Genomic DNA, 288,358 nt, shown 5'->3' with positions numbered 1-288,358 from the left:
CATTCCAGCGGCTTCTTCGTGCCCATGCATGCACAAATGTTCCACGCCATTCCTCCTTGGTATCATATATATATACATATATATATGTATATATATATGATATCTATACCTTTGGTTTCTCAGTTAGGATATTGTCATTCTCATAAAACCATAGGGAAGGAAGAGATTGACAGGCACTCAGTGTACTAGAGATTAAAGGGAAACAATAAAAAGAGACATTGAATAGTTGGAAAAGCATAGAGTCTAACTAGTTATATTATGTGTCTGCATATATATGTTAATCATGTGTGCATATATATGTTTGTGTTAATACATATGTGGATATGTTTATACAAGCATGCACATATACATATATGTGCACATATACATGTATGTATATATGTATACATACCTTATGCATATACATACATGTATATAAACATATATGAATATATGCATGTTTGTATTTATATATATATATGTCAGGTGTATGATCAAAAGTTTTATTAATGTTATCATTTCATAGTATTTGAGCCAGAGACTGAAAAACACCCTTTATGTCAGCAAATAAGTCTCAAATATTGGTTAAGCGTGGGTTAAAGAGCATATTGTTGGTTCCAATGGTATTTTAAAGCTTATTCACTCTCAAAGACTCAGTATTCCTGGTTAGAATTTGGTAATAAAAGTAATTTCCTTAGAGAGTTGTATGTGTGTGTGCACATGCTGATATTAAGGCTTGAACTCAGGGCTTCTAGTTTTGCTTGGCTTTTTTGCTCAAGGTCATCTGTCTACCACTTGAACAACACATACACTTCTTGTTTTTTGCTGGTTAGTAAGAGACAAGAGTCTCAGAGATTTGTCTGCCTAGGCTGGCTTTGAATCTTGAAGCATTTCTCTTATCTCAGCCTCCTGAGTAGCTAGGATTACACACATGAGCCACTGGTGCTAGTGAGAGTTATTATTAAGATTAATTCAAAAATCCATGTCAAACATAACTGTGACTTGATATAATGAATTCCCAAATATATATACATATATATGCATATATATATATATATATGTTATTTTAGATAGGGAGTAGCAAATGATTGAACAAGGGGGAAAATACATTTAAAGCACTTAAAATGGAATGTTTTATGTTGTACTCCTGTATTCCTCCAACATGATAGAAACAACACACAAGAAGCACACTGGAAAACAAGCAAGAGCAGGCACATATTGATGCTTGCTCCTGTTTCTTGGGCTGAACATATGAATACATTTGGACCCAATTTCAATTGTGTTTTCATGCATCTCTTGCATCATAAGTCACTTTACTCTCGCTTGAGATGCCAAAAAGTGATGATGTGTATTCCCATCCAGGAACCCTCAACTAGAGACTAACTGGAGCTGGTCTCTACCCTGAGTCCTTTTGCCCCAGAGAGATACCAACCTTTCTAGAGTTTCTGCAAAGAAGTTTGTCCCAGTTGCCCTCAATGAAGCCATTTAATAAGGCCCTGCAATTGGCTATCTTCCCTTCCCTGATTCAACATTCTTCTCAGTCACTAGCTGTCCCTTCACCAACCAAATATACCTGGTCTGCATCTTACATGGTTCAGTTTCTGAGTCTTCTAGTTTAGGATGCTGCAAAAGTGATGTATATTCAATAGAAACTGTACTTCAAAATCTGAGCATTTACTCAAATGACCACAAACAAGGCCATACTAAAGCTACCAGCACAACTATGCTTATGGCAGCATTATTTACCAAAGCTAAGATATGGAACCAACCCAGATGCCCCTCAATAGATGAATGAATAAAGAAAATACTTCCATCAGAAAGAATAACACCACCTCATGTAAGAAAATGAAAAATCTTGGAAAAAATCATATTAAGTGAAGTAAGCCAGACCCAAAGAAACATAGGCTCCATGGTTTCATCATTTGTAATAATTAGTATATATCTAGGATAGTCCAAGCAAATGAGCAGAATAGCTCAATAACTATGTACATATGACTATATAAGATGATGCTAAACAAAATGAGCTCCAAGATATGGAAACAAGAAGTTTGTCTTTGTTGTTGTTTTTAATGTATTATGTGATTTTCTTTTGTGTATTTTTTCCTGTATTTGATTTTGGTACCCTGGGTATTGAATATACATTTATCTGAATTAGGGAAAGGAAGGGGAACCACAAAATGGTGAGCCGGACACCGTTGGCTCATGCCTGAAATCCTAGCTACTCAGGAGGCTGAGATCTGAGGATTGCCATTCAAAGCCAGCCCAGACAGGAAAGTTCATGAGACTCTTATCTCCATTAAAGCACTCGGAAGTGGTGCTGTGGCTCAAAAGGTAGAGCACTAGCCTTGAGCTGAAGAGCTGAAGGACAGTGCCGAGGCCCAGAGTTCAAACCCCATGACTGACAAAAAAAATGGTGAGACAAAGGACAAAGTGTGAACCAATGCAACAGCGATACTCACAAGACAATATACTGAAAATGAACTGTACAACTGGCTGGAGGGGGTATTGGGAGGGAGGGTAAGTGGGAGAAAAATGAGGGAGAAGATAACAAGTTCAACAGGCAATGTACTACCTTACGTATGTAACTGTAATCTCTGTATATCACCTTGACAATAAAATTAAATTGAAAATTTTGAATTTTGACCTTCTTCGAATAGGGATACAGGAAATCTTTCTAATGCCAGACAGTGAAATTGGTCTCTAGTAAGCCACATGATTACAAGGGTAAACATCTGATCTATCATGTGTTGGATTGCTAAGCTAGAAAGTTCTGGTAGGTTAGATGGATTACAGGCATTCTCTTTTGACTTGTAATATTTTCTATGTAAGAAAGCTTATATTTATATACTTAATATATTTGTGTGTCATATTTTATTTATCTTAAATATGTAATTTATAAATTACATTTGGTTTTAATTGCTTTAAATGTAAAGATTCATGAATAAGACAAATTGCAAATCTGATTTTAAAATTAGATGAGTCGTGAACAATTTACAACATAAGAGCTATAAATATGAAAATATATATGCAAAACGTTCAACTTCATAATATTCAAATTAATGCAAATAGAAGAAAGATATGGTATTTTATTCATCAATTTAGAGAGAACATATTTTAAAATTGAATAATAGATGCAGATGTGGATACAGTGAAACCACTGGTCATAGGCATTGCCAATAGCAATGTAATGAATCCAGCAATTCTACAGAGCAATTTGGCATCAGGTTTTAAAAGCCTTTAAGAATTTTGTGATATTTTACCCTGTAATTCTACCTAAATTAAAGCTTCAGATAAATATTCATGAAGAATGTTGATTATACAATTTTTAAGTAACTATGCATAATTTATATGCTCAAAAATTGTCTAAAAAGGAAAAGAAAATGATAAACTAAGAAAAATGGTAATTGTACTGAGCTAGAATGTTTTGTTTTGGAGAGAAAAGGAAAAAAAAACATGCTTTTTAGGGTAGAAATGAGTGGACCAACTGTGAGGTCAAGTTAATGGAAGAGACATCTTGAGCAACAGATATTTAGATAGTAGAGAGCCCAGGAAAGATGTGGCCTTTTACTCCAAAGTGAGGTTAAAAGGGTAGCCTGGAAATGGAAGTGGTATTGATTAGTCAAGAGTGTGGTCGCAGTATTCTAGATCTTCTGGAAACCACTAGCAAGCATGGATAAGTCCCAAGAGTACCTGTGAACCATGCTGTATTAACCTAGCACCCTTCTTGGGACTTAACTCTTCTGAATGCAAAGTTCTGGATTCCTGCCTGGGCATTTGTATCATGAATGAGGAACTGTTTATATGTAACTTAGGCTTTGAACACTGGAGACTGACAGGTGTGAGTTCAAATGTTTGTGGGTTTTTTTTTAACTAAATAACTACTAACTTAAGTATGTTATTGGAGAATTAGTTTTTAGTTTTTTTTTTTTAACCTGGGCAATTGTGTAATTTGGATATTTGTGTGTATGTGTGTGTGAACATGAGTTTGTATGTGTGTGTATATGTGGTCATGTGTGGTCTCTAATACCATAAGTGATATTTTTTGACAGTATGTAATAGTAACACATTTATATCTCTATGTGTATCTATTGAAAATGTCTCTCTTGACCAAACTCCAGGTAGGGTCTTTAAGGTTTCTTCTTATCTAAACCTCAGCTTTGATCTAAAAAGACTGGAATGAACCCTTACACAGAGTTTCTAATAATTTAGATCCCCACCTCTTGGATGATCTTAGTCTCCTTGAAGCTCTTACCTTAGCAAAATGAAGGCTGCCAAGCATTTGCTGTCTTATTCTAGCCACATCTACTTCCCAAGCTGCATGGTATGGTTGAATCCTAACATTGCTATCAGCTAGGTAGGTTTCTCTAGGTAGGCCAACCTCCCCTTCCAATTTTTATTTTTATTTTTTGGTAATTTTTTTACTTCCTCGACTCTACTATAACTTACTTTCTATTTTCATATTCTTTCAGGGAGCAGATAAAAGATTATAAATGCTGAAGGTACTTTCAGAGGAGACTTAACATGTTTTCTCATAGGGTATGGAATTTTAAAGTTGCTCTTTCTTGGCAGAGAATATACTTAGTGGTAGGGTTGCTTGTGCAAAGCTCTAGTTCCTAGCATTACAAAAGAATCATGCTTTAAAAAATTAATTTCAAGCCGGGCGCTGGTGGCTCAAGCCTGTAATCCTAGCTACTCAGGAGGCTGAGATCTGAGGATCGCGGTTCAAAGCCAGCCCGGGCAGGAGAGACCATGAGACTCCTATCTCCAATAAACCACCAGAAAACCGGAAGTGGCGCTGTAGCTCAAGTGGTAGAGCGCTCGCCTTGAGCTGAAGAGCTGAAGGACAGCATCCAGGCCCAGAGTTCAAGCCCCACGGCCGACCAAAAAAAAAAAAAAATTAATTTCAAACATACCTCAAATATTTTTGCAAATATTTCAGTCTAGTTAGCCATTTTTACCTATAGAGATAAACTTGTATGCATCAAATATCTATTAGGCATTTGGCATAAGAAAAGTAATACAAATATTCCATTCAATATACTATAATATCTATAAAAAATGAAAATGACAACAAGAAAATGAAATGCAGAATGGGGACAAGCATATAGTTTATTTAAGGATAGGGAGGGATTTAAGCTGAACTGTCATGGCTCCTAAGTAGCATATGGTTATGTCTTGGGAAGCACATGGTAAGCAAATCTCCCTTTCCCTCTCCTCCTCAAAGTCCTTTGCACACTTACAACTGAGCATAGCATTCTTTCTTCCCACAAATGTGATCATAGAACCCTTCTGACAAGCTCTCAAGAAGACTCTACCAAATGATGAGAGTTGGCCCTACAATGTAAACCTATTTATCATCTCTGGTTTGACAGGTTATTATAAAAGCACAAACAATTATTATTAACTCTACATGTTTGGGCATTTAGAATCACAGAGTGGTTCATATTGAATAAATATTCCTATACTATCTGAAATATAAAAATCGAGCCCTTTATGTTAGAGTTTCTATAGTTTTTAATGTTTGATTCTACATTTTCCCTACTTACTGACTTTTATGCAGCTCTGCGGCTTCCTAAAATTCTGTTTCTTTTATGATTGTACAATATCATATTCCAATACCTAATGGGTTAGGTACAATGACCATTGAAATGATAAAGTACAGTTTCAAAAGAATGATACAAGTGCCTTTTCTTTCTCAACTAAAAGGAACTGCTTTCAAATAGAAAATAGGAATGTATTTTAAAGCCCATAAATTAGGTAGTCACAGTATTGTAAGGAACAACAATTAAAGCTAAGAAGATGATAATGCAGCCAAGAATGGTTCTGTCACTTGTTTGCACATTAAAATGGAAATAATAATGGTCAGAATTCTATTGGAATTTGATGGCTAGTATCAGAAATGGCATAAATGAAACTAAATTTTAATAAGAAAAAAGGGTAGAGTCAAGCCTATGCTTATTCAAGTCAGAGATAAATATATCACATAAAACATAAAATTTGATACTGTCATCGTTCTATAGCACTAAGATGTTAGTGGGTCACAAGAAGAGATTCCTTACTACCCTAAGAAATAATGACCATTTGTTGCCAAAGTGGAAAGAACATTTTAGATTTCTTCATATACGGTTAGTGCTTATGTTGAGAATGTTTTGCTATTAGAATGTTGTCATGTCCATTTTTCTTGGTTTACAGTATTCGCTATTTTTGTACGTTGTAATGAATAGCTGACAGAAGGTTAGGATTTCATTGAGATTCAAATCTATCTTGTATTCTGTCAGGATATGTCCTAAAATTATAATATGCCCTCATTTTTGGTGTAAATATAATGCTTGTGTAATTCTAAATAATATCCTCTGGAAAAACAGAGCATGGAGATGTTAGCTGATAGGCAGATACTTTTAGGGTATTCTCTAGTTTTTTCTTTAAAGTTTCTTCAAAGTTGTTTTATTATTTTTTTAAATTTAACTTTATTGTCAAGGTGATATACAGAGGGGTTACGGTTATATCTGTAAGGTACTGAGTGCATTTCTTATCAAACATTGCTATATTCTCTTCATTTTTCTCACACTTTCCTTGCCTCCTCCGGCCCCTCCCCCCCAAGTTGTAAAGTTCATTTCCAACATGTTGTTTTGTGAGTATCGCTGTTGCATTGGTTCACCCTTTGTCCTTTGTCTTAACCATTTTGTTGATCACAATAGCTCATATGACCATATAAGATGATGCTAAGCGAAATGAACGCCAAGATATAGAAATGAGGTTTTTTCTTTGATGTTGCTGTTTTTAGTGTATGATGTGAAGTTATTTCTTTTTTTCTGGCATTTTTTTCTTTTTTCCCCCCTATGGCTTATTCCTTGTTGTTACTGTATTTGATTCTGGTAACCTATATGCTGTATATATGTTTATCTGATTTAGGGAAGGGAAGGGGAACATGAAAGTTGTTTGAATTGATACAAATAAAGCCCTCCAGAGAAACTTTTGAGGAACCAGCCAAAATTGTAGTCAATGTGATACACTCTTTTTGATGAATGAGAGCCAACTTTTCTCACGATAATACTAGATCCATTCACTGAGCATGCTAAGGGATGTGCTCAGCTCTGTACATCATGACCAGTCTTCCAATATGAGTATATATAAGTTTCCCCAAGAAAACTTCTAGCTTTCTTTGTTTGAGGACACCCTGTTTTGAGAATTCTCCTTAGTACTGTGCTTCGTCACTTCAAGTAATAAACTTTCTCCCATTCTTTTATCTACTGGCTGTACTCACAGAGGGGCAGCCCACTGCATTCCGTTACAGAGGGAGTAAGAGTCTCACTAAGGGAGTAGCTAGTTTGTCTTGTGGCAGAGATTTGTGAACACTAATTTCTGTTTACAAATTAAAGGCTGTGTCAAGAATCACTGCATATTTTATGGGTTCAAAGCAGAAGCATATATACTCTCAACCAAGGAATTGCATCCCCAATCATTTATTTGTCTAAGATTTTCACAAGAAGAATCAGTAGTCATAAGTCTTAATTACCAGAAAGAAGGACATTGCCCCATTTGTTAGGAAATGGAAAAACTTGGAAAAAATTATATTAAGTGAAGTAAGCCAGGCCCAAAGAAACATAGGTCCCATGGTTTCCCTTATTTGCAATAACTAGTACATGTTTGAGACAAACAGAAAAGGTCAGATAAGTTGATGTTAGGTGAAATGAACCCCAAGATAAGGACTCAAATGGTTTTTCTTTCTTGCTATTGTTTCTAACATATTTATAAGATATTTCTTTGTTGCTTTGTATTTCCCACGTTATAACCCTTACTTTCACTGTATTTGATGTTGGTATAATTTGTGGAAGGGAAGGGAAAAAACAAATTGTTGAAATAGGGATACAGGTGGACCCATTGCAAAATGAGATGTAAAAGACAGTATGTCGAAAAATGAACTTTACAACTTTGCTGGTGTGGGGAGGGTGGAGATGGGAAGGGATGGGAAGGGGAAACAAAGGAGGAGGCAACAATGCTTGATAAGAAATGTACTCATTACCTTGCCCATATATTTGTAACCCCTCTGTATGGTATTTTCACAATAAAAAATAAACAGAAGTCTTAATTGGATAAGGAATGGATACCTTTCAGGTAACTTTCTCCTGTAAGCATATTTTGTAGAACACAGGGAAGGAATTTCTAGTCTAGTAAAAGAACTCCTAATTTCTCAACTTCTTACTTATCCCCCAAAGTGCTCACTACAGTCCTGCATTTATATACATATTTGTATATATGTAAATGTGTGTATATATACACATATAAATATGTACCTATATACAACACATATATGTGTACTGATGGTGCTCAATATACAATGGATTAATTTAGGATTTTTCTACTTTGTGATGTTGTAAAAGCAATATGCATTCAGCAGAAACGATGCACATCTGGATTGTTAGCAGCATCCAGATGGATAACAATAATGTAATTGCTTGGAAGTGACTGAAGAAATATCCACAGAATGTGTGCTTCAACACAAAGAAAACTAAGAGTCTCCTTGACTTACTTTTTCTGAAAGAGTTGCAGAGACTGCACTGTCACCATATGTGACTAATAATATACACAACAAAAATGAGAATAATAAGAAGTTGTGATTTGCGTTACCTGCCGTAAATATCTTTTTTGCAACAAATATCTTAATATAAGTTATTACAGGAGCACATGGATCCCAGGGAGTTTTGGGGGAGAATCTGTACAAATGAGAGACATAGAGTAGATTCCTAGTGAATCTTCCTTTCTCCAGTGCTTCAACCTATACAGGACACATAATCAAATCCCAGGAAAGACTAAGTCAAATATAATTCCATTGCTCTTGCCCTGTCACTAGAGTTGCCATGTAATGCATAAGAACCCAAATAAATTTGAATTTTATATGAATAGTAAATAATATTAGTATAAGTTTGTAATATTTAAGATCTGTTTGCACTAAAATGATTTTCATTGTTTATTTGAGACTCAAATTTAACTCATCATGGAGTTTGGATATAAAATTCTTCCACTAAAGCTCACAAGTTCAAGGCTTGGTGCTTCTCTGGTGCTGCTATTGAGAGAAGATTGATTCATGAGCACACCAGTTTTATCAGTGGATTTATCATAGTTGAGTTAGGAGATGAGGCCTAGTTGAAGGAAGTGGGTCATGGAAGGCAGATCTTTCAAGAGTATATCTTAACCCTGGACTTTTATTATCTGGATTTTTTGTTGTTGATTTTTATTTGTTTTGTGCCAGCACTGGGGCTTTAACTCAGGGCCTGGGTATTGTCCCTGAGCTCTTTTGCTCAAGTCTAGCATTCTACTACTTGAGCCAAAGCTCAACTTCTTGCTTATTGTGGTTAATTGGAGATAAGAGTCTCACAGACTTTGCTTGTTCAGGCAGGCTTCAAACTGCAATGATCATATCTCAGCCTCCTGAGTAGCTAGAAATTCAGGTGGGAGCCATCAGGCACTTGCCTATCTTTCCTGGATGTTTGCTTTCTGGGTGCCATGAGGAAGACAGATTCTTCCACTGCATACTCCTTTCTCATGATAATCGGCCTAATCACAGGCCTAGAAACAACAGAGTCATAGATTCAAATCTCTGCCACCATGAGCCAGACTTTTCTCTCAAGTCATTTTGTTCAGGTATTTTGTCACAGGCATAAAAGCCTACTTAATACAACTGGTCAAATGTATTTTTATTTGCTAACCCTGACCATTTACTTTTCAGGTTTTGGAGAGGTTTGCTTAAAAGTAGGTAGGATACAATTTTGCCTGTAAATTGCTTGTGATTTTGAAGTAATTTTGATTTGTAACATCAAGGTCCTGATGCTAACTAGAATTCATTGCAATAATTGATAGAAGGCACATCTCCTAATTAGTGCTTATAACTACCTCATCTAAATGGTTACTTAAGAGACCACACATGCTTTGGGGTCAGTAATATCCCACCTGATGTCAGTGTAGAACTGAGCGAGGAGCAGAGATCATAGTCTACATTGGATGCTGTGTGAATTATCTGTATGGAATTTATAAACAATAATAAAACTGACAGAAAGCTGGCCAGCTTTTTATTTTCATCATGTACTGGTGATTCTAAACAATGTCAGGAATAACATACTTTTCCTTGCTGGGGAAAAGCTCTATCACTGCCCAAATCTCTTGGTATGCCATTGTTTTGAATTCCTGTCTCAGTTCAGTACTGGTGTAATTGAGTACAGAGTAATTTTTCTGTAAATGTTTGCAAACTAAATTGAAATCTTTCTGAATGTTTGATCTGTAGCATCTACTTTGTGAGATATATATGTTTTTCTTTTTGCATAACCTTTCTCTGAAATTTCTCTGTTTTCTTTCAGCTCCTCCATTAAGTTTCAGTGATCAAATCAATTTCCAGAGTTATATTTTATTTTTCATCTTCTTTATTATTGTCATCTCCTCTAAGAGTAACACAAAATGCTTCAAAGCTTCATGTTAAGAACTGGGTATGATGGCATATTCCTGGCCTAAGCTTTGAAAGAAAAAGAGATGTATTTTAGTTAAGAGGCCAATCTAGGCAAAGAGTTAGCAAGACCACATCTTGATCAATAAGCCAGATGTGGTAGTGTGTATGTGTAGTCCATGGCTACATTATCTGAAAAATAGTAACAAAAGCAAGGCTCAAGTGGTAAAGAACCTAACAAGTTTGAGACACTGAGTTCGAAGCCCAGTACAGCAAACAAAACAAATGTCATGCTTTTCCCTTCTCTCTGTACCAGACCTCTACATTGAAGAAATTTTCTTCTTTAGTTACTAACTTGTAACCTGATTTATCTTAATACTCACCATCATTATTTGTAAGAGCTAAGTGTTAGGAGTTTTAAAATATCAGATAAAATAAAACCGAATTTTATGTGACAGATGTGCTTCAAAAATACTTTATAAGTAACAAAGAAACAAAGAACACTTGTAACTAATCCTATGAGGCAGGTGTTTTTAAGATTTCCTATTTGTCGATAAGCCACAGAGAAATTAACTACTATGGGTTCTGGCTCCCCATAGTTGACTGAAAGCCAACGTTTCAGTACCAAGTAATGTCACAGTCTAAACCAATTTGTGCCTGATACTATGTGCAGATTATCTGAGCTTATTCCTAAAAGATTCCATCCTGGTAGTTTTATTGCTCCAATTTGATAGATGAAGAAACCATGTATTGGGAGCAGAGGGAAATAGGTCTACATTTATCCTGTTGGTCAGTTAAGGCGTGGGATATAAATCCTGGACTTGGTTCTCATTAGGGCACCAGGAAAGGCCCACAGTTTACAAAAGTAGCTGTTGAAGGTGGAAACCACTAGAAGAGAAGCCAACAGCAAAAAATACTAAGGTCTCCAACTTTGTGATGAGATCCTGGAGGTCTGAGGGCACCATGTCATTATGGTCCAAGACCTTTCTCTTCCCTACTTGCCATGCAGAGAAGGGAGGCTCATGTACTCTGTGAGACTTAGATAGTGGCTTGGAGGGAGCCTCTCTTCCTTTGAATCCGTTTCCATTCAAATGCAAAATTCAGCAACATTTCTTTGAGAAAATCTCTTGGTAATTGGTAAGATTTAGCTGTAAATATTTTTTTTTCCCTCAAAGTACTCTATAGGAAAGTACAGAAAGAAGAAAGGCATTTTGAAATCCTTTATGCTAGGATTTTTCGATCACATTACCACCAGCACTTTGCCTAAGGAATTTCACATGCATATTTCTTCTCATGATGTTTGTTCCCATTTTAGGGTTAATATTAAAAAGTGAGTAAAATTTTGATTTTGTTTTTGCTATTACCCATTCATTACAGACTTAACTGTGCAAACAACAAAATGTGGAATAAAAAGCATGCTCTATCTTAAAAATGGATAATAAACAGAAAGAAATAGAACACCAACAGTAAACCCTTCACAGGAAACATGGCAGGTAGCATCTGACCCATGCTGTCTACTGTTTGGCTAAACTTTATTTTTTAGCCAATTGTTTCTGCATTTCTTTGGCACTATTTTGGATATGTTTCTTGTGTTTATGGGAATGCTTGATGATTGCTTGGGACGAAAGTGTAAGAAACATAGACTTGGAAAGTTTTGTGGGCTTTTTTTCTTTCTTTCTTATGCCACTTAGGTAAGAGAGCTGAAAGGATCAAGGACAAATGTACAAGTGTGAACATGACACAGGCAAGAACTGTTTTTCAAAAAGGGTTTATGATTCAGGCACAAAAAGGGTGTGTTGGTTTACACCTTCCCCCATTCTTCCTACAATCATTGTCTGGGGAATGAATTCATATTCTGCATCATTTTCAGTTACCTTTATAGTCTTTCTTATAAGAATGAGGAATGAAAATTTTAATGCCTCATATATTCTATGAATTACTGTAGATGGCTAGACTGCACTACTTTGATCTTTCCTATATTCTGTGGTTTGATTGGATCGTGATGTGAATGGAAAACAGCACAAAACAAATCAGTTTCTGAGAGAACGACTTTAACAAGAAAAGAGAAAAAAGATACCTCAGCCCACTTCAGAATATTACATATGTGGCAGGGAGAGTCCAGATAACCACTCCTCTGCCCAACTCAGAATGATCTCCGTCTTTCTGGTGGCTGACCTGTGAATTCATTACAAAAAAATGGCCATCAAGCTGTGGAACAAATAACAATTTATTGTCATGTGAATTTATGCTTTTATTTCCCTGAACCTCAGCACACTACTTTGCAAATTGAATGTATACAGTATATATGGAATGAACAAATGAATGAGTGAGTGAATTCAGTCTTAATATGCTGTGGTAGATGAGACTGCTCAGATAAGTTTTTTTTTTTCTGTGTGCATGTTTCTCTGATGCAAATTAGCTCGTAGTAAATAGGAAAATTATGTTATTATAATACAGAAATTGTGTTGGCTCATGAACCATTTTACCCAGCAAAATTTAAATGATTTGTATCATCAAATATACCAACCAGTCTTCAAGTCCAGCAGCCCAGTGGTTCTTAGTTCTTGGTGGGCATAGCTTCTTCCCCTGGCATGGCATTTCTTCCTTTTAGTTTGACTACTTATTCTAGGGAAAATTCACTACACACTTTCCTTTAATCAAGCTTAATTTAAATGTAGTCTTATACCAGTTGTAATATTATTTTAAATTAGTGACTAAATGTACCCTTTATTCTGAACTAGAATTTGAACTGCTTTTGTTACTTGTTACAAAATTGCACAGATGTGAACCTTTCCTTCCTCTCAAATACTAATGTTTACTATGTGTTATTGAAGAACATAAAGGTTATTTTCAGGAAAGCAAATATTCCATGATAGTGGAAAGGTCTATGTCGATTTTTAAATAAAACACAGTAGATGTTTGAGAAAAAGAATTAGTCTATGTAGAAGCAAAGAAAAATGGTTCTATAAGTCTCTGTCTTAGCAAAAAATCTTAAATCATCGGAGCAATATATTGTAAAGCAATAGATAAGAGTATAAAGATCATGTATTCCCACCTGTTTCTCTTACAGATGAATTTCAGCCAAAGGTAGTAAGTGAAAAGTTCAAGATCTTCACTTACGATTGACAAATAGAAAGGTGGTCTTGGCCCTTGTCACACTAGGGAGACAGAGTCCATGTTTTCCGAGTGAGTCTTGAGTCTTGATTTGTGGTTATGCCTTAGCTTCCTCCCAGGAAAAGCAAAGATTTCTTTCAGTGCCATTGGCTTGTATTCTAAACTGATAATTATGTGCCCGGTTTGCCAGGGCAGGTGGCTGTCTCTGTTCTTAAAATTATCCAGGTTTTCAAAAAAGAGGCTCTTCACATGTTTAAATCCCAACAGTTTTATCTTTTTCTACACTCATGCCTCCTCAGTAGGTTAGATATAAGTAGCTGAGCACACCTTAGATTGTGATACGACAGTATCTACCACTGCAATGCAATGCATCAAGGTTATATTCTTCTCCTGTTGAGCTAATATAATAGTGAATATATTGTTATTGGTTTCTTTTTTTTTTTCATTTTTTTTAAAATTTAATTTAATTTTATTTGTGAACATACTGTACAGAGGAGTTACAGTTACATGGGCAGGATAATACGTACATTTCTTACCAAGCATTGCAGCCTCCTCCTTTGTTTATCCTTCACATCCCTTCCCAGCCTCCTCCCTCCCCCCCTAATACCAATCCTTCTCCTTCCCCCCCCCCAACGTTGTAAAGCTCGTTTTGGACATGACAACTTGTACTTCTCATTGTTGCAACAGGTCCACCTGTATCCTTAAACAACTGGTTCTTCCCCATCTCCTCCACAAGTTATACTGACATCAAATATAGTGAAAGCAGGGGTTATACTGTGGAGGAGGGACATACAAAGCAACAAAGAGATAATCTTATAAATGTGTTAGAAACACATGCATGAAAGAAAACAAACATTAAAATACACATCTAAGGGTTCATTTTCCTGACATCACATTATCTGACCTTTTCCGCTTGACTCATACATATACTAGATATTACAAATAAGGGAAACCATGGGACCTACGTTTCTTTGGGCCTGGCTTACTTCACTTAATATAATTTTTTCCAAGTTTTTCCATTTCCTAACAAATGGGGCAATGTCATTCTTTCTGATGGAGGCATAGAATTCCATTGTGTATATATACCACATTTTCTTGATCCATTCATCTACTGAGGGGCATCTGGGTTGGTTCCATATCTTAGCTATGGTAAATAATGCTGCAATAAACATAGTTGTGCTGGTAGCTTTAGTGTGGTCTTGTTTGTAAACATTAGGGTAAATGCCCAAAAGTGGGATTGCTGGGTCATAGGGGAGCTCTATGTGAAGTCTTTTGAGGAACCTCCATACTGCTTTCCAAAGTGGTTGAACAAGTTTACATTCCCACCAACAATGAAGTAAGGTTCCTTTCTGTCCACATCCCCTCCAGCATCTGTTGTTGTTAGAGTTCTTGATTTTTTGCCGTTCTAACTGGAGTGAGGTGATATCTCAATGTTGTTTTGATTTGCATTTCTTTTATGGCTAGGGATGTTGAACATTTCTTCATGTGTCTATTGGCCATCCTTCTTTCTTCTTCAGAGAAGTTTCTCTTTAAGTCTTTCGCCCACTTACTTATTGGGCAGTTGTTTCTTTGAGGATTTGTTGTTGGGTGGTTTAATTTTTTGAGTTCCAAGTATATTTTAGATATGAGACCCTTGTCCGTTGTATGGCTAGTAAAGATCTTCTCCCAGTCCGTGGGCTTTCTATTGATCTTGCTAGCTATGTCATTTGCCCTGCAGAAGCTCTGCAACCTTATACAATCCCATTTGTCCAACCTTTCTTTGATTTGTTGTGTTTCCGGGTCTCTATTCAGAAAATTTCGGCCTGAGCCGAGGAGACCCAGGGTTTCTCCTATTCCATCCTGTAATGTTTTCAGAGTGTCTGCTTTGAGTTCAAGGTCTTTGATCCATTTGGAGTTGATTCTGGTGCAGGGTGATATAGAAGGATCTAGCTTTAGTTTTCTACATGTAGTTAACCAGTTTTGCCAGCACCATTTACTGAAGAGGCTGTCTGTCTTCCATTCTATTGTTTTAGCTCCCTTATCGAAGATTAGATGGCTATAGGTCTGTAGGTTCATTTCTCGGTTTTCAATTCTATTCCATTGGTCCTGAGGTCTGTTCTTATGCCAATACCAAGCTGTTTTGATTACTATGGCTTTAGAGTAGAGTTTGAAATTTGGTATTGATATTCCTCCAGCAGTGTTCTTTCCGTTGAGGAGCGTTTTTGCTATTCGGGGTCTTTTATTGTTCCATATGAATTTTTGGATTGCCTCTTCTATTTCCTTGAAGAATGAGGGTGGAATTTTGATAGGTATTGCGTTGAATTTGTAGATAGCCTTGGGAAGTATTGCCATTTTCACGATGTTAATCTTTCCAATCCAGGAGCATGGGAGGTTTTGCCATTTTTTAAGTTCTGTGTTGATTTCCTTTTTCAAGATTTTAAAGTTTTCATCATAGAGGTCCTTCACTTCTTTAGTTAAGTTAATTCTGAGGTATTTTATTTTTTGTGGAGCTATTACAAATGGAGTTGCTTTCCTAATTTCAGCCACACTTTTCTCATTGTTGGCATACAGAAAAGCCATTGATTTTTGGGGGTTAATTTTATAACCTGCTACTTTGCCAAAGTTTTGAATCAGCTTGAGTAATTTGGGAGTGGAGTCTATGGGATTCTTTAAATACAAGATCATGTCATCTGCAAAGAGGGAGAGTTTTATTTCTTCTTTCCCTATTTGGATCCCCTTTATGTCTGCATCTTGTCTTATTGCTGTAGGTAGGCATTCTAATACTAGATTGAAGAGAAGTGGAGAGAGTGGGCATCCTTGTCTTGTTCCTGAGTTAAGAGGAAATGGCTTTAGTTTTTCACCATTGAGTATAATGCTGGCTGTAGGTTTGTCATATACAGCCTTTATTGTATTGAGGAATGTTCCATGGATTCCTAATTTTTCCAAAACCTTCATCATAAAGGGGTGTTGGATCTTGTCGAATGCTTTTTCTGCGTCTATTGAGATAACCATGTGGTTCTTATTCTTGCTCCTGTTGATGTGATGAATAATATTAATTGATTTGCGTATATTGAACCAGCTTTGCATCCCTGAAATGAATCCTGTTTGATCGTGGTGTATGATTTTTTGGATGAATTGTTGAAGTCGATTGGCCAAAATTTTGTTGAGAAGTTTTGCATCAATGTTCATCAAAGAAATGGGTCTATAGTTCTCTTTCTTTGATGAGTCACTGCCTGGTTATTGGTTTCTTGAATGTCATACACAGTTTTTAAAGTTTTGTTTATTAATATGAGTTAATGTTGGGTGCCAGTGGCTCATGTCTATAATCCTAGATACTCAGGAGGCTGAAGTCAGAGGATCATGATCTGAATCAGCCCTGACAGGAAATTAGCCACCAAAATCAGAAGTGTAGCTGTAGCTCAGGTGATAGGGTGCTAGCTTTGAGCTCAAAAGCACAGTGACAACTTTCAGGTCCTGAGTTCACATACATACAGTAAGATTTAAATCACTGAATCCACTGCAAGACAAAAAAATAAGTAACATTATGGGTGTTACTCTTTTCTTTGCAGATGGAGATGCCGAGGCATGGAGAGGAAAAGAACCCACCCTAGTTCAGACAGCAAATGTGTGGATCCATGATTGACCTTGTGATCTGACTCTGGCACCACAAGAAATATTGTCTACGTCAGTCCCCACCAAGACTCATAATCTTACTTAATGTTTGCTGACTTGGGAAAACCTCTCACAAGCCTCCTGCATTTGCATTTGCAGTAGAGCCATGTGTCATAGTCATAGCTATGCATTTTCTGTTATTCTTCGGGGACTTTTGATGATATTTATCTATTTTTATTTCAGCTTAGAGAGGTGAATATAGTAGAAGACCCACACACTGTACAGAGAGATAATCTTATATGGCATACAGGAAGGCAATGTGGTGAACTGCTTAAGCAAATTGCCCTTCTAATACTGGACTTTTTTGATTCAAATCCTTGTGTGTGACTTTATGAAACTCCATCTCAGTTTTTAGATCTCTAAAGTGAAGGCTATGTTGGTTGCACATTAGAGTGCTGTGGAGATTTCAGAAATAATGTTCTTGAACACTTAAACCTGAGCCTGTCATGAAAAGGCTGTAGTTAATAGCAATTTTAATGAGAATGTTAATGAAATGCTTTTAAGGCACAGTAAAAACTTACATTTCCCTTCAATCTTTATTTTAGATGAAAAAGTGTCATATGCATAAGAAAGTTGTCTTTGATCAAGGAAACTACAAGCAGAAGGTTCACACTTGAGCAATGGATGGGTAATCTAATAGCTGTACCTCTGGTCCCAGATTCCCAAGAGTCTGCAATATTGGTCCTTCCAGTCTCTCTCCCAGGTTTCCTTATCTGCAAACCTCCAGAAAGAAAAGGAAGTTCATGTTCATCAAGATCCAGAAGAAAATTCTGGTTTTGCTTTCTGATTGGGAAAGATAGCAATTTTTCTTTAGGGTTGCTTGTATAGTTTTCATTCTAAGATAAAGTAAGCTCAGTGAGGGCCATGCCACTGTAGTGCTCTCAGGAAACAAACACCAGTAACACTGAGGAATATAATTTGAAAACAAAAATTTACTCCATTTCAGAAGGAAATGGAAAGCTGTCCATTTTCCCTTTGTGACATTCAACTACTAGAGGCAAGAATTCTATTTTATTGGCTTCTTGTAATCAAGATGATATGACCTTTATGGAATTAATATCTCATTCTTTTGCTAACTAATTTACTCTAATAATTCAGGACAATGGTTTATAGTGTGAAAAACACCTTGGGGTATTGGATTGGATATAATACCAAGACTAAAGCCATTACAATTGGATATATAGTCGGAGTGAAATCTTAAATAAAAATTTGTAACCACAGGATATGGAAATTTCTTTTTTCATACTAGAGTTTTGCTTCTATTAGTCGTTTGTTAAAAGAGCTGCCCCATTTTTACAATAGACTTTCGAAGGCTTCTACTTTTCTTTAGCTTTTCTCATGTTTACTTCTATTATTCTTGAATTCCTTCATTTTATACAAAGCCAAATTAGAGAGTACTAGCACAGTCTCAATATTCATTTGTATCCAGCCATAGAAAAGACTCAGAGGACCAATATCTGATTTGCTTGCCTCATTAGATGGTAAGTTCTCTCAAGGTAGAGGCCTCTGAATCTCTTTATCCCTACAGACCAAATCAAGTGGCTAGCAGACAGCAGATGATTGAATAATGTGGGATAAATAGTGACTTTCCTCTGTACTTGAAAATTTCAGTATGTACATATCACAAGATCCAAAGAGGATAAAACTGTCCACTTGCAATCATTGAAAATATCTTTGCAATCTGGGTCCCCAGTGTAGAAATTGATACCATGTTTTCTACAATGTCAGTCACCCTTTAAGCAGTTTCCAGGCTGTTCAATGTCCTTTATGATCGCTTATCTTCAATTTCCAGATAGAAATAATGCCAGTTAATTGACTGAAATTTTCAAACAAGTTACTGTTTCATATAAATTGTGGTTTCAAAATACTGTTGTAAATATTTTGCATGAAACAACTCTAAATCTTCACACCACCGGGAGGTACATATAATGATTAGCTCATTTCATAATGAGGACATGGAATGTTGAAACCTGGATTCTATCACAGATACTCAAGGCTCAGGCCTAATTCAAGGAATGTCCCAGCCATAGGCAGAGAGATCTTGGTCCCTTTCCAATTATTTCTATTCATTAAAAATAATTGTCATAAATGTCTGCCTCTAATTTATGTCTTCTGTCCTATGAACTCCTTTCCTATTAAACTGCCAGCTTGATACCTCTATTTGTCTATCTCCAATATCTCATCATTTTCCTCAGGTCTTTTTCTTAGTCCGTCATCAATTGCTCTCCCTGCAAAGGCAGCACTTCTTTTGGCATTATGCTGGAAATCTACTCCTCACTTGCCATATTCCAGTCTTTCAGCATGTCTTACCCAACTTCTCTCAAAAAATGTACTCAATTGCCTTTTATTTCTGTCTTCCTTGCCATAATCTTATTCTATAATACTACTGTTTTCATCTGTTGTTTCCTACCAATTTTCTCTGGTTTTGCTGGTATTTATCTCTTGTTTATTTTTCATGTTGAAAAGAATTCTCAAAATATAATAACTGTCATATCACTTTTATTCATATCATTTTCATCCATTATTTAAAATCAAATAACATTATGCTCAAGTGGCTTTCTGCAAACTTAAAATAACATCCAAATGTCCAGCATATAATATGAAACCTGTATGATCTGACTCTTCTTTGTGGTACCGTTTTTTATGACTTTGTTATTTTATTTGTAATTTTATTTATTAAAAGGTCTACCTTCATAGGCAGAGACAATATCAGTTCCATTTATTGTTGTATCCTGACACTTTTCTGACACATAAAGCACACAAGGAATTATTTGACAAATATATAATGCATAATTTATTTGTTAAATATATAACAGTTCTGTCCTGTTTTGCTCAAGTATCTCTCCCCTTGAACCTAATGCTCTATTGCATTCTATTCAGATCATTCCTTTCTGTAAGTTACCGCATTTTACTAAGAATATGTAACAAAAATCTTTTAGTATTTATATTATTTTTATTCATGGTTCAGCTGAACTTCCTACCTTAAAGAAAATGACATTCTTCTGCATTACTTGTTAATGTCCAAAATAGATTTTTCCACACCTGGCGAGGGACTGAACCCCAGAGCCCTGCATGTGAGAAGCAAGTACTCTATTACCTGAGTCCTCTCTAACTGCCACCCGGGTTCTTTACTTCACTTTCTTCCTCCATCTCAGGACCTCACCACTTCTAAACTTCATCCCTTATATCTTCAATATTTTTCTCTACAAGATTTTTTTTTATCTACACAAGCTTCTAGCAGCATCCTTGGGCAAGCTCTCTCCTTGGATGCTGCCTCTAGCTAATGTGACGGTCTTCATTTCTTTTGTATTGCCAAAACATTTTGCTGTTCTGCTGAGCTCATCTCCTTTAGTCTCTTTCAGTTTGCCTTTTCTTTCCTTTTCTTTTTTGTATATATATATTTATTGTACAAATACTGTACAGAGGGGTTACAGTTACGTGAGTAAGGTAATGAGTACATTTCCTATTGAGCATTGTTACCTCCTCCTTTGTTTTTCTCCTACCATCACTTCCCTCCCCATTTCCCCAACTCCTCCCTCTCCCACCCCAGGAAGTTGTAAAGTTCGTTTTCCACATAGTGTCTTGTACATATCATTCTTACAATGGGTCAACTTGTATCCTTATTTCAGCATTTTGTTATTTTCCTTCCCCTAGAAAAATGTATATACAAGATGCAGAGCACTGAAATCAAATACAGTGGTTTGCTCTTTCTTGGCAGCTGAAGACAAACATGTTTTCTTTTTTACATTTTTTTATTTTATTGTTATTGTGAAGGTGATGTACAGAGGGGTTACAGTTACGTAAGTCAGGTAATGAGTACATTTCTTTTTGAACAGTGTCACCTCTTCCCTCCTTTTCTCTAGTTGTCCCCCCCATCCCTCTCCTCCACAAGTTGTATTGTTCATTTTCAATATAGTGTCTAGTGAGTATCATTGCTACATTTGTTCACTCTTTGTCCCATTATTTCTGTGTTCTGCCTTACGCTCCCTCCCAAACAAATAAACTAACATACAAGACAAAAGGTACAGAGATAAAAACCAGTGACAAAGGAGGAAAAAAGAAGAGGCAAAGTAATATAAGACACTGGATGGTAAAAGACAAAAAATAAATCTGGATGTGATAAATTATACAAGGCTCCAGATATTCACACAGTGAGACCAAAGAAGAATATTCTTAGGAGAAGATCACAAAGGTGATATTTTCTCTTATTAATATTCCTCATGTCACCAATCATTTCCTAATTGTCAAATCTAATTGAACCTTGTCACCGTAACTTGTGCCTATGATTGACCATAGGTTTCTTTTTGAAATTCATCTGTTTTGCTTTCTAGAATTATTCTTGGCTTTTTTTTTTTTGGGGTCCAGTCATGGGGCCTGAACTCTGGGCCTGGGCGCTGTCCCTCAGCTCTTCAGTTCAAGGCTAGTGCTCTACCACTTGAGCCACAGTGTCACTTCTGGCTTTTTTCTTTTTGCTTATGTGGTGCTGAGGAATCGAACCCAGGGCCTTACACATGCAAGGCAAGCGCTCTACCACTGAGCCACCTTCCCAGCCCTTTGGCTTTTTTTTTTTTTAAATATATGATCAACAGTATTCTGTCTTCTACTTGTGATCTACTATTATTTTACTGCCTCGTTCATGGGTATTTCTTCATATTTGAATCTTTCCCATTGGAAGTTCTCTTTGTAAAGCCTCTTCTACCCCAAATTCTCATTTACTTCAAACACAGCTTATGCTTGTCTTCTTTATTAATTTTCTTCCTGATGTCCTGCTTCTTCTTATGTCATCTGGATCCTTCCAGACCCTCAATAGAGCCTTCAGCTGGTCCAGTCATTGCCATTATCCTACCCCCTACTACTTCCTAGACTCTACCATATAACTTAGCACACAACAGCTATGCAATGAATGTTTGTGGATTGAACTAAGTAAGATCATACCATAATCTCTCTTCTAGATTAGTTTGATGAATCATCACAAAACATGTACCAGCTTCTTAACCAGGATTTCTCTACTAGTCAATCTTTCAATCTGCCTTTCCATATATATTAGTATTTCCTATTTTTGTTGTCTAGAAAACCATTTCTTTCTTCATTGGTGACTCTTGTCCAGAGTAAAGTGTTAAGGAGGATTCTAAAGTCTCATGAGGGCTCGATAGGAGAGAATGTAAGATTATTGCTTAGTGATAGTTTGTATAGCACTAGGGAGATAAGAGGCAGATAAGTAGCAAATGTATGCTATCTTGGTTCATCTCTGTACTACAGGATAAATATTTGCATTGTTAATCTTGCATCATAAGACATCAAAGCCTACATTTTTGGTTTATGGCTTGTAGGCTTGTCGTTCAGTTAACATCTCTGGTTATTTATAATTCACCATATTTTGTCTCAGCAAAAAACACTGTTCTTCAAACAAATGTTTCATGTTATGGTTACTTGGATTGCCTGTCATGTATGAGGACTGCCTACAGGGCCCAACCTGTCTTCTAATCTTCAGGCCAGAGAAATGTATATAATCAACACCTTTCACACAGCAGGTCTTCATAACATGTTATTGATTTCAGTTTGGTATTTCTAGGCCCATTTGTGTGTTTTACTCTGTGTTTTATGATTTGTTTAGATCATATCAGTACTTGTAAAATTGTACAAGGAATACAGAAGCTATCAGGTTTAGAAATAATGAAGGTTAAAATAAAAACTTGTCCAAAGTAAGTAATACTTATAATAATTACTGGACCCTTGGTTTACATGAAGATAAGAAATGCTAAAAATACCACAGAAAACAATTTATGGGAAGGTATGCCTCATTCTTTAATAAAACTCAGTTATTCAGAGGAGACATCACAAAATGCTATTTCTCATCACTGTTTCCTGTGATGAAATGGTACTGGAGTGCCTGCACACACGGTCAGCATTCTCACAATGAAACCACAGTTTTGTGAGATAATTCTAGTACAGAATCTCTACCTATAGGTTGCAAGCTGGGAAACCAGGGTATGGCTTGAGACCTAATATTCTAATAGATAATTGTTTGATTCTTCCATTATTTGGAAGGTAAAGAGAATAGCTCCAAGATTCTTAATTCAAAGACTCAGATGATCACTTGAGCTTAGCCTACAAATCAGCTTAAACTCAATCATATCCAAGTCAGCTGGAATCTTGAAAAGAGCACTGAGTCTTTGGAGATGTTCAGAATACTCTCTTCTGCTGGAAGAAGACTATTTTCAGCTGAGGCTGAAATGTTTACAAGATCTTATATGATGAATACAGGCCAACAGTGCTAGAGCTGAAGGTCTCATTCAAGTGGCTCCTTGAATGACCCTACTTGCTTTGGGAAGGTATAATTTAACTGCAACCATCATAGATCCCCACTTGAGGGCACCAAAATGATGCCTCTGTTTTCTCTTCTTTATTTCTCATGACGAGAATTATTTTATAAGATGAAAGGAATTCTCTATGTAATTATTTTAGCATGAGGATACATTGTTAATGGTTTGTATTTATCATTTACTCACACAGCCTGCTTTTAATGCTTGCAATCACTCTATTAATGAACTAGAAATTTGCTGTTTCCAAGAAGTAATGTCCTTTTGACATACAGTGCATTGGGCCAAAAGTCAGCCGACTTAGGAGTGAGAACAAAATCAAGAGTTAGAAGGAATGCCAGAGGTTATCATCTGACCTCTTGCTAATTCACAAATGCCCTCTACAATGCCTCTGACAAGGTATTATCCACTTTCAGTTCAGGAGGACCACTGGTTAATTGTGTGATTAGGTAAACCACTTAGCAAGTACATTATAGAATCATAGGATGATTGAACAGAAAAGAACCTTGGAGAGAGCTAGTCAACCTTTTAGCTCTGAGATGAGAGCCAGTGAGGTCAAACGATTTACCTCTGAAAGTTAGCAGGACTGCTGCAGTTATGTGTCGTGGTGCCCATGTGAGAAAGATCACCATAACATTTCTCCATTGCCTAAATGAAGTAGTGAGAACCGTTTCCTAGCCACTAGCACTTTAGGGAAAGAAATTGTAAATTGAAGGTATTAGCATTGTATATTCTGTTTATGGAGTTAGGGCAAAATCTAGAAGAAGGACAAAAGTAGCCATCATTGTTGGGATAGGTAGAAGTGAATCAAATCAGCCTTTTTTTTTTTTAAAGCAGACAGAGCAAATTTATTTGAAAGCAAAAGTACAGACTCTCCATAGAAAGAAAAAGTAGAGCTGGGGTCCATACCCTAGTCTGAAATGGCATCATGCACAAGAATAATACTCTTTGGATGGCAGACAGCAACAAGCACCAGATCTCAACAAGAAGTATTTTACCTTGCCAATGATCATGCTTTGTCCTCAGGATTAGAAAAGTTCACTGGTTCATCTATATTAGTAATTGATATTTTGCTGTTAGTCCATTTTGTCAATCTTATCTCTATATTGTAAGTAACTTTTAAACTATATACATCTTTGCTTCATATGTGAAACTTTCAGCCATCGCTCCTGATTTGAACAGCTTGGGGACTAATTTGAATTGAGCTTCACTTGTGGGTGCTCAGAAAGTGTGGAATATCTTAGGGAGTTGCCATACCGAGTTTTAAAAGATGTTTTAAAATGAGGCACCTCAAACTTCTTTAAATTACATATGGTTTAATCTAGGAAAGGACAATTGAAGCCTTCATTAAAATAGATTTATTCCAACTTTGATGTAGAGATAAATTTTCTTGAGATAACTTGGTATATGCCTAACCAGATTGTAGCATTTCCCTGCTTTCTAAATTAAATGTTGCTGTATGTGAATCTTGGCTCCATCTTGGCATATATTAAAAGGCTTAGTCATCATTATTGTAAACATCCCAGAATTGAGTCAGGTTGAGTGGGAGTGTAGAAGTAAGTGCCTTTATTTATTTTCTATTTTTTCAGTTTTGCTCACATTTTCCCTCTATTTCTCCTTTCTATTTTCTCTTTTCCTTCTTTCCATTATTTTAGCTTCAGTCAAGAATAGTCACCCATCTTCCATTGTATAAAAACCTGGTGTTCTTTGTGTGAGTTAAAGGAACAGAAGTGAGCTTTTTTGGAACAGAAGGGAAAGATCTTTACTACATAGGAAGGCATTTATATATATCAGGTCATTTAACACCTTCAAGGTAACTCTTTTTAGGGCTACTTTCACATTAGGAGAAAAACATAGAGATTCATTATCTCAGCCACAGAGACATAAATGGTAGAGCCTGGATTTCGGGCTTTCCTGCTCTGAAGGCTCCAGACTTCCTATTGCAACATGACTCTTCCATATACTTTATTTAGGATGAAGAACATCAGAACAGAACATACATTAAAAACAATTAAAAATACTCCAGTCTAACCATTTGACATTAAAGATGTAAGAATGATATATATTCTGAGATATATGAGATCATTTTTCGTTAGATAGTTCCAACTTTAGAATCATACTATCAGGCTATGGTTGCTTATTTCCAGGTATTTTCAAACCTGTGAGAACATGGTAATTGCTAACAACAGGAGCAAACCACCAAAACTTGGCATATATACTATGGTCTCCTAAACTTCTTTAAATTAGTGTATGTTAGGACCATATCAAGGTTCAATCTATGGATGAGATTAGCTTTACTTTGACAATAACTGAAACTGCCTGTCTATCCAGACAGCTCTCTGGCATTGTTCTTATTATAAATAATAACATTGCCCAGGAGGAAGTTCCAGATGTTATAGCATATATCACTTGCCATTCCTGAAAAATTGTTTTGGAAAAATAATTCTAAACATGAATAGTGTTGATAACAGGCCAACAATTTTCTTTTGAGTATGTGTTATAATTCAGAGTTATTTCTACCTTGTGTCATTCATTCATTTATTCAGCAAAATTTTTTTGTGTCCGCTTGCAATCCTGAAGCCAGTATTCTAACTTGGGAAATGTAGCCACTTGCTCAGCTGTAAAAATGTGGTGTACTAAATTAATGTCTCAAGTTTCTTGGCATTATGCTTTAATGCACAGTTCATTCCAACTAGTCAGAATTATTATGATTTTGTCTATATTACCTTTTCTAGACTGAAAGCAGGAACGTGTAATACAAAGCATTATTATTTTGTGTGTGTGTGTGTGTGTGTGTGTGTGTGTGTGTGTGTGTGTGTGTGTGCATTCTTCCTGAGCTTTTGTGCTCAAAGCTAGTGCTCTACCACTTGAACCGCAGCTCTACTTCTGGCTTTTTGGTGTTTAATTGAAGATAAAAGTCTCAAACTTTTGTGTTCGGGCTCTCTTCAAACCTCAAACCTCAGATCTCAGCCTCCTGAGTAGCTTGGATTACAGGTGTGAACCTCTGGCACCTGGCTATAAAGCATTATTCTATTTGTCATAGGACCTAACACAGATCAGGTGTGAAGTGCACTGAATGGATCGTGACTTTTTACTGTGCCACACTTGTGCAAACCCCTAGTAATTAACATAAATCAGTGCTGATTACTTTATTGATAAGTACATAATTAGCAAATTATGTCCTTCCTATACATGAAACCACTTTATGGAAACCATCTTTCCTTACGGGAATCATGGAAAAACGTATAAATATTTTGCAGAGGTACAAAAGACTGTCTCAGTGATATACTGCCAGTCTGCTTGGTCCTGAACAAAGATGAAAGAGAGTTCTGATGGCTGCCCTAATATTGAGAAAGGAAGAGCATCCATTTGTTATCTTATTAGGACCATAGCTTTAAAAATGTCCTGATCCAAGCAATAATGCAACACAAAATAAAATGAGTATTTGAAGGTGATGTCATTATTGTCTTACAATGATATGTTGAATAATGGGTAGGAGTCTTCATTGTGAAAAGTATTGCCTAAAATATGCTGAGCAGTTGAACGTTTTTGAAACTTCATTTAATGTTTCAAAATTTTTATTTTGAGTTTTTTTATTTTGAGTTGCTATTCAGCAAAGTTGTAAATGAATACAATGAATCGTGATCATCGTCCCTTTCTTCCACGTCCCTCAACTTTCTTAATTTTGTAGACTATATATTGAATTTTATAACTGGAAGTTTATCTGTGTGAATTGATTTTAATTCCTCTCCTCTACACCAGGATCTGTAGGGTTTTTGTTTTTGTTTTTGTTTTTGGAGGCCACAAAGATGGCAGTCAGGCCATTATGTCTCCTAATATGCAGCACCTGTGAGTTGTCCCTCACTTCTTCAGGTGCTTGGGAGGCTTGGTTCAATGTAGCTTTCTAGATTATAATAGATGCTCCTTTGATTTTTTTCCCCTCATCAATGACTTGGGAAGTATCAAATGGATTAATTGCCTATTGCAGGAGACAGCAGATTATTATTTTTCCTCCCTTGCATGGAAATACACTGGTGTAGGTTCATTAAACATTTTATTTATTGTAAAATATTTCAATGAAGCCAAAGTAAGACTAATCAGTCAGCTTTCTTTTGCCTATTTTAAAGGGGAAAATATTCTATCATATTTTAAACATGTATAAACAGTTCAGCTAATAGAAAGGGGGCAGGTAAAGAAAAATAAGAAACTTCTGAACTTTAGCAGGGCCCTGTATGTTGGAATAAAGGAAATAATTCTGAAGAGCTCTTTGATAATTTTTTCTGCTACAACAAAAATGCAGTCCTGCTTGTGTGCCCATCTGTATTTTTCCTTCATCTAATAAACTGGCTAGGCCAGAGCTGCAAAGAAACATTATAATATTGACAATGTTGCTGGAAATCCATGTGCTTTAGAATGAATTAACTTTTGCTGCACTGCTGTACATATGAAGAAAAATTGGCTCAGCAGAAAAAAATATCTTTAACCCACTTTTTGCCAGTGGAACTTAAGGTAGCAATCAAAATGAGTAAGATTTGATAGAGATTGTAGTGTATTTATCCAGTAAAGAAGCTCATCTGGACACACCCCTAGGCTATAACACATTTCAGAACTTCAAAAAATATCTGGGCAGCTCTTGAACTGATGTGAATGGAATTGCAGGTAAAACTATTGTGTGAAATAAGCAAATTAAAGGGCAAGACAGAGGTTAATATAACCGTAATAGGGCAAAGACTAAAATTGAAGTAACTTATACCCTTATTTATAGCGTGTAATGTTCACAGTCAGCAACTATAGCAATACAGGTTCTTACCAGAATCTCAGTTGAAGATAAAATTGCATTTTCTTTTAAAAATTTGTGCTTGTACTGGGGCTTGAATTTAGGGTTTTGAAATCCTGCTTAGCTACTTTGCTTAAGACTGGCACCCTACCATTTGAGCCAGATCTTCAATTTTGTTGTATTTATTTATTTTTGTCGGTTGTGGGGCTTGAACTCTGGGCCTGGGCACTGTCCCTTAAACCTTCAGCTCAAAGCTAGTGCTCTACTACTTGGCCTACAGCACCACTTCCGGTTTTCTGGTGGTTTGAGATAAGAGTCTCACAGACTTTCCTGCACGGGCTGGCTTTGAACTGTGATCCTCAGATCTCAGCCTCCTGAGTAGCTAGGATTATAAGCATGAACCACAGGTGCATGGCTTTTTTTTTTTTGTTTTTTTTTTTGTATTTTTGTCAATTAATTGAAGAAAAGAATCTTGCTGATTTTCTTCCCCAGGCTAGCTTTGAGCCTCCATCCTCAGATCTCAGCCTCCTGTGTAGCTAGAATTACAGGTGTGAGTCACCAGCACTGAGCTGAAACTGTTTTCTTATACTAATTTTCTGTCCACACTTTCCCATATCTGTTAAAAAGAATATGCTGGAATTAGTGTATGCTTCCACTTTTTGTTTGACCTTCTCTCCTGTGATATATTCACATAGAAGACGCTATGTCCCACATTCTCTCAGTTCCCATACACACTTAAGAAAGTTCTCTTAAGAAGGTTATTATATAATATCCGATTAGCAGGATGTACATATTTATGCACATGTATTATTTGAAATAGTAATGACATAGACGTACATTACAATGATTTAGATTACCATGCAAGCTATTTTTCTTTTTCTTTTTTCAAAACTGAAATAAATTTTAATCCTATAGGACTGGAGGGCATGACTAAAGAGGTAGAGCACTTGCCTGGCAGGTGTGAGGTTATGAATATGAACCCAGTGCCACCAAAAAAATAAGAAAAGTCCCTATGAGACTGTAATATCCAATTAATCACTCAAAAAAAAAAAAAACCCAGAAGTGGTACTGTGGCTCAAAGTAGTAGAGCACTAACCTTGAGCAAAAATGCTCAAGGACATTGCCCAGGCCCTGAGTTCAAGCCCCATAACCCACACAAAAAAAGATGAACTATTACAGACATGTCACAGGCATGGCAGCACATGCCTTTAATCCCTCCCAAGTAGGATGGGCAGAGAGATCCCAAGTTCAAGAGCAACCTGGGCTACATAACAAGAAACAGTGATGTGTGTCCTGTGAGATCAGGCAGGAGGGTAGTGCGGTGATTGGTGATCATGAGACAGGTGATGTCAACATGAAATCTGCACTAAAAGGCTGGCCACAGAGAATTTCAGAAGGAAAGAGGGGGGGAAGAAAGTGGGGGGGGGCAGAGCCCAGGCATCTTGAGTTAAAGAAACAGCTGTGAGTCCAGGGGAGAGCACTGTACAGGGAGGAGTTCTCTTGAGTCTTCACTTGGGAACTAAGTAGTGATGGCACAACATTCAAGGAACTCCAGAGGCTTATGTGCTTTCCCTGAGATGGTAGCTTCATCCTTGACTTTCTAGAAGTCAAAGTCCTTTCCAGACTCACAGAAGGCAGAGCAGGGAGCACAGGAGAAAGCAGGCCAGACTATCCTATGTATGAGCCCAGCTCATCTCATACATTCTAGAACTGCATTCTAGAACTTCTCTCGGAACCACTTGCCACCCTCTTGCCTCCAGGAGATCATTTTTTGATGTTCACATATGAGGAGTCATTACTCTAGTCCGTGAGTTCCCCTCCTCTGTCCAGAGGCTCAGTGGGTGCAGCATCTGGCTGCAAGTTATTTTTTCTATGCATTGTCTCTTTAATTATAGTGATTGTACTGATTTGTGTTACAGTGTGATATATGTGTATATATATATATATATATGTATACACACACACATATATATGCTAGGTGGTTCAATCTGGAAACTAGCTTGCCTTCGTTTCTCCCATTTTTGCACCACAACTTCCTCCCTTGTTCCCTTTTCTCTGTCTGCTATACCTTCACAAATGTCCCTATATGGAAGCATTAGGCCCTTCACTCTCCCTTGATTCTTATTCTCTCTTGATTCCCTACTGGCAACCGAAATGAACACAAATCATTTAAAATGGGAGACAACTGAGAAACTAGTGTTATGAAGAACAAAAAGGAAAGTTGACCTGTCAGAAAGGAGCTTGGACTGCGCTATTAGGGTTTTGTGGATATAATTTTTGGCAAGAAAAATATGTATTAAAACTTTGTGGAAATAGTGGGAGGAATCAGGCCTACAATCTTGAAGAAGAGAGGAAAGTAAGTAAGTATTTTATGCTTGGTCTTACTAATAATTTAAGATGGTCAGAATGCATGTTTCTGAGTCAGCCCCAGGATCAAATCTGTGCCCCCTCCTTTCTGGCTTTTTAACAGTGTTTGGGTTTTTGCAAGTTATTTAAGATTTCTCTTTTATGTTTTTTTTGCAAGTTGCAAAGGAGAATAAGTGTTGGTTTCTTCTTCAGAGATGTTTAAAGATTAATGAGAACCTAAATGTAAACTTTGTAAGGCAGGCTCCTGGCAGATAATCAAGAAATGCTATTGGCTTTAGTTGCTTATTCTGATGGATATTCCAGTCAAGCTCATCAACTTTCATACTGAAAGCCCCTGTATTTAAATTGCATCTGAGCCAATGCTCTCCACCCAGTACCAAAAGTGCTCTCTTTACTGGGAATCTGAGAACTCTTCCTCTGCAATTCTCTCAGTACCAGGAGAAACAGCATTAGAATGGAGCCATTTTTACATGTTTCTTAGGTTTGGTGAACTATTGGTTATTGCCCTACAAAGTATGAATAACCTCGAGCCAATTTATACATAGAAATAATGGAAAAAAGGATGTCTGCAGGTCTTGGGCATTTTGTTATGAATGCCAGTTAGGATCTGACAATGATGCTTGTGAAAAATAGTTTACTTCCAATAGCAACAATGGGCACCATAATTATACCAAGTGCTGCAAAAGCCTCAGAGTGAGCTCATTACTACAAACCTGTTAAAGACAAACAAAGGCAGACACTAGTTAAAGTGGTAAGGAGGGATTTTAATCAGTAATATATTATTGTAATAGGGAACAGGATCCAACAAATCAAAGCCAGGTTCAGCATTGATTTTTACAGAGGTAGAAATATGAAAAGGAAAATGCGACCATGGAATGGAGCACTAACATAGAGTCAGGAAGTAAAAAATACAGAATCAGAAAGAGGGACCCAGTCCTGGTCCTGTGCATGGTAGGTACTCACCATCCACAGAGGCTTGAAAATGGAGGTACTGACTTCAGGAGTGAGCTGGATTAATTTCTTTTGGCAGCCTTGAGTTTTCCCAAGTAGTCACTTAAAAAATTATCCCACCATTCTGTTATTCCCCTTCTCTTCCCTAATTCAAATAAACATATATATAATACCAGGGTACCAAAATCAAATACAGTGACAACAGGGGATATTCCATAGGGGGAAGAACATACAAAAGAAAAAAATCACATAATACATTAAAAATAATAACAAAGAAAAACCTCTTGTGTTGATGTCTTGGAATTCATTTTGTTTAGCATCATCTTATATGGTCATATGTACATTGCTATCGAAGGGGTGTTGTGGGTATATCCTGAAGAGGTGAGGCATTGAGCTACTAGATACTGTTAGTGTTTTTTTAATTTATTTTTTATTGCAAAGGGGTTACACTTATATGAATAAGATAATGAGTACACTTCCTATTGAGCATTGTTACTGCCTCCATTGTTTTCCCCTACTATCCCTTCTCTTTCCACCTCCCCAAATCCTCCCTTCCCACCTAGAGTTTTTTAATGTAGATGGCAAGTTTGAAGACAAGTAAAGAAGAAAGCCAGGTGGAGCTTGGCTAGAGTTTACTCTAAAAGAGAACCTGTGTCAGATACCAGCTCTTTGAAGATGGCTAAGTATTCTTTCGCAAATTCTACATTGTATTGTATGGAGAGAGAAACCTTGAATCTAAAGACTATTATTACTGAGGAAAAAAACAATAAAAGTCAGCTGATTTTGTCTAAGTTTCTGAGCTTATTTAACACAACAAAAAATGCCTCAACTTAATCCTCCTTCATTTACCAATCAAAAACTGAATACAATATTCCTTGCCAACTTATAGTTAGAATGAAATAGTTTCTGGAATTCCGAGAGGACTTTATGATTGTCTAGTCCATTGTGTCCACCTTACAGATGATGATATTGGATCTGGGTGGAGGTGACTTGATGTATCTAAATTAGCCTATTTAGTGAAGAGGACCCTCGTACTCAAATTCAACATCTGACACCATCTAACGGTGTGTACTTTCTATCTTGCCATGGTACTGAAACAGGAAACATTTGTCTCCTTTGCTTCCTAGGGCAATTATAGGCTTTCACTTCTCCATTTCTCCTACCATTTCTATAAAGTTTCTTTTTTCCTCAACACAAATATTCCAGAAAATGAGCCTCAAATCCCAAACAATTTAGTCTAAGATAATTTCAGACATTTAAATTCATTTTTCTTTCTTCAAAACATTAGTCCTCAATTTCTTCCTATTTAAACAGCTTAAATTCTTTTCAATGTCATTGAGAAACTAGAGACTACAGACTGCTTTTAAAATTTTGCCACATTGTCCTATGGAAGATCCCTAGAGTGTACTTTGTATATATCAAATACTCCAAGTAGGGGAAAAAAAGCATCTACTAATGAGTTATTCTTTGATCTATTTTGTGCTGTTAGATTTTGTTCACTGAGTTAAGTCAGCTGGGAATTGGGTCATGAACAAAGATGGAGCAAAAGCTTTCCTATCACTATAGAAGAAATTTTATTGCCCATGTCATACATAGATGAAAACAGTGACACGTATGCTATATCTTGCGACATAGTTGAAGAATCCCAATAGTTCCTGATAATAAACACTCTTTCATTTTCATTTACTGTCTTAAACTTAGAGGGAAATTTTATTCACCTTACAGATTACTACAAAGGCCAAAGAATAGTAGTGAAGTAAGCCAGGCCCAAAGAAACATAGTCCCATGGTTTCCCTTATTTGCAGTAACTACTATATGTCTGAGACAAGCAGAAACAGTCAGATAAGTTGATGTTAGGTGAAATGAACTCCAAGATAAGGACTTGTGATTGCTTCTAACATATTTATAAGGTATTTCTTTGTTGCTTTGTATGTCCCTCTCCCACAGGATAGCCCCTGTTTTCACTGTATTTGATGTTGGTATAATTTGTGGAGAGGAAGAGAAAAAAATTGTTTAAATAGGGATACAGGTGGACCCATTGCAACAATGAGGAGGCAACAATGCTTGATAAGAAAAGTACTCATTACCTTGCCCATGTACTTGTAATCCCTCTGTATGGTATTTTCACAATTAAAAATAAATAAATAAATAAATAAAGACCAAAGAAAACTTGTCATATGGCTGAGAGATTTTCAACACTTCAGTAAGAATTGCTCGTTTGCTGATTTAATTAATGATTGTATCTGATTGTTTCTTTCCATTCAGGTAATTTCTTAATCAATAATTAACGAGTCTATAATATCAACTGCATCCTTTTTGTTACTATGAAAACAATGACTTTGGGGCAGGATACATATTTCTTTTTTTTTTTTTTTTGCCGGTTGTGGGGCCTGAACTCTAGGCCTGGGCGCTGTCCCTCAGCTCTTCAGCTCAAGACTGGCGCTCTACCACTTGAGCCACAGTGCCACTTCTGGCTTTTTTCTTTTTGCTTATGTGGTACTGAGGAATCAAACCCAGGGCCTCATGCATGCAAGACAAGCACTCTACCACTGAGCCACCTTCCCAGCCCCCAGGATACATATTTCTAAATAATGCTGAAATGACTTTGCTGCCTTGGCACATTCTATCAGTGGGTTTGGAGAGTCTATTTCTTTAGTTCTAATTTTCCCTGTTGTGTACACATAAAGGGCCTGGAATACACAATTTAATGTGTTATCTGCCAAAAATAGTCTACATTCAAATTATTTTTTTCATTATCTGTACGTAGTTATACAAATGGTTTTCTATTCAAATGTCAATTTATGAGTACAATGTATCTTGCTCAATGTCACCCCTTCTATTGTTTCTCTGAGCATTCCCTTTTCTTTGAAATCATCATCATTCTTCTAGACACAGTATTGAATGTTGATGTCTTCACTATTCTGCCTGCAGACTATAGGCAGAATCCTCCAACTGGAATACTGACTGCCAAATCCTAGCATGAAGCATATTAGCACCATAACCATGAGTATTGTGTGTATATCTTACTGCAGCAACGTGGGTCACTATTTGTCATTCTAAATTGTTAAGGGCATTATCTTATTACTATTTGCATGTCACATATACACATTCATGATGATGTGTATACAATAAGAACTTAAGTATATGAAAGAGCTAGCTAATGATAATACAGATTACAAATGGAATCCAAAACTTAAAATGGAATCAAAATTTGGCATTCACTCTCTTATCTCTTGGATTTTTTTTTTTACCAGGAATGCTGCATTCAATGAGAAGTCCTACTGAAACAGAGGAAACATTTTAAATATATAAAATATGAAACATTTAAAGGTATTTTATTTATAATCTTAACTTTGGAAACTGGCAGACATGACTGTCAAATATAACAAAACTACTATCAAATATTTGCCCAAAGAAGATATTTACCTGCATTGACAGAAATTATTTATATTTAAAAACAGGACTCACTATAATTAAGATTATAGTTTCATGTGGAAATTATATCAATAATAAAATTTTACTCTGAGTCAGAAAAGCATCTGAATATTTTAGAATACTAAATGGTTTCCATGAAGAATAAATAAAGCTTATTTTTCATATATAGAACTCACTGTCACTACCTGAATGTATTGATACCTCAAGAAATAATAGAAACAGAAGTTAATCTTGAAAATTTCCTTTTCTTCACTTTGGAAAAGACAGTAGTCCTCTTTACTTGCAAGGAAAATCCTAAGATATCCTGAAAACATATGAAACCCTAGATAGATTTGAATGTTTTTAATGTTTAATGTTTTAATATCTTTCCTATACCTATAATAATATTTGTTGACAATTTAGAGTAAAAGTTTAACTGTAATAATAATTACAAAGTAATAACAATGCCATATGATGCAATTTATGTGAATATTGTGCTCATCATATATTTTATGTTATTGTACTCATCCTTCCTATAAAGCCTCAATGATAAGATGAAGTGGAGCAATGGTTCAAGCATTGTGCTGTAACTTTAAACTACCAAATGAAGCTTGCTTCAATGAGAGTATTGTGATACCACGATAGATGGCTACTAACAGGCAAAGGGCTGGATAACATATATAGTATGACACACTGTGTAAACAGATAATTCTTGTGTTTGGAGCAGAGTAGGCTAATGTGAGATGCCATCAGGATGGCAGGTAATTTAACACTTCTGCAGTGTTTAGTTCTGCAATTTTCTATCAATATTTTCAACCTACAGCTGACAACAGGTAACTGAAACCACAGATAAAGGTACTGCTATATATAAAAAATTGAAACCTGCTGGGCCACTCAGGAGGCTGAGACCTGAGGATCACGGTTCAAAGCCAGCCTGAACAGGAAAAATCCGTGAGACTCTTATCTACAATAAACCACTAGAAAACCTGAAGTGGTGCTGTGGCTCAAGTGGTAGAGCGCTAGCCTTGGGCTGAAGAGTTGAAGGACGATGCCCAGCCCCAGAATTCACACCCCACAACCAAAAAAAAATCAAACCTGACTGAATTCTGAGTATGAAAAGAGTTTGGTATTCCTTTTGATTTTGTTATTGTCAGTTAAATTGATTATTTCGAAGTGGGGATATGACTTAAGTGGTACATCACCAGCCTTGAGCAAGAAAGCTAAGCAAGAATGCAAAGGCCCTGAGTTCAAATGCCACACCAGCACAAAAAACAATGACAAATTGATTATTTAAACAAAAAAGTAGTGATTGTCTTTAATGTATTATAGAGTATCAGAGGTTGGTAATAAAATAATGATAGTAATAAAAATTATTATATGTAAGATATATAAAAATGTATATGAACATACATTTATAAAGTATATATGGATATAAGTATGTAAAAATATAATATGTAATAGGATAAATAGAAAATATAAAATGGTTACCAAGGAATACTTAATAAAAAGTAAGATCAGTGTGGTAAGGTGATTTATTTTTATTTTTTGTGAACACACTGTACAATTACATGGTTACAATTACATGGGCAGGTTAATGCGTACATTTCTTATCAAGCATTGCAGCCTCCTCCTTTGTTTACCCTTCACATCCCTTCCCAGCCTCCCCCCCCAATCCTCCCCGCTCCCCCCCCGCCCCCCCCCCCTGCACCAACATTGTAAAGCTCGTTTTTGACATGACAACTTGTACTTCTCATTGTTGCAACAGGTCCACCTGTATCCTTAAACGACTTGTTTTTCCCCATCTCCTCTACAAGTTCTACTGACATCAAATATAGTGAAAGCAGAGGTTATACTGTGGGGGAGGGACATACAAAGCTACAAAGAGATAATCTTATAAATGCGTTAGAAACAAATGCATGAAAGGAAAAAAACATTAAAATACATATCTAAGGGTTCATTTTCCTAACATCACATTATCTGACCTTTTTCGCTTGACTCATACATCTACTAGATATTGCAAATAAGGGAAACCATGGGGTAAGGTGATTTATACTTCTAATCCCAATACTAAGAAGGCCAAGACAAAAGAGCTGGAAGTTCGATGCCAGCCTGTGCCTGATCTTGAATCAAAAATTAACAACACTAATCATAGCCAAAAAAATGATTATACTTGCACGTTGTTTTTAGTAGACAATGATAGTTCTGATGTTAATACTAGAATCGACACCAGAATCCAACAATGAATATAAATATAATAACTATTATTAATCCATCTTCCCTATTCCTAGGCATTGTGATGCAAGGAGTAAGTGAAGGTATTTCCCCTAAGCAGCCTATAGTATAGCATGAGAGTAGCACTTAGTTGAATTAGTGCACAGTGTACAGATATTACACGTGTAGATTGCATGTTATACTTGTCATATGGCATTGAACAATACCGTATGCAATAATGAGATGATGAATGGAGGAAAAGTAAACACTTGGAGTGCGTATTGCACTTGTTAATAGTGTACAGCTGACCCATTGCAAATACAATTTGTCTTTCATTCACCAGGAAGCTTTGATCCTAATATATGGCAATAAGTAAAAGTTTCTACGTCCTTAATTTAGTGCAAAAGAAAAATAACAAAGTTGTATTGGTAGGGGCACCTGACAGGTTCCAGGGCTGGTGTGGAACTACTTGAGTTCTGAATGTTCTGTGGGTTCTGTTCCTCACATAGCCGGCATGGCACTATCCCTTCATGTGGTCACAAGCATTATCGCCCTTCTGTGACTGCTGCTTTTTGTAGCAACAGTGGTCTTGGGAATTATATCTCTTATCTACTCAACTAACTAAACAGTTTGCAATAATATGCTGAAGAATTGAAAAAATACTGATCTGAAGTATATTGTCCTTAAATGTCACAGGCAAGAATGATTAGACATAGTTGCTGAATTTCTTAGTTCCTGGTCTCTCAATCTTCATATCCAAATGCTTTGTATTTTGTGCACAAAATTTTCAACTGAAAGTAGGCTAGACTTGGGATCAAGGGAAAATGTAACAATACACAACCACACATACAAGCTTAAATTTCCTTAATCTTTTTAAAAATTAATTTTGTATTGAATTGGTCTTTCTTTTTTTTTAATTGTGAAAATACCATAGAGAGGGGTTACAGTTACATGCGCAAGATAATGAGTACATTTCTTATCAAGCATTGTTGCATCCTCCTTTGTTTCCCCTTCCCATCCCTTTCCACACCCCACCGGATCCTCCCTCTCCCCCCCCCAAAGTTATAAAGTTCGTTTTTCAACATAACGACTTGTACTGGATTGGTCTTTCTTACAGATTTCTGTTTGTCCTATATTCAATTTTTATGAAAAAGAAATGTACTGAAAAGTTCCAATTGCTTGCCATATTTAACTATTATGACTTTATACTTTAAGAAATCTTCTGGGAATCATTATGATTTTTAAGTTTCTGTCTTTGGACTATGGGATTTTTTTTTTAAAAACTTAGAGTAGATCCATTGCAACAATGATATTCACAAGACACTATGTTGGAAATGAACTTTACAACTTCGGGGGTGGGGAGGAATGGCTGAGGTGGTGGAGGGAAATTATAGTAGGAGAAAAACAAAGGAGGGGATAACAATGTTCCATAAGAAATGTACTCATTACCTCACTCCTGTAACTGTCACCCCTCTGTGCAGTATCTTTACAATAAAATACAAAAAAGAATAGATCAAGAGGTACAGTGAAGACATATACTCTATGCAGTTTTCACATGTATTTATTCTTTCTTTCTTAGATTTGGTTTTTAAATTTTCTTTCATAATTCTTTCATAATTCATCTTTCATAATTCTCCCACCCTCCCCCACATTCCTCACAACTATATCCATCCCTTCCATTTTTCTATTTCTATTTCACATATGTACATTGAATATTTGACAGGATTCTCCCTCCCTTTCTCCCTTCATTCATCTACCCCTTCCCCTTAACCTTATCTCCTTGACAACTCAAGTTCCAGCTCCTGATAATCATTTTGTTGGACTGTAAGATAGTTGTCCAAAGAAGTTACATCATTTGAATTCTCCCTGCATATACTGTGCTTTAGTTAATACTTGGCCCTACATATCTTTAAGAGTTTCTGTGCTGTTTTTCATCCTTCTTAAGCCAAATGACAGTCTCCTTTCCACTATTTCCTTCATGGATCTACCAACCCATGAATGAGTATGAAAACTATCCTTGTTATAGAATGCAATCCTTTGTTGCAAATCATTTTCATTGCTAAGTACTTATTGAGTTTCATATATAATTTTAAATAAAGCCTAAATATGGTAAAATTGCAGACATTTATTCTCATAAGACATACAGAATAGCTGATAGTGGTGAGACTAATTTCTGATATAGTGTGAGGAATCACTAGGGTTCTGGTTAATGTATATACAAAGAAGCACACAAATGTGCATACAAATGCATACACAATATAAATGTATACATAACATACAAATATGTACACACTCATTAACACTAACTTCCTATCATATTTACTCTAAATTTGCTGAATCAAAACCTCCCATTGAGGTTGTGAGCATTTATAGGAGGAGTTTGGTGTGCTTGTACTCCAATTTTAAAATCAAGAAGAATGGCATTGGTACATTTCTGTTAACTGAACTATGGAAGTTTTGTTTTATTTGCATCATTAAAATTCCACATTTATTTGTTTTCAGGTATATGCCCTTGTGTGTTTTATAATCCCTATGGTAAGTAACAATAATGACAAACATTTATTTAATACAATTAGTCTTAAAACAATGGCTTTTTCAAAGTATACCTCCTAGGTTATGATTTAGGAGATCTAGAAGTGGACTTGGGAATTAGCATTTTAACCAATCCCTGTCTGTTAAAAAACTTTATACTGAAGTGTTGAAGAATTTGTAAGTGCTGATTTGATTTTCCACAAACCAGAGTAATTAGACATAGCTACTTTGTTTTTTTAAAGTTCACCACTTAATAATATTCATATCCAACTGCTTTGTGCTTTTTGAACACAATACTGCACTGATGGTGACAATCTCTGTTACTGACAATTTTGCAGATCAAATTCAAAGAAATTCTAATAGATGTGTTCAGCAGGTGGAAGCAGGCTTCTGTGGAGAGACATCATGAAGAGAAGCACCCTAAAATACAATTAGGTATGTCTGGCTTTTCTGGGAACCTGAATTCTACAGACAGCTTTATATCATGAACTATATCAAGTTATTATATCACTTGCTTTGCCATGCTGTCACTCAAACATTCTCATCTGTGAAAGCAAGTGGATGAGCTATGACTGTTTGAAGTTTTCAAATCTTCTAAGTGCCTACTTGATGTCTCTGATTCTCTAGATTTGAGAACAATTTCAATCCATTTTCTTTCAGGGCATGTGGTATGGCTCAGATACTTAATGAAAGTTATTATGCTTGATTTAAAGGGGTTAATCTGATTTCAGATATCTGAGGACTTCAATAATTATTCTAATATCACTCATATATTGTAATCCCAAAAGAATTAAGCATTTGTAACACCTATATCCCACACACACAAAACTAATGGAAATGGATTGATTTGATTAAGTTCTTCCAATCAAAGTTAGTACCTGTGTATTTCTACTTTACAAAATACTAAGCTAAAATTTGATAAGCATACTTTTCCTCTTCAGTTCAATATAGATTTTTCAAAGAATTCATTGTCTTCTGATCTGGTGTGTTACATTTGTAACCTGATTGTCACAAACTACATTTTGTGTGCTCTCAAATAAATCTCAGTCAGTCAAACTAGGGGAGCAATTTTGCATGAGTTTTCTGAGAACTGTTTTCTACATAGATAGAATTAGACCAACAGCTGGAACCACTTCAACCACCCAGAAATATAATCGTTTATTTATTATTGCTTGTCTTTATTGTATCCACTCACAGCTGAAGTCATTTGGTACAATTTAAGATATTCTGAAATGAAGACCAATCTCTGTCTTTATAACTTTTGACAGAAACAATGATGATAAAACACAGTGCTCACACAAAACCACAACATACACAAGTCAAACTTGGTTTTGCTGTCAATCCTAGAGAAAAGAGAGACGGCAGCTGCCGATCACAACCAAAGGATTGAGGTTCATATTCTTTCTTGTTTGATATCTTTGGCTTTTTAAAGTATTCCTGCCACAACTTTAAGATTGTAAAAAACATTTTGTCTTGATTTCTGGCATGTCAATAGGAAAAAGTTTCTCTAGGTGTGCATAAGCAAAGAAAGAACCGGGTCAGGTTCCAGTAGCTGTTTGGTCAGACATTCTTTCACTGTTATACCTCTATTTGGTTGTTTTCCTAGTGATGAGATTCCTTCACAAAGATGCTGCATCTTTGATCTGAATACTTCAGCTGTATACTTTGTTTGCTTAAAATAGGATAGTAGTTTTAGATGCTACAAGTGGAGGGTAACAGAAGAGGCAAATTGGATGGAATTAAGTTAACAGATTAAGAACCCAAATCACAGCTCCAGTGCAATTAGGCACACATCCCATTTTCCTGAGTAAAACCTGTATCTCTGTGTCTTAGTGTGTCTTGTTTTGCTTTTTGCAACTTTGGGAGTGATGTAAGTATCTGTAGTGCCTACTTCACTAGGTCAATATGTTAAAGTTCCATATGTAAAAGTAATTTTCAAATGTGAATCCCCAAAATTATTTTTTCATACCTGTAACTTGAAAACAGAATTAAGAATCTAAGAATAAGCCATGTGTGATGAGGTATGACTACAATCCTAGCTACTTTTGGAAGCTGAGGCAGGAAGGTCCTAAGTTTAAGACCATCATGGGCAAGTTAGCGAGACCAAGTCTAAAATTAAATTAAAAGTTTTGTTGTTCATAGAAATGAAGTCCAAGAAATGAAAACAAGAGGTTTTTTATTTTGCTTTTTGTTTTTTTCCCTCTTTGTCACTGTTTTTGTTTTCTGTACCTTTTGTATGTAAGTTTATCTGTTTGGGGGAGGGTAAGGGAATCACAGAAATGGTGAAACAAAGGTAAACAAATGTAGCAGTGATACTTACTAGAAACTATGTTGAAAATGAACAATTCTCTCTCAATATACATATATATAGAGAGAGAGTTGTGTAGTTGTACTATATATATAGAGAGAGAGGGGGGGAGGGAGAGGGAGAGAGAGAAAGGAATGTGGGTAAAACATTTTTATTACTCTATCTTTAAGCTCAATGAGTCTGCGTTGAATTTATTGATGACCCCATTAAGGGTATTCATTTCTATTACTGCTTTTATTTCTATTATTGGTTTCTTGTACTTCTTTTGATTCTTCTTTGAGTTCCTACTTCTCTGCTTAGCTCATCCATCTATTCTGATATTTTTCTACTTTTTTCCTACTAGTGCTCTTAATATACAAGTCAAAGTTACTTTACCTTTCTTGTCTGTTAATTCTATCCCTATAATATATTCTTATCTTTTGTATGTCTTGTAATTTATTGTTTAAAGCTAGTCAAACTATATTGGACAAAAGGAATACAGTGTGTGTGTTTAGTGTGTGTATCTGGCTAGGAGCTGAGCCATGTCTAATATTTGCTGTAGCTATATGAGACAGAATTCAAATTCTTTTAGGGTTCTCATTTTTTATCTGTTCCTGACTTTGTTCTTCTCTATGCTATTCCTCTATATGGTTTGGATTTTGCAAATCTTGAAACTGTAATTCATTTTTTTAATAAGAGAACTCTGGTGGTGCTTTGATAAGGTGTGAGGGATTGAAAGTGTTCTAATATTTCTTAATTAAGTCTTAGTGAAATTGTGTTCTAAGACAGTGAAGTTTACAAATGTTTCTCTAGGTATCTTCACTTTTCTGTAGCTTAAGAGCTATCAACATCTCCTTAAAGCCCTAGACTTTGTGAGCAGTTTTGATTTGCCCCTTCATGAGTTAGGAGGGCTGGAAGAATCTACCTTACTCAAGCCCTTGTAAGGCTCCAGTGAAGTCCTTCACCTGGAGAGTGCATATTCACTATGGAAACGTTTCTGGGCAAAATTTACTTTCCTTCCCTTTGCAGATCCCAAAATGGGACAGATCCTTTTTAGGTTTCTGTTGTGAAAACTGGTGGCCTTCAGGGAGTAATGTGGTGGAAAGAGTGACTTTCCCTGAGACATTCCAGAGTTTCTCCCTCCCTTTCTAGCTGACACTCAGCTTCCACAGAATTATTCTACAAAGTATTCCTACTAGTTCCTGATTCAGGATCAGCAGATTTCAAGTGTGACTATTTGGAGCTCTTCTTTCTCCACATTTCAGAATGGCAACATTATAGGCTACCTCAGCTCACAGATGTGTTCCAAGATTCATCCTGGATCCAGGTTTTCCTTGAGAACATAGGAATGATGGCTTTCCTATTGGGGTTGAGGCTGGAAGGCAGGAGCTATAATTTTTTTGTGTAATTCTACCTAATATTTTCTTTCTTTTTGGGGGGGGATCCAGTCGTGGAGCCTGAACTCTGGGCCTGGGAGCTGTCCCTCAGCTCTTCAGCTCAAGGCTAGCACTCTACCGCCTGAGCCACAGAGCCACTTCCGGCTTTTTTCTTTTTGCTTATGTGGTGCTGAGGAATCGAACCCAGGGCCTCAGGCATGCAAGGCAAGCACTCTACCACTGAGCCACCTTCCAAGCCCTCCTACCTACTATTTTCTATAATAAACATGTATTAATTCTATTATTTACTAGCTTTACATGTGATTTTTACATATACTGTTTATGTCTCTAGTTTGTGGAGTGAACAGGTTGAAAAATAGCTAAAGCAGAAAGCTTGTAAAAGGCTTTATGAAAAGGGCCAAGAATGAACATTGGATTTAATTAACTGGTTTGTCTGTATGTGTTTTGTAATGTTATGATTTTCTCATAGACATTGAAAGAAGAATAAAATCCCATATATAGTTATATGGCCATATATATAACTACATAAAAATATACACATGAATATATACAAGGAAAGACAACATTTATATGGCTTTACTTTATGAGCCTAGGAGGCAGAATGGCTGGGTTAAAATTCTGCTCAAATAAATTTGTCAGTCAACAAAATACATTTGTTGGTCCTCAAGATCAACATCCTAAGAGGGAATCCCTATGACATTCTAGGGACTACATTGGGTCTTTACATAAGTTAATGTAGACTATTTTCCTATGGAAAAAATATGTTGTAAGCCCTGTTTTTAGACTTGAAGTAAGCTTAGGATCAGAAAGACTATAAAATTTGGTTTATGTTGAACAGTTAAGAAGTGACTGAGCTGTGATTTGACTCTGCAACTACTGGGTCTCAAACCAATGCTTTTTCTGCTGTGTGATCCAATTCTCAGAACTAACAGAAGGATCAAGATACCCTGTAATATTGGAAAAGGGGGAGAGGTACTCAGGTTGCAGTTGAGCTACTAGCATCATATTAGAACCTACTGTGGCTTTCCTGACACAGGCTGGAATCCTTGTAAGAGCATAACCCGACGTACTTCTTTTGAGAGACTCACATACCTTATTCCTGGATTTCTCTTGTCAGTGATCCTTATAACATACTTATCAATTTTCCTGACACAGGCAGCTCCTAACTTTGATGTTAGCCATAGTAACAGAGATTTTGAAATCAAACTTCTGGGGTCATAGCCAGTGTCGGCGGCGTATAAACTATAGGGCTCAAGGTATAGTTTTCATCAGTAGTTGAAAGGAATCAGTAGTTCAGCCTAACACTTCTGCAAGTTTTGAGGACTGAATAAATCAAGTAGTAAACTGTTTAACACTACTCTGTTAGATGCAGTTTGTCCAGGCCACATGTGCGCCCACTTGAAAAATTTGAAAGGAGCTAGTCCAAATAAAAATGAGCTGTAGGTATAAAATTCACAATGGACTTAGACACATAATGTAGAATATGAATTATTTTATTAGTAAATTTCAATATTGATACATGTGAAAATATCTGGGTTATACTGATACTAGAAAATTTAAAACTATATACAGTTTGTGGCTTGCATTTGTGATAAATGTTGGAATCTTATTAGAAAACATTACAATAAGTATATTTTGTTTTGGAATATGTACCTACCGTGCTAGTCTAACTTATGAAGAGACAGTGAATACAATTACTATAAAAATAGTCATTATGATTATTATTATTTTTTACAGCCAATGAGTTTTGATTATTATGGTATTATGCTTCATTTGTTGGCTTGAATTTATTTAAATACTATTGTTAGCCATGGAGGCAGCTAGCAGTAACCAGCAGGCTGAGGTAGGAGGATCATGAGGTCTAGGCCAACCTAGGTCACATAGTGAGATCCTCTCTCAAAATATAAAAATTTAAAAGAAGAAAATACTCCTTCAAAACTAACACGATGTAACCTATTTCTCAGCATGAGTTGTTCTTATGTTCGGAAAAAGAAGACATGTTAAGGAAGCTATGTTTCTCTCCTCTGCCATCACTCTTCTGAAGCACCTCAGACCATAATAATGATAAGAGAAAACACTAGGTTCATCTTGATGGTTGTTATGGAAATAACATTCACTTCTGAATTTTATGTTAATTTGATTTCTTCAGAATAAAAACTGAGTATAAGTGAACTCTTTCATAGCAGCTGTGTCAACCTGTTAGCAATCTGTGGTTTCTTTACTCAAAGTCATAAAGTTGACCAACGAGATATAAGTGTAATTGAAAATTTTAAGGCATTATGAATTTCAGATTTAAAAACATTATTTTGGAAGGATTATATCTACATGAACGTGCTAAGATAAAAAGAATTAGTTTTTACGGGTTTTCTTGAATAGCATTATTTATGAAACTCCATAAAGACTCAGTCATTATTTTTCACAGTTCTAATTTGTCAAATACTGACAGAATATGTTTTAAATATTAAAACTTCACCCGCCCTCTTCCTGGGCCAAGATTAAATCCTTATTCTGCTATTGTATCAGCTCTGTTTTAACCTCTACAGTATCTTCATGGTTAAATGCGTTTGAAAGTTCTCCCTACTCATCATCCACAATTTTCAGGCTGGGTCTGATTTTTTTAAAACATTATTTTATTGTAAAGATGCTTTTCAGAAGGGTTACAGTTCTTGTCCAGCTTTGTTACCCCCTCCTTTGTCGTTCTCCCACTAACCCATCTCCCTGATTCTCCCCACCCTCAAAGATGTAGAGCTCATTTCTAATATAATGTCTTGTGGGTATCATTGTCACATTGGGTCATCTTGTGTCCTTGTTTCAGCGTTTTGTTATTCCCCTTCCCCTCCCCAAATTAGACAAATGTATATACAACATGCAGGGCACCAAAACCAAGTCAGTGAAAACAGGGGAAAGAACATACAAAGGAAACAAAAAAAAATCACAGTACATTAAAAGCAATAACAACAAAGAAAAAACTGTTGTGTCCATATCTTGGGGCTCATTTCGCTTAGCATAAACTTATATGGTCATATGTACATAGCTTTGAACTCTTCTGTTTGTCCTAGACATATTCTAGTTATTGCAGATAAGGGAAATCATGGGACCTATGTTTCTTTGAGTCTGGCTTACATTTTCTAACAAATGGGGCAATGTCATTCTTTCTGATGGAGGCATAGAATTCCATTGTGTATATTTACCACATTTTCTTGATTTTATTTACTGAGGAGCATCTGAGTTAGTTCCACATTTTAGCTATGGTGAATAATGCTGTGATACACATAGTTGTGCTGGGAGCTTTAGTATGGCCTTGATTGTGATCCTCTGGGTAAATACCTAAAAGTAGGATTCCTGGGTCATAGGAAGCTCTGTGTGTATTCTTTTGAGGAATCTCTATACTGCTTTCCAAAGTGGTTGAACAAGTTTACCACCAACAATGCAGTATGTTCTTTTTTGGCCACCTCCCCTCCAGCATCTATTGATATTAGATTTATTGATTATAGCCATTCTAACTGGGGTGAAGTGGAATATCAATGTGGGTGATTAGCATTTCTTTTATAGCTTAAGAAGTTGAGCATTTCTTAATGTGTCTATTAGTCATTCTTATTTCCTCTTCAGAGAAGTCTCTCTTTAAGTCGTTAGACCAATTATTAATCTTGCAGTTGTTTCTTTGAGGATTTGTTGTTGGGGGATTTAATTTTTTGAGTTCCAGGTATATTTTAGATATGAGACCCTTGTCCGTTGTATGGTTAGTGAAGATCTTCTCCCAATCCATGGGTTTTCTCTTGATCTTGCTAGCTATGTACTTTGTCATGCAGAAGCTCTGCAGTTTCATGCAATCCCATTTGTCCAACCTTTCTTTCATTTGTTGTGTTTCTAGGTCTTTATTAAGAAAATTTCAGCCTGTACCAAGCCCTAGAGTTGCTCCTATTCTTTCCTGTGATGTTTTCAGGATGGCTGCTTTGACTTCAAAGTCTTTGATCCATTTGGAGTTGATTCTGATGCAGGATATATAAGGATTTAGGTTTAGTTTTCAACAGGTGTTTAACTAATTTTGCCAGCACCATTTACTACAGAGGCTGTCTTTCTTCCATTCTATTTTTTGGCTCTTTTGTTGAAGATTAGGTGACTATAGGTCTGTGGGTTTATTTCTGGGTCTTTAGTACTATTTCATTTGTCCTCAGGTTGGTTCTTGTGCCAGTACTAAGCTGTTTTGATTACTATGGCTTTGTAGTAGAGTTTGAGGTTAGGTATTGATATTCCTCCAGCACTATTCTTTCTGCTAAGGATTGTTTTTGCTATTTGGGGTCTTGTTACATATGAATTTTTGGATTGCTTCTTCTATTTCCTTGAAGAATGAGGTGGGGATATTGATAGGTATTGCCTTCAATTTGTAGATAGACTTTGGCAGTATTGCAATTTGCATGATGTTAATTCTCCCAATCCAGGAGCATGAGAAGTTTTTCCACTTTCTTAGTTCTGCTTTAATTTCCTTTTTTAAGATTTTAAAGTTTTTATCATAAAGATCCTTCACGTGTTTAGTTACGGTAGCACCTAGGTTTTTTTTTTTTTTTGGTGGGGCTATTACAAAAGGAGTTGCTTTCCTGATTTCAGCCACACTCTTCTCATTATTGGCATACAGGAAAGTCATTGATTTTTGAGGGTTCATTTTGTATCTTGCTACTTTGCCAAAGTTTCGAATCAGCTCAAGTAACTTGGGAGTGGGGTCTATGTGGTGCTTTAAATACAAGATCATGTCATCTTCAAAGAGGGAGATTTTTTTTTCATCTTTCCCTATTTGGATCCCCTTAATGTTTACATCTTATTGCTGTAGCTAGGCATTCTAATACAAAATTGAAGAGAAATGGAGAGTGTGGACATCCTTGTCTCATTCCTGAATTTAGATGAAATGCCTTTAGCTTTTCACCATTAAGTATAATGCTGGTGGTAGGTTTGTCATACACAGTCTTTATTATATTGAGGAATGAATTCCTAGTTTTTCCAGAGATTTCATCATAAAAGGGTGTTAGATCTTGTTGAATGCTTTTTCTGAATCTATTGAGATAATCATGTGGTTCTTATCCTTGCTTTTGTTGATGTGATGGATTATATTAATTGATTTGTGTATATTGAACCAGCTTTGCATCCCTGAAATGAATCCTGTTTGACCATGATATATGATTTTTTTTTGATGAGTTGTTGAAGTTGATTGGCCAAAATTTTGTTGAGAAGTTTTGCATCTATGTTCATCAAACAATGGGTCTATAGTTCTCTTTCTTTGATGAATCCTTGCCTAGTTTTGAGATGAGGGTTATGATGACTTCATAGTACAGTTTGGTAGTCAACTTTCACATTCAATTTCATTGAACATTTGGAGGAGTATTGATGTGAGTTCTCCTTTGAAGGCCTTGTAGAATTCAGCTGTAAATCCATCTGGTCCTGGGCTTATCTTGAGTGGGAAGTATCTTATTGCTGTTTCTTTTTTGATGCGTGATATGGGTCTATTAAGTTGATATAATATCTTGATTTAGTTTGGAAAAATCAATATTTTGCTAGAAAATTGTCCATTTCTTCCAGATTCTCAAGCTTAGTAGCATAAAGGTTTGAGAAGTATTCCCTTATAATGTTCTGAATCTTGGTTATTTCTGTGGTGCTGTTACCATTCTCATCTCTGAGTTTGTTTATATGGGTGTGTTCTCTTCATTTTCGAATATGATTTGTTAAGGGTCTCTCAATTTTGTAATTTTTTTTCATGGTACCAATTCTTGTTGATTCATTCTATGGGTTTTTTTTCATTTAATTATGATTTAATTTTACTTATTTCTTTCCATCTACTGGATTGGGGTTACTAGTTGCTCATTTTCAAGGAGCTTCAGGTATGTTGTTAAATTGTTGTTTTCAGATCTCTCCAATTTGTTCATATAGGAACTCAGAGCTACAAACCTGTCTCTGAGTACTGCCTTTTCTTTGTCCCAGAGGAGCTGGTCATTTGTGTGGTCATTTTTATTAAATATACTGAACATTAGAATTTCCTTTCTAATCTCTTCTATGACCCATTGGTGATCCAACAGTGTGTTGTTCAGCTCCATGTATTATAGCATTTTATTTGGTGTCTTTTGGTGTTGAATTCTGATTTTATTCTCTTGTGATCTGAAAGAATGGTTTTTGAATTTGGACAAATTTGCTTTGTGACCTAAAATATAGTCTATTTTGGAGAATATTCCATAGGCTGCAGAGAAGAACGTGTATTCTCATGCTGTGTGAAATATTCTCTGGATATCTGTTAAGTCTAGTTGATCTAAGCAGAGGTTTCTCTGTTGAGTTTTTGCTGGGTTGATCTATCCAGCAGGGATAGTGGTGTGTTAAAATCCCCAACAATTAATGTCTTTGGATCTATGTGAGAGTTGAGGAAAAGTAGTGTTTCTAGGATAAATTTGGGTGCTCCTTTGTTTGGTGAATAGATATTTAGAATTGTAATATCATCCTGAAGGAGAGACCATTAATTAATATTTAATGACCTTCTTTATCTCTTCTTGCTAATTTTAATTTGAAGTCTATTTTATCTGGTATTAGGATTGCAGCTCTTGCCTGTTTATGGGGACCATTTCCTTGGTAGATTTTATTCCAGCCTTTCACTTTCAGAATGCTTGTTTTTGTGGGCAAGATGTGTCTCTTGATGGCAGCAGGTAGAAAGATCTTCCTTTTTGATCCAACTAGACAGTCTATGTCGCTTAATTGGAGAGTTAAGTTCTTAATATTGAGATTTAGGACTGAGAGGTGTTTGGTAGTTCTACCATGTTATCCAACTTCTTGGGGGCTGTGCCAACTGGGTTCTTCCTATGTTTCTTGGATTCTCTGAGGGCAGTCTCTTGATCTTTGTTGCTCTTATTGGTTTTCTATGTGTAGGACACCTTTAAGTATCTTTTGTAAGGCTAGTTTGATGGAGATATATTGTTTCAATGTTTCTTTGCTGTTGAAGGTTTTTATTTGTCCTTCTGTTATGAGGGAGAGTTTTGCTGGGTACAGTATTCTTGGTTGATAGTTGTTTGTCTTTAGGGAGTGTCATACATCATTCCAGGCTCTTCTTGCTTTAATTGTCTCTGCTGAGAAATCTGAGGTTATTCTAATTGGTTTCCCTTAATAGGTGATTGATCTTTTTAACTTGACAGCTTTAAGGATCCTTTCTTTAGTCTGAATTGATCCTGTGGATTACAATGTTACTGTGGGATGTCTTGTTCTGGTCTGATCTATTTGGGGTTCTAAAGAATTCTTGTATCTTAATAGCCTATTTTTTTTTTTTTGCATGTTTGGAAAATTCTCTTCTAAGATCCTGTTAAATAAATTTCCTAGTCCATTAACTTCTGTCTCTAGGTGCTCTTCTACACCCATTATCCTCAAATTAGGCCTTTTGGTGGTGTCTTCTAGATGAATAGATCTATCATATTTCTTGGATTTGTCTTGGATAGTTTTCTATTCCTTCTCTATAATATCTAGGCTGTCTTCCAGCCCAGAGATTTGATCTTCTGTATGGTCTAAACTACTTTCAAGACTTTCTACTTTGTTTTTATTTCTTTTCCTTCTAATTGGTCAGCTTTGATGGCTTCATATTCTTTGTTGGAGCTTTGTTTTAGATCTTGTACAGACTTCTTTACTTCCTTAATTTGTTTTTCAGTGTTCATTCTCAAATCCCTTAGTTGATTGGTTATGGTTTCATCGGATTCCCTTTCCTTCTATTGGGCTTCATTCAGCACTCGCTTTGTGGCCTCCCTGGATTCTTCTAGCTGTCTGTTTGTGGATTCCATGAATGCCTCTATTAATCTTTGTCTATTGTCATCCTGCTCACATAATTTTTCTATTAATCTTAGATTAGCTTCATCATGCTCACAATATTTCTGTATTAATCTTTAGTTAGCCTCATCACACTAACCATATTCCTATATTAATCTTTTGTTAGCCTCATCCTGCTCACACATTTCTCTATCATGCTCACACTGAGACCTTTGAAGGCTTTCAAACTTTTCATTCATCATGTTTATCAGTAGTATTTGTAGAGCATTTTGAGAACTCTCCTCTGGGTTATTCATTGAGTGCTGTGTTGCCTGATTGTCATGAACAGGAGTTGAAAAACCTGGACTTGCCATTTTTCTTGTGTTTCTGCTTATTCTGTCCATTTGGGTATGATAGCCAACTGATTATGGGATAGAACACTCTTTTAAGGCAAGCATCAACCAGTGTCCTGTAGTTGCACAGATTGTTTGATCCAGTCAAAATGGGTACAGGTAAAACTTAGTTCAACAGATGCAATATAGTTCAACAACAAACAGCTAGGTATCAATGGACTATGAAAAATCAAGTAAGAGTTCAGCAGACCAGAAATTAATAGGTTTAGGGAGAATTGTGAGGAGAAAATAAGACTGGAGGAATACAGGGAGGGAAGATGAGAGATCAATTTAGAGAAAGGGCAGGGATAGAAAGAAAGGAGAAGAGAGATAAAGAAAAAGGAAAAATTAAAATTAAACACTAAAAATTATATAAGAATAAAGAGATAATTCTATAGTTAATGGAGTTAAGGCTGGGAGTTTGTGAATTGAGTAATCAATATCTGAATTAAGTATGCACACAATGAAGGATTAGATCTAATAATCGAAGACATGTATATATCTGGGGATGAACAGAACAGCAATTAATTAAGACAAAAAAACCCCCCAAAAAGTACCAAAAGGAAAAAGAGTATAAAGAGAATATTAAAAACAAACAAACACAACAACAACAAAACAAAAATAAAGAACAAACCTAAAATAAAAATGATAAAAATAAACAACAATTTTTTAAAAAAATTAGGTAGAAAAACATTCTTCGATTTTTTTTGTGGGGGTTAGGGGGCAGGCGTGTATCTTGTGTTTCCAGTGTCCATAACCAGTCTCTTAGTGGAGTCTCTGATTTGCTTGTGGTGTTTTGTAGTCCTGTGGCTTGGTTGGTTTCTTAAATTAGTTTGTTTGGGCAGGCTGAAGGAAACTCTGCCTCACCCAGGAGTTTATGTCCCTTCTCCCAGGCTAGGTCAGTGGGAGGGTGATCTACTTTGAGTATCACAAAAGAGCGAGGTGGCTGTTTCCTCTAGCTTGGAGTTGCTCTGAGTGGTGCTAGCTTCTAGGTAGGGATGTGGCTTGTCAGCAATCAAGAGCTTTACCATGGTGGGCTAGCTCTTGACAGACCCAATCAGCACAGCCTGGAATCAATCTCAGGATTTATGTGTAATAAGTTTCCAATTGTTCTAGGGCTGGATTTGCTTCCTGTGTAGCAGCTGAGTAGGGTAGCCTCGGGCTCTGTTTACAGCTAAGGAGAGTCTGCCCTGCCCACTTGGAGCTGCCTCTGCTGGAGAGGTGCAACTATCCCCAGGGGTGGAGTTGAGCCCAGCCTCAGGTCAGATCCTTTTGCTCTGTTGACTAGCTCCTATAGTTTTCTTCCTAGGCCTGATTTACACCAGCTGCTATAGCTGCGTCTTTCAAAGTATCAAATATGGAATTCTTCTCCAGTGGTGGGGGAGGGGCTACCTTCCCACTGCTGCTCCATGAGAAGGAGTAAGGATGTCTTGGGATACTTATGCCTATCCCTTGGTTTCTCAGTCGTCCACATCCAAGATCTGCTACTCTCTGCGGTCAGCCGAATAAACATTTCTGCTCCTTGTCAGTTCTTGCTGGCAGTGAGTAGAATCCGCTCACGCACCAGCTCTGGTGTCTTTGTCCCGGGCTCTCTCTGTCGATATGGTGGCCAGCAGCAGCAGCCGCTGCTGCAGCTGCTGCAAAGACCGGGCTTGTTGGAATCTGAGTCCTTAACTAAGCTGCCTTGAGTTTTTCCTCACTGGCCGACTCTCTGTACTATGATAACACATTTGGTATGACTCTCTAGCCTTCGATTTTCCACTGGAGTACTAATACTGGTTCCTATGGGAGACCTAGCTTAGCCCCTAGCCTCTCTGCCATCTTCCTCTCCTTCTCCATAATGAATAATTTTTAAGTGTGGTATTAGTTTGTCTAGAATTTGCTTCATTTACTTCTAGTCTTCAAGAAGATAATGAATTTTCTATTACTTATACTCTTTAGGTCAAATGTAGTTTTCTCCTTCTTAAAGATAACAATTAAATACTAGAGCCTTAAGGTAGGAGTTTTATTTCCCATGTACTTTGTGAAATATAAATCACTAGCTACTGAAACAATTTAAAAGACAAATTTAGTTTTTCCTATTGAATTACTTCATTTTAAAAGTCTTCATATTCATGTTCCAAAGCTTACTGTATTGCATTAGGTTGGAAATGGATTTTCCCATATGATGGGGAAAGAATGCTGTTATGCAGTATACTTTAGATAATTGCACATGATGATCTTTTCTTCAGATTGCATGGCATGATATCAGTTCTTCAGGGTTTTGCATACTTTAATGATTTTTATCAGCATATAAAGTACTTCAACTGTATTTATCCTTATTCACTGTCTCTATTCTCCTTTCCTGCTCTCACTGACACCTGGCCTCCAACATAGCTTCCTTTACCTTCCTATAATTCACTTTTTAACACATATTAATTCAACCAAGGGATTTCACTATGATATTTCACATGTATATATATTATATTTTAATCCAAATAACCTTCCCTCTATTGCTCACCCTCCTCATCTCCTCACACCCCAATTTTTAACAGTTTTCAGTGAGATTCCTTATAGCTCTGTCATATATAGTTGCACTGTATTTCAATATTCTTCACTTTCCATCATTTTCTTATTAAGTTCTTTGCCAGGCACCAAATCTCATCCCAACTATTCAGCAAGACTGAAGAAATGCTCATCCTTATAGGATATCTCATACCCAAAATATTATTCAACTTTAATACTGACTTTATCTAATTTCTGTACCTAGATCTTACCATCTTGTTTTCCTGACTATGCTGTTAGTGAGTTCTGACTCCAAGTTCTCTAATAATACAGTGGGTATTGTAAGATACATTATTATACTTCATATAAGATTCTTTGAACACTCACCCAAAGTGTGATGAATGCTTCAGGCAACATTTTGATAGCATCTATCCTCACTTCACAGATAAAGAAAAGGAAGCTCCAGGAAATTAAAAAATTTGTCAAACTTCCCATCTACCAAGTGGCAGGGTCTGTACACTGTGTGTCCTCAGTCTTTACCAACATAATCCATGTCTTCTGGACACTGAATTCCTTCCCCAACTTGAGTAAAGAGGCCACCACTTGTAATCAGGACCCTCTCCATCTCCATCTCCTTTCTTTCTACTGCTTGGGGTAGCATTCATAAGCCTGGCTAGGAATTAATAAGGCTGGAAGAAGCACTGGATCTTAATTAAGTTATAATTTCATTTTATCCAGACACACACAGGTGGTTTGCTGGGAGAAGCATTAATGTGCATTAACACTTAATGTCACACAGTGTCTTGGGATGCTGATCTTCACAGGCCTATTGAGATACTAGGAGGTCAATCTCACAATAGGACACTCTAGTATGCCAAATAGCCTGTATTCTCAAATCACTCTGCAGTCACAGGCAATCCAGTGATTCTGTCCATTCTTTAGCTCCAATCTGGATTTATGAAGGTTTGGATCAAGAGTGACCAACTTTGTGCATCATCCTGCAGAACTTTTACTGGTAAAATATCTTGACTATTGACCTAGATAAGGCAATGTCTCTTTTTATTCCTAGGAAATCACTCTAAAGAAATCCTTACTGGGCAACAAATACCTCCACATTTCATCTGAGAAATGACTTAAGAGCAGAAGGAAACTCTTACTGAGGCTGATTGAGAGGAAAGGGAGGAAATGGATTCCTAGACCCGAAGGGAGGTCTTGAACACTCAGTGCATGACGTTCAGCTGAAGTTGCCAGTCATCAGTAATGGTTTGGAGTGGTGGAAAGAGGCAGCTGTCAGAATTGAGCAACCATACACTGCCAGTTAGTTATTTCCCTAAGTAAGCACCCTTGTGGCCCTGAGGTTTATGTTTTCTTGAACAGTCTTGTTGAAGAACATATATTAATGAAATATGTACCAATATTTCAGCTGTTCAAAAATCTTCTATCATAGGGTTTTTTATAATATTTTAAAAGTTTGTTACTTTGGCCAGATAAAAATTTTAAGAAAGGATAGGGGAATGAAGAATTAACTGAATTTTGAAAGTCTTAATAAATGGGTTGTTTCTCCTTAATTGATATAATGCATTCTATATTTTCTATTTCTATAGCAATTTTTCATCTTTCCTTTTGCTCCTTAGGCCAATAAGCACAACTGCTACCAGGTTGTAAAGCTAGCTACAAAGTATCAGCCTATAGTATAATACAAGTGTTAAGATGGCTGAATAACTGATGATAGAAAGAAATTGTTCTTCAATAGTCAGATTAACCTTATATAGCCTTCAAAGAGCCCTCTATGCCCACTTTTGAAGGTTATAGTCTCAGTATTGCCTTCCTTTTTTTGTTTTCTAACTTTTGTAATGACTTTGTTCTGTTTTAATTTTTATCCTCAACACAGATTTCAGAGTTTACTGCTGTATATGTTAGTTTACCAGATGGATATTTTTTCTTTATTTTTTTAAAAGAAAATATGATATAGCATTTTCTCTTGTAATACTCTGTTTTCTAGTTGGTGTACTTTATCTTCCTTTTCACAAGTGTCTTGTTTAAAACAAAAAAACACTACTATGGATTTTATTTTTAAAATAAAAATGCTTTAGAGCTGGACACTAGTGGTTCACACCTGTAATCCTAGCTACTCAAGAAGCTGAGATCTGAGGATAGCAGTTCAAAGTCAGCCAGGGCAGTATAGTCCATGAGACTCCTATCTCTAATTAATCATGGAAAAAGCTGGAAGTAGTGCTGTAGTTCAAATGGTACTAGCCTTGAGCCAAAGGTGTTTAGGGATGGCACCCAAGCTTATAGTCTAGAACAGGCAAAACAAAGAAAAACATGCATTTGGACAAAGAAAAAAACCTGGTGCTAGTGGTTCATACCTGTAATCCTACTACTCAGGTGGTTGAGATCTGAGGATGACTGTTTGAAGTCAATGTTGGTAGGAGATTAAATAGCAAAGGACAGGAAGTATAGCTGTAGTTCAAGTGGAAGAGTGACAGCCTTGAGCAAAAAAGCTAAAGGACAGCATCTAGGCCTGAGTTCAAGCACAGTACTGGTATAAGGAGAAAAAGAAGAAATAATAGTGTCAGGTTTATTTTTTTAATAACCTCATTCCTTGACAATTATATATTTTAATGATCAGTTCCTAAAATGTAGAATGACATCATTATAAAAATGACAATGTTGTCTAACAATCAACCTACAGAGTAATAGCGTGAAACTCTGCTTTCTAATTAATCAAATATTATTCTTAAAAGGCTTATGATGTGGAGGTCTTTGGGAAATACAAACATCGTGAGTAATTAGTTGTCCATTATATTAAGGAAGATCAGCACTAAACTAAAACTAAACTGTTATAATTGAGTGACAATTTAATATAACAATAAAAATGTATCCACATTTCATACTTGCAAAACAAACTTTATAGACAACATGATGTGTTTTCGAAATGCACACAAGTGAGACATATTTGCTGAGTGGGCATTCAACTTAGCCTAAAAAAATGAGTAGTACAATTCTAAACAAGAATATAAGCCATTATTGGATTGAGATAACTTAGTTTCAGGTTCTTTAATACTGTGTTATTCTGAAATATCAAAGCTTTATTAGTGACTATCTATTGATTACATGCACCAGTGACATACAAATATGTGTATATCACCAGTGACATGGTGACTACATCTATTGATGAAGTTTTTGGCTAGGATGAATATACATTTCTTACTACTTTAAATTTCTTACTAGCACAAAATTACAGATAAGATGATTCTAGTTCTCAAGACTCTAAGCACAATTTTTGCCAGGATCAGCAAATATTATTTTATTAACATTTAAATTCTAGTAAATCAGATTATCTCCAATAATTTGGGTGACACTTATCCAATCAGTTGAAAGCCTTAAGAGACAAACACTGAGGGCCCTCAAGGAAAAGGGAATACTGGTTTCAGACTGGTCTTGGACTTGAGTTTGCAACACCAACTTCCCTGCATCTTTATTCTTTTGGCTTGCCTCCAATTTTTACACTTGTCAGCCTCCTAAATCCTGTGAACTAATTCCTCTTTCACACCCACACCCACACTCATACAAACATACACACAGTGACAATCAAAACAAAGAGGTAACTGTAGACATCTTAACATGTTACTAACTAAATTATCTCAGATTTACCATAAACAAGAATATTCTATATCTATATAACTAAAAAATTCATGAAAGTTAGTATTGCTTCAATACTGAATATACTCTATATGCAAGTTGTCCCACTTGTCTTAATTATGTAACTTATCATTTTTTGTTTTCTTGATGCATAGTTATATACAATAAAATGCATGGGTTTAGGTGCAAAATTTAATGTTTTGACAAAGTAATACAACCTTGCAACCAACAACTTAATTGAAATACAGAGTATTTATGTTACTCAAGAGAGTTCCCTCATGTATCTTTAAAGTCAATCATCTTTCTTCTGAGGAAATCATGTACAGTGATTTTCTTTTGTAAAAAAATTATTGTAAATATAATATATGGAGGGGTTACCATTACATAAGTGAAGTAATGAGTACATTTCTTTTTGAACAGTGTCAATCCCTTCCTCATCCTCACTCAGTTTTCCCCTCTAGTTTCTTCTCTCCCTCAAGTTGTATAGTTCATTTCCAACATAGTGCCTAGTGAATATTACTACTGCATTGGTTCACAGTTTATCCCACAATTTCTGTGCTTCCTCCTCCACTTTCCAAATCAATCGAACAGACTTATATTCAAGACAAAGCATGCATAAATCAAATACAGGGACAGAAAGGAGTAAACCAAGGAAAAGAGCAAAGAAAAAAAAAGAAATGCCAACAGTAAAATAAATAAAAGCCTCCTGTTTCCATTTCTTGCAGTTCATTTTGATAAGCATCATTTAGTTATTGAGCTCTTGTGATCCTCTCCTAAGAATATACTCCTTTGGTCTCACTGTGTGAATGTTTAGAGTGCTGTTTAATTAATCATGATCAAGTGTAAGACAAATAAGTACTTACTGTTTTTGGTTCAGTTTCTTCCTGGAATACAAGATTCCAGGGTCAGCATAAAGTTTTTTTGGGGACATAGCCATGCTCATTTGATCATATGTTGTACGTTTACTTTTACATTGAGTACAATCAGTAACAGGATAAAAGTTGTTGCCCTTTTTGTTTGAAATGCCAACTACAAATTTAAACAACCTAGCCCAGAGCTAGTGGCCCACTCCTAGCTGCTTAGGAGGTTGAGCTATAAGGATAATGATTCAAAGCCTATCCTTGCAGGAGAGCCCATGAAAATCTTATCTCCAATTAACTACAATAAGCTGGAAGGGGAACTATGGCTCAAGTGGTAGAGCACTAGTCTTGAGCATAAAGCTCAGGGACTGCTCCCAGGCCCACAGTTCAAGCTCTGGGACCAGCACACATACACACACACACACACACACACACACACACACACAATTATAGCAACTGGTTATATTTTAGCATTTGTAATGACAGGCCTTGTACTATATTGTGGCAGACAATTATTTATTTATGTATTTATTTTATTTTTGGTGGGATTTTTGGATTGAACTTGGCGCCTTATGCTTACTAGGGAGGCAATCAATTCCTTGACCCATGTCATCAGCCTTTTTATTTGTTTACATTTTGCTTTAATTAGCTCATTTTTTATTATTTTTTTATTGTGAAAATACTGTACATAGGGGTTACAATTACATGGGCAAGGTAATGAGTACATTTCTTATCAAGCATTGTTGCCTCCTCCTTTGCTAATTAGCTCATTTTTTATCTGGTCCTCCTAACTATTCCTCCTATGCCTCTCAAATAGCTAGGATTATTTGTGATAGCCATCATACTTGCCTTATTTGTTGAGATATAGTCTTGTTAGCTTATTTTCATGCTGATCTTTACACTCCTCCAGCTCTTGGCCTTCTAATTAGCTAGGATTACAGGCATAAATCCTCATGCTTAGTCCTTATTTATTATTACCAATATATCCCCATCATGTCAAATGAAGAAAAGACAGCTCAGAATGTTGTGTATTTTCAGCTTTGAAGTGTATGTATTTTTGTGTTATTAAATTAGATGGCAAAGCATTGTGCTTATTATGTAGAAGTGAGGTCACTGTGCTTAATTAATACTAATTGTTCGATAATATTTTGCCAATAAATCTGTATAGTATTTCCACTCACAGAAAACCAAATTACATAAAAATTAAGAGTCTTGGTCTGGGAAGTTGGCTCAGTGGTAGAGTGTTTGCCTTGCATGCATGAGGTACTGGGTTCAATTCCTCAGCACCATATAAGCAGAAAAAGCCAGAAGTGGCACTGTGGTTCTAGTGGTAGAGTGCTAGCCTTGAGTTGAAGAGCTGAGGGACAGCACCCAGGCTTAGAGTTCAGGCCCCATGACTGACAAAAAATTAAGAGTCTTATAGTGGAATATCTCAACAAAACAACGTTCATTAAAAAAATAACAAAAATTAAGATGAGGCTTAAAAAGTTAAATTTCTGGAGAGCTCATTTATAACCAAGCAAGGAAGGAAACTGTCTACCAATGTTGAGTTAATTACATTGTGTTTGATTGAAGCAGATGAAGAAGTGCGTCCTGAGAAAATAAACTTCATTAAGACTATTAGCCTTTTTGTGAGAACATTTGCTTGAAAAATTGAGGACATCAAGAGAAACAAGTGGAATAAACATGTTTACAATATTCCTCCCACTAAGTAAAGCAAAAATACTGGGTACTATGTATATGCAAACTAGGAAATCTTAGAGCAGAGTAGAGAAGGGAGACTGATGGAGGAGCTTAAGACCCAAAGAATAATGTAGCAGTGAGCTCCCTGATTTACCATAAAAGCCATATTCAGAACTAGGGGAAGTCAATAACCCAATATCATGGATTTAGCCAAAAAAAAGTTCCCACCATATAGCTGATAATCATATCAGAGGTTATTAACAGAGCAGGGGACTTTTAGAAAATATAGATTGAATCTAGTCAAACACTATAGGAAAACCTGTGGCCAACCTTCATTTCCCCTAATAAGGTACTACCTGGACATCTAAATCCACCAGGCTGTAAGAAGCAAGCACAGCCAGCAGCAGTGATGGTCAAAGGCTGAATCTTTGTCCTTGCTGGGTGGTATGTGGGTCCTTTGAATTCGTGGGGACCCTGGAACAACTCACAAATAAATACCATTCTCAGGTTGTGAGCCTAGTTGGATGATTTCTGAGATTCCCAGCTGACCCACAGCCTCCCACACACAAACAGATGCTGAGTGTATTGTACACAACCTTATCCATGTCTATCCGACAATGAGAATAAAGTGGACTTCACAGTATAAATGACTATAGATCACCCAACGAAACATATACAATCTAAATGTCCCAATAACTATTAATGAATAAATTTTAGACACATACATACACTGCATATAAACACACATATGAGCTTACATATCCAAATTTTCTTAACATACTTTCATAATAAAAACTCAGATTTTTGAAAATTGGATAGAATCAATTCAATATAGAACAATCTTTTCAGATAATGGTGCTTAACAGCTATCTATCTATAAAATATATAAATTTGAGACAAACCTCAGTCTACATACAAATTTTAAGTGAACAGATTTAAATGTAAAATCTGAAATTAAATTATTTGTAGTAGGAGAAAAATCTTATGAACATAGGGTTTAATGAAAAATTCTTAAGTATGACTAAAGTATAATCTGGAAAAGGCAAAATTGGTGAACAAACCATCAAAGGTAAAACCATTTGCTCTCTGAAGAGGCTAAAACCAGAAATAACAGACATGAAGAAAATATTTGAGTACCACATATCTGAAACAGAAGTCTAAACTCAACAGGATAAAATAAGCATCAGTGAAAAGAGTCATGGGCAAAATGTATGAAGTGATGTTTCACTAAGGAAGATATATAAATGACAGATATGCACATCGAAAAAATTCACTATTACTAGTCATCAGGAAAGCGTAAAAAAACCACAGTGAGATAGAACTTCTTAAATACATGTTAGAATAATTAAAGTAAAAAATACTAACATCACTCAATGCTGATAAGAATAAAAGAAACAAATTTCTCATACATTGCTAGAGAGTAAGTTAAAGGCCTACAAAATATTTTAGCAATTTCTTAAAACACTAAATAGATGCATACTCTATGAGTCAGAAAATAAATTCTTGAACACTCATGTGGAGAAATGAAAATTAAAGTTATACAAAGCCTATATCCAATTTTAACAGGAGTTTTACGTATAGTACTCAATATGAGAAATGATGAAATGTCTTTCAATTCTTGAACAAAGTATGAGATAGCTGTACCAATCTTATACAATAAAAGTGAAAAATTTGATGTAGTCAACAATTTTAATTATCTTGAGGGCATTATGCAGTGTGGAAAACAATTTTAAATGTTTGCAGACTGTATGCATTTTTTCTTACAACTTTACTTTTGGTTAGTCTTGGGGCTTGAACTCAGGGCCTGGGTACTCTCCCTAAGGATTTTTGCTCAAGGATAGCACTCTACCACATTGAGCCACAGGCTCACTTCTGGTTTTCTTCTGGTTAATTGGAAATAAGTGTATCATCCACTTTCCTTTCATGTTGGCTTTGAACCATGATCCTCAGATCTGAGCCTCCTGAGTAGCTAGGATTTGCAGGCATGAGCCATGGGCACCTGTTTCATATAACTTTTAAAAATGAGTAAGTTAGAGAGATGAGACAGAGATTAGTGGTTGTCAGAGGTTAGAGATGGTGATTGTGATGGTGGTCTAGAAGCACCCTGGAACTAGCTGTGGTGATAGAATAGCTCTGTGTCTTCATCATGTGGTGATGATTACATGGGTTTACACATAGAAAATGATGGCAAAGAGCCAGTTGCTTATCATTTCTTCAAAGAGTCAGTGCTGAGTTTAGGTGCTGAAAAATTATTATCTATGAAGTCTGCCGGAAACAAGTGTAGGTAAGAATACTTTTATAGACCTTTTCAAGTATTTCATATAATTAAGAAAACTCTAATTCAATACTCCTTGAAGTAAAATCTGTGGAGGTGTGTTACTTCAAATCATGGTAAAAATATGTGTAGAGCAGGAAAAGACTTATGGGAGAAATTTGCACGTTTTTAAAAATGAAAGCTACTCACCAGCAGGTACTTTTTGAAAAATATTCAAGTATTTCTAATATTTTTCCATGATTAGAAACCAGTAACATCAGTTTAGCAAGGCGTTCTCTAAAAAAAATTCTATTTTTTTAAGTGGAGAAGTTGTAATCAACCTGTGTGCAATCTGAGTAAAATATATTTTTGAAGTGTTATATAGTAAAGTTCATAAATAGCATTTTCATAAAAATTCATTATCTTTTTTTATAAGCATTTGTAAAACTTTAACTCTTTTTTTTTACTGTTGTTGTTGGTTGTGGGGCTTGATCTCTGGTCTTGGGTGCTGCCTGTCAGCTCTTCAGCTCAAGGCTAGTGCTCTACCACTTGAGCCATCGTACCACTTCTGGTTTTCTGGTGGTTTATTGGAGATAAGAGTCTCATGGACTTTTCTGCCCGGGCTGGCTTTGAACCACAACACAATCCTCAGATCTCAGCCTCCTGAGTACCTAGGATTACAGGTGGGAGCCACTGCTGCCCGGCTTAAAACTTTAACTCTTAACCAACAAATCTATTTAATAACTTGCCTTTTCCAGAAAATGTCTCCTGATGGCAAAGAGCCAGTTGCTTATCATTTCTTTAAAGAGTCAGTGCTGAGTTTAGGTGCTGAAAAATTATTATCTATGAAGTCTGCCGGAAACAAGTGTAGGTAAGAATACTTTTATAGACCTTTTCAAGTATTGAAAAGGTTATTCTAGTTGGTTATTCTTCAGTAAATGGTTCTTGCAAAATTGGTTAAACACCTGTAGAAAACTAAAGCTAGATCCTTATATATCACCTTGCATCAGAACCAACTCCAAATGGATCAAAGACCTCGAAGTCAAAGCAGACACCCTGAAAATATTACAGGAAGGAATAGCAGAAACTCTAGTGCTCCTTGGCACAGGCTGAAATTTTCTTAACAAAGACCCAGAAACACAACAAATCAAAGAAAGCTTGGACAAATGGGATTGCATGAAACTGCAGAGCTCCAACGTGGCAAAGGACATAGCTAGCAAGATCAATAGAAAGCCATGGATTGGGAGAAGATCTTCACTAGCCATACAACAGACAAGGGTCTTATATCTAAAATATACTTAGAACTCAAAAAATTAAATCCCCCAACAACAAATTCTCAAAGAAATAAATGCCCAACTAATAAGTGGGCTAAAGACTTAGAGACTTCTCTGAAGAGGAAATAAGAATGGCCAATAGACACATGAAGAAATGCTCAACTTCTGTGGCCAAAAAGAAAGGCTGATCAAAACCACATTGAGATTCTACTTCACCACAGTTAGAATGGCTAGAATCAAGAAATCTGATAACAACAGATGCTGGAAGGGATGTGGCCAAAAGGGAACCTACTTCATTGTTGGTGGGAGTGTAAAATTGTTCAACCACTTTGGAAGCAGTATGGAAGTTCCTCAAAAGGCACCATGGAGAGGTCCCCTATGACCTAGCAATTCCGCTTTTGGGCATTTACCCAAATGATCACAGTGGAATTCTACGCCTCCATCAGGTAGAATGACACCACCCCATTTGATAGGAAGTGCAAAAAACTTGGAAAAAAATTAATCTAATTGAAGTAAGCAGACCCCCCCCCAAAATAGTTTCCCTTATTTGCAATAACTAGTATACGTCTAGGGTAATCTTACCAGACATGTAGAAAAGGTCAAAATCTATGCACATATAACCATATAAAATGGTGCTAAGTGAAATGAACCCCAAGATAGAGACACAAGAGGATTTATCTTTGTTGCTGTTCTTTTTAATGTATTCATAATGTACTATGTGTTTTCTTTTATATCTTTCGTATTTTCTTTCCCCAAGGTATAACCCCTGTTTTCACTGTATATGATTCTGGTACCATGCATCTTGTGTATACATTTTTCTAATTTGGGGATGAGAAGGGAAATAACAAAATGCTGAAACAAGGAAACAGGCCAACTCATTGTAACAATGAGATGTACAAGACACTGTTAGAAAAGAACTTTACAACTTCAGGGTCAGGTGGGAAGAGAGTTGGGGAGGAGCGAGGAAGGGATGCCTGGGGAAAACAAAGGAGGAGGTAACAATGCTCTAGAGGACATGTACTCATTACCTCACTCATGTAACTGTAACCCCTCTGTATAGTATCTGTACAATAAAACATAATAAAAAAGAAGTTAGTGGTCAACTAAATTGACTCTCCTTTGTAAATAACAGTAACTTTGCTGGATCCAATATGTGTTGGTTCTTAGATTTGTAGATGTGTGTAAAATACTGGCCCCTGCTTTTCTTGTTTCCCATGTATCAGCCAAAAACTCTACTTTCAATAAGATTTTCTTCCTTTTCTCAAAGACCCATTTTATTACAGTTCCTGAATATACTGTCCTCAATCTTTAAAGCTAGTAGATTTATTAAGACACAATAGTTTTCTCTAATACCCAACATAATAACTATCTTCTTTGTTTATTAACTTGCATTAGTATTGCAGAGAAGATTTCAGTGAATTCCAATAAATCTCACCCCCTCTACCACTCTCTCTTTCCTCTTCCTAAGGCAATTTCAACAGGTCCCATTGTTCCATTTAGTCATATTCAATCATGTAAACTATCAAATTTGATCATGTTTATCTTCATCTTTCCTTGTTAGCTCAACCCATCTTGCTAGAACCCACATTGAAAGTCTTCTTTTATTTCCCCCAAAATCTCTTTTGTATCAATTATGTTCTATTGATTTCTTCACAACTATCCTTTCTCATCATTGAAGAAACCGAGGTGTTAAAAGTGCATTTCACTAGTATAGGAAACAATAATTATGACCACATGGCACCCCACAAGGTTAGACATACAGATCATTAGAAGAACCCAAAAAGTCTAGAATTATACCACACAAATAATAGCTGTACTGCAGATACATTTGCATTCAATAAATAATGAATACACTTTCAAAACAATGATGTGAGAACAAGAAATCCAAAAACAACATTAAGCCGGGAGCTGGTGGCTCACTCCTATAATCTTAGCTACTCAGGAGGCTAAGATCTGAGGATGGCAGTTCCAAGCCAACCTGGGCAGGAAAGTCTGTGATACTCTTATCTCCAATAAACCACCAGAAAAGTGGAAGTGGCACTGTAGCTCAAATGGTAGAGCCCTCGCCTTGAGCTGAAGAGCTGAGGGACAGCACCCAACCCAGAGTTCAAGCTCCATGACTGATGGAGAAAAAATTCATCTTTATCTTATGCCATTATGTAAATTAGCTTCAACGACTACTGGGCCTAAATATAAAATATCATAGGGGAACAATGGTTGCGAATGTTGAAAGGTGTGACGTTGATTAAGATATATTGTATTAATGAACTGTTTTGTTCAATGGCAATCTCTTCGTACAACTAATTACAGATAATAATTAAAAGAGAAGAAAAAAAACCTTTAAACTATATAACAACAAAAATACTTTAAAAAATATGGGAGGAAATATTTTCAGTATCCAAATGGGAAAAGTTTTGCTTCAAAGATAAAATGTATTAACCATTAAAGAGAAATAATGACAAACTGAATTACATCAAAATTAAGTAAATTTACTTTTTTGAGAAATTTCACTGAGAAAATGCTAAGGAAAATAATATAATGGAAGAAAATGCTTGGAATATATAGTGTCTATAGTTGAGTAGCTATAGCCCATACAATTCGTCAGGAAGTAGAAAAGCAATCCAATAAGAAAGCACAAAATTTTTAATAGTTTCTTTGATAAAAAAGATCTACAAATGGCCCACACACATGATCATCATTAGTTGTCAGGCTGATGCAAACCCAAAGCATGAGCTACCATTCCTCATCCACTAGGAGAGCTAGAGTTAAAAACATAGGCAATACATTTTAGACTTGGAACTTTTATTTTCTAGGGAGAATATAAAGTGACATACTTATTTAGGAAAACTGGCAGTTTCTTATACTATTAACCATGCACTTATCAAACATTCTAGCAGTTCCACATCTGGGGAGTTTCTGAAGAGAAATGAAAATGTATGTCCACCTAAAATCTCACAGCATCTTTAATCATAATTGCCCCAAACTGTCATTCACTCATGTTTAAATCCATGAATGCTTAAAATGTGGTGGTACCCAGGCAATAGGATATAACTACATAATAAAGAGGAACAGAGCTGATGTTGTAGTATAGGAAGATCTCAAAAACCTGATTAAAACTAAAATGCTAGATGCAAACAAGTTCAGACTAAATGAGTCTGTGTATATGAGAATTTAAGCATGATAAATCTCCATTAGAATGACAGGAAAAGGATATGGGTGGCTGACTAAACTACATGCAGATAGAAATACTTAGAAAGGGACAAAAGAAATTTCTGGTATAATAGAATTAGTTCATATGTTTATCAAAGTCATTATTCTGCTGCCTTTACATGGATTTAACTTCCAAACCTAAGCTATGCTGTAAGGTAGTTTATATAAACATTGAAAATATGTCTTCTAATAATATTTATTCATTTTCAGAGTGAATGTCATAGAAACTACTACAATAGTTCCAATTAGTAGGATGTATTTTAATCTAATAGTTTTAATACAGTTCTGAAATTATTCAATATTAAAATTTTTAGTGAAAATATATTTTTATCATTGGATTCTTTTATCCATTTTCCCAAATAGAATCTGCTCAATTTGGCAATGAGTCATAGAGCAAGAACATTTGCTCAGATGATTTTTTTTACCCACTTTGTTTGTTGCCACAATTCTTTTCATGTATGTCTTACTGAGGAATTAGTCACAATACACCTGTTCTAAAATATGCTTCCTTTTCTTTCTTCTCATTCTTTTCTAACTCTTGACAGATGTCTGTCTTATACCTCAGAAAAGTGAAAAGTCAAAAACCTTTTGCTTCTTTGCTAGTTGTGAAGCTTCGTTTTCTTATTACTCATTTATATTAGTAGAATTTTGGCACACTTGTCCCTTTTTTTCTCTTGGGAAATAGTATTTGATTTGAAAACATTACTAACATAACTATCTGCTTCCAACTCCTAAAATCTGACCATCAATGATCATACAAAGAAATATCAAGTTTCCACTGGGTGCCAGTGAATCACACCTATAATTGTAGCTGCTGAGAAGGCCAAGATCTGAGAATCCCAGCTTAAAGCTATTCTGGGCAGGAATGTTTATAAGACTCTGATCTTCAGTTAACCAGCGAAGAGTAGGAAATGGAGCTATGACCCACGTGCATGTGCATGCACACACACACACACACACACACACACACACACACACACACACACACACACACACATCAAATTTGCATTGTATAATCAATGGCCTTTCTTCCCTAGGTAACATCATGTTAAAACTCAGTGGCTCCAATAACACTGATTTTTTTCATATAGAGGAGACTACATACCCAAAAGCAAAATGCTAGAAGTGTTGGTTTCTCCTCAGACCTCTTGCAAATGGCTACCTTTTTACGATGTCCTCATGTATACTCTGCTCATTGTGCATCAAAACTTGGTGTTTCTCGAAATGTCCAGATTGTTTTTATTTATGTAGGCATCAATCAGATGGAATTATAGAATGCACTATTGGTCTTATTTTAATTTAATTACCTCTTTAGGAGTTTATCTCAAAACATAGTCATTTGGTAAGGGACTAAGTTTAAAGCATCAACAAACAGGTTTATTTCAAGAGTACACAATCCAGCCCATAACAGCACATGACCACACAACCTCTTTCATAATGTTCTGTAGCTAGATAAGACATAGATACCCACAGGGAAAAATGTGATTTACTACAATATTCTAGTACAGCCTCTATTAGTTTTCTGAATCATCTTTTACTTTCTCAAATGTTCCTTTAAATGCAAAATATGCCTTCATCCCAACGATTACCCACTTTGGCCATTTAGAAGTATCTTATTGCATAGCCTTCAACTAACTCTGCTATGTGAATAACATCTGTGAGGAAATTATTAACCCTGTACATAAACTCCTTATAGAGCTTAACACTTAATCTTATGAGAAGTGATCCTAATGCAGTCTGGTCAGAGTTGCCACATCTGGATCTTTCAAAGGGAATTCCATCTCTCACATGGCTGCCTCCAGAATGTGAGCCAAGTGTTTTTAAAAAGAATATTCACCTTCTGCCACTGAAGCTCTTGGAAACATGTGGTTTACATTTGAGTTAATCTTCTCATCCATCTGCCCACAAGAATGAATACATTTTATGGTGCATTTCCTGAGTTCACACTGGAAAAGTTTTATTATCCTGAAACATGGAAAATCAAAGGCAAGACAAAGGGTTAGACTCCAGTCAGCAGAAGAGTTCTTTGAAAAATCAACTTCAAGTATCAGTTGGTATTAGGTATTATGAAAAGTGAAATAAAAATTGTGCTTTTTTTGTGCCTTCATCTTTCTGCATTGTAATCTGTATGCTACCTCCAAAATGGGAAGTGACATCAAAAAGTAAGTGACTTAACCATAGTAAGTTAGAATTAAGGAGAAATGATTACATCCTATGCAATGCATAGGACTAGTTAAGTACACACAACTCTGCAAAAATAGTTTAATAGCCTTCAGTAGTCATGAAGAAACTGTTTTTGGAAGGTCGGCATCATCTCTTATGCAGTATAAGTGGATGGCCAGATCTTTGCTTGAATTTTGTTGCCCCTTGCCTTTTCCTGGCCCAGTTTTCAAATCCTTGTTCTCTCTTTTTTTTCTGGAAGTATTTTTTTATTAATAAGTTTTTTTTTTATTGCGAAAATACCGTACAGAGGGGTTACAATTACAGGAGCAAGGAAATGAGTACATTCCTTATCAAGCATTGTTGCCTTCTCCTTTGTTTCCCCTTACCTTCCCTAATTTCCCATATCTACCCCCCAAAGTTGTAAAGTTTGTTTTTTTTGACATAACGTCTTGTACATCTCACTGTTGCAATGGGTCCACATGTATCCATATTAACAAGTAAAGTAGAGACAAGATTCACAATTACCTCAAATTTGCATTTTATAGTTAAAATTTGGTGCTTGGGTATATTTTGATTTTTTCTACCACTAATTCTTCTTCTTCTTCCGCTTCCGCTTCTGCTTCTGCTTCCCCTTCTTCTTCTCCTCCTTCTTCCTCTTCCCTCTTTCTCCTCCCCCTTTCTCCTCCTCCCCCTTCCCCCTCCTCCTCCTCGCCGCTGTCCCTGAGCTCTTCAGTTTAAGGCCAGCCCTCTACCTCTTGAGCCACCGTGCCACTTCCGCTTTTCTGCTGGTTAATTGGAGGGAGATAAAAGTTTCACTGACTTTTCTGCTTGGGCTGGCTTAGATCCTCAGATTTCAGCCTCTTGAGTAGCTAGGATTACAGGTGTGAACTACCAGTGCCCAATTCTAATTCTTTTTGAAATTTTGTTTTTTTTTTTTTAAGCTTCACCCTCATTTGTAATAATTAGTATACGTTTAGGATAGTCCTAACAGAGACCCACAATAGCTCAATAGCTATGTACACATGACTATGTAAGATGATGCTAATCAAAATGAGCTCAAGATATGGAGACAAGAGGTTTTCTTTTCATTATTTACTTTATTCATTTTTACAAATAACAACTTGGTTCTGTAAGTACTTCCAAAAATTTGATGGTACTTGAGTTTGAAGTCAAGTCCTCATGTTTGCAAGGCTATCATTCTACTACTGAGCCAGGCCTTTAGTCCCTTACTTTTTGTTTTTTATAAGCACAGATTATTATTGATTTCCTTTCTGTCTAGACATTTTCTGGGACTATAATCTGCCTAGGTTAGATTTCTTGTTGTAGTAGAAATGACAAGCATGTGCCACAGCAGCCATCTTCTTCAACTGACTTGGAATCTCAGACTTTTCTGCTTGAGCTGGCCTCAAACTGTGTTTCCAGTCTCAAGCTCCCACGTAGCTATGATTGCAAGGATAGGGTACTAGCCCTAGCTTCAAGTTCTAATTCTTTAATTTGTCTTTTAAAAGATTTCACCTCCCAAAAATAAAAACTTTGCACTTTTTCCTAAATGTCATACTGTTAATGTTGGTAAAATTTCAGGAAATTGAGACTAAGTTTGAAAATACACACACACACACACACACACACACACACACATACACACACACACACACACACACACACACACACACACAATATCTCCTCTCCATTTAATTGGTGGTGACATTGCTAGTTTAGTCAAATTATGAATGTGTAATGAAGTTTAAGTCAGTGGGACTACAAATAAAATACCACCATAAAAGTAGTATGATTAATGTAAAGGAGAAATTATCATAACTCTGGAAATGACTGATCTTTGAGCTGGTATGTTAGTATTTTATTAAAGGGATAACAGTGAACATAATTTGTTTTTAAAAACTTTTGGCAAAGGATGGGGGGGGGGAACCAATAGCAATGTACACAAGACAATATGATGGAAATGATCTCTACAACTTGGGAGAAAGTTGGGAAAAGGGAAAGTGGGAGAAAATTGAAAGAAGGGGTAACAAGGTTGACAAGAAATGTACTCATGACCTTACTTATGTATCTGAAACCCCTCTGCATATCACCTTGACAATAAAAAATGGAAAAAACCTTTTAGTAAATTCCCACACAACACTGATTACATCAGGTATGAAAGGATTTTGGAGGGTAAGTGGACATTTATTGTACATGAAGAACTTATAAGTCAAAGTGATGGTGGTACTTCATTACGTTTGTAAATGCAAACGTTAAAAGATAATGCAGGCAGCCTTATCTACTGTTTTAATATGTGACCTCAAAGAGAGACTATAGGATTATGTAGTAAAATATTGCAAATTTTATAACTGGAAGAATATCTTATAAAGGGGACCATGCTCTGAAAGTGACACCCCAAACAAGGTATCAGCAAGCATGAATTAAAAGCTTCACTTAAAAATGAATCCTATGAAATCTTAGAGGACAAAGGACTATAAACTAATAAAGAAGAAATTATTATTTTAGGTGAGATAAAATATCCAATCTAATACTTTATAAGATACCACTGCTAGTACAGTAATAATACATGTGTCATATTGGTTTTATGTCACTGTCATTAGTGGAATATCACTGTCATTAAGGAATGCTTAACATGTACCAAACACTCATATCTGAAGCAAAATGTGTCCTTAAATTGGCAATTTTAACACATGCTCTTCACAGGAGATCTGAATGTTCTGTTATTCTCATACTAAGTAATAATGTTCTTGGAAATTTTCCATGCACACACACACACACACACACACACACACACACACACACACACACACACCATTGCTATAGTTCTTCATTAATGCCATTAAACTTAATATTTGTTATTTACTTAGTGTTTTAAAATTTATATCTACAATAAGGAGAAGACAGAATGGAGGATACCACAAGCCTTTTCTGGCTGTTATGCCTCTTTGGAGTACTACAACAAAGCCCCATAGACTGTAAAAATCATAAACAACAGAGATTTATTGCCAATATTTCTGGAGTCTGGGAAGTTAAATATCACAGCGCTAGTCTATTTGATGTCTAGTAAGAGTTGGATCTCTTCAGTGGTTTCTCTGCACGGCAGAAGCGACAAGGCAGGGACTGAAGGCATGGTTCAGGTGGTTAGAGTACTTGCCTAGCAAGCAGAGGGTCTTGAGTTGAACAGTTAACAACATTTCACCTGTGTTTGTGTGTGTGAGTGCTCGTGCACATGTGCATTTGTATTCTTGTATATAGAGTACAGCAAATGGAAAATTTAAAACAGAATGGTTGGAAATGAACTTAACAACTTGGGAGGGGAAAGGAGGGGTTAAAACTGTTCAAGAAGAAATATACTCATTATCTGACTTACATAACTGTAAATTCTCTATATAACCTTTACAATAAAATTTAAATTTAAAAAGAATGGTTTGAGTAAGATAATAATACTATTATGATGTAGCATACTTTTTATTTCTGCACAAAATGAGCTAATTGGTGCAATGTATTACCTATTCACATTTTATTTAATGATCAGCAGCATGTCTTCTAAAAATTGGTTTGACCTTCCCATTCTGCTATTTGCTTTGCCAAAGAAAACAACACTTTGAGTATTGAGATTTATCTTAAGGATTTCCAAAATCACACAAACATAAAGGACTTAAAAAACACAATTGTTCACATGCTTGTAATAATGTCTCTTATCTTACAAAGCTGCTTTGAAAACCCTCAGATCTAACTGTACTTAAAAAATGTAAATGACTTTTTTGCCCATGGGGAGATTAATAAATTCACTAAGGTGAAAAAAAATGAATTCAGTCTTCCCCAGTAAGAAACTTGCTCAAAGATTAATTTAGCCTGTTTAATTCAGCTCTCAATGTTTCTCCCAGCTCGAAAATATTTTTCTACCTTCGTTGCACCTGAGGCATTAGTTTGATTATTTTTACTCTTGATTTTAATGTGTCTACTTTTTTCTATATCAAGATATTTTCATTTTCATTCAGTTCCTTTTACCCTTGGATTCTTTCTTTTTAAGATTATTGCTACACATATTTGCTGATGATTCTTCTTATGTTACTTTAGGCATGAATCAGAAAGGAATTTGTAATAAGAGATCAGATTCTTTCCTTGTCTTTATCTCATTCCTTTCCTCTCATATCCATAAGCATACAGACCCAGTGTTGATAAATGTGTGGTTTGTTCAATATTTGACATCATGCTTTTTCAAGGAAATGAAGATTCTAAGCTAAAGAAGCCCTTAAAAAAATCTTACCAAAAATGTAATTTGACTTGATCAAATTCTGCATTCTTTATACTGTATATGTTCGTGTGTGTGTTTGTGTGTGTGTGTGTGTTTGTGTGTGTGTGTGTAAATGCCATTCTTTCGTACTGTCTTGTTTAGCACCATAAGGCAGCAGATCTGTAGTTGTTTGTACTCCTGAAGTAAAAATCTTAGTGACTAATTTTGTGACATCATCTTTAACGACAAAATATATGTTTTATATAAAGATAAGATGCTCTTATTATTACTTTTCTTTTCTTCTATTTAGTTTATACTGATCAGATTTTCTTAAAACATATTCCAGATTTTTATTGCCAGTTTGTTCTTCAGTTACTTTATGTCTTACTTTATTTTATACACATAAGGCAAATGAATAATTTCATTTAAGCTTGAAGTAATAGTCATTTTTCAAAACCATGAGACATTGTACTTTTTACCTAAAGAGATTAATCTTAATAGAAATCCTTTACTAAGGTTAACATTTGAGAATCCTTGGATTGGCAATAACTGGATATAGTGTCTTGAAATTTTGATTTCATGCTTTTGGCTTAACAAAAAACCTCTAGAATGTTGAAGTTTAGGGAATCATTTAATTTTTTGATAAAATGATGTTAAATGTAGAACTTGGAAGTTGCTATAAAGTCTACAGGACTCAAGACATGAAAATGTCTAACTGGACCTTACCACACTGTTATTAAAATAGAGAAAAGACAATGGTTAAATTGAGATCTATAGAATCTTTGCTTCTACTCTATATGTCTTATGCTTGTTTAATTAAGAGAGGATGGGTGGCAAAACCATTAAAGACTGCAAATGCAGAGTGCATGTGCACAAGGAGGTGAAGAAACATTTCTAAAAGTAAGGTGACTGCTCTTCATTCTGAGGGAACCAGTGGATGATAGCATTGCTGATGACATATCCTCAGTCCAGGTGCTTCTGTTTTTATTGGACATAGGGTATGATTTTGCCTCCCCAAGCAAAAGAAAATCAACTGGCAAGAAGATACTGTTTCACAAAGAATGGGGGAAAGATGCAACCTATAAGCTGTCTGCAGATACTTCAAGACATGAAGTGTTGTGACAGGGGAAAATAACTATTGGCAACATAGCTGGACTCATATTTCAAGGGCAAAATTAAAACCATACTTCTGGAGAGTTCAGATGTGACAACAGTAAGGTGCTCTGAAATGCTGCTGCTTCTGCATGCTTCATGCAGTCTATCTCTGCCCAGAGTATTCCATGTGTAGGACAAATAGACTAGAGGGGAAGTAATCATGTCACTTCTAAGTTTGGATTTGAGCAGCTGGACAAAGAAAGAGGTTAAAGGAGACAATATACTGAAAGAAAATATATTCTTTAAAGCAGTATAAATATTATCTTAATAAGATACTCTGCACAAAATAGGATCCAAATAAAAACATTACTTGGAAAAGTACATAAGTACATACAGATCTATTATTGGCCCACAGGATACAGCATGCATGACTAAATTAGTCATCTTTGCATGACTAATCTTTGCATCATCTCATGTTTTGTATCCCTTTAAAAGCAGTAAGTTATTTTGAATCAAAGTCAATGATTTTTATCTTAATGGCAATGTCAGATGATTTCTTAGTGAGTTAAATGCCTGAGCAGAAATGAGGGCAACAACTTGTGATCTTGACGTGTTTTTCATTCTGGTTTTAAATTTCATTTAAATATTTTTGGTTGACATTAACGCTAGATACAACAGCTTTTAGAATGGATAATATTATATTTTCTTTTCAGGAAAAAGTGCCTGCAAGCTTTGTGTGATGAGATAATTTCTTAGAGCGTATGTTTAGGTTAATGAAGATGGGATAGAAATTTAAATTCTCACATGAGCACTATGTTTGTTGATGAGCTCAGAGATACAACTCGGCTCTTCACTCAGGGGTTCAGGGGTTGGATTGATGGTGTGCTAAAGAATTTGTAAGAATCTCTATGGCTATGCTGTGGAGGTTCTTTCTGATTCTAGGAAGGAAGGTAAATATCTCTTACTTGCCATGAAGTAGTGGTGCTTCAGGGAACTCATGTCACATATGTCTGAGAATATGATGAAGACAAAGATTTCCTTTTTTTTAAACCCAATCTACTCCAGCCCACTAGTGGAATAGTGTGGGTCACTCCAGGTTTGCAAATAATACATTCTATTTTTTTGTTGGTTGTGGGGCTTGAACTCTGGACCTGGGCTCTGTCCCTCAGCTCTTCAGCTCAAGGCTAGTGCTCTACCACTTGAGCCACAGGGCCACTTCCAGTTTTTCTGGTGGTTAATAAGAGATAAGAATCTCATAGATGTTCCTGCCTGGGCTGGGTTTGAACTGTGATCCTCAGATCTCAGCCTCCTGAGTAGCTAGGAGCTCAGGCGTGAGCCACTGGTGTGCGGCTTAAGTAATACATTCTTGAATGAATAAATGAACAAATGAATGAACAAGACACTTTTTACAGGTGCTTTGAGAACCCTCCTTTCTCTGATGCTCATTACTCCTGGTTTTAAAATCTTCCGGTTGTTAGTTCTCATTTGTGCATGTGTTTTGTGTGTGTTGTGTGTGTTTGTGTGTGTGTGTGTGTGTGTGTGTGTGTGTGTGTGTGTGCATGTGAATACACACACTCTTTGGTTTCCTCCTTGTCCATATGTTCATTAAATACTTTTAATTTGAGTTTTTGAAAATAAACTATACAAGGGTGTCTCATTTTGATATTTAGGACATGTTCATGTGCAAAATGTACTTTGATCAACCTCACCTTGCCAATAGCAGTCCTTCTTAATTCCCTCTATGTTTGAGCTCTAAAGCTTGATTTGCTTCCATTTTTAATCTATTAGTGGAGGTGCATTCCAAGATATGGTCCCATAACGGGTTTTCTTCTGAATCCTGAATGGAGGGCTGAAGCCTTATGTAAGGGTTCTAGAACACATCTGTCTGCATAGAGGGCATTTCCATGTAGTATGTCAAAGGTGAATCACAGCACGCAGGATTTAAATGGATGTCAGTTTTCATCTTTTCTCTTCCTTTTATCCACTCTCGAGTCAAATTGTTATCATCCTGGACTCTGCTTCTCAGCCAATCAAATGTTACCTCCTGAAATCTGCTTCCTTGATTTCTTCATTTCCATTCGTACTTTGCTTTCCCCCTTGACACTACCTTGCTCTTATCTTAGTTTCTTGTCATTCACAGTTACATAATAATAACTCAACAAGCCTCAAATCCAAAATCACTGTCAGAGGATCTTTTGCAAATGCAACATAACCAGGCTACCACCCTACACAACCTCTGCATTATTCATCCCTAAGATTTCAAGACAGAACTTCAACTCTTTGCTACACAAGACCTTTCACCAAATAGTCTGTCCTTGTTCCCATAACTCCTCCACCACTGTGCGCATTTTGGGCATATTTCTACCTTATTGGAATGAAGAAGTTGTATTTTTTCTATGTCTGCCTGAAGTAATGAAATGTTTCCCTATGTCCTGAACTTTCACCTGGTTTACTCCCTCGAGCAATTGAGTTTTTCTCCCGTAAAAGTATTTCTTCTTTTTCAACTCTACTGTGATGTGACACATACCTTTTGTTCTGTTATTCCAAATGCACACTCCTTGTCAGGTGTTTGTTTCTTTCATTGTTTAAATTTTGGAAGACAACTATCCTTGTATTCAAGTTTGTATTTCCAGACCCTATCTCTGTGCCTAACACGTAGTAGACATTATTGCTTACTGAATGAGGTACACAAATTTAAAGCTGGAATTTTGGGATTTCACTATGGCTAAGACATGGAGGAAAAAAATTGATAGTGGACAAGTTGGCTCTGAGTTATTGTGACTTTTCACAGATCATTCGTGATATCTGGATTTAAATGATAAGATTATAAGCATGCTAATAAAATAGCCATTACAGTAAAGTTAGGTTATGGTTTCAAATTTAATGCTCCAAGTTTCGTGATTGTTTTCATTATTTTGGGGGTTTTATGTTCATGTGAAACTTGGACCAAACTTAGCTGCTTGAGTTTCATTATGAAACTAGAGCTTGTATCTCCTCATATTAAAACCTCAGTTTTAAACTCAGTGGTTTTGAGGGATTGTTTCATAAAATGTCAATTCTTGCAGTTTTGGAATTGAGTGATAGCCAGAAGTTTTAGCAGAACATCTGAGTGAAATTACTCACCAGTGTTTTTCATGTTGTGAATAAAATAGAGACAATTGAGAAGACTGGTGAAACCTCAGTTACATTATTTTAGCTATAAATTAAATGTGTTTTTAGGAAAATTTCTCATCTCAGAGAAAAAATTCAGAGGATCTTAAAGATATACACAGGTCATCTGAATTTTTGAACAACGCCTCTTCCCATTCTCATTTCTGTTTCTACTTCTACTGTTCAGAGAAACTTTGACCTTAACCCTAGGTCTCCAGAACACTTTCATCTATTTGTGATTTCTTTTCTTTTAAAGAAAACTGACTTGAAATTACTTGGAGCCAATTTGCCATGAGAAAAATAGGAAAATCGCTTAACCTCCTGGTGTCTCATTTCTCACTCGCTGGCACTCTGATGGAAGAGTTGATACTCTGTTTAAGGTGTAATTCCGTGGGGGTTATTTCTTGCTGAAATGGTATTGATTATTCAACAGAGAGCACGAATGCAAAAGACAAGTTTATCACTGAGCTAAATGATTACTATCCAGAGGACTTCATCTGTCAAATTTCCATGTAAAAGTTTTACAAGGTTCTTATATTTGATCTTCCATGAAAATACAAGGTTCGTATCATTAAATGATAGGAAAAAAAACTTATTCCAGGGTCTGTATCACAGAGATATATAATTGACATGAAAAAATTGAACTGGATTAATTTTATCTTCTGACCTGGTTTGACTTGCTTTTAGATTACTCACTAGTCTCTTCTTACCCATTGGTAGCATAGCATTTAATATAAGGGCAATGTTCTCAAAGAGCATGTTTTACACCATTTCTCTACTGTTATACCCTCTCATTTATTAAATGTTGTAAGACTGTTGCTGAAGCACTGTTGCTCAGAACAACAAACTAGAAAAAAAAGAAGCAAGGATATTTTGAAGGAAGCACAGTATGTAATTATCACATCTTAAATTCACTACATACATTTATTCTTTTACTAAAAATACAAGCACGATAATTTTTTTCTGTGGAGAACATACAAAGATACCTGATATAGCTGTGGTTTCATTTCTGTGTAACTCCTTCTTTTAGTTGCAATACAGAAACCATACCAGTGATTTGAAGTATCACCTTACTGTGCAATAGCACACCAGAACTTATTTCTATTTCGAGCTTTCTCCAACCTTCCTCTCATTATTTTGCCAAGCCTTTGTTTGGTATCCACTATGCTACTTTAAACTTCTATGGATGAATATAAATGGAAACATCACTAAGGTATCTCATGAATATGCATGATTTTTTGCATGTGGGTTTAAAATCTAAAATAATGAAATTGAAGAGAAAAAGTATATGATAAAGATGAATGGACTTCCAGTATGACATATTGAACAGATTTGAGTATTAGCTTCCTGTGGAAATTGAGGAATGTTATTTTTGAAAACAATATTCATTTAAGCCTTCTGGAACTGGTACTGGTGTCATAAAATGAGGAAATAGGGATTCAACAAAATCTATAAAATTTGTATAGAAAGCAAGTGTCTGTGGTGTTTCAATCAAGATCATTCCATCTTCCTCTCTTTCTCTGCAGACATGGAAATTGCACTTTAGCTGTACAGGTTTCCTTCTTCTCCCAACTACTGTGAAAGGGGGGCTTTCATCCTGGGAAGAGCAGTCTAATAGTGTTTTTCACTAATGACCTGCTACTAATGACCCGATCTAACGATAACACTGGGCAAGTGCAGTTGAGGAGTGAGATGCCCATTCTCCTCCCAGGCTCCACATAATACATTGAGCAGGCTTTCTATTGGATAGGAAGTTGCAGATAATACTCTTGCTTTGTATATTAGACAGTCCATTAGGAGAGTATGTCAAGAAGACCTTGGCTGATGGTGAGATGCATTTGGTACCTAGGGATTTTTTTATTATCTAAAATGTACATTTTCTAACAAAAATTGTGAGACAGTCAAAAAACAAGAAAGCGAAACCCCAGAAATAATACCAAGTTGCAGAAACTGACCATGAGAATGACCAGACATGGAATTTCACACAAAAGACCTAAAATTAGCCACTGGACAATCAAATGTTCCTCATGTTCTGTATCGGATGTGGTTACAACCCAAGAAATCTCTCATAAGGTGAAAATTTTCATTATTCTAAAATGCATTGAATGCACTTAATCCACCACTTAACGCACTTAATCCTGGATTCACAACACAGTCTACTATAGAACAGTAATTCCATTCATGATGGTGTGGCTGCTTAAGGGCTCTTCCTAAATATTACCCACAATCACAACAGGGGATCTCATTGCCTATCCCTTGCTCATGAAAAGATAAAAATTCAAGTGTTATGCTTGGATGTGTTGCTCGTCTGTAATCTGAGGTACTTAGAAGAAGGTGGAGATTAAGAGGATCACAGTTTGAGGCCAGATTACACAAATAATTTTCAAGACACCATCTAAATTAGCTGGGTGCATGCCTGTCATTCTAGTTGTGTGGGAAACAGATAAGAGGATCGCAGTCTGAGGATAGTTCTGCGCAAACGTTTAAACTACCTGAAATATATCTACAGCAGAAAGGGCTGAGAGTATGACTCAAGTTGTAGAGTTTCTGCCTGGCTAATAGAAGACCCTGAATTCAGACCTTAGGGATTCAAAAAAGGTGGAGTTTGATTAAAGAAATGACATGATGACAATGCTGCATAGAGCAGACAAATAAGGAGATAAGAGTTATGAAAAAGAGCCACATGGAAAGTTTAAGCATTATAACTAAGGAGTAAAATTCATTAGAGGAGCTCAAAAGTAGATTTCAAATGTCAAATAAAAGCATTTGCAAAAGTTGAAGGGAGATTGAATATGCAGTATAAGAAGTATAAAAGTATAAAAGAGAAGAAGAAATAAAAATAAATGAAGAGGGTTTCAAAGACTAGTGCTATTGTATTTTGTATTGGACTGTTTGGGGTACACTCAAATACACCATGGAAGTATTAGAAGGAAAGTAACTGGGTACTAGTAGTTCATACTTACTTAAAGACTGAGATCGGGGTGTTAAATTACAAGGTGAGCCCACTCAGAACAATTTATGAGACACTTTCTCAACCCACAGCTGGGTGCAATGGTACCTACCTTCCATCTGAAGCTATGTGGGAGGCTGAACAAATTAAAGTCAACAAGACTCTCTTCAAGGAAGGCAGGGTGGTTATGATGGGATATGCCTGTAATCCTAAGAAAGACAGGAAGCACAAGTAAGTCAGCATCTCTCAGACATATGCCCAGGCAGGAATTGAAGAAACTATCTCAAAAATAACCAGTGAGGAAATGGCTGGAAGTATGGGTTATAAGTATTGATTAGCCCAGTAAACAAAATATCCTGGGTTCAAAACACAATACCATCAGAAAAAAACAAAATTATCAGAGAGGTAAGAAAGAAAGAAAAAAAGAAATGTTAGAGAAAAACAATCCAACTGAGTACTATCATTACTACAGGAAAATGGAATAAATACAAAGTAGCGCACAACAATAATGCAGAATGTCATGGAAGGGAGAAAATACTGAAAGAAGTAAGGAAAAGAAAAATCAGATCCTCATTTACAAAGAAGTTACGGGAATAAGATAAGCAGCTGTCGTCTGAAAAGTAGTGAGATTAAAAATATTCAGAGATAAAAACCCTAAGCCAATAGCCCTATATGCAGAAACTCTGACATCATTTTCTATCTTTAGAAAGCAAAGGTAAAATAAAGAAAATCTCAGATAAATACTGAAATAATTTTTTGCAAGCAGACATTCCTTACAAATACTGAAGCAAGGTTTTCAGGCTGAAAGGAGGTGAGGACAGATGGTAATTTCAACCCACATAAAGAAACAAAGAGCTCTGGTGAAATAATTACGTAACTAATCAGTAGTAGAAAGGCACCATTTCATTTCTTCTCTTAACTAATCTAAAAAGCAATTGGCAAAAACCAACATGTACATAATATATTCCTGGGCTAGCATATAACACAGAAATAAAATATATTATTCTTAATAGGGTTGTCATTAACACACAAAAGGGGTGGATTGGAGCAAATCTGTTTTTGTCTAAAGATGATTATAGGTGTCAAATTAATAATTATAACAACATATTACATTTGTAACACTACTGGATATAACATGTACAAAAATAATACCACAAAAACAGGGGAAAAGGAGATACATTTTTATTACATTTATAAACATTTTGTTTTTAATAACAAAGCACTAAAACACCGAAAACAAAGACTTACACAAATAAGGTTGAAATAAACAATTGAACAAGGAAAGCTGGTTTAAAAAATAGACTCACATTGTCTATTTCTGTAAAAGAGATGAGCAAATTCCTGTAAAGATACAGCTATCAAAGCTAGCCTGAAAAAGACAACGGGAGTAGATCCATCTCTATAGAGAAGAGCTCAAAGCAGTAATCAAAAAAATTCAAAAAAATACACGAACAGCAGGGAGTGGTGACTCACATCTGTACCCTTAGCTACTGAGGAGGCTGAGATCTGAGGATCTTGATTCAAAGCCAGCCCAGGCAAGAAAGGCTGAGACTCTTTCTCCAATAAACCACTCAGAAAACCAGAAGTGGTTCTGTGGCTCAAGTGATAGAGCACTTGCCTTGAAATGAAGAGCTCAGGGACAGTGTTCAGGCCCAGAGTCCAAGCCCTATAACCCATAAAACAAGACAAAAAAACCAAAACAAAATAAAGCAAACAAATAACAACTAAATCCACTTGCTACTGAATTCAACCAAGTTAAAGAAGAATTTGTGCCATTTCTTCACAAATTTTTCCAAAAAGAAGATGAGGAGATAGTACTAACTCATATTGTAAGCCCAATATTATCCTTACAACAAAAATCAAAGAAAATGAAAATGTATATCTCTTAGGAAATTGGATGCAAAAATCCTCACCAAAATACTATTGAACCTTGTAAGAAGAGTGTACTTTGACAAGTGAGACTTTTCCAAGTAATTTAAGATTGGTTTCATATTTGAAAACTAATTAATGTGTCTAATCATTAAAAGCAAAATATGATTATCTAAGTAGTCACAGAAAAAAATCTTTCATGATGCTCTTTCAAGCTAAAACAAAACACACTTAACAAACTAGAAGTAGAAGGGAACTTCTTTACCTTTTGCAGAGACTTTGTTAAAAAAATAGTTTATTGCAATATCTAGTATATGTATGAGTCAAGCGGAAAAGGTCAGATAATGTGATGTTAGGAAAATGAACCCTTAGATATGTATTTTAATGTTTTTTTCTTTCATGCATTTGTTTCTAACGCATTTATAAGTTTATTTCTTTGTTGCTTTGTATGTCCCTCCCCCACAATATAACCCCTGCTTTCACTATATTTGATGTCAGTATAACTTGTGGAGGAGATGGGGAAAAACAAGTCGTTTAAGGATACAGGTGGACCTGTTGCAACAATGAGAAGAAGTACAAGTTGTCATGTCGAAAACGAGCTTTACAACGTTGGTGCGTGGGGGGGGGGAGGCTGGGAAGGGATGTGAAAGGTAAACAAAGGAGGAGGCTGCAATGCTTGATAAGAAATGTACGCATTATCCTGCCCATGTAATTGTAACCCCTCTGTACAGTATGTTCACAAAAAAAAAATAAAATAAAAAAAATAGTTTAAAGGCTTGTCTCACATAGAAGATGAGAATGTCTACTTCATTTCACCATTGAACCTTATAGGTTAGCTAGAAAAGAGTCAAGCAAAATAAATAAATGTTATCCAGATTGAGAAAAGAAGAATTATAGTATTTGCACTCATAGATGACAATGTTTATATAAAAGAAATCCTATAAAATTATTAGAATCAATAAATGAAATCAAGATGGTTGTAAGATATGAGAGCAATATGCAAAAATCAATTGCATTTTATACACTTATAATGAATAACTTAAAGAAAACAGTTAAAATAGAAACAATAATTTAACAAATTATAACAAAATGTTCAAATCTTAAACTCAAAAAAATACAAAATGTTGTTTGGCAAAATTAAAGATCTAACTGACAGACGTGAAGTGCATAAGCAGTGTTGGCCAAAGTCTGGAGGAATATTTGGAAGCCACATTAACAAAAAGTTTAGGTAACTCAAAACTCAGAAGCAAAAGCAAACAAACAACTCAATCATAAAAAGGGAAGATGGTGGTATATATTACACAGTGGAATTTTACTCATGAATTAGGAAAGAATGATATTGTATCATTTGCAAAGAAATGGAAGGACCCAGAAGCAATAATGGTAAGTGAAATAAGTCAGGCCTATAGAGACAAAGGATGCATGCTTTCTCTCACATGTGGAAACTAGAATTCATTTATAAATATGTGAGTAAACACTTCATGGTGGTATCCAAGTATACACAAATGTATTAACTGAAATATGGTAGATACAGGAGAGAATGCAAATTGTATAATTCCTTAGAAACGCTAACATATAGTCCTTGAAATAAGCACCTGGAAACTCATATACAAAAGGAGGTTTAAGGAGAGGGGGTTGAGGAATGAAGAGAGGAAAGGGGTAGGGTAATGTAGTAACAATATTTAATGCATATCCTATGAAATTAAGAAAATTGAGGGAAGTGGTGTGGTTGGGAGATATGGGGGAGAATGATGAAAGGGATGACATTGATCAAAATACATTGTATTCATAAACTTTGTTGAATGGCAACTCCTTTGTGCAACTATTTAAAATAATGAAAAAATATATTTTTTAGAAAAGGGAAGAAGAGAACAGATGTTTGCAAAATGGATCATAGATAGTAAACATTCGAACAGATACTTGACATCGTTAACTACTACGATATAGCAAGATCATGTCATATCTAACACAATCACATATATATTAATAATACAGCTAGGTGAATGGACCCAATCTTGTTGCATCAGTTTGCATGTGCTGTATATTGTTCCTATTACAAATCATTATTTAATATTACATTTCCATTTTATACATATAAACATACATGTATAAAATATACAAATATGTCATATTTCCTTATACTAATAATCATTTTAGACATTCAATACACTTCTAAAGTTTCCTAATTATGTAGTGATTGTTTCTCTATCTCTTTAATTTTATATCCATCTTTTAAAATACAAATTTATCATTTCTAATAATGTGAGTTTGGGTATGAAAATTCAGTTTCTGTTTTTCTGAGAGTATCTTATACTGCTCAAATAAGTTTAGCTAGGTATAAAATTTTATTTTACTTTTTTTGCAGCATTTTTAACCTATTATACTATTACTTAATTCATGCTTTCTCCTTTAAAAATTTTTTTTGTAAAAATGATACACAGAGGGGTTACAGTGACATAAGTAAGGTAGTGAGCATATTTTTTTTGAACAGTGTTACCCTTTCCCTCATTTTCTCCCTCTCCCCTCTCTCCCCTCACTTTCCCCCTCCTTCTTACATAGGTCACATTGTGTAATGCAGGCTGGCCTTGAACTTGTACTTCCCTTACCTCTGCTATATCTGTAATATCAGTGCTAATATTACAGGCTGTATCACATTATATTTTACTTGTTTGTGTTGAAAAGTTTAAACTCATTCTGTTATTTCTTAATGTCAATCGCAGTTTAGTTAGAAATACTTTTAATAGCTTATTTTTGTTTTGATGCCATTTAGTATTACACAATATTTCTTAATTTCCATGAATTTTTATGCTTGACCTATTTTGAACCTAGAGACTCATGGCTTTAATCAGTTCAAATGTAAATTTTCTCTACTACCACTTTTCAGGCCTTTTTAAAACTCCAATTATCTGGATATTATATATTCTCCTTCCTCCAGAAAAGAACCATTTTTCATAGTTGTTATCACTTTAATCTCTTCATTCTGGGAATGAATTCAGGTTTATTTCTAACTCAGTGATTCTTTTCAGCAAATTCTAATTATGATATACTATCTAACCAAACTATTGAGATTTTAATTACAAAAGTTTTTGTTTTTTTTTTAACATTCAAAGTTTTATTTGGAAGAACAAATGAGTAATTCCAATCCCTCACTTTAAGAAATTTCTTATTTCCTTAAACATATCAACACTCTTATTATATATATATTTTTATTTCCTGAGTTTTTAACTTAATATTTTTGGTATTTCTTTATTTTCTAGCTTTTGTGTATGTGTGTGTGTGTGTGTGTGTGTGTGTGTGTGTGTGTGTGCGCGCGCGCGCACGAGCATGTGCGTGTGCGTGTGTGTGTGCATGCACATGTGTTATTCTTGGGGCTTGAACTTAGGGCCTAGCTGTTATCCCTGAAAATTTTTGCTAAAGGCTATCAGTCTATTACTTGAGCCACAGCTCCACTTCTAGCTTTGTTCTAGTCATGGGCTTTCCTGTCTGGACTTCAGTCTTCAGATCTCAGTTTCCTGACTTGCAAGGATTACAGGCATAAGCCACTGGAATGCTGCTAATTTTGTTATTCTTTTAACCCTCATTTTTGTTTACTGTGACTCAGTAGGCTATTTTTAAAGTTATAGTTATGAAATTATATCTATTCAAATGTTACATGAAGAATGGGTCCAGAAAGTATTTTTTTTTTGTTTAAATTTTATTATCAAGGTGATGTTTGTTCACCTGTCTAAAGTAGCTTTGACAACTTCAGGATATTAAACCTTAACCCTATAAGAGAAAAGATATAGTATAATGAATTTTTAAATTTAATTTTGTTGTAAAGGTGCTGTGCATAGGGGTTATAGTTACATAGTGAGGTAATGAGTACATTTCTTGTGGAACATTGTTACCCACTCCTTCATTTTTCTCCCACTTTCCTTCCCCTCCTCCCCCTCCCCCACCCTAAGTTGTAAAGTTCTTTTCTAGCATAGTGTATTGTGAGTATCTTTGTTGCATCGGGTCACCCTTTCTCCTTTTTCACCATTTTGTTACTCCCTTCCCTTCCCCATATCAGATAAATGTATAAAAACATATATACAAGACACTGGGTACCAGAATAAAAAACAGTGACTATCGGGGCTAAACCAAAAGGAAAAATAGAATGAAATGAAATAAAATGAAAGAATGTGATACAATACATTGATGACAAGGTCAACAACATAAAAAGACCTCTTTTTTTTATATCTTGGAGTTCATTTCAATTAGCATCTTTTTTGTTGTTGTTGTTGATCATGGGGCTTGAACTCTGGGCCTGAATGTTGTCCCTCAGCTCTTCAGCTCAAGGCTGGTGCTCTACCCCTTAAACCACTGTGCCACTTCCAGTTTTTTTTTTTTTTACTTGTATGAGTGATAGTTTTGTATTTTAATTTCCTGTATGAAACAAATTATTACCCAAGAAAAAAAATACTGAATGTTTTTGGTGTGTGTGATAGGTCTGTACATGCATATAAAGGCATAGGATTACCAATAGTTATAAATTCCTTGCATATTGAATACAAGATATGGAAATGCAAGACGTTGCTTAATGCATATGTTTAGGTATGCTATCATAAAAAATAAGCCAGAATATCTGACTTAATTTACTTTTTTTGCTTCACCCTTTTCTTCTAAGTCTTTATTAAATACATGCAATGTGTTAGGCATTGTTTTAAGAGGAGCTATGATTCTAGAGAGAAGGGACTGTCTTCAGTTTATTAATTGTAATAATCTCCTCACTTCCAGTTTTCTGAGTGGAGATAAGAGTCTCATGGACTTTCCTGCCCAGGCTGGCTATGAACTGCTATCCTCAGATCTCAGCCTCTTGAGTAGCTAGGATTACAGGCGTGAGCCACTGGTGCCCGGCTAATTATCATCATTTTATATGGTCATATTTACATAGCTTGTGAGCTATTATGAGCCTCTAATAGTACTATCCTAGACATATACTAGTTATAACAAATGAGGGAAACTATGGAGCCTATGGTTCTTTAGGTCTGGCTTACTTCACTTAATATGATTTTTAAGATAGATTATTTACAACCCTACTTGACATTTAGGAAGATTCATGCCTTATTTTAATTTGACCATTCTTCCAGTAACCAACAACACATTCTGACTAGTGCATGTGAACCACAATCACACACACATGCACACATATAAACATGGCATTCCTTCCATCCCCCACCTCTCCTCACTCTACCCACCCCCAGAGGTTGTAAAGTTCATTTCCAACATAGTGTCTTGTGAGTATCATTGTTGCAATGGGTCATCCTGTGTCCTTGTTTCAGCATTTTGTTATTCCTCTTCCCTTACCCAAATTAGATACATGTATATACAAGATGCAGGTTACTAAAATAAAATACAGTGATAACAGGGGATATACTATAGGGGGAAGAACATACAGAAGAAACAAAAGAAAATCACATGATACTATTGCTTGATTCACTGTGAACTAGCATACTCTCACTTGTTCTGGTTTTAAATCTACTCTTCTTTTATATTCAAATGGACCTGCTCTAATTGCTTCTGGAGTCTTTCCTTGTTAGCATTAAACACTCAAGCAATTATGATAGAAATTCCATGCTCCATTTCACAACCATCTATGCCCATGTTCTACTTTTCTTCTCTTTTCTGTGTAGATATATTTTCTTTTCCTAGCCAATTATTTCATTTTTTATAAGTGTGCATTAATCATATAAAGGCTTTTTGCCATGATATTTAAATACACACATAGATTTCTTTGAAGTATAGTTCTGAGAAGAGCAACAGAGAGTCACACCTATGATCCTCACTATAAGAAATTGAGAAGATATGGTTCAAAGAAATCTAGGCAAAAAAATTAATGAGACATATATTTCAACTGAAAAGGCCTAGGGGTATATGTTTGTCATCACAGCTACTATGAGAAATGTAAATAGAAAGATCTCCATTCATGCTGACCTGGCTAAAAAAAATCAACTATCTAAAACAAAACAAAACAAACCGAATAAAAAAGAACTAACAGCATGATTTAAGTGATATAATGCTTGCCTAGCAAGTGCAAGGCACTAAATTCAAAACTGAGAACTATAAAATAAAACAATGTCTGCATTTTCTCTTTTGTTTTGCCTCTATTCATAGACTGACTGACTGATGTCTCATGCTCCTGCTAATCAGTTCTCATGGTTTTCTCTGATATTGATTTCAACCTAGTTACTTTGCTATCCAATCTTTGTGGTTCATTCCTTACCTCTGAAATTTTGGAAAGCATGATTACTGCCAGTTTCTTCTTCATTCCTGAAAACCTCTTTTTTCTTTGCCTCTGTGATATGACATTCTCCCTGCATTGTTCTTGCCTTTCCTTTCTTTCTAGAACACTTCTCTATGTAGAGGTGCTTGTCTGGAAAGTGTCAGATATCAACCAGCAGTCCATAAGCTTAAGTCACAAAACCCTTTTCCTAGGACACAGCAGAAGTTACAGTGTTTTGAGGATTGCCTTGAAACATCAGGCTCTGGGGAGAAGGGAGAAGGATTTATTAACAGAGAGATCTGTTTGGAGGCTTGATATGATAAGTTAAGCTTGAGGAGGATTGATGGTGATCTGAAGTCAGCCTGGACAAAAATTTAATAAGACAGTATATTAATCATTAAAAGTTGGGCATGGTGGTCTGCAGCTCTGATTCCAACTAAACTGAAAGACAATATAGGAGATTGTAGTCTATGGTGACTCAAGCATAAATAGGAGACTACATTGGAAAAGTAACTAAAGCATAAAAGGGCTAGGAGCATGGCTCAAATGTTAGAGCACCTGCCTTTCAAGCACAAAGCCAAGAGTTCAAATCCCAGTACCACAAAGAGAGAGAGAGAGAGAGAGAGAGAGAGAGAGAGAGAGAGAGAGAGAGAGAGAAGGAGGGAGAGAGAGAGAAAGAGAGAGGAAAAAAGAAAAGAAGGAACAAAGAGAAAGAGGAAGGAAAGAAGGAAGAAAAAAGGAAGACAGTTCTATCTAGGAAACATTTAAAGGCTTGCAAAGCCTTGGGGAAATTTTGATATTAGTGTCTTCTAAATGGTTGAAAATACTTATCTAGTGAATGGAAAAATATTAGGGGTCAGGATATAGGTTGGGTAGTCACAAGAGAACTAAAACAAGAACTGAACATAGGAAATCATTGAATAATGTTTAGAAAAACAAGGAGTATAGAAGATTGAAGCAAGTTTGATCGTGGCTGTATAATCCAAAGAGGATTAATTTTGGACTAAATTGGGAAATAGAGAATGTAAAGCAACAATAGAATGGATGTAGAGAGGAGGGTTAGGAGTTGAAGAAGTCAGGTGTTCTTCTGTATTTGTGTAAGGTTGAGAAAGAAGTCTAATCTTTAGAATAGTAGTAGTGAAGGGTGCTCATAGGAAACACAGGCCACTCTGCTAAATGTTAGGCAGTAAGGTAACCTAAAATCCATAGATGTGCCCATTTCATTATTGCTGCTATTCGGTTAGTCTTAAGCACAAAGGTTGGGGAAAAAGTAAGTATTCAATGTTTGTTTAATAAAAATGATTGGATGGTTATCAAGTGCAATGAAAGATAGCAAGGTGGCTTGTAGGAGTGGGTGGGATGGTATAAAAGTAAATAATCTTTTTTCCATTTAAAACTTCAAATCTTAAATTTCAATAGTTTAAAAAGTGTTTTTCCTGTTGATTAACAAAGGAAATCCTCTGAATGGTCATATACATATTTTTCTAAGTTTATATTGAAGAAGTGGATTATTGATGTTAAAACACATACCTTGTCTTCTCAGTTTCTAAAATCAGTAATTATCAGTACTAAGAATTCTACTTGTAGAAATCTAACATCATGTTGTGCTCTAACATACCTTCCTTTGCATAATAACTCAGAAATTAAGAACCATGTCTCTACATGTGTGGCATATTTAAAATATTGGCTCAGATATGCTTTGTATGGCTCATAGATAATAGAATGTGTACTCATTTCACCAAAAATAGTTTTTACAGGATCCCTTGCTCTTTCAATATTCCTTTTGTTAGCCTAGATATTCAGAGCTATGAACCTGCCAATCATATCTGGATTCAATAACTGAGAGCATAGACAAAAATATAGAAAAGATAAATTGTTTCTTATGCTGCTATTCCTGAGAATACAAAACAGATATAAGGACAAATTTTTTATAGAATTCCTTTTTCCTTTGCCTTCCTTTTAAATACAGGTAGATACTCTTGATATAATTCACTAGATAATAAAAAAATTGAAATGTGGAAAATAAAAAGTGGACTGTATGGGGACCTTAGAACTTGAATAACTGGTAAATTCCAGGGTGCTCATTTTTATCTCCCATACAAACTGGACTTAGAAGAGCCTTTCAACATATTCAACCAAGAAGAATAGACATGAAAACAAAGAAAACAAGAATAGCTTCAATTTACTTGATAGACAGGCTATCAAGGAAGAAGCAGCAGAGGCCCAGACTGGGTGGCAATGGATTCCAACATCCTCACAGAAATGGTTATATAAGATCCCAAATAGGTCAATGAAAAATGCCCCAACTCTCTCTGATAACACAGGACATGGAGCTGGAGAGCTCTTTCAGAACCTATATGGTAGATTTAAACAGTGCAACTACTTGATCTAACACAAGAGTTATACAGGACAAGTGCTTAATATATATTCAAATGTCTCCTGTTATATGGCAAAGGGGGAAACGCAAAATCAAAATGAGAAGAGACGATAACAGAAGCCCACATTGACATGAACCAGATATGGGCTGAACAGATCTTATCCAAACTTTATGAGACCATAAGATTTCAACTTCTAAATTTTTTAGAATTCTGGAACATTTTAGAATTCTCAATCCATGATGAAGTATCAGGAGGAAGAACCCAAGTCTGAACTCAAAATTTATTTATGTGTCCTATGTACCTTTTATCTATACCTTGAAGTTAAATTTACATAATATTTTAAATAATTTTATATGGAAAAAGTTTTTGCATTTCAGCTGGAGGTGCTGGGAAATATTGACTAAACTGCTTTGTGCCTGAGTTTTGGCTGAGTTCTACCACATGGGGTCAGATGCAGAATCACGTCAACATTCAAAAAATTTCAGAGCTTAGAGAATTCAAATTAAGGAGACGTTCACTCTGTATTGATATTACAAGGAAAGAACTCAAAGTAGTCATAACACAATATCCTTTGGACATAACTAGTAGAGAAAAAGGATTGTATTTTTAAAAAAACATATGAAAGGATATAAAATAAATTACATATCTGAAACATTTAATAATTCAAATGAATGCCTTGGTGTAGGACTTCAATAGAACAATGGAGATGATATGTTTATGTAATCAGTACAACTGTACATAAATGAACAGAATTCATTCAATCTGAACAGCAGAGGGAAATAGTCTGAAAAAAAACACAAACCCACAAATAGACTTGTGGACCACAACAAAATATCTACCGTTTCTAACAGGAGTGTCCCAGAAGAAAAAGAAAAAACATGTAGCTGAGATAAAGTGTTAAGAAATAAAGTCTGACAGGTTTTCAAAGTTGGTGACAGATATGAACTACAGATTTAAGAATATAAAAGAAATTCACAGAGGATCGGTTGAGAGAAACTCTTGCCCTGCACATAACTAAATCTCTTAAGCAAAGCAATATCAAAAGCCTTAGGGTGATCTAGGGATAAACAAATAGCACATGACCCTTAGCGAGAAGTGAAAGTTGAATAACAGATTTCTCATCTGAAACCACAGTATAAGAATGGAAGTGACATGATTTCCACATGCTGAAGGAAAAGGATTACTAATGCTAATTTGATATTCTACAAAACTGTCCTTCAGGAAAGAAGGTGAAATAAAGATGCACTGAGTTGAACAAACCATGGAAATTGTTTAGAATAAAGGGAATTCTCCGAACAGAAAGGAAATGATTCCATAATGTGGAATGAACCTTGAATAAGAAAAATATATTATGTAAAAGTGAAGGTAAATCAACATGATTCTTCTAGCAAATATTTCTTAAGTTATGTCTAATGAAGGAAGGCAAATTTTAATGTGTCTTGGTGCTTTTTTTCTCTCATTCTTTACATGTACATACATATTACAATTACTATATTTATACTAGTGCAGATAAAGAGACCCAAAGTTTGCGTAGATTTCAGTACTTAATTTGAATGCGGTAGCAGGATATGAAGGGTTCATATGAATGTTCGGACTAGAGAGGAAGTAAATGAACCATACAAAAAATGTGCTCAAAAGTAATATAGGTAAAGGAAGAAGTTGGGATTCTAAAAATATTCAAATAACTTACATACAGGAAGTTATGTGAAGGCAGAGGAACTACACTGACCATGAGAAAATCTTGTTTTTAACAAAATTTATATATCTAAATCTAATTTATTGTGTAAATAATCCATTTTGAGTTAATTTTTGTGTAAAATATGAAGTTTAGGTTTAGGCTTATTTTTAAGCTATACAATTTTCAATGTTATAAGTGCGTCTAACAACATTTAGTCAACACACTAATTTCTTTCTGTTATGTTTGCTCATGCCTTTGTCAAGAATCAATTGTGTCGATGTCTTTGTGGGTTATCTGTTTTATTTGATAGAAATGTGTCAATTGCTCTTTTAATAAATTCTTATTGCTCTTTATTGTAAGTCTTGAGAGTGACTCCTAGTTTTTGTTTTAAAAATTAATTATCAATTTTAATTCTTCTTCCTACATCAAGTATAAAATAAAGATTTTATATCTATAAAATATTATTTAACAGATTATATATGTATATATCTATTTCATTATTTCATTGGTACATCTAAAATATCTTCAGATATTTTGATAGATGTGCTGCCCTTTCATACTACCTTCACACATTTTCTATGCCATGAACAAGGTATGCATTTCAAATCTTCTGTAAGTTTTTTCATTAGTTTTTGTAACAGCACACAAATCTTGTGTTTATTTTGTTAGATTTAGATGTAACTAAAATTTCAATATTATATATGTTACCCAGAGAAGTGAAAATTTATATCTTCATGAAAACTTGCTCATGAAAATTTCCAACCTTTATAATCTTCCTAAGTGGGAACAATCCAAATGTTCTACAGTGGATGAATAACTAAGTAAAGCTTAATGCATATATACCATGGAATAATGTTCTGTAATAGAAAGGAATAATTGACATAATATCCAATGCTACACTTATACTCTCCCTAGTATAATATTCTTAAAATGACAAAATGGTTATAATGAAGACATGATTAATGGTTCCCAGGGATTAGGGAAGTGAGCTGATAAGGTTGGGAGGGAAATGGGTCTGGTTATGAAAGGGAAACTGGATGGATATTGTAAGTGATGAATCTTGTCTTTTAAATTTTTGTTTAGTTATATTTCACTATATACATTACTTCAGCTAATTTAACTACTGCGCATATCAGATATGTGGGTGATTTTTGAATGAATGATTGTCTAAAACAAATAAACATTGAAACATTAGTCTTTTAGTGGCATAGATTGTCTTCTTTGATTACTTTTACAATTTAATGTTTTTAAATGTATTTTGCTTACTTTGTTTTTGTTATCTTCAAATACTTGTAAAAAGGGATTGCAAATTAACATGCCCATTTTCACTCATTTCATCTTTCTTCCTCCCCTTCCATGTATCCCACTCACATTCATCTTGTTTCCTATTTTTACTTTCACATATGTACAATGAATACTATGACTATATTTATCTACCCTTCCTCTTTCCTTTTCTCCTCTCTTCCTTTAACCATCATTTTTATTTCCCTCTGACAAAACATATTTCAGCTTTCTGTTATCAATTTTGTTATCAGTTATTTGTTTAAAGGGATTACAGCATGGAACCCCACCCTTTGTATATCGTAGTGTAGTCTGTTTGATTGTGTGTGTGTGTGTGTGTGTGTGTGAGTGTATGGTTCTGTATATGTTTATATATATGTATATATTAGTTGTAATTTCCATACATGAGAGAAAACATACATTCTTTTATATCTCTGAATCTGAATCACTTCACTCAGTATAACATTTCCAGCTCCATCCTAGACTGTGGTGCTAATTTTACAAACCAACACATGTGTGCACAAATAACAAGTTAAAAATGAATTCCAAGAATGAAAGGCAAAGACAATATAGCAAGTTCTTCACCCTCTCTTAGCCTGGCAAATCGCTGAAGGAAATGGAAGTCATTGGAATTAGGTTTGGTAATTTTACTATTTGAGGACACTGAAAAGTATAACATTCACTGTCTTATTTCTATAGAACATGTTTGTAAAATAACAATATTATTTTTGTCTTATTTGCAATCCACCTGTGAAGATTAGGATCTGACATACTTACCTACATTTAGTTACCTGTGGTTAAGGGACTTTTCCATGGCATAAAGCTGGGTAATAAAATGGCAGGACAGAAGGAAATCTCTAGATTGGGGCCCTTTGGGCCACACTAACTTCCGCAAGTATCACGCATTCTTTCTACCAGAGCTTACCTATCTTCCTTGCAGCACACTTCCTTGGTTAGCCACAGAGCCCACACCTTGTCTTCTAGAGGTCAACTTCTTAAAAATAACTGGGGAAGTGTGTTTGAGTCTGATGATGCAGGCTTTATGCTCTAGAAGATAAGATTAGATATAATTTGATTGTCAGTGACAATGAAGGTAGTTGATCAAAGAGGTACTTTAGCAAGAGTTTTCTATTTTAAAACATAAAAAAATTGGAATATTTTAGTTAAGAGTAATTTTTACAAAGACAATTAGGAAGAATTAAATATATGATTGTAAAGAGAGGAAAAATTCAAATATTTATTGGGTACCAACTGTAAATATTGGGCCGAATCAAGACATTTAAATAGTGTAGACCATGTGTAACAAATTTAATAGCACCTTAAACACTATAAAATAAAAACTAGGTTTACTAATAACATGCAATAACAAATGTTTATTGATATAATAATGATTAAGGAATTAGAAGTAAACCTCTGGGTTCCAGAGATTTCTAATCATGAAAAGAAGGTATACAAATAGTATAAAATAATGCTTATGCATTTTCCAAGAATTCAAACTTGGACTGGATGGGTTAATAAAGGTTAATAATAATAGGTCAATAAAGACCTCTGCCAAGGTTAACTTTTGCCTGCATCATTAAGACATTTTTATATAACAGTACACATATTTAAAACCAATCTGGTCCCCTGTGGATATTCTTCCATGCCTAAAATGGTAAACATCTCCAAATGGAATATATCCTGTCTGTGATAGACAACTGATGATAACATATACTTAAAGAGAGGATCATATAATCAGGAGAACTGGATCAATGAAATCATGAAACTAGAACTTAAGAATGGGGAAATTAATTTACCAGCCTTTACTTTGCAAAGAACTGACTTGTGTGCTGGGGTTCTAAAGGAGAATTGTCTCAGTACAATTTTGTGGCTGTGCTAGTGATTCTCTTTCTTTGTTGTAAGAATCACTAGAAGAATATATTGAAAATGAGAATCTCAGGCTTCACTTGTGTCCTCACCAAAGATGAAGTCTGGAAGAGGATACTCCATCTCCTCACCCATCTGGTCAATTCTTCCACTCTGAGAAGATCATCTGGGAAGACATTTTATGGCACACTCAACAGATATATCATTCACGTACTGCTAAGCAGCAGAATGAAAACTCAGAAAAGGTACCTAGTCCTGTCTCCCAAGTTGAGTTAGCAAAATGTAGATTGCTTTAGCAACCACCTGCTTACTGTACTGTCCTATCTCGGTCCATTCAGAACAAGGGAGCTGCATTCCATGAATCAACATCTCTTTTTTTCATATCATCTTTGCCCATGTCTAAAGTCCTGGACACCTGTGTTGCTAATAAATGGCACCTGGTCTTGCCCATATCCTGATAATTTTTTTATAAGGGGCAATGTCACAGCAAGAAAACAGCATTGGAGGCAATGTGAAACTGTTTTCTCATAAATGTCTTTGCAAGTCTATGAATTACCACCTTCAGGTGTCTCTGTCTCTGTCTCTGTGACTCTGCCTAAATCTTTGAGAGGTCGTGTCATGATCAGATACAGACATATATATGAGGATCACACACTTTCTTTCCTGGCAACCCCTCTCTTCTACAACTTCTCATACTAGATTAAAATAAGAAAAACATTTGTTCATAGCAAAAATACAGATCTCTCATGGAAAAAAGAGAGAGAGAATATTACATTTTTCTAAAGCCTGTTTCCTATTAAGCCAGACTTGATTGGTTTCAGACCCAAGAGTGCTTATTTCCATGGTTTCCTTAAAGTTATATTCCCCCAGAATCTTTCCTTTTCCTATTTTTTTCTAGGAGAAGTAACCAAAGGAACACATTTTCAACCTTGACGGTATCTCCTAAGAGATTAGAAGAATCAGTTAACTTCTTCCTGTATTTGGACTGTCAGTTTCAATATTCTCCCTGATATTGCTTTATTTTTTTTAATCACAGTCTCTCAGCAATAGCAAATTTTTATTCATGCACATGATGGCTGTGATTTTCCAGATAGAGTTTTGTGCTTTGGAACTTGAATTGCAATGCAATTATCTTTCTTCTTCTTCTTCTTCTTTTTTTTTTGTACTCTTGCTTTCCAGGGAGATAACCCTACAAATTTTGATTTTCTTGACATAGTGTGGACTCCTTTGAATTGCAAATTTTCTTTCCTTTATATTTTTAGGCTGAAATTCTTATATTGCAAAATGCATTTTATATATTTATACACACATTCCCATATGCATATAAACCCGTGTTTATTAATTCAAATATAGAAGTTACCTAATAACTATCAGCATTACTTTGGAAGCTTGTCTTATTTTAATATTTTCTTGTGAAAGCACAAGAAAACATTTCTTCCAATCTTTTAAAAATGTGATTGACTAATGTACTCTATCAGCCAGTGACATTTTCACCATTCAAATGAGTACAGTCTGTTTTCCAGAAGTGAAGAAAATGTGAATATTAGCCAGTAACTTAGCCCAATTTTAAAGTTGAAGAGGAAATTCTGAAATTTTGGTTGTGATATTTCTAATGATTAAACTTAGGATGCTAAACTGACAAATAGTCTTGAAAAAACCCTACATGAACTATTGATAAGAATCTGATAAGTGGGGGGCTGGGAAGGTGGCTCAGTGGTAGAGCGCTTGCCTTGCATGCAAGAGGCCCTGGGTTCGATTCCTCAGCACCACATAAGCAAAAAGAAAAAAGCCGGAAGTGGCGCTGTGGCTGAAGTGGGAGAGCGCTAGCCTTGAGCTGAAGAGCTGAGGGACAGCGCCTAGGCCCAGAGATCAGGCCCCACGACTGGACATCCCCCCCCCCCCCAAAAAAAAAAAGAATCTGGTAAGACGGATAGAATCTTGCCCCTTTTCTCAAACTATATTCATGGTTTTACAAACATGTACACACACACACACACACACACACACACAAATTTGGTAAAGATTTCAATAAGCTTTCTTTTTTTTTTAAATTTGACTCAGAGCATCTGAGTAATACCAGTGCATACTGATGAGGGTCATTCAGTAATGACTTTGTCACACTTGAATCCATAGTGTGTCATGCAGTGTGTGCCTAAGGTATAGAAGCTTGATGTATGATTGAATATCTGTTTGTTTCTTCATAAACATAGGTAAATGTCTCTCTTATCTTTAATCTTTTTATTCTGACAGTCCTGGGGCTTGAACTCAGGGCCTGGACACTGTCCCTGAGCTTCATTTGTTCAAGGCTAGCACTCTAACATTTGAGCCACAGTACCACTTCTGGCTTTTTCTGTTTATGTGGTACTGAAGAATCAAACCCGGGGCTTCATGCATGCTAGGCAAGTACTCTACCATTAGGCCACATTCTCAGCCCTCTTCTCATCAATCTTATAACTCTGAGAACTGCATTGAAATTTAACTTTCTATAAGTCTGACCAGTCTACTTAGTTATCCACAAATCTCTTCTAATTTTTTTGGTCTAAATACATTTTGAAATAGCCCATATATTAGGTTTCCAGGATCTCTGTCAGTCATAGTTATACTACTGTACTCCTCTGAGCTCTTATATATCTGCTTCTTAAAATGTGTATCTAAATATTGCTTTGATCACCAAAATAGAATAATGCCCATCATATTGAATATGAAACTTTACTATATTTACTTTCATATTTTCATGTATTGTTATTCATAGACATTTATAGCACAATAATTTGAGAAAGATCATTGTCTTGTAGCATTGTCTCCTTGCTGGAGGTAAATGAAGGTACAGAAAGTTAGCAAATAGAGAAATACTCTGAACTTGAGAAAATCAGTGCTGGTGCGTGTAAACAGATATTTCTCAAAAATAGAAATGTAAGGGCTGGGAAGGTGGCTCAGTGGTAGAGGGCTTGCCTTGCATGCATGAGGCCTTGGGTTCGATTCCTCAGCACCCAATAATTAGAAAAAGCTGAAAATGGTGCTGTAGCTCAAGAGGTAGAGTGCCGTCTTGAGTTCAAGCACCACAATGGACAAAAAAATATAGAAATGTATTTAATTGATGGGATATGGGAACTTTTCTCAACAGTCTCAAAACTTTTGTGTGCATAATTGAGACTAAACATGATAGTGGAAAGTCCTGGATATATTAAAATGTGGCATACCATTGGCTAATCAGATTCAAAACAAATGAATTACATTGGTGCTTATTTTTTGAATAAGTACAATGGACTAATGGATCAAGAAAATGTTGGAGGTGGGAAGGTGGCTCAGTGGTAGAGTGCTTGTCATGAATGCATGAGGCCCTGGGTTCGTTGATTCCTCGACACCACATAAACTGCAAAAACTGACAGTGATGCTGTGGCTCAAGTGGTAGAGCACTAGCCTTGGGCCGAGTAGCTGAGGGTTAGCACCCAGGCTCAAAGTTCAATCCCCATGGCCGACAAAAAAGAAAGAAAGGAAGGAAGGAAGCAAGCAAGCAAGAAAGAAGGAAATGAAGAAGAAAGAAAGAAAGAAAGGAAGGAAGGAAGAAAAAAGGAAAGAAAGAAAAAAGAATGAATGAAAGAAAGAAAGAAAAAGAAAGAAAAAAAAGAAAGAAGAAGAAAATGTGGTTTATGTGCACAATGGAATTTTACTCATCTATTAGAAAGAATGATATTGTACCATTCATAAAAAAACTGAAAGATTTGGAAAAAATATATATTAAGTGAAGTAAGCCAGTCCTGGAGAAACAAAAGTTTCATGTTTTCCTTCATTTGTGGTAGATAGAATGTACCTATATACCTATAAGTAAATGTGGGGTGGTATGCAAGTGGGTACAAATGAATAAACTGAAGTAAATAGATTCTATGGAAAAGTCAAATAGTATTATCTTTTAGAAAGTCTAGATTGAAGCCTGACAAAATCAATATGTACACGCCAGGGGAGGGGGTAAGGGTAAATGAATGAAGGGGGAAGGAGAGGAAAATGCCATCAAGAATTCATTGTATACACCCAAAAATTAAGAAAAGTAAGGGAAGGTGTGGGTCAAAGGGCAGATGAAATTTTGAGGGGGTGACCCTGGCCCAATATGCACGTATGCATAAACTGCTTTGTTAAATGGCACAGTACTTAAAGGTAATTTAAAACAATTTAAAAATAATTGATGAGAGTGTGGCTGCACAGTTCATAGAGGAAATACTAGCTGGATATCATGAGTGGCTGTTGGGTGTTCATTGGGTGGCTCAACTCAGAGGTGAGGGAAAGAGTAGAAAGACTCTTATGGGTTATGTATGGATCAGAGATATCAATCTAAAAAGAGGTTTTGGTTTTGTGGAATTTGAAGATCCTGGGGATGCAGATGATACTGTATATGAACTTGATGGAAAGGAACTGTGCAGTCCAAGGGTTACTATTGAACATGCTAGGGATTGATCCTGAGGTGGACAGGGTAGAGGATGCAGTCGCAGTCCTTAAAATGATAGATGAAATGCTCCACCTATAAGAGCAGAAAATGGACTTATAGTTGAAAATGTATCCTCAAGAGTCAGCTGACAGGATCTCAAATATTTCCTGAGACCAGCTGAGGAAGTAACCTTTGCAGATGCTCATCGACCTAAATTGAATGAAGGGGTGGTTGAGTTTGCCTCTTATGGTGATTTTAAAAATGCTATTGAAAAACTTTCTGGGAAGGAAATAAATGGAAGGGAAAATAAGTTAATTGAAGGCAGCAAAAGGTACAGTAGGTCAAGAAGCAGGTCTCGATCTCAGACCAGGCCTCTAAGTCTCAGAGCTAATCTTTATCTCGTAGTCGCAAGTCTTACAGCTGGTCCAGAAGCAGGAGCCAGAGCCGGAGCAAATCTCATTCTGTTAGTAGGTCTCCTATGCCTGAGAAGAGTCAGAAACATGGTTCTTCAAAGCAGATCTAAGACTCCAGCATCTGTGGATCGTCAGAGGTCCTGGTCCAGGTCCTGATCCAAGTCACAGTCCAAGTCCAGATCAGTTGACAGTGGCAATTAAACTGTAAGTAACTTGTCCTGGTAGCCTTAAAAAAATTCCCAAACCAAATTTGCTACAAATTCTGGTAAGTATGTGCTTCTCAGTGGGGTGGGATTTGGATGGGGTTGGGTAGGGCTGGATTTCTTTGTAGATGTGGGCCACCAAAGGGCTGTTGAAAACCAATTGTATTAAATGTCTTTTGATAAGCCTTCTGCTCACATTTTTGTGAATGTCTGAAGTGTAGAGCTTGTGTTTATTGACAGAGCTCTTTTATAACTAAAACAACATTATTTTTTGGTTTTAGAAAAATTGACCATTTTAGTTCCTATTTGTTCAAATATGTTAAGAATACATTTAAAGCCTCAATTAAACTAATTGTTGGCTTTGGACACTTAAAAGAGCTTTAAATTTGCTTGTATATAAAGAGTTTTACTTGTTTGTTCAAGCATCCTTCCACCTACCTGTTAACAGCTGCAGGACAAACACATTAAAGCAACTGTGTTATTGATAATAAAATATTACAAAAAATTGAGGTCCTCAAATGTTTAAAAATGGGCATTTTGAAATACTGTGCATTTAAATATTCTATTGTTGGATTTTTTTTTTTTTACTATTTTCCTCTGGAATTCCCATGATGCACATGAATATGCTTGCTGGCATCCCACAGGTTCCTCAGATTTTTAAATTTTATCTTTTTGTTCCTTACATAGGAATTTCAATTGACTTTGAGTTTGTGGATTCTTTCTTTAGTCCTAATTTGTTATTGAAACTCTCTAGTGAGTTCTTCATTTCAGTTATTATACTTTTTAGCTTTACAATTTCTGGTGGTGTTATTGTAATATCCATTTCTTTTTATTGATATTCTCCATTTCTTCATACATCACTTTCTGACTTCCTTAAGTATTTATCTTTTATTTCCTTTACTTATTTGAGCATATTCTAGCACTTGATTTAAATCTCTGTCTACTAAGTATATACTGTCTTGGGGACAATTGATGTTAATTTCTTCTGTGAAAGGGGCTATGATTTGTTTTTGTTTCTTTGAATGTTTTATAATTTATTTGTTGACATTGAACATTTTGAATCTTAATCATCCTTAGGGCTCATTTCTTTTTCTTTTTAGCTATAATTTTAGCTATTTATTTACTTGAAGGGTTTTAAATACTTTTTACAGGTCCCAACATCTGCATCTTTAAGCTTTGCCATCTTGATTATCTTTTCCCTCCTGAGTTGTTGCACTTCCACTTTTTAAAATATTGAATTATTTGTATCTGGATTACAATATCTTGCACATTGTAGACGTATTATATTATGGGCTTCTCAATTGTTTTTAGAATCCTTTGAAAGAATGTTCATTTCCTTATTTTATGTGTAATCAACTCAGTTAGTTTCAGACTGGAAGCCAGCTTTTGTTGGCTTTGGATCTAAGGCCATTTTTCAAAATCCTTGAAGTATTATTTTGACTCAGAGCCAAGAGCCAATATAAAACCTGGATTTCAGTCCTCATTCAGTCCTCATGTTTAGTTTGCAAAGCCTTTGCTGTATGCCTTGGGATTGTTCTATATGCATAGAAACTGGGGAGGAGCCTAAGACTTTATATACAAACTTAAACAATGCCTTTCTCAATGCTGTGGTTCCCCTTTTCCAATCTGCAACAGGGCTATTTTCTACTGGTGCTTTAGTTAGTCAGCTGGAGTTTATTTTCTTACAAGGTCTCCTACTTTTCATGACTAATTCTATTTAAGGAAAAATCATTGAGAAAATATTTTTTTAAAAATCTCCAGTCTCCTTTCGATATTCTTTCAAGCACAAGATCCCTTTTCCCAGGTGGAAATGAAAAATCTAGTGTGCCTAATAACATTTGTGTATGTGTGTGCTGGGGCATGAACTCAAGGCCTGGGTGCTGTCCATGAGCTATTTTTCTCAAGGCTTGAACTCTACCACACTGGGCCACAGCTCTAGTTCTGGCTTTTTTCATTGCTTAGTTGGACTTTCTTGCCTCAGCTGGCTTTGAACCACACACCTTAGATCTCAGCCTCCTGAGTAGCTTTTATTATAGGCATGAACAACCAGCCTCTGAGTAATATCAACTCTTCTACAATAGCTATTGGTATATACATTTCCAGACATCATGATAGTTTAGTCTTGATCATGTTTCATTTGCTGGGTTACAGTATGTTAATATTTTCATTAATCATTAGTCTCCTTCTATTTTCTTAGGAAGCTTTCTTAGGAAGAAGCCAGGAATGATGGCCTTGTGCTGATGTCCTGCCAAGGTCATGTCATTGTTCTTTCTTGGTCTTCTCCACTTGCTGCAAATTGGTAAATGTTTCCGAAGGTTTGATCATAACCAGATTTGGGGTTTTTTTTGGCAAGATTATCTGTGTATTTATCATTGGGAAGTGAAAGTAAATTCTTTAAGTAACAATGCTTTTCAGGAAAAAGCCTCCAGAAGCATAGATGATTTTGAATTCACTGTTCAAGACTGGAAATGTACAGAAAAAGCCAGCTCATCTTCTTGATGACATATAATTTTTTTAAAAAATAGTTGTAGAAATAGGTTTCAATTATTATTTATGATATTTTAATGTCGCAAGGTCAAAATCCCCTGTGAAGAACATGATTTCTTCCCTTCTCCTCCAAAAAAACATGTGACCAAAGAAAAGACACATGACCATATATGTGTATACAAAGGAACCCAACTAAAACTGCTTCTTCTTACCACTGGGTAGACAAGCACCTTCTCCTCTCTATTTACCAATACATTCTCCAAATCTAATGTCACAAGGAAATAGATGTGAGGTTTTTTATCAACTGTCCCTTGAATGCAGCTCTCAATAAAACACTTATTCTTTTATGTGTAAAAATGATACATAGTACTGGATTCTATATACATTTTGACAGGGAACCCCTTACTTGTTTTCAGATGTACTCAACCTGCTGTCTGGCTATCTGCATATTTTTTTGCGATATTAGTTATTACTGCTTAAAAAAACTAAATCCACTGATCTTTGAGAAGAGTTAATTTATGATATTGTAGTTTTGTTTCAGTTTGTATAGTAGGTCTCTACAGGTAATCAATCAATACTTTTTAGCATCACTACATATCATAGATTTGATATTTTTTAATCCAATTGTAGCTATTGTCATCATAAAAACTCATATTAAGCCAGGCGCCAGTGACTCACCGCTTAGTAAAAGGTGCTCAGGAGGTTCATATCTGAAGACTGTAGTTTGAAGCCACAGGAAAGCAAGGCAGGAAAGTCCATGAGTAGTAAAATGCTAGACTTGAGGGAAAAAGCCCGGATCAGTGCGTTTAAGCCCCAATATCATCACAAAACAAAATAAAAGCAAAAAAAAAAAAAGGAAACCCACATATTAAAATCTTCTTCCTACTATTGAGTCAATTAAGAAACTTAAATTTGGTATTGAGACTTTCTGACAATACTATATGGCCCTGATGTATAAATTGATTTGGGGTATACTTATTGCTGATTATTTGTAGACTTTTTTTTAAAAGAACAGAATTTTAAAATGTACCTGGTAGCCTAATATTTTCAATTCATCTTCAGGTTTTAAGAATTTGAATTTAAGTTCCTCTGTGTTTAATACAGGTAAGAGAGAAAATGAAATGATTTTCTCTCCCTTACCTTCTGTAGATGCTCTCTAACAAAAGCTAGATTAAGAAGAGAAAATTAAACAAGTTCAATGACACAAACTCTTCTGTACAAATGCGAGATCACTGAGATAATTGAGTAAATCCTAAAGGTCTTAAAATACATGGGTTTGGCCTTAGTTTTAAACACTAAGAAAAGGGTGTGGGGGCAGGCTCTGTCAATATGAGGTGGTGAAGAGAAACATCATAAACAAAACAAAAATTTTATGTAGATTTTAGTACTCTTTTCATTAAAAGCCTTTACTGGGAATTGGAATGTAGCTCAGTGGTTGAGTAATTGTCTAACATGCATGAGGTACTGTATTAATAATTCCCAATACCACAAGAGTCTTTACTAACTTGATTATCTCTCCTTTTCTGGCAGATATTTCCTCTATAGACATAAATTCAGATTACCTCTTGTGTTTGTGGCTTTTCAAAATCAGCTAAAATATTATTCCTATACCAATGAGACATATTTTATGGCAAGTATATTCTGGTTTTTAGTCATACTCTGAATCCCATCATTACGATATACTGAAAGCTCATCATTAATAGTTATGCCAATGTCTCTTTGATCATTTTTGGTTTCTGAAACATTTTGTCTTATTCTTAAAAAAGAAGTAATACATAAAAGAAATATAATAGAAAAATATAAAGAAAACAATAAATCCTCATACAAACAATAGCCCCATCAATAAGTGGGTTAAAGACTTAAAGAGAGACTTCTCCAAAGAAGAAATGTTCAGCATCTCTGGCCATAATAAATGCAAATCAAAACAACATTGAGAATCCAGCTGATTCCAGTTAGAATGGCCATTATCAAGAAAATGAATAATAAAAGATACTGATGTAGATGTGGCCAAAAAGGGGATGCTACTACAAACCAGTGCAACCACTCTGGAAAGCAACATGGAGGTTCCTCAAAAGACTAAACGTACAGGTTCCCCATGATCCAGCAATCCCACTCCTGTGCATTTACCTAAATGACCACAAACCAGCCCTCATTGGTGCCACCAGCACAACATGCTCATTGCAGCATTATTTACCATAGCTAAGATATGGAATCTATCCAGATGCCCCTCAGTGGGTGAATTGATCAAGAAAATGTGGTATATATACACAACAGAGACAATGGAGCTCTATGCTTCCATCAGAATGAATGACTTAGAAAAAATTATAATAAACAAGGTAAGCTGGACCCAAAGAAACATGGGCTGCAAGGTTTCCCTCATTTGTAATAACTATAATATGTCTATAAATCTACAAGTTAATTCAATGGATAGTAAAAGACAAATAATTACACTTGGACATGATTAGTTAAACAGCACTTCAAGCATCACACAATGAGAACAGAGGATATTCTTAGGAGAAGATCATAGTGGCTTAATAGCTATGTGCATATACCCATATAAAATAATGCTTATTGAAATAAACTCCAAGAAATGGAACAAGATGATTATACTTTTTGCAGAGAATTCTTTTTTCTTTCTTTTTTTTCCCATTGTTTTATTCCCTGTTGTCACTATTTTTTTTAATTGTAAAAATACTGTACAGAGGGGTTACAATTACATGAGCAAGGTTATGAGTACATTTCTTATCAAGCATTATAGCCTCCTCCTTTGTTTCTCCTTCCCATCCCTTCCCATCCTTCCCCAATGCCCCCACCCAATCCTCCTCCCAGCCCCCCACCAAAGTTGTAAAGTTAATTTTCGACATAACAACTCATACATCTCATTGTTGCAATGGGTCCACCTCTATTCTTATTTAAACGATTTGTTTATTCCCTTCCCCTCCACAAATTATACCAACATCAAATACAGTGAAAGCAGGGGTTATACCATGGGGGAGGGACATACAAAGTAACAAAGAAATAATCTTATAAATGTATTAGAAACAATCGCATGAAAGAAAAAAAAAACATTTGAATACATATCTTAGGGTTCACTTCCCTAACATCAACTTATCTGACCTTTTCTGCTTGACTCAGACATATGCTAGTTATTGCAAATAAGGGAAACCATGGGACCTACGTTTCTTTGGGCCTGGCTTACTTCACTTAATATAAACTTGTTGTCACTATTTTTGATTTCTGTACCCTTTGTCTTGTATATAAGTTTATCTGATTTGGTAGGGGAATCATCGAGATAGTGGGACAAAGGGTGAACCAATTCAACACTGGTACTCACTAACACAAGACACTATATTGGAAATAACTTTACACTTGGGGGGCAAGGGGCATTGGGGGGGGAAAGTGGGAGAAAATAAGGGGTGATGCTGTTAAAAATAAATGTACTCATTACTTTACTTACATAACTCTAACCCCTCTATACATCACCTTTAGAATAAAATATGTTTTAAAAATATAGAGATAATAGAAATAAAATTCTTCTATTTTGCTTCATTTGTTACCTTTTTTGAATTTGTAATTGAAAATGTGAAGAATTTCCTAAATTTCCTTTGCTGAGCATCAAATATTTTACTCTGTATCTTGAGACATAAAGCATGCAGTTGAACAGACAGATGATAACTAATTTTCTTAATCAGTGCCATGTGCTTTTGTTTAGATTCTCCAAGGATGTTTTTCTTTAAAGACTAGTAATTTTCTTGAATCTGCCTTGCTATTCCTTATTATGACTCAATAGTATTATGTTGGTGCTTTATTATTTCAGGATTTGTTTTCGATTTTTAAATTTTAGCTAATTTTACTTTACTTTTTCCTTATTTTTAAAGTTTTATTACTTGGTTGTCCAAAGAGGTTCTAATTTCATATGTCAGGTTATGAGTACAATGCATCTTAATCAATATCATTGCTTCCATCATTGTCTCACACTTCCTCCTTCCATACTTACCCTCAAATTACGTAGTTCAATTTTTACATATTTGTGCATTGAATAAATGACTGCATTTGCTTACCTTTCTTCCTTTATTGCTCCTCCCCCACCTTTGTAACATATTTCAGCTTTCTGGTATTCATTTTTTTAAACAGTTCATTAGTTGTTCAGAGGGGTTACACCATTGGATTCCTCCCCTAAGTATATCATACTTTAGATTGTTAGTGTGTAAATGTTATCTTCCATGTTTGTATGTTTCAATAACCTCTTAAACTACCCCTCTCTCTCATCTAGGTTCCTAGCACTATATTGTCATCCTTTGTAGCAGGTAGCATGGTTATTTTTACCTCAAGCAATGTGAATATTTGACTCATACTTGTCTACTGGTCAAACTGTAAACTATGTAAGAGCAGAAATGGGGAGGAGGGTGCTGTTATTCTTTTTAATTTTAAGTACTTACACAAAACCTGCAGACTGGATACTTGCATATTATCTTATTAAATGGCTACAGTTTTAGTAGCCATTTTGTTCCCTCAATTTTTCTTGTTGTTGTTTTGTTTTCATTGTCTTAGTTATGCAGAGATTCTATTTCCTTTCTCGGCTTATATTCAATATTTCTCACTTTCTCTTAAACCTTTTTATTTTAAATCTTCTCATTTCCACCTGATTTTTAAACTCATCTTTCGTTTTGCTTGTTTTATTTCTGAAATTACCAATTATACTCACTTTTATTGTATTACTTATAGTTTGTCTTAATTTCTGAAGCAGATTTTTTCTTAAAGTTTCAATTCTCTTTAAAGTTTCTCACTTAATTTCTGAGAGTTTGCAGTTCTATTTCATGAAGGGAAACATAATAGATGAGGCAGGCTACATCAGCCTGGTTTCTGTATAAAATCACTAATCCTTTAGATTCACTCTCATTATTATGAGCACAGTCTTACAAATCTTAAGTAATGATATATTTACTATAATTGGATAAAATAAGCAGCAATAGAAGGATTGAAGGAGCAATGTTTCCTGCTCCCTAATTCAGGAAATGGGAATAAAGACTCAAAGTGCTAAAGTGCTGGTGGATTATATCTATAATCCTAGCTATTCCAGAGGCTGAGACCTGAAAGATCATAAGTGGAAGGAAGTTTACATAGAAAAGTCCAAGAAATTCCATCTCCAATTAACCAATAAACTTCAGTTCTGGAGTTGTGACTTACGTATTAGAGGGTGAGCCATGAGCATGAGAGTTGAACAAGAGCATAAACACCGGAGTTTAAGCATCAGTACCAGCTTTAATTAATTAATTTAAAAACACTCAAAATGGTAGTTTCATTCGCATTTGTATTCTTTCTGTTCTTGAGAAATAAACATGGTTATGTCCTCCAGCAACTACCAGGCATTAGAGAAGGGTCCTGGGTAGCCAACTTAGATGCTGTTGAAAGTTGGAGTTGTATCTGGGCCAAGTTAAAACTCAGAGGCAATAGGTGAGTTTTAGAGCTTCCTTTTCCAAAGTATGCTTTCCATTTTTCTATCTCTATCCATTCAAAAAGAGTTTACATTTTTTTGCCATTCCAAAGAAGCAGGGATTATTCCCTTTTTGTTTTCCTATTCTTGTAGTTCAACATGTGAAGGTGGTGGTGCTTTTTTCCAGTTTAATAACTGGTTTTAATTTTGAGCTGGCACTTTTTAATACTAACGAAAGATAGTATAATTTTTTTGTCTCCTCATCTAATTCTGCCACAATACCATGTAAATGTTTCTTATTTTCCAGTTCCTTTTGAAATAGTATATAGCTATTTTTATTTCCATTTCCTAGCTTATTTTTCTAAAGTGGTTTCATTTATGGTAGACATGAAAGAAATTATTCTGGTCCTTATTTATTTTTGCTGTTATGTTGATTTTGTATGGAATTTAATCTCAAGTATTTCTGTTGCTTGTTGACACTGGCATGCAATTTTTGTGAAATTTTTGAACAAGATTTGATTTAAATAACTTTTTTAAAATTAAATATTTTGTTTGAAAATATAATTAGTTTTGAAGAAAAATTTTGATTAGTGTGGAAATTCCCAGATGCAATCATTTTTTTTTCTCTTGTGTGATAACCACTCCCCAAAAGAAAGAATATAAATTGTGAAATTGTTAGGACCAGGTCAAAATTAAGCAGATAGGGTATTGATTAGACCAAGGAAGAAGGAAATTTAACTAGATAAACAAGTCCCAGAGAACCTGAGAAACATAGGTTGAGACCCTGGGGATAGAACAAAACTGCAGTCTGACAGTTACTGAAACTTGACCACTTGTATTGATTAAGAATAGAGCCAAATGTTAAAATTTCAAAGATAAAGGTTTGAGTAAAGTAGAGAGTTATGCACCAGGATGGCTGTGCTAGGCATCTGCATTTCTAAGGATGGCTTAGCTCACCTCTGGGCCATTTGGGGAGCTAATCAATACTTTCTGCCATTTGGGGAGTTAATATTTTCTTAAGGCTAAAGCAGAGCCCTAGCTCATACTCCACTGGGCCACTTCAAAGGAAGGCTTGCCCTACCTTCTGGTCTTGGAGCTGGGTGCACAGACCCCATCTCCAGCCTAGGCACCAAGATGTCTGCAAGAAATTACTGCTTTGATGTCATTTGTAATCATTAACTGGTAGTTATGCTTTTGTAACTTGCTTCTTTGTCAATTATGAAACTACCACTGACTACCTGTGAGTGACACCCCCCCCCCCCCCCACCGCTTTATGGATCTTGCCTTTAAATATTCTGAGCTATTTGACTTCATTTCTCGTCTTCACTGTCTTGGTATAGTGGAGGTTAGCCACCATGGCTAATAAACGATTCCTAGCCCTGATTGACTGAGTGTTGGTGACTCCTTTCACTGGTGGGTTATTTCAATTAGCCTTTTACATTACATTATTTTGGCATATTTGTAATAATTAACAAAGTAGTATCGATATATTATTTTTAGATCACTTTAATTCCGATTATTTTAATTTTAACCCAGTCTTTTTGGTGGTTTTGGTGGGAGGAGGATTGGATTCAGTGTTTCAAGTTCCAACTAGGCTTTCTTGCTCATGGCTGACACTCTACCACATGAGTCATACCTCTACTCTGGCATTTTGCTGGGCATTTGGAGATGGAGTGTTGCAGAATTTCCTGCCCAGGCTGATTCTGAAATATGACTTCCTCCTAGTTCTCAACCTTCTGAGTATCTACAATTGCAAGCATGAGTCACTAGTGCCTGAACCATGAACGCTTTTAGTCTCTTTAAGGCTCTTCTGAGTTTACAACCATCATATACCTTCATCATACTTTTCTCCTGTCTTTTTCATGGAAGTTATACCAAGTAGGTCAGATGACTGTTGATGATGTGGCATCACTCTTTGAATAGTTCAGATTATTGCTAATTCCAAACTACACTTTTGTGTCCTTTATCTCAATCTCATATGTGTATGTGCATGTCTAAATCCACAAAATTCCTAAACTACTCTCATATCTTTTCCTAACTTTGTAGAATCATACTTTTCCCTCTTTTCTGATTAGTTATTGATATGGTATTACATTAACATACAAAATCTTACATACACATATACAAACAGATAGACACACTCACACACATACACAAATGGGAAATGTATATAAATGCTGTAAATTATTTCCTAAGCAAAAATGTAGAACCATAAATCGTCAATATTTTCAGTGCAACCATAGTTATTTATTGCCTACAAAAGTTCATAGAAAATACTCATTTTAAAAGCATATGTTTCAGGCTGGGAAGGTGGCTCAGTCGTAGAGTGCTTGCCTTACATGCATGAGGCCCTGAGTTCGATTCCTCAGCACCACATAAGCAAAAAGAAAAAAGCCAGAAGTGGCGCTGTGGCTCAAGTGGTAGAGCGCTAGCCTTGAGCTGAAGAGCTGAGGGACAGCGCCCAGGCCCAGAGTTCAGGCCCCACGACCGGGCACCCCCCCCAAAAAAAAGCATATGTTTCTAGAATGAATTTAACAATAAATAATTTACGTGTTAAAAAAGCCAACAATGTAACTGAAACCTATTTTGTAAATGAGTTGGCAAAAGCCCAGTAGAAAAATTTAAAAAATAGTCGCTAGCCATCCTTTAATATTTAATTCATCATCTAAACTTTAAGGGACTTTTTAGATCAAATCCTCTAAATATTTTTTTAACAGTAAACAAAATCCAATCAAAAGTCAATACTATTTTCTAGGGTGCTGAGATGAATTTCACAGATGAGTTAGAGAAACTTAGCCAATGATTATTCTGAGGATTTAAATCTGTTATTGTTCTTTAACTTGAATTATAAACAAATACCTTTATAAAATTCTTCTTGAGAAGATAATCACATAATGTACTTAAACATGCATCTTTAGTTAACTTAAAAAAGAAACATTCATCTTTTCATTAAATTTATTCTACAGTTTTAGTTCATTGATTTAAGTTCTTCAAAAAATGCATCTCAACTGCCCACATTAGTAATTACCTTAATTTTAAAAAGTGCAGTCACAATTCAATCATCAAGAAGGGAAGCAAAGCTTTAGTCCATTAGTACTTGTTTATAATAGTCTATCTCAATTGATTAAAGTGTATTTTTTGTAGGTCTTGTTTTATAAATTGAGGCTAGTCAAGTAAACATAACATTTGGTAATAGTCTTTATAGCAACTGTCAAAATGACTTATTGTTTTTCCAGTTCTTCATTCTCTCAGAATTAATAATACCTTTATGCCCTTCATAACACTTATTATTGATGCCATGAAGTTCTCTATATTTAATGGGTAGATGTTTCATTATAGTACAGGGTGTTGTTGACAGATAGAAAATTTTTCTAATTTGTTTCTCTTTTCCTCTTGATTGAAGGATTGTAAATATGCAATTAGCAGTTGAAGTAGAACTAAAAAGAAGAAAATATCAGCTGTCAAGATTTCTGTTGAAAGACACAGGAGGCTTTAAGCTAAGAATGACACTGCAAAAGACAAAAGCATCCTTGCCGAGGTAGCTAGAATTTGCAAAATGTTTAAACATTTGATTTTATCTTTCTTGTAGTAATTGTAGTCAAAGTCCTCTATCAAGCAGAAATTAATGAAAAGACACCCTTTTTTCTTACAATGTTAAGGTTAAGGTCACATACATTCTCAGATTTTGATTTCTATATTTAATTGCTGCCTAATAGTTTTTGGTAATAAGGGGATCATTAGCTTCTAAGAGTAGAAGAAAATAGAAAATATACCTATAGGTATATGGATATATTACAAAAGGCTTATAAGCCTTTGTAATTTTTATAAGTGATATCAGTCTAAATAACAGTATAATGCTACAGATCCTTTGTCAGTGCTGGATAGAACATTTATTAATCCTTTCAAGTTATCATTTTAATCTTAGAAATGGCAGAAAGGTTATAATATTTTGATCTCTCAAATTATACTCCTCAATTTTAAACTACTATTTTAATAAATGTCTATCTCATGAAAGAAAATAGGTCTTTCCATGAGACCCGTACTTTTTTAGCAGATTACTAGCTATGAGTCAATTTGTATAAACTACATCCTCTATTCAAGGAGGAAAAATATTCAGATATTTGAAAATATAAGCAGTTTGTGGTTTGATCAATGAAAATTATTCAATTTCTAACTATCCCTTTGTTAAAGATGTATTATTTTGTATTTTTTATATTTTGTTTATTTATACTGAAGTATATATTATAAATAAATGGTGCACTGTACTAATATATTCTAAGGCTTTTATTATTAATAACTTCTCCCATATGTTTACTATGTTTGTAGTATAGAAGAAGAAAAATATCTTTGCAATATAAGCAAGATTAGCAAGGTAAAAATACACATATATATTTAATATGAATTTTATGTGACACAAAAACTCAAGAAGGCAATGACAAGAACAGGTAATTCTAAATATTTTTTATTAGTTTAATGAAAAGTAGAAAGTTGTGAAAAATGTATTTAGACAAAGGAAATGAGCTAGATATAACTGAGGTAAACTTAGCAAGACCTGTTCATATTGATTCCCTTTAGTGTCTCGGAGAGGTTGAGAGTTAGAAAGATACCTCTCATACAAGTGGCTCATGACTCATATCTGGGAAAGTTAGAGAGTCATTACTACAGGTTCTCAAATTCCCTCAGTTTACAATATTAATTAGCTGAGATACTTTATTTTCCATGTAGCATTTCCTGAAGCTTATGAAGAACAACTTTTGTATCAAGTTTAATCCTTCCTGCCTTTCTTCCTTCCCTCTTACCCTCCCTCCCTCTCTCCCTCCCTTCTTTGCTTCCTTCTTTCCTTTTCTTCCTTCCCTTATTGGTTTCCTTTTCCTTTGTCTTTCTTTTATGCTAATACCAGGGTGTCACACAGTCAGTCAATCAACTTGCTTGCTCTTATTGTGTTCTGCCACTAGACCCATATACCCTGACTGGATTTTTGGATATTAAGATGGAATGTCATGGACTTCTCTGTCTGAGCTGGCTTTGAACTGTGACCTTTGGATTGTAGCTTCCTGAGTAGCTAGGATTGCAGAGATTTCCAACATCTAAATATTTAATTGACTTGGAACTTTTATTACATATGCTATCACACAGGAATTAACTTTAATGAGCCGTAACTCTCTTCAACTATTGTTAAATAACTACTCTATTCCCCAATAATTTTTATGCCATCTCTCTCACTTACTGAATTTCTAGAAGTACATTAGTCTATATTTGGACTCTTTCATGCTACTAGGTGATGATTTGCTTATTCCTCACGTAACACACACCATTTTATTACTATGATTTTATCCTACACTTTAACTAGATTTGGGTGATACTCTTCAAATTATATTCTGCTTTTTTTTCCTTTTCATGTTTTCTAATCTTTGTTTGAAGCAAGGCCCACTTGGAACTCACTATATAATCCAGACTGGTCTCAACTCTGCAATCCTGCTTCTACCCACAAAGTGCCAGGATTATACACGCCTGATCTCTAAAAATTTTCTGTTTTCTTTTAAATGCCTTTACATTCTGTGGATATTTAAATTGTGGGCATTAAATTTAGAGTGAGCATTTTCATAATTTCTCCAAAATCTTAATGTGAATCGATTTAGATTTGAGAACTAATTTTGTGTAAACTCAATATAAATTGAAAACTTTGAAATATTTAATTAATCCCAGTCAATGATATGAAACTTGTATTTATTTACATGTTCTATCTGATCAAATAAGCCTTAACATTTGTGTTCATCCTTCATTTTATATTACTTCTTGTTTAATTTCTATTTGTGATGGGACTGAGACCATACAATGAAATTTCTAAAGTAATTTTGCATATAAGTTGCTACTCTTTTAATAGTGAATAAGACAACAACTATCTAGGAATAAATAGTGAACATAAGCTCTGACTAAAAAAAGCAAGAAGAAGCCTGGCCATTAATCAGAGGGGGAAGATAGACACAAGATAAAGCCAGCTGCAATGTTAACAATGTCATATCTCCTAAGGTCACACTGCAGTTGTAAAATGCCATGAAAACCCCACTTTGAGTGATTACTGCTTTCTCTCCAACGATGCCCCAGATCTGCTTTGCTGGTTTCATTAATTTCAGGAGATAGCCAATCACTTAGCTAGCCTTACCTCCAGACAGCAATCTCTAGATAATCCTTGCATCTTCACGTCCTTCCTTAAAAATCTGCAACCAACCCAGAATTAATCTTTGCTTCCCATAGACCTTCCTTAGAATTCCTCAAATGGAACCCAAGATGAGCAAGAGAAGTATTTTTTTTATTAATAAGTTTGTGTGTGTATGTGAAAATACCGTACAGAGGGGTTACAATTACATGAGCAAGGTAATGAGTACATTTCTTATCAAGCATTGTTGCCTCCTCCTTTGTTTCCCCTTCCCATCCCTGCCCTCCCATCTTCCCCCAGTTCACCCCTCTACTGCCAAAGTTTTAAAGTTCGTTTTTCGACATAGCATCTTGTACATTTCATTGTTGCCATGGGTCCAACTGTATCCTTATTTAAACAATGTTATTTCCCTTCCCCTCCACAAATTATACCAACATCAAATACAGTGAAAACAGGGGTTATACTGTGAGGGAGGGACATACAAAGCAACAAAGAAATCATCTTATAAATATGTTAGAAACAATAGCAAGAAAGAAAAACCATTTGAGTCCTTATCTTGGGGCTCATTTCACCCAATATCAACTTATCTGACCTTTTCTGCTTGACTCAGACATATAATAGTTATTGCAAATAAGGGAAACCTTAGGACCTATGTTTCTTTGGGCCTGGCTTACTTAATATATTTTTTTGCAAGTCTTTCCATTTCCTAACAAAGGGGGCAATGTCATTCTTTCTGATGGAGGCATGGAATTCCATTGTATAAATATACACATTTTTTTTTAATTTAATTTAATTTTATTTGTGAACATACTGTACAGAGGAGTTACAGTTACATGGGCAGGATAATGCGTACATTTCTTACCAAGCATTGCAGCCTCCTCCTTTGTTTATCCTTCACATCCCTTCCCAGCCTCCCCCCTCCCCCCCTAATCCCAATCCTTCTCCTTCCCCCCCCCACCCCCCTCACCCCCCCCCCCACCCCCCCGCACCAACGTTGTAAAGCTTGTTTTGGACATGACAACTTGTACTTCTCATTGTTGCAACAGGTCCACCTGTATCCTTAAACAACTGGTTTTTCCCCATCTCCTCCACAAGTTATACTGACATCAAATATAGTGAAAGCAGGGGTTATACTGTGGAGGAAGGACATACAAAGCAACAAAGAGATAATCTTATAAATGTGTTAGAAACACATGCATGAAAGAAAAAAAACATTAAAATACACATCTAAGGGTTCATTTTCTTGACATCACATTATCTGACCTTTTCCGTTTGACTCATACATATACTAGATATTACAAATAAGGGAAACCATGGGACCTACGTTTCTTTGGGCCTGGCTTACTTCACTTAATATAATTTTTTCCAAGTTTTTCCATTTCCTAACAAATGGGGCAATGTTATTCTTTCTGATGGAGGCATAGAATTCCATTGTGAATATACACATTTTTTGATCAACTCATCTACTGAGGGGCATCTGAGTTGGTTCCATATCTTAGCTATGGTAAATAATGCTGCAATAAACATAGTTGTGCTGGTAGCTTTTTCTCATTTATCAGCATTTCATCTTTTCCTGGAATTTCTTCCTTAAATGCAATTAAAAGTATATTTAGATTTTTATCAAACTGTTGTCTAATTAGTCATTACAAGTTCCAGTAGCTAATCTGTTCATTCTGTTGTGTTTTTATGAGATACTCAAATGTTTTTTCACCAGTGATTTGTTTTACTTCATGCATCTTAGCTTGTTCCCAAATGTATTAGCCAGGATCTGACAATTCTGAATCAATTAAATAATTTTGAAACAAAGTAAAGGCAACAAGCATCCTCAAAGAAATCTGGTCTTAAAGAAAGTAAAACCTTCAAGTAGTTTTCTTGCCATGGTCTAGTTAGTCAGTGTGTCAATTGTTGTACCAATGAGCTAAACCTCAGCACTTGTACATATTCTCATTTGTAGAAGATTGAAGTTTTTGGTTTACCATTTAAAAACATGATTCATTTCGAGTGATTTTTTTTGTATTTGATGTGAGGTAGAAATCAAGGTGCATCAGTCCATTCATTCTCTTCTATGGATTTTGAAATAGATATTAAATATTTTCCTTATCTCGGCATATTTCATGGTTCTTTGTTTTATAAACTATGACAGCATTTCATTTCAGTTTTCAGTTATTTGTTGCTACCCTATGCAAATCGCACTGAGTTTTGCAAATTCTTTTTTGATCTTGCAAACCTAGTAAATTCACTTAATAGAATAATAACAGTCGGCACATTCCTGTAGTTTTCTATTTACATGAGGTTGTTGTCTATAAATAAAATTTTATTTTTTCTTTTTCAAGTTTCTCTTTTATTTCCTTTTAATACCTTAGTGAAATGAGACACAACTCAAGTATGATGTTAAGTAGAAAGAGAATATTTCCCCTTACTTTATGAGTCTATGAAGAAAGCATTCAGCCTTTTACCACTGGCACTTTGCTAGCTATTGATTTTTCACTGGTATTCTTCATTAAGTTTAACAAGCTCCTGTTTATTTTTTTATTGTAAAGATACTGTACAGAGGTGTTACAGTTACATGAATAACGTAATGAGTACATTTCCTATTAAGCATTGTGTTTTTCCCTTTCTATACCTTCCTTCCCCACTACTCTTCCCATCCCTCAAAGTTGTAAAGTTCTTTTCAACATAGTGTTTTATACGTCTCATTGTTACAATGGGTCAACATATATTCTTGTTTCAGCATTTTGTTATTTCCCTTCCCTTCCCCAAATTAGAAAATGTATATACAAGATGCATGGTATCGGAATCAAATACAGTAACAACAAGTGTTATACCTTGGGGGAAGAACATAAAAAAGAAACAAAAGAATCACATAGTACAGTAAAAACAATAGCAGGAAGAAAAAAATCTCTTGTGAGCATGACACCACCCCATTTGTTAGGAAGTAAGTGAAGTAAGCCAGACCCAAAGAAACATAGGTCCCATGATTTCCCTTATTTGCAATAACTAGTATAGTCTAGGATAATCCTACCAGACAAGCAGGAAAGGTCAAAAGCTATGTACATATGACCATATAAGATGATGCTAAGAAGCTCCCTTTTATTTCCAGTTTATTTTGATGGTTTTTACCCCATCAAACAAATAACAAATTTTCCATTTTTTCTCTATTAAGCTATGCATTGTCTTTCAGCCTTATAAAATTGTCTTCACATAGATGGATTTTCTGATGAGTCAAAGTTACATTGTTGGAATAAAGTTTATATACATATGAGGCATTACATTTCATTTTATTTAAATTTGTGAATATTTCACAAATTGTTATAAATCAGTTAATCTTTTCATATTGACACAAGATTGTTTCCACTACCTCTCCATAAACCGCAATATCTGTGAATATTTAAATTCCTTATATAAAGTGGAACAGCATTTCCTAATTTACACACATGCTCTGGCATACTTTCAACAACCTCTAGATTGCTTATAATAATTAATAAAATATGAGTGTTCTATAAATCTTTGGGTATTACTCAGGGAATAAAGTTACTAGATTATGCATCTACAAAACTCTATATTTATTAGTAAAATATTCTAATTATATTAATTACTCAAAGAGAAACTATGGTTTAGTTATCTTCCTATAATTCTAACTTTGTGTGTGGCACTGGGGATTGAATTCAAGGCTTCATTCATATTCAAGTGTGTCACATGCAGTTCTCCAACACAGTTTTTTTTTGTTTTGTTTTTGTTCAGGAATGAGTCTTAAACACAGGGCCTCTCCTCTCAATCATGACATGTTCTACCAAATGAGCCAGGTATCTTCCTCCCACATTCTTATTTTGATGTAATTTATTAATTTCCAACTGACTGACTATTGTGTGTCTCCAGCAATACTCTAAACTTTAAGATGTTTTTAACCATTAATGAATTCCTTAAAAGAATTTTGAAATTTAATTTATACCTTGAAACTATTTGACCAATGAATATATAATAATACTATCACATGAGTTCAAAAGGACAGAATAAAATCAAATGTGGTAGCTCTGCAATCAGCAAGTTATTCAATAAGATATTCCACAATTTTACTTATTGCAGATAAGAATTAACTGGCTCCAGGATACTAACCAATGTTTGGCACTTCATAGCCTCAGTTTCATTCTTCTTAACAAGCTTCTTTGTATATTATTTAAAAAAAGTTTCTATAGCCATTAGTTGGTATTTTACATAGGCAAGATGCAAAGAGGAATCTTTATAAAAAGAAATAAAAATGAAAACTGTTGGGTAATCATATGACCAATATTTCAAAAGCTAAAACCAAGAGAAACAATGTAAACACTAGAAGTAATTGTACATTATTATTTCTCTTTGAAAAGTCAAATGATGATATTCAAAACTATAAGGAGAAATAATAACATGTGATTAATTGTATGTACTTTATAGTCAACATACAGCTTTTTACTATGGAGAGAATAAATCCGACTTACGCAATTTTTTAAAATTTAATTTTATTGTCAAGGTGATATACAGCAGGTTACAGTTATATACATAAGGAAATGAGTATGTTTCTTGTGGAACATTGTTACCCTCTGCCCTTGTTTTTCTCCTACTTTCCCTTCTCCCTAAGTGCCCCTCCTCTCAGATATAAAGTTCATTTCCAACATATTGTTTTGTGAGTATTGCTGTTGTATTGGTGACATGCAATTTTAACTTTATTTATCCAAACTAGGACCCTAGGTTACTTACATTTAATGTGTTTTGTGTTTGTTATAATTTTCATCAAATGCAAAAAAAAAATGTTCGCTAGTATTTCTTGAAATTCTTTTTTTTGTTTCTTGATCGGTTGTGAGGCCTGAACTCTGGGCCTGGGCGCTGTCCCTCAGCTCTTTAGCTCAAGGCTAGCATTCTACCATTTAAGCCACAGTGCCAGTTCTGACTTTTTCTGCTTATGTGGTGCTGAGGAATTGAACCCAGGGCCTCATGCATGCAAGGCAAGCGCTCTACCACTGAGCCACCTTCCCAGCCCCTCTTGAAATTCTTTACCTGTGTTTCCTTCTCATTCCAGATTTCTGCTTATGCCAGGTTGAACTCCTGTTATTGCCGTATCAGGCCACTGAGGAATTTTGGTTAAATTTTCTTCACTTTGACCTTCATTTTATCTTCGAATTCTATCACATTTCCAATGGTGGTTCTAAGATTTTTCATTGTTTAATGTTTGATGTTGTTTTTTCATCTTTAATAGTCTATATTTGTTTTTTATATTCCCTTCTCTTTACATCATATATGTGTTTTTCTCCACATTCTTCATCATATACAGCACTGTAGAATCCTGGCTCCTACAAATATATTTCCTGCAAATATATCCACCAACTCAGATTTTAAAAAGAGGCAAGGGGTCTTTATTAGCCATGGTGACCATTGGGTAGTAGGGTGTAGCAACCATGCTGTCTCACCTTATGACTTACATAGCCAAGAGGCCACACACAGGTGACAGTGTACAGAAAGGGCCTCATGCAGGTGGCAAATAACAATTTCCAAAACAAAAGACATCCCCCAAATTTTCTATTTATTATAACACCTTTCACACCTCCTGTCCCAAAAACATCCTAGTTACTAAGTCTCAGGCTAAACTACCTTTTGGATTTCTGGCCTTTTCATGAGTTCTGCTCCACTTCAGTAACCTGATGTTTAACTTGTTTATTATTTCATTCTTTACTTTTGGGTCTTTACCTCTGGAATTTTCCTTTAGTGCTTTGCCCTATTTTTTAATAATAATTTTATTCTATCTGATTTCACATTTTACAGCTCATTCACACTAACAGCATGCATACTTTTTTTTGAAATTTTGTCTTTTCTCATTTGTGAGGCTGCTTTTATTGAATTTTAAGTAAGGATCATATCAAACTTCATCTTTAGATGGCTGGTGACTTTAAGAAGCTTGCATTCTAGAATATGTTTTTCCTCTTGGATGTTTCTATAATGTTTTAAAGAATATGGAGCTCTGTTCTTATATGCAGTAAAGTTACTTCAGATCTGCTGGTTCTTTCAAGCCTCCTCTTTTTTATGTTTTGGTAATGCTTATCCAGTCAGTCTTTTGTTTAATTAGTTCTAGCTTTATGGCTGGTAATAGGCTAGTGTATTTTGGAAAAAGGCATTGTGAGGGTTCTGTCATGGCTTTCCCACAAATAGAGCAATAGAGAAATCTCCTGGGGACTCAACAATTTCAATGTCCTCTGATTCTAGTCTCTCTGGTCCACTCCAATTCCAGTGTCTGTTCAGCAGACTGCTGAGCTCCCTTTGAATTCCCAGGCTCCATGCTGCAGTCTGGAAATTACATCCTGTAAGTAAGGGTGGACTTGCTGTGTGCCCATTTTGTTGAGGAATTCATCCTTGTTCTATTTTCATACATATTGACTGCTCTTGTAGCTTTTAGGGAAAGCAGTCCCTTAGCAGTTAATCTTTAATAGCTCAAAATGAAATTAACTGGTTTCACTTTGACTTCTAAAAGAATGTCTCTGTTTGCTTTAAAATACATAATTTTATAAGGTCACTAAATGAGATATCTAACTTTCATACTTTAAAATATTTTATATAACAATTGCATATCTCATGAAGAATTTACAGCTGAACTCTCAAACAATTTGGGTTTGATCTGTCCTGTTTTTGTTTTAGTTCTTAAGTATTAAAATTTTTATCTGATTTATTCCATATTTGCATCTTCCTTCCTTCTGTTTTGTTATACAGTGACAGTTTGTCTATTTTATGTTTTTCTCCAAGAAAGCAATTTTGTTTTAAAAAATCTCTCAGAAGTATTATTGTGATCATTTTTTCTATGTTCTTGAGTTTGGCAATTATTTATTTACTACTTGTTTCTTACCTCAAGAAGACCTTAAATTACAAAAATACTTTTTTGCTAAGTGAATGAATGCTATAGCCACAGCAGGCATTTTTCTGAGATTAATTTACAATTCACATTCTTGTTGCAGTATGTGGCATACAGACTTCCTATCTGTTTAGATTATGCAAATATAGCACTGTATGAGAAAGAATCATTTTATAAAATAATCAAGAGTGTGAATAGCCATGAAATTGGTACACAATGATGATACAAATGAAGTATTTTTTATGTAATTTGTTAAGTCTGAGTGGTATCTAGGAACATAAAAATACCATCCTTGGCAATTGTCGACTAACCTCATAACAGATTTGTGAAATGAGCATGGAGCTGGCTGATTCTGTAATACTCTGGTGGAGTCAGTACCTGTGAGGCTGGTTGGGATGAGGAAAGTCAAATCTTCATAGGAGGCCATACAGGGGAAGAACACAGTTGGCTTTAAGAAGAGCAGAGACACAGGGAGGAAGTGAATGAACTGTGTTTGAACTCCTCCTAGAAGAGTTAACGAGGCCGAAATGTAAAGCAGAAGAAAAAAAAGATGACAAAGAGCCTCTATTTTAAAGTTTCTATTCAAAGACAGTGCTTTTTGCAGCAAGCATGGCAGTTACAGAAATGAATTTGTCTTTGTACCTTCAAATTGCACACTGCTGATGTTGTCATTTGAAAGTTTCATTTTGAGTAGAAGACCCTATTTTCTGGTAGTCATTTAAGAGAGGAATTAGAGAAATGATTACAATATTTCAGGTGCTTAATTCTACCTATAATATATATTTATTACAAACACACGATTCTAAAACAATTTTGAAGTGATCACTTCCTGGATCTGCCATCCAGGATAATAAATACGTGCGCGTGCGCACACACACATACACACACACACACACACACACACACACACACACCACAATAAGCATGTGTGTGTTTATGTTTATGGCCAAAACTTTGCACATGCTATCAAGCAGCTTCTCCATGAACTACATTCTCAGCTCTTTAAATGCTTTCTTGACTTCATTCTAAACACATTAATAAGAACACCTTATAAAATGAGTGGACATTAGGAATCCTTTAATATACTACAACTGGTGATTATAATTAAAAAAAATTATGACAGAATAACTAAGTAATCTTTAAAACAGTGGAATTGTGTTTTATCATAAAATGATAATTACATAATATTAATTAACTCATTTTGGCAATTCCACAAACTATTTCAAAATAATAAAATGTTGTACATCCTAAATTTAGACACATTTATTTAAAATTAAGAATTCTAAAATTAATTAATTAAAAAATTAATTAAAAAATAAGTCCCTTACTCTAACCATATTTCCTCTACTGTGTTTGCTTTTATTAAGCATATAAATATTTTTTTAATAACAATGATATCTCTTAGCCTAAGGCAAATCTATTGAAAACTTTTGGTGGTAAAATGTCAGTGCACCTGGCATCAGCAGCTATGGCTTTATTATTTCCCTCCCTTGAGCCTGTGCTGGCAGGATTACATTGGCTGGACTCAGGTTGGCATCTGCAATGGCAAACATTTCTTGGGCTTCTTCATTAGTAGCGAGGAAGCCACAGTGCTCTGAACCTTCATCTTCCCACTTTCACATTTTATAATAGCACTTTAAAGTTTGCTGAATTGTTTTTATTTGCATCTTAAACCAATCAGTTTCCATGAAATGACATACCAACTACTTTGGCCTCATTTTTACTTATTTTAAACTTTGATTCCACTTTTCAGTGTCATCTAAGTATTTTCTTTTTATTGGACTGTAGAAAAGAAACTTCATCAAAAGCAAAATCCTTGGTACCACTCTCTTCTTATTAGGCAACTTCTACTAAATTCTGATTTATTCAAATTCTTCCAAGGTAATTACTACCATCAATTCTTTGTGGTTATTTAATCCAGACACTTCCTCAGCTGTTTCCTGTAAAATATTTGTATACAAAAGGAAATATTTTATTGTGTACATATTTTCATATTTATTAGTTTCATTTTGAAATTAAATGTGAAATTTTCTTCACCTTTATTATATACTTTGATTTGAAGAGATATTGAGATTTTTCTCAACAGCATAATGGAGTCTTAAGGACACTAGTAACTATAACAACTATTGTGGTATACATCTGTAGTATATTTATCTATGTTTAATTAGTGTCTATTTACTGCCCAATTAAAGGTCATTATTTGTTCTCTTTTCCTCACCTTTGTCTCTTCCTCTTTTCAGTATAATCAATGCTATTATCAATATTCTTATCTCAATACATATGATAGTATTTCTTTAGGATAAACCTGTACTGAGAAATAGTGTTATTGGATAGTCCATATTCTTTTCAAAATGACTACCATTTTATATACAGAAACCTATACTTTTTAATAGGAGAGACTAAGACTCTTACCAATTCTTCACAAAATTAGTCTGATATTTTTGCTAGAGAATAAAGAAATGACATTGGATTTTTGCTTTAATTTCCATGTTTATTACTGAAATATATCATTTTTCCATTGGCTTTACTGATATTTTGCTCTCTATTTTTATCTTCTAGAAATTGCTGTATATATGATTTGTTCAGTCAATAAATTATTTGTCTTGTTGAATTTAAAATGTTATGCTAAGTGTCAATTCCTTGTCTTTTATGTAGTACATACTGTAAATCAGTCCATAATATCTATATTTAAAATTATTTCTATTTATTCCATTACAGCTTTTGAAAAATTTGGCATATGATTATAAACATATGCTCATATCTTTCCTTGAGTATATTGCTTTGTTTTACATTCTCATATTTAAGGTCTTTATTTAGAATCTATATAATGAATAGTATGAAGAAGGGTCTATATTCATATCACTTTAATTTTTTACACCATTTAATGTAATATATAATATTTTATGACAGAATTGAGATACACACTAAATTCCTAATTACACATGGCCCTGGAGTCAAAATCTAAAAGTTTCAATAGTTAATATTGCTACTATGAATAAAACTCCTTTTGTCCTTCATTGACAGAATTATCTTGGATGCTCTGATTCAATAAAAATTCAAAATCAAGTTGTCAATTGCTCTAAAAATGGTTTTTTTATACATTGGGTCAAGATAGATTAAAGTTACATAGCTATCAAGGGAAATGGACATTTTTACTATACTTGTGATTTCCAAACGTTAACATGTTACAACTTTCCATTTATTCAGGTTTTCTTTTATATTGCTAAGTAACAGAGTTTTTCCTCTGCAGAATGTCTAGTACATGCCTTTATAGTCATTTGTTCTAGGAACTTAATAGTTTTTGTTTTTATTTTACTGGCAAACTGAAAGCTATTCATTTATAATTCATTTATATAATTATAATTATATAATTCATTATAGCTTGCTGAATGTTACAAAGCATCCAAAGGACACTTCTGAATATTACCAGCACTTGAGCATACACACTCTCCTTTCAATCATTAGCTTAAACTGTATGAATAACCAGTGTTCTGGGCTCTTACAACATAGACTAGCTTTATGGAAAAGTCCACCTCATAGGACTTAGTCAAAGGTCGCAGGTGGAATAGCCCAAATGGCACTGTCATCTCTTGTTTTAATAATACTCTCTAGGGGCAGCTCTGTTTACATAAATTGAAGCATATTCAATATGTGTGTCTGGCTTCGTTTACTGTGTGTATGTTTCAGCCATATTGTTGTGGGTGGTTGTAAAGATTTCAGTCTGTATCTTTACAATGTTTTATTTAGTTTTCTAATACACAACAATCTGCTCATCTACTTTACCATTGATGAGTATTTAGATTGTGTTATTTTTTAGTCTATTTTGTAATAGTATAATGTTGAATATACTTATCAATGAATTCTAGTGAACACTTCTGTGTATGAACCTATGACTGAAATTGTGGGTTATAGAAAACATATCTTCAGAACCATAACTAAATGCTTCAGAATTCTGTATCAACTTTCACTGTCTACAGACATGTAGAAAGGCTTATCTTACTTCGCATATTGGATGACAATTGCCATTTTCTGTATGATAGACTCATAGTGCAGTATAGTATCTCATCGTGGCTCTAATTTACATTCATTTGACGTCTAATGAAATTAAGCCTCCATTGACATTTAATTGTCATGGGAATGACTTTATGTATAAAATGTCTGCTCAAATCTTGTTATATTTAAACATTTTTTAGTAATTTAGAATTGTAGTTTTTGTAGATTTAAAAAACTGTTATCGTTAAATAGTTGTACATAGGAGTTGACATTCAACAAAGTAATTCATGAACATCATGCATCTTGATAAATGTCAACCTTTCATCTTTCTCCCTCTCCCTCCCAACTCCTTCCCTTCCCTTGACTTTCTTAATTTTGATTAATTTTTTAGGTATATAACGCTTAAGGAGAGGAATGCTTTCTGAGAAATGCAGTTTTAGGCAATTTCATTGTTGTGTACTTAGGGAAAACTAAATGTTAAACCCTCCTACATATCCATGCTATATGGCATGCTATTCTTAGGCTACTAATCTGAATGGCATGTTACTTCAATGTGTATGCAATTGTAACACAAATGGTGTTTGTATATCTAAATATGAGTAATGTAAAAGTATAAAAGTTGTAAAGCAGTACACTTTTGTCAGGTCCTCACCAAGAATGGAGCTTGAGGGACAGAGAGTGGCTCTGGATAGGTGAGTGAGTGATTAAAGCAATAGGATGAAGACTTGATTTTTCACATTATACCTTTATCCACACTGCACATTTAGATGTCACCAAATTACAGACATTTATTTCTTTCATAATAAATTAACTTTATTACAAATGAGGAAAACCATGGAGCCTATGTTTCTTTGGGCCTGGCTTACTTCACTTAATATGATTTTTTCCAAGTCTTTCCATGTCCTTATGGTGTCATTCTTTCTGATGGAAGACTAGAAGTCCATTGTTATAAACCACATTTTCTTGATCTGTTCACCTACAGAGGGGCATCTGAGTTGGTTCCATATGGCAAATAATGCAGCAATGATCATAGTTGTGTTGGTAGCTTTAGTGTGGCCTTATTTGTGATCATTTGGGTAAATGCTAGGAGTAGGATTGCTGAATCAAAGGAGAGCTCTATGTTTGGTCTTTTGAGGAACCTCCACACTGCTTTCCAGAGTGGTTGAACAAGTTTACACTCCAATCGACACTATTCCCTTTTGACCACATCTCTGAAAGTATTTGTTATTATTAGATTTCTTGATAATGGCCATTCTAATTGGGGTAAGGTGGAATCTCAATGTAGTTTTGATTTGCATTTCTTTTATGGCCAGAAATGTTGAACATTTCTTCATGTTGGCTTTTCTTATTTCTTCTCCAAAGAAGTGGACTTTAGTCCACTTACTAATAGAATGGTTGTTTCTTTGAGGATTTGTTATTGGGGGTTTAATTTTTTGAGTTCTATGTATATTTTTGATATGAGGCCCTTGCCTGTTGTATAGCTAGTGAAGATCATCTCCCACTCTGTGAGTTTTTTATTTAGCTAGCTAGCTATGTTCTTTGCCAGGCAGAAGCTCTGCAGTTTAATGCAATCCCATTTATCCAACCTTTCTTTGATTTGTTGTGTTTCTGGATCTTTATTTAGGAAGTTTGACCTCTGCCAAGGAGCCCTAGCAGTGGATTGTAACAGCAATAGCTATACATACATATACACAAACACACACACACACACACACACACACACACACACACACACACACACATACATATGACTTTATAAAATGATGGCAATCTAAATGAACTCCAAGATATGGAAATAAAAGTTTTTTTTAATGTACTGTGTGATGTTATTCACTTTTTCTTTCATTTTTTCCCCTTTGTTTTATCCCTTGTTGTTACTGTTTTTAGTTTAGTACTCCATGTCTTGTAAATACATCTGATTTGAGGAAGGGAAGGGAAATAACAAAATGGTCAAACGAAGGATAAAGGATGAACTGATGCAACAGTGATACTCACTAGACACTATGTGGGAAATAATGAACTTTACGACTTGAGGGGAATGGGAATTAGAGGGATGGAAAGTGGGAGTAAATGAAGGAGGGGGTAGCTCTGTTCAAGAAGAAAGGTACTCATTACCTTACATATGTAACTGTAACCTCTCTGTACATCACTTTTACAATAAAATAAAAAATCACTAAAATAAATTAATTAACCTTAGGTTATTGCAATTTACTTTATAAATGTTTTTATTTTTAACTTGTGTCTATTTTATAAGGCAGTATAAAAGATTTATGAACTGTACAGAAGTATTGTCTGCGTTTATAACTTTATAAAACTTGTTTTAAAGAGTTTTAATTTGTAAACTTTTTTATAATACTAAAGCATACCACCCACATTGGACATACATTAGGTCAAGATTATCAACGTACTGTCTCCCAACTCCACAACAAAGGTCATTGGGGACAAACACACATGGAGCTGTCACCTCATGTAATGACAAAGACTTCTTCTAGAATCTGTCTTAACATTCCTGCCTGAATTTTTTCTTGAATCAGTTTACACTTTCACAAGTATTTGTGGTGGCTTGCTTCATTTGTTCTTTTACATTAAAAATTCAATTAAATGCAAATAATACGTCATGGATATTCATCTCCATTATCCAAAACATTTTTAAATTAGGTCTGCTTTTAAACTTTTTAAAGAAGCTTGGTGAGCTTTGTAAAAATCTAAATCCTTCACTGTGAACTTTCTTGATCTTTATTTTAGCAATTTTCTCTTCTCTTGCTTCTTCTTCATACACTCATTCCTGATCCAGTTACAATATCTCCTTTTTAGTCAGTGACAGGAAAAAGCTCTAGGAGCTCTTCAATGTTGTCTTTACCTATATCTGTATTATTTCTCCCAGCCTCCTCAAAGGAAGTTGAGAGCAAACCTCTGGAGTTTTCCATTCTGGATGCCATTTATCCACTTCCAGTGACATTATTCCAAGCCCAAGAAGGGTTCTTGGGGAAGTTTTAGATGTTGTAGTATCTCATAGGATGTTAAAATCCTTCCAGAATCACATTGGTATCTTTGTGGGTTTCAGCAATAGCCTAAGCAAAGGCTATCAGATACTAGGTCTTCAAGCTTTCATAAGTCCTTTATCCATCTACCAGTTGGATCAAAGAGTAATGGTTGAAGATAGCAACAGCATTTTGCTATTTGTGCAAAGATAAGCAATAAAAGGAGCACTATCAACAATAAGCAAAATCTGGAAAGGGGTGTTATCTCTTCCCCATCTCCCTGGTACAGCATGGAAAATGAGCAAGATTATCTATGACTTCTCTCTATTCCTGCAGTGCCTAGCAGTGATAGGTGTTCGTACACATACCACTGACAAGGCCTCCATATAGTTGAAAGTGCTTTCATGCATCCATTTCCAGAATGGGAGATTTATTCATATATCAAAGATTTTCTCTGTAAAATACTCCATCTCCACAATCAAGTTATCTAAAGTTTTCAGAGATTTTTCAGCTGCCTTCATATCAGCTCCCATGAGGCTCACCATTTATTAGTAAATGATGGTTCTTGAGTCATTATACACCCGGAAATAGCTGAAATGTATTGTCTAATTGAGGTCTGGTAACATTGCAAATAAACTTTTCCTTCAGCTGTTATTGTCAGGGTGCTGACAGGATAGAAATTGGTGTCTGGTCTTTAATTCAGACATATAATTGTTAGAAATATCTCTATACTGAGTCCAGTCCTTCTTGAGATTCTGTTTATCTTGATGCTTTCTACAAAGTAGATCTTTTAAAGCTTCCTGCACTTGGTCCTTTCTTGTTCTTCAAGATGGTAGCTGTGGGTTACAGATTTAGCTCAGTGGAAGAGCACTCACTGGGGAGTGCAAAGCTCTGAGATTGGTCCTCAGCTCTGAAAAGAAAAAATATGGTAGGTGTGGTGGAAATGACTAAACCTGACTAGAGAGAGATAATCATCACTAACTTTCTACTTTTCACAAACCTTAATCACTTCTCTTTTTGTTTCCAGAGCAATCTGTTCATGTGGCCTCTCACTGGCAACATTAGCAGTGGATTTTGTCCACTTAAGGGCCATTATGAACAAAACAACATGAGATCAAGTCAAACATAAGAGAAAATTATGTAATCAAGAGACCAGTAATACAGGTTGTTTTTTTTAATGATTACAAGTAGTACATTCTAGAACAATGATTAAAACTCTGGCAAAAACACAACATAGAAACATAATTACATACTAGCATTATCAAGTATTCTGTACTGTATATAATTGCGTGTGCTATATACTTTTATGTGACTGAAAGCTAGTTACTTTAACATAAACATAACCAGAAATACAAGAGTAGTATATTACACTGTAATATTACAATGGTTATTGTATCAGTAGGGATTTTTCAGCTCTATTATAATCTTTTTATTCACCCAAGAATAGATTTGCATTTATTTAGTTACTTTCTTACTATTTCATATTACTAAAATTTGAACTCAGGGCCTCATGCTGGCTAGGTTGGCAGGATGCTACTGAGGTCCACTTCTAGCCATTTGTTTCACTAGTTATTTTTAGGATAGGGTTCTGCCTTCTGCCAGGACAGAGCCTGAGCTAGAATTTGCCTACTTCAAAGGCTTCCTTTTGTAGCCAGAATCACAGGGGTGCACCACCATGTCCAGCTTACCTCTGTGGAGACAGAGTCCCAAGGACTTTTCTGCTTAGGCTGGCCTAGCATTTGTCCCAGTCTTTGCTTCCTACATAACTTTCCATGATAGATATGCCATAATTATCTCTCCTTGGCCTAGTCAGGCTTGCTCTGTTACACCACACCTATCACCTTTTTTTTTTTCCCCAGAGATGTGTATCTAATCTCAGGGCCTTGCACTCCCCAGGTGAGTGCTCTTCCACTGAGCTAAAACTGTAACCCACAGCTACCATCTTGAAGAACAAGAAAAGATCAAGTGCTGGAAGCTTTAAAACATCTGCTTTATGAAAGCATCAACACAAACAGAATTTCAAGAAGGACTAGACTCAGTATGGAGAAACTTCTAACTATGGATTGAGAAGGGAGTTTCTTGAATTTGTCTGCCAAGCTTGTCTGAACCATTATCTAAGTAAGTAGGATGACAGGTATGAACCTCTCATGTCCAGCTTTTACTTTTCATTATATATTTTATTATGTCTACAGCTGACAAAAAGGTTATTATAGTGAAGCAAACTAACGTATATATTTATATATCACAAAAGCACATCTATTTCTTGATGCAATCTATTTTGACTTTTCTCCTTCCAACTTAAAAAAAAGAAATTTCTTTCCTAATGATCTGTGAACATTTCCCTCATGTTATTCCCAAGGAGAGAGGGGAACAAATAATGGAAGAATAAAGAGAAGAGAGCAAGAAACATCTGTTCTCTTAATGGAGTCTAGGTATGCAGCAGTCAGCTTCAAAGGCCCTCCTTTGTAGACACCGGGCTCAGTTCTCTTCCTGTACCTGCCAGCTCCACTGTAATCTTATCAGAGTACTGTGGTTTATGTCATCTGTCATGTGTCATTGATCAACATGTCATTATATAGCATGACTGCATTTACTTAAAGTGGGTCAGTCCTTGGATATATCTATTGTGTCCAGGCTCTGTGGTTATTCTTTTTTTTACTGCTAATAATGCTTTGATGGATTGAAATTTTTAGTTTTAATATAGTTCAATTTAACCTTTTAATTTTTTTTTTTTAGTGTAAACTGACTTGGTGTTAGCACTGGTGCTATTTGATTTAATGTGTTTTCAGAAAATGTACTGAGTTGCAACAGGTGACAGATGCATGGACAGAAGCTCCTACTTCTTTCAATCATTCTTGTCATGGTCCTAGTTGGCAGAGAAGGCCTGGATCAACTGACCTTCATGTTGCCATCCTCCCCAGGCCTCCCACCCTACCTAGCCTCATGAATTGATTCATTCCAGGAGTATAAGAATCAAACAATACAGTACATACAATGCTCATTATGAAAATAACAACAAAGCATGGTTTCAAGACCTAATAAGGACAGTACAAAAGAGGGAAATCATAAAATTAAGGAACACAGGTATAAGTGGTTTAAGCAGAAGTTACCAAAGAATTTGTAAGAATGAAGAATCCAGGAATGTATTCTAAGTCGAAAATATCCCAGGAATGTAAGTACAATCACCATTAGAAGCTAGGGCAATTTACCACAGGGCATTGCGGGGAGCCGGGCGAACACAATTAGACGCCGCCCACTCCCTGGGGAACTATGGGGAGCCAGGGCGAACGCAATTAGATACCGCCCGCTCCCTTGTTGCTTTGAGGTAAACAAATTCCATATTAGGCAGTGCTTGGCGGGACGGCAGGTCCTGGGCTTTGCGCATGCGCGAGCCGCGTAAAGTCCCCAGCCAATCCCGTGGCACTTGGTGACGGTGAAAGGCAGACGACCAATGGTAGAATGACACGTGTCCCTATTCCCTATATAAGCGGCCATGTTTTTTGTGCACGCTCTCTCGGGCTCAAGCTCTCCTACAAACAAGAAGGCTCTCCAGTAAAGTGTGATCTGAGAAGACTCCTGGTGTGGTGGTTGTTCTTCCTCGCTGGCCGAGAAGGCATTCGCCGCAGGGCATCACAGGGTCCAGAAAATTTTTCTTGTTTCTTCTTTTTAAGTTCTATTTAAGAAAATTACTCTCTTGCAAGTAGTCTAAATACCCTGGAGGCCAATACTGACTGCTTACCTCTCTCTACCATGGATCTCTGTGCCTCTGCTGCTGGGAACAGGAGAGCAAGGCACAGATAACTTCACAATAATTATTAGTATCAGCTTTACTTTGACTTTTGTCAAAGTAACTTAGATTTGTTATTTGTTTTTTTTTTTCATTTTATTTTATTATTTTTGTGAACATACTGTACAGAGGGGTTACAATTACATAGGCAGGATAATGCTTACATTTCTTATCAAGCATTGCAGCCTCCACCTTTGTTTACCCTTCACATCCCTTCCCAGCCTCCTCCCCTACCCCCCCACCCAATCCTCCCCCTCTCCCCCTCCCACCCTCCCCTCCTCACCAATGTTGTAAAGCTCGTTTTCGACATGACAACTTGTACTTCTCATTGTTGCAACAGGTCCACCTGTATCCTTAAACGACTTGATTTTCCCCATCTCCTCCACAAGTTATACTGACATCAAATATAGTGAAAGCAGAGGTTATACTGTGGGGGAGGGACATACAAAGCAACAAAGAAATAATCTTATAAATCCATTAGAAACAAATGTATGAAAGAAAAAACATTAAAATACATATCTAAGCGTTCATTTTCCTAACATCACATTATCTGAACTTTTCGGCTTGACTCATACATATACTAGATATTGCAAATAAGGGAAACCATGGGACCTATGTTTCTTTGGGCCTGGCTTACTTCACTTAATATAATTTTTTCCAAGTTTTTCCATTTCCTTACAAATGGGGCAATGTCATTCTTTCTGATGGAGGCATAGAATGCCATTGTGTATATATACCACATTTTCTTGATCCATTCATTTACTGAGGGGCATCTGGGTTGGTTCCATATCTTAGCTATGGTAAATAATGCTTCAATAAACATAGTTGTGCTGGTAGCTTTAGTGTGGTCTTGTTTGTAAACATTTGGGTAAATGCCCAAAAGTGGGATTGCTGGGTCATAGGGGAGCTCTATGTGAAGTCTTTTGCAGAACCTCCATACTGCTTTCCAAAGTGATTGAACAAGTTTACATTCCCACCAACAATGAAGTAAGGTTCCCATCTGTCCACATCCCCTCCTGTCCACATCCCCTCCAGCATCTGTTGTTGTTAGAGTTCTTGATTTTTGCCATTCTAACTGGAGTGAGGTGGTATCTCAATGTTGTTTTGAATTGCATTTCTTTTATGGCTAGGGAGGTTGAGCATTTCTTCATGTTTCTATTGGTCATCCTTCTTTCTTCTTCAGAGAAGTTTCTCTTTAAGTCTTTAGCCCACTTATTTATTGGGCAGTTGTTTCTTTGAGGATTTGTTGTTAGGGGATTTAATTTTTGAGTTCCAAGTATATTTTAGATATGAGACCCTTGTCCATTTTATGGCTAGTGAAGATCTTCTTCCTATCTGTGGGCTTTCTATTGATCTTGCTAGCTATGTCCTTTGCCATGCAGATGCTCTGCAATTCATGCAATCCCATTTGTCCAACCTTTCTTTGATTTGTTGTGTTTCCGGGTTTCGTGAAAATGGCAATACTTCCCAAGGCTATCTACAAATTCAACGCGATACCTATCAAAATTCCAACCTCAATCTTCAAGGAAATAGAAGAGGCAATCCAAAAATTCATATGGAATAATAAAAGACCCTGAATAGCAAAAATGCTCCTCAACGGAAAGAACACTGCTGGAGGAATATCAATACCAAATTTCAAACTCTACTATAAAGCCATAGTAATCAAAACAGCTTGGTATTGGCATAAGAACAGACCTCAGGACCAATGGAATAGAATTGAAAACCCAGAAATGAACCTACAGACCTATAGCCATCTAATTTTCGATAAGGGAGCAAAAACAATAGAATGGAAGAAAGACAGCCTCTTCAGTAAATGGTGCTGGCAAAATTGGTTAACTACTTGTAGAAAACTAAAGCTAGATCCTTATATGTCACCCTGCACCAGAATCAACTCCAAATGGATCAAAGACCTCAAAGTCAAAGCAGACACTCTGAAAACATTACAGGATGGAATAGGAGAAACCCTAGGTCTCCTTGGCTCAGGCCGAAATTTTCTGAATAGATTTGTTATTTGTTATTTTTAACTTAGATTTGTTATTTTGACTGGAGGTGTTTTGAGTCTGTATTTCACACTGCGATGAATTAGTACTTTTAGTACTGAATATTTTAGTTCACAAATTTGCCTGGTCCCTCATTTATTAAGTTCTTGAAATTTTCGCCGAATGTTTTACAGTTTCCATTGTAAGGATTTTTACAATGTTTGTTAGATTTCCCCCCCCCCCCCCAAGGTATTATATGTTTCTAGAGCCTATCATATATGGTGTATTTTCTTTTTTTCTTTTTTGTTTATTGCTGAAATATTGAAATACAATTAATATTTGGAGACTGATTTTTTTTTTATTGTGAAAATACTGTACAGAGGGGTTACAATTACATGGGCAAGATAATGAGTACATTTCTTATCAAGCATTGTAGCCTCCTCTTTTGTTTCCCCTTCTCATCCCTTACCATCCTCCTCCCACCCACCCCCCAATCCTTCCCCCACCCACCAATGTTGTGAAGTTCGTTTTCGACATAACGACTTGTACATCTCATTGTTGCAATGGGTCCACCTGTATCCCTATTTAAATGATTTGGTTTTCCCCTTCCCCTCCACAAATTATACTGACATCAAATACAGTGAAAGCAGGGGTTATAATGTGGGGGAGGGACATACAAAGCAACAAAGAAATCATCTTATAAATGTGTTAGAAACAATTGCATGAAAGAAAAATAACATTTGAATACATATTTTAGGGTTCATTTCCCTAACATCAACCTACATGACCTTTTCTGCTTGACTCAGCCATATACTAGATATTGCAAATAAGGGAAACCATAGGACCTATGTTTCTTTGGGCCTGGCTTACTTCACTTAATGTAATTTTTTCCAAGTCTTTCCATTTCCTAACAAATGGGGCAATGTCATTCTTTCTGATGGAGGCATAGAATTCCATTGTGTATATATACCACATTTTCTTGATCCATTCATCTACTGAGGAGTATCTGGGTTGGTTCCATATCTTAGCTACAGTAAATAGTGCTGCAATAAACATAGTTGTGCTGGTAGCTTTATTGTGGTCTTGTTTGTGAATGCCCAAAAGTGGGATTGCTGGGTCATAGGGGAGCTCTATGTGGAGTCTTTTGAGGAACCTCCATACTGCTTTCCAAAGTGGTTGAACAAGTTTACACTCTCACCAACAATGCAGTAAGGTTCCCTTCTGTCCACATCCCCTCCAGCATCTGTTGTTATTAGAGTTCTTGAATATAGCCATTCTAACTAGAGTGAGGTGGTATCTCAATGTTGTTTTGATTTGCATTTCTTTTATGGCTTATGGAGGTTGAGCATTTCTTCATGTGTCTATTGGCCATTCTTATTTCCTCTTCAGAGAAGTTTCTCTTTAAGTCTTTAGCCCACTTATTTATTGGACAGTTGTTTCTTTGAAGATTTGTTGTTGGGGGTTTTAATTTTTTGAGTTCCAGGTATATTTTAGATATGAGACCCTTGTCCATTTTATGGCTAGTGAAGATCTTCTCCCAATCTGTGGGCTTTCTATTGATCTTGCTAGCTATGTCCTTTGCCATGCAGATGCTCTGCAATTTCATGCAATCCCATTTGTCCAACCTTTTTTTGATTTCTTGTGTTTCTGGTTGGAGACTGATTTTTATACCCAATGGTCTTGCTAATTATATCTATCAATTCTAATAGTTGGTGGATTCTTTTGGATTTTATGGGTAAGCATACATGAATTTTATCATAATGACAATTTATTTCTTCTTTTCTTTTATTTGTTTTCACTTATTTAGCTACTGCTCCTAGCATAAGGTTGAATAGAGGTTGTGAGAGTAAGCATGTCTCAGCCCTAATCTGAAGAAATTTCAATATATCATCCCAGCACTGTAGATTTTAAAAATATTGTTGATTATAGTAGGAATATTCTCTTTCATCTCTGCATCACTAAGATATTTTTTCACTTTGAAATAAGCCTTTTGACAATTTTAATTTTAAACTTTGTCTGGGAGGTCAGCCACGCCTCACAACTTCCCCTATTTTCACAAAGGGGATGCCATTTTTAATCCCTTTTCCTAAAGTTACTTTAATCTGTATTTAAATGCTTCATTGAAACACCCATCTGAAGTGGAGGTGGGGAGCAAATCCACCAGGGAACCTATCCCCATAGAGCCACCAATGAAAGGCTCAATGAAAGGATCTATCACAACCATGCCAGGGAACCATGCGGAGGCAGGCAGGCACAGGAGAAATATTATTACAAGGTTTATTAGAGGAGCCATATTTCCCCCAGAGAGAGAGCATATGGTGGCCTCCACTATCTAGGTGGGCATAATGCTTACAATAAATAAATGTTCAATTTAATACAGTGTGTTTTGTACTTATGGAAGTAATCATGTGTAACATTTTTGTTGTTGTTTTAATGTGGTAAACTGCATTAGTTTCTAGTTGGGAAAATGGAGGAGAATGGAATAGGCCGGACACAATTGTCAACAAGTAAGGACTGTTTATTGAGGAACAGCAAGGGGCATGGATCTTCCTGTGGGATTGGAGGTTGTGCAAGGGACTGGATTTTTTGGGGTGGGCTTATATTGAGCTTAACAAGGAAGCAGAGAATAAAACTGGGCTATGGTCTCCTTAGGATCAAGGGCAATGTCTTTGGCCAGGCCCACAGTGGCATGCTGGATATAGGGGCTATTGTCTGTGGACAAGCATGTGAGCACATACCTGGTGCTTTGCTTGACCCTGGGGAATAAGGCAGGAACCAATCCTTCAGTAACTGTACTTGTATTCTTGGGATACATTTGACTTAGAATACATTCTTGAGGAAATGGAAAGATTTGGAAAAAATAATGTTAAGCAAAATAAGCCAGACCCAAAGAAACACAGGCTCCATGGTTTCCCTCATTTGTACTAATTAGTATATATTTAGGACAGTCCTAGCAAAGGATCACAATAGCTCGATAGCTATGTACGTACATATGACCATATAAAAGGATGTTAATTGAAATGAACTCCAAGATATAGAAACAATGTTGTTGTTTTAATGAACTGTGTGATGTTATTTCTTTTTTCTTTCTTTCTTTTTTTTCCTTTGGTTTATCCCCTGTTGTCACTGTTTTTGATTTTGGTACCCCAGGTCTTATATATATATTTATCTGTTTTGGGGAAGCACAGGGGAATAACAAAATGGTGAGACAAAGGACAAAGGGTGAACCAATTCAACAGTGTTACTCTCAAGACACTATGTTGTAAATGAACTTTACAACTTGGTGAGATGGGGAGCAGGGGTGGTGGGGAGGGAATGTGGGAGAAAATGAGGAAGGGGTAACACTGACAAAAAATGTACTGATTGCCTTACTTATGTAACTATAACCCCTGTATACATCGTGTATACATGTTAAATTTAAAATATAATTAAATTAAAAATTAAATTAAAAAAAGAATACATTCTTGGATCCTTTATTCTTACAGATTTCATCTTAAAAACCACTTAAAAGATTTACACTTTTGCTAATTTTGTAATTTTCCTTTTTTGTACTGTCCTTGTGTTGTAAGGCAAATCATCCCAGAAGCCACATTTTAAAATATAGAATATTGGAGTCTTTAATATAAAGTTAACAGGCTGCAGGCCGCCAGTTGTTACAAAAGCCTGCAGCATGCAAATACACATAACCCAGCTAGGAAACATGCTAAAGAGGAAAGAAAGAACAAAAACAATACCAACAAGCCAATTCAGCTACAATGGAAAGCTGAATTGGGACTCCATGATGACTGGAGAGGAGCCAGGGGACAGGACACAGGACAGAATCACAGTGACACACGTGGCATGGAGTCCTGTAGGCTAGGCTGGTCCTGGCCTAAATAGATCGGCACTGGCGGCAGATCCTCAGGAAATTCCCAGTCTCAGGCACTAGACTGACAGATTCAGTAAACTATTAGCCAAGTGCCTGCCCCTGCCTTCAGGGGTTGGGACCTGCCCATTACCTGGGAGGCAGGTGATGGGGGGGGGGGTGTTTTCCGTTTTCCTTCCCCCAGTATAAAGACAAGATGCCAGACTTATAATCCACCATGTGGCCAATATGGCACTGGCCAGACCTGACCTCCTTACTTTATTCCCTCCTTTTTTTCTTATGTACATGAAATCAAATCATAGATTTCTCTGTAAAAGGATCAAATTTCTGCTTAGGCCATTTACTCCTGCAAGTTATGGAGTCTCCCATAGTTAAAAGTTGGCTCCATGTGGTTGGTATCCATATAGTCAGGAGAGTTTACGCTACTTTCCCATGTCAGGTAGGTTATGATTTACAAAGATTTGCAACCAAAGTCTCGGGTTAGGCAGATCCAAAACAGTCTTTCGCCAGGTATCAGCTGCAGGTGATAGAGTCAGGCAAGGAGGAGTCCAGTCCATGTTGACCATGGTGGAGGTGGTCAGGATGATGTAGTCTCCTCCAGATGCTGCCAGGCTGTCTTTGAACTTTACTCAAACAGGAATCTCCAGATTAGAAGAGATGGATCCAACAGCAGCAGCAATGTCTCCCAGCAGCTCAGGTAGATAGTCACACCTCCTGCTGAGGTACCTGCCATTTCTGCACAAACTGGTAAAGAAGCTTAGCCTAAGGTCTGACATTAGTGAAATTTCCCACTACCTCCCTGATTGTACACTGGGTCTTGCAGGCTGGAGCCCCACTGGTTTTTAAGACAGTGGCTCCTCCTGGGTAATTTACCAAGGTGACAACTTTTTAATAACCAGAGATTTTATTAAATAAGGCTAGGTTTTTCTAGGCAGACACAGAGGGTTTGGGCTAATAACCAGTTTTAAGTGCAGCCTCTACATGTGTCTACTTGTTATTAAGTAGGCCCTGATAGGAGACTTGAGCTGGTACATCTTCTTTCCAGGCTTTGCCTTTGTTTTAGGGATTTTAGAAAAAACCTTTAAACAAGGTTAAGCAGACTTTGGCTCCAACCAGCCCAGTTCCTGGAATGGAAAGAATGCCTTTAGGTCCCCCCTCCTTTTAACAACCTAACCCACCTTGATAGTTCAGTTAGAGTCTGACCAATAAAACAGATAGGTTGTAATCTGGCTCCAACTGGTGACACCATGTACTTAAGGTAAACTCTGCCTTTTGCACATGCTTATGGTAAACTCCACCTATTGGCCTTCTATGTGTGGTCTGGTATGACTGTACAATCCTTTGTGTGTGTTACGATCCCATTGGTCACCTGCGCATGACCAGGCTCGACCTCATGGATTTTGCCTGTAAAAACCAAAGAATAGGGGCTGCTCGGGGTCATAGTATCAGCTCCAGAGGTCAGGCTGCAGCCCTGATTGGTCAGTGTAGAAACTTCTCAATAAAGTTGCTTCTTTGTTAACAACTTTGTTGTGGTGGGCTCTGTCACTCCGGATGACTAGGTGGGCTTACCTGCCTGAGTAGGGTTCTTCCTGCTACAGTTATGGCTATTTTTTACATGCCTCCTTTAATTTATCCTTCCTCATTTTTCAAAATGACTCTGGTCCCTTGATCTTAAGGGGGTTGATGGATGAAGATCCATCTTCTGTAACTTCTTCAAGCTGACTCAGAAGTATTTAGACTATAGGAACCTATAGCCATAGCTTATTTTACTAATGGGTTGCCAGGATGAGATGTTGTTAGGAGCACTATTTTACTCCAAACTGGAAATTATATACAACATTTAACTTGTAACATTTTAACAAATGTACTGGCTACCCAGTGTAGTTGTTTAGCACACTAGTTTGCAAAAGCATCTTTCTGGCTGGCTTAGGAGTGTAATCTCTAGTGACCCTACCCATGCCTAAGTTACCTGTGTAGGCCTTTAGACAGGTCTCAATAGGGGTCCAATCTCAGGTCCACAGCTCTTCTTCATGAATAGGATAATTTAGGTGGCTGCTGCCAGCCCAAAACTTACTGCCAATTAGAACTCTGAGCAAATATAGGGGAGTTTTAAACTATCCCCCCAATTTTACAACCTTAGCTTTTTACTACTATCACAGGTGACTAGCAAGTTCCTGTCCCTTTACAAGGTAGATAGCCATGGACATTAGGCATGCTTACAATCTTCCCATGACCTCCTGGCTCTGACCAATTTTTAAAGGGCCACAACAAATGACTCCAGGATCTGATACCACCTCTGCCATCTGAGCAGTGGCTTACTGCCTCAGGATGTGTCATCATTTGCCAGGGTCCCAGGAGTGCCTTTCTCCATGCTGGGATGAATGCACCCTTGGCATTTTCCTTGGTCAGTTGCTGGACTTGAACTCACGGTTTGAGCACTGTCCTTCAGCTCTTCAGCTCAAGGCTAGTACTCTGCCACTCTGCTTTTCCAGCACTTTGCTGCTGGATTAGTTATGACAGTCTTTCAGGGACCTTTCTCTGCCTGGGCTGGCTTCGAACCAGTTTTCAGATAAATGAGTCTTATACATATGGCCACTTTATTCCAATTAAAAGCAACAAAGATGGTCATTGGAAGTAGTTTTATAAACATGGTCTAACATGGAACCTTTTTGTTGGACATGAGGCTTGAATTCTGGGCCTGAACTCTGTCCCTCAGCTCTTCAGCTCAAGGTTAGCACTCTACCAATTGAGCCACAGTGCCATTTCCAGCTTTTTCTGCTTATGTGGCACTGAGGAATCGAACTCAGGGCCTCATGCGTGTGAGGCAAGCACTCTACCACTGAGCCAGCTTCCCAGCCCCTTACCTGGAACTTATTAAGAGACAACATCTGACAAATTTGTGGGAAAACAACAATCAAAAACAACAATTAAACAATCATCTTGGTAATCCTAATTTACCTTTTTGTTTTTTTTTAAATGGCCACCTTTTTTTTTCAGTCTGTTACCTTTAGGAAATTAGCAGTTTTTCTTAATGCAAGAATTACAAGCACTACCACTGTACCAGGAATCTAGATGGAGCATCTTTTTGTCTTTTTAAAAATACACCCATTTGCAAAAGGAGCATAGAAATCAAATTACATCACATAAATAAACTTTTCTTTAAACCTTTTTCAATTTAAATACATCCTGGGGGCAGTTTTAGAAATATCCATTACAACACCAATTTATCATCAGGTGTCCAGTGTCCATCTGCATGGAAAAAAGACAGGATGAAGACGGGCCAGTTGGTCAGTTCTACAGAATGGGCATACAACCAATCTGACTCTTTAGGGTTAGATAACTGCTTTTGTGCCAGCTTACCCTCTTCCACCATGAGTGAACTCCCTCAGGGCCTGTCGTACCATGCATGGAGTGGCTGAGCTACACCTTTGCTAGAGCACCTCACCCCTGAAGATAGGCATGCAGGTTTATCACTGTAACACTGATGTTAAGAATTAATTGCTTTTCACTTTCTTTTATTTCTTCACATAAATATTAAAAGCCAGTATGTCTTGAAAATATTACTTTAGCTTTAGTCAATAAACTTTGATGTGTGATATCTATATCATTTTTAGTTTTAAATATATATACATGTATATGTTAACATATACACACACACATATATATACATATCATGTATATACATTTGGCATTCTGAAGTTTGAATTTAGAGTCATGAATATGATAGTTAGGCACTCTACCACATGAACCACATTCAGGCCCTTTATTTTTAACTTTTTTTAGAGCTGCATACAGGCCCATATATATTTTCAGATAGGATTTTGTCATACCTTACTGTTTTTCTTCTTGGTGAATATTTGAGGTAGATGTATTAAAATCTGTCTCTATGATTAATGCATTTGCTTATTTTTCCTTTCAGTTTTGATCTTTGCTTTATACATTTTGAACCTCTATTTTGGGGGTACATTTGCTATTTTCCTAGTAGATTATCTATAAAATATTCCCTTTCCATCAAGTTTGATGATAGTTTTCAAGAACTATGAAGATTCTGACAGTCTGCTTTTCTTACCATCTAAATTAGCCTTCCAGTGTTCCATGGGTGCTGGCAGAAGTCTCAGTATTTGTGAGTCAATATAAAAGACTCTTACTCATATCCATAGCAGTAACAGAGCATCAGAGTTTTGCTGGTTTATTCTGGATGACAGTTTCTACAGGTAGTGAAATTAATGGTATTGGAATTTTAGTTTACCTCAATCATTAGTTGCAGAATATTCATTTAGAGAAAGCTTTGTAATCAAAGGCCTCATTGAGCCAGTGACAAAACAGGGAGTGAAAGTAAGAAGAAACTATTTGAAAAGGGATTGCTGCATTTATTACAGTTGGACTTCATTAACCTTCCTATATTTAATCAATTCTGATTATTTTCATGGTTACTAGGTGTCCTTTATTTCCCCTTATTGTTTTCTATTGATTTCTTACTTGTTTCCTTATTTTTAGCCCTATCTCACATTTTTTAAAATTTAATTTAATTTTATTGTAAGGGTGATGTACAGCGGAGTTACAGTTACATAAATAAGGCAATGAGTACATTTCTTGTCGATTATTGTTACCTCCTCCCTCGTTTTCTCCCACTTTCCCTTCCCCCTGACTCCCCTCCCCGCAAGTTGTAAAGTTCATTTCTAACATGTTTACTTTTGAGTATCGTTGTTGTATTGGTTCACACTTTGTCCTTTGTCTCACCATTTTGTGATTTTTCCCTTCCCTTCCCCAAATCAGATAAATGTATATACCAAAGGAAAAAAAAAAGAAAAAGAAAAAGAAAAAAAACTTCACACAGTACATTAAAAACAAAAACAAAAACAAAAAAAAACCCTCTTGTTTCCATATCTTGGAGTTCATTTCAATTAGCATCATTTTATATAGTCATATGTATATAGCTATTGAGGTACTGTGTTCCTCTGCTAGGACGATCTAAGACAAATATTAATTATTACAAATGAGGGAAATCATGGAGTCTGTTTCTTTGAGTCTGGCTTACTTTACTTAATATGATTTTTCCAAGCCTCTCAGGAGATGAATGGATCAAGAAAATGTGGTATATATACACAATGGAATTCTGTGCTTCCATCAGAAAGAATGACATTGCCCTATTCAAAAGGAAATGGAAAAACTCACACACATTTTGATGCTTCAATTCCCAGTCCTTTCTTGAGTTTCGTCAAATCAGTTCTTTTGGATGATTTTCTATTCCAGCTGGTATTTGATCCTCTTTGTCTCTGACAGACTCTATTTGGATAGTTAGGCAGAGATTTCTTGTAAGATTAAGGATTTACACTGTTTCAGGGTGAGAATGATACACAAGGTATACAACTAGACCCCTGTCTGACTATTTTTCCCAAACACCCACTGCAAGTGTTTCTATTCAGATTAAGATATCTCATTCCCCTCTGCATGACCTTGAACAAGGAAATAAATCTGGTTTTTCTTATTTATTTTACTTGATATTTATGTTTAAGTCTATGTATTACTTTTGTTAACAGATTAAATCAGTCTTGTTGGTGTCAGATTGGCAATAAATTTCCATAATCTTATGATGAGGTAGGCTAGCATGTGTTCAGGTCTGCACAACTTTACTCAGTCAATTTTTAAATCTCTTACAAGTTTCTGTCATGCTCAGAATCACTGAGAGTATTTATCTTGGTTTTGTGAAATGCTACCTAGATGTTACTTATAAAACTTGTAGGAGGTGAGAATCCTATGTTGGATGTAGTCTGCCCTCAAATGTTGCCATGTTTAGATTCTTGATGGCTCAGTTAGAGTCTAATGAAAAAATCAGACTCTTCTGCTAAATCCAAGTTTTTTTTATATTGAGCAATACAATTTGAGTTTCTTTCCCCCAAAGCTATTGAGGATCCAATTAGTATTCTCTCATACAGTATGAATATTATATAACAGTATAAATCATTTGGTTCTCTATGATGATAAAACCATCTTTTTCTTTAAGATAACATAGGCCATCTTTAATTTATATTCCATATTGGTACCTGAAAGCTAATGTTTAATCTATTTTTAGATATTCTTCCTTTCAGAGTCTTAAAAGTCTTTCATATTACTAATTAAAATATATTTTGAGATCAGGGAAATTTTTCTTACCTATCTTCTATCTCTAGCTATTTTGAGAAACAGTATGATAATCCAGTAATAAACTTAGGCTCTTGGCTATAGTTGAGTCTTCTTTACTAGATTTAACTCTTTCATTTCCCAAACTTGTCTGTCTGCTTTGTAGAATAATACATTTATTCATATCTCTTACTGTTTATGTTCAAAAATATTCTTATGTACATTTTTTTCTATCCATCTTTCTTTTTTCCATCTTTGGTCTCTAAAGGTTTTAGAAAGTTCTCTATGAAAGGTACAATTATATAGGCCAGAAACGCATGTATCTTGTGTCTAACACTGGCTGAAGTGTTGACAGTTTGAGGCAGATGCAGTTATTAAATTTACTCAGGTATTGATATGCTCTGAGTTGTAGAGGCTCAGTTGTACTTAATTTAAATTTAACCCGCAAAGAGTCAAGATTTTCCAAATAGAGTGATGGTTTAAAATTTGAGGTTTACAAGAGACACTATTAGGATTGCCTGTCAGTCAAATGTAAGGGGAAAAATAGCAAGTGAAGGTGGCCAACTGGAGGAAAGATGTATAGGAAGAATATTCCTCTTGCAAAATCTGACAGCTTCAGAACAGTAATGTTCTTAGATTACAAATTAAAGTGATCTTAATCAAGAGTTTAAATTGGGAGATACAGATTGGATCTCTACATAGCTATATATAGATAAATCTATTCTACATATGCAATCATATCATACTCCAAAGTTTTTGTATCAAGAAAGATAGAAAACTATACTTCTACATAAGATCAAAAAGCATTTGGTATTAAGAAAGAAGAGAAAAATTGCAGAGGTTGAAAGTAGGGAGCAGAGCCCTATTGCTTCCTTTCCTATTAAGGCAATTACAACATAGACTGTCAATTGTAAGATTTTTACTGTCTGTATTAGCATTTTGCTCTATCTTTCTAGATGATATATGGATATCAGTCTATCTTGTGTTTGTGTACATACCCATATATAGTATATGTGTATATACATTATGTATACTATATATATATGCATTTTTATGACAGTCTAGACTGCTTTCTTTCCTGTTTTGGACAGGAAAGAAAGGAAATTCTAAGACATTAGGACCTCATTCAGAAAAAAATCATCTAAGGTTAAATCTTTTGAGATCCAATTGATTCCAGAAACCTACCCTAAAGAGGATACCAGACAGTGAAAGGCTGATAAATAGGAAAAGTTTATGCATATTTTTAAATTCCATGCTTCCATACAGACCTAATAATTTGAAGGTGCTTTAGTTTTAATCTTGTTTTGGTTCAAGTAGTAGATTGCGTGACTAGCATATTTCATATCACAAAAACGTAAGATGTATATTTTTCTTTGTTCATCACTCTCTTTTACATGAATGAAAAATACAGTTCTGGAATTTATTTAGCCCCAATTAGACATTAATCTGAACTTATACCTTCTTGATATATTACTACCAAATGATTTAATGATCAACAAAGAGCTAATAAATGACCTAAAAGTAGGTTATTGTTAAAACCATAGTTGTAATGAGCTCTTTCCATTGAACTAAAACTTCAAGATGAGAGTAAAAACCAAAAAGGAAAACAAAACAAAAAACACTAGATACAAAAAATTAGGGTCTTTGCTGTTAACCCTCATGGATGATGGATGATCAGATATATATCCACTATTTTAATACATTGATTTTGTAGTTTTGTTTAGATTGAGGTTTTTAATTAAAAATATAAGAGATACAAGGACAAATTTTACTATTTTTTTCTTTGCTTTTTTATTGTGAAAATACTGTACAGAGGGGTTACAATTACATGAGCAAGATAATGAGTACATTTCTTATCAAGCATTGTTGCCTCCTCCTTTGTTTGCCCTTCCCATCCCATCCTCTCTCCATCCCCCTACCCAACCCTCCCCTAACGACTTGTATGTCTCATTGTTGCAGTGGGTCCACCTGTATCCCTATTTAAACGATTTGTTTTTTCCCTTCCCCTCCACAAATTATAACAATATCAATTTTTATTGTGCATTTTATAACATAACTATAAAATTATCACAGCCAGGATACTGTAAAGACACTTGCACATTCATGTTCATTGCCGTTCTATTCACAGCCCAGATACCCTACAACAGATGAATGGATCCAAAAAATGTGGTACCTTCCATTTCTCTGCAAATGACATTACTTTATTCTTTCTAATGGCAATGTAAAATTCCGTTGTCTATAGGAACCACATTTTTTGGATCCACTCATCTATTGTGGGGCATCTGGGTTGTCTCCATACTTTGGCTATTGTGAGTAGTGGGGTAATGTACATGGATGTGCAGGTGTCCATATATCCTGACTCATGATGTTCAGGGTAGAGCCAGGAGTGCTATGGCTAGGTCAGAGGGAAGGTTTATGTTTAACTTTTTGAAGAAACTGCAGACTGCTGTCTAGAGCAGTTGTACTAGTTTACAATGTCACAAACAGTGCAGTAGAATTCCTTTTTCCCCACATCTCCACCAGCATTTGTTGTTATTTGAATTAACAATGTTGGCTAATCTAACTGGGGGAGATGGAATCTCAGAGTGGTTTTGGTTTGTATTTGCTTTTTGGCCAGGTATTATGAGCGTTTTCTCATGTGTTTATTTCCCCCTCTTACTTCTGCAAAGTCTCTCCTTAGCTCCCTGGACCATTTAGTGATTGGGTTATTAGACTTGGGAGGGATTAGTTTCTTCAGATTTTTTTATAAATTGGATATTGGGCTTTTGTCTGATATATTACTAGTAAACATCTTCTCCCAGTCTGTTAGTTGTCTTTCTAGTTTAGTAACTATGTCAGTAGCTGTGCAGGAACCTTTTATTTTGATGTAGTTCCACTTATCAATTCTCTTCCCTATCTGCTGTGCCTCCTAGGACTCTTTTCAAGAAGTTTCTACCTTACCAATAAGTTGTAATGTTTCTCTTACTCTCTTTTACAGTAGTTTCAAAGTTTCATGTCTGACACTGAGGTCTTTGATGCACTTTGAATGGATATTAGTGCATGAAGAGGCTATTTTCCCCCACTGTATGTCAGCTCCTTTATCAAATATGAGATAACTGTAAGTGTATGATTTTATTTCTGGGTCCTTTAATATCTAATAATATTTAACCTATTTTTTGTGCCAATACCAAACTGTTTTGCTATTATAGCTCTGTAGTAGAGTTTGAAGTCTAGTATTGTGATAGTACCCAAATTGCTTTTGTGCCTAGAATTGCTTTGATTATTCTATGTCTTTTGTTGTTCCATATGAATTTTTGGATTGTTTTGTCTATGTTGATAAAGAACATTGGAATTTTGATGGGGATTGCACTGAATTTGCATATCATTTTTGGAAGTATGGCCATTTTCACATCATTGGCTATTTATGAACATGGGAGGTGTTTCCAATTTCCTGGTGTTGTCTTTGATTTCTTTCTTCAGATTTTAATAGTTTTCTCTATAGAGATTTTTTACATCATTGGTTAGATTAATTCCTAGATATTTTATTTTTGGAGGCTATTGTAAATAGAGGTGTTTCCATGATTTCCCTTTCTGTTTGTACATTGTTGGCATATAGAGAGGCTACTGATTTTTGTGGGTTAATTTTATATCCTGATACTTTGATAAAGTGATTGATCAGCTCTAGAAGCTTGAGGATGAAAGTTTTGGGTCATTTGAATATAAGATCATGTCTTCTGCAAATAAGGATAGTTTGATTTCTTCTTTCCTTATGTGAATCCATTTCATGTTCTTTTTTTTTTTTTGCTTTATTTCTCTGACTAGAAATTCAAAAGCTACATTAAGTGAGGTAAGCTAAGCTCAGAGAGACAAATGGCACAGGTTCCCTCTAACATGCAGAAATATTTAAAATACAAATACACTGGGATATGATAAATTATGCAGGATTCTAGATATACAAAAATGAGATTAAAAGAGGGTATTCATAAGAGAGAAACATATATATATGTAAACTCCAAGATATAGAAACAAAAGACCTTTACTTTTTTCTTTTAATTTTTGATTTATATTTTTGTTTTCTGATGATTCTGTCCTTATTTCCTTAGATATGGTGTATTCAAGTGAATATCTTCAGGAAGGCTGGGAGCAGGGTACAGAACTTGAAGGAAAAAGGGTACAGCAGTGGAACTCACTGGACACTGGTGAAAGTGAACTATATAACTTTTGAGTAGAGATGGCATGGGAAGGACTGGAGAGAGTGAGGATACAGAAGACACTATTCAAAAAGAAATGTACTCACTACCCAACTCATGTAATGGTAATCCCTCTGTATATCACTTCTATAATGACAATAAAATAAATTAATTTTAAAATATATGGTACCTGTACACAGCCATTAGAAAGAATAATAATATATCATTTTCAGGGAAATAGATGGACCTAGAACAAATCGTATTAAGTGAGGTAAGCCAAGCTCAGATAAATGGCATATGTTTTCTCACATTTGTGAAAGTTAGATCTAAAATGCACTAGGACATAATAAATTATGCAGGTCTCTAGCAAGTCACATACTGTGAGACTAACGGAGGACACTCTTAGGGGAAGAACAGAAAGGCAGAATGCCTATGTGCATACGATCCTACAAAATAATATTTATCGAAATGAAGTCCAGGAAATGGAAACATGGAACTCTTTTTTCTCTTTTCTTTTTCCTCTTGTTTGTCTATATGTCTTTCAAAGTGTAAGGAGAGACATAGAATGAAAGGACAAAGGGTAAACAAATGCAGCAATGATACTCACTGGATACTATGTTGAAAATGAACTATACAACTTGTAGGTAGGATGGGAGGGAAAAACTGGGAAAGAGTGAGGAAAAGAGTGACATTGTCCAAAAGGAAATATGCTCTGTGCCTGACTTATATAACTATATCCCTTCTGTTTTAGTATTTTCAAATAAAAATAAAATTATAACTGAAAATACTTTAAAGAAACTACATTCTGCATAAGCTATATAACTGCTAGATGTGGTTTTATCTCACACAGAATCAACTTGTTGTGAGAAAAATGTGGTGGATGAATATGAATCATGAAGAACAGTCAGATTCTGGATGTTCTTGTCTATAATCCTAGTTACTCAGGAGGCTGAAACCTGGAGGATTGCTGTTTGAAGGCAGCTGGACATAAAAGTCTTTGATATTCCATCTCCAGAAAGGCTAATGCCTATAATCCTAGTCACTCAGAAGGCTGAGATCTCAGAATCAAGGCTCATACCAGCCTGGGTAGGAAAATACATGCCATTCTTGTCTGTAACCATCAAAAAGCCAAAAATAACAATCTGGCTCAAATAGTAGGGTGCTAACCTTCAGCACAAAATCTCACGAACATCAACCCAGTCCTTATTTCAAGCCCCAGAACTGGCTAGGAACACAAAAAACTGTTTCTAATATCATGGAATTTGTTCCATATCAATAATTAATTTAAGTTGACATTGTGTGGAATTGTATGTGTTTCTTACAGAAGTGCTTCAGAAAATGATACATACAAATTAACCCATGTACCTTTTCCTGAACTGAATCAGATATTATTTTTCAACCTCATAATAAACTCTCTAAGTCAAAAGAAATATTTTTCTTTAATATAAGAAGTAGTCCTTTTTACTGTTTTAGTCCCATGTAAAGAGCTAGATGGTTGATGGAACACTGATGTCTTTAAATTGTGAGATCAGTGCCTCCCTTTGGGAGAAGTTTTAACTGACAAACTCAAGTGGCAATAATTCCCAATAAAACTTTACATACAGATGGAAAAATAGAAACATCCAGAAGTCAATTTGGTTTTCTGTTTTTAGTGAGTGAAAAGAACTCTTTCTGAAAAATGCCTAGGGAGAGTTTTTCAAATTATATGAAATTGTAATGTAGATATGTTTCCAAAATAAATGAATAATAAAAATGAATATGAACAATTTTTGTAACAGCTTAGATTTTTAATGGAGCCTAAATATGTCAAAATTGCATTATAGGAAGCCATAGAATTTCACTAGAAAGAGTTTGTAATCTTGTTTTAGTCACTAGGATGTAATTCTATGAACTTAAATTTCCTTTCTGAAATCAAATTTCACTTATAATCCAAACTTAGTATAAGCTGTTAGAGCAATCTGTTGAATTTTGTTCATTTGACACATACTAATTTGACTTAAGTCAAATAGCACTTGAACTCAAGGTTTTCCTATTTATTGTTATAAAAATTATTGGACATAGGTGATGATAGAATTTCAAGGAGTATTATTAACTTTCCTGGAGCAGTTCTTTATTGCTGATTAACAGACAAATTACTCGGGAAACAAATTATTTTTCAAAGGAATGAACTTTGAAGTCCTGTTCTTATGATGTAAGAAATTATTTCTTTGAAGATAATAAATCTCTGGTGAATGCATTTGCATAGAAAATAATACAAGGTGTAAAGATGACCCAAGAGCTCACAGATGTGCATCATTTTCAAGACGGTGAAAACCAGTGAAGCACTGGCCATTGGTAACAGTTAATGGTTGTAAAGCAGAGAGATTTTAATTCAGGAAAGTAAGGAATTAAGGTAGAACTGAGGATATGAAAAGGAAGAAAGGAAGGAAGCAAAGGAAAATACCCAACTTTATAGTGAATTATAATCTTATAGACTCATTCAAGTTTACAGCTAAACATTTGTAGTTAGCCATGAGTTAACAATGGATAAAAAAATCCTCTTTTCTCTAACTAAAGATGAAATGCTTCTTTAGCTGAGTCCAGACAATCATAAAGGATTGGGAGCTAGAAATATGACTCTTTATAAATATTACAGTGAGCAAAGGGGCAATGACACATTATAGCATTTCCTATATACCACAGATGTGCATTTAGTTTTTATAACTTAGGCAATTGAACATAAATGACATTTTACTCAATATAGTGTTTTCAGGACATGGAGTTTGCCAAAACCTTTCAACAAAATGAGTCATTTTGTTCAAGGAACTCAAGAGAGATACATATTGAAGTACTAATTTTATTCTCATTCCTATAGAAAAGAAAAAAATCAATTTCCTCACAAGCATCATAGTAGCACACACACCTGGGGTTCTTGCTCCCATCTGTTGTTCTAACAAAGACCAATGGAAAACATACCTGAACCAATAAAACACAAGCTGAGATTTTGTTGGATGTTGAAAAGTATAGCTCCCTCCATCTCTCACAATATCTTATGAGTTGTAGATACAAAATTTTCTTCTTTCTGAAATAGCAATGTCGTAGATGAATCTTGTCATATTGTTTATACATGGAGAGGTTAAAATCCCTTCCAAACCCTGTAAATTCAATCAGGTACCCATTCAGAGTACTTGCAAAGAGCTTGTCACTGAGGACATTCAATAAGCATATCTTATAAATGTTCTAAGTCCATTTTAATGAGTTTATATGATTATATTATTTTGATATTTGGTTTCATATCCCTGGATAAGATGCCTATTTTGCTTGTATAAAAAGTTCTTCATTTTAGTCAACATTTTATTTAATGCATTTCCAATGTAGAAAATGTAAATTTTGTCTTCTTTCTTTTTCTGATTCTACTATACCAATTATTCTTCTCAGTTCTCTTTCTCTACTTCTTTGTCTTTCTTGATCCCCCCATATGAATACAGAATCCTATAATACGCAATATATGGCACATATAAATGTTGATTAATTCAACATTTATTTTTTAATATCATTAGGTTTTCTCAAAGGAGTCTGAATTGAATCATTTAGTATGTATGTAATGATTCCTTTCTTATGTAATTTTCATTGTTCTGAGGGGAATAGTAATACCGTTTTTATATTAGGTTAATTTTCTGAGCATTATTGATTCAATCTTAAATTTCACCAATGGCCTCACCCTTCATCACATGTTTAAGTGAATCAGTATTTTATCAGTCTCTCCTAGACCTGCTAAATGACTCATATAAGGTAACTTCTTGCCTGCTGCAAATTTATAAGGATGTATTATCCCTTCACTAGTACCTTAAGACTATTTTTACATTACTTTTGTGTTCAGTTCCTTGGCTCCCAGAGACCACATCTTCCTTCATTTTGTATTGTTTTGTATTGTTCTTTCTTTTTAATAAGTACATTATCCTCCAAAATATTCAAGAGAAACCATGCAGGGGAGTAACTTATTTTTTGTAACTTTTGATATCTCAAAGTGTCTTTATTAGATTTAACATTAGAAACAATTAGGCTTTGTTTATCAAATTCTAGGTGAAAACTCAATTAGCAGAAAATCTGTAAGATGTTTTGAATGTTATGGAGAAAAATGGAAGCCAAGTACTTCCTAATTGTTTTTAATGTACCTTGGAAAATTACAGAACCTTTCTTTTTTTAATTTCTTTTTATTTATTTATTTATTTATATTGTGAAAATACCGTACAGAGGGGTTACAATTACATGGGCAACATAAAGAGTACTTTTTTTTTTAAATCAAGCATTGTTGGCTCCTCCTTTGTTTCCCCTTCTCATCCCTTCCCATCTCCACCCCCCACTATACCCCGCTTCTACGGCCAAAGTTGTAAAGTTTGTTTTTCGACATAACGTCTAGTACATCTCATTGTTGCAATGGGTCCACCATTACAGAACCTTTCTTTATCCTTGATATTCTGAAATTTGTAATTGTATGTTTTGGTAGAAGCCTATTCTCATCAAGCAGTAGCCTTTCATATTTGCAGACTCTGCATTGTAAGATTCAACTAACCACAGATCAAACATGAATTGAAAATTCTGTTTTTACAAGTCCGTACAGATTTTTTGTTTTATTTTTTCATAAACATAACAACACCTATTTATATATAATTTACATTGTGCTAGGTAATATTAGTAATCTAAAGATAGTTTAAACTATATGGGAAGATGTATGTAGGTCTATAACCATATACCACACCATTTTTACACAGGCATTTGAGCACTGGTAGATTTTAATATTCTTTATTTTATTGTAATAATGTTGTACAGAGGGGTTACAGTTACATGAGTAAGACAATGAGTACAGTTCTTGTCCATCATTGTTACCCCTTTCCTTCCTTGTTGTTGTCCCACTATCCCTTCCCTCCCCTCTCCTCCCTCCACACCCGAAGTTGTAAAGGTCATTTCCAAAATACTGTCCTGTGAGTATCCTTATTGCAATGGGTCATACTGTGTCCTTGTTTCAGCATTTTGTTATTCCCCTTCCCCTCCCCAGATTAGACAAATGTATATATAAGATTCAAGGTACCAAAATCAAGTACAGTGACAACAGGGGATATACCATAGGGGGAAGAACATATAAAGGAAACAACAACAACAAAAAAAGAATCACATAGTACATTTAAAACAATAACAACAAAGACAGACCTCTTGTGTCCATATCTTGGGGTTCATTTCACTTAGCATCATCTTATGCAGACATATGTACATAGATTTTGAGCTTTTCAGCTGATCTGATAAGATTATCCTATATGTATACTAATTATTGCAAATAAGGGAAACCATGGGACCTAAATTTCTTTGGGCCTGGTTTATTTCACTTAATATGAGGTTTTCTTAATGAGTCCAGGAACCAATCTACCATAGACTCTAAGTGAAAACCGTATAAGACTGGGAGCCGGGTAGCACAATGCAAATTTTAAATCTAAGAATTGTTGTTTTTGTGATGTGCAAAACATATTGGTATTTTGATTTCAGATCTTAGCTTTCTGAGTGGCTAGGATTACAGACATGAGCAACCAGTACCTGGCAGGTGCATATTAAGTGTTTTTATGGCTTCTTGGTAAATTAATTTCATTATTATTTAGTTTCTTTTTACCTTTGGTAATATATACTACATGCCATTACTTTATACATACTATGATTTATCTATCTATCTATCTATCTATGGATTGATAAATTGAACTATCTATCTACACAAATATTGTGGCAATATCTGAGCTTTAATTCACATATTTAGATCATTTAAAGTATGATGGTGTGTGTGTGTGTGTGTGTGTGTGTGTGTGTGTGTGTGTGTGTGTGTGTGTGTATGTGTGTGTATCAGCACTAGGGCTTGATCTCAGGGCTTTGTGCTCTGAATGAGCTTTTTCATTCATGGCTGTCACTCTACCACTTGAGCCACATATCCAGTTTCTATAATGGTTAATTTTGATCACTAAATTGACAACTAAAAAATTAGTAAATCACGCATTTGAGTATGTCCATGAGGGCACTCCCAGGGATGACCGGCTTGTAGGATAGCAACTGTCTGAATGTAAGAAACATCATGCAGTAGGATGGAGGCCCAGTTAAAAGAAGGAGGATGCTTGCTAGTTCAGGCTTGCTCTTTTTTTTGTTGTTGTTGTTTGAATTCACAAAACATTTATTAATTTTTTTATTTTTTTGTATATATTTTTTATTGTAAAGATACTGTACAGAGGGATTACAGTTACATGAATAAGGTAATGAGTACATTTCCTATCAAGCATTGTTACCTCTTCCTTTGTTTTTCCCCTACCATCCCTTCACTCCCCACCTCCATAACTCCTCCCTCCCCACGCCCACAGGTTGTTAGGTTCTTTTTCAACATAGTGTCTTGTACATCTCATTGTTACAATGGGTCAACCTGTTGCTCCTTAACTCTCTCTGCTACCCACCTGCTCTGAAGTGTACAACCTCCTCTGCCACAGGACCCCAGAAGTAAGATAATCGGCTTCTTTTGATACCTCTGAAATTGTGAGGCAAAATAAATTGTTTCTCTCTGGTATTTGTTTCTCTCAGATCTTTCTCATAGCAACTGGAATGTGAATAAACTAAGCTATTGTAAATCTATTTTATGTGAACTTGTTCTTTTGATTCTAACCTTTTTCCTCTTCCACTTTTTTTCTGCCTATCTTCATTTTGAGTATTTTACACATTTTATCTCCATGTTTGTTTATCTGAGAAAATTTTCATTTCTTTTTCATGCTTTTCACTGCAAGGAATGGACTTCCTCAACTGTCAAGGGAAGGCTAAACTTGTATCCTTTTTTCTGACTCCTGCATTGCATTTGGTTTCCCTTGAGAATCCTTCACAAATAATATATGAGAACTGCAGTTCATTCAACTATAATCCCTTACTATTAATCATAATGTCAAGTGATACCAGGTTAGTTATGGGCGTAGGGGAAGCATTTAATAATCTCTTCTATCTTTGGCCCTGGGATGGGGAATTTTCAGTCTGACTTCAGCTTTCATTTCTTCTTATGGATTGGAGAAGTAAGAGAAAATGTACTTTTTTTTAACTTTTAGGGTCTGTGGCTCATGCCTGTAATCCTAGCTACTGAGGAGACTGATCTGAGGATCACGGTTCAAAGTCAGCCCGGACGACTTTTATCTCGAATAAACCAGAGAACTGGAAGTGGTTCTGTGGCTCAAAGTGGTAGAGCACTAGCCTTGAGCTGAAGAGCTCAGGGATAGTGCCCAGGCCCATAGTTGAAGCCCCATAACCGGAAAAAAAGAAAAAAAAGAAAGAAACTGTTGAAACTCTTGACAGTAAAACTCCTAAAAGTTCTCCTCTCATAGGACTGGGCCCCCTAAATTTTGAATTGCTACTTATGGACAGTGAATCCCAGGAAATTTACATATTATAATTTAATGTTCCTCTCATTTGGAGCTGAGGACATTAGCTCTAGATTTCTGCTTCTGCTTCTGGTAAGCTGGGATTCCCTTAATTTTCCTTTCTCTCCAAGGGTTAGTAATGGTTTTCCATGATTTTAGTTTCTTTTTACTGTTTAAAAAATTGATCTGGGAAGTATTGTTTCTCAGATTGTTCAAGGCATTTCCTATCATATCTCAATTTGTTTAGATTGGGGTTGCCAGTTTCCAACTCTCTGTATATTGACCTAGATAGTTAATTATAAGGTTTTATATATTTATTCTATTATTTTATTATAGTTTTGAAAGTAGCAAAAGTAAAATCTTGTTCAGTTCATTCCGTTACCTGATAGTTTTAATTTCTTTGTAATTATTTTCATTCTAAGCTATGTTTTCTTCCTTCTGTTTTCTTTCTTCCTTCCTTCCTTCCTTCCTTTCTTTCTTTCTTTCTTTCTTTCTTTCTTTCTTTCTTTCTTTCTTTCTTTCTTTCTTTCTTTCTTCCTTTCTTTCTTTCTTCCTTCCTTCCTTCCCTCCCTCCCTCCCTCCCTCCTTCCCTCCTTCCTTCCCTCCCTCCCTCCCTCCTTCCTTCACTCCCTCCCTCCTTCCCTCCTTCCTTCCCTCCCTCCCTCCCTCCCTCCCTCCTTCCCTCCTTCCTTCCCTCCCTCCCTCCCTCCTTCCCTCCTTCCCTCCCTCCTTCCTTCCTTCCTTCCTTCCTTCCTTCCTTCCTCCCTCCCTCCCTCCTTCCCTCCTTCCTTCCCTTCTTTCTCATTTTCTTTCTTTCTTTCTTTCTTTCTTTCTTTCTTTCTTTCTTTCTTTCTTTCTTTCTTTCTTTCTTTCTTTCTTTCTTTCTTTCTCTCTTTCTCTTTCTCTCTCTCTCTCTCTCTCTCTCTTTCTTTCGTTCTTTCTTTCTCTTCTTTATCATGTTTTTGTGCTAGGCTTGGGGCTTGAACTCAGAGCTGGGTACTGTGCCTGACCACTTTTGTTCAAGTCTAATGCTTTACCACTTTAGCCACAGCTCTACTTCTGACTTTTTTGGTGCATAATTGGAGCCAAGTCTCACAGATTTTCCTGACCTGCTGGCTTTGAACCTTGATCCTCATAAGTCAGTCTTCTAAATAGCTAAGATCGCAGGCATGAGCCACTAGCACTCTGTGGTTTCTTTTGTTTCTCAAAGTTTCTTTGAATAGGTAATAATGACTCATCAAACAAATGGTATCAATCTGCTTTTAGAGTATGGTGTTGCCTAGTCCTTGTGGATACAACATTAAGTAAATTCTTCTAGCATACTTTTATTGTTATTAACTTTTGGCTTTATATGCATTGTAAATAAATTAAAATTATAATAAACATTTAAGTTATAAGTTCAATTTCTTCATTCTAAATGCTTTGTCAAACATGTTTACTGATCAAATTTTCTGTTGTCTGGAGATACAAATATGATTCGTAGTTTCTAATCTTTGTACTTAAAACATGTGGAAGGAAGATCTACCCTAAAGAATATAATAAGGTGCTAGGTATGTTGGTACACAGTGTAATCCCATCTCTAAGGAGGCTGAGGCAAGATGATCATATGATCATCAATTTGAGGCCATCCTGAGTGTTACATAGTGAAACCTTATCCCAAAATACAAAGAAGGAAAGAGGAGTTGGAGGAAGGAAGAAAGAATTCCAGTTACAACATCCAGGTGAATTGTAAGACCACTAATCAAGTCCCAAATCCAGGGCAAGAAAGCTTCAAGTGGCTAGATGAGGGTGGAAAATCAGTTAAAATTAGAATATACTAATTATTAAGAAGAATAAATATATTTTGCAAATAGCTATAAAACTGATTTCATAGGTTTCCCTAAAGCCATCAAATAAATAAACTATTTGAATTTTACCTTCCATGATCCAGGATTTGAGTGACCCTGGAATGCTTACATAAAGGAAACAAGCCTTTTCTATTTGATTCAATTTCCTCTAGAACCTGGCAGAAGATCTGGTATAAGTAGATGGTCCATAAATATTTGAGTGAGTTGAGATGTAACAATTTTAAATATTATTTTCCAATGAGAATGACTATGATTTTAGTAAAGGATGATGACAATTAATGGGAACATTCTGGAAAATTGATCAGTGTCAATAAGTATAGGAACTTTAACATGATCCTCAACCAGAGGAGGGTTCACTGTTTCACCAGCATGGTAGGACACAATGAAGAAGGTGTAGGATGGCCAAAGTTCCCAAATTGGACTGCTATTGGAATTACATTCAGATTAGCTGGAAGGCTGTTTTCCTGGTTTACAGGCCAACCAGAATAACCTAATATCTCTGCTGAAAATTAGAGTTTGTAATTCTTTTTGCAACTACCTCAACAATGATGGGAATTTTCATTTGTTTGCTTGAATTAATTAAGAGTCTTGACTTTCTAGTCAAACATATGTAAACGACAATGGCTAAATCTCCAAGAGATTGCCAAATCAGTATATTACAGACAAAATTCTTGCATGAGAGAAGCCTGTAGAACAATATTTTTACCCATCATTGGTCACTTTACTTTGCTGGTAATTCTGCTCTTAACTCTGACATTTGGCTCAGTAATTAGATCATTGTCTTAAGTATTCCAAATCCAAACATTTCTCTCACACTCTTGTCCTGATAGGTAATCTGTAAAAGTAGATGGTCAGATAAACTTGATAAATACAGTGTGCAATGTTAAGCTGATGCTAAATCAAGTGAGTAGGTGAAGTATAGCCCTTTTAAAAGTACTTCTAAAAGCTGACATGGATCCCAAGATTGTTAGAGGTGCTTCTTACCAACTCAGCTTCATGGTTAAAGATGTTTGCCAAGTGGGAACCAAAACATGTTGTAGGACCTGTTTTATTTGTTGTTCTTGTTGTTTTCTGTTTTTTCTTTCTTTTTCTTTTTTTCTTTCTTTCTTTTTTTTTTTTTTTGGTATGAGGAAACTCAATGTCTCCTCCTAGCTAGACAGGTATTATATCAAGTAGGACCATCTCTACCCCGTAACTGGGAGGTTGAATCCAATCCTACTTGCTTTAAATCTCAGTTTCTTTTAATGTCAAAGCAATATATTCAGATGAAATACAAATAATGTTTTCTTGTTTTAAAAATGAATAATTTTGACTTGTGTCTTAATGACTAAATATAATTATGCAATGATTGTTAGAAAATAAAAAAGCAATGTAGGTAGTATTGATGGAGAGTGTTTTCGAAACAGGGTATAATGATGTATGTCACTTTTCACTAGGCACTAGGCAAACATTTCTTCCTGAGTACTGACAAGTGTCAATACCACCACAAACAAAAGTCATTTGTTTCTCTAGTATTTGCTGTTGTTGTTGTTTCTCTAGTATCATTTTTTTGATCCTTACGTATCTTCTGCCAAAATACAGCAAGTAACCCAAATCTAGAGCTTATATTCACATTTTAAAGCATTAGAATTTTTACTCATTACATATTCCCCAGGCCTATTTACTAGATGTCAGCTCTGAAAGTAGCATGTGAAGAAATATGGCATGATAAATAGAATGAGTTATTCAGGTAAAAATATTTTCCTATTTATGGTAAAAAAAAAAATAGATGTGGACAATTAACTGAAGTTGAAATAGTATTTTGTTGTTAACCTTGCATGATGATGTAACACTACTATTTTCATGCATATTATTGAGTAAGATTGTTCAGATTTATTTAATAACTAGTAATATTAATATACTAAGATATATGGAGTTTGAATTTTTCTTTATCAGTATAGAGAAAATATAAGGCTTAAACTCTAATCAGTGAGCTTATTGCTCAGCTCTTTGCAAAGATTTTTATAATTTCAATCATTTCACAATAGTAAAGCTTATATTAAAACTTTTATACAATATCCATATCAAATATGAGTAATCTACCAAACTGAAAGGAAAAGTTTTATTAAATTTATTTAGATGTTTTCTTTGTATTTGCCTTCAGATTAGTCTTCAATGGACTTTGTGCTAATGAAAAACAGAAAACTAAAGATTTTATCAAGTTAACTACATTTCTACTACCCATATCCTTATCTAAAGATCTATTACATTTATTACAAAATTACACAGGAGAAATAGAGATTAGATTTTATGCCATGGTCAAGATCTCAAATCTGTATTTGTTTATAGTATTGTATTATTCTATTACATAAATGCCTTTAATTTCATACTTTTGGAGAGTAAAGAACATTTCAAGGTGAATAAAATATGGTAAACTATAAGTACTTGATTTTGTATATATAGCTCAAAGTAGATATTGTCTCTCCTGGTATGAATAGTCCTAATTAATTTTCTCTAACTCTTTGAAATTGAGGTAAAACTTGATATGAAAATATAAAATCTTATGGCTGTGATTATTTTGTTTATCCTTCTTTGTTATAGGGTCCTGAAATGGAAATTATAAACTTTAAATGAGATTTGCTAGGAACATTAGTACAAGAAAACTGTTAGTAGCTTTATTGTGTATTATTTTTCCTTGGGGTGATATTTATTAAAATAGCCTTCAATGAGGACCTGCAGTGTCCTCAAAAGTGACATCTTTTTATTAATACCTACAACCTTTTTATTATATCACACACAATTTCAAATAGATAGCATTAGACATTTCCCAAAAAGAACAACCAAAAACAAGGTAGAAAATGAACATAAAACCAAATCAGTGTTCACTGTATTTGATTTTGGTGCCCTGCATCTTATATATACATGTTTTTAAATTTGGGAAGAGGAAGGGAAATAACAAAATGCTGAAATAAGGATACAGGATAAGGATACAGGTTGACCCATTGTAACAATGAGATGTACAAGACACTATGTTGAAAATGAACTTTACAGCTTCGGAGGGTGGTGAGGGAGAAGTTGGGGAGGTGGGAGGGAAGGGATGGTAGGAGAAAAACAAAGGAGGAAGCAACAATTTTCAATAAGAAATGTACTCATTACTTTACTCATATAACTGTAACCCCTCTGTACAGTATTTTTACAATAAAAACATATAAAAATGTTAGCTAACATATCAAATTATATAATTCTCTAATTATTATTCATAGACTACTTTTTCCATTGAGATTATTGTTTTTTTTCTCTTACCATCCCCTTTCCTTCTCTCTCTCTTTGACTCTTCAGATATAGAAAGTTAACTAACATATTCCAATAAATTAAAAACTCTCAAACATTTCTTTTTACATAGTACTTCCCAATAAGTGAAATGAATCATTTAAAATAAATAATAAAACTGATATACAGTGTTCTATATTACTGATGATAGTGTTCATTTTGAACACAAAACTGAAAAGATTGTGACAGAGTTAAATCTGCATCAAGTTTTATCACAATACCTAATTATATTTCTCAACCCAGGGGAGCTTGTAAAACATAAATATTGAAAGCTGAGGGGAAAAGTTAACATCACTGTAGGGTAGCATATTGCAAAAACATCCAAAAGTTAATTCTATTTATTAAAAGACTAAGTTGGACTCTGTACAAGATTTCTAAAGGATAACAGTGAGGATAATTTGTTAATATATGTTGTGCTGTTAATTCTCATCCTAAATCCCTTATTCAACTGTGTATGCCTCTAATCCTTTTTCCTTTCCATCTTTATAGATTTATTACTAGGAAAATTATATTTCATTGGCCTGCCTTCATCTAATGTGTTAGAATTTCACTGTGACTTTTTATATAGAAATTGCTTCCGATTTCAACTTACCTATAAAGATTTTTCTATTTCTACTGAGGTCCAAAGAAGTTGCCATGTTGCCAAGGACCTGTCAAAGCCATAGTATGGGCTCTACCACTCTCCTGATGTATATTAATGTTTTATTTTTCCTTCAAGACTATGGATGCTTGATGATAAAAAGATTTGTATATGTGTGCCTAAAATAGGGATGTCACCTATCCTTCATTGGGAGAGCTCTCCAGTTGCAGTAGACTCACAATAACATCCCCTGAACCCTTTTATATATGACGTTAAGAATCTTCTATATCCTTTGTTGCTCCCTTTGGGTTTGGGCAAAGACAACTGAGTTTTCTGATTTCTTTGCCTGTCCATCCAATTCCCTTGTTTTATGTTTCAAGGATGCATCTCGCCAGACCTGGCCACAAAAATAGGAATATAATGGTTTAGGTAAATATCCCCAAAGTCAATGTAATAGAACTGTAAAGCCTTGTTTCTTGTGATGGGGAGGAAGTAGAGCCCTTAGAGAAGATGCCTGGGGTCAATTCTTCATGTGATTGAGAGCATGGTATTGAAGGGGGGAGGTGGGATTCTAGTCTTTACCCCTTTCTCTTATTTTCCCTGACCATGAGGGGAATAGCTTTATTCTACTAACCACTCCGCCCAAGATGTGCCGCCACAGGCCCAAAGCAAGGGGTCCAACCCACTGTAGACTAAAACCTCTAAACCTTTGGGTCAAAAGAAACCTTTCATCTATTCATTATAATGACACAAGCTAAGTAAAACAATGGATCAAGAGAACTAAAGTATGTTTGGAGATCACCTTTTCTTCTTGAACAAAAGTTGATTACTTTCACTTGTGTTCTCTAGAGTACATTCTTATTCTGGTATTGTCTCAGTTTCTGTATAACTAGAGCCTTAGAAGAGCATTCTCCAGATATCCCAGCAGGGTGAGTCCTGCAGGGAACTGAGATGGCACCGAGTCTCCTATGTAGATTACGTAATACTGAAATCAAAATAAGAAATCTTTTATTGCTATTATTCCTTTTCATTATTAGAAATTGTCATTCTGCTTGAACTATAAAAGCACAATTCACTAAAAAGGGAATTATAACTAATGTCTGGGCAGTAAAATCATTAAGATCACAAATTTGCTCAGTTTCATTTATAATCAATCTTATAATTTTTTCTTTCTTTCTTTTTTTTTTTTTTGGGTCCGGTCGTGGGGCCTGAACTCTGGGCCTGGGTGCTGCCCCTCAACTCTTCAGCTCAAGGCTAGCACTCTACCACTTGAGCCACAGTGCCACTTCCGGCTTTTTTCTTTTTTGCTCGTGTGGTGCTGAGGAATCAAACCCAGTGCCTCATGCATGCAAGGCAAGCACTCTACCACTGAGCCACCTTCCCAGCCCAATCTTATAATTTTCTACTCCCATGCCCAAAGCTGTAATGGCTAAGAACAAATATAGCCTAATATCCTTGGAAGAAAACACTAATTAAAAATAGTTAATTAGGTGTTGGTGATTACTAATTTCATCAATGCAGATTTTTTAGATAAAATATTTCTAATTTCTATCTATTCATCTTTCTGGTATGAAAACTTAGCTGTTTCATTCCAACCTAAGTAACAGGTGTGGATATTAGTACTACCTATGACCACAATAGAAATCTATTGTTAACTCTCTCTATGACTGTCTTCTCTGCCTGCTTCTGTATACAGCTGAATTACATTGCTACATGGAAGAGGTGTTGGTTCCAACCTCTAACTGAAGAGCCCTGGCAGGACATCAGGGGGACAGAAGAAAGATGATGAAGATCTGTAATTCCTCTGAGCTTCTCATGGTGCATTTGTATATCCTGCTTGCTAAAATCTAGGTGGACAAGGTTGCTTCTCTCAGGGAAGCTTTCTCTCCATGAGTGTCTTCTGGTCTGTCCAATATCTAAGCCTCCCTGGGTCCCTTTGGGATTATAGATGGTCAATAGCGCCTCTATTTCCAGCACTGACTGGTTGCATTATTTGTTTGCTTTCCTGTTTATTTTAAAACAATACACTTCTAATTTATCTTGAAGTAGTTGTACAAAGTGGTTTTGAGTCAACATGTTAGTTTATGAGTATAACACCTCTTCACCAATGGCTCACTTTCCATTGTTTGCCATCACCTCTCCCACTCTGCCCCTCTATACGCTGAGTATGATGACTGCATTTGCTCATTCTTTCTGTATTGCTTTTTAAAAAATAATTCTACTATCTTCTGGCCATATTTGATAGTAGTCCTATTTGGAAACCTTCAAAAATTATCCTTGATTTGAGGGTGCAAATATTTTTCCTGGAGACCCTAAAATATTGTGTTTCACTATGAAGTTTTCTGATTTCTTAGACATCAAACACGTTTGCTGGATTCTCAAGCCTCCAAATAGTGCTGTGGAGCTTTCCAGCCTCTATGATTATGTTAAACAATTAAATTCCTCCTTACAGTTATATATTCTCTGGACAAACGGGTAATAAAAATACAGATTTAGATAAGAAATTAAAGGTTTTTTGTTTGTTTGTTTGTTGTTGGTCATGGGGCCTGAACTCTGGGCTTAGACACTGTCCCTCAGCTCTTCAGCTCCAGGCTAGGTTTTCTGATTGGTTTATTGGAGCTAAGAGTCTCAGGGACTTTACTGCCCAGGCTGGCTTTGAACTGCGATCTTCAGATCTCAGCCTCCTGAGTAGCTAGGATTACAGGCATGAGCCACCGGCACCGGGCAGTAATTAAGTTATTTTGAGAACGAACGTGTACCAGTGGCTCCTTATCTACCTACATTCTTAGCTACTAAGGGAGGCTGAGATCCAGAAGATCAAAGTTCCAAGCCATCATGCCCAGAAAAGTACTCAAGTCCAAGCTTGAAAATAACCACTAAAAAGCCTGGCTGGAGATGTGGCTCAAGTGGTAGAGTACTAGCCACGCAAGAAATCTGAGTAAGTTCAAACACTTGTATGGGTAAAAAAGAAAATTATTTTGAAAAATATATGTATTCCTTGTACCTTAAAAATCATTCCCACAATATCTGATTCCATGTCCTTGGAGACAGACATGTGCTTCTGTACAGAACAGAAACTTGTATGAGAGGTTCTGATTGAATGGATCATTAAGAAGGAAAGATTGGAGGAAAGTAATGTTCTTGGAACCAGATAGCAGTGGATAAAAATAAATAAAACTGTGTGTTAATCCTCATTTATTTTAGAACAAATGTTCAGATTCCTAACTAATTTTATATTCGAGATACCATATAGAAAGAAATTCACTAAAACATTAAACATGATGTATATTTCTATGTAATTCACACTTCAAGTGTCAAAGAATATGCAAATTTTTTTCTGAAGCCCAAGAAATTTCTAATAGGATGGAAGTCACACACTCATGAAAAAGCACTTATGCATGTACAGATGCATTTGCATTTTATAAATATATGTGTAGTATTAGAAATCAGACAATGATAGTATATTTGCTTATTCCTTACTGAACTGAACTAGAGAAATATCATTTCAGTAGAAGATTAAACTCTACCCAAAATACCATCATGTTTTCAATAAAAATTGAGCAAATTTCAGTTTGAAAAGAATCCAATGTCACAGAAAACTGGTAACCTAATAACTAAGAGCTTGCAGGATTCCAATAAAAATAATTCCTTGTTATAGTCATTATATACCTGACTTTTTGGTTACTCCTTCTCTACTTTTTACATGGGGGGAAATGAGCATTATAACTTCCTGTTCAATGTATTCAGAAATAAAAATAACTCAGCAGCTTCGAGCAAACTTCTTCCAGAACTTGAAAACATTATATATTTATATTGTTCTTCACAAAATGAAGAAAGATAACTTAGAAATAGAAGAGGAAAAGCAAACAAATAAAATAGAGGAAGTAATCACACAGCATATTACAACTTCCCATACGATGTTAGATTATTGTGGGAGAGCCAGCTGGTGAAATTATTGGTCTTTCACTCTTTCTCCGCTAGTTTCAAATTTGGTTTGTGCCTCTAGGGAAATGAGTTTGAATGTCTCATCTCATTCCTAGAAGCAACAAATCTCAGAAAAAAAAATCAGTTCAATTCTCAGAAGGAGTTTTCACTGAATATGAAGTTATGGAGGCCTGTCGTGTGTGGAGGAGTGGACTCACACCTTACCTTGAGGTTTGGTAAAGCCCAGATCGGTGTCTGTATGGATCTTTCTAGAAGAATTAATTGGGTCCTCAGAGCCTCTTATCCTCCACCTGGATTTCATGAGTGCTTTAGTTTTTCAGTGATGCTGATATACCCATTTGGTGGTGGTATAGCTTTTCCTAGGCAGCTTCTTTCCTTGGAAATTAGTGATATTTTGCTAAATAAAACAATATTTAGTAATGGGTGCTAAGAAAAAAATGTGAACTTCTAAGCAGAGACAACCTCTCATGTACACCATCCAACAGTATTCAGAGTACAAGAGGAGTTAAAGTAGGACATGAATTCTTCCTACTATACATCTAACCACATTTTAATAGTTTCAGAACTTGAGTTCATTTAAGTCTTTGCAAAAGATCAGTATGAAATAAGATATCCTTTCTGCTTCATTTTTCAACCTGAGGAAACATAACTTTTCTCATTAACAGTCAGAAAGAAACCAACCTTCTCGCTCTAAGCCTTCTCTCACTTTACCATGACATAAGCTGGTGTTATTTACCTTGATACAAGATAAATAAAAATGGGTGACATCAGGTATTAAATCCTGTATGTGTAAAACCCAATATATGGCAGTAATGACTTGTAAGTGATAATGTTAAAACAATTAGATTCTGAGAGATGTGAGTATAGGCTTGTCTGGAAACTGATTTTCAGCAGCTGATTAGAATTAGAGCCACTGCTCAGCAGGGAAGTCAGATACACAGTGATGATTGTACCCTTACTTTCAATGCAATTATGTAATAAAACAGAACAACCCTGTGGTGATATTTCACTCTTTAATTATGTGATTAAATTGTTTTTAAAGATTGATTCCCAAAGACTGGCCTGTTATAAATGAAACAACAGGTTTTTTTTTTTTTGTCAAAAGACTAGAATAATTCATGCAGGTGAAGTGTTAGCTGAGCTTTACAAATGCAAAAACATGTGAGACATTCCATCCAAATTGTCCTATGGGAGACTTTTCATCATCCATGTTGTTCTGTTTTTGTTATTATTTGTTTGTTAATGCTTATGTTTTACTTGCAAACTCTTACTCCATCATAATGAGGAATTGACTTTGGGCATAGTGGTGGTTTTGTTCTTGTTGGTGATAGTGTTGTATTTGTGTTCTTTATTTTTCTCTAGAGCATATTAATCTAAGAAAAAAAGTCTTTTTTGTATTCTGTTTTTCTGTCATAGAGCTATAGACATGTACTCTACCACTTAGAAAATAAATGACATAGAAAAGTTTTTATTATCAGTTAATTAATTTATTTATTGTCAGGGTGACGTACAGACTTACATAAGTAAGGTAATAAGTACATTTCTTGTTGAACTTAAGTGTGACTAGATAGAAAAGCTTTTTAAAAAACATTTCTGACAGATTCCTTTTAGCTTGTGCAGATAAGTAGCCACAGAATATTTCAGATCCATAGAATGTGTAAATAGCATCCATTTTCTTGGCAGATCTTGATGTTGAATCACCCACAGAGAATTTTGTTTCTTCCTCTGATAAGCTCTGCTACGAAGACTGTGTAAAATAGCAATGAAGACACCATGAGGAGGAAAGATCTTTATTCTTTATCGACCATTAGTCCATGTTCTGCTGCAGTCACAGGCAATTATAGAGAAGGTGAAGTATAAACAACAGGTTCTAGTTTCCAGAGGATGGAAAGTCTCATATTCAGGTGCTAGAACCCTGTGAGAGGTTTCTGGCTGTATTATAATACAGTGGATTTGGCACAGCATGCAAACTTAGCTCTTTCTCCTCCTCCCTGAAAGCCATTAATTGCATCATGGGGCTCTCATTGGAGAACCTCACCTAACCCTAATTACCTCCAAAATTCTCACTTCCAGATACCACTAACACTTAAATTGGGAAATTAAGTTTTACCACTTAAACTTTGGAGATACATTATAACTGTGGCATACTCCTAGGCAAAATTGATGGTCGTTTTTATCACAACTATTTTGATGATTTTAAAAAATGCCTTCAGATGGGTACCAATGGCTCATGCATGTAATCCTAGGTACTCAGAAAGCTGAGATCTGAGGATTGTGATTCAAAGCCAGCTCAGAAAGGAAAGTCTGTGAGACTCTAATCTCCAATTAACTACCATTAAGACTAGAAGTGTAGATGTGGCTCAGGTGGTAGAGTGCTAACCTAACCTTGAGCCCAAAAGCTCAAGGACAGTGTCTAGGCCCTGAGTTCAAGCCCTACAACCAGGACACCAAAAAACAAAAACAAAACCAAAAAGAATCAGGTTATATTTGAACAGAAGTATTTACAATAAAAGATCCCGAATAGCAAAAACGATCTTTAACAGAAAGATCAGTGCTGGAAGAATATCAATACCAAATTTCAAACTCTACTACAAAGCCATAGTAATCAAAACAGCATGGTACTGTTACTAGAACAGACCTCAGGACCAGTGGGATAGAATTGAAAACCGAGAAATGAACCCACAGACCTACAGCCATCTAATCTTCAATAAGGAAGCTAAAAAAAATAGAATGGAAGAAAGACAACCTCTTCAGTAAATGGTGCTGGCAAAATTGGTTAATCACTTGTAGAAAACTAAAGCTAGATCCTTATATATCACCCTGCACAAGAATCAACTCCAAATGGATCAAAGACCTCGAAGTCAAAGCAGACACTCTGAAAACATTACAGGATGGAATAGGAGAAACCCTAGGTCTCCTTGGCACAGGCCAAAATTTTCTTAAAAGAGACTCAGAAACACAACAAATCAAAGAAAAGTTGGACAAATGGGATTGCATGAAATTGCAGAGCTTCTGTATGGCAAAGGACATAGCTAGCAAGATTAATAGAAAGCCCACAGATTGGGAGAAGATCTTCACTAGCCATACAACAGACAAGGGTCTCATATCTAAAATATACCTGGAACTCAAAAAATTAAATCCCCTAACAACAAATCCTCAAAGAAACAACTGCCCAATAAATAATTGGGCTAAAGACTTAAAGAGAAGCTTCTCTGAAGAGGAAATAAGAATGGCCAATAGACACATGAAGAAATGCTCAACCTCCCTCATAAAAGAAATGCAAATCAAAACAACATTGAGATACCACCTCACCCCAGTTAGAATGGCTATAATCAAGAACTCTAATCACAACAGATGCTGGAGGAGATGTGGACAGAAGGGAATCTTACTGCATTGTTGGTGGGAGTGTAAACTTGTTCAACCACTTTGGAAAGCACTATGGAGGTTCCTCAAAAGACTCCACATAGAGCTCCTCTATGATCCAGCAATCCTACTTTTGGGCATTTACCCAAATGATCCCAAACAGGACCATACTAAAGCTACCAGCACAACTATGTTTATCACAGCATTATTTACCATAGCTAAGATATAGAATCAACCCAGATGCCCCTCAGTAGATGAAAGGCTCAAGAAAATGTGGTATATACATACAATGGAATTCTATGCCTCCATCAGAAAGAATGACATTTCCCCATTTGTTAGGAAATGGAAAGACTTGGAAAAAATGATATTAAGTGAAGTAAGCCAGGCCCAAAGAAACATAGGTCCCATGGTTTCCCTTATTTGCAATAACTAGTATAGGTCTGAGACAAGCAGAAATGGTCAGATAAGTTGATGTTAAGTGAAATGAACCCCAAGATAAGGACTCAAATGTTTTTTCTTTCTTACTATTGTGTCTAACATATTTATAAGATGATTTCTTTGTTGTTTTGTATGTCCCTCCCCCATGGTATAACCCCTGCTTTCACTGTATTTGATGTTGGTATAATTTGTGGAGGGGAAGGGAAAAAACAAATCATTTAAATAGGGATAAAGGTGGACCCATTGCAACAATGAGATGTACAAGATGTTATGTCCAAAATGAACTTTACAACTTTAGCTCGGGAGGGAGGTTGCGAGGGGGGGGGGGGGAGGGGGAGGAGGGGGGGGGAGATGGGAAGTATGGGAAGGGGAAACAAAGGAGGAGGCAACAATGTCAGAAATGCACTCATTATCTTGTCCATGTAATTGTAACCCCTCTGTATGGTATTTTCACAATTAAAAAAAAAAGAATACAACTATGTTGGGGTTCAGAAGAGGGAGGGATCCATTTTTCTTGAGAAGGTGAGAAAAGCTTCAAAAAGGAGGTACCACTTGAGTCATTCCTTAAAGGCTGTGGTCTCTGCCTTCTGCAATTCAGAGGACAGGGTTGAGAGATGGCCCCACTCACTTTACTAAAGGATGAACCATAAAAGTGCTTTCATGTTTTAAAATATCACAGTGAATGTAGATTGAATTACAGATAGATGTTAATAAGTTTAATCAGGTAAGAAAATGAATGTGATTTATAGCCATGAAGATATAATTAGTGATCAAGTAATGGTATAGAAAAATATACTTTATCAAATTAGTATAGCATTGAGAAAATATAGATAATGATTAGGATCAGATTGTGGAGCAAAAAGCCTTTGGTATCCATCTGGTGCATACAAACCTGGGCAAATACCAGCTGTCTTCAGCTTTTTCATTTACACAATGAAAATCACAATTGCATCTCATCCCTCAGGATGTTGTAAGGGTAAAAATGGTTAAGTTACACAATTTGCTTAGGACAGTGGTTGGCACAGCAAATGTCATCTTGTTAATATATTTGAAAAAGGACAATATCTGAGTTCCACTATAAAGATCTATGAGTAGAGCTCTTATTTCTTGAGCCAATGGTTTGAAAATGCAACTGAATTTAGAGTTTAGACTTTTTTCTTTCTTGAGAATACTTTTTTTCAGGGGGGAGATTAATTTTCAGAAAAATCCAAAATATTTTGGAGTTTTAGTATTTTGGAATTATCCACACCATATGATGGTATGTTTTCTGTACCTGTTAGTGAGTTGAATAACCCCTGGAGCCTTTCTTCTAAGCTATTAGTTGAACAAATTGTGGTAACAGGGTCACTTTCAGACTGAGGCTTTCTGATTCTGAGTCATATTCCCTATTTTTAAGCATATAAACAATACTTCTGAATGTTAAAGTCCACTGTTAACTATTTTCATTTTAGAAATGAAGAGCTATAAGCACAATAAAGCCAAATAATGTTCCAAAGGGCTAATAAAATATACAATATTGTGACTAGTCTGAGCATGTGAAGTTTAGACCCATTTCATTGTGGACACATTATAGGCATTGGTGTCTTGTAAACTTAGATTCAAGTTTGAACTTGTTCAAACATGAACTCTTTTATGGCCTAGTGACAGAACTGAGTAATTTACTTATATTTCATAAGTTTGTTACCTCTGATTAAAAACTTAGCTATTTGGCACTGACTGCATTGAACATAGTTCTGAAGTGAGAAAAGGCCAGGTTTAATACCTAGTAAGACCGTGCTAGAGAATATCATGAGTTAGATACCAGGCTAGATGTAGTGGCATGGTACAAGACTTCCTCATACTAACCAAAATAAGACAAAATTTGCAACTTAGGTGTCATTTTCAATTTTTCAGTTGATGATGGATAACTCATATCAAAGAAAATTTGAGGGGCTGTGTGGAGTTGGGAGGAATGGGGGAGGAAGATGAAAGGGGTGGGTGACATTGATCACAATGAACTACCTTCATAAACTGACATATTGAATTGTTACAACTATATAAAGGTAATGAAAAGTAACATTTTTATTACAAAAATTAAAAACGCTTAGCTAATGAAAAAAAGAAATATTTACAATAATCTATTCAAGATACAGAAATAATATAATGCAAAAAGTACGTACAGTTTCACTTCCTATTAGCTTTATTAGCACCTCGTATCATAACTTCAGCCTATCTAGAAGTGTATGGCGACATGCTAGTCAATGGAAGTCCCTTCCTGCTTGGTGAGGACAATCAGTGTACAAAGACAAGTTTGACCAGTAACTGTGAGGCTACAAAGGCTGTGGCTGTATTTTTAAAAACTGAAATATTTTTTAAAATTTCAGTCAGTTGTGGAGCTTGAATTCAGGGTCTGGACACTGTCCTTAAACCTCTTAGTACTCAAGGCTAGTTCCCTACCACTTGAGCCACAATACCACTTCTGGTTAATTGGAGATAAGAATCTCATGGGGACTTTTCTGTCTGGACTGGTTTCGAACCACCATCCTCATATCTCAGCTATCTGAGTGGCTAGGATTACAGGCATGAACCACTGGTGCCCAGCTAAAGACATTTTTAAAAAGGATTATTTCTACTGGTTCTAAGGATGCTTTATTTTGCCTCTTGTAGACAAGTTTCCAAAATCAGAAAGCTTAACCCTGTCTTGTGGAAGATACATACCTGAGGTAAGATGTACAAAGTTTGGGTTTAGAAAAGCACTGTGTCTCAGACTCTGCAGAAGATCCAGCTTTTGCCAGTTTTCCACTAACACATTTTATTCTTCCTACACAGATATAAAGACCATGGGTAGTTTCAGAAAGGGAGCTATTAGATGGCTAGTGCTAAGTTGATGTTACAAACTGTCATTCTGAAGCAGTAAGGACTTTCATTCCTATGAAAGGTAGGCATGAGGCTGAATGTACTAACTACATATCTTATCATCTGTTTCATGGACTTATAGGCATGTGATTAGGCTGCTGGAATTAGGTGAGCATAGTAATGACAGCTTCAAGTCCTTAAAAACACATGTGAGAGTTTGACAACTTGGCAAAGGACACATTTTATGATGATGACAGATGACTTCACACCCCAAGAGGTGTTATTGCTTTATTTGCAAACAAGTGTACTAATAATGGCAAGATGATTCACATTACTTGGGTTTTACATCTCATCACAATATGCAGAGAAAAAGCCAAAATTATTAACTTATTTTAAATCACTGGAAACATCATATAGCATACCCATGAGCTAAGCAACTTGCTTACTATGCCCGCATACTGAACTTTTCTTTTTCTTTTTTTTTTTTTTCTCATCATGGGGCCTGAACTCTAGGCCTAGGCGCTGTCCCTCAGCTCTTCAACTCAAGGTTAGTGCTTGAGCCACAGTGACACTTCTGGCTTTTTCTGCTTATATGGTACTAAGGAATCGAACGCAGGGCCTCAATCATGTGAGGCAAGCACTCTACCACTGAGCCACCTTCCCAGCCCCATACTGAACTTTTATTGCATTCCTTGGCCTTCAACTTTATACTGGATTTATATTGTTCCAACAAAGATCTTGTTGCATTGCAAACCCATCTTCTTCTTTTGTTTTGTCTTTTTGTTTTTTGTTGGTTGTACATCTTGAACTCAAGGCCTCAGCACCGTCTCTGAACTCTTTTGCTCAAGGCTAGCAATCTACCACTTTGAGCCACATCACTATTTCCAATTGTTGAGTGGTTAATTGGAGATAAGAGCCTCATGGGGACTTTTCTTCCTGGGCTGGTTTCAAAACCTGATCCTCAGATCTCAGCTTCTTGAGTAGCTAGGATTACAGGCTTGAGTCACCAGCACCCTTTCAGCTTCTTTTTAATTACATTTTTTAAATTACAAAGGAACAGTATGGGTTTCATTGTAAAGAGTGTCTTGTTTTTTGTTTTCAATCCAGTGTATAATAAAAGTCAAGTGATGTGTGTGTGTAATAAAGAATTATTCCTCTCTGGAAGGGAAAACAATGCTAATGGGTACTCTAAGACAAAGGGATATTGAGTATTAGTGCAGGTGTTAGAGTTAACTGACTACTAGTGCCATGTTGGGCCACTGGATGTGTGGCCAGCATGAAGTAGCTACACTGTAAGTGATTATTGAATGAATAGAAAGGGAGTGATGAGTGACATACAGTGGGAGTTATTGGATTTCAACCAAAGTGATTCCAGTCCTTAGATATAACTGTTGGAGTATTTGATACATGTACGTTGATCTCTAACATTTGTGACCATTAGATAATATCTTTCATATCATTTTAATTAAATGCATTTACCTTGAACAATTGGGAATAGTGCTTTTGTGGTTCATACATTGTCTTTTTAGTCTTCTTGTATGAAAACTTTCTACAATATATACTCTCAGTAAAATGTAATTAATGCTTACTAATATAACATTCAAATAATTATATTCTTGCTGATTCTAGTAATATACAGTGTATGAATATATTGTATATATTTATATGTATATAATATGATAATTATATATAGTAAAATGAATATCTGTCTATATACTCTGATAATTACAGAACTAAATGCTAGAAATGGTATCTTGAAATGAGAAATAAAAGGAAATATTCATTTCCCCAGGATACTCTGAATCTTTTTCTTTTTACTTTTTCAAATAATTTCAGGTGGAAAGCAAGACTGAGTGCATGGGAATATGACAGTTTTCAACACAATTGAATCCACTGCTTAGCATGGGCTTTGTTCCCCTCCTGTGGGAGACCAATCCCAGAACACAGGTCAGGGATAGACAGACTTAGAAAATCCCCCTTCTTCTCTTAAGAGAATGACATCAGAAGAGAGCTGATGATTTAGATATTGGAAAATCCTTAGGAGGCTATGACACTCACCCCCAAATGTTTCTTCTTGTCACTGGATGCACTGTGACAAGTATTTTCCAGTAGGACTAGAGCCAAGAGAAAGGGAACAAATGACACTATTTAATGTGCTTTGGAATTGTAAACATACATGCATTATATTCAAACACTCAGGATAACTTACTTACTGCACAAGTCTATTAGATCATCTCCAATCACATGTGGAAAGAGCTCAGGATAATCTAATCTTTTCAGGGATGCTCCATTTATTTCTGTGTTTCTGATGCCTTTATGACATTACAAACTGATCGGTAAATATGCTCTCCAGTGAGGAGGGCTGCTTTTAGTCATATAAGTTCAGTAGAATACAGTTTGGGGAAAATAGCAATCTTTGATTGTGATTCTCAGATTTGAAAAAAAAAAGAATTAAGTACTCCAAGTAGACATGGAAGTTCTCCCTGCAAAGCACAATATTAGTTTATTACTTAACTAGAAATGTATATTCTGCTTTGCAGATTTTTGGATATTTCTGACCCTAAGAGAGCTTCTCTACATAACTCATAAGGGAACTGTGAAGGTGTTTTGGGGAAGGGAAAAGAAAATTAGGTTCAGTGGCTTCATCAAACAGTGTAGATGCTCTGTGCAGATCTCCAGCTCTTGTGTGGCTTCATCTCAAGAGAAGAAAGGGTTTGATGAGCAGGAGAGATCTCTCACACGGAATACCTTTCATAACTGTGGTTCTCCCAGGATCCATTCATTAAGTGTTTATTTGGACCTTCCTTATTCACAAGGGCAGAACTGACAGCTAAGCATAGTCTACTAGTAAAGTGATGCTCAGGGTGATTGCTCATCAAACCCATTCTCTCATCATTGCCAACCTTTCTGTGATTTGGGGGAAACATCCTAGGAATTAGAAAATACACACCATGAGATTGTTTTCTTCAAGATCATATTCCTTCATTTCTAGGCCATGAAACTTTAACTAGATAACATTAGAGGTCATGCAGAAATACTATCTGAGCTATGAATAAACTCAGAAATTCAATTTCCAATTCCATAAATCTGAGGTTTTTCATTTGCATTACATCAGAGGAGAGAAAATCTCCACCTAATTATAAAATATAGGTTTACCGTCTTCTGTGTATGCAATAGATTGTATTTGACAAATAATTACCTAGTAGCATTTATTAAGATTAAGCACTACAGAAAATGAAAAGAATATTCTTGTGGTTTCATTAGAACTAAATTTTTTCTTATCCTTTTGATAGTTACAGAATTTTGTTCACTTTTTATTTTTTAATATTTTTATTTTTATTGTACAAATTCAAGGACAGCAGTGATAGTTTGATAAATGTATACATTATTTAATGATTAAATTAGCCTGATTAGCATTTCTATCTTCTTAAACATTTAAAAATTTTGATTTACACAAAGCAATTGCACAGATTTTGGGGGCAAAACCTTTTGTTTCCTCATATAGATTTAAAACTTTTAGGGTTTGAACTCAAAGCCTTGTGCTTCTTAGGAAAGTATATTACTTCTGAGCAACACTTTAAGCCTTTCTCTTTTGAACCATTTGGTTTTAAACTAAGGTTTTGCTTTCTGACCGAGCATGCCTGGACTTCTACATTCCTCATTTTAGGTTTATTGTTATAGTTACAATAAGACATATATCACTGGGTCCAGCTTGTGAACATTCCTGGGTCAGTCTTGTGAATATTTCTGCACAGGCTGGCCTCAAACTGCAATGCTCCTTATCTCAGTCTCCGAGTAGCAATGAATATAGCCATGTGCTACTGGTACCTGGACATTTAAAAAAGTTCTGTCTAGCTGGGTGCCAGTGTTTCACACCTGTAATCCTAGCTACTCAGGAGGCTGAGATCCGAGGAGTGTGGTTCAAATCCGGCCTGGGCAGAAAAAATTCATGAGGCTTTTATTTCCAATGAACCAAAAAAAAACTGGAAGTGGCTCTGTGGCTCAAGTGGTAGAGCACTCACCTTGAGTTGAAGAGCTGAAGGACAGCGTCCATGCCCAAAGTTCAAGCCCCAAACACACACACACACACACACACACACAAGTTCTATCTAGAAGCAGTTGGCTTTGGGGCCATGTACATAGATTAGGTACTATTTGAATGCCATTTTAATAAACCAGCCAGAATTGGAAAGGACTCATTGCTATAGTGTCCATTATGACACTGAATAGCTCCTCAAATTCACTCACTTAGAAACACTCTGACATGATATAGTACATTTCTCGCTAAACCCATTAGATCACTTTAATAATGTTGTGAAATTATAGAAAAGAGTTATAAGGATCATACTAGCAATGATTCTTTAAGGTTTTTAAAGTATATAAACTGCTAAAATAATGAAAAATGAATGAATTTGTTGCTTAGGATGATAAAATAGTAGTATAATATAGTTTTCATAAAATAATTTCTTCATACTTTTGCTAAAATTATCTCAACAAGAGAACATTATAACTGGGTCTTTCTACAAATGCTATCTACTAATCAAGGCACAAGGACATGTGGGTACTAATTTAAAGGAGATTTAAGTTATATATAATAATAACAATAATGCTTTTATTTCACATAATTTTCATCCATCTTCAAAATGATATATCCAAGGCCAATAGAAACTAAAACTGTTCTGAAATATGAGAAAACTGTGTGATATGTTCCCCTGATAAAATTACCAAAAAACTCAAGAGAAATTGAAACTCCTTTGTACAATTACTTAAAAATAATTAAAAATTAATTAAGTACAAAAATACGTTCAGAGAATGTAAATGTTTTAAATATTAAGATGTCTTGCTAGAAGGTTGAAGAGAGAGAAGGAAATGGATATAGGGGTGTTTGGGAATATGATAGGCAAGTATAGAGAAGCTAATTTAAATTGTGGCAATAACTGCAGCCATGGTAGTAAAGTAGATAAGTATTATTTTAGTATGTTTTCCCACACAACATTAATCAGATTCTTTTTTTTATTTTTTACTGTGAAAATACTGTACAGAGGAATTACAATTACATGGGCAAGATAATGAGTACATTTCTTATCAAGCATTGTAGCCTCCTCCTTTTAATCAGATTCTTTCTTTAACCCCTATTACTGCTGAAAGGGCTATCAGAAGCATCATAGGATATAAAGGATGAGAATGATCTCAGAAAGCATTTAATATAAAATCCATGCAACATTCATTTCTCTTTTATAATACCATTCACTCACTCTTTTGTAAATTAATCAATAATTATTGACTATAAGTATGTTATAGACTGGGTTCAAGTCCTGAGGATCCAAGAGAAATGAGACTTCCAAGTTTTGATTAAGAATAAAAACCATTCACACACATAAAATGACTACAATAAATTGAATATGATTGTAGTTTGTCTCAGCAAAGCTCAGGTGTTGATAGCTTGTTCCCCAGTATGGCAATGTGGGAGCTGATGGTACCTTTAGGAAATAGGGCCTATTAGGAAGTTTTAGGTTTAGAGGGGTGGGGTGAGGGCTGCCTTCATAAGAGAATTCTGTTCGATGGTGTCAGTTCTCAGAAGAGTGAGTTGCTATAATAATAGCCTTTGTCTGACCCCTGAACAATTCCCTGGCTTCTTATTGGCAGTATGATTTGTTCCTTTCACATAACTTGCTAACATCCACCATGAAGTCCTTGTAAGAGCCAAGCTGATATTGATATCAGACCCCTAAACATTGAGAAATGTGACCTAAATACTACTTTCTTTACCAAGTTAGCCTGTCTTGGATCTTTCATTCTAGTAATAAAAATGGACTCACATACTCACAATGTAATGAGGTGCATGCTTTCTAGAGGAAATAAGAAAACTGAGGTGGATTATAGAAGATAGAGTCTGATAGAGTCAGAATCATCAAGGGCTTTTATACAGTCGATAAAACTTTTAGTATTCATCTATAAAGATATTATTGGAGAATTTTAAGATGTGAAGCACAAGATCACATAGGACAATAGAAACAGTATTCAGGAACATTGACTACAAGATAGACAAAATGATGAAGATGTGAGAAATGTGTTCATAATCTTTTTTATTGTAAAGGTGATGTACAGAGGGGTTACAGTTACATAAGTCAGGTAATGAGTATATTTCTTTTGCTTTTTTTGGTCAGTTGTTGGGCTTGAACTCAGGGCCAGGGCAGTGTTCCTGTGCTCTTTCACCCAAGGCTAGTGCTCTACCATTTTGAGCCACATCTCCACTTCTGGCCTTTGAGTGTTTAATTGGACATAAGAGTAGCAAAGGGACTTTCTGCCTGGGCTGGCTTCCAACTGGGATCCTCCTGAGTAGCTAGGATTACAGGCATGAGGCACCAGCTCTGGACCAGTACATTTCTTTTTGAACAATATCACCCTCTCCCTCATTTTCTCCTGGATTTTCCCCACCTGATCCTCTTTTCCCCTAAGCTGTATAGTTCATATCCAATATAATGTCTAGTGAATATCACTGCTGCATTAATTCATCCTCTGTCCCACCATTTCGGTGCTTTTCTTTTTCCTCCTCAAATCAGATAAACTTATATACAAGACAAAGGGTTACAGAAGGTTTGAAAGCATGAGAATCTCAGTCAGGGCATTGACGTTTGAGGTGAGAACAAATGTACAGATTCAGAAGATATTTATATCTCAGAAAGCTGAGATAGTTGAGAATGAGAATTCAAGGGTGATTCTATTTTGGATAAAAAAACTTTCATGACAATTCTGTTATTCAAAAGAAAAATATGGCAGTTTTATAGGAGTTGATCATGTTTTTAGTGGAGGAGGGGTGTTTGATAAGCAATACTGAAACTGGTTTAAATTCCTGCTTTGAAATAACCTCCTAAAATTCATTTACTGCTAGAATGCAAGATTTATTGCAATCTTAGGAAAAGTGAAATAAATGAAAGACTCATCCAGCTTATATCTGGTTATCTCCCCTTCCTCTGTTCTCTTTATGAAAAATTTAAAAATGTAAGTTTCAGCTACATTTTGTTTGAGAATCCCATATATTTATAGTTCTAATCTTTTAAAATCTTGGGATTTCTAAAGAACTGATCTGTTACTTAAAAATTCAAAATTTACATGAAGCACATGTAAACTTTATGAAGCACATTCATAAAGTTGCATAGCATTATTTATTTGCACGCAAGTAGAAATGTTCTACAACTGAGCATTCTAATATCTGTATCCTTACACGTTGTATATTGTCATTATTGCTTGATGTAGGTGTTTGCTAATTTAATCCTCACTTGCCCTCCATGTTGTGGTACCCTTGTCATTGTGTGATTTCCTTTCCTTCGTGCATAAACTACACTTAATGGTGCATATCTAATAAACTGGGCAACAGGGATGAGATGTCACTTTGACACCCTGGCTTCTCTCTTGGTGACTTTCTTATTCATTCTAAGAAGATGTGAGAGTCCCAGTTTAAAAAACAAAAACAAAACAACAAAAAACCCCAAGTAACTTAGCCAGATGTTGAAGTTCTCAATAAACCAGATCACAATGAGCAAAGAGCTACCAAATTTCATCCATGTGAATGAGACTGGAGGCAGAACAGATTGTCAGCCACCTGTTACTTCTTGAAAGACGGCAGCCAGTCAAAACCTTGATTCTGAAATGAACAGCCATAAGCCAGAACCTGCCTGTTAACCTGCACTGTGTGCTACTCACAGAAACTGAAATATTTGCTGATTTAAAACACTAATTTGTATAAACATACTTTCATAATTTGGTATGTGACTTTACATTTCAAAAATGTGCAATGAAGGAAATATTAAGATGTTGAGGCAAAAAGGAAATAAACAATATTTTAATTTTACTTGAACACTCGTGTGTGTGTGTGTGTGTGTGCATGCGTGTGTGTGTGTGTGTGTAAGTGTGTGTGTGCACTACTATTGGGGCTTGAACTCAAGGCCTGGGCTCTATCCTTGATCTTTTGTGCTCAAGGCTAGGGTCTACAACTTTGAGTCACAGCTCTAGTAATGGCTTTTTGGTAGTTAATTGGAGATGAGCCTTACGGACTTTCTTGTTCAAGCTGTCTTTGAACTGCAATCCTCAGATCTCAACTGTCTGAGTAATCACTGTCTTCCAGCAATATCTACTTTATTCTAATTAAAAATATTATTGAGGAGTGTTTAAATGCTCAACCTTTGCACTTCTGATTTAAAGTAAAATTTACTGCATTTTTGACTTTAATGTTATTTATTTAAAATAATTCTAAAATAGAAAAAATGAAAAGATATAATTATTTGTACTTATTAAACAATGAGATTGATTTCTCTATATCATAATAAGATTTTCATTTCACATTTCATAAATCTTTCACATATTTCTTCCTTTGTTTTTCTTTTTCTCTGGACCTTCCTCCCTCCTTCCTCATCTTCTCCCATACCCCTTTGTATTTTTCTTCCTTTGTGCTGGTACTGGGGCTTGGACTCTAGCTTTTGTTTAAGGTTGGTATTCTGGATCCACATCTTCACTTCCAGCCTTTTGAGGATGAATTAGAGTTGATTCTTTTGGATCTGGTGCTTGGATTGGCTTTGAATTGAGATTTTCAGATCTTGGCCTAGTGTGGAGCTAAGATTATAGGTGGGAGCTACATGCGCCTGACATTTTTCTCATATTTCTTGATGAAAATGTTAGTATCAAAACCCTAGGAAGTTCTTCATTTTTATTGTTTAAAGTATGCTTAGAAAAGGTAAAAAGTTTACTGGCAATATGCTGATCTGAATATTTATAGTTCTCAAAAATTGTTTTGGGCAATAAGTAACAATGCAGGATTATTATAAACATTAATTTCAAAACATTTTCCCACAGCATTTGTTTCTCTTAAAAGCAAATATTTGCTCACTGATTGATAAAAAAATTCATTCTTTTGGCAGACTCAGTTAGATGTGCTCATATTGAGTTATGCATTGACATGCTGTGGGACATCTATACTTCACTAACAACAATGCCAATAGAACTAGAGTATTTGCTTATGTGAAGCAGAACAAAGTAGAAGCTAAATTTAACAATTATTTTGATACGTTTTCAAGGACAATAATGGAAAGTGTGTTTATTTTGAGAGGGAATCATGGCCACCCTCGATCTCATAATAAAATGTTTTGGGGATTTTTGTTTGTATTATAGAGCTCTGGATTTTATTTGCATACCACTGTATACCACTAAGCTGCAATGAATCCCTCTGTAATATACTGAATAATCTCACTTACGATATACATTTGTGCACTGGTTCTAGTGACATTTACTTAACATTGCTATTTTCATTTTCTTCTGAACTGTTCCTTTATTGGAAGCTAATGTTATTTTCCTTTAAGCATTATTTCATTTATGAATATTTTAGTGATTGCATATTATCTTCTCTAAGACCTCATTAGTAACTTATAGTATACAAATATTTTAACCAAAATATAGTAGATTCAGGGGAGAATACAAGCCATCTCTTAGAAAGACAAAATCAGAGCTTTATAAAACAAACACCAAGAAATGGGTACTTGAAAGGAATGAGGTGGGGCCAAGAGGCGGGGAGTGGATGAATGAAGAGGGAAAATACAGTCAAGAATTCAATTTATAACCTATAAAATTTAGAAAAGTGAGGACAATAGTGGGTTAGGAAGGATGAGTGAGAGTGTTGAAAGGGGTGACATTGATCAAGACTCATTGTTGAATGGCAGCTCCTTTTATAACTAATTAAAGATAGCAAAGCATAAATATATACCTCCTTGTACATTTTATCATGGACACAGCCCATAGAAAAATAATAATACGTTCTTGAAGCATCTCTCCTATTATTGAAATACCACTTCTTAGACTGCTGAATATTTTATAATGTTTTTACAGAAGTTCAGCAATGTGCTTTATTTACCATCTACCAATGTTTATTTACTAAAATGTGTTGATTGCCATATTTTTCTTTATTCTCTTATCATACCAGATAGAACAATTATTTTCCTAAAATGTGTAGCTTTCTCTAACTTGTATTATTTCAAAGCTTTAACTGAAGCTTACCAATATTAATTAAATTTAGAATAGAATAAATTTAGAATAAATTTAGAATAAAATTAAATTTAGATACTTCTACCTTAAATGCTTAAAATAATATTTATTTCTCCTCACTGTACCTAGGATTTTTAAGGCTATTTAACCATTTTGAGAGATTATTTTATTTCACAAAATTAGAAACAACCAGTCACATATAAACACATACAAAGCCATAAGAGAATGCTTAAAAAAAGACTGACTAGGACAGTCAGGAATTAAAGTACTTTTAAGAAGAGATACCATGACTTCAACAACTCATCAAAAAAATCATACACCATGATTTTTGCAAAGCTGGTTCAATATATGCAAATTAATATAATTCATCACATGAACAACAAGTATAAAAACCACATGATTAACTCAATAGATGCAGAAAAATTCAACAAGATGCAACATCTCTTTATGATGAAAGCTCTGGAATATTAAGAATTCATGGGACATTGCTCAATATAATAAAGGCTGTGTATGACAAACCTACCGCCAGCATTATACTTAATGGCAAAAAGCTAAAGCCATTTCATGTAAATTCAGGAATGCCACTCTCTCCACTTCTCTTCAATTTAGTATTAGAATGCTTAGCAAGAGCAATAAGACAAGATGCAAACATTAAGGGGATCCAAATAGGGAAAGATGAAGTAAAACTCTCCCTCTTTGCAGATGACATGATCTTGTATTTAAAGAACCCATGGACTTCACTCCCAAGTTACTCAAGCTGATTTGAAACTTTGGCAAAGCAGCAGGGTATAAAATTAACCTTCAAAAATTAGTGGCTGCTGGGAAGTTGGCTCAGTGGTAGAGCGCTTGCCTTGCATGCATGAGGCCCTTGGTTTGATTCCTCAGCACCACATAAGCAAAAAGAAAAAAGCCAGACGTTGCGCTGTGGCTCAAGTGGTAGAGAGCTAGCCTTGAGCTGAAGAGCTGAGGGACAGTGCCCAGGCCCAGAGTTCAGGCCCCATGACCAGACCCCCCCCCCAAAAAAAAAATCAGTGGCTTTTGAATGCCAACAATGAGAAAAGCATGCTGAAATCAGGAAACATCTCCTTTTGTAATATCCCCCCAAAAAATAAAATACCTAGAAGTTAACTTAACTAAACAAATGAAGGACCTCTATGATGAAAACTTTAAAAACTTGAGAAAGGAAATTAAAGCAGAACTAAAGAAGTGGAAAAACCTCCCATGCTCCTGGATTGGGAGGATTAACATCATGAAAATAGCAATTCTGCCAAAGGCTATCTACAAATTCAATACAATACCTATTAATATACCAACCTCATTATTCAATGAAATAGAAGAAGCAACCCCAAAATTCATGTGGAACAATAAAAGACCCTGAATAATAAAAACAATGCTTACCAGAAAGATCAGTGCTGGAGTAATATCAAAACCAAATTTCAACCTCTACTACAAAGCCATAGTAATCAAAACAGCTTGGTACTGCCACAAGAACAGACATGAGGACCAAGGGAATAGGACTGAAGACCCAGAAATGAACCCAGAGACCTATAGCCCCCTAATCTTAGATAAGGGAGCTAAAAAATAGAATGGAAGGAAGACAGCCTCTTCAGTAAATGGTGCTGGCAGAATTGGTTAAACACCCGTAGAAAAGAAAATCTAGATTCTTATGTATCATTCTGTATCAGAATCAACTCCAAATGGATCAAAGACCTCGAAGTCAAAGCAGACACCCTGAAAACATTACAGGAAGGAATAGGAAAAACTATAGGACTCCTTCGCATAGGCTGAAATTTTCTTAATAAAGCCAAAGAAACAACATATCAAAGAAAGGTTGGACAAACGGGATTGCATGAAACTGCAGAGCTTCTGCATGGCAAAGGACATAGCTAGCAAGATCAATAGAAAGCCCAATGACTGAGAGCAGATCTTCACTAGCCATACAAAGGACAAGGATCTCAAATCTAAAATATACTTAGAACTTAAAAAATTAAATCCCCCAACAACAGATCCTCAAAGAAACAAATGCAGGATTAATAAATGGACTAAAGACTTAAAGAGAGAGTTCTCTGAGAGGAAAGAAGGATGGCCAATAGACACATGAAGAAATGCTCAACCTCCCTAGCCATAAAAGAAATGCAAATCAAGACCACATTGAGATTCCACCTCATCCCAGTTAGAATGGCTATATTCAAGAAACCTAATAACAACAGATGCTGGAGGGGATGTGGACAGAAGGGAACCCTACTGCATTGTTGGTGGGAGTGTAAACTTGTTCAACCACTTTGAAAAGCAGTATAGAGGTTCCTCAAAAGATTCCACATAGAGCTCCCCTATGTCCCAGCAATCCTAATTTTGGGTATTTATCCCAAAGATTACAAGCAAGGCCATACTAAAGCTACCAGCACAACTATGTTTATTGCAGCATTATTTACCATGACTAAGATATGGAACTGACCCAGATGCCCCTCAGTAGATGAATGGATTCAAGAAAATGTGGTATGTATGTATATATATATATACATATCTCTATCTATCTATCTATCTATCTATCTATCTATCTATCTATCTATCTATCTATGAATTCTATGTCTCCATCCGAAAGAATGACACTGCCCCATTTGTTAGGAATTGGAAAGTCTTGGAAAAAAATTATATTAAGTGAAGTAAGCCAGGCCCAAAGAAACATAGATACCATGATTTCCCTTATTTACAATAATTAGTATACATCTAGGGCAAGCAGAAAAGATCAAAAGCTATGTACCTATGACCATATAAGATGATGCTAAACAAAATGAACCCCAAGATAGGGATACAAGTGGTTTTATCTTTGTTGCTGTTGTTTTTAATGTATTTATAATGTACTATGTGATTTTCTTTGTTTCTTTTGTATGTTCTTCCCCTATGGTATAACCCTGTTTTTACTGTATTTGATTCCAATGCCCTGATCTTGTATATACATTTTTCTAATTTGGGGAGGGGAAGGGAAATAACAAAATGCTGAAATAAGGATACGGGTTGACCCATTGTAACAATGAGATGTACAAGACACTACGTTGAAAATGAACTTTACAACTTCTGGGAGGGGGAGATGGGGGAGAGGAGTTGAGGAGGTAAGGAGGAAAGGGATGGTAGGGGAATTACAAAGAGGGAGGTAACAATGCTCTATAGACAATGTACTCATTACGTTATTCATGTAATTGTAACCCTTCATTAGAGTATCTTTACAACAAAAATATACTAAAATTTATAGAATAAAGCCCCTAACTTTGTTAGAAAAAAAAGAAGAGATACCAGAAAGCTGTTCTTGCTCCACATGAGCAAGAAGAAGAAATCACCTGAGTGCATAATGGGAAGGTAACGACAACAAGCAACTCAAAAGAACTTCACTAGCAGCCAGCTATATCTGCTTTGATCAGAGTTTCTGGCCTCAAATCCATTAGAAAGTCAATATGTTGTTTGTCACTTCATATATGATGTTTGTTGACATTCTGAGTAGATGAGTACAATGAAAATTTCATAGAAAATTCAAAAAAGCATTTCTTTAGCTTCAGTGATTTTGATCTCTAATAAAAAATAAATAACAATACAAAAAATAGAACAGATCACAAATGTAGAAATTTAGAAAAGAGATTACTTTGGCTTATAAAAACAAAGTCATAACAAGAACAAATTGTTATCCTCGTGCATTGTGCTATCACCTAGTTGATGACAAAGAGACAGAGAAAAATGTATTCTAAAAGTAAAGATTCTTTCCTACAAAATCCATATCTCTCTGTTTTTTATTCCTCTTTCTTTTACATTTTCCTTTCTCTTCTGACCCTTCTGTACTCATCAACACATTTCAGCATGTTACTGGGATGTGACTGACAGTGTGATGGAAAAAAAGGTCCACTAAGAAAAACAGGACTCACTTTTTTTTATTTTAATGATGAATCTGGAAAGCTTCCCAGATGAAACATTTATTACACTAAATGTATTCTGCTGAGAAGGAAATTGACCAGAGAAGCATCGGGCAACTACATGTATTTACAGTATGTTTGACCTCTCCTTTTTTCCATTTCTGTGGAACATCTGTGAGCGATCTTGCCAACATTTTTGGCCTATGCTTGGTTATTTAAAATCACACATTTGAATTTCAGATATGTGCATTTATATTTCTGCAACCAATAGGCCATCTTCATAAGATGTTTTGGAATCAAAATACCAGTTGCCTTGTAGAATGGAGATTGACAGAAAGTTAGATCTCTTTCCCTCTTTCTCTCTTGTTATAAACTGAAGTCTTTTTTTTCTGGTGAAGAAGTCTTAAAACTTTGTAGAAGTGATGGTGACAGTACATTTCTTACTTATCAATCATGCACTAGAAGATATATTCACTATGCTGTCATGTGTTAGCAGAGAACTTTTGGATATTTTCTTTTAGCTCTTGGATACTTGCTGGTTAAGTAAGGAAAAAAGAACATTTTACTACTCAACAGAGAGTCTATGGCCTGAGAAAAATGAGAGAGATGAAGTTAGCTATCTCTAACCCAAAAGTCAAAAACATGAAATGCTCTAAAATATGATTTTTTGAGCATCAATTCTACATAAATGGAAAATGCCATATCTGACCTCATGTGACAAATCACCTTTGTCCCAAGTGTTTTAGATGAAAAAGATTCAGCCTATATGCAGCAAGATTGTAAGAATGTACACAAGAGAGCATTATTTGCTACCAGGATGGTTTTAATGGGATCCTGAAATGCCAGATCACCATAAATCATCTAGATAAGTGCACAGATTGCAACCAAATTCTATGCATTCATTTTGAAAACAGTTTTATTTGCCACAGACAGGGTCCACATTTGTTTTGTTGGCCAAAAGTGGAACTAATTATATGACATACAATGAAATTGCTCAATCAAATTAGACTTTAAACTTTGAATGAGGCAACTGGAAGTTGCCTGAAAGCCAGTTATGAAATTGTACTGTGTTGTGCCCGTTCCCAAGACAAAAATGTTCTGCTACGAATATCTCTGGCTCAGCAGATATACCTGGAACTGAATTCCAGATATCTCAGTGATGGCCATGTGATCTTACAAAAGTAAATTTACATCCTTACTTCTTAATCATCCTGTTAGTATTTTATCTATAATTGGGATGAATGAAACTTACCTCTGTTCAGTTATTGTATGAATAAATAAAAAGGTGTAAATTGATTACCAAACTGCTTGACACATAGAAGAAGGCATGGTTCGTAGGTTTACATTTGGACTCTAATTTAATATGGGGAACCAACCTTTACACAGTACCTTGTTCTAATAGGGTTAGCACAAATATTTCTGTAGTGATGTAAAATCTACTTCCATATTTTTTTATCCTTCCCCCCGCCCCTCGGCCAAAGTTGTAAAGATCGTTTTTCGACGTAACATCTTGCACATCTCATTGTTGCAATGGGTCCACCTGTATCCCTATTTAAACAATTTGTTTTTTCCCTTCCCTTCCACAACTTATACCAACATCAAATACAGTGAAAACAGGGGTTATACCGTGGGGGAGGAACATACAAAGCAACAAAGAAATCATCTTATAAGACACAATAGTAAGAAAGAAAAAACATTTGAGTCCTTATCTTGGGGTTCATTTCGCCTAACATCAACTTGTCTGACCGTATCTGCTTGTCTCAGACATATACTAGTTATTGCAAATAAGGGAAACCATGGGACCTATGGTTCTTTGGACCTGGCTTACTTTATTTAATATAATTTTTTCCAAGTCTTTCCATTTCCTAACCAATGGGGCAATGTCATTCTTTCTGATTGAGGCATAGAATTCCATTGTGTATATATACCACATTTTCTTGATCCATTCATCTACTGAGGGGCATCTCGGTTGGTTCCATATTTTAGCTATGGTAAATAATGTTGCAATAAACATAGTTGTGCTGGTAGCTTTAGTAAGTCTCCATAGTTTTACTCAAGTATCACATTTTGAAGAATTATCTAGCTTTTTTTGTTGTTGTTGTTAGTCATGGAGCTTTATCTCAAAGCCTGGGCATTGTCCCTGAGCTTTTTTGCTCATGGCTAGTATTCTACCACTTTGAATCACTTCTGGTTTTCTGGTGGTTAATTGGAGATAAGAGTATCATGGGATTTTTCCTGTCCAGGTTGGCTTTGAACCATGATCCTTAGCTCTCAGCCTCTTGAATAGATAGGGTTACAGGTGTGAGCCACTGGTGCCTGGCTTTGACTAGGTTTTATGATTCCCCCCCTTTTGAGACCAGAGTTGAACTCTACATTTTGGCCTCAAAGTTATTTCAGAATACAAACATACATCTCCCAACACACACATACTTTATAATAGAATAAATCATTATAAAGTGAATGGACAAAGAGTGAATGGATATTTGTCTTTGAGTCTTGTTCACGCTTGTGTACTTACTGCAGTTTTGTAAAATTATCTAATCAACTAAGTCTCAAACAGGGCACTGACAACCACATAAATATCATAAAATGCTATTCTTACATTGTATTCTTTTAATTTCAGTATTTCTAAAGGCAATTCAATCTTTTGGTCAGCAATATTCATTTTAGCTGAAGCCTCCTTTATGTTGGCACATAGAGCAACAGTTGGAGCTATATTAAATATCTCCAATAACATACCTTATCTCCCTGAACTGCCTAAAGTGCAGCATAGCATTGAAGTCTATATTGTACTTTAGATGAAATGTAATGATCTGGACATATAGTATGTTAGAAACTGTTGTCATTGAGCAAATTCCACAGTGGGTAAGGTATACTGTCACAGAACATTAATATGATCATTTAACCAAAAGAAAATAATAAACTAGATAGGCCATAAATCTCACACACCCTTGGTAACTGTTAAAAATCTGCCAAAATTCAATGTCTAATGATGTGATTCCAATCAAACCAATTTATCAACCTTATGGACTGATTAAAACTATATTACTCCATGAAGATTAACTCTTTACTTCTGGGAATTCAAATTCTGTGAAGTAAAACACCAGATTGATGGCCTGGAATCTTGCAACTACAGACAGCTGATACAAAATTGTGAATCTTAAAACTTTTGCCTCATTCAGGAATATAAGTTTTTATGTTTCTGTGTTCAAAACACCATGTTATAATTCTTCAGTGGTTTAAAAAGCAAAGAATGCATTTATCTTGAAGTCAGTACCTTTCTCATTCTCTGTTCTCAGAAAGGATTTAGTTCAGTCCAGAAACTTCCCATCAAAACCCCTCCCCTGTGTCTGCAGTCCTGGAGTTCCCTCAAGTATATAATCAGAAGGTGTCTACTTACATATTGAAGAGGGAGGAGGAATCCATTAATCACAGAAAAGCATTCTTTATGTAGGGAAAAAAACAGGCTCACTCCACACTTTTTCCACATAAAGACATGACATTCAAGTAGAAATGGATGGAATTTGTTTTTTATGAATAGGGCCCTTGCTGACTAATTCTTTTCTGGGGAGGGTAATGGGCAAATGTTATCCAGATGCATTCCTCTGGAACTAGTCCCAGTTTGGAGAAGTGAAAACTACTGTACTTGCAGTATAATAAGAGGCAGTCAGAGAAACAAGATATCTACATAAATAGTGCAATACTGTTCCCCAACTGCCTGTCTGGTGTCATAAAGTCAGAGCTGTTACAGAGATCTTCCATGTCACACTGATAACTTACATTATCCAACATAATTTACTTTTCCCTTCACTCATCTCCCAGCGGCAGCTAAACTGAATAAAAATGGTATATAAGTCAAGGAAATCTCTTCAAAGCCAAAAACAAGAAATGTATCAACATCTCCATGGGTGTTGGCCCAATTCAACTGGTAGACAAAGAAAGAAAATGTTTCCATTCTTCTCCCTAGAACACTATCGTTTATCATAAATTTCCCCAAGTGCAATTCCTTTCATTTTGATCTCTTTTCTGTCTGGATTTGTTCTTTTGTTTTATATTGAATTGGATGCAGCCGATGCTTTGGCTGAGTCTTCGCTTTGTTCTTTTATGAGTTACTGGCCATCATTTTTATAGCTATGACTTTCTTTCCTTCCTTCTTTCTTTCCTTCCATTCCTTCTTCCCTTCCCTCTCTTCCTCCCACCCTCTCTCTCTCCTTTTCTTTCTTTTCTTTTTTCTCTTTCTTTCTTTCTTCTTCCTTCCTTCCTTCCTTCCCTCCCTCCCTTCCTCCTTCTCTTCCTGCCTCCCTTCCTCCCTCCTTCCTTCCCTCCCTCCCTCCTATCCTTTCTTCCTTCCTTCCTTCCTTCCTCCTTCCCTCCCTCCCTCCTATCCTTTCTTCCTTCCTTCCTTCCTTCCTCCTTCCCTCCCTCCCTTCCTTTCTTCCTTCCTTCCTTCCCTCCTATCCATCCTTCCTTCCTTCCTTCCTTCCTTCTTTCCTTTTCTCTCTTTCTCTCCCTTCCTTCCCTCCTTCCTTCCTTTAATTGGTAATACCAAGGTTCAATGTGACAGGCAAGTACTCTGCCACTTGAGCCACACCTCCAGTTCTTTTTCATTGGCTATTTTGATATTGAATCTCAGTTTTGGGGGGCCTGTTTTGTCATATTGCTTAGCTCAAGATCCAAGTTTACTAGGTCAGTCAAGTCTACAATCCTCCTGATCTTATTCTACCAGCTGGGAGGCCAGCCACATGCCACCATGCCCAGGTATTGATTGAGATGAGATTTTGTGAATTTTTGCCTACACTGACATTGGATTTCATCTTCTGATATCTGCCTCTTGAATAGCATAGGTCTGAGGCCCTGGTATGCATCCTCATATTCCTGATTCTACCTGAACATTCATAGCCTTGATGTAGTTATGTATATTATGTATATATGAGTTTAAATATTTGAATGATGTGTTTTTTTGGTATCTGTGTTTGTATAATCTGAACTATACAGAGGCTCCATTAGGCTTTAGCAGTAATTAACACACTTTCTTCATTACTGACCTGTTAGTCACCTTTACTTGATAGGATAAAAGAAATAGTTCTGGTTCAGAATAGAGTCATATTGCTTGGATCAGGATCTTAGCTTATGTGTTGCCATGTTATACAGCAATTCTTCCTCAGTATCTGCTTAAGAAAAATAAGCAAGAAGTTAAGACACATTTTGAAAATAATCAGTATATCTAGGAGCCTTGATACAGACTATCCCAGTGTGTTAGGTAGTTCACATTTCCATGACAACATACTACCAACTGGATGGCTTAAAGAAGAGAAGAGTACTTACAATTCTGGAGTCTGGAAGGGCTAGAAGTCCAGGTTAAAGGCTACCCTCCCTGGCTTGCTTATGGTAAGTATTCATCACATTTTTTCTCCCTTTCTCTCTTTCTCTTTCTCTTTGAAAATCTCCTCCATGGATTGATTTATTGATTTATATAAATATTGATTTATATCAATTTTGATTGATTTATATAAATATTGATTTATATTAGAGAGTTACAATAGATTTAGATGATATAGATGGAGATATAGATGTTGAATGAAAGCTAAGGCTCTACCTCCAAATATTTGGAGTTAGGGCTCAACATAATGAATTTAAGTAGACAGAGTTCAGTCCATAATTTCTAGTAAGATTAAAATAATAATCTATCATAGTAGCCAATTAATACATTCTGGTGTTTCTCCAACTAGTATTTCTAACTTCAAAGTCTACTCCTAGTTCATGGCCAGACCTTCACTTGGATACTTGTCATAAATGTTCTCTGATTACCTCAATTCCATCTTTTCTCCAACATTTTCTACTCCACCTGCCCTGTAAATCATTTGCTTTTTCTCCATTCACTGATCCACTTGCCTAAAACAAAACCCTTAGAAATTAACCCAAACACTTAATGTCTTCATGTATACATTTGTAAAATATCAAGCATTGGTATTTTTGCCTTCGAAATGGTAAGTTAATTTTACTTCTCTTCTCCATCTGTAGTGATCTCTCTTTAAGATACTCATAATTTTTTTTGTTGTTGTTGTTGTTGTTGGTCGTGGGGCTTGAACTCTGGGCCTGGGCGTTGTCCCTCAGCTCTTCAACTCAAGGCGAGCGCTCTACCACTTGAGCTACAGCGCCACTTCCACTCATAATTTTTTTAGGTTCATGCCATGGACTATGTGTTTCAGAAAATACTGTTTATAAAAACAATACATGTTCATTGAGAAAATGTAAAATAATTTATGTAACACCAAGGCAGAAAATGAAGAAATATACTATAGCCTCTACCAAGCAAAAGCAATTGGCTTTTGATAACATTTGCAGAGATATAACAAGAATGTAACAATAACAACAGCAACACCATAATAAATAAATAAAATATATAAAATGAAACCAAATACTTACCAGAAGGTTATACTTCTTGTACTCTATTTTTAAAAATTTTATAAATTGTGGTAGGGTCATAATGGACCAGAAAAGACAACTGAAATGCCTTATCCTGTGAGAACAGAGAATTAAACAGAGAATTCTATCTGAGAGAAGCCCTACAGATTAATGCCAAAGAAATACATGCAAAAATGTTATTAACACCAAGGAGGACTGAAGTCATTATCACATACCTATAGGTGAAGCAGAGAAGTCACAAAGGCAGAAGATGTTACATTGAAGAATAACAAGTCAAAGAAGCTGAGGTTAAAGGAAGTATAAAAATGTATAGCAAGGCATTTATACATTCATTGTAGCAATTGGTAAGATCTTGGAAAAGAATACACTTTAGTTTAGTCAGGTCATTAAACACACACACTCATACACACACATGTATATATGTTATGAGATGACTTGCAGATTTTTACATATGGAAAAATACAATAATTTGTTTGATTTTTATACATCAATACAAATATGATACCCACTCCATAAGCATGATGATCAAGTAAGTTTAAAGAGATTAAATTATTAGAGTAAAACTGACCTCTGGAGGATCTGAAGTATTAACAGTGGTAAGGACAAAACAAAAACCTGAAGCTCTCTGGTGGACTTAAAAGAATTTCTTTTCACTTTTGTACCTGCTCAGAACAGTCAGCTTCTTTCTTTCAGCCACCTTTCTCCTGCCATCCTAGAAGGGCAGGTATCTGGAAAAATTATTAGCTGTTTTCTTCTCTTTTCTCCTGTTTTCCAAGAGTAGTTCTGTGGCTGGAATTTTAGTGTTTGGAACACTAACATCATAAATTGCCACTAATGTAGGGATTAGTTCGGTATTCTCAGAGCAGGTTCTTCTGTCAAACAGTCATGAATTCCATGAACTTGATTACTTACTCTCTATTGCCTCTTAGTCACAATATATAATTGAGGAGCTGCAATTATTCCTGGTCCCAGGTCAGGTTACATGCAGAGATCAATGAAGTAATTGCATTAGAACTGGGGCATAACTAATTAAAACTAGGACACAACTAACCAATCCTTAGAATTATTGTAACAAGCATTTTGATAAGCATAAACAATATACACACTTGTTCCCCTACCTTGAATTCTCACTTTAATATACACAATGGAGTTTTATGCTTCTATCAGAAAGAATGGAATCGCTCCATTTGTAAGGAAATGGGAAACTTGGAAAAAAATCGTATTAAGTGAAGTAAGCCACACTCAAAGAAACATAGGCTCCAGGGTTTCCCTCATTTGTAATAATATAGTATATGTCTAGGATAGACCTAGGAGAGAATCATAGTAGCTCAATAGCTATGTATATATGACCATATAAAATGATGCTAATTGAAATGAACTCCAAGGTATGGAAACAAGATGCTTTTTTTTCTTTTTCTTTTTTACTATTTGCAGTTATTCCTTCTTTCTTTCTTTTTTTTTTGGTTTCGTTTATACCCTTTTGTCACTGCTTTTTATTTTGATACCCTTTGTCTTGTATATAAGCTTATGTGATTTGGAGAAGGGAAGGAGAATCATAGAAATGGTGGGACAAAGGGTGAATCAGTGCAGCAGTTGGAAATGAACTTTACAACTTGGAGGGAAGGCAGTGAGGGGGAGGGAAAACGTAGGAAGGGCATAACACTGTTGGACAAGAAATGTACTCATTACTTTACTTTCGTAACTGTAAACCTTCTGTACCTCACCTTTACAATAAAAAAATGAAAAAAATTAAAGGAATGAAAGAGGGAGTAAGAGAGAAGTCACAAAAGGAAAAAAAAGAAAAGAATAGAAATCAGCAATTGGGCTGGGAGCCAGTGACTTCCAAGCTTGTAATCCTAGCTACTCAGGAGGCTGAGATCTGAAGATCATGATATCAAGCCAGCCCAGTCTGTGAGCCTCTTATCTCCAGTTAACCACAAAAATCTGGAAGTGGAGCTGTGGACCAAATGCTACAGAGCTAACCTTAAGCAAAATGAAGCTCAGGGACTGTGTCAAGGGCCTGAGTTCAAGCCTCAGGACTGGAACCAAAAAAAAACAAAGAAAGAAGGAATTTGGTGATTGTTTATTAGATCAGTTCTAATCTAATTAGCAGTCTTTCTCTTCTTGTCTCTGTAGACAAACAGTATACTAATGCCTATCTAAGATTAGAAATCTCTGTCCATGAGGAGTATCCAGGACATTGCTCAGTTCTCAAAGCTACAGTTTTCTTCTGGGACTTCTTAGAAGCGTGTTCATTTTCTAGGTCTATTTAGTTCTTGGCCTCTCAACTGAAACTGCTAATTCTATGGAAATATACTCAGAGTGCCATAAAAACATCATTTAGGGACTGGGGATATATGTCTTGATGATATTTGACTATGGGATAAAAACAAATAAGAATAACTTGTCTCATGTGATTGATAGTTTCTATCCAATAAATATGTTTGGTAATAATGGCAAAATAAACAATCAATCACCAATCTTTTGTGTCACTCTTTGCTTTTCAGTTAGTTACATTTCCATTGTTCTATGTCAAAGAAGGGTAAAATATTATTAGGTGGAATTATTTTTTGTTTTTAAAAAAACTTTTGTTTAGAGAAAAGTACTTTAACATATAGCCTTCAAAGTAGAAATGGGAGATTATGTGGTTTAGAATTATTTTACAGTGTAAGATAAACAGAAATCTAAATACAGTATCAATGGACCTTGATAGCATGTGGATTACAATTTAGAATTTTTTTCTTTAGTCTACAGCCATAGCACCCTGAACATGCCTGATCTCATTTGATCTTAGAAGCTAAGGAAGGTGAGGCCTGCTTAGTACTTGAATGGAAAAATCTAGTTTTTAGTTTCTATATAAATTCCACATTACTGACTTTGGTTGGCTCACAAGTCTATCTCCAGGGTATTGTTAAGCCAAGGGAAATGAGATGCTCTGATATCCTTTCTGGGTTATATCACTGAGGTGGAAGAATGTGGGCCTTTTAATTGAGAGATTTTCTCCCTTTCTACCCCTCTGTCATGGAAAGATTATCTAAAAAAGAGAGTGACAGATATTTGCCACAACAGACAAGAACTTACCCACACATTGATTTATATTTATTGCAACTATAAAAAAGAAAGTTAGTGAGAAATTTCACATAAATAATAAGCAAATAAGAGTAGTTTTTTTGTTGGTTTGTTTTGGCTTTGGTGATACTAGATATTAGAATTCAGGCCTTCCATTTGCTAAACTGGTGCAAGTAGCACTGGGTCAGTCCTGTTTTTTACTGGTGATGTTTAGGGTATATCCATTTCTGATGATTCCTCAGCCAGGATCTGCCTATTTTATGCTTCTTCTAGTTGCTAGAATCATAGGCTCATGGCATGACATCTAGATTCACTCCCTGGATATGGAGTCTTCTGTACTGTTCCTTCCAGACTGGCAAGGAATCTAAATCCTTCTAATCCTAGCTTCTCCTGTAGCTGGGGATGATAGGTATGTGCTATTGTATCTAGCTACTGGTAGGGAAGGGGCTTGTGAAATACTTTGCCCTAACCGATCAGGTTGTGTGTGTGTGTGTGTGTGTGTGTGTGTGTGTGTGTGTGTGTGTGTGCATGCACACACACGTGCTGGTAATTAGACTTGAAGTCAGGGCCTCAAACACTCCCTTGGCACTTTTTTTTTTTTTTTGGCCAATAGGCTGGTGCTCTACCACTGAGGCCACAGCTACACTCTACCTTTTTTTTTATTATTATTGTGAAAATACTGTACAGAGGGGTTACAATTACATGGGCAAGATAATGAGTACATTTTAGCTGGTTAATTGGAATTCAGAGGCTCGTGAACATTTCTGCTGGGACTAGTTTCACATGATCCTTTCATCTTAGCCTCTTGATTACTAGGATACAGGTTTGAGCCCCTGGTACTAGCTGTAAGGACAGTTTTTAAGGAGAGCAATGTCCCTGGTTTAGTTTCTTACTTCTTTTTCTGGGAAATGATGCTGATCAACAATTCTATCTCCAAATATGCAGAAGCCAAAGATTTTGTTTGGGATACATAAAATGTAACCTGGGTTATTTCAAGAACTGTCTTGGGAAATTTAGAGATTTCTCTAGCGAAATAAGAGAAATCTAGAATATACTTGACTTTCAAAGCAGGTTCGAAATCAGAATTTGAGAAATCTTCAATTCTAAGAATTTTACTTTAGCTGTTATGTTGTGTTGTCATTCAAAAGATAAATCACAGAGAGAATATATGTAATTATTTATTCTTACCACAGTAAATATCATTCAATAACTGAAAACACAGTGCATTTACCTGTGAAAGGAAATGTGTTCTTATTTATAGCTTTTATATAGTATAACGATGAGTTTCTGCCTAAGAAATTTCAAGATATGCAAATGTACATTTCTTTTGAAATAAGCCCAAGAAGCAAATATAACAATGCACAGGCAAAAGGTTCCTCCAACATCATCTGCAATAAAGCTATAATTTCAACAGTCTATATCAATCTTTTCTCTAGGCTAATTGTTCTAATGAGTTGAACCACACAGGCATTTATTGTATAAGCTAAATGATTATATTATTCTCCAGAATTAGAATCAATTTTCAATCTGTATAATTTCCCCAAATACCTATAACAAAAATGATGAGCTAAACCTAAAATTAATTAGCAAAAGTAATTGATTTTATTTTACATCTTGTATTTATATATTTTATTGAATTTAATACATTGAATATACATGGAAAAAGTTAATTTGATGTTTTACCATTGCACTTTCTAGTATATAAATTTGGTATAAGAACATACAAAAATAGTACATTTTACTAAAACATTTCATAAAATGCGTTTTTGTAACATTTCCCATGTTTTCAGATTTATGCTGATAACTATCCTAAAATTTAGATGGTAAGTGAACTGTGTCATAGTAGGAAAAGTCAGTTTTTCATAATCACAAAATTTGTTTACAATTCTTAGGAATGTATATGGCTTTGAATTTAAAATATGGCTTAGTTCTTTTAAAAAAGATAAGGCTTTCTTTAGCAAAACTGAATCTTTCTTATCTATAAACATAGTAGGTACTTAAAAATTGAGTAGTATTCTAAAAATATCTAACACCAAGAGCAATTTAGCTCAGAAGATTTATCTAATCCATGCAACTTTCCTCTTATAATGAGATAACAAAAAGTCACAATGTTTTTAAATTTCAACTTTACATCACATATTTGTTTAAAAATTAAAATCATGCCGGCCCCAGTGGCTCATGCCTATAATCCTAGCTACCCAAGAGGCTGAGATCTGAGGATCATGGTTCAAAACCAGCTCAGGCAGTGAAGTCTGTGAAACTCTTATCTCCAATTTACCACCAGAAAACCAGAAGTGGTGCTGAAGAACTCAGGGACAGAGCCCAGACCTCGAGTTCATGTCCCACAACCATTACCACCACTAACAACAATAACAAAGAATTAAAATCAACAGAACCAGCCACAAGTGCCTATAAACAAACTCCTTCCCTTCACCCATTATCATCTGGGCTCCTTAAATAATGAAGTTGTCATATGTATTTTCCTATGCATTCCTAGATCCATTAGATATTAGGATTTTCCTAAATATTCATTTTATTTTTTTAATTGTCAAGGTGATGTACAGAGGGGTTACAGTTACATAAGTAAGTACATTTCTTGTCAAACTTGGTACTCCTTCCCTCATATTTCTCCCACTTTGCCTCCTCCATTCCCCTGCCAAGCTGTACAGATTATTTCCAACATATTGTCTTGTAAATATTGCTGTTGCATTCCTTTCCCTCCCTTGTTCTTTGTCTTGTCATTCTGTCTTCCAATTCCCTTCCCTAATTCAGATAAAGGTATATACAGTACCAGGATACCAAAATCAAAACAGTGACAACAGAGTATATACCATAGAGGGAAGAACATACAATAGAAACAAGAAACGAGACAGTACATTAAAAACAACAAAGAAAAACCTCTTGTGACCATGTCTCAGAATTCATTTTGCTTAGCATCATCTTATATGGTCATATGTACAAAGCTATTGAGCTATTCTACTGATCTGCTAAGATTATCCTAAACATATACTGCTTATTGCAAATAAGGGAAAACATGGGACCTATGTTTCATTGGGTCTGGCTTACTTCACTTATTATGATTTTTTCCCCAAGTCTTTCCATTTCCTTACAAATGGAGTGATGTCATTCTTTCTGATGGAAGCATAGAATTCCATTGTGTATGTGAGATATAAATATATATATATGTGTGTGTGTGCATATATATATATAAATATCACATTTCTTGATCCATTCATCTACTGAGGGGCATCTGGCTTGGTTCCATATCTTAGCTATGGTGAGTAATACTGCAATAAATATAGTTGTGCTGGCAGCTTTACTTTGGCCTTGCTTGTGATCATATGGGTAAATGCACAGAATTGGGATTACTAGATCATTGGGGAGCTCTATGTCTTTTGGGGAACCTCCATACTGCTTACCAAAGAGGTTGAACAAGTTTACACTCCCAACAGTGCAGTAAGGTTCCCTTCTGTCCACATCCCCTCCAGCATCTGTTGTTATTAGAGTTCTTGAATATAGCCATTCTAACTAGAGTGAGGTGGTATCTCAATGTTGTTTTGATTTGCATTTCTTTTATGGCTAGAGAAGTTGAGCATTTCTTCATGTGTCTATTGGCCATTCTTATTTCCTCTGTAGAGAAGTTTCTCTTTAAGTCTTTAGCCCACTTTATTTTGTCGGTCATGGGGCTTGAACTCTGGTCCTGGGCAATGTCCTTCAGCTTTTCAGCTCAAGGCGAGTGCTTTAATACTTGAGCCACAGCGCCATTTCTGGTTTTCTGGAGGATTATTGCAGATAAGAATTTCACTGACTTTCCTGCCTAGGCTGGCTTGAACTGCAATTCTCAGATCTCAGCCTCCTGAGTAGCTAGGATTACAGACGTGAGCCATTGGTGCCCAGCTTTAGCCCACTTTTCTTTGAGGATTTGTTGTTGGAGAATTTAATTTTTTGAGTTCTAAGTGTATTCTAGATATGAGACCCTTGTCTGTTGTATGGCTAGTGAAAAATCTCCCAATTTGTGGCTTTCTATTGATCTTGCTAGCTATGTCCTTTGCCATGCAGAAGCTCTACAGTTTCTTGTAATCCCATTTGTCCAACCCTTCTTCGATTTGTTGTTTTTCTGGGTCTTTAATTAAGAAAATTTTGGCCTATTCCAAGGAGTCCTAGAGTGTCTCTTATTCTTTCCTGTAACGTTTTCAGGGTGTCTACTTTTACTTTGAGGTCTTTGAGCTATTTGGAGTTGATTCTGGTATAGGGTGAGACATAAGAGTCTCACTTTCATTTTCTACAGGCATTTAACAAATTTTGTCAGCACCATTTACTGAAAAGGTTGTCTTTCTTCCATCTTATTTTTGACTCCCTTTTATACTGTTCTCATTTAGGATTTTGCTCTTTTAAAACTGTATAGACTTTATTTCTAGAATAGTTTTATATTTACAGAAAACTTGAACAAGAAGTACAGAGTTACATCCCTTCTAATTTCCCCTTAAAATTTCTTTGCATTAGTATGCTGGATTTGTTATAACTGAAGTACTGCTCTTGATACATTGTTATTGTCAGAAGTCTTCAGATTAATTTAAGGTTCATTTTTTTCCTGTTGTATAGTACGGGTTTTGAAAATTACATACAGATGTGTCCACTATTACAGTAACATCATTTCAAGTGTTCTAAAAGACCCCTTTGCTCTTCTGAATTTTTCCTTCCTTTTGCAAATGTCTACCAACCACTGATTTTTCTTTTTACAACCTCTGTAGTTTTGCGTTTTTAAAAAAATGTCACGTAGTTGAAATGATAAAACAAAAACTGTGGCTTTTTGCTGGGTGTTGGTGGCTTATGCCTGTACTCTTAGTTACTCAGGTGGCTGAGATCTAAAGATCATGGTTCAAAGTCAGCCCTGGCAGGAAAGTTTGTGAGATACTTATCTTTAATTAACCACCAGAAAACAGAAATGGTACTGTGGCTTAAAGTGGCAAAGCACTTTGTGGTAGCCTTGAATAAAAATGCTCAGGGATAGTACCTAGGCCCATTGTTGCAACAGGTCCACCTGTATCCCTAAACAACTGGTTTTTCCCCATCTCCTCCACAAGTTATACTGACATCAAATATAGAGAAAGCAGGGGTTATACTGTGGGGGAGGGACATACAAAGCAACAAAGAAATAATCATATAAATGCGTTAGAAACACATGCATGAAAGAAAAAAAACATTAAAATACATATCTAAGGGTTCATTTTCCTAACATCACATTATCTGACCTTTTCCGCTTGACTCATACATATAGTAGATATTGCAAATAAGGGAAACCATGGGGCCTATGTTTCTTTGGGCCTGGCATACTTCGCTAAATATAATTTTTTCCAAGTCTTTCCATTTCCTAACAAATGGGGAAATGTCATTCTTTCTGATGGAGGCATAGAATTCCATTGTGTATATATACCACATTTTCTTGATCCATTCATCTACTGAGGGGCATCTGGGTTGGTTCCATATCTTAGCTATGGTAAATAATGCTTCAATAAACATAGTTGTGCTGGTAGCTTTAGTGTGGTCTTGTTTGTAAACATTAGGGTAAATGCCCAAAAGTGGGATTGCTGGGTCATAGGGGAGTTCTATGTGGAGTCTTTTGAGGAACCTCCATACTGCTTTCCAAAGTGGTTGAACAAGTTTACATTCCCACCAACAATGAAGTAAGGTTCTCTTTTGTCCACATCCCCTCCAGCATCGGTTATTGTTAGAGTTCTTGGTTTTTGCCATTCTAACTGGAGTGAGGTGGTATCTCAATGTTGTTTTGATTTGCATTTCTTTTATGGCTAGGGAGGTTGAGCATTTCTTCATGTGTCTATTGGCCATCCTTCTTTCTTCTTCAGAGAAGTTTCTCTTTAAGTCTTTAGCCCACTTATTTATTGGGCAGTTGTTTCTTTGAGGATTTGTTGTTGGGGGATTTAATTTTTTGAGTTCCAAGTATATTTTAGATATGAGACCCTTGTCCGTTGTATGGCTAGTAAAGATCTTCTCCCAATCCGTGGGCTTTCTATTGATCTTGCTAGCTATGTCCTTTGCCATGCAGAAGCTCTGCAACTTTATGCAATCCCCTTTGTCCAACCTTTCTTTGATTTGTTGTGTTTCCGGGTCTCTATTCAGAAAATTTCGGCCTGAGCCAAGGAGACCTAGGGTTTCTCCTATTCCATCCTGTAATGTTTTCAGAGTGTCTGCTTTGACTTCAAGGTCTTTGATCCATTTGGAGTTGATTCTGGTGCAGGGTGATATATAAGGATCTAGCTTTAGTTTCCTACATGTAGTTAACCAATTTTGCCAGCACCATTTACTGAAGAGGTTGTCTTTCTTCCATTCTATTGTTAACTCCCTTATCGAAGATTAGATGGCTATAGGTCTGTAGGTTCATTTCTGGGTTTTCAATCCTATTCCATTGGTCCTGAGGTCTGTTCTTATGCCAATACCAAGCTGTTTTGATTACTATGGCTTTATAGTAGAGTTTGAAATTTGGTATTGATATTCCTCCAGCAGTGTTCTTTCCACTGAGGAGCATTTTTGCTATTCGGGGTCTTTTATTGTTCCATATGAATTTTTGGATTGCCTCTTCTATTTCCTTGAAGAATGAGGGTGGAATTTTGATAGGTATTGCGTTGAATTTGTAGATAGCCTTGGGAAGTATTGCCATTTTCACGATGTTAATCTTTCCAATCCAGGAGCATGGGAGGTTTTGCCATTTTTTAAGTTCTGTGTTGATTTCCTTTTTCAAGATTTTAAAGTTTTCATCAGAGAGGTCCTTCACTTCTTTAGTTAAGTTAATTCCTAGGTATTTTATTTTTTGTGGGGCTATTACAAATGGAGTTGCTTTCCTAATTTTAGCCACACTTTTCTCATTGTTGGCATACAGAAAAGCCATTGATTGTTGGGGGTCTATTTTAGAAAACGTTCCATGTGCTGCTGAGAAAAACATGTATTCTGATGCTGCTGGGTGAAATGTTCGGTAGATGTCTGTTAAGTCTAGTTGATCTATGCAGCTGTTTAGATCTGCGGTTTCTCTGTTGAGTTTTTGCCGAGTTGATCTATCTAGTGGGGAGAGTGGTGTGTTAAAATCCCCAACAATTAAAGTCTTTGGATCTACATGGGATTTGAGGGAAAGTAGTGTTTCTTTGATAAATTTGGGTGTTCCATTGTTTGGCGAATAGATATTTAGAATTGTAATATCCTCCTGAAGGAGAGATCCTTTAATTAGTATGTAGCGACCTTCTTTATCTCTTCTCACGAATTTTAATTTGAAGTCTATTTTGTCTGATATTAGGATTGCATCTCCCGCCTGTTTATGGGGGCTGTTTGCTTGGTAGATTTTGTTCCAGCCTTTAACATTGAAAATGTGTTTGTTTTTACGGGCAAGATGTGACTCCTGCAGGCAGCAGATAGAAGGGTCTTGTTTTTTAATCCAACTAGACAGTCTATGTCGCTTAATTGGAGAGTTCAGTCTGTTAACTTTAAGAGATAGGACTGAGAGGTATTTGGGAGTTCCTGCCATGTTATCTACCTTCTTGGGGGCTGTGAAAACTGGGTTCTTCCCATGGTTCTTGGATTCTCAGTTTGGGTGCAGTTTCTTGGCCTTTATTGAGGTCTTGTTGGTTTTCTATGTGTAGGACATCTTTAAGAATCTTTTGTAGGGCTGGTTTGGTAGAGATGTATTGTTTCAATTTTTCTTTGCTATGGAAGGTTTTTATTTGACCTTCAGTTATGAAGGAGAGTTTAGCTGGGTACAGTATTCTTGGTTGATAGTTGCTTGTTTTTAGGGCATGGCATACATCATTCCAGGCTCTTCTTGCTTTGATTGTCTCTGCTGAGAAATCTGAGGTGATTCTAATTGGTTTCCCTTTATAGGTGATTAACCTTTCCTCCTTGACAGCTTTAAGGATCTTTTCCTTGGTCTGAGTTGATCCTGTGTGGATTATAATGTGACGGTGGGATGTCCTATTCTGGTCTGGTCTATTTGGGGTTCTAAAGGCTTCTTGTATCTGAATAGGCCTATCTTTTTGCATGTTTGGGAAGTTCTCTGCTAGGATCCTGTTAAACAAATTTCCTAGACCATTAACTTCTGTTTCTAGGTGCTCCTCTACACCCATTATCCTTAGATTAGGCCTTCTGATGGTGTCTTCCAGGTGTTGGATAGATCTATCATATTTCTTGGACTTGTCTTGGATGGTTGTATGTTCTTTCTCTATAATATCTAGGCTGTCTTCAATCCCTGAGATTCGATCTTCTGCATGGTCTAACCTGCTGTCAAGACTCTCTACTTTGTTTTTTATCTCTTTTCCTTCTAATTGGTCAGCTTTGATGGCTTCAAGTTCTTTGTTAAAGCTCTGTTTTAGGTCTTGTATGAATTTCTTTACTTCCTTAATTTGGTGTTCAGTGTTTGTTCTCAAATCACTTAGTTGATTGGTTATGGTTTCTTTGGACTCCCATTCCTTCTGTTGGGTTCCATTCAGCATTCCCTTTGTGGTCTCCCTGACTTCCTTCAGCTCTTTGTTAATGGATTCCATGAATGCCTTTAGTGATCTTTGTGTGTTCTCTACCTGGTCTCTCAATTCCTGTATTACTCTTTGATTAGCTTCCTCCCGTTCGTGGGATTTCTGCAGTTCTCTTTCCTCCCGTTCGTGGGATTCCTGCAGTTCTCTTTGAGTGTTCTCAGCCTGCTCACGCCATTCCTCCCTTTCTCTTTGAGTATTCTCAAGTTGTTCACGCAAATTCTGTATCAGTTTTTGAGTAGCTTCCTCACGCTTATGATATTCCTGTATAAACTTCTGGGATGCCTCCTCTCTCTCCCTATCATGCTCATACAGAGTCCTTTGTAAGTTGTCAAACTTCTCATTTATCATGTTTGCCAGCAGTGTTTGTAGAGCTATTTGGGAACTCTCCTCTGGATTATTCATTATCTGTTCTAACCCCTGATTATCAAGATTGGGAATTGAGATACCTGAATTTGCCATTTTTCTTGTGTTTTTCCGGCTTACTCTGCCCATTTGGGATGAAGATAGCACCAGTTTTGTGCTAGAACACTATCTTAAGGCAACCATCAACCAAAGTTTGCATTTGTACAGTCAATAGTCTACAGATACAATCTAGTTCAACAGATACATCTATTCAATATCAAACAACTATATGTTAATGGGGTTCGAACCGCAGAGAAGAATTTGGAAAACCAGAAATTATTAGGGTTAGGGAGAGATGTGGGTAAAAAATAGGAATAGATTGGTGTGGGGAGGCACAGGGAGAGTTAACTATGTCCTAATCACAATGCAAGAAATAGGTTGGGTAGGATGCAAGTAGAGAGACAGAGAAAAGGAAGAAAGGGAAAGGGGAATGAAAAGAGACCAGAAAGAAAATAGAAGCGTAAAAATTAATGTTATTATTGAGATTAAAAGACCATCTATTTAGAGAGGAATGTGAATATTTTGAGAGAAGGGGAGGGACATAGAGGAGATGTGAAAAACTTAAAAAAATGCTTAAAATATTATATAGGTCTAAAGAGGTAGTACTGCTATTAAGGAATTTAAGTCTCAGAGGTTTTGAATTGAGTAATAAATTTGTGGATTAAGTGTGTACACACTGGGTGATAGGGTCTACTAGTTAACTATGGGTTTATCTGAGGATGTGCAGGACAAGAGTTAAGTCACATAAAGAAGAACAAAAGAGAGGAAAAGGTATAACGGATAAGAAAGGGAGAAAAAAGATCAGAAGTTCAGTAGAGCTAGACAAAAAACAAAAAGATAATTAAGAAAGAAAGAAAAAGAGAAAGAAGACAAGAAAAGAAAGGAGAACGCACATTCACGTAATCCTAAAATAAAAATTATAAGAGGAAAAAAAAGAGTTACTGGAAAATAATTATTTTTTCAAAAGAGGCAAAAATTAAAGATTAATAAAAGTTTTAGAAAAGGAAAAAAAATTTTTTTTATATATATAAGGTACCAAAAAAAAAAAAAGAAAAGAAAAGAAGAAGAAGAAAAAAAAAAAAGTTCTTTGATTTTTTTTTTTGTTTTTTTTTTTTTGTTTTTTTTTTTTTGGGAGGGGTGGGAAGAATCCTGAATCTCCCTTTTGTCTGTAACCAGCCTCTTGTTGGAGTCTCTGGTCAGCTTGAGGTCCTGTGGCTTGATTGGTTTCTTAAGTCAGTTTGTTCCAACAGGCAGAAAAATGCTCTGCTTTACCCAAGATTTTGAGATCTCCCTCCCAGGTTAGTTTACTGGGAGGGTGATCTGCTTTGAGAATCACAAAAGAGGGGGATGCAGTGATGAGGCTAGGTTCTGGGTAGAGTTGAGACCTTTCAACAAACAGTAGCTTTTCCCTAGGGCTATTTTGTGAAAAAACTCACAGAGCCCAGCCTGGAGCCATTCTCAGGGTTTCTGTTTTTAAATTGATTGTGGAGGCTGCTAGAGGGAGGGGCAGTCTCTGGCTCTGATTACCCAGTGAGGAGAGCCACTCCAATGGCTGGCGCCTGAGCTGGGTGACTTTTCCCTGGATGGAACTGAGTCTGTGAGGTCACTTCGCCGTTAAGTTCTTGTGACCTGCTAAATGACTCGTTTTATTCCAAGGCCTGAGCTGGAGCTAGCAGCTCCTCCGAGCTTTGTCGGTATCCAAGATGGAGATCACCGGTGCTGGGGGGGGGGGGGGGGGGGGGGAGAGGGGTGGCCTTCCCTCCTCTGCTCTCTGAGAAGGAGTGAGGGTCGGGCTTCTACTCACGCTGAGTCTTGGATCCTGGGTCATCTCTGGTCTGCAAACTGCAGGATGAAGATGTCCGCTCCTTGTCGGTTCTTGCTGGTGTTGAGTAGAATCCTCTCGCCCGCTGCGTCTGGCTCCTTCGTCCCGGACTCACTGTGACTCAGGTTTGGGTGCCCTGCGGTCGCTGCTGCGGCTCTGCTGCCGCGACCCTGCCGCCTCCACGGCAGCTGCTGGCAAGCGCTCAGATGTGTCTCTCTGCCTTGGCTTCCCCTCTCTTGACTAACTCTCTGTCCTGTGATGGCACACTTGGTGTGATTCTCTGGCTTAGGACTGTTCACTGGAACTCTAAAACTGCTTTCTATGCGAGAGCTTGTTCAGATTCCAGCTTCTCCTCCGCCATCTTCCTGTGAGACCTCTGTAGTGGGTTATTGATCCCTAGAGTTTTGGAATTTTTTCTTTGGGATTTTTTAGAAAAGTGTTTCATTCCCTTGGATGCAACGGCAATTTTAATTATTTTCCTGTATACATATTGTTGATTCATGTTTCTGTTTTATTGCATTACTATTGCTTCCATGATAGTGTTGATAGCTGATGTAAGAAGGGAAATCTTTTCTTATAACTGATCTTAATAAAACAGTGCTCAAAAACAAAGCAAAAACAGAAACAAATAAAACAGTGCTGCTTATGTCAATGTCAATTCCAGATTTTTAAAAAAAGTATAACTTTTGTGTGATGGCTAATCTTGATTATTAACTTGATTAGGTAGAGAAGCCCCTAGGAGATTAGTAAATCACACTTCTGAATGAGTCTGAAAGGGTATTTTAAGAAAGAATTAGCTAACAGGGAGAAATCTGCCTTAAATCCAGGTTGCATCACCTCATAGGCTGGGGTTGAGGATGCAATAAAAAAAAGAATAGAAGAAAATAAACTCATGCATTCCCTGTCAGAGTTCCTTGTCTACCATGAGGAGAGTAATTTATGCGACCTGCTCTCAGTGGCCTAGAAAACTAACTGTGGTCTGAGACATGCAATTTGTCTAGACCATTTGCTTATTATTTAAGTCTTCTATATATGTATTGGAAAAGTGTGGAATAAGGAACATCCTCTTGTAGTTCTTATATTTACTCTTTTAGGGAGCCTGTGCCCCTGGGCTGTGGCATTTTAGAAATAATCTTTTCTCCCTCCCTGCTACTGTTTTTAAGGTAAGGTAGAAAAACTACAGAGGCAGGCTCAAGTCTCTCCAGAAGCTCTTCTGGGAGAAGGCCAATTTACTCCATAGGAAAACTTTACCTATTGTCTTTTTCTCCTCAAATTTTTTTTGGGGGGCAGGGGAATTCAATGATATTTATTCTTTAATCTATTTCATTTTAAAATATATATTTTTATTATAAAGATACTGTACAGAGGGGTTACCTTTACATGAGCAAAGGTAATGAGTCCATTTCCTATCAAAAATTGTTACCTCCTCCGTTTTTCCCCATAATCCCTTTGTCTCTACCTCTGAGACTCCTCCCTCCTCTCCCTTACCTCTTTTCTTCACCCTACCCCAAAGTTGTAAAGTTCATTTTCAACATAGTATCTTGTACATCTCATTGTTACAATGGGTCATCCTGTATCTTTATTTAAGTATTTTGATATTTCCCTTCCCCTCTCCAAATTAGAAAAATGAATATACAAGATCAGGGCATTGGAATCAAATACAGTGAAAATAGGGGTTATGCTATGAGGGAAGAACATACAAAAGAAACAAAAAAATCACATAATACATTTTAGGTACATTAAAAAGAACAGGAAAGACAAAATCTCGTGGATCCCTATTTCGGATTCATTTTGTTTAGTATCAGGTTATATGGTCATTTGTACATAGCTTTTAACCTCTTCTGCTTCTCTTAGACATATACAAAATCATGGGAAATCATGGGACCAATATTTCTTTGGGCCTGGCTTACTTCACTTAATATAACTTTTTCCAAGTCTTTCCATTTCTTAACAAATGAGAAGGTATCATTCTTTCTGATGGAGGCATAAAATTCTAATATATATATATATATATATATATATATATATATATATATATATATATATATACCGCATTTTCTTGATCCATTCATCTACTGAGGGGCATCTGGGTTGGTTCCATATCTCAGCTCTGGTGAATAATGCTGCGATAAATATAGTTGTGCTGGTAGCTTTAGTATGGCCTTGTTTGTGATTGTTAGGGTAAATGCCCAAAAGTGGAATTGCTGGGTCATAGGGGAGCTCTATGTGGAGTTTTTTGAGGAACCTTTATACTGCTTTCCCGAGTGGTTGAACAAGTTTACACTACCACCAACAATGTAGTAGGGTTCCCTTTTGGCCACATCTCCTCCAGCATCTGTTGTTAGTAGATTTCTTGATTATAGCCATTCTAGCTGGGATGAGGTGGAATCTCAATATTGTTTTGATTTGCATTTCCTTTATGGCCAGAGAGTTTGAGCATTTCTTCATGTGTCTATTGGCCATTCTTATTTCCTCTTCAGAGAAGTTTCTCTTTAAGTCTTTAGCCTACTTATTAATCAGCTGTTTGTTTCTTTGAGGATTTGTTGGTGGTGGATTTAATTTTCTTTGTTCCAAGTATATTTTAGATATGAGACCCTTGACCTTTGTATGGCTACTTAAGATCTTCTCCCAGTTGTTGGGTTTTCTATTGATCTTGCTTGCTATGTCCTTTGCCATGCAGAAGCTCTGCAGTTTCATGCAATCCCATTTGTACAACCTTTCTTTGATTTGTTGGGTTTCTGGGTCTTTACTAAGAAAATTTTGGCCTGTGCCAAGGAGCCCTAGAGTTTCTTCTATTCTTTCCTATAATATTTTCAGGGTGCCTGCTTTACTTTGAGGTCTTTCATCCATTTGGAGTTGATTCTGTTTCAGGGTGATATATAAGGATCTAACTTTAGCTTTCTACAGTTGTTTATCTAATTTTGCCAGCATTTACTGAAGAGTCTGTCTTTCTTCCATTCTATTTTTTTTAGCTCCCTTATCAAAGATTAGGTGGCTATAGGTCTCTGAGTTCATTTCTGGGTCTTCAGTTCTATTCCATTGGTCCTCATGTCTGTTCTTGTGCCAGTACCAAGTTGTTTTGATTACTATGGCTTTGTAGTAGAGTTTGAAGCTTGATATTGATATTCCTCCAGCACTGTTCTTTCTGCCAAGAATTGTTTTTGTTATTCTGGGTCTTTTATTGTTCCATATGGATTTTTAGATTGTTTCTTCTATTTCAATGAAGAATAAGGTTGGGATATTGATAGATATTGCATTGAATTTGTAGATAGCCTTGGGAAGTATTGCCATTTTCACGATATTAATCCTCCCAATCCAGGAACATGGGAGGTTTTCCTACTTCCTTTAGTTTTGCTTTATTTTCTTTTTCCAGGGTTTAAAAATTTTCATCATAGAAGTCCTCCACTTCTTTGGTTAACTCCTAGGTATTTGATTTTCTGTGGGTCTATTACAAAAGGAGTTGATTTCAGCCATACTCTTCTTGTTATTGGCATACAGAGAAGCCATTGATTTTTGAGGCTTAATTTTGTATCCTGCTATTTTGCAAAAGTTTCGAATTAGCTCAAGTAACATGGGGTGGAGTCCATGGGGTTCTTTAATTACAAGATCATGTCATCTGCAAAGAGGGAGAGTTTTACTTCATCTTTCCCTATTTGGATCCACTTAATGTTTGCATCTTGTCTTATTGCTCTTGCTAGGCATTCTAATACTAAATTAAAGAGAAATGGAGAGAGTGGACATCCTAGTCTTATTCCTGAATTTACATGAAATGGCTTTAATTTTTCACCATTAAGAATAATGCTGGCAGTAGGTTTGTCATATACAGCCTTTATTATATTGAAGAATGTTCCATGAATTCCTAGTTATTCCAGAGCTTTCATCATAAAGGAGTGTTGGATCTTGTTGAATGCTGTTTCTGCATCTATTGAGATTATCATGTGGTTCTTATCCTTGCTCTTGTTAATGTGATGAATAATATTAACTTATTTATGTATATTGAACCAGCTTTGCATCCCTGAAAGGAATCCTTTTGATCATGTATGATTTTTTTTGATGAGTTGTTGAAGTCAATTGGCCAAAATTTTGTTGAGAAGTTTTGCATAGATGTTCATCAAAGGAATGGGTCTATAGTTCTCTTTCTTTGATGAGTCCCTGTCTGGTTTTAAGATGAGGGTTATGATAGAACGAGTTTGATACTGAACTTTCACTTTCATTTTAACTGAAGAATGAGTATTGGCGTGAGTACTCATTGGAAAGCCTTGTGGAATTCAGCTGTAAATCCATCTGGTCCTGGGTTTTCTTGGGTGAGGGGTCTCTTATTGCTGTTCCTATTGTCATGCTTGATATAGGTCTGTTAAGTTGGTTTAACTCATTTTAGTTTAGTTTGGGCATGTGAGTATTTGCTAGAAATTCCTCCATTTCTTCCAGATTCTCAAACTTATTAGCAGAAATATTGAGAAGTATTCCCTTATAATGTTCTGAATTTTGGTTGTTTCTTTGGTGAGGTTACCATTCTCATCTCTGAGTTTGTTCTTATGGGTGTGTTCTCTTATTTTTCTAATATGATTTGCTAAAGGTCTGTCAATTTTGTTAATTTTTTTCACAGAACTAACTCTTTGTTTTGTTGATTTTTCTATGGGTTTTTCTTTTTGGACCCTAATTCATTTAATTCTGATTTAATTTTACTTATTTCTTTCCATCTCCTGGATTGGGATTTAGCTTGTTGCTCTTTTTCAAAGAGTTTCAGGTGCACTGTTAAATTGTTGGTTTCAGATCTCCCCAATTTGTTGATGTAGGAACTCACAGCTATAAACTTGCCTCTGAGTACTGCCTTTGCTATGTCCCAGAGGAGCTGGTGAGTTGTATAGTCATTTTTGTTAAATATCATAAACATTTGAATTTTCTTTCTAATCTCTGCTATGATCCACTGGTGAATCAACAGCTTCCATGTGATACAGGATTTTCTTTGGTGGCTTTTGGTGTTGATTACTAATTTTATTCCCTTGTGGTCTCAGAGAATGCAGGGCATAATTTCAATGTTTCTGAATTTGGACAAATTTGCTTTGTGATGTAAAATGTGGTCTATTTTGAGGAATGTTCTATGTGCTGCTGAGAAGAACATGTATTCTAATGCTGCTGGGTGAAATATTCGGTAGATGCCTGTTAAGTCTAGTTGATCTATGCAGTTGTTTAGGTGTGAGGTTTCTCTGTTGAATTTTGGCCAGGTAGATCTATCCAGCGAGGATAGTGGTGTGTTAAAGTCCCCAATAATTAATGTCTTTGGATCTTTGTGAGATTTGAGAGAATGTAGCATTTCTTGGATAAATTTGGGTGCTCCTTTGTTTGGTGAATAAATATTTAGAATTGTAATATCGTCCTGAAAGAGAGATCCCTTAATTAATATTTAATGACCTTCTTTATCTCTTCTTGCTAATTTTAATTTGAAGTTTATTTTATCTGGTATTAGGATAGCATCTCCTGCCTGTTTTTGGGGGCCATTTGCTTGGCAGATTTTATTCCAGCCTTTCTCTTTCAGAATATGTATGTTTTTGTGGGCAAGTTGTGTCTCTTGAAGGCAGCAGGTAGGAGAATCTTGTTTTTTGATCCAACTACCCAATCTATGTCACTTAATTGGAGAGCTGAGTCCATTAATATTGAGAATTAGGACTGAGAGGTGTTTGGTAGTTCCTGCCATGTTATCCACCTTCTTAGGGGGTTGTGCCAACTGGGTTCTTCCTATGTTTCTTGGATTCTCTGAGGGCAGTTTCTTAGCCTTTATTGTGCTCTTATTGGTTTTCTATGTGTAGGACATCTTTAAGTATCTTTTGTAGGGCTGGTTTGGTGGAGATATATTGTTCAATGTTTCTTTGCTGTGAAAGGTTTTTATTTGACCTTCTGTTACGAAGGAGAGTTTTGCTGGGTACAGTATTCTTGGTTGATAGTTGCCTCTCTTTAGGATATGGCATACATCATTCCAGGCTCTTCTTGCTTTAATTGTCCCTGCCGAGAAATCTGAAGTTATTCTGCTTGGTTTCCCTTTATAGGTGATTGATCTTTTTTCCCTGACAGCTTGAAGGATCCTTTTTTTGGTCTGAATTGATCCTGTGTGGATTACAATGTGATGGTGGGATGTCTTGTTCTGGTCTGGCCTATTTGGAGTTCTAAAGGATTCTTGTATTTGAATAGGCCTATCTTTTTTGCACATTTGGGAAGTTTTCTTCTAGGGTCCTGTTAAATAAATTTCCTAGACAATTAATTGTCTCTAGGTGCTTCTCTACACCCACTATCCTCAAATTAGGCCTTTTGATGGTGCTTCTAGATGTTGAATAGATCTATCATATTTCTTGGATTTGTCTTGAATAGTTTTCTGTCCTTTTTCTATAATATCTAAGCTGTCTTCAATCCCAGAGATTTGATCTGCATGATCTAACCTATTGTCAAGACTTTCTACTTTGTTTTTTATTTCTTTTCCTTCTAATTGGTCAGCTTTGAAGGTTTTATATTCTTTTTTGGAGTTTTGTTTCAGATCTTGTATGGACTTCTTTACTTCCTTAAGTTGTTTTTCAGTGTTCATTCTCAAATCCCTTAGTTGATTGGTTATGGTTACATTGGATGCCCTTTCCTTCTGTTAGGCTTCATTCAGCATTCTCTTTGTAGCCTCCCTGGATTCCTCCAGCTGTCTGTGTGGATTTTATAAATGCCTCCATTAATCTTTGCCTAGTCTCATCCCACTTATGCAATTTCTGTATTAATCTTAGATTAGCCTCATCACGCTCACGATATTCCTCTATTAATGTTTGGTTAGCCTCCTCCTGCTCATGCATTTCCCTATCATGCTCACACTGAGACCTCTGCAAACTTTCAAACTTTTCATCAGCATGTTTACCAGTAGTATTTGTAGAGCATTTTTGGGAACTGCCTTCTGGGTTATTCATTGAGTGCTCTGTTGCCTGATTGTCATAAGAGTTGAAATACCCAGACTTGCCATTTTTCTTGTTTCTGCTTGTCCTGCCCATTTGGGTATGATAGTCAAACTGATTCTGAGCTAGAATACTGTTTTAAAGCAAGCATCAGCCAGAGCCCTGTAGTTGCGCAGATTGTTTGAGCCAGTCAAAATGGGTACAGATACAATCTAGTTCAACAAATACAATCTGGTTCAACAACAAACAGCTAGGGATCAATCGAGTAAGAAAAATCAAAGAAGGGGTCACCAGAAATTAATAAGTTTAAGGAGAATTGTGAGGAGAAAATACGATAGGAGGAATGTAGGGAGGGAGAGTGAGAGAGCAATTCAAAGAAAGGGCAGAGATAGAAGGAAAGGAGAAAAGAGATAAAAAGGAAAAGTAAAAAGTAAAAACTTTAAAATGAAAAACTTAAAAACTATATAAGAAACTACATAAAAAGATATAATTTTACAATTAATGGAGTTGAGGCTGGGAGTTTTTGAATTGAGTAATCAATATCTGAATTAATTATGCACACAATGAAGGAAAGGTCTAATAATCCCATGTAGATATATATCTGGGGATGAACAGAACAGCAATTAAGTGAAGCAAAACAATAACACAACAAAAACCCAAAAAGGACCAAAGGGAAAAGAGTATAAAGAGAATATCAATAAAAATAATAACAAGAACAAAAAAATAAACAAACCTAAAATAAAAATGAAAAAAAATAGACAAAGTTGGGGGTGGATCTTGTGTCTCCACTTTGTCCATAACCAGTCTCTTGGTGGTGGAGTCTCTGGTTTGCTTGTGGTGTTTGGTTGTCCTGTGGCTTGGTTGGTTTCTTAAATCAGTTTGTTTGAGCAGGCTGAAGGAAGCTCTGCTTTACCAGGGTGTTTATGTCCCTCTTCCTGGGTACTTCAGTGGAAGGGCAATATACTTTGAGTATCACAAAAGAGTGAGGTGATTTCTGGAGGGGTGCTAGGTTGTAGGTAGGGCTTTGGCCTGTCAGCAATCAGTAGCTTTACGCTGATGGGCTAGCTCCTCAGAGACTCAATCTCCCTATCCTGGAGCCAATCTCAGGATTTATGTGTAACAAGTTTCCTATTGCTCTATGGCTGGCATTGTTATTGGTGCAGCAGCTGGGTAGGGGAGCCTCTGGCTCTGTTAACCCACTAAGGAGAGTCTGCCCTGCCCAGGGGAGCTGCCTCTGCTTGGGAGGGGCAACTTTCCCCAGAGGTAGAGCTGAGCCCTGCCCCAGGTCAGATCCCTCTGACCTGTTTACCTATTGACTTCTTCTAAGGCCTGAGTTATGCTAGCTGCTCTAGCTGGTTCTGAGTCAGTATCATATGGCGTTCTCCTATGGTGAGGGAGGGGCTACCTTCCCAATGCTGCTCTGTGAGAAAGAGTGAGAATGTCATGAGTGTACTCACAGCTTTCCTTTGGTTTCCAGGCCATCCACATCCATGGACTATGACTTTCTGTGGTCAGCAGGATAAAGATTTCCATTCCTTGTCAGTTCTTGCTGGTGGTGAGTAGAATCCACTCACACACAGCCTCTGGCACCTTTGTCCCAGGCTTTCTCTTTTAATATGGCTGCCAGTGGCAGCGGCAGTAGCTGCCTCCGCCGCGAACCAGGAGTGCTTGAATCTGTGTTCTTAACTAAGCTGCCGGAGTTTTTCCTCTCTGGCCAAACTCTCTATACTATGATGACATACTTGGTGTGACTGTCTAGCCTTATCTTTTTCCACTGGAATACTAATACTAGTTTCTACGAGAGACCTTGCTTAGTTCCCAGCTTCTCCTCTACCATCTTTCTCTCTTCCTCTCCTTAAATATTTTTGACTACTCTTCTAGATAAAATAGACTCAGGAAATACCTCTCAAACGCTGGTTAATGACAATACTAGCTTCAATAAATCACGCAGATCAGTCAATATTTGTGGACTTAATGATTCCAAAAGACATTGACCATGTGATATTCTTTTATATAGACGTGGTCTGAGATGGGAAGAACACTCATGTTAACATACAGTGTGAAAAAAAAGTACTGTGTAGTATAGCACAAATACACATGTGATCCTATTTTGTCCAACAGAAAAACAACAGAATCAAGCAGGCCAGAAACAAAGAATTATTACTGGGAAGGGGAGCCTTAGATGGGGAGTGGGAAGTGGGAGAAAATGAGGACGGGGATAACAATGTTTCACAAGAAATGTACTCATTACCTTAGCTGCATAACTGTAACCCCTCTATACATCATGTTTACAATAAAATAAAAAAATTAAAAACTAAAGGAAAAGAAAAGAGAAGAAAACTAGAGGGTATTGGAGATAGGTGCTGCCTTTCCTCTATGTTGTTTAGGTTTTGTTAAAATATGCTGCCTCCATAACACTGATTTTTTTATTACTATTTCCTTCCCCTGGCTGGAAGCACAAGGAGATTCTTATCTTATCTGTACTTGAAAGCTTAGTAGAAACTTTAGGTAAATCTCTGGTGACCTTTGTACATGACTCGGAGTGGATAAGTACTATGACTTTCCACACTGATTCTCCAGTAGTTAATCAAAAATTAATGGTGAGGAAGTTTTTTCACACTGCTCCAATGACTGGCTTCTGCCCAAGTAATCTATACTTCTTTGTATTCTTCTGTCTTTCCAATTGAAGGGTTTTCAGTTTTCCCTTTGACTGCAATTCTCTTATGTACCTTAGAAAAATTGTTGATTTAGAATTGTTGATTTTCAATTTGTTCAGATTTTCAACTTGTGAGAATGGGAGCAATGGAGCAGAAATTGTTTTTATATATTGTACCAGAATTGTCCTCAAGTTGGTATTTTACATTCCAAATGTTTGCTTTAAAAATATTCTTATTTAAGTATTTATATACTTATTTGTACTCTTACATAGTCATTTTTTTTTCTTTTTGTCAGTACTGAAGTTTGAGCTTGGGGGCTCACATGTGCTCAGCTTGCTTGCTTGCCTGACACTCTCCTATGTGAACTATAGCTCTCCATCCAGCTTTGTTTTGGGTAATTGGAGGAGTCTCACTGAATTCTACCAGAGGTGGCTGGAAAATGTAAGCTTCCATACTTCACCTTCCTGAGAAGATAGGAGGACAAGCATGAACTGCCATACCTTGGTCTATGGCATAATGTTTTCTTGTGTACAAATTTATTTGTTTCTGGATTTATTTATTTATAATTGTGTTGACAGACATTTTAGCAGTTTCCAAGTATTTTCAAAGTTTCTGTTAATGTTCTTTTTTTTTTTGGGGGGGGGGGGTCTGGTTGTGGGGCCTGAACTCTGGGCCTGGGCACTGTCCCTCAGCAATTCAGCTCAAGGCTAGTGCTCTACCACTTGAGCCACAGCGCCACTTCCAGCTTTTTTCTTTTTGCTTATGTGGTGCTGAGGAATCAAACCCAGGTCCTCAGGCATGCAAGGCAAGCGCTCTACCACTGAGCCACCTTCCCAGCCCTCTGTTAACATTCTTGTGCCAGTCTTCTAGGGCAGATGATTGAGAGCTCTTCTAGGCATATTCTTATAAGTAGGATTGTGTGGCTTAACATTGTTTACTATGCTTTATACATGTTATTTGTGTTTTGTATTTAATGTTAATAGGTAAAATTTGTCTATAGTTTGTAGTTTGTACTATTTTTGGAGTTTGAAGCATTTTCATCTTCAACGTTCTATTAGATAAAGGTATAAATTATGCTGCACAGAGCTATATTCTTTGTTTTGTGTATGCTCAGTCTGTCAGTGTTTGACAAACATAGGATAAAATATCTCAAATGAGAATGAATTCTGTCAGTTTGTCCTTATAATTCATTTTGTTTTGTATTGTTTGTTAGATTGTAAAGTGTGTAAAATACTTGTTTTCATTTTAATGGGATCCATTTATTATTTCTCTCTTTATGTACATTGACATTTTATCCTTAATTCATGTGGTATCCAAAATTTATATTACTAACCAGCTTCATCTTAATTTCTATAGTCTTGGCTTATCATTTCTATTCTTTTCTCTTATTTTTTGTGTTGTGAGTTTCACATTATTTTACATAAAAAGTCTTATTTGACAGTCCATGTTTGTTGACAAATGTAATTTTTTTTTACTGTGAAAATACAGAGGAGTTACAATTACATGGGCAAGATAATGAGTACATTTCTTATCAAGCATTGTTGCCTCTTCCTTTGTTTCCCCTTCCTATCCCTCCCCATCTCTCCCCATTTCCCCCCTCCCTCCTCGCACCAAAGTTGTTAAGTTTTTCGACCTAACGCTTTGTACATCTCATTGTTGCAATGGGTCCACCTGTATCCCTATTTAAGCAATTTGTTTTATCCATTCCCCCCACCCCACAAATTATACCAATATCAAATACATTGAAAGCAGGGGGAGGGACATAAAATGCAACAGAGAAATCATCTTATAAATATGTTGGAAACAATGGCATGAAAGCAAAAACGTTTAAATACTTATCTTGGGGTCCTTTTCACCTAACATCAACTTATCTGACCTTTTCTGCTTGACTCAGACATATACTAGTTATTGCAAATAAGGGAAACCATGGGACCTATGTTTCTTTGGGTCTGGCTTACTTCACTTAATATAATTTTTTCCAAGCTTTTCCATTTCCTAACAAATGGGGCAATGTCATTCTTTCTGATGGAGGCATAGAATTCCATTGTGTATATATACCACATTTTCTTGATCCATTCATCTACTGAGGGGCATCTGGGTTGGTTCCATATCTTAACTATGGTAAATAATGCTGCAATAAACATGGTTGTGCTGGTAGCTTTAGTATGGTCTTGCTTGTGATTATTTGGGTAAATGCCCAAAAGTGGGATTGCTGGGTCATAGGGGAGCTCTATGTGGAGTCTTTTGGGGAACCTCCAAAGTCATGTGTTTTACTATTATATTTTGAAATATTTCTGTTTTTTCTTTGTGGGTTAACTTTATCAATTTTCTCATACATTCTTGCCTGTGTTTGAGAGATTTCCTTTCTTTCTATGCTAATTTGGAAGCTGGAGTTTGAAATATATTGTTTAATTATAGAATTTTACAGACAAGTCTGTAGTCAGGAAGAGGCAAAACTATCTATATGAGCAAGGAATTTCCCAGTATACCTTAGCCCACTCTTTTTTTATTTTGCTCTGGCTTTTTTATATTATTTATTTTATTTATATTTGTCAAGGTGATATATGATGGGTTACAGTTACATAATGTAATAAGTATGTTTCCTGTGAAACTTGTTTACTAGCCCACTATTGTTCAACCATCTTGTCAAGTTGAGGAAGGTAATTTTAATGTTACAATTATTCTTTATAATACACATAGATGTGACATATAACAATTTAATATATTGTTCAATTATACATCTTTTAAATCAGGTTATTTGGGGGGGACTTTTAGATTTCTAATGTATTTGTTCATATTTTTCTTTGTTCAGTAGGTTGCAATCCCCAAAGCATGAAATTCATTCTCTAAATTTCTGGAATTTCTGGCTCAGTGGCTTGTGGTAATTTTACAATGTTCAGTAGCTATCACTACCACAAATTTTATATATTTCATTATAAAAAAAATTCGCACATCCATTTGTAGTCCTTGCAGAAGTGAATGAAAGTGGAAGAAGTGAAACTGTTTTGATTACTAGTTCAAGGGATCAATTATTTTCCTGTTTTTCCAGGATTATGTTAGCTAGTGTGTGTGTGTGTGTGTGTGTGTGTGTGTGTGTGTGTGTGTGTGTGTGTGTGTATTTGTGTTGATCCTAGGGCTTGAACTCAGAACCTGGGTACTGTCCCTAATTTTTTTTGTTCAATCTTAGTGCTCCATCAATTCAGCTACAGCTCCACTAATGGCTCTTGGTGGTTAGTTGAGGTAAGTCTCATGTACTTTCCTTTTTGGGCTGGCTTTGACCCCAAATCCTTAGAACACAGCCTCCTGAGTAGTTAAGAAAACCGGTATGAGCCACTGTCCCTTGGCTCTAGCTGTGGTTTATATTGATGCTTTTATCATAGTGATAAAGTCTTGTGTGTGTGTGTGTGTGTGTGTGTGTGTGTGTGTGTGTGTAGTCAAGAAAGTGTTTTGCATTGTGTCAAGTACTTTTTTTTGCATATCTTGAGGTGATTATGTGAATTGTTTTGATATGTAACATTAATTGATTTTTTCATGTCTAATCTATAGATAATCCTACTTGTTTGAAATGTAAACTCCTGTTTTACTTTTCTCTGTGTTCAATCTGTATTGACACATATTACGTTTTATTAATTTTATAGGTCTGTAATTTCTTTTCCCTGTGATGAGTCTGGTGTTATTTTCAAGTGTGGATAAACATTTGGTAAATTTAATCATGAAGCCATCCATATGGGAATGGATTTTTTTTATTCTAGATATTTTTTGTTGTTGTTGTTACTAGTAGAGTTTGAATTTAGTCTTTATACTGGCTCTATCACTTGAGCCATGCTTCTAATCTTATTTTTATGATGGTTAATTAGAAATGCAATCTTGCAAACACTTTTTTCTGGGCTGGATCTGAAATATGATCCTCCAGGTCTAATCCTTTGGAACAGCTGGGATTATAGGTGTGAGCCACTAGTGCCTGGCTGGTTAGTATTTTTTAAACTGTTAATTCCATCATAGTATTTGTCTCAATAATTCTGAGTTTTTATATTTTCTCTTTTTAAAATTTTAGTTAATTTAGGTCTTTCTAGGAAATTTTCTGCTCCATCTAATCATGTAACTAGTTATTACATTAGTATTTAGAGCATATTGTAATAAAATCTATTTCTGTAAATTTAGTGACTTTTTAATCCTCTCTCATTAATCAGTGCAATAATTCAGGTCTCCTTTATTTTCTTATCGGCTTGTAAATTTAGATGAGTATTATTTAATTAGTCAAAGATTTTTTTGTTTTGTCCTGTTTCTTATTTTTCTGTTTTCTATTTAGCTTATTATGCTCTAATTTTTTATGGAATCCTTCCGTTTACTTTGTCCTTTCTTTGTTTCTAATTTTCTGTTCCCTCTTTTCCCCAACACCTTCCTCCTCCTCCTTTTCCTTCTTCTGGCAATTTTGTGGTTTTAAACTCAGGGTGTTGTGCTTGCTAGGCAAATGTTTTAACACTTGAGCCATATCCTACCTATTTCTGCTTTTGTGGTTAGTCACGTAAGACCCTTTTCCTGAGCCAGTTTCAGACTATAATCCTTCATCTGCCTTCTGAATAACTGGGACTATAGATACACATAACCAAACTTGGCTTCTTTTTGATACAAGGTTGTCCTAATTATGTTTACCTGTGGATTTCTTTCTATGAATAAAAACCTGTCTTTTCTATGAAAGTGGGTTGCTTAAAAGTTCCTGCTTTGGCCTGCAGGTGCAAGGGAAACTACATTAGCCTAAGAAGGGAGTTTTGGAATGTAAAGTTTTGTCTTAACTGGTTTTTCCAAGATGGAATTAAGACATATCTCAGAAGACTCACCTCAGATTGTTCAAGAAATAGCAGAGGGTGTGGGTATGTTTTGAGATTATTTATCCAAACTAGCCAATCACCAGAGGGTCAGGGCACTGTTGCACTGCATAAACAAGGGAGCAGCCTGAGTGATTTGTGAGCTAATTTACCAGATTTCTGGCTGATGACACATCCTTCTGCAGAAGCAAATTTTGCTTTGCTGAGACACAGTTTTTTATTTTTGTGTCTACCATTGTGACTGCCGTGGTTCTTGGAGAGCATATTTTGCTCTCCACCTCCCAAGTATCTGGGATTATAGTCACACCTTCTTCTCTTAATTTCTTAAGATGAATGGTTTAGATATTAAGATTTTGTTTCTTTGTAAGATGAGCATTTGCTGTTATAAATTTTCCTGTATACTGGTTATGGATTGTATCTGGAATGTTCTCCGAAGGTTCCATGTGATGGAGGCCTAGTCCCAAGCCTGCAGTACTACTACAGGAGGTGGTGGAACCTTTAGATGGGACCTAGTTGGAAGAAGTCAGGTCACTGAGGGATTGTGCTTGAAGGGGATATAGAGAAATATAGGGTCACTGGAGGATTGGGCTTGAAGGGGATCTAAGGGACCCTAGTATCTTCCTCTTTTTCATTTAATTCCTGGGCACCACAAAGTAAGCATTGTCACTGACCTAAGTTCCCAGCTAATTCACCATAGGCCCAAGTAACAGGACAAGAATCATGATTGACAGCTCTTGACACAACTGTCAGAACTAATACATCTTCCTACTATAAGTTGCTTATTTCAAGAGTGTCCTAAAGACAGAAACCTGACAAAGCATAGCTTGAATGGGATCTTGTAAAGTTGATAGGTTTTGCTTTTCTTTTTGATTTATTTTAGAGTGTTTTAATCTCTTAAATTTGATCTCTTTGTTACTTTGATATATGTTGCTTTCTGTTTATCTGGAGAATTCAATCATAATTCAATCTCATGTAATCTGATAGTATATTTTATATTACTTATAATTTACAGAAAAGAAAGTGAGGTTTTCTATAAGCTAGGACAATTAGGCTAAAGGATTTTTTCCTTAATAATACATATCATAACTGCATTTGATGTTGATCTAATTTGTGGAGGGGAAGGGAAAAAACAAACTGTTTAAATAGGGTTACAGGTGGACCCATTACAACAATGAGATGTACAAGACGTGATGTTGAAAAACAAACTTTATAACTTTGGTGGGGTGGGGGATGGGGGATGATGGTAGGGGGGTGTGAGGGTGGGGGGTGAAGAGGGGAAGGGATGGTATGGGGAAACAAAGGAGGAGGCAACAATGCTTGATAAGAAATGTACTCACTATCTTGCCCATGTAATTGTAACCCCTCTGTATGGTATTTTCATAATAATAAAAAATACATATCATAGTGTAATTTACTCAAAATGCTAGAGAAAAAGAAATAGTTAATATACAAATTTCCCAACTCTTGTGAGGTGGTGATTTATGAATCAACCTAACTTGGCCATGGGATGTGCAAATATTTGATCAAACAGTACTCTAGGTGTTAGGGGATCTCATTAGTATTTGCCCTGGACAACTGAGTCAAACAGTCACCTCTCCTTCTGCCTGACACTTGGTCTAATGGATCTTCACTATTTGGGCCGTGCCTCTGGACTCCAGTCTTGAGTTTTGTTGGTTATTCTTGATATAGGGTCTTGTAAACTTCTCTGTCCATGCTGACTCTGAAATGTGACTTCTGTTTGTAGCTTTCCAAATAGCTAGGATGACAGGTGTGAGCCTCTAGCATAAACCAATTTTGGTTTTATATTTTATCTTTTATGCTATGTATCTGGAATAGATTATATTTTTAAAACTGTAAACCTTCTATGACATTTTCAGTTGAATAAAACATTATTTTATGCCTTATATACACTTAATTTGTAATTTCTATATTCTTAAATTTTTTTTTTTGTCAGTCATGAGGCTTGAACTCTGGGCCTGGGTGCTGTCCCTCAGCTCTTCAGCTGAAGGCTAGTGCTCTACCAGTTGAGCCATAATGCCACTACTGGCTTTTTCTGGTTATGTGGTGCTGAGGAATCTAACCCAGGGCCTCCTGCATGCAAGGCAAGCACTCTATTACTGATCCACCTTTCCAGTCCCCTATATTCCTAATTTCAGCAATATACACTATTAAAAATAGTGTATATTTAAAATCTATTTAGTCTATTTAAAATCTATTTAGTTTTAAATTATACTCTGGATACACAGATCCAGGAAACTCCAGAAACAACCAAAGAGTTTTTTTTACTGACGTAATTTTTTTTGGTGCTCTGGTGATTTGATTTAGTCACACCTTTTCTAATTGATTTTATCCATTAATATTGATAATGTACAATAATACTTTTTATGATGTTATAATCTTGTTATGTCTATGATAAAGACTTAAGGGCTTATATCCTGTTAGTCACCTTCATGTAATCATAACAAAAAAATATCTGTGACAATAAACTTACAAAAACAGATGTTTATTGGCTCAACGTTTTAATGGTTCCTATCCATGATTGATGTCTTTGCATTTGGGTCTGTGACGAGACAGCACATTATAACAGGAATGTGCAGCATGGAAAACCATCTTACATCACAAGCAAGAGTGGAGAAGCAAAAGAAAAGATATCAGGGTCTCACTATCCCTTATAGTATCATGTCTCAATGACGGAAGTTTCTCCCCAAAAGCATTGTTCCTAGAGGTTTTCCCATCACATAGTAACACACCTTTTAATCATGGACCTTTGGAGAACTTCAAGATCTAATAACACATCCTACTTGGAAATTTGAGGCTTAGTTTTTTTTTTCTCTTATTATTATCCATACCAGGAAAGTATTCTTCAAACAATAATTTACGGGAACCTTTCTCTGATCTTAATTTTTTCTGACTTCTGGAAACCAAGCAGTCTGTTGTTTTAGAAACAAACACATTTCCAGTTAAAAAGTAAGAGAGAGAGCCGGGCGCTGGTGGCTCACGCCTGTAACCCTAGCTACTCAGGAGGCTGAGATCTGAGGATGATGGTTCAAAGCTAGCCTGGGCAGGAAAGTCTATGAAACTCTTATCTCCAATAAACCACCAGAAAACTGGAAGTGGTGCTGTAGCTCAAGTGGTAGAGAGCTAGCCTTGAGCTGAAGAGCTGAGGGACAGCGCTCAGGCCCAGAGTTCAAGCCCCACAACCGACCAAAAAAAAAAAAAGTAAGAGAGAAAAAAGCAAAAAAAAAAAAGATACATTTGTAAAGCAAATAATTTACCAATTAGCATTTAATCAAAACTGAATCAAATCAGTGCATTATATAAGGATAGCAGCATGCAGTATATATTGTACCAATATTCTACCAAGTGGGTAATTTCTACTAAACCTCAATGCCTCGTGAATGAAAAAAAAATTTGTAAGCTGAGCCAATACTAAATGATTGTACTCAATACTCCTAATTTTAGAGGTAAAAAGTATGCTTCAGTAAAGATGTCCATGCAATGCTAGAAAGAGCATGCTATTCTTTATAAGAGTGTCATTTTTAAAGTAGAAAAACCCAGCTCAAATCCTCTAAAAACATCTATAGAGCAGCCAAATAGCTGTTTCTTTGCCTGTGCCAACACATTTTTTCCCAAAATGAGGTGTCCGCATGTTCAGCCAATCAAATAAACTGTCTGGCTGAACATCCTAAGGTGCTTTAAAATTCAGTAAATAGTACTAATCACTTCCATTTCAGTATTGATATTAAAGGCTCTATTCATGCCAGAAAAAGAGAGTGCAATGCAGCTGTTCTGTGCTTTCCTTTAGAATTTGTATGTGGGAGTTTGCTTGCATAATGAGAAATATGCCTAAATTTGTGTTCATCTGTGTTGAAGAGGTTTCAGCCTAGTAGTAATGCAGAAACTTGAAGAAATGCACCTCTTCTGGCTCAGAGGCAGAGTGACATGGGGGAGGGAGCTGAGGTGTGATCAGAAGTGGTTGCTTTCCATTTTTGTTAGACTATGGAATCTATCTGAGAATTCCCGAATATTTAATTGCTTGCCACTTTCAAATACATCTCTGCAAAACTTTCAAAAATACTCTCAAATGAACATTAAGCTTTAAGTGCCTGATGCACTCAAGGGTTTCTAGAGCAGGATGATGCATTTTAAAAGGCAGCAACTCTAGTTACATACTGATATATTTTAAGAGTGATAAAAATGTGCCCATTATTAAGGAATTTTGTTAAGAAATATCTGTAAATGAAAAGAAATCACACTTTGATTTTAGTTCTGCATACTCATCTCCTAATTTATACTATTTAGTTATTACAGATTACATTTTTTGTAAACCTCAATTATATTTATAGTTCCCATGTAATTTGGTAGATACATACATTTTGTCCTTTTGGGTGTTTTGAATAAAAGAACCACATAATTTTTCACAAACTTATCTTTCAAAATACCAATTTCAATTTCCTTAAACTTAGCATTTACAGTCAAGAATTACTCATTTAAATTTGCATTTGAAAAGCACAGGATATATTTTAATTTGGTTTTGCCAGAACAAAGACTTAATTTCTGTAAGAATGGATGAAACTCATTTCCAAATTATTTTTGCCCTTAAGAATTTCAGGAATACTTGCTGATGTCCGGTGCTCATTAGAATAGTGTGGTGGGGTTGTTTGTTTATACTCCTTCCTTCCTTCCTTCCTTCCTTCCTTCCTTTTTTTTTTTTTTTTTTTTTGGTCCATCATGGGGCTTGAACTCTGGGCCTGGGCGCTGTCCCTGCGCTCTTAAGCTCAAGGCAAGCGCTCTACTGCTTAAGCCAATGTGCCACTTCCGGTTTTCCAGTGGTTTATTGGAGATAAGAGTCTCACGGACTTTCTTGCCGGGCTGGCTTTGAACCGCGATCCTCAGATCTCAGCCTCCTGAGTAGCTAGGATTACAGGCATGAGCCACCGGCGTCCGGTTCCTTCCTTCCTTCTTGTCTCTCTCTTCCTTTCCTTTCCATTCTGCTTTTTCATTTCCTTTCTCCTTTTTCCTTCTTCCTTTCCTTCCTTGCCTTTCTCCCTTCCCTTTCCTTTCTCCCTTCCCTTTCCTTTCTCCCTTCTCTTTCCTTCCCTATCCTTCCCTTCTCTTCCATTCTTTCCTCCCCTTCCTTTCTTCTTTCCTTCTTTTCTCTCCTTTCTTATACCAGTACTGGGGCTTGAACTCAACTCTGGGCCTTTGTTTTGTCCGTTAGCTATTTTTACTCGTGTTCTGTCACCTAATTGTACCTCCACTTCCAGCTCTTTGCTGGTTAGTTAGGGATAAGAATCTCATAGGTTTTTTTCTCCCTAGGCTGTCTTTGAAGCAAGATCCTCAGATTGGATTATTTGTGTGAGCCACCACCAGTACCGGCTAGTAAGTTTTTTTGTTTTGTTTTGTTTGTTGTATAAAAATTTACTACAATCAAGTTTCCTTTTTCTTTTTGGTGATACTGAGAATTGTTAACTCAGGGACTTGTACTTGCCAGACAGTTACTTTAGCATGTGAGCTACACCTTTTTACTTTCATTATTTCTTGAGATAGAGTTGGGTTTGTGTAGATTGTAATCTTCCTATTGACACCTATTATACCTACTACCACCATACTCATCTAATTGGGTGAGGTGAGTTCTAGCACACTTTTTACCCAGGATAGTCTTAAACTGCAACCCACCTGACTTCTGAATCTCAAGTAGCTAGGATTACAGGTGTGTGTCTCAGCACCAAGCTAGAATTCTAGTTTTTAATTTCACCTTAAGGCAAACAAGTCAAAGGATTAGCCCTTAGCTTGGCACCATGGGAGAGGGTAGAGTCTTCTGGTCATTGGGAGCATATCGCCTTCAAGGATGTACCATTTTCTGTAAAAACATTTCAAGAAAACTTGCATAAGATACTTCTGATTAGATAGAAAGTAGAACACAAATAGCAGTTCACCTTTCCTCAAGTCTTCACCTGAACCTTACATCCTTCATTTTCCCCTTGTCCATTGTGTCTATTCACTCTGCCCGGAAATCTACTCTAGTTCCCGCACAGACACGTCCTAATCTCAAAATATAATGATGGCATTAGAACATACTGCGTATTATAATTTTAATTCACCGGTCTTCAATGTTCTTGCAGAATAAATCTTTATTTTAAAATTCAGGTGAAATGCTCATAGTTTTATTACCTGCCCCATCATATTTTACATTGTATGTTTTGCCACTGTATTTGACTCTCAGCTGTACTTCTCCATCAGTCAGAATTCCTATTTCATTCCTTGTAACTTTTATCTCTTTCCTACATTAGCCCAGAGGTGAGCATTCATCTCTTTTTCTTTATTCCACTTAATAAAGTTGTTTTGTAACAGATTTTAGGTTACAAGTTTGGAAATAACAAAGGTTATTCTAGCTGGGTGGTTGTGGCTTAAGCCTTTAATCCTGGCTACTCAGTAAGATATGGGGATCACAATGTTTAGCCAGCCTGGTTAGGAACAACAGTTGAGACTGATTTTCAGTTAATCATAGAAAAGCCAGAAGTGGAGCTGTGGCTCAAGAACCACTCTTGAGCAAAGAAGCCAATTAGGAATGCTAAGGCTCTGAGTTTGAGCCCCAGTACTAGTATAAACAAACAAACAAGAAAACAAATAATGTTATTCCAGATCAAAAGAATAAACAATTTTCAATTGAGTGTTTAACGTATCTTTCCCCAGCAATTAATACCCTATGTAAAGTAATGTTAAGTTCTTAGGACTCAATCATTCATGTTTCAGTACAATTCTTATAAAGTAGGTCAAAGTCTCTGTGTTCCCTTTCAATATGAATAGTTTAAGTCGATGGAAGATAATCTCTATCACATCACAACTTTTGTGTACATTCCCATGAACATACATGTATTTCTAGAAATACCTAAAACCTAAGGGATTCTATGAATTCAATAACAGAATGCATCAAGTAGATTTTGTTAACTCCAGAATGTCTGCATACAAATATGTGTGGCTATATAACATTTATTCATCCACAGACAATTTTGTGGTTCATGTTCAAAATTCTGGAGGCTTTGTGATTTTTGATACAGCTGAGATCTGTGGTTTACAGATGGAGAAAATTGGCACAGATTCCATGTTCCCACCTGGTTTTCTTTATATTACCAACCTACCTGAAGATAGATCCCTTATTAATTGAACACAAGCCAGTATGGTGGACTGCCCCCCTCCCACACCAGGAAACATGAGCATTTTAATTTTGGCCTTTGGGCATGGTGCCTTAACTGAAAATTAAATTTTCAGAGACTGAGATGATAGTTCCAGGTGATGTGAGCTCAACTCTTGGCAATCCTCTTGTGGAAGATAGAAGCATATGAAACCCTTAGTATTATGTATAGCTAATTTGGCTGATGCAGACAGTCAGATTTCTGGAGAGAATGTATCATGGCCTTTCTGCTTTTATCCAGTACATAGCAGAACTCTGATGAGCAAAGACAGTGAAAGAAATGGCTAATCATATGTTGTTACCAATGGAGACATCTTGTTCTAAAATGTAGACACTCTCTTTTTAGAGTGAATTGGCCAAAGTAATTACTACTTTGTATTTTGTATACAAAATCAATATGGTTTGTTGTATTTGTTATATGGGATGCATAATTTCATACCTGCATGTGTAAATACAGAAAATGTCCTTTAGCAAGGTTAAATATATAGAGGAGAACTTTTAGATGTGGATAAAAAGTAGAGTAATACATAATCTTTGTTGAATTTTTTTGTAAGCCATATATAAAGTATACTATGTCTCTCTCTATATACACATATATTACATTCTATGAGTTCTTGTTAAGTTTAACACTACTTCTGACTTAGAGTACATCGAGTACATAATAATTTTATGTTCATTGCTACTCTGAGTGGAAGTCCAAAAGGTTTAATTTAATTGCTAAATAACCATGAGTGGAGATCAATGATTATGTTACACAGAGGGAAAATTTTCCCCATTTGCAGAAATATAAAAGCATTGAGCTTTCACTACTCATACACAATTGAATGATAGCTACTTTCACGAATATATCTCAGATATATAAAATTTTTATAAATGTTATCATTGAACAATCTAGTTCAGTAATTAAAACTCTTAGCTTCATAGAAAAGGACCTTTGGTTTTGTACTTCATACAATTCTGAAAATCTTAAATCTTTCTGAACACCAATCTTTGATCTATATAAATGATAGGCATTTTAAGGTACAGCTGAGAAAAAGTAGGGCATTTTAGAAGAATTGTAATCTTCCAAATGTCTCTTTGTCAAAGCAACTATAAATGTTTTAGAAAGCAAATGTTTTAGAAATCCTTTGTAAGTTTTCCTGGCCATCTTCATGTCTTAGCTGTAAAAGAAAAGAAAAAAATCAATGATATATAAAAATAACTTGAAAAAGATTCAAAAGAAAATTGACTTAAATTTAGCATTTGATAAGTTCTCATAAAGAGAGAAAATCAAGCCAGCATAGTTTTGTATGATTAAAAAAATGAGACAGAAACATCAATTTGACTAACACGTTTTGATTACAATCGACACACACTGAAAACCTGTTTAACACTATATCTGTTCCCTAAAAATGATTCCCATTTTCAAGCTCATCCGTTTCTCAGAGGCACAGAGGGTTATGCATACCTGAGAGTTAGGTAGCCAAAGAAGCGTTACAATGTTCAGATGAACATTTGGAAATCATGGAAGATTATTTCTTCAAAATTAAAAATGGTTTTTGAGGAATATTTTCAGTTAAAGGAGCAGGGTGACCAGAAAGGACAATAAGGATGAATATGGTAGAAATATATGAAAATCAAACAATGAGTCTTGTTGAAATGGTTTTAGAATGGGTGAGGATCGATAGGAAAAGTTAAAGCAGGGTGAGTTTGATTGGGATACTTTGTATACACACTTGCAAATGTCACTACGAATTTGATCTCCTCGTATAATGTATATATATGTTTTTAAAATCTAAAAATTTAAAACAAGAAAAACAAAACAGTTTTTAGTGACTGAGAACTAAACGTGTTTTATATGCTCTTGTTTGTAACCTACTACATATCTCAGGCCTGGAAAGCTGTGAGGTATTGTCTTTCCTGGCAAAGATCATCAGTCATTAATGAGTGGGACACCTGTATATTGTCATCAGTTTTTTAAAGTGGCTTATTTGGTAACTATGAAGCTGATATGTTATGGACAATCTCTCTCTACAATCATAGGACATTACAAAATCCCAAAAAGCTGTTAATAATGATGACCTGCTAGGACAGAAGATGGGAATAGATCTAAAATACAGAAAGGAGAGAGGCAAAATCTTGAAAGCTGTAAGAATAAGAGAAAAGAAGTTGATATCTATTCTATGGGGAACTGTCGAGTTGCTATTTCAGTATGCCCATCATACTAGGTGCTGGCAAAAATCACAACTAAAGCATACTTCCTGCCCTCAAGGAGCTCATGAGCTAGTAAAGACCATCATGTAAGCAGGCCAGATCAATGCAAGGAAAGCAGATGCTATAATTAGATTATACATGCAAAGCGATGGGAACACCAGAACAGAACAACTGGTAATTGTCAACTCGCTCAGCACAAAGTCACAGGAGAGGATTCTAGCAAAGGCACATATGGTCCTTTTCTATTTTTGCTCTTCTGTATTTCTTTTCCTTTAAACTATTCCTATAGCAGGGAAAGAAAGGGAACCAGAAATACAAATTTGTACTCACAATGAATTGTAGGGTAACACACCAACACGTTAATAAGAACTTTTTCTTTCTGATGTGAATAACTTCCAAAAGGAGACAATTTTCTTTGCTCAAATTCTTCCGAGAGTATCCAAAAAGTAAAACAGAATCATTATTCAAAAGAAGATAAGAAAAAAACCCATAGTCAGACAGTAGAGGCAGATTCTTTTTTCAGCTTTATCCATGAGTCAAATGAAACATTATTTTACACGTGATGTCACATTTAAGTATCATAACATAGACGGACCCAAAGCAGGCCAGGTTGACAGAGGACTCCTGGCTATTACCTAGCAGCAGAGAGAATCAGATGACAGATCCTTAAAAAAAATGAAACAACACTGGCCAGATAACTGAGAGGAGTGGAAACTTAAGAGCCAGGTGAGTCCAAATGCCAAACATGGCAACAATGTCAACTCTTTGGGCCATAAAGTACAAGTCTGTTTAGCAGGCGCTCACATATCTTATCATTGAGGAGTCTTATATCTACCTTGGTTTCATGAAAGTTTCTAGTTCTTAGTTTGATTCCTGAAGAAAAGCTGGGTGCAGTCCCCAAAGGACTGTTTGGAAATTGGTTAACTCATTGTCTTACTTATCTTTTATCCTCTTCCTCAAACCACCTAGAACCTAAGGTGATGGCAACAGCCCTACGAAGGCAACAGCGTGTACTTCCTATCATAAAACTTCATGTTAGTTTGTCCCCATGTAAAAGGGAGTCAAATTTCATCTCCTTTTCAAGATAATGAATACCCGATTATTCCATTACAATGACACTTTTCCTTTTTATAATAAGCAGCAAATCTCCCCAAGATTACAATGTGTTAGTGTAAATGTACTATTCCCAGCAAAATTCCACCTTTTAATATTAGCATTTTTTAAAAATATCATTCTAAACCAGTTCTCTTATATACTGTAAACTACTTCTCCTTTGACTCTGTCATTCACTTCACTCCTTTAGCTCTATCATTCACTTCACATTTAAACTTGTCTTTCTTCAGTATAGAAATAACTCATCCCCTCCTTCATGCTCATATACACATATCCTACAGATAGCACTATGAACACATGAAATCACTTTTCTTCAGTATGATCCATATTTGGCTTGGCTGTCAATATTATTTTATGGCTTACATTATTACAAATATGGCCTGTGGAAGTCATTAAACACCTCTCATATATTCTCTTTGTCCAAGTAATTCTTATTGTTTCCATATTTCTCTTCTGATCTGTTCTACCTATCTTATTCTATTCAAGGATTCTTTCACATAGTGATTTTCTGCCCCAAAGATATTGCCCACTTTATTCTAAGAAAAGTTAAGACCTTTTGTATGGCAAATTTTGTTGTTGATTTCCCCTAGAAGGACATGATCTCTTTTATAATAAATCTCACAGTTATTTTTAGATCTATTCCTTGTTGATATTTTACATAGGATTTTTATCTGTTTCTGAGGGAATTTGGTGTGTTGCCACCCTTTTATGATATAGTTATTAAGTATTTTAGTGAACATGAAAAGTAATTAGAATTGCAGTTCTGCTTTCTTCTGTACTCTGCAACAATTTAAATATCATTGGAAACTTTTTTTCTATGAACTATTATTGAAGTTTTCTATAAAGCCATTTGTGCTTAGTCTTTGCATTTTTTCTTTTGAAGCTCCATTTATTGTGGAGGGGCAATATTGTGGAGGTATTACTCTGCTAATTATCTTTTCTTCCATAAATGTTAGTGTAATTATTCATTTTGTATTGTTTACTGTCAGTTTTGTTAAGTACACTACAATTTTAGTAAAATTTATTTTCCTTTGAAAATGATCTTTTTTTATGTCATAAAATTTATTGATTGATTTTTATCTATAACCTTATTTTTACTGTTAATTATTAAATTATCTTTAAGTAGTTGTATGGAGCAATTTCAATTTGTGTCATATTATGAGTCCAAAGCATTTTGTTATAAAATTTACTTACGTAACAGCTAAAGCAGATTTCTATTAGATGTTAATATATTTCAATGGTTACTTTTCATTTTTCTGTTTTTGTACTTGCTTTGTATGTACTTGTGATTACTTTAGATGTTGGCTTGGTTATTTTTGTCATATTTCTCAAATAACCTTATGATGTCTATTATAATATAAAAACACTAGTTAATGCCTTTGGAATTTATTTTCCTACTATGTTGTAATCTACAATTTGAGGGGAAAATCTCTAAGATCTACTCATTAGTTTAAAAGCTAGAAAATTAATTCATGTCTTTGTTTTTAATAATAACAGTTTTGTGGAATGTACTCATGAGTTACAAAACTTCCATTTGCTTTATATTAATTATTTTATGGACTCCAAGAAAAGTCTAATAACCACTATCCATCCTGTGTGTGTGTGTACGCAAGCGCGTCCGCGTGTGCTTGTCCATAAAGCATACTTCACTCAAGATGTTTTATATCTAAAATTTTCAGAGGAAAAGATTTTAAAAAACATCAATTAATGGGGGTAAGGGTAAAATACAACTGATCATTGTATTCAGTATATATTGTATACACCACAAAAATTAAGAAAAATAAGGGAAAAGATGGGTCAAAGATGGGTGAAAATGTTGAAGGGTGACACAGATCAAGATGCATTGTATACATAAACTGCTTTGTTAACTATCAAAACAAAAAGAAGAAAAACCCACAGAAACCAACAAACAAAACAAGAAAACCCAAACCCAAAGAATATCCTATGAAATTAAGAAAAAAGGAAGGGGTAGGTTGGAAGGGCTGGGTTAGAATGTTCAATGGGGTGACATTAATCAAAAATAATAAACTGCTTTGTTGAATGGCAACTCCTTTGTACAACTACTTAAAGGCAATAAAAATGTGTTTTAAAAATCACCAATTATTTATTGACTGGTTTTTTACTCATCCAGTGTTTACTGATATGTGTTTTCTTTGTCTTTATTGTATTAAATCAAGTGCAAACTGAAAGATTGGGGATAGAAAAAATTAGATTTCCCATACAATAATTGCAATTTTTCACTTGCAATAGTCATTTTGTCATAATTTACTGAATATAAATATTTTATTCCAAAAGATCCTGAGCTGAACTTCCAATATTAATAGAGCAAAATACATTCTTAAAATGTCATTTTAAAGGATAACAAAACTAAAGTAAAATATGTTTTAAAGCTTTATAATTTGTCAGACAAGGAAAACTAGAGAATATGCAGTCAGCTGATGTGTATCTACCAATATATTAAGCCTTTAGTCAATCTAAGTGTTGCTCTCTATAACTGTAAAACAAATTTCCAGAGAAAGTGTAAAATAACATAGAAAAATGAAGTAAGGATCAACAGTAAAGATTATCTATTAACAAGCCTTTGACTATCTAGGCCTTACCAATCTCTGCAGAGGAGCTCCAGAATTAAGCATGCCTTTACTAACTCTTTGACTCACTTCCTATAAAGTCAGTATTTCTAATAGGAACATATTTCCTATTTTTTATTCCTAATACTTTTTTTTTTGCTAAGTATTTCATTTGTATTATTTCATTTATTTATAGCAATCTTGTTATCTTTATCTTCAGATGGAGAAACTGAGGCTTTGGGATGAGAAACGAGTTTCTTAAAACACATAGCTTCTAAGGTTTAGAGTTGGGTTTAAGAATGATTGTATCCTGCAGGTTAATGAGGTCGATGTGTCTGGGGTTTTCCACAGTAAAGCGGTAGATGCTCTCAAGGAAGTGGGTTCCATTGTTCAGCTGTGCATACATAGAAGACAGTCCATTTTGGAGATAGTTGTGGAAATCAAGCTCTTCTAAGGGCCTTCCAATTGTTGGCTTCTTGCTCTCTGTGTCACTGAATGACCTATGCATTTGAAATGCTTTTGTTATAGAATTTTTCTCCTCTTATCTACTATTATTTAATAGAAGCTATACTCCTGAATGAGAAATTAAATCTGAGACCAAATATCATTATTTTTTACTTTTATATACTTAAAGACATTATTTAGTATTAATAGGTCTCTTGAGCTGGGCGCTGTAGCTCACGCCTGTAATCCTAGTTACTCAGGAGGCTGAGATTTGAGGATTGAAGTTCAAAGCCATCCCGGACAGGAAAGCCCATGAGACTCTTATCTCCAAAAAACCACTAGAAAACCAGAAGTGGCACTGTGGCTCAAGCAGTCTAATGCTTGCCTTGAGCTTAAGAGTGCAGGGACAGCTTCAAACCCTGTGACCGACCAAAAAATAAATAAATAAGTCTCCTGAAGAGAATAAATCTGATTTGATTTGCTAATGTTTAAACTTTGTGAAATTAAGTGGGTTTTTATTACTGACATCTTTAGGTTATTTCCATTCTGAATATATACATATGTGCATATATATGTATATTTGTGTGTTTATACATACAGAATATGCATACATATATCTGTACTGTGGCATGCTTTGGATGGGACTATATTAATTTTTTAAAGATTTATTCATAGTTTTTTTTGTTTTTTTTCCACACTATGCTTGATTTGTGGTACTCTTATAACAACTATTTCAAATCAGAATTTAAATATTTAGTTAGCCTTAATTTCCCCCCAAATAAGTTGCCTAGGATAGCACAGAGACAGAAGATTTGTGGAGTTATTTTGTAAGGTGCCAGATTAAAGAAATGTAATCTAATGCAGTAGGCATGATATGATGGCCAAGATTTCAAGAATCAGCCAGAAGGAAGGAAGGAGGCTATGAATAAAGAGAACCAGTTTAAGTTCTGAGGTGGGAAAAACAAGGACTGTACAGAAAGTTCTTGTGCAGGATATCACTGAAGAGGAAGGAGTTAAAGCCCAACTTCAAGTTCATTATGCATTTTTCAGAGAGGAGAGTAAACAAGAAGATATATGATAAGTATGATCAGGGTTGGTACTATGGTACTGTAGTCTAGATCATTGCAAAGGAGACGACTCAAAAGTTGTCACTGTTATCCTTTGACATCCTGAAAGCTTCTTATATCTTATAATCATATGCATTTTTTCCTGAACACAACTTTCTTCTGTGGTTCACATTTACCTGCATAAATTATTAGTTCATTACCTATTTAGGATCAGCTTATTAATGTAATGAAGCATCTTAATGAGTATCTGAACATCCAATTTAAAAGACATAGTTATGGAAGGCACCAAGAGCTACTACATCTTTATTCACTCAGTAGCTCAGTGTTTTTGTTTTTTAGCCTATACTGCAAGGTAATCTGGAAAAATAACACAACTGTAATAGATTTCTTTCCTTGGTTTCATGTTCATTTAAAACTCATGGATGTTCACATAGAATTCCTCTATGACCCAGCAATCCCACTTTTGGGCATTTACCCAAATGTTTACAAACAAGACCACACTAAAGCTACCAGCACAACTATGTTTATTGAAGCATTATTTACCATAGCTAAGATATGGAACCAACCCAGATGCCCCTCAGTAGATGAATGGATCAAGAAAATGTGGTATATATACACAATGGAATTCTATGCCTCCATCAGAAAGAATGACATTTCCCCATTTGTTAGGAAATGGAAAGGCTTGGAAAAAATTATATTAAGTGAAGTAAGCCAGGCCCAAAGAAACATAGGTCCCATGGTTTCCCTTATTTGCAATATCTAGTATATGTATGAGTCAAGCGGAAAAGGTCAGATAATGTGATGTCAGGAAAACGAACCCTCAAATATGTATTTTAATGTTTTTTTTCTTTCATGCATGTGTTTCTAACGCATTTATAAGATTATTTCTTTGTTGCTTTGTATGTCCCTCCCCCACAGTGCAACCCCGGCTTTCACTATATTTGATGTCAGTATAACTTGTGGAGGAGATGGGGACAAACAAGTCGTTTAAGGATTCAGGTGGACCTGTTGCAACAATGAGAAGTACAAAATGTCATGTCAAAAACGAGCTTTACAATGTCGGTGTGGGGGGGGAGGGGGGGTATGATTGGGTGGGGGGGAGGGGGGAGGCTGGGAAGGGAGGTGAAGGGTAAACAAAGGAGGAGGCTGCAATGCTTGGTAAGAAATGTACGCATTATTCTGCCCATGTAATTGTAACCCCTCTGTACAGTATGTTCTCAAATAAAATAAAATAAAATTTAAAATAAAATAAAATAAAACTCATGGATGTTATATAATTTGGGTATAATGTCTTTGCAAATGTAAGGAAGTTAAAATAAGGACATGCTGGATAACGGTGGGCTCTACTGATATCATTTAAGAGGAGTGGATTTTAGATGGTGATAATTAGAGAAGGCTATCTGGTGATGAGGCTGATATGGGTGGATAATTTAGAACACAAGGACTATGGAAAGAATACCCACATAGCCAAATATTAGGGAGAGATGGAAGGATTCTCCCTGAAGTGGTCTTGGTGACATACTGATTTTGAACTCCCAGTTCCCAAACATTGATCTAATCACTCATCATTTTATGACATCCAATTTGTGGTACTTTTAAACAGTTATCAAAGAAATTAGTTACAATAAGGTAGTAGTAAGACAGAGGAAGGCTATCTAACTGGGAAAGTTATTTACAAAGATAATATCTCAAATATATATGTATATACATATATACATATATAGTATATATACATATATGTATATACACACACATATATATATATATACATATATATATATATTGCCAGTCGTGGGGCTTGAACTCTGGGCCTGGGTTATGTCCTCAGCAATTCAGCTCAGTGTTAGCACTCTACCACTTGAACCACAGCATCACTTCCGGCTTTTTCTGGCTATGTGGTGTTGAGGAATCGAACCCAGGGCCTCATGAATGCAAGGCAAGCCCTCTATCACTAAGCCACCTCCCAAGCCCAACATCTCAGGTATATTAAAAAATAAAGAAGAATTTATGAATGAAGAAAGAAATGCATACTGTCAAGAAATAAAAAAAGAAACAACAGAGAAGAATTAAGATGTAGAAATTATGTACTGAGCTCTATGTGACTCAAACAGAGTGGGAGTTAGATGCTAATGCTACTAGCTGATATGGGAATGGTGCCAGGAGGTAGATATAATGGGAAATCATTGAATTGTTTAATAAAATAATATGATGTGATCAAATTCATGCTGTTAAGAAGGTACTGGTTGTGGATGGAAAGACATTGAGCAAAACTGGTTTGTTGTAGGCAATAAATATCAAAAGATGTAAGACCAACAGAAGCAGTATATACTTAAAGGAAGACAAGGATTTCAGGGATACAAGGGAATTAGAAAGTACCAAAAGTGTAGGTGGACCCATTGCAACAATGAGATGTACAAGTCGTTATGTCAAAAGCGACCTTTACAACTTTGGTGCGGGAGGGGGGGCGAGGGAAGCGGGAAGGATTGGGGGGACGGGGCGCGAGGGGGAGGATGGGAAGGGATGGGAAGGGGAAACAAAGTAGGAGGCTACAATGATTGATAAGAAATGTATTCATTATCTTGCCCATGTAATTGTAACCCCTCTGTACAGTATTTTCACAATAAAAAAGTGTGTATTGACATTAGGTAAACATGAATGACATAGAGTGGCTTATAAAAACTGAGTTTGGGATTGAGGGATGACAGAATTCAAGAGAGCACTGAAGACTGGACTGTCATAAAGAAGATAAGTGCAGCAAAACAACTGAGAAGCACAGGGACAGTGGAGATTTCTGTTAGGCAACTCAAAACTCAATATACTTATGAGGGAGACAGAAACATCACCTTGGAAATAGCAGTTGAAATTGTGGATGTTGGTGAACACAATTGCCAGAGGTTTTAAAAAGAAAGTCAAAGATAGAGCCAAGGAAATGTCACAATGTTGTATTGAGAAGGGAAGTAGTGGAAATAGTATATTAAAAGGAGCGAGCCTATAAATCTATAAGTAAACATGCTGGGTAGTATGCAAGCAGTTCCAATTGTTGAAGGGGATGACACAGATCAGTATTCATTATATTCACATACTATTTATTAAATAGCAGTTCCCTTGTACAATTACTTAAAGATAATTAAAAGGAAAGAGAAAAAGAGTAAAGACAGAAAAAATATGTAATGCTAAGGAAATCAGAAGATACAGATGTCAAGGTGGAGCAAGATGATGGACTAAAACATTCAACATATTTATTTTAAGAAAAAGAAGCAGACCTGAGCCACAGATTCTGAGGAGGCAAGGAGGGGAAGAAAGAAAGAAAAAAAACTGCAAGGGATTTGAGGGGAGCTGGAAATTGTAGAAAAGCAGTTAGAATGGAAGGAACAGCACAAAGGATGCTGGAACCTGCACCTGGCTCTCCAGTGAGCAAACGTGTTTCCTTCCCAAGACGCAAGGATGGTTCGACATATACAAACCTTATATATAATATAATCATATAAATAGGACCAAGAACAAAACTCACATGACCATTTCAGCTGGTGCAGAAAACCCTGTGACAAAGTTCAACATTCTACTATGATAAAAAGCTCTGAAGAAACTAGCAATAGAAAGAACATATATGAAATTAATAAGGACCATATATGATGCACCGATAACCAAGTTGACAAGGCTGTTCAGTCTTTCTACCTTTAGTCAACCTTATACTTAAATTCTTAGCCAAAGCATTTAGATAAGAAAAAGAAATAAAAGTTATTCAAATAGAAAAATAAGAAATCAAATTATTCCTACTTGCTGATGATATGATCTTGTAGTTAAAAAACCCTACAGATATCACCAAAAATCTTCTAGAACTGATAAATAACTTTGGAAAAGTAACACAATAAAAAAAAATCAATACCCCAGCCCAGTAGGCTCTAAAACCATAAAATAATTAGATATTAACCTAACTAAAAAATAAAAAAAACTCTATAATGACAATTATAAAACCTTGAAAAACCAAAATAGCAATTCCAATTCTCAGAATAAGAATAAAAGATCATAGTACTAGCACAAACAGACATGAAGACCAATGGAAGAGCATAGAAGATTCAGAAATTAAAACACACATTCAAATCTAGCTAATTTTTTGCAAAGGAGATTTTAAAAAAACCCAAAAACAAAAAATAAAAAAGTCTCCTCAACAAATAGTGCTGGTAAAACTGGGCATCCACGGGTAGAAGACTGAAACTAAACCTTTATCTCACTCCCTGTCCACAAACCCAAAAACAACCCTTCAATTTGGATAAAAATGACTAAACTATGACATGAAACTTTACTAGGGGATTTAGGAAAATTCTGGAAGATACTTATACAGGTAAGATTTTCCCAAACAAGATTCCAAATGTCCAGAGGATGGAAGCAAGAATGGATAAATAGGACAATACTGAATTATAGAATTTCTACAGAGTAAAAGAAACACTCCCCAGTACCAAGAGACAATTGAATAAATGTTCACTAGCTGTTCAACTGGCCAGAATACACAGAGAACTCCAAAAATTAAATGAGAAAAGTAATTATTGTCAAGAAATGAGCAAGGAAACTGAACAGACCACTCTCTAAAGAAGAAATATAAATGGCTAGTAGATGCCAGAAGAAATGTTCAATACCCTTAGACATAAAGGAAATGAAAATCAAAACAGCTCTGAGATTCTATCTCATTTTACTTAGAATGGCAGCCATAAAGAAAACAGCAGCAAGAGCCGGAGAGGATGCAGGAGAAAGAAGGTCACTCATCTACTGCTTGTTGGGAATGTAAACAGTGTAACCACTGTGGAAACCAGTATGGAGGACTATCAAAAGGCTAAAAGTAGTCACCTTTGATATCACTCCACCATAACATTATTAGGTATAAACCTGAAGAAAAATAAATCAATATAACATGTTTTCTGAAGCACTGTTTACAATAGCCAAGCAATGGAATCAGATGAATAAAAATGAATATAGTATACAACATATATAGTAATATATAACATAATTATATAATATATAATGTAATATAATTTTATAACAATATTTAATATAACACATGATTATGAAATATATATTTTATATTATATGAAATATTATATAAGCATATTAATACATTATATTATATACATATAAAACAGCATTGTGTAGCTGTAAATGAAACTGAAATCTGTCATTTTCAGAATAGATGCAATTAAAGAAAATCATATTGAGCAAGACATCTTATAAAGCAAAATATTGCATGTTTTCATTTATATGTACAAGCCAGATGTAAACTACATGCATCCTCATGGACAGGTACAACTATCCATATACTTAATTATATGCTTAAACACAGAACATGAATCAAACTAAAGTACTACTTAAAAGAAGGAATGGAAAGGAACAAAGAAAGAGTTATATATTATACTCCAAGTACACATGAATGCAACATAAAGAAATTCAATGAAAACAGTTCAAAGAACTAGTGGGGAAAGAAAAATAGACTCTGACCATGTGTGGACACTAGTGGGAGGGGTTTGAGTTGGTGAAAGAAGTTGAATATCATTAAAATAGATTAGTTGCAACTATAAAATTGGAACGGTGACATCTATTGGGAATAATACTTTTTGTGGGGAGAAGATATGAAAAATGATAGAATGGGTAAGATTAGTTGGCATATAGTGTGAACATGTGGAGATGTAACAATGAAATCTTGCCTGTATAACTCAGATGAGCTAATTTAAAAGGAGTTTAAAACATACAAATATTTTCATCTGTAATGATGACAAGTGCATTTTTAAAAAATTTAATTTTACTCTCAAGGTGATGTACAGAAGGATTATAGTTACATAAGTAAGGTAGTGAGTACATTTCTTGTTGAACTTGTTATCTCCTCCCTCATTTTTTCCTTCTTCCTCCCTCCCCCAATTCCACCCCATTTCCAACACAGTATCTTTTGAATTGGTTGAGAATATTATGAGACTTGTGGGCCTAAAAGTGGTAGAATTTAGGGAAGTAGTAACAACTGTATACTCAACACAGTAATTACATGGGAAACGAAATTAATAAAGTTTGTGATTTTTTTCAGTTTTTGTTTTGTGATTTTTATCTTGACTAAACATTTTTTTCTTTTGCCTGTCCTAGGGCTTGAACTCTGGGCCTGGCTTCTGTCCTTAACTCTTGTGATCAAGACTAGCACTCTACCACTTGAACTACAGCTCAATTAATGGCTTTTTTGGTGGTTGATTTGAGATAAGAGGCTCATGGACTATGGAGCCTCAGCTGGCTTTGAAGCATAATCTTCGGATCTCAGCCTCCTTACTGGCTTGTATTACAAGTGTGCACCACCAGATACCCTGCTTGACTGGACTTCTTAGTTAAGGAAATCATAGATTAATATATAGTTAAAACAAATAATGTAAAATGATGGAATCCCTAGATTCTTCAGTGGTAAAAACCAGGTAAAGCTATAATACAATAGCACCACCAGGATTTTTGTATAGCCAAGATGTGGAACAGTTCTCTAATCTAATGGCCCATATATCTGTTCCTGAAAACCAGTGACCCAGTAGTTATAGCTACAATCTTGTCATTTTAAGAATGAAATAGAGACAAAAATCTTGCAATATAAAATCTTTTGAGAGCTAGGCAATAGTGGCTCATTCCTGTAATACTTGCTACTTAGATGCAGAGGACTGTGGTTTGAAGCCAGCTGGGACAGAGAATTCTTTGAGACTTTGCAAACCACAGGGGAGGCATAGGTTTAGTGGTGAAACATAAACCAAGCAAGGGAAAGGTCCTACATTGAAACCCTAGGACTACAAATAAGAATTCTTTCAAGGGGCTGGGAAGGTGGCTCAGTGGTAGAGCGCTTGCCTTGCATGCATGAGGCCCTGGGTTCGATTCCTCAGCACCACATAAGCAAAAAGAAAAAAGCCAGAAGTGGCACTGTGGCTCAAGTGGTAGAGCGCTAGTCTTGAGCTGAAGAGCTGAGGGACAGCGCCCAGGCCCAGAGTTCAGACCCCATGACTGGACCCCCCAAAAAAAAAAAAAAGAATTCTTTTAAGGATTGCCTTTCTTTCCCTACTCATCCTATTTTCCTTAAGATTCATCCAGAACTGATAAGTATGTAAATAGCTTAATATTGATTGATATACTAGTTTGATCGTATCATTAGTAGTCTTCTATTGAAGGACTCAGGGTTTTTCCCGAGTTTGGGCTGTTACAAATTAAACTGCTGTAAATATTTATGCACAATTGTTGTTTTATAGCTTTACATTTAAGACCTTGATACATTTTCATTTCTCTGGAGTAACTTCCCAAGAATGAAATTGCTGAGTCATATGGGTAGATATAGGTTTCATTTTATGAACAGCTACTCACTATTTTTCAGAAATATTGTATCATTTTACTTATTATCAATAATACACGAGCTTCTTGACTTTTCTTCAACTTTGTCAGCACCTCATCATTTTATATATTTGTCTGTCCATATGTCCACTTATCTATCTATCAATCAATCAATCTATCTATCTATCTGTCTATCTGTCTGTCTGTCTGTCTGTCTGTCTGTCTATGCATGCCAGCACAAGGGTTGGAAACTCAGGGCTTCCTACTCTCATATGATATTTTGCTCAAGATTGGTGCTCTACAATTTGAGCCACACTTGCACTTCTGGCTTTTTTTCTGGTGAATTGAAGATAAGAGTCTGACACACTTTCCTGTCCTGGCTGGCTTTAGTCCCAGATCCTCAGATCTTAGCCTTCTGAGTACCTAAGATTACAAGTATGAGCCACCAGCACCAGGAACTATTTTTTAACCGTGTAGTATACACCACAGCTTTAATAATATTGATCATAATTCTTTGTTTTTATTTGATCTCTGTATACCCACTTTAGCAAATGCTTGTTCATATTTTTCTCATTTTATGTTTTGTAATATAGAATTTTGAAACCTGTTTACATATTCTAAGTACTTGCTCTTAGTATATATGGATATATGGTTTGTAAATACTATGTCCCCATCTGCGGGCTATTTTATTTTCTATCAAACTTTTTCTAGAACTGAAGTTAATTTTGAAAACATGTTTTTTATATAAATCATGTTTTGTGTGCCAGGTCTAACAATTCATTGCTTAGCCCTATGTGACGAGATTTGTTTTTTCCAAAATCTCATAGTTTTACATTTATGTCCTTGAGTTGATTTTATTTTAATTTATTGTAAAGGTGATGTACAAAGGGCTTACAGTTACATATGTAAGGTAGCACATTTCTTGTCGAACTTGTTACTCCCTCCCTCATTTTATTCTCAAGTTGCTTCCCTCTGCCCCCCACCAATTTGTACAGATCATTTCCAATTTATTGTCTTATGAGTATTGCTGTTGCATTGGTTCCCCTTTGTCCTTTGTCTTACCATTTTGTTGTTCAGATAAATGTGTATACAATACCCAGGGTACCAAAATCAAATACAGTGACAATAGGGAATAAACCATAGGGGGAAAAGCATAAAAGTAAAAGAAATCATGTACTACATTAAAAACAACAACAACAAAGAAAAACCTCTTGTGTCTATGTCTTGGAGTTCATTTCACTTAGCATTATTTTATATGGGCATACACACTTGGCTATACAATGGAATTCTTGGCTTTCATCAGAAAGAATGACACTGCCCTGTTTGTAAGGAAGTAGAAGAACTTGGAAAAAAACATATTAAGCGAAATAAGCCAGACCCAAAGAAACATAGGTCCCATGGTTTCCCTGGTTTGAGATGATTTTTATAAAAGATACACAGTTAAGAATAATTTCTTTCTTTTTATTTTTAAAGTATTCAACTGTCCATTAAAAGGTTTAATGATGAGCTTTGCTAGGATTATAATTATGTAGCATTATTTCTGAGTTGATACCCAGTTTCATTCTTTGTTTCTATGGACTACTCCAGTGAAAATATCAAACTACCTTCAAAATCAGCCTTAACATTAGAATGCGTTCTCTCATTTTGTCTGTTTTTCAACATCCATATGTTCTAAGACTAATGCCTTTTCATTTAAAATGTAACAAACTTGTATAGATCTACCAAAACCTATTAAAATAATTATAGAGATTTTATTAAACATTTTCATCTAAATAATTGTTTATACATTAGGGCTTAAATCTGTCATTTTATTATTGGTTTTATTTCTTCAATGTTTCAGTCCTCCTTGTTCATTTGTTTGTTCATTTGCAGTATCAGGGTTTGAGGTCTGGGCTTTGTGCCTGGCAAGCAAGCACTCACCATTTGAGTCACATTTCAGCCCGTTGTCTTTCAGCTTAGTTATGAGACAGGATCTCAATTTTTGCCCCTGTTCCTTTGTTGTCATCTTCTTGTGCATAATTGGAATTACAGATGCATAACCTCATACCTGGTTGTTTTTGTTGAGATTGAGGTCCAGTATTGGCCTCCAGTAGTGTCTCTCCCAATCTCTGTTTCCTGAGTAGCCAGGATTACAAGTAAGAGATAAGGTACACAACATATAAAAGAAATATTAATATTAATGATAGAGAACACACATTCCTCAAATTGCTATTTTTACACTCTCTTACCTCTTTCTTAGAATAAAGTTATGGGGCCTGTTATTAAAATACTTATAAATTGACTGATAAAATATGCATTAGTAGTGCCTATATTTAAGGAAAAGTATATTTACTCTAAGAAACTGAAATAGGAGTTTACATCCATTTCAAAATCAAAAGGGTGTATACTACATTATACTTGCAAGCATGTGCATACCCATGAACAGATAATGACATATGTCTGAACATATACCAAATAATTTTTCAATCAGTAAACATTTTTACTGAATTAATGAGTGTGTTTTGGGAACAAACAGGTAATATAATATTTTATTAAAGAAATTTTTTTGTCGGTCATGGGGCTTGAATTCTGGGCCTGGGTGCTGTCCCTCAGCCCTTCGGCTCAAGGCTAGCGCTCTACCACTTCCAGCTTTTTCTGCTTATGTGGTGCTGAGGAATTGAACCCAGGGCCTCATGCATGCAAGGCAAGCACTCAACCACTGAGCCACCTTCCCAGCTCTAAAGAACTTTTTTATTCAAATGAAGATTTTAAGTATTTTTACATTTGAATCTCTACTATATTCTTTCCAAAAGGTCTTTCTTAAAGATCTTTAATTTTCCTATTTTTTATTTGTTGAACTTTGGATTATCTGACTATAACAGAACAGTGATAAAGAATAATTGAAAGTTCACATGGGTACATTGGGTCCTTGGTTGTTAATGCAGACCATAGCTTATATTTGAGGAGTATATCTTTCACTGAAATATAATCTAGATTCTCAAGATTCTATTAGTTTATTATCAGAGGTTTAAATGAGCCATTTTAAAGCCAACAATTCCACTGTGTCCCTGATATAGCACTCTGCATTTTTACTCAGATATCTTCCATAGAAAGGGAGGTAGACTTTTGTCTAAAAGAAAACAAATTCAAAGTTTGATACTGAAGTCAAATTAACATCCTTAAAAATCGAACGGCATAGCCAATCAAAGACTACTGTATTACTGATCTTTCCTTCTCCAGCATATTATGAATAATTTTCATACAGGTATACTTGTGCACTTTGTTATCCTACTACACTTAATAAGGTATAATGATAAACACATTTCTTTTTGCCTTTTGTCTTTCTTTTCATTTCTGAAAATAGTAGTCTCTTTTGGTAAACCTATAATCATTAAGTTGATAAGCCTTAGCAAAAAAAACATGGTTAATGTAACCAACTCACATTATTGTAGACAGTAGTAAAATTTTAAAAGTTTATTAATTTTAGTGGTATATACACTTCATCTAGTTATTACATTGTCAATAGTTACACTTCATTTAGAATTTTTTTTCCCATGTATATTTCACCCAGGTAATGAAAATGAAGGCATTTTCAATAATCTATTTCTCAGAGCAGGCTGATTGATTATAGTGAATGTTATTTCCCATCCTACTTAAGACCCATTTTCATATTACACAAAGTATTTGCACTCTGAGCAAATGCAGAATAGTAATAACATGAAGATGATGTATTTCCATAAGAAAGAAGAATGCAAGCTTTTGTGTTTTTATGGTTTTCTGTAGAGGTCATAGCTGAGGGCTTCTATTATCTTCCTTCTCTGACAAAGGCCATAATGCCAGTGCATGTTGCTTCCTTTTTAGCTATTCTTGTTAATAGTGAATAAAATAGAATAGTTGTGTTCATCTGCTAAGGATGTCACAGCAAAGTATCACTAATTGGGTGGTTAAACAATTGAAATGTATTGTCATACGGTTCTAGAAGTCTGAACACAGATCAAGATGTTGGCAGTGTTGGTTCCTGTCAGAGTTAGTAGAAGAAAAAATTTCTTTGTCTTGGAAATGACTGGCCTCAATCTGAGTTTGTCCTTTCTGTGTACAAGTCTATATTTGAATTTCCCCTCTGTTAACATTTATAGACAGACATACAGACAGACACACAGATAGGTAGATAGCTATAGATACATACAAACATATATGGCATACTCTAATAATCTCATTTTAATTTGATTTCCTCTATAAACATGCTATTTCCAAATGAGGGCACATTTTGAGGCACTTAGGAGTCAAAGCTTACTTTAGTTGAGTTGTTAAAAATCCCAACTCCAAAATGAGGACCCGTGCATAATATAACCTATAAAAATTGTTTTTATTCTGTTTTGTCCCACCTCCTCTTACCTAAAAATTAGCTCTATTATGTTAGAATTGCCCAAATAAATTAGTGTTGGCCTCATCGGTCAATATAATTCAAATATTTATTGTTTCTGCTGTACCGGAGACACCATGTAACCCAAAGACAAATGTCGTATAGAGAAATAGGTATAAAATAAGTGTTATGTGAAAGATATGCGCAGGCACTACAGCAAACCAGAGGAGTAGATGTGTGATCCAGTGTGCGGGATGATGGAGGGTTTCCACAAAGACATCACAGAAGTGAGAATACATAGGACAAAGAGCGGAGTGCACAGTGGTGAGACAAGATATGTAAGCCTGGTGTTCACTCATCTTTTACTGGTCTTTTCTTGGAGATATTTGATTTGTTGGCCAGAGGTTGGAAGGTTCTAGAAGAATGTTGCTTGCTAAAATGTATTTGCATTCTTTCTATGTGTGGAGGACTGTGCTAGAAACTGTAGATACAGGGAGAATAGAACACTATTCCATTGTCCAAGAAGGAGGTAAACACCTACTTAGTGTTTTCTGAGCTCCATCTTAGACCCTTGGGGCCTCCAGGGTTGTTGTCTGCACTCATCGCTAGAATATATAGTCTCTTATTTGTCTCTAACCAATGGCCAATTTCTTTCTCTACCTTCCATATAGTTATTAATCAGTCAAGCTTTCCTATTAGTCAGAAAGCATCTATTGAGGCAACTGGCAATGAAGCAGTTTACTGATATTAAATTTGAATATCGGTGTCAAATTTGCTGAAAGCATCATTTGCTCTCTCATGCTAAAATCTGTGAAATACTGCCTTTGCAAAATCCCTGAAATTTCTCTCACTGAATCTGTTACATTTTAGCAAGAATTTTTTAGAATAGGGAAAAGGTTAGTAGCTTTATAATGAAATGGCTTTTCTTTGTCAAACATAGTTGGTTTCACTTATGACTCAATGTGAAAAGACAGGTTCTTAAAGAAAGTTTCCACATTTTCCTCCTGTTCATAAATATTTTAACTTGATTTTACTTAGTGCCCAAATGAATAACTCATGAAAGGATTTGAATTGAAACCATTAATTGTTACTGATTTTAAACCCTCTAGAAGAGCTGACAGATGCAGCATTATTATGAATTATAAGGAATGCATCTTAGCAAGATGTGTTCCCATTGTCACTGAACTAGTTAAAGCTAGTGAGGCAGTACTAAATTGTTGTGACATTTTCCCAGCCCCACTATTACCTGTCAAACTGGAAAAAAATCAAGGCATTAGGACAAGCTTACGTATTGATGTGCTCACTCTTGTTATTAATTGAAGTAAATGGATAAGCTTGTCTATCAAAAGTAACAAACACATCTGCTCCTTGTTAAAGAAAAATCTCCTTAACCTTCGGTTTCTTCCCAGTCCCTGGGATTTGAATAAAAATGCTTTGTTTTCTATTCAAGAACCATGATGACAGTTTTGTTTGTTCTGTACTTTAAAAAAAAAATTGCTGACAAAGTGAAATATGGAATACTGTATTCGTTTATTTCATGTTTGGCTCACAATGGATTGAGTTATATAAAGTAGGACATGGACAAATTACAAAAACCAGAACAAGCAGGGTCCCTAATAGTCTTATATAACAGCCAACACTCTACATTTGCTTTAATCCATCATCTTTGCTTCACACAGAAAGCAGTGTGTGCTTTTCTCTCTCAGATTTTTAAGTACAAAGAGAAAGTTTTCCATTCAGTAAAACTGAAGAACTTTTGATGAGAAAACATCTCAAAAAATGTAAAAGGAGAAATCTCTTTTGTTATTTCATTTGTAGGAGTCTATTAAATCTAAAAATATATTGCAAGCTGTGATAAAGCAGAGCAATTCTAAATTTTCTTTTGCCTGTATAAAACATACGTGACCATATTTCACTTGTATGAAAATAAAAATTCACCCCCAATTCCATGCAGTTTGCTAGTATTTTCTTCAAGTTGATTATAGGAAAACTAATAGCAATGTAAGTTAAAAATTAAAGACGTGAAAATGATTTAAGTATGTGCACAGGAGAATTTTAGGTGCATCATGCATATTGTATTTGTTAAAGAAGGACATGCCAAAATCTAGAGATTGTTTTGGTTATTGAAGCTATAGTCATATAGACAGCTGTTTTCTTGTTGGCCTATATTTAGAATTTCTATTGAAGGATAACAATAGTCATGAAGTGTCTTGAGTTTTGTGAAGTATTTGCTATGGAATGGTATGATGCCACAGAAAGTGACCGGTAATTAAGATACACTAATACAATCTATCTGGTTTCATAGGAGAAAAATAAGACAACTGGAAGAAAAGTAGTTGGGGGTAAATTGTACATGAGAAAGTGAAAACAGCAATGGATGGGGCTCTCTCCCTATTTTCTTGTGTTATATTGTTGACACTTTCTTCTCAAGTTGGGCTAACTCAAGGTCCTCTTGATGCTGGAACAAATGTGAATACAACCCTGAAGAAGAGGGCAGAGAAAATCAGTTAGAATTTGTCTCACTTCCTCCCATGTTCTCTTTTGTGTAATCTGTATTGGCATTTTTTTTCCCCCTCTTCCAGAAGGATCTCCTGAGTTTCCCAAGGCTCTGCCTGGAACTCCAGATTGTGGCCTTTGTAAATAACGTACATAAAGAAGGGCTGTGAAACTCTTGTTGAGTTATTTTTGTTTTGCACTTTGCACCTCCAGTGCATATGAGAACTACTCCCACACCATTTCCTGACAAACCAAATCTTGCTGTGAAGGCTGAAAACGTTAGTCAGTTGCACCCTATTTTTAGGACTTGTAATGAAGAGAAAATGTAGTGTTATAACACCAATCCAAATGCTGGCGCCCCCGTAGACAACTGCAGAGTTTTAAGAGCTAATGTAGACAATTTATATGAAAAGGACTAAATTATGACCAATTCTGCAAATAAACAGACAACAGATCACTAGGAGTTGTGACGGGATCTAGCTGGGGTTTGGAAACGCCAAACTTGGTGCTACTGAAGATCCCAGATGGCCTAGAATAGCAACAGCAGTTACCCAGGAACTGGCCTTGGAAGGATGCTAATTTTAGTGCTGAAAGAAGAAAGTGGAAATAAATCAAAAAATCTCTGTCACAGCTTCAAAAATTCACATTTTAAAATGCCTTACACTTCCTAAATAATAATGGCTAGCTTTTATTGAGTTGTTACTATGTGCCAAGCATGCTTGCCTCTATTAAATAATTTAGTACTCATGGCAGCCCTATGAAGGTGGTATAACTCTTAGTTCCATTTTACAATTGGGTAAGGTCAAGGACAGAGAGATTAACATGGCCTAAGGTTCACAGCTATTAAAGAGTAAGCAGGTAACCTACCTTACTTCTGACCTACCTACACATCAAGCTCACTTTTGGAAGCTTCTTTTCATTCTTTGGAATTTATGCTCCTTCCTGTAGCCTCCACATACATCCAGAGAAGTCAGGTGCAGAAGAGAAGGGGAACAGGTGAACAGGTGGCAGTTACAAGATGTCAGAAGGTGATAGATTTCTATTAATTTAGGTGTGTGGAGCTTGGGGATGTGGGCTATGCAACTGAGGAGGCTTACCTTGGTGAATCTATACAGGCCAGTCTCTAATTCTCAGATTTATAAATTTAGCCTCTGGAGATCAATGGGGTTCTAGATCTGATCAGACTCATATTTTCCTTCCCTTTTTCTCCCCATGGGCTTACTGAAAAAAATATATATAGTCAGTTGTGGGGCTTGAACTATGGGCCTGGTGTTGTCCATCAGCTCTTCAGCTCAAGGCTAGTGCTCTACCATTTGAGCCACAGGACCACTTCCAGTTTTCTGGTGGTGAATTGGAGATAAGAGTTGCATGGAATTTCCTGCCCAGGCTGGCTTTGAACCATTGTCCTCAGCTCTCAGCCTCCTGAGTAGCGAGGCTTGAGCCACCCGCACCTGGCAGAAAATATTTTTATATAAATATTTTTTATTGTAAAAGTGATACACAGTGGGATTACAATTACATAAGCTGGGCAATGAGTACATTTCTTTTTGAACAGTATAATCTCTTCCTTTTCTCCCAGTTTTTCCCTGTTGACCTGAAAATCTAAATAAGTTCCAGCTTCAAGGTTTCCAAATGACATGGACCATTCTAGGTCCATTTAGGACATTCTAGCAGTGGCTTCACATGACAACACATTTTCCTTGTGATGGTTGAGCTTATGGTCTCTTCTATTCTGGATTCCACAATGTTATTGGTAAATGATGATGTGGTTCAGGCATTTGGGGGAATATTATTGGAAAAAGTTGAGGTGAGGAGATGTACTTTGTTGGATAAAGTAGAATTCTATTAAGTTGGCTCATCACAGATTTTCCATTGCTATTATTAGCTACCCAAGTTGAAATTCCTTGTCCCTTGCATTGGCTTACCTGGCTTCATGATGCAATCTTAAATATTATATCTATGTCTGAATTTGTGTTATGGCATCAAGCACCAGGACTTTGAAGCTGATGGAGGAAGTAAGATTACACAGGTAGAAGCTCAACCACTCATCTTGTGGATGTTTTTGGGGAAATAGAAGTACTGTAATTTGAACTCAGGACCTTGTGCTTCCTTGGCTGGTAATTTACCACTTAAGCCATGCCTTCAATTCTGCTTTATGCTGGATGTTTTGGAGCTGGAGTCTAGTGAACTTTTCTTCACATTTGGCCTCATACCACCAATCCTCCAGAGCTCAGCCTCCTGAGTAGCTAAGATTACAAGTGTGAGCCACTGGGGTCCATGTGCATGTCTTGGTGTTTGTGAGACTTGTAAACTTCATTCAGCTATGATTACTTGTGATTAGGTATGATAAATATCATACCTAAAATGCTATTCACATTTTTATTCTGTTCCCTATAGATTCTTTCCTTTGCCACCTCCATAGATTGTGTGGTTTAAGTCTAATAAAAACTAATTATGCCCCTATTCTCAGGGAGCTGACATATAAATTCCCACAAACAATCAACTTACAATGCAGCACATAAATGCTGAGTGAAGACTTACATTGGCCTGCCTAATATAATTTATTCCTTCTGGGAAAACTATGTCCAAGTTTGTGGAAAACGGGAATGAATCAGTTGAATAATATCTACTATACTTAAGTGTTTTTTGTGTGTTTTTTGGGGGGCAGTCTGGTTGTGGGGCCTGAACTCTGGGTCTGGGCACTGTCCCTCAGCTCTTCAGCTCAAGGCTATCGCTCTACCACTTGAGCCACAGTGCCACTTCCGGCTTTTTTCTTCTTGCTTATGTGGTGCTGAGGAATTGAACCCAGGGCCTCATGCATGCAAGGCAATCCTCTACCAATGAGCCACCTTCCCAGCCCACATTTAAATGTTTATCAGCAGCACATTCTGCTGATTTGATATAGTCATACTAAAAGTATAGTTTTAGGATTAGGAACATCTCACCATCATTTAGGGTATAAATTCTCAAGCCACTATCCAGACCTGTTAGATCAAGAACTCTGTGATAGAGCCCAGCAACTTCATGCCTTCCGTGGGATTTGGATATATGCTAGACACTGAGAAGTAATGATTTAATGCATCTATTTTCTCAATGGTAAAAATGAATATTAGATTGCCAAGTTATTATCTCCAGAAAAGATTTATCTGGGTCTTTCCATATGTGTTTACCTAATTCAATATTTTCATTGATAGTCTTCTCCTTTCCTGTTTTGTATCAAGTCTAATATGTCAGGAGTATTGCTGCATATTTCTGTTATAAATTATTAGGCTAGGAGCCCATATAAATATCAGAAGGCCAACCTACATTTTTCTTTTCTAGGATGGAATGCCTCCTAATATTTGTAGTGAGTAAAGTCAGAGATATTTCTAAATACACAAATGACAAGCTAGAAGGGACTCTTGAAACAGACAAATATTATGACTGAAACTTTTCAACTGATTGTCTTGTGGTGACCTGAATATGTAGCAGATAAGAATGCTAACCTGATTTTATAGTAAGTTTGATAGTTCATACATATTAGAGGGTTGTATAGAATCGTCCAATTAACCTTTGAGGTATATAATATATACATATTTTATGTATGTATATTTATATGTATATCTTGTCTATAAATCATTCCAGCTGTGTGAATATCACAATAAAAAAATAAAAATGTATTTTAAGGATTTCAAAACAAATTTGCCTCAATGTTCCTTAAAACCATTTTAAGTCAGTGTGCTTCTTCATCTTAGTAATTCTAGCACCCTAGAAGCGGAAGCAAGAAGATCATGAATTTGAAGCCTGCTTGACCTATATAATGAGACTTCATTTACAAACAAAAAAGATTATTAAAATATTAAATTCAGATTTCTGTACTCCTGACAACCAATGATATGCAGCTGAAGCTTCTAAGAGAGATGTGTATTCTTTAATCTCCATAGGCCCTTCCTTCCAAATAAGCACTTTTAGAGTCAATAGGAATGTCACAAGTGGTATGGGAAGTAATCAGAATTTGGCAACTTAATCTCAAAATCAACTATTTATATAAACTTTATTTTGTCATTTTGATGTTAGACCACATTCAATTTGATTCTTTGGAAGGAAAAATGAAGGCTAAATAGGGTAGTATTGTTTCAAATGTTGTGACTCACACAAACAAGTAGGTCAGGTGAAATCTTAATTAATGAATGTTAATGAAGGCACAGAAAGACAATAATAGAAATGTCCTATGAGGAAAAACATATTTGATTAAATTTTCTGAAATACTTTTAGGATGTTATTTCATTTATGTAAAAATGCAGAAAGAAAAATGTTAATCACAGCAATGAAGTTGTTGAATTCAGAGGGACACATGAGACACACCTGGCTGTTTCTAAATGTGAATGAAAAACAAGCATTGAACGGCTCTAACATTTGCAAAATGCTTACAACACACTAGAACATCCTACTACTTTCTTTACTAAGTGTGCTATATTGTACCACTGTCAATCTTACAAGAAATGTGTGGTCTCTTCATTTTATGGACAAAAAGACTAAAGCTTCAGACACAAAAAAGAAAGTAATAGAATTCTGAGACAAAGAAAAGGATGAGATTTTAAAAAATTAGTATTCACAGCAATTGCAGTACAAACAACATGGTATTCCAAAAGCCACAATCTAATTAGTGCTACCTCTAAGTCCCTATGAAGATCTCTGAGGGCTGGAGATCTATGAGTCATAATAACCACTGAAAAACAATATGAAAACTTGAAGCTATGGAAACCAAGTAGTTTCTTCAGAAGAGGAAAGGGGGAACCTTTGGGAAGCAGGAGAAGGTAAGAATAGCCCTGGAGATACTGAATTTAGATCTCTTGTCATTTAAAACTTTCCCATATATTGACTCAAATATTTTATTCACTTTTGTTTTGTGTCTTGAAATATATTATATACCATAGATTTAACTATAGTTGGCCCTCTGGACCCCTAAGTTTCACATCTACAGATTAAACCAATTACAGATTTGAAACTATTCATAAAAATTGATTTTTCTTGTCACCATTCCTTAAACAATGCAGTGAAATAAGTTATTGCAAGCAATCTCCAGATGATTTAAAGTTTACAGGAGGATATGTATAGGCTATACTGTGCCTTTTATACAAGAGATTTGAGGTCCAGTGATTTTGGTGTCCATGAGGGTCTGAGAAGTAATCTCTACATTTGAAGATGTAAATGTGGGTGGTGACTCATACCTGTAATACTAGCTACTCAAGATACTGAGATCTGAGGATTTCGGTTCAAAGCCAGCAGGGCAGGAAAGTCCATGAGACTCTTATTTCCAATAAACGACTAGAAAACCGGAAGTGGCACTATGTATGGCTCAAGTGGTAGAGTGCTCACCGTGAGCTGAAGAGCTGAGGAACAGCATTCAGGCCCAGAGTTCAAGCTCCATGACTGACCCAAAAAAAAAAAAAAAAAAAAGATGTAAATGTAAATACTGAGTCAGTCATCCTATACATCAGTGAAGGTATTTTTATTGGATTGAAATGAAGTAGACTTTAAGACTTGGAGATTTGATTGTTGGAGAGGGAATTATTTTTAATCCTTTTGGCACTACAGGGGTTTAGACTCAGGGCTTCATGTTAACTAGGCTGGTACTCTACTGCCCAGTGACATTTCCAGCTATGTTTTTTGGCTGGTTATTTTTAGGACAGAGTCTTACTTCTTACATGGTATGTGTCTGAGCTCAGCTCTGGGTACTTTAGGCACCTTGTCACTGCTGTGATTAAAGACAGAATACCTTGTCCAGCTTTCCTCCATGGAGGTTGAGTCTTGCAGACTTTCTTGGAACTTCAATCCTCCTGATCTCAGCCTCCCAATTAGATAGAATTACAGGAATAAGTCTGTATAAGTCTTACCCAGTCAGGAAGTTATTTTTGAGCTTAGGACATTCTGTGGAGATTAAAGATGCCTTGAGGTATGCATTCTAGAAGTTGAAAGAGGCAAAGAAAAGTTGATGAGAAAGGAGCCTAGAGATTATCTTCTGAGCAATCTTTTATGAATGTGACTCATGCATTAAAAGCAGAACTGATTTGGAAATGGAGGGCCTCAGGAGCATGGTGGCAGTCATTTCCCCTTGAAGACGAAATTGCCATGAAAATGATCATATTCATGAGGTACCTGAAATTTATTTTTCTGATACCATTGTCTATGATTAACCTTTTGTGATTTCTAAGGGCACTGGATGAGTATCTTATCTTTTGTTTTCCTTTTATGAACAGGTCTTCTCTACTCAGAAGCAGAACTTAAAAGAGTGCTATGACCTAGTTACCTTATAGATGAAAAAATGACATTCTGTGAGTAAGCTTGAGAAGTGAATTAGCACTTAAAAATATTTTTTACCAGGCCTCAGTGGCTCATTCCTGTAATTCTTACTACTTAGTAAGCTCAATCCTGGAGGATCCAGTTCAAAGCCAGCCCATACAGAAAACCCCACAAGACTCCATTTCTGATTAACCACCAAAGTGACAGGCTGTGGCTTAAGTGGTAGAGCACCAATAGTGAGCAAAAAAGCTAAATGGGAAAGGCCCTGAGTTGAAACCCTGATATAAGCACAAAAGTAAAACCAGAAAATGAACTCTGCATAAAAATATATTCGATAATTTAAACAATTATCCAAAAATTTATTCTTTTTAAAAATCTTATATTGCAAATCCTTTTGGTAAGATGGATTTACATATGTGTTTATTATGAATGCATCTATTCATAATCTATGTCCATTAGGACAATCTTTGGTTACAAAGAAGTCTAGCATATAACTTAAGTCACTTGGATGTAAAGAAATTAATGAAACATGAGGATAACCATAATGTTTTTGGTTTCCATTACTTATTCACTTGTCAAAACATTTGAAAAATAGTTATCAAGTGGGAAAATGGAAGAATAGGAAGCTTTTCCTTTTTCAGTTTTTGATTGTTTGTTTTATCATTTCTTACTTGAGAAGATTTTGTTTAGAAGAAGAATCCTACATATATGAAGGAGAAAACAGAATACTGGATATACTTTCCTATAGTAAGTTCCTATAGTAAGTTTCTTAAAAGAAGTCAGGCTAAGATGCATTAGAAAACATAGTCAAGAGCAAGGAAGCCTGTTACCACTGTAGCTTCAACATTAATCAGTCTGAAAATTCTTTTGTTGTAATTTTTAAATTTTATTATTGTCTTTAAATCATGGATGAAGGAGTTGTCATTTAACAAAGCAGTTTATAAATACAATATATCTTAATGTCACCCCTTCCAACATTCTCACCCACCCCTCCCCTATGTACGCCTTCAGTCACTCTTCTTAATTTTGTAGGATATACATTGGATTCTTGTCTGAATTTTTCTCCTTCTCTTTCTCCTCTTCCTTATCTACTCACCTTCCCTTGATTCCATTCCACCCCTTACCAGTATACACTTCCTGGTGTTTTATTTTGTTGAACTTTATTTTGTCTTACTAAGGAATCACACTATTTCAGATCTCTCTTGAATCTACTATATTTCAGTTAATACATTTGTATATCCTTGCATACTAACCAATGTATTTACTTGTGAGTTTGAAAGTTAAATCTAGCTTCCACCTATAAAGGAAAACACTCATCTTTTGTCTCTCTGATTTACTCCACTTATTATAATTTTTCAAGTCTTTCCATTTCTTTACATATGGTACAACATCTTTCTTTTTTAAATATATTTTTTATTGTAAAGATACTGTACAGATGGGTTACAGTTACATGAGCAAGGTAATGAGTCCATTTCCTATTGAGCATTGTTATACCTCCTTTATTTTCCCCCTACCATCCCTTTCTCCCCCCCTCCCTAACTCCTCCTTCCCTTCTCCATCCCCCCCCAAGCAAAGTTGTACAGTTCCTTTTCAACATAAGGTCTTGTGCATTTCATTGTTACAAGGGGTCATCCTGTATCCTTATTTCAGCATTTTGTTATTTCCCTTCCCCTCCCCAAATTAGAAAAATGTATATACAAGATGCAGGACACTGGAATCAAATACAGTGACAATAGGGATTGTACAATGGGGGAAAAACATACAAAGAAACAAAAAAATCACATAGTACATTAAAAAGAACAGCAACAAAGATAAAACCACTTGTGTCTCTATCTTGGGGTTCATTTCGCTTAGCATCAGGTTATATGGTCATATGTACTAGCTTTTGACCTCTTCTGCTTGTCCTAGACATACACTAGTTATTGCAGATAAGGGAAACCATGGCTTATTTCACTTACTATACTTTTTTCCAGGTCTTTCCATTTCCTACCAAATGGAGCAGTGTCATTCTTTCTGATGGAGGCATAGAATTCCATTGTGTGTGTGTGCATCTATATCTATAGCTATATCTATGTCTATCTCTATATATACCACAACAAATGGTACAATATCTTTCTAATTGTTGAGTAAAATTCCAAGTTGTTTAGCTCTTTCCCTTTTAGATATTGTATTCATGAGCCATGAATAGTTTAAAAAATGAACATACTGACAAAATTGATTGTTTTATATATGATTCCGAAAGAATAGTAAAAAAAAAGTATCAAAAAACACCCTATTGCCTCCTGCACTGAATTATTCTAATGTGAATATTTGACATAAAATAGTAATACAAATAGTTTAAATGACTGGGTTAAGCATCACAAAGTTCACATTGTCTTAAAAAATAACTGTTTATTTTCCCCAAAATGTATGAACATTTGCCATGGGTTGTTGGGTTTTCATCATTCTTCAGAGTAACATGTGAATAGCAGTGTCTTCAACTGCTTCTCATTCTCCTCATTGGCAAGTTAGCCATGAAATATTACAGACTCGTTTTATAACAAATTTATGAAAGTCCTCCTTCTTTCTTCCTTACCCATTACCTACGTAAATGAGACACACAGTTCTTATAGCATGTGTCTTCTTACTTTAAGTATGGAATACTCTGCCAAGTTCAACATATTAATAACCCTATTGAAGTTTCAACCCTTAATTCTAGTCACTTATAGGGGACCTGTACTAATCCCTAAGTTAAATATTTTTCTATAAAGCTTGACTTTGAAAAAATATTCTTTACTCTCTTTGCACTTCAAGAAACAATGTATGCCAGGAAAATAAAATGGTAACTCCAATAATGTTATAGCTTTGGGTTTATTGAATGGTTTATCAAACATTTAATTTGAAAGCAGGCATATGTAGCAGTCTCTTATTTAATTCTTATGACAATTTTGTAAGGAGGTTGATATTAAATCTAATCTTGAAATCAAGCTTTGGCATAAGAAACAAGTCCAAAGACTCAAATAACTGACTTTCTATTTTTTAATCCATTGTCAGGACTATCTCTTCCATCTTTCTCTTTCCAGATTTGTCTTTATATTTTTAAATTTTATTATCTTTAAGTAGTTGTACAAAGAAGTTACTATTTAAAATCTGGTTGATACAGTGAATCTTGGCCAATGTCACCCCTTTCAACATTCTTTCCAAATTCCTTATCACTGAACTCATCTGTCATGTGTTTTTTGTATTAGTTTCCCTCTAAGATTACTTACCTTCTACTACTTTTCCTACTAAAACTTTATTGTAAATGCCAAACTATTTCTATTCCAGAAATAATTGGTTTCTTCTGAGCCTTTATTATATTGTAATTTTATAATTTCCTTTGTAATTATATTGTAGGGTTTTCCTAAAATTGTATTGCTATGCCTCCTTAATAGTGATTAATAATACAAAGAATAGAAAGAGTCAACTTCATATGTTATTATGTGATTATCTTGAAACTCCAGTTATGTGACATCGTGGATGTTCAGGAAACATGAGAATTTGTTGAAAAAGACTGGAAAAGCAAAAAGAACTCCAAGGCTAAAAGGCAGTGAACATTTTGTACAAGCTTTCCAGATCCATACTTGTGTAACCTGTGTGTCCATACTTGTGTAACCTCTGTGTGTGTGTGTGTGTGTGTGTGTGTGTGCTTGTGTGTGTGTGTGTGCTGGTCCTGGGGCTTGAACTCAGGGCCAGGGCTCTGTCCTGAGCTTTAGTGCTTAAGGCTAACATTCTACCATTTGTGCCACAGCTCTACCTTCACATTTTTTGCTTTAATTGGACATAAGAGTCACAGATTTTCCTGCCCAGGCTGGCTTCAAACTGTGACTCGAACTGTGATCTCAGATTTCAGTCTCTTGAGTAGCTAGGATTACAGGTGTGAGCCACCAACACCCAGCAGGCAAGAGTTTTGAGTCATAGAAAAACTATATTTTCTTCCTGAAACTCATCGACCCATATATGAAATATTCTTGCAAGTAAATATTCCAAGGGTTTAGGAAAGGGCACAGAACTTTTCAGAATGTGAGCAAGGCAGATATATCTGGTTGAAGCAAAATAGCAATACATTAAATTTAGGCCAAAGAACACAGGGAATCTTTCAGACTCACAAATGGAGATAGGAATATTTGAAAGCTCACTTATCATTTATTGTTTAAGGCTTTTCATGGATTCAATCTAATATATAGCCTTAATATGATTTATAAAATTAAAAGAAACCCTATAATGGTTTTAAGATCAAATAAGATACTGTTTAACTGGATTCACTTTACATAACATATTAACATCTGTGAATGGAAGTCCATGGCATCCTTTTCTTTTTATGAAAAGTTTGTGAGAATGTCCTCTTCCTGGTTTGTTAAAATGAGTAGTGCTGATGGGAAGAGGCCGTGATCCAGGATTGGGGAATTAATCTTTGGGTACCAGCAAAACATGCCCATATATAGGATGGAATGAATCTGAATTAATTCATGGGAGAAGTCTTAGTTGTAATAGTGTAAGCAGGGTGTTGAAAACTAGAAATAAGAAAGAGGCTGGAATTTCACCATAAATGTTGAAGTGCCAATCTTTCCCGCGACTCAGAAGAATAGAACCTCTTCCAAGAGGGTGAGCATAAGGTTCTAAGGTCTGCCTCATGTTCAACTTCCTGAAAACACTGGCTTACTTAGTCTTCATTGAGATCATTAAAATTCTCACTTTGAATACTTACCACCAATTAACCAATGTACAGAGGTAAAGGTTGTGGGTCTTTGAGGACTACAGAAAAGTTAATAATTATACAGAAGATATGTGATAAGAAAATAGTGCACGCACAGAACTACACACTAAACCTTCATTGTTTTCATGTATTTGTAACAATTTATTTGAAAGATGAATTTCTAAGTTGCCAATAAAAATATAAGAATGCTAAAAAATATTTAATAAATATGATAGGCATTGAAACACACTTTTCACATATGCTTCTCATAAAACTTTACCCCAGGGATAAATACCAACCTGAAATAACACTCACTTGGCTCAAATTTTTATGAGTGTTAGCTATTTCGTGAGTAGCCTTCCTTTATTTTGAAAACTAGAAGCTTGGCATTGCTTTAAAATGAGTTGAAATGTGATTTGATGGTGAAGGAAATTCCCAAATTAACTCTTATCTGTTTGGAATTTAAGTATTTATTTTATTAATAACTTCCTTGTAAAAGTAGGTTCAGTGTTTAAAAGAAGAGAGAAGGAAAGAAAGAAATTTTGAGTCCCTAATTGGACAGTTAATCCTATTTTTTTGCATGGCTAGTCAATTTAGTACAGCAGGAATCAGAGCAAGTGCTCACAGTGAATTAGTTGAGGTATTTGCTTTCAATCTTCTCTGGACCCATCATGTCCAGTTGAGAGCACAGCTCCCAACGTGGACCTTGTCAGACAAGTGCTAGAGATTTAGAAGAATGGACAGTTATTTTGAGACACTTGGAAAGTCAATTTATCTAAAGCATTTTAATGATTGTACATACAAGAACATCCTTAGAAACATGTTTATCACCTCCTTACGTGCCTTTGAGATAGTAAGCTCTTTCTATAAATTCAATAAATCATTACTTAGAATTAGGTTTTCAGCAGCATTATGAAAAACTAATTCCAGAAGATTAGGTTGCTATAAACTAGAGAATATTGCATAAGAGAAATTATAAGGCACTACAGAGAAAAATCGGTGTCCTCAGAACTTAATACAGTTTTCCTCTGGGAATCAAATGCTCCAGGCTGAGATCTTCTAGAAGTTTCTTGCACTGAAAACATAATGAAAATAATGAAAAAAGCACTAGTTAGCACTGTCAAGGAGAGCATGTCTGTTCCTTAAGAGCTTTAGTACCAGATGAATCATTTGAATGTTTATTCGCTTTCTTTATAAAGTCACTCATTACAGAAATACTTCAAAAGTGCCCTCAAGGTGCAAGAGGAACAAGAAGTAGTAACCTTCAAGGCTTTTATCTTGAAAAGACACCTTTATTCTGAGTTCATTTTGAGGCTACAGATTTACAAGATGGTGAATTCAAGTGAGAAAAAAAATTTGAATATCACCCTTGGGATAATAAAGAATATATCACATTAATAGAAATTTTATCTTCTTTACAACTTGGTTCAAGTGAGAAGAAATGCTCACTTGAATTCACCTAAACTTCTGAAAAGGATATCAAAATGGCTTCACCTGGTGTCATCAAGATGAGATGTGACTGAAGATGGATGGCCAAACATCCTTGTAGAAAACAAAACAAGACCTGAAGGTCAGTGAGCTAAGATTGGTCAAGGATATCACAGAGCCATTTCTTAAAATTCCTTATTCTGAACTTCTCCCTGTTTGGTAGGTAAGAGAAGTCAAAGGTTTACCAAATGGTGAAAACTTGTCCTGATGGGCATCTTTTGGATACTTCATTATTTTGCATTTAAATCCTTTGCTCCCTGTGGGCAACAGTGAATGAAGAACAAAGAAATGGAAGAACTGGAAGCCATGCCTGAAAATGGATGGACTGTTCCTAGATCCTAAGAAGAGGAGACTCTTGCTTATAGAATGCACCTAAGCCTTTGGGCACTCTGCTTGCTTTTGCTGAGATCTTGGTCAGCAAAAGAAGCAATGGATTAGCAAAAGTTTCTTATTCCAGGAATTTTGGGGAAACTGTTGAGATAATTTTAGATTAATCAAAAAATTACCTTGGAAAGTGATAAGTATAGAATAAAAATGGTATCTTTTAAATTTTATCACACTTTACTCTGAACAAATAATAATTGGATGTTTACTAAAAACCAGAAACTATGCAATACTCCCAATTTAGCAAATATGGAAGCTAACCAGTCTGGAGGGTATTCAACTCACCCACACCTATAGCGAGTATGGTTTAGACACATACATACACTTTAACACTACTCTGTAGAGGACATGTCTGGAGCTAATTACGTGTAATGGATTGTATTTTATGTATTAATGGAAATACTGAAATCTCAGAGATAGATCTGATTTTATCTATTTCTTTATTTATAAAGTCTCTTTATTCTAACTTTTCAGATACAGTATTTTTAATCTCATCCATTCTGTCTCCACTCTCATTATAGAAGGGCAGTCTAGATCTAATAATCCTGAAATGTTCTTTTAAGAAAGCATAGTTCCTGACATTTGTGACACCTCTAACATATGCTGATAATGTCATTGCTATTATACCACAACTATATAGTAATCATATCTCACATGCTGTAGACATGGTATAGACACTATGTCTTATACAAATGAAGAATTAAGTGTATATATATGGCAAATTAGTAGATAATTTTTTTATTGTGTAAGCTAGCTCTCAAAATCAAGCTAGAGAAATAAATTAACCTGCTTATCTTTACAAGATACCTTTCCACAGCAAAGAGCTTTGGCATCGGCAAATTAAAGAAGGACTATGAGGAGGAAACTGCAATCTGAGCTTGATCCCCAGATTAAGAATTAGTGCTTACACCCCTTTCCTGTTGTTTCCATCAGTTTCCGAGATACTAGGATGGTTCTTGGATGCCTTTCAACCTAAAAACATGAGAATGACTTGAGGGGCATCTTGGTGAGGGGCATCTTTCTATGCCTAAAAATAATTCAGCTTTAGGTTCTAATATTATAAGGAAGATGCTAAAGGTTGTCAAGGAAGGCTAAATGTATAGTTAACTGAGATGTGCCCAAGAACATTTTGTTAAAAAACTGTGATGCTGTGGCTCAAGTGGTATGGTGCTAGCCTTGAGCTGAAGAGCTGAGGGACAGTGCCCAGCCCCAGAGTTCAAGCCCCACAACTGACAAAAATAAATAAAAAATAAAATAACTGTGAATAAATAAAGATGAATGCACTCCAGAGGGGGCAGACAGAAAATTTACATTGTTGTCACAGAAGGACAATTCTCTAGGTTATTTGTGAGAATAGAAACACATATTTAGACTGATTCTCTCAAGAGCTTCAAAATCTACTGTCAAACACTTGGAATAGAATGTTGGACAAAATTGTTTTTGCCTTATCCTCTTCTCTTATGTCCTTGTGCTGTGGCAACAGGGATCTGGAATAGTCCACATAAAAGGACCCTTTTTGCTGAAGACTGTGCTCTACCACTTGAGCCATAGCTCCACTTCCAGCTTTTTGGTGATTAATTGGAGATTAACAGGTTTTTCTGTCTGTTCTGGCTTTGAACCACAAGCCTCAGCTCTCAGCCTCCTGACTAGCTAGTATTACAGGCACGAGCCACCAGGAACTAGCCTCCTTTTCTCTTTTGATCAAGACATATTTAAAAATTAAGCAAGCAGTAGTAGCAAATAAGTCGAGTCAGTAAGCTTAAGAATCTGAATACTGAAAACTTAATTCTGATTAATTAATAAAATAATTTTAACAAGGAAGGAGAAAGGGGTAGACAAGTCCTTAAGAGAACGGAAGGCAGAGACTGAAATTTATTTTAAGCATTTTGTTTTAGATATAAGAGACATAAAATTATTGTCATATATGAAGAAGACTAAAGAAACTTCACCTAAGACTTGCCTGTCAGTAGAATATCTGCCTTCACTAAGTAGTTTCCAGTGAGATGGGTTTAATGGTGAATAAGGAGTGAGTTAGAGGAGGCTGACACTTGAAAGGTCTCTGACAGTCTGTGGCTGATTGCTGATAGTGTTAGAATAGACTTATTATCAGCTTCTATGCACCTTATCAGGATGAACATGCCTCTTTGAAAATTAAAGTGTATGGAAAAGGACATCTTGTATTTCTTTTTGATAGTTTTCCCTAAAATGCACATTTTAAAAGAAGAGAAATTCCTTATCATTTAAAGCACTTTTTCTCGTTGATTAAGTTCTCTCTAGACTCTCCTACCCTCTTCCCTTCCCTCCCTCCCTTTTTGCAAGGGGGGGAGGGGAGCACATGAAATATCCAAGGATAGAGTCAAAAGCACGCTGTTGGTATTATTCCACAGAAGAGTAAGTAAATCAGACCCAAGTATTTCAGATCTGAAACAAGGAGTTTCATAAACCAGAAGGAAAACACAAACAGCAGGGATTTTTTAAGCTTTCTTTGTTTGTTCCTTTGTTAATATCTTGCTCTGCTAGGTTTACAAATCCTAAATAAATAGAAATTAGTGCTCCTTCCTTTGCAGTCCATTTGCTTTAGATGTTTGCCTTGAGGGACATTTGTGTATTCTGCTAATGGCTGCAGCAGAGTGCTGTCTCATTTTCATTCTGGCAAAAGAAGGCCGTCACCATGGTTACAGTTTCATTTGCGAGAGAGAAACTGATGGCTGTTAGTGATCCCATCATAAGCAACTTCTGTCAGATTTCTTATCAAGTAGACATATTTTGACAAAGTGAAAGATAACACCGTAATAAGAGAACTGAGTTACTACTCTATGTAATGAACCATTTAGCATTAAATGAAATGTGAAACCACATTTTAAAAACTGAAGGTGGGGAGAAAAAGTAATATTTATAATTTACAGACACACATGCACACACACAAACACACACACACACACACACACACACACACACACACGAGGAATATTCCATTGTAGAGTACTAGGAGCTTGTTTTCTTTTTGTTGTCACAGTAACTAGCAGGATGGTATTGATGTATAGTGGGGGGTCCCTGAAAACCATCATACAACCAGTCAGAGCTTGCATGAGAAGATAACGCTCTCACCCATTCACCTTAGTGGAGCTCCTGTACCAGGAGCTAAATAGTAGGGTGGCTGGTCAAAATAATCTGGCAAAAGATCCAGTAAACAGTTTTGCTCATAATAAACAATACATTTGTTTTGTTCTACAGAGGATATGTTAAACCCCAAGTAGATCAGTGAGATCTTGTTCTTTCTTGTGAGTCTTATGATAATGTATAAAGCCAAGCTATCACTTTATAGAACCAGAGAAAAAGGAGCTCCTGAATTTCCCATCCAGGTATCAGCAATAGTCCTAGGATTAGTGTACACAGTCAAGAGTAGGGAGTCAAGGGCAGAAAACCATGGATTTAAGGCCAATGGTGCAACCAGCAAACTTATGAGATGGGGTCTAGTGGATTGCAGATGAAGCCTCTGAATGTTACAAATGAAGCTCTTGATTTCAATTTAAAAGCAGAGATGGATTTAACTGGGAAATTTTCAGAAGAAAAGCCTTAAATGTCTTTGTCTTTTTCTAACTTCTACGATTGCACTGTCTTGATTTTAATGTAAATCAAGCAATGAAAAACAGAGTAGTTATTTTATTTTAAAAAATACAAAGATTATATATCTAATCATTCAGATAAGATAATTCATACATGTAAGATAAAAGAATAGAGGGTCTCCACAATTCATAGCCCTGTTAGTACAGAGATAGAACGAAAGGTTCAGTACAAATAAGCACTGTTTGAAAGAAGTCTTCCTGGCTTTGGGTATGGAAAATACAACCCTGAAATACTTCTAATAATTTTTTATTCATTTACTACAAATGAATGGAAGCATCAGGAGAAATGTAGATTTTAAGGACACTCTTTCAAGAAGGATTGTTTTCTTTCATATATGTAGCTAGTAATGTGATTAGGAGTAGAAACCTTGCCCAGAAGCAGTGTGGATGAAGGCTCTTTCTTCCTGAATGTGAGCTTTTCCAGTTTCAAGTCTTTACTTGTCGTATGTGTGCATATGAAATACAAAAAGTAAATCATGGAAACCACTGTCTGATAGTGCAATAAAAAGAAAAAACAAATTAACAGGTAATAATAGAAACCAACTTCAGTGAAAATCATCCACTAACAAAGAGACATTTTTATATAATTTTGAAATTATCTCTCACTTTATCTTTCCTAAAATATACTTTGGAAAGAATTTGCCAATTCACAAAATCTATACCTTTGCACGTCCTTTTCTGTACCCTTAATACTAACACTGTAGAGTGTCACTATGTGTTTAATGAACAAAATATAATTTCTTATTTATGTTGCCAAGGGAACCTTAAAGCTCACACATTTACTTATAAGATTTGAAGGAATGTTTTTTCTTAATCAGTCTAATTTAAAAGAAATGCTTCACTTTTTACACAGTGGCCAATGGAGAACAGGGAGCCTGGTTTCATAGCTCACATTATATCAGGTAGCTTGTTACATAGGCTAATGTATGATTTTATCTTAATTCAAAGAGAATACAATACCTTAGATTTACAGAGCACAGAAGAGATCAAATCACTTTTTGAACATTATGTTACTGACAATTTATCTATGTTTGCCTGACAAGATGGAACAAATCCAGAATATACAACATACACTGTAGTTCTCTCTCAATTATAAGAGTTGTTCCTGAAAAAGATGGACATAAATCCCAATTTTGTCGCTCACATACAATGAATCAGAAACTGCTTGTGCAAGAAGGAATATTTTAATGGAAAAGCTGTACAAAATAGCAAGATGGTACATGATCTTTAACTGGGCTGCGCCCAAGGACATCTGCTCTTGGCATGGTTTTGGGGGAAGGAGAGGAATGGAATTCCTGGAATTAAAAAAAAATAGATTCAATTGAACATTTCTTTCAAATAAAGACAGTTCTGTCTGCCAAATCCCAATACAAGATTGGCTAATCTGAAAAGCAACTAACTTGGAAAATAGGAATAATCAGAGTAGCTATTGGCGTTCAACTTCTCATAAACCCCTCTCCCCCAAAAGCCTCTCTTTATGATTACTCTGAATTATAAAATACCCTTTAGGATAATATGTTTGTGTTAATTGAGAAGAACATAATTCCTTGTAGAGAACAAGCATTCAAATAGAAAATTTCAATCTTCTGAGAGATTCAAAAAGTTTCAAGGTTTCTGTGTTGTCTCAGGAGCTTTTATCTACCCTTACTATGTTCTCCAAATTTTTATTCACATTATGTTTTCAGAAATTTTAGATGCACAGAAATTCTGAGTGGAAGATACAGATTCCTCATATACCCTTCTTCCCACAGATGTATGTATGTTTTCTCCCATGAAATGATGTTTTTGCTCTAGTTGATGGCCTATATTGACACATCAACACCCAAAGCCTGCAGTGTAGATTAGGTATCACTCTTGGAGTTTGATGTTTTTTTGGTTTACACAAAGGGGTCAGGGTATGCAACCTCGTATAGAGTATTTACCCTGTGCTAGGAATTCTCTGTGCTCTGGGCATTCAACCCAGTCTCTTTCCACAGTCCTGGTGACAACTCATCTTTTTACTGTGTTTATAGGAATCATTGAATCATTTAACCTTTTCAGATTGGCTTCTTTCAGTTACTAAGATACATTTAAGTTTCTTCCATGCCTTTTCATGTCTCTATAGTTTATTTATTTTTAGCGCGGAATGGTATTTTATTGTCTGAAGCTATCACAGTTCTATTTTTCCCCTTGAAGAGCCTCTTAGTTGCTTCCAAGTTTGGGCAATTATGAATAATGTTGTTATAAACATTTGTGTGCAGGTCTTGTGAGGACATGTGGCATGTTTTCTACCCCTCTGAGCAGATACCTAAGATTACCATTGTTGGCAGCATATGGCAAGAGATAGTAAGAACATTTTAGTTTTGTAAGAAACTGCCAGTCTGTCTTCCAAAGAAGCCATACAATTACATTCTCATTAGCTATAAATGAATGTACTGTTACTCCACATTCTTGCCGGCTGTTGGTAGTGTCAATATTCTCGATTTTGGCCATTCTAGTAGGTGTGGAACAATCTCTTGCTGTGTGAATTCATGTTTTTCTGAAGATATGTGACTTAGAGCATGCTTTCATATGTTAATCCAGCATCTATGTTCTTTATTGGAGTTTCTGATGAATCAAGTTGTATAACTTGTATGAAGAATTGAACTCAGGGCTTCACACTCTTGCTTGTTTTTCTTTTTCTTTTTTTTTTTTTTTTTTTGTTCAAGGCTGGTGGTCTACCACTTGAGCCCCACTTCTGGCATTTTGCTACAATTGGAGATAATTAATTGGAGATAAGAATCTTATAGACTTTCTTGCCCAGGCTGACTTTGAATCAAGATCCTTAGATTTCAGCTTCCTGAGTAGCTTGGATTGTAGGTATGAGCTTATAACATCTGTCAAATTGCCCAACTTTTAAGGGAAAAAATTTCCTTCCTAAAATTGTGTTTAATTACTGAGTTTAATTACAGTTACTAAAGTGTTTCTTGTATTAATATTCATAGTACATGTACAATAATTTTAATTATTAAAATATCACTTCATACAAAATATTTTGTATGAACTGTATTGCAAATGAACTTTAAAAATGCCATCTAATTTAAAATCAGATCATTCAGCACATGAGAAATTCTATAATTGCTAGATACTACAGACACTTCTGCTCTTTCATATTGAGCTCTTTACAGAATTAGCCTTTGAAGATTTATTTTTTAAGGTAGTAATGACTATATGATTTTGAAGAGCTTTAAAACAACAAAAATGCCCTTTTTTTTAGATTTCTCACATTTTCATTTCAATTGAATAATTTTCATTCATAACACAGAGTATGTATATTTTGAATAAAGATTTTTAGAACACAATACCGTCCTGAAATCATCTGTCATAATTTTCCCTAGCATTCCATATTGTCAGACAATTGGATTATTTTCCAGTTTTCTTTGCAAAATGACTCTTCAATGACATTTTTCTGTACATGGACTTTTATTTCTTTCTGATTATTTTCATTCAAGAAATTCTAAAAGAATAAAAAGAAAGAAGACTAGTGTTAGTTTGCCTTCTCAAATTTTCCTTACATTTTAAAAGATATTTTCTAATTGGACAATTCTTTTTAGGTTTCTAAATTAATTTTTTAAAAATTGTGATATTTTTTGGTTTTTAAATTTTATAGCAATTGAAAATAATTATATTTTTGTTTAAGCTGTTAATTAAAAAGACTTTCTTTCTGAGTTGGCTATACATAACCATTACTTAACAAAACTAGAGATTTTGATATTTATGATGAATATGTATAAAGTAAATATTTTCTATTTATAGACTTCTCAAGAAATGATTTTTTAGTGTACTTACTCTAAAGCCTATATGTACTTTTAAATAATCTTACAGAATTATTGTGTCAGTATTCCCTTAATATATCACTCAAAAACAATAGCAAGTCAATATGTATATCTTATTATTAATAATAGATGGCACCTACTTTTCAAGGGAATGATGCTAAAAAATACAGTTACCATTAAGTTTAAAACAGAAAGAGATTTTGAATGCTGTTTAAAAATTTAAACTTGTGATATCAGAAAAATCATTGTTCAAAATCACTAATGACAGAAAACCTGGATTCAATATTCAAACTCAACTTAAGTGTTTGAAAGAATGAAGTCAAGGACATTATTAGAAGCTAAAAGTGGTTAGTTTAGGGTCATATATCCTTGACTTGTTCATAAGACTACATTAGAAAAAATACACTTTCTAATATGTAAATGGTCCAACAAGGTTTATCAACAATCACACTGAAATCACATCAAAGAGCTTAGAAAAACAAGGATCTCTCATAGCACATAATGTCCCCCACTTAATGTACTGTTCTAAAAATACATGTAGTCAGGAAGGAAGATTCAATTCTCATCAGATGTTATTTTTGTTGTCACAAACTTTCACTGGTTCATATAATTATTGTGGTTGATTTGCGAAAGAAAAGCTTTTTTCATCATTTTCAAAATATCATGGCAATGAATTTCAATGAAGTAAAGGAAATTTAGGGTTTGACAAATTATTTTTCATTTTCAAGCAGAAAAGAAATAACTACAGTCCATTTTCCCAAATAACCATCTGAATTATTACTATACAAGGGCCAATCTTTTTTCAAATAAGCCAGTCCTTAAACCACAGTTCTTCATCCAGCATTAAGAATAGTCATTCCACTTGAATTTTGCTTCCCTAAACCAAAGTTTTGAAGTTTGGCCTCTCAGCAAGAAAAAAGTGGAATTGGATGTTCAATCCCCAAATTAGCCAGAAGCATCTGTGGTTTGCCCACTCTTCAGCCAGACTTCTGGCTGAAGCTGAGAAATTACTTGATGGACATGTTATTCTACTTAATCCCTACATCAAAAAGAACAATGGCTCCAGTTTTATTTAATATTGAGCAACTCCAGAAGCATATTTGAAAATTATCCTAATCAACAAAGGTAAAATTGAGATAATCTAAAAGGACATGCATCCATAATACTCACCAATAGCTTTCTCACAAATAAAAAATTATAAAAATTAGAGATAATAAGGAAAGATTATCCAAAGCACAAACTAAAACACAGCTGGTCAAACAGCTGAGGTATGAAAAAAAGTGTGTGTATATACATATGTGTGTGTATTCATTCATATATATGTGTACATGTATATATATATGAATGAATGAATGATGTCAGCCAACATCTATCTGAAAGCTATGAAGAAAAATCATAGAATGAAAATGAAGCAGAGTTTTTTTTTTATTTCTTACAAGATTCAACTTCTTATCAAATATCTGCAAATTTCTCTAGTTTTGTTCTTTTCAATACTATTTGTAAAAATTGCACAGACAAGCCCTAATTCTCTCTGGATTTCAGCTTCATCTCTAAAACAACTTGATGAAAGGGATTTTGGTGTCCTTTCTTGCATGTGTTTTCTGTGTCTATCACATTAAGGAGCAGGATTTTCATACCATTCTCAATTCTTGAACAGGATTGTCAGCAAAGCCATAACAAGAAGCTGTAACATTTTTGGTGTGGAGGGGTCCGGTCGTGGGGCCTGAGCTCTGGGCCTGGATGCTGTCCCTCAGCTCTTCAGCTCAAGGTTAGCGCTTTACCACTTGAGCCACAGTGCCACTTCCAGCTTTTTTCTTTTTTCTTATGTGGTACTGAGAACTAGAACCCAGGGACTCAGGCATGCAAGGCAAACGCTCTACCACTGAGCCACCTTCCCAGCCTCAATAAGCTGTAACTTTTACTATGCTAATATCCCTGAAGATGGTAGAGAAAAAGGTAATTCCATAGACTTGTTTTTGTTAAAATCTCATTTAAAACACCAGGACTTTAAATTAAGCCATCCGCTCATCCTCACTGGAAAGTGATCACTCTCCGGTCTGAAGCTGAACTTGCTACAGTCATAATGGAAATTATAGAATACAAAAATAGAAATGGAATTAACAGATGTGATCTCGCCAGGGTTCCATTTGTTAATGAAAACACTGAATATTAATTAAAGGTTAATTAGAACTAATTACCAATTAGAAAGAAAAAAGTAATTTGAGGCTATCCATAGCCCTTCTACTATTATTACCTTTAAGAAACACTCAAAGTCAATGGCTGCTCAGAATACTACCTTGCTTACTCAAGTGCCACTATTATGCTCTATCAGCTTACAGTGAACTTGCTGCATTAAACCGCAGATTATAGTCACAAAGAAGGAATTAGTGTTTTACTAAGTGGGAGCTCCATGTGTCACAGAAAAGAAGCAACTGAACAAACAGACACAAACATACTAGGGACATTGACAGTGGTGTGGGGCTGTGTTGAGTGTCTCAACAAGCATTCCTACTCCTAGTTAAACCTTGATTTGGAGGATCCACATTTCCTATAAGGTTGAGGCTCATATTTGCTTTTATCTGTGGACAAAATCCAGAGGTTGTATATAAAATCCAGCCCTAATATGCTCCCTTCATTCCAGTGATTGAATCACCCTGAGAATGACCAGCAGAGTGAATAATCTCGGGGTGTTGTTCTAAGGTCCATTAAAGGGTTCACCCTTTCCTGCCTAGGTGGAAACTAAAAGAAAACCAAGATGAGACCAATGGCCTTTTTATCACCAGGCAAAGCTGAGAACATGGGCAAGATGGACAGAAACAAAGACCTCAGGCTTCTTGAGTCTAGGCTGTCTGTGTCTGGGATCTGAAAGTTAATTCTTTTTGTTCTTTTTTCTCCTTTGTTTTCAAATTCGTTTAGGTTTGTGTTGTAACCACTTAAAACTGCAAAGTATTATGACATTCTGTTTCTAAGACATTTTAAAGTAGATACTGAAGAGAAGATAACACACTAATATCACACTAACGTTTCCATTAGTGTTTAGAAACATCAAATGAACCAAAAGAACTATGGCTTCCATACTTGTTCCTTGGTTTTACTTTGAAAATCCTGTGTTGACACTCTCAAGATGACAGTAAAAGTATGACCTCCTGTTGCTTAGCAGTTAGACTGAGGGTTTCATCCTAAAATGTATTTCCTATACATTATATCATTGATCCACAATAAATTTCTATACACTTAAAACCCTGAGTATGATTGGCCTATTAGAAGCAGCATTTCTTAAATAAGAAAATTTCATGTATCAGGGACTGACATTTTGTTTTTTCAAGACAATGCTTTGAATTTCACTTCTGTGTCCAGCTTTTGTTTCCAAATTTTGACTCTGACTTTAATATTCTAGACAGCATATAGTCACTGAGAATATGAAATCTTCTAAAACTTAATACTATTCTAAGTAAAGAGACAGGACAAGGGCTGGGAAGCTCAGTGGTAGAGTGCTTGCCTTGCATGCATGAGATCTTGGGTTCGATTCCTCAGCACCATTTGATCAGAAAAAGCCTGAAGTGGTGCTTTGGCTCAAGTGGCAGAGCACTAGCCTTGAGCTGAAGAGCTAAGGGACAGTGCCCACGCCTAGAGTTCAAGCCCCACAACCAACCAAAAAAATAAAAATAAAAAAGAGAGACTGGACAAGATAACTAAAAACTAACTAGTTTTTAGGCTTTTGTTTTAAAGTCCTTTACACTTCTTATAAGGATTCATGTAATATTATATATATGTATATACGCATATATATAATGTAATATATATACATATACACATATATATATACATAGTGTGTGTGTGTGTGTGTGTGTGTGTGTGTGTGTGTGTAAAATTTTCTTCTTTAAACAATGCCATTTCTGGGGCTGGGAAGGTGGCTCAGTGGTAGAGGATTGCCCTGCATGCAGGAGGCCCTGGGTTTGATTCCTCAGCACCAAATAAGCAGAAAAATCCAAAAGTGGAGCTGTGGCTCAAGTGGTAGAGCACTAGCCTTGAGATGAAGAGCTGAGGAACAGCACCCAGGCCCAGAGTTCAGGCCCCACTACTGGCAAAAAATATGACATTTTTATTAGATCAATGATTTAAATTCTACTCAGGGTTTCAAGACTATAGAAATCAATCATCGATCAATGACATAATATATAGGAAAATTGTTTTTGGAAGAGGTCCTCAATCTACTGCTAAGCAACAGAAAAACTCATACTCTCACTCATCTTGAAAATCTCAACATGAGATTTTCAAAGTAAAACCAAGGAATAAGGAATAAGGAAGTCATAGTTCTCATACTAGATATACATGGATCACAAATTCACAAAGACACCAGTTGTTACCTTTGTCAAATGGAAGCATAGTTCTTGTGTCTCCTTGAGTTAATTAGAGTATTTGAGAATTTTGGCCCCATTTAATGACAGACCTTGAAAGCTGATTTAAACAGAATACCAACTTCTCCTGTTTATTTATGAATTGTGATTTAAAAATCTTTACATGAAAAGGAATATAGAAAACTTCTATAATTTTTCAAGTTACACATGAGTTTTTTTCTTTTTTACCTTGAGATCTCAATAGCTGAATCAAATATAAAAAGAAAAAAAAAGATTTTTTTCTTTTCAAATATTCTTAGCTTACATGCTAGATTCAATCTGTTATTTAAAAACTTGTCATTTATTAAAAATATTATTAGTTTTAGCCTGCAGGAAGTTCTAACAAGGTTACACAAAGAAATGGAATTCACTTTAGAGAATCTGAAAGTTTCATTTTGACCTGAGTCAATGGAATTTAAATATGGCAGAGAGAGGTTGCTTCTGTTTCCAATACATTAATAGTATTTTTGCATTGGAGGGTATAAGAAATACTTACCATTTAATTTGTGACTCATAAAGGCAATATGCTTGTCAAAAGTTTTTATATTTTTAAATTTGTGAGAAGATTCCATAAGAAATATAAATAATCTAATTTCCAGATTTAAAAAAAATGCTTTCTAGTATGGTGTTCATTGATTATAACTATTTTGTCTGTTTCAAAGTGGAAAAAAAAAAAGCAAAAAAAATAGTGGCCCATCAGACTTGTAACTAGATACATCTAGGTTTCACAACAAATTTCCTTCTTAAGGCTATTCTTTAGCATTGGATGTTTCTCATTGGCAAAAGATACATGAAGCATATCTTTGTTAAAATACACCAACATTCATAGATTGAGTGACATTTCTAAATTATTAAGTTCTTCCAACTTCCATCCAACATGACATTGTTACATTGTATGTTTTAAGAAAACAATTGGAAAGCACTCCAGTTCTGACATACAGCTCAAATTTATAGTATATATTTCTATTTTCAACAAAGATCTTATTCACTCAAATCAGTCTGTTGAACACAATCCTGAAAAGCATATTTAATGCCTACCTTTTAAATTAGTTTTATATGGTAAAGTCCTTGAAATTTCCTCCTAATGTTCTAATATCTTATTTTTTTTTTACCGTGGATCCATTTTGCTTTCTTGTGTAACTTGAGTCTATTTCAAATTATGCAAACCAAAGCAAAGGGAATAGTGGCACCCATAATATACAAACTGCAGATAACACCAGCATCATTTATATTGATATCTGGAATGCATTTTCTGTTGCCCTTTTATCCCTACAGAACATTTACCTTCCTAATTATGTTTTACTCAGTCTAATCTTTAAATTAATTTGAATTCCCTGAGCTCACAACTGACAGTGAGAAGAATGGAGAAATTGTCCTGAGGGGGAGGAGAAATTAGATTAAATAATAATGATCATTCCTGTCCTAATACCACTTTAGACTGTACAGTGTTTATTCAGAGGAAGCAAAGGTATACATTACAAGAAAATGATACCTTCCAGACTCTTTCTTCTTCAGATGTTTTGTAAGGGCAGGGACTTGATAGAAGTTAACTTCCAAATGTCTCAAATAGTGCCTGGTCATCAGGATTTGATGGAGACAGGAGGAGTTCCAGCTCTTACTGGGGAGCCAGTTCTGCATCATCCTGCTCTACCCTATGGGATCCTCTTAGGGCTGGCCAGGGCTGAGATCCACACACCCCGCTCAGAGGTGCTCAGCAACCAGGGAGGGTCCCAGGGGGAAATGGGGCCCAATCAAGGATGAGACAAGCCAATGCATTCCTCACAGGAATTTTAATTAGAAAATAGAGAATTGATCATCTGTCAAGGCAGGTTCCATCTGAAAGGAAAGCCTGAATGAGAAAGACTAAAAGTTAACATAGGCCACAAATGTTTTCTTTGTAGCATTGCTTTTTCTGTTCGCTTTATAAAATCATATCCCCCAGGGAGGGAGAGGGTGGACTGGGGAGGGCTGCTATTTTTGAGGACATCAACCACACAGGAAGAAACCATATTCTTGATTGAAGCTAGAGTATAAGCTAATGGTTTTGGAAAATATGGTCTGGGACAGGTGTCAGTGGTTTACGTTTGTAATTCTGGCTACTCAGGAGTCTGAGATCTGAGGATCATGGTTCAAAGCTAGCCCAGGCAGGAACGTCCGTGAGACTCTTATCTCCAATTAACCACCAGAACACCAGAGGTAGCATTGTGGCTCAAGTGGTAGAGCCCTCGACATGAGCTGAAGTGCTGAGGGACAGTGTCCAGGCCCAGAGTTCAAGTACTACGACCATAAGACAAAAAAAAAAAAAAAAAAAGAAAACAGAAAAAAAAGAAAAGAAATATGGTCAGCAATAGGATGCTCAAATGAAGATTTTTTTCACCTACTTTGTTATCTTGCAGTTCAAATATCTCTAGTCTAAATATTCTAGTTATCAATGGATTCAAAAGTTACTCAAAGTCAGCAAATAGTAATTCAGACTTAAGAGTTACACTTATTGGATTTTTTTTATGTTTGCCCTCACAGTGTTGGGGATTGAACTGAGGGACTGGTAGATGCTAGAAAAGAGCTCTAACAGTTGAACCATGCCCCCAGCTCTATTTGTTCATTCATTCACTCATTCATTCATTTAGATAGGAATTTGCTAATTTTGCCCCCTGCTGGTCTCAAGCTAGAAATTCTTCTACTTTTGTCTCTGGAGTAACTGGGATTATAAATATGCATCGTTATGTCTGGCTACTGTATCTTTATTAATTCAATTCTAAACAACTTTAAGAGTTCAGCTAATACATTATTGAACATTTTTAAATTTTGTAATTGTTCCACTGTTTATTTTCTAATTATATGAATCAACAGGTAAAGACTAATACACTCACTTTCTGTTAAGGAATTTTCTAGTAGGTTTTATCAGAGAATTTCACTTGTGGCTAAAATTATTACTAATGACAAGTTTCTTGAATTATTTCTATGTGTCATTTATTTTATTTGCATAAGATTTTGTTTTCCTTTAGAAGCAAAGAGTAAGTTTTCAAGCATTTTTATTACTAAATCCATTAGAGATGAAGTGATCAGTTCCCATCACAATCAAATTACTATCATGCTGATGATAATAATAATAAGGTATTTACCTTTTTACTCAAGCTCTAAAATATATATACTCACATTTTATTTCTTTCCCCTCTCCCCCTGTGTTGATAAAATCTGGGCTTTACAATAGCAAAGACATATGCTTTGGGCAGAAATAGATTAATCATATTACAGCTAGCTCATACTTGTTTCTCATAGAAAAGTAATGGCATGATAACAAAAAGGAGAAATATAGGGACAGAGAAAAAGGAATTATGATTATCTATGAAATAGAGGTGTATAATTTTCTTGTGGATCTAAAACCTAGTGGATCTATCAGCTTATTTTGTGTTTCTGAATGCAAAATATAGATAGCCCAAGATACAAATGAAGATAATTATACTACTCATGAATTCTCGAAAAAGCATACAATAGTTTCTTTTTCTGCTCTCATTTATAGCATCACATCAAAAATTAAAGGGAAAAATGAGCTGAGTTATAAAAAGTCTGTTATCAAAACAAAAGTCTTTTGCCTAAATTTTCTCTTCTTACTCAAGCAAACTTCCCATCCTCCTGGAAAAAGAAAAATATTAAGTAATTATGAAAATGTATGTCATAAATTTCATGTTATTATTGAAACTTTATACTTTATAGACTCTAAGGACAATAAATCTGGCATTTTATAGTACAATTTAATATATGGCTCTTCTATTCTGATCTGATAGAACAAACATATTGCTTAAAACCTGAGGTAGATGTCAAATATAATAAAACAATAATAATAATGATATGCTTGTAAATATTACACTAGACATCTTAACTTGAAGATTAGCTGATGGGTTTATAATCAACTGCTCTCCTTGAAAAGGCATTCTTTTGTCTTTTTGTTTTTGTTTTAAATATTTTCAAAGAGAATTCTTTGTGCTATAATTATACACAAAGAGAAGAAAACATTCTAAAATATTTTTTCTGAGCAGACATTGACTCATAAAATATAAGGAGGCCCACCATACTGAACCTAACATCTGACTCACATAATTTGCTGAAGATATCAGAGCAGTGGAAAATATTCTCTTACATCTTTGATTTTAAGCACTATATTAAAGTCACTACAATTTATAATTTTAGTCCAGTGGAGAAGTCACTCCACAATTAATACAGCTTACTTATTATAATGAGTCATTGTTTACCATCTCAGGCTATTAGTTTAGCAAGGTCTTGAGACTAAAAGCACTATTTTTCGCAAAACACTTAAGGCAATCATAAGTCCATGGAAGCCTTCTGTATAACCTATTTTACTGACAAACAATTACATTTTAGATTGAAGAGGTGAAATGATTAAGAATATTTGACTTAGTTGCCATGACAGCATGCATTTTTCATCAGGCACAGTGTAATTACTACAATTTCAATGATGTAAAATCAAGAAAGATGATAACAAACAGCAGAACCGTGGAGATATTGCCATTGCAACCAGGTTGCCATAGCAACAGTGATAATAATCCCAGTGATAGATGTTTTCTCTTGCTCTTTCCATTTTGTACGGTTATAACATTCAGAGCCAGTTTTTACCACAGCTTTTTATAGTTTATTAGACTGTCAAAATAGTTTATGAGATGTTGTTGCAAAGGAAATGACTGAGTTCCGCAGCCTAATAAAAATGCCAAATACTCTGTTTACATACTGCTCTAGCACTTAACAAACATTAAAAATTGTATGAAAAATGATTTGATATTGTATCTGTATTAATCAATTTGCAAGGCATAAGCTTTGTCATCAAAGGTCAAACGAATAGTTACCAAATGCTACTTTTGCAGAAGCTTCTTAAAGTTTATTTTTGACATAACATTGGCAACCCTCTTCACCTGGATATGAGTATCAACTACACACAGGAAATACCTTGCACAACTGAAAGATAAATAGTTATAGAAAATTAAAAACCACACTTGCTTCTCAAAGAGTTTAATGAAATACTTAAAGTATATGTCCAAAAGAATTCTATGTTCAGATGCTAAGAAAACAACTTTTGAAGATATAACCAAAGTGGGGGCAAAGTTAATAAAATGGGTTTGGAAAGAAGCATGACAAGTGTGAATACTTCGATGAGAACACAAGTAATTAGACACAACACCATGAAAATACATAAAGCACATAACATGGGAAGAATGGCTTTGGCCAAATTAAGATTGTCCATCTAATCCTTCTGTGCAGACTTCATCTTACACAGGGCATTCTTTCACTTTAAATAGACAAATGTGCTAGGGAATACATTAAAAAAAATAAAAACCCTATCTTGGGCTTTGATTGTTTGAAAGGTAACCTAAGATTCTTGCATTCATACGAATCTGGAAGCTTTGTAATTTATTCCAGTCATGTATATCCATGAAGAGACTGCAGAAAATTGAGTCCGACATTAAAGCATTTAAACCTGCTTATATACAGAAAACAGAAAGCATTGAATAGTTTTAGAGATACATGTGATTTTGAGTTTACTGGTGGTTGTATCAAAAATATAAAGTCTATAAGAAGAAATTTCAGTGACAAACCTTCTGTCTTTATCAATTTGTACCTCTTCAATGGTTTACATTATGAGCACATTGGACCTGCTCAGAATAATACACAGCAAATTACAGTAAGGAAATTTAAGGCCGTGGTATTGCACAATAATATGTAGTATATTAACATTGGAAGACAAGAAAAAGGCTTTAGAATTCCCACACTGTATTTTAAGACTCTCATTTATTGATGGTCTTCTAGTTAACAGTTTGTTCTATTACTTGTTTTAAATTGGTGTGATCAACTGAGGCTTGTGGATTTAGAAACCGTAGTTTAGAGTCGTTTCAGTTTCTTTGCTGAACAAGTAGTAGGAAAACTTGTCTTATATGCCTCTGTGGTAAGTCTGTGCCTATGTCACAGGATCTAATAACATTATCCTGTCTGCTGGTAGCACCTTGTTCCCTGTACCTGTTCTGTCTACAAGAAGATTCCAGGAAGTCTGCTCTTTTGGTCCTTCTGTGAGTGTAGGGCTGCAAAGAGATGAAGAAGGTAAGGCATCCATATCATCGTCCTTCTACCAGAGAGAATTGCCGATCAAACATCCTGCAGCGTAGTGCTCATTTTATATGGACATTATTAGGTAATCATTCCTCAAATTAGATTTTTTTTTTTTGGTCAGTCGTGGGGCTTGAACCCTGGGCTTGGGCGCTTTCCCTGTCCTTTTCAGCTCAAGGCGAGTGCTCTACCGCTTGAGCCACAGCAACACTTCCGGTTTTCTAGTGGTTTTTTTGGAGATAAGAGTCTCACAGACTTTCCTGACAGACTGGCTTTGAACTGCGATCCTCAGATCTCAGCAGCCTGAGTAGCTAAGATTACAAGCGTGAGCCACCGGCGCCTGGCTTTAGCACCTTAAACAGTAAAATAAGGTGACTCAAGATATGTATTATTTTGTAAATTAAACAATCGAAATACTACTGCCTGAAATAAAATCAATGGGCATAGTTTGTGGTCATGAGCATCACATTCTTATTCCAAAATCAACTGTTTGGTCATTACATGATGGCTTCATGGAACAAGTCCTTTCTAACACAGAGCTTTTATACTAGGAGTGAGTTGTTCAGGAGTTGTCAGTTTTCACTTAAGGATATAATATGGTTAGAGAAAACAATATTCTTCAAATCTACCCTAAGATATGTAATATCTACACTATGTAGCTTTTTGATATTCACTAATGCCATATTTTTCAGTACATGGTCAAATAAAATGTTGGGTCTCTAGCCATTTGTTTCATCTACTAGAAATACTTAAAATGAATTTATTGCTAGTGAATAAATGAGTTTATTCCTAGAGCTCTCTTTCCAAAACTGAATTGAAAAACTTAAAACATGTACATAAATAGTCATTAACCCAACAACAAAGAAAAGATCCAAGACATTAAATGGGGGAAGGGGACAAAACCATACAGAACAAAAACAAAAAACAAAAAGGGAGGATGGCCTAAGATGGAGAAAATTTCAAATTATTGCTCAAAGTCATGTGAGCTTTTATTTCTTCCCTCAGATATTGTTCTTTATCTACAATCTTAAGAGATTTCTCTGTTTCAGGAAGTAGTACATGTTTCTTAATTTTAATTACTTTGAGACATGGTTACACCATCATATGTAACTCACAAAACTGCCCTGATAAGATGTCTTATTTAGTATCTAAAGAGCAGTGACTCAAATCCTATAGTATTTGCATATTTATTACATATGTATATATATATATATATATATAAGTATAAATAATGTATGGACAAAACCTATATAGAGAGACTATATATATGTATATACATATCTATCTATCTATATATCTTCTCTTTTTTAAAATAATCTCCATGTATAAAACTTTCTTTTTTTTATTGTGAACATACCATACAGAGGAGTTACAATTACATGGGTAAGATAATGAGTACATTTTTATCAAGCATTGTTGCCTCCTCCTTTTTTTCCCCTTCCTCACCCTTCCCATCTCCCCCTCTCCCCTCATATCCGCCCCCCCAGTATTCAAATGTTCTTTCATTCATGTGATTGTTTCTAACATATTTATAAGATGATTTCTTTGTTGCTTTGCATGTCCCTCCCCCATAATATAACCCCTGCTTTCACTGTATTTGATGTTAGTATAATTTGTGGAGGGGAAGGGAAAAAACAAATCGTTTAAATAGGGATACAGGTGGACCCATTGCAACAATAAGATGTACAAGTTGTTATTTCCATGTATAAAACTTTCATTTGCAACCTGGGTTTTTATTCTACAAAGCCATATAGAATATATGCATAGGCCACATATAAGTACAGCTCATTTCATGGACCTAAGTTAGTTTAGTTAATCAAATCCAATTTTATTGTCCTAAAAGTCATATATATTTCCAAAACAATAATCTAGAGAATTCAAGTAAGTGTGTGGTGTGCCTGTGTATGTATATATGCACATACATGAACACAAATATCTGTTTTACTGGAAAATTTCCTCAATTTTTAATTTTTGATTGCATTGTTCCTATTTTTGAGTTGGATTGATAAGTCAGTGTGAACAACTGGAACTCAGAGAACTTCAATATCCTAATCTAAGATAAGACAAGCTAGCAATGGATATCTGATCTATCTTAAGATTTTCATAAAGTTTGAAAAAGATGAAAGATGGGAAAGTATTTAGAAGTTAAATGTGTAATTGATATCAATATGAAGCTAACGAATCCCAACAGTGCTGAAATTAATGTTAGCTGATACCTCATGTCTTATTTTGTAGATAAGAGTATATGCTGTAAATATAATGATGCCTAGTACTGTAAAATCCTATGAAAGTTACTAATCAAAACACCTAGTAAAACTGCTAAGAATGGGTAATTGGATGATTGAGATAGCCAATAATATTCTGTAAACTAGCTCATCCATGCACAAATGGAGGCTTGAATCAAAAAAATCTTATAAGGCAGATGATGGTCTATGTTTTTTTTATAATTTTATTTTATATACTTTTCTTTTAAAATTTATATATAATAATTAAGCATATTTATAGAATATAGGGAGTAATGTGTACCTCAAGGTAATTCTGATAGTTATCATTTCTTTGGACTGGGAGCCTTCAAACTCCGTTTAGTGTTGTCAACTCTAGCTAACTTACTGTAATGTGATAGCAGAATACCAGGTATTTTACCTCTGTTCCTCCTTTTCCCCCTTCTCTGTTATTATTCTACTGTATTTCTATGACATCATCATTTATCTTCCACAAATAAATGAGTACATGTGGTATTTGTACTCCTGTGTCTGGTCTATTTCAATGAACATGGTGTCCTCCAGTTCTACCCATGTTGCCATAAATACTAACATTTCATTCTTTTTTGTGATGGCCTGTTTTCCACTTTCCTACCCCAAAACCATTTAAGTGCTCTATTAAACCATATGTATTATGTCACAAGCATAACATCAATTCAGAACTCATTAAATTCCCACTGCTGTAGCTGCTCCTATCCCAGTTTTTCTTCTTTCTCCAGCAGCATCCATCCTTGGTGTAGAAGATATACTCACAGTATATCACAGATGCACATGGAATGATCCATATGTAATCCTATACTTACACACACACACACACACACACAATGCCCTGATATATGGGGTTTACTTATAGCCTGTTTCTGAAGATAAATAAACTGCATCAATTTGAAAATGAGGTGAAATGATCAGTTTTATTAGTTCAAATTACAGTGATGCTCAACTACAGAGGGTTTTTTCAGAACTCTCAAGTAATTACAGTGCTTTCAATATTAAACTCCAAAGCAAAATCTCCTTTTTTTAGAACTGCCAGTAGAGAGGTGTATTCTCACTATAATGAAAGGTTTACTACGTGGCCTTTATGGTCATTATGCCCTTATTACCATTAAAACTGACATCACCCTCTTTTAGCTTGCTTTAACTTTGGCTCAGTCTCCATTTTCTTTCCAAGATAAACACTTAACCTCCACCATATGAAAATATTCAAAGCTTATTTTTCATATACAGGTTGAATATGCTGTGTGTGAAATTCTTAGGATGAAGCGTCTTAGATTTCGAACCTTTTCTGAACTAGCAATGTTTGGATATGCAGAATGAGACAAGTTACTTATGAGATGAAAGTTTAAATAGTAAAGTAATGGTTTATATACATCTGATATACATAGCCTGACTTTAATACAACTGTGTTGTGAGCGGAATTTTTCATCCAAAGTCAGGCATAGATTGTACTTGTGGATCATGTTTGTGCTTAAAATTTCAGACTTTTGGGCTTTTGGATTAGTGATATTTTACAATTACACTGTGTACTGTGCTATTTCTGCAATATTCAAACCATACCTTTTTAACCTCATGAAGCTTTGACTCTAAAGTTATCCATTGTTCACATTAATATTTGATTTTATGGAACTATCTTAAAATATTTTAACTAATTCAGAGGAGAAATTAACGCGGAGATATGGAAATTATTTCATTTTCAATATTCCCTCATGTCTCCTATTACTAACATCAGAACTATGAATGTTATTATTAAACATATTTTATAACCTTCATTTGTAATTCTACAATTTTACAAACATTCATTTATACTTTTAAGAAAATATGAAATATCAAAACTCAAGACTTATGAATCCCTTCTGTGCATCTGGGATTTTCCCATGGCTATTTCTGTCTTGTACATTTTCTCTTGTTATTTTTTCCACCAACTGTTATTCCCTTTGCTCTCGTCTAGCTTTATCCTGGATCAGAGTTTGGAGGAGATGTAGTCTTAGAAGACAGAAAGTATTTCAACATGCCAGAGTCTATCTTCTGCTTTCTAGATGAATATTTTAAGGAATTTTTTTGGGAACATGAGATCAGATTACTTCTTCTGAGTTTTACAAACAACTTTGATTTCCACATAGCTCCATAAAACTTTACGTACTTCACTTCCTGCTCCTGTTTTCCTTGACACTTCATCTTTGGTTGTTATTGGTTTTGTATGATTTTTCTAGCTAGAAAATGCAAAGGAAATTGAAATGAGTCAATTTCAAAGGAAATCTGCCATGTGAAAACGTAGCTGCAATACTAACCTCTCACTTCTTAGCATTCTCTGAACTGTGAACCAAGGAGCCTTGATTAGATCACTCTATTAATTTAATGTGAATCTTACATTTGAAGACAAAAAAGTCCGTAAGCAATTAAAGCAAAGAAAAAAAATCAGACATAAAATTGAGCTTCAAATGTTTTCTTTGGCTCACTAAGCATATTTGCCATTTTATTGGGTTCATTTCCAAGAAGTAGAATGAGACCATCTAAAATTTTGCTAGGAGGGAGTGCTAAAAATGAAAAATCACAATGTCCTGAGAAATGCTCACAGATTTCTGGTGTGCATTACTGAACCTCTCAGATTTTTTTCCTCTGGGCCCTGATAGGTTTCTAATCTCAGCCACATAGAAGTTCCTTCATGTCACAGAAGAATTAATGCAGTTCCCCCAAGAAATCTAACTTACTGTAACACGATAACACTGCCTGGCAAAAAACACTGAGGAATCTTAGATAACCATCAGTGCTTGTAGCTGTTCCTTTATAGAAAGATAAAAGTGGGACAGGATCAAGCTCAGATGCTTCATTCTCTCACCATGGCTCCCTGTGTTAAGGCTGTAATGAACACCTATCACTTTTGTGCTTTAAAATATATCATACTGAGCCATGACTCAATATGATGTATTGTTGTTATGTATTAGGTTGTTATGGCATCAGTCTGATAAATTATAGATTGTGATGATAGATAAATTACACACGGTGATACCATTGACACTTTCTTCTCCCTCAACTTAGCATAATCACTCAGTTGTACCGAACAATTATCTTAGTATATGTTTAAAGATTTCCTTTTCCACATCCCAGTACCACTGCTCTACCTTGTTGTTGCTCTACCCACCAGTTTTCTTATCACCTTTTCCCCTCACTAATTCTTCTCCAAACCATCCAAATACCTTAAATGAGATATTTTCTTTCTTCCTTTTTCTTTGCAGCACTAGGGTTTGAACTCAGCACCTACCTCACTGTTGTTAGGTAAGAAGTCTACCTCTGCAGCCACATTCTTAACTTTTTTTTATTTAGTTATTTTGCAGGTGAGTTCTTGTGGTTTAGTCAGGAATGGCACCTGGACTATGATCCTCCTACTTCTGCCTTCTGCGTAACCATGGCTATAGGCAATTACAACACTACATATAGCTTTTAAGATCTTGAGATGAGGTTTGGAAACCTTATTCCCTGGGTTTTCCTCAAACAACCACCTTACAGATTTCCCCCTCCCAAGCAGATGATATTCCAAGTATGAGCAACCATTTCCAGCCTTAACAAGAGATACCTTTCCAAATGATACCTAATTATAACTCACTTTTAGCATCTTTGAGAATGCCAGGTTTTCTGATTTTGAATTAGAAAGTACCAGAGTTAAACTTAAAGTCAGGAATCAATGATAAAATAGTAAAAGCTAGTCATGTAAATGGGCATACAAGGTAAAGACTGAATCATGGCAATATGGTTTAAGTCTGGATATCGTAAATGAATTTTGCATCATTAAGCTTTAGCAATAACACTAAAATCTGGAAGCTGGTGGCTATGCCTACAATCCGAGCTACTCAGGAGGTTGAGATCTGAAAATCACAGGCTGAAAAGTCTGTGAGAATCAGCCCCAAACCAGAAGTGGAGGTGTGGCCCCAGTGGTAGAGCACCAGCCCTGAGTAAAACAAAGCCAAGCAAGAATGTGAAGGCCTGAGTTCAAGCCTCAGTAGTGGCAGAAGGAGGATGAGAAAAAAGAAAAGGAGGAGGAAGAAAAAGAAGAGGAGGGGGAGGAAGAAGAGGAGGAGGATGCAGAGAAGAGGAAGAGGAGAAGATGGAAAAGGAGGAAGAAGAGGAGGAGGAGGAGGAAGGGAGGAAGAGAGGAGGAGGAGGAAGAGGCAGAAAGAAGAAGAAACACTAAGTTGGGTATTCTCTTGAAATTAAGTGTCAAAGCCCAGGTCTTCTAGATTTTCAGTTTAAGATGCCTAGATAAGCAACTTTGGACCTTGATACAAAGTACACACAAAACCCCACTCCAGACTCAAGAACTGGAATCAGAGGAGGTCTCAGCAAACCAATCTTTCCCCAGCCTCCAGGTGATTCCAGTGCCTGCTGAAATCTGACAGTCACTACCCTAAAGAAAGTAGTAGTCTGAACCTGTAAATTGGAATTAGGAGGCCCAGCTGTGGAGGGAGACACTGTGCCAAATGTGCAGAGGAATTTTATCCTATGGGATCTTCACATAGAGACCCCCTGTCCATGCTGCCCATTAGAATCACCTGGGAAACTTAAAACGATTGTTGCTTAGGACTTGCCACAGGCTAATTATATCAGAATGCTGAGGGTAAGACTTGGCAGGAAGGTATGTCCAAGGTAACTTGAGTGGTCCTTCTGTGCAGCCTGGGTGAAAACTACATATTGAGGCAGATCAAACTTCTCTTAAAGATTCTCTCCTGCTGAGCTGAATAGACATCTGTGGACTCCCATTTCTAGGATCATAATGGCTACTGTTCAAAATCCAAGTCTGTTTACAAGAGCCCTTTGCTCTACTACAGGACCACTACACTGCTCAGTACCAAGGGCACCTTCCACCTGAGCAAGCTTGATCATCCATAACAGCTTTCCTGAGAGCTGCTCTGGGGCTGTGCTGCTACAGGGTCCCGTACTTCATCTGGTCCCCTTCTCCCTGCTTCATCAAATACGTTCCCATGTATCATGCCTGATGAGATAAGCACCTCTATTGTCATGCTTTACATTTTAACTCTGCCTCAGAAATAGAAAGTAAGACTTTGTTCTGTGTCTGATGGCATGACTCTTCTTCCTAAAGTTTCTATTAAACTGCTCCAAGTCTTGAAGTCATAAATCACTCCAAACTAATCTTTCATAGTTTCAAATTGCTTTCAGTATTAAAACAACAACCAAAAAAGAGAGATGATTCTACATGTCCTTTAACCAACCTCTTTGGACTCAGAATATATGACTGTATCAGAAAAGGAGGTAGCCATTAGCTTGAGAATTAATTAATCTTTCAGTTGACATACTCACCGCTAATATTTCCTCTGCTTTTACCTGTGAAATAATTTAAATTACATGGGCTTGGAGGTTTTTTCTAGGAATATTTTGGTAGATTGACACCATTTCAGAGAATAGAAGAAAATCAAAATTTCCTACTCCACCCAGACTTGTAAGATGCAGAATTTAATCAGAATCTGT

At 35.6% G+C, this 288,358-nt stretch overlaps 1 pseudogene; it reads left to right on the top strand.

The window, feature by feature from the left end:
* Positions 1 to 100,134: 100,134 nt before the first annotated feature.
* On the top strand, positions 100,135 to 100,940 carry LOC122096387 (annotated as a pseudogene).
* The last annotated feature ends 187,418 nt before the right edge of the window (positions 100,941 to 288,358 follow it).

This window comes from Dipodomys spectabilis, unplaced genomic scaffold (genome assembly GCF_019054845.1).
Source record: "Dipodomys spectabilis isolate Male_0828 unplaced genomic scaffold, ASM1905484v1 ptg000015l, whole genome shotgun sequence".
Taxonomy (NCBI): domain Eukaryota; kingdom Metazoa; phylum Chordata; class Mammalia; order Rodentia; family Heteromyidae; genus Dipodomys; species Dipodomys spectabilis.
The sequence above is the reverse complement of the archived record's forward strand: the minus strand, read 5'-3'. Positions and strand labels throughout refer to the sequence as shown.